Source organism: Coloeus monedula (genome assembly GCF_965178545.1).
Source record: "Coloeus monedula genome assembly, chromosome: 1".
NCBI lineage: Eukaryota > Metazoa > Chordata > Aves > Passeriformes > Corvidae > Coloeus > Coloeus monedula.
Window position 1 is genome coordinate 39482911 of NC_138781.1, and position 288358 is coordinate 39771268.

A 288358-nucleotide genomic window follows, 5' to 3' on the forward strand; every position below is an offset into this window, starting at 1 on the left:
TCAGTAATACAAAAAAAAAAAGAAAAAAAAATTGGTGTGTGGGTTGCTTTTTGTGCATTGCAGTGTTCCATGTTAGAGGTTTTTGCATTTATTAGGAGTTTGGTCCATCAATACTAATAACAATATTATTAGTGAAATGTGAGGCTATTTTTTACTGTGACCATTATCACCGTTACCTGCGGTTGATACTGCTTAAACTGGCTAATTTTTAATTTTATTTTCATTTAACTCACTTGGTATTGAACTGCCAAGATGCTATAGCAGCATCTTCATCTGCCAGCATAGCCAGTCCTGACTTTGAATGCTGTCTTTTTCCTTTGGAAATTCATGGGAAGAGCAGAAACAGGGACAAGTCTTTGTTGTCCTGCAAGCATAACAGAAGAATAGGTTAGTATTAGAAATACCTTGTATAAATTACCAAAGGTAGCAGTCCTAAGCCTTGTTCTCTTAATGTAGCTAGAATCCACACAAAACCACAGAACACTGCCCCCATATCCTTCCATGTGAGCCACCTGTGCTGTGTTTTGGGTGATTACTTCAGTGTAGCTTTAGAAAATTCTTCAAAGGCAGTTTTACCTCCCTTATTCATCACAGAAATGATGATTCGGAAAATGGTCTAATTCAGTTTGGTGTTCATCGTTGCTGATGCTGTGTACCCTTTGACTTTTCACACTACTAGGTGGCAGGAAACTGCCTACACATTTGCGTGGCAGGAGGAAAAATGGAAAAAAAAATTGAATCTGCTGTAGATTGATAATTTGGGGCAGGGGGGTGAGGGAGATACTTTAAAAATTGGGTGCATGTTCGTTTCTTTTGACTCCCATTTTGCACTGCTGAGGTTAACAGGACTGTGGAGTGTGGGTAGGATCAGGACTTGATCCCTCACTGATGAGTCTCTGCCCATTTAGTGCTTTATAGGCCCAAGGGAAAGGGACAAATTGACAGAGTGTTCTGGCATGCTGCAGTCTATATTTGGAACCCTGATTTAAAGCTGACAGATGTATAAAATCATATGTAGCCAGAAAACTCCCTAGTGAGGACACAGCTGCATATATCGATGAATCAAAGTTACTCTTGTTAAGGCTGGCATTAATTTATATGGGGCAAGTTCCCTCCAGATCTGGTCGTGTAGTATCACTGAGAGTAGTTTGGGCTTGTTCCACCCTGCAAACCCTGTGCTTTTTGGATATGAATGGAGAAGACTTGTAAATCTGAAGCGCTGCTCTTCTCAGTTGCTGGGTGAATGCCATCATACCCTCATTTAGATGTGGCAGCTGTTGTCAGTTACTTAATCTCATAAATAAAATAAAGCCAAATTTCCACAAACTGAATTTGCCTCTATCACATGGCCTCCTGCAATGCCTTAAATGAAGTGCGTATTTTTCTTTCTCAGGAATCTCCCTTTATAACCCACTATACTGCTTGATTATTTCCTCTATGTTGTACAGGAAACGGTAAGTGATTAATAACCTGCCTCAGTTTTACTTTCCCCTCTTGCTGCAGCCTTGTGAAATAATGTGACCCACAGATGTCTGAGCAAAACAATCCATTGCTTTAAGTGACAGATGCTGTTGAGGCTTGCTCAGTGAAAGTGAGCTACCACAGGCAGAGAAGCTCAGGTATTCCTACTACTTTGATCATCTCTTTTTCTCTTTTGCATAAATTTTGAGTGTGCTGAAAACTCCCAACAAAGCATGACATAACCCACTCTGGAAAACAGCCTGGGGTGAATATTAGTCCTAGAGGCTCAGGAGGGAGCTAGGAAGCAGGTTTGCTGAAGAAAGGCAGATTTAGCACTAAAAATTGGCATTCACTGGCTGTAGAAATGTTGGGAGGGATGTGATGTACACCATATATGTCAGTGTTTGCTTGCTTCTTTCTGTACTAAAAACAAGATAATGAAAAATAAAGCCTCTGCATGCAAACAAATGAAAACTCTCTGTCATAGTTAATTATATCATATATGTCACTCTTCACAATGTTTAGCATTGTGTGGAGTGAATGAGTGATAGAAATTAAAATCTCAGAACTAACTTTATTAGGATTTAGTTTAAGGCTGGTGTATGGGATTAGCTGTCAAGAGAAACTTCCCAGTAGTAACACTCAAAGAGTGGGGAAAGTTCCGACTGTCGTTTTCATAGAGCACAAGTGCATACTGAGCCAAATTACAAGCTGATTGAATCTTGTAAGTATTGCTAATCGTTTCTACAGTCAGTCTATAATGCACTCTTCAACCATCAGCTAATGCACTGGAGTCAGCGGGGCTCATAGCTGGAGAGTGGCGGCAGCACGGGTATGTCGCATGTGTCAGGCTGGCTAATTGAGGGGTGGCACCCAAGCCCTCCGCCAGATCTTTGTTTTCCTGAGTGGCTTTTACTAAAGGCATGTTTGAGTAGTAGGGAAGAGCGAAGTTATATTATATATGGTAGCAGCAGAAGTGTGAAATTGTGCTACGTGAAGAAATATGACTAAGTGGTGATACTGGCCACTCCTTTTTATGGCAAATCAGAAAAGGAAGCAGAACACACAGATTACTCATAGTAGCTAGTTTGATCCAAGATAGGGAATTCTACCTTTGAATTCACTGTGTGGGAAGAGAAATGGTTATTTAAAATTTAGATACCAACTCGAGAAACCTAGAAAATGGTTTAGAGGCTCAGTAATTCATCTATTTAGCAAAGAGTTAGCCAGGGCCCCAGCTGCTGGAGGATCTGCAGGGATTTCTGCTGTTGGGGGAGTGCAGCGTGTTTGTGTGTGTGGGTACCTTTTCCACCATTACTATTTCAGAAAATTTCAATTGCTGCTCACAATATCAGTGCATATCAGCATGTCATTCGTAAGCATTTTGTTTCCCACCAATTTTTTAAAATAGCAAGAAGAAAAAAAATGTGAAAAAGGAGAAACTGAGATATCTTTTTACAGTGGATAGAAAAAACGGCAGTGCTTTGCAAACCCACAGTTCATACAATCCAGTGCTTAATATAAGTAGTAAAGGTCTTGCTCTCTTGTTTCCAAAAGGCTAAGAGTTTGTTTAAAAGTCCTTAGCTCAAGGGAGTGGAGGATGTCCCACTTCTCTGTGTTCCCTCCTTTCACCCTTACCTTAAGGTGCACCATTATCTTGCAGTAATGAAACCTGAAAACAATGGTAAAGAGTTAACATCAAGGACTTCAGCAAAAACACCGACAAAATACCCCACGGATCCTGCTCTAAAGAGGTTTCTATAGAACATCTGAGTTAAGCATGGCAATTACAAAGAAGCTCAAGTGGTCTTTGCTTGAAATTGCAAATGTACCACATTGCATTATCACAAGAATTCGCATGCAAGAACAGTTTGCAGATGGTTTGCATTGGCATACTTTATGTAAACGCTCCAGGGAACAGATGGCATCATGGGTTCTTGTGGCAAATGTGAATTTATAGTGCACAAAACATGCTAAATTCTTTTGCCTGTAGCTGAAAAGCAACAAAAATGAAGTGGAAACTCAGCCCTGTAAATCAGTTTGCCAGTGTCTTTGCCATTGTAGCTACGGATAACATTTAGTTTAGTCTTTATTGTGAAATTTGGGTTCTTTTATTTGCCATCTACTTGCAATTGGGTGTGAGTGCATGCGGCATGTGTGTATGTTTATTTGAGTATGCATATGCAGCTTTTAAATTAATAGACTGATACTGTATAACGAACAGGAAGTTGAGATCTCAACCATCATTTAATCCAAAGCTTTTGAATTTTTGATCCAAAATTGAATTTGGATAATTCTGATTTTCTGTTAACGCATAGATTGCTCTGGGTAGATAATCTGATTCTAAACAAATATTGGTAAATATTGTTAGAAGGGATAAAATAATAACATAGGTTAGAACTGTGATTTACTGACCTCTCAGTCATTTTGCACATACTACATATGCAGTGGGATGAGCATCAGGGCACATTAGTATAAAAAGTAACAGCTCTTTCTCATTTGGACAGAAGTTGGCATTTGAACGTCTTCTGTAAAGAGGAGGAGTTATTTAAGAAGCTGAAACCTGGGAGGGAGGGGGGAGGAATTGTGTAAACAAGCAAGTGATACGGTGAATTTGTTTGGAACTATTATATCGAACTTAGAATATAATTATTATTGCAGTATATTCCCTAATTATTTAGATGCTTGTAAAAATTGATTTTATGTAAACACAGCTTGTTCTAAAACAGCCAGGTCTTTGCAGTGAACATAAGTTGTTTAAAATTTATTGACCTGTCGTTCACATGTGTTACTTTACTAGCACTTAATGGTCTGTTTAGATAGTCTTGGTGTGTATGAACTCCCAGTGCGCTACTCCAAGCACCACACGTTGACAGGTAGCTGCCATGTAGATAAAATAAGGGGCCCTACTCCAAAGCATACAGGGACACACAATCATTAGTTATTTTCTAATCTAAAGCAGGGATTTCCTTGGCAGCCAGAGGAAAAGAATCGTTCTGATTTTGCATTATCTCTGCGGCTGAGCTCGGCCCTAAGTCCTGAACCAATATCCAGGAAGGCCAAAAGCAAACAAGCCAGACACCCAGCCTTGCACCAAATGGAGTTGATTTAAGGAGCCTGAGCTTTGAGGGTTTCTTTTTGAATGGGTCGTGTAGACAGTGGCTTAGATTAGAAACTTACTTTGGCCTTCAGACTCTCAGGAAAGATTTAAGACTGATAATGGAAATGTAAATTACTTTTGTAGTAGATAGAGATCACCTTAAAAACCCGCTTGTGAAAAAACCTGCAGTGTTTTTTCATCCTGTGTATAAATAAAGCTGTCCAAAAACAAAAACTAAAACAACAAAAAGCACTACTTCTCATGGTACTTATTTTGCTCTGGCGCAAATGTGTTTTATGCCCTTTTTCTTAACTTCTAAGTTCTTTTCTTAACTTCTAACTTAATACTTCTAAGTATTTTGTGAGTTGATACTGCTTTTTTTAATCATTAGGGTTTCGTGAAAAAAAGTTATGCTAATAATAGGATCAGTCTGGCCCCCAAGTTACTGACCAAACTTTGCTACTCTGTTTCCACCTACACGAGCCTAAGTATTTTTAGAGACCTTCAGCTTTCCATGTTGTGATTGTGGATCAGCAGCATAGTTAGCTTAATTTGATGCAAGCAGGGCTGCATCCCTAAAATTCACTGCTGAGTGGATCGGTCCTGCCTGACTCAGTCATTATCAGCATGTCTATGAACCATAAATACTTGGCACATTAAAAGATATTTATCTTAGCCTTAAATGTTTGGTTTGAAAATGCTGGCCCAAATTCATACTAATACTACATCATACTATCTGAAAGCCTATTCTCAGAATGTTTGTAGCCCTGAAAATTCAGCAACGAATTTTTAATAAGAAAACTAGTTTATGTCAGTGTTTAAATATTTCATAGAGTTCTTAAGTAAAGAATATATTATGTTACTATTTTCTTTCATAAATGCAATTGCAGAGTTGTTCTTCTGCCTTCATGTCAGGCCAAATTCTGCTATATTTGACCAGCAGCAATTTGGAGTAACTATTATTTCCAGTGGATTTACATCTATGTAGCTTTTTGTGACATCTACAGTATGGATAAGAAAAATCAGTATCAGGTTTTGTTTGCTGTGGCAGTAAAGATGTTTGTTCATTCACTTTTCCAACTACACTGGCTTCTCTGTAGACTGAGCAATCCCAGAATCCTTAACTCTTAAAAACAACAAAAACCCCCAACTGTTAAATCCTTCACTCCAGTGGCATGCACTTGGCTTTGAAGGTATGAATTTAAAACATAAATAGTTATGGAAAATGCTTTATGTATAATTTTTTTTTCTCATATAATTCTGTCTAGGCTCTTTTCCCCTAACACAGCACTGCAAATTTTACTAGCCATCCATTAAAATTAACAATTAGAACTTTAAACAAGTAGGTCATCCTCTGCCTGATATATTTGAACATAGTTTATCAGCAATGGAAATGTCATGTAGACCCAACAGATTATGTATTTTGAGATCAGAATTGAGTTCACAGAAATGCTTAAAAACCCGTTCTACTCAATAACTCCATCTTATTCCTCTGCAAAATATGTCAATTTTCTGTTTAAGTGTCATATTTCTTTCATAGTTTTTGCCCTAGGAGTAGCATGATTAGCTCAGGAGGGTGTTTAAGCCTAGATTGTCAACCTCCAGAACTGTCTGATTTTAAATGGTTCTATTTAGTGATAAAGTATTTCCCGTCAGCCCTGTTCACTAAGAGGTGGCCTCATTTTAATGTGCTGAACATGAGCAAACCCTGTTGAAGATAAGGAAGCTGCAACAGCACTGTGCCTCTGACAGATTAAGGTCTAGAGATTTTGCTGTTTAAAGTCCCCTTTACGGAAAGCAACACAATCGTGTCTCGTTGTGCCAGCTTCTTCCTCTCTGACTAGCAATGTGCACTGAATTTGGCTTTCCAGTGGTTCCTGCTTTTGGGTGAGATCGCTGAAAGGATTTCTGTCTCTTTGCCATAGTGCTCAGCTCTACACCAGTCCATTGTGTGGCGCTGTCGCCTGCCTTGTCCTTGGGGGTTACAGGGCAAGGACTGGCTGGCCTTGGCTCCTTGGCTGGGAGGTTGGCCTTTGTGACACCTGCTGAGGAGTGTATCTCTTCCCTCCTGGCATCTTGGCTGGGTGACCAACACCCTCATCCTGGAAGCAATCCTGTCTCCATGTTGACAGTGGATATCTGGGATGGGTAAGGAGTGCATAGTGCCTGCTAGACACATGAAACAGTTGCCTTTTTGGCTAAAGTTCTTTTAGCTATGCAGGGGCACGGGTAATGATGGCTGTGATGACTAGGTAATAAACAGACAAATTGGGACCAAACTAATGAGAAGGTAGAGTAGGTTCCTCCCAGAAGGCAATTTGTTGTTGGTGTGAAAAGCTTGGGCATCTGGGTTGTCTCAACACCAAATTGCACACTTAGGGGAAGCATAGCAGTTGTTACTAACCAGGATGGCACTTTTTCTTCTCACTAATAAGAAACCAGTAAAAGCTTCATTGTACTAGTGAAATGTAAGTGACCAGCAAGCTCACCTCCATTTTCATGTGCCAGTGCCGGCATTAAGAAACATGTTGTGGCTTCAGTTAAACTCCAAACAGGTGACCAGAATTCCCGTGTGATAAACTGTCCTCTTGGTGTGTTCAAGGGATATTTTCCTAATTTTTGACCCTTTAAGAATGTCTTCAAAAGAAGCATTACATCACTCCTACCTACGCCAAGCCCATTTGGGAGATACATGCAGGAGAGAAAAACATAAAGATCTCTTTTCCCTCTTTCATCAGATACATCTCCATATCTCATCTCAAGAGGATGAGGTCACTGAAGGCACTGACTTACTGTATATATGCTTAAATGTTAGGCAATACAAAACCCATAAAAATTCTGTGTTTTTTAGTAAGGGGATGTTACATAAGATATGTGAGTACCCAAGATGGACAAGCAAGTGAGCCAACTGGAAGCTTCCAAAGTTTTGGATGGTTCCTGAAGGTAGTTGATCAGATTTCTTGTGTGGGTCCAGTGAGAGTATAAAGATGTTGCTAAGTATTGCTAGCCAAGTGCAGGCAGCTTTTCCCCAAACCAGGCAGCTCCAGAGACAGCACAGAGCACTCATGGAAGGACTCCAGCCCTCTGCTAGAAATGATGCTTGAAAAGACAGTGCCTGTTGCAATTTCTGTTTTCAGGAACTTCTCATGGGCTTGAAGTCTCACAGCTACTCACATGGGCTCTTTCTTCACAAGAATGTGGTGAACTGTTCTGAGAGTCAGCAAAAGCCATAGGAAGCTCTTAGACTTGCTTAGTTCCTGCCCATATTGCTGGATAGAGTGAATTGCAGGGGTTCAAAGGCTATCAGAAAAACAAGCAGGGTCAGGGCATGGGCCAAGGTCATGTCCTGTGAGTTGTCCATACTGACAGGTAGCACACAGGCCTCCTCTCCTCAGCAATGCCAGGCATGGATCGGGGCAGCTGAGTTGTCTCCGTAGATATCTCTAAGCCAATGCTGTAATGTAGTGGGAGATGCTTTGAATGCAAACTGAACCTCAGGGCTGGAACTGAGCTCTGGCCCATTGTATTTATGAGTGTAGGTACAGTCAAAAGGAATTGCCATGCTTGTGCATAGACCCTTAGTGCTAAAATGTTGGTTTAATACTGGTTCCCAAAATGTTCAGAGGGTCAGTTGTGATGCAGGGTGGTGGCTACATCTTGGCTAAGGCCAAGGCTGAACAGACAAGGCAGGTATACTTTGCTTTGCAGACATAGATATCCATGTATTTTCTTCTTGCTGTACAGCATGGAATACTGAGCAGAAAAAGAAAAATTTTTTTGTGTGTGTTTAACTGGCTATTGCTTAGAGGAAGATCATAGATTGGTCACTAATAGCGGAGAGTATTTGAGTCTGGTATCTTCACATAGGCTTTGAACATGCTCATGTTTGTGGCTACAGATCTGGAGGTGGGGGGTGGGGAGGATGGACTTGCCACCTTTAATAATAATGTTTTCCTATGTATTCAGACATACTTATGTCTGTTGTTAGATTAGGTACTGCATCTATTAGCTTTTTATTAAAAATTTTCTGGAAAATTGTATTTTCCCACACTGAAGGCCTTTTTTTATAAAGATATTCTTCTGGTTCCACTGGCAGGACCTTATTAGCAGCATTCAGAAAGCCTCCCAACAGGAAAGTCATGAGCCCTGAAGCTGTAGCTTTACTTATATAGTCATTCCCTGCTCCCTCTCTACCATTTGAAGGCCTGTAAGATCTTCCTCTGTATTGTTTTTAGGATTAGGTTTGTTAAAGCTCGTAAACTAAGGGATAAATCAAAGGGATTTTGTGATCATAAAGATTTACAATCATCACTATATTACATACTTGAGTAGGGTTAAAATAACAACTCAATTTTAATTTAACGGGGGGATGGGAGGAGTATATAAAGAATATTAGTTTTTATGTAGTTTTCTAGTAAACAACGATGTATAAGATTGCACAGCTGGAACAGCAGTTAGTAAGAAATACAAAGCTGGTCTCAAGAGTGTTTTCACAGTACCTTTTCAGTACCTATGTTGCCTCTTTTGCAGGTCCTGAATTCACTTTAGCATATCTGAATTACTCAGTGTTGCCAGCCACAAGTGTAAAATAAATCTTAATACTGACATACAAATTAAAAGGCTTTGTGATAATAACTTAGAGTACTTCTTCCTTATCCCTCAGTTTCCTAGCCTTTCAACATGCCAGTCTGGTCATGCTTATAGGCCTTTTTTCTGAGTCCTTAAAGCTGAAAACTTCTCAGATGAAAACTGAGTGGCTTGCTTGACTGGTGAAACTTAGATGAAGAGAATAAAAAGATTCTTTAAGTCTCACTAGGAATTTTATACATTTGGCAAATTTTTTTAAGATTCTTCCCATAGTTTAATACCTTTTCTTTAAGAGTAAGGGGTAAGATGTGGAATCTTACTAAAACCCCTTTTATTTAAAATCATCAGAGCATCCACTGTGACTTGGCTTTGCAACAGCCATCACAGATCCTCCTCTTTGCCGAATGGTTGCCCAGTGTAGCACACATCCCAAAAAACCTGTCTTCGTACAGCCAACAGCTCTAATATGCAGAAGGTAGTCAGCCACCAGAAATACCTTCTGTAATGAGGAAAGAGCACGGGAGCTTGTACTTGGCATTGGTGTGCACCCTCCCTGTCACCGTGCTGTAAGTGGTCCATGCAGCCAAGAGTAATTATGAGAAATGTGTTGTTTTGTGAAGCACAGTGAAGGCTCTGTACAAGTCTGCAAGCAGCTGAACAGAAATCCAAGCAGTGGGCGTGCGTAAGGTCATGCTGGGATGAGGAAGGTGTGCGTTCAAGGGTAATTTAAAAAAAAAAAATAAATAAGCCTCCTTTGGATTCTAAAGTGTGATTTTAATTAAAAGTATTAATGTTAAACCAGTCACCAGCGAGAGGCTTTGTGAGGGTTCTTTGGTCTTGTATAATGGAAGCGATACATGAAAAAAAGAATATCAAAGAATAGTGCGATTCCATAAAGGACTGGCTATGTATTGTAGAGGTGCTACAAGTATTCCCAGCCCGGGCTCTATGAGTGCAATGAGTGATGCACCCAAGTTCCAAGAGTTCATAAAAGCAGAGCATGGGACATTTGCATCCAGGTTTTGACAGACCAGCAGAAATCCTACGTGTAGGTGCAGGTCCCAGTTCTGCACTTGTATTTCATGTTTGTTGAGTCGGTATCTAGAGCTTTGGAGAAAGTGAGGCACACTCTTGAGTATCTTAAAATAGTCTAAAATCACAGGTTGGCTCTGCATTTCTGTGAAGGACATCACAAAGTATTTTTGTTCTGGACCTCCTATGATCTTCTACTAAAGCTGCTAGCTTCTAGTGTCTAATATCCTAAAAACACCTATTAATCATTTAAAAAGCTCAGCTTTATCAGTTGACTTTCTGTGGTTCTTGTTGTCACTCTACTGTCTGTTTTCCTACTTGTAATCTTTTCTTCCTCCTTTAGTTGGTTATGTGTTTGAAGTTAGTTTTAAAGGAATAAAATTACACCCATTTATTAACATAGCAGCTGTCAAAGCATGATACTCTATTCTCCAGAAGTAACCACACAAAAAAAGGTTCATCCCCTGGTTTGCTATCTTGAAATTGCAGGGACTTGGGTTTTCTAAACCCTCTTCCTTTTTATGAGTAATGATTAAAAGGAAAAAAACTCTGCCAGGAGCATAAAACCTCTAAGTTATTGTCACACTGGTGTCACTTGCTAAAGCCGTGTAATAGGTTTGTCAGAGAGACCTGCAGAAGAAAGAACCATCTCTGTATCTTTCAGTGGGAACTCAAAATAGAAAAGCTGTGACTTAATTCCTTACGGTGTTTTCTTGGCATCAGCTGTATCTCCCCAGCTCTTATTCAGGCTGAAAGAAAGGGCTGTTTTGTTTTGTTGTGTTTTTGCAAGAGAGTAAAATAAAATATTAACTGTGTTTTTCTTTTTAATATTGGGAGCATAATAAGGTCTCTTAAGAAAAAGAAAGCCAACCAGTAAGCCTGGAATGTCTCTCATTTCTTTAACAGCTACATAGTGTGTGCAGTTGAGATCTGCCAGTTGGATCCTAGCAGGGGAGAAACCACTTTAGTTTGTTTGGTTTGTATATGGAATAACATTTTTCTTGCCTTGGAATACTTGTTTGTCATCACTCCTCTTTTGTGTTTATGTTCTGCTTGGAAATAGTCTCCATGCTGTATATGCATTTGCCAGGATGTGCACATAAACAATGTTCCATTATGGCCCGCTCTGCATACTCCTTATTTACACCATATACATTCAACAGTAAACACGGTGGGGAATGACAGAGAGCAAACTCTTCTAGGCCCCTTTTTTTCAGTTAGTCCAGACTTTCTGCCATATGCTTGCTGAGGTCCCACTTCTATTCATGTTTTTATTAGGTAGAAAAAAAGTGTCCAGACTTCACACAAAGCAGCTTTTGTGTTCTCTGTCAAAAAAAATCTTCTCCTATGAAATGTTGATAGAAATACCCAGAGCCCTTGTGGGGGTGCAAAGTTTGAATAGGCCTGTGGTGAAAGCCCGGGAGGGGAGAGGAGGGGAGCTGGGGTACGATTTTTGCTTCTTGTGTACCGTGAATGAGTATCACTTAACTTTCTTTTTCTCTAGTTTTCTATTTGGCAGCCAGGGTCGTACCCCTCATCTTGGCGCTTGTTACAAAGGTGATGTTTTTAAAGTTTTAAACTCTTTCAGAGTTTTAGCTGGAAGGGATGAGAGAGGAAAAATACAGTTTAGTGTAGCATAAAATGGAAGTTTGACTTAGAATATATGCTGTTTAGTAAAACTATAGAACCATGGAAAAAAAGTGTTACAGTGGCATAAATCATTTTTAGTGACTCTGCACTTGAAAACGGTCACATTAGATCTTTTTCTCATTGATTTTGTATTTGGTTAATGATTGCAGTTCTGAGATCATAAAGCTATATAAGATGTAAAAGATACGGGAAAATATCTTTAACCTCTACATTTAAACTATGTGTTTCTTTTGACATTGAAATACTGCAATGACCTAGTAATGTTTTCCAATGTTTTAATTTTTGCTGATGTACAAAAATATCACAGAAGAGCTGATTCGTAATTATTACACATGGTATTGCATAAATTTCTTCCTAATTAAAAAGCTTCTAAATTCTGAATAATCAATTTATGAAGACATGTGGTTTTGACAAATTATACATTTAATTTCTAAAGATTTATTAGAAATTTGACCTGCAGCTAGTTAATTATGGTTATAGTACTGATGCAGTAATACTGGAGATTGATATAATGATATGGCTGCAAATTTATTTTGATATCGCCTACCTTAGTAGGAGGACAGGGGAATACACCTATATTTTGCACCATCTTGTTTATGGTCTAGGGAGGCATTAGTTTAATGAAGAACACAAATATTTGATAGGTGTGTGTTGGCATTTATATGGAAAGGTACTTTCAACAGAACATAAGCATGTTGAACTTGGTCCTTCAGGTTTTACTGTTTTAGAGGCTACATTTCCAGTGGCGTCAGTGATAGTTTTAGGTGATTAATGATAACAAAATATGAACTTTTAAAAAAACTCCATACCAAGAAATTAAATTGATTCTTCCTAATTAATTTTCAGTTCACAAAGTATTTCTGAACTACCTCTGTTTGTACTAATCTCCCACCCACTATATTGATACTTCTAGTTTTATGAAAGTCAGCAGCTCAGTAATTCAAGATGAGTTTTCAAGGTATCATACAAGAAGCCAAATTAAATAATAAATAGAATTTTAAATGATGTCTTTCTATCCCACTGGATTTGCAAGTGATATCTGTGAGAACCATAGAAAGAAAATGCAGATGAACTTTCAGAGTGTGAAATGTTTAGAAAAGCAAGGCATATCTCAAACACGTAGGTAGTCCTTTCAGTAACACACAGAGGTTACCTGTTTTTTTAAAGCAACTAAGAAAATAAGAAGCTTTAACAGGATTGTGGTTTCTTCTGACTGGTCTGAATAGGAACTGAGGAGCTGCTACTGAGCAGTGATTTTACTTCATGAAGAGATGTTGGTGGGAGGTGTGTGTTACAGGACCTGCTGTGTCCATGTATGAGAATGGTGGGTGGGGGAAGAGGAGCAGAAGATGAGCTGGTTCAAGACTTTTCTCCTCTGAACCTTCAGGTAAGAGCATCTCTGGGTCTTCCAGAGGAAAGGAAAGGTATAGTCTTACTCTGCTTGTCTAAACTGGGCAGCGTCACTGGTGCCTGCCTTTCCAAGCATTATTTAATGCCCATTCTACCATGAGTCCAATTTTGCCTGTAAAAAGAAAGAAAAGAGGAAATAGACAGATCTCACTTACTGTGACCAGGAGACAGTCATAAGTAAGTGTAATAACACATCAGCCTGTTCTCTTATTTTCTCCTCTGGAAACTTAGTAGCTCCTTTTTCCTAACACTGTGCAGCTGTGGCTCACAGCAGTGAAGTGTGACCACACCCTGAGTGTGGATGTGTGCCCTTCCTGGTCCCCAGGGACCATCTCACCCTCTTACAAGGGAGAAAACTAATGTAGCTGAATTCTAACATTTTAGAAATAGAGAGCTTTGGGAGTCTTTGTCTTAGATTTTGATTTTTTTAGATTCAAACTTTGTTATTTCTGATAACCAGAAGGACGTGAATAGTACTATGCTATTTGTATATAGTATTTGTGCTTACATTTGATGTGTATACACAGAAGTGTAATGCAGTTCTAAAAACAAAATAAGGACATTGCTGTGACGAAATAAATAGAGATTCCCAAATTCATCAAATTACTTGATGCCAGTAATTAGAAAGGACTGTTAGAAGAAAAACAACTAGTATTATAAGATTTACAGGAGTTATTTCAGAGTTTACAGTAATCAACCTGCACAATTCTGAATGAAAGTAACACATTTTCTGATGGTGAGAACTTCTTTTTTAAGATTAATTAAGTACTATCTATGCCAGCTGAGGACTCTTCAGTTCTTCAGTAATTATTTAGAGAGGAGTCAATGAGTGGGCAGAATTTGGGTGAGAAAGACCATTGGTACTTGATAAATACAGTCTGGATAGCGTCCCCACAGACTGTGCATGAACTATTTTATGAGAAATACATTTTGTGTTTTGCATATGTCAGAACACCTGAGGACATAAAATATCATTTAGACTGACGTGAACTCCCTGCCTTCTCTGTTCATTGTACCATCAGTATCCTGTGGTGAGTCAGATAGCTTTGCTTTTACCCTGGTAGCATTTGACTCATTTTTTTCCAAACCATTTCTGCAAACCTATGAAATTATTCTGTAGCAGGAGAAGGAAAAGGACTCTTAAATCATTCCAGATATGTTAACTAGGAAAGGGTTAATCTGCCCTCAGGAGTTGCTATGTAACTGAGTCCTGCTGGGAGAGTCAGGGTTTCCAGCCAATGGGACTCACCCCTACAATACAATGCATCTATCTTGTGTTTCTTACTTGTTGTCAGTTATTGGAGTTTTTCCTGAACTGGAATTACACTCCTGCTCCTTTCATACTCTCCCACTAAGTCTTAAATAATTGTATTCCACACCAAAGTCAGAAAATAACAGTACAATGGTGTGCTTTTATCCCTGAAAATGTTCTTTGGACAACTTTGAGTGGTGTGTAGAAAGATCTCTCATGCACCAAAACTAGAAAACTTCTAAAAGATAAGATTTCCCAAAGAACTTTAGGGTATAACATGCTTTGGATTGCTTTTAGTCTTCCTGAAAGCCTTCTCCTACCTTTGTGTTCTCACCTGTGCACTCAGTCTTCAGCACATTTTCTTGTGCAGAAAGAGCAGAAAAATGTCTCAAACTGTTCCTTTCTGCCTAAGGCATTTCATGAAGCCAGTATTGATTTTCCTGCATCCTGATTAGACTCTCTTCTTAGCTATTCCTCTTCTCTAAGGCCACTCAAGGCTTGAGGGCTGAAGCATGAAGTCTTTAATTTCTCCTTTAGAAGAGCCAGGTGTGTTTTCTTAGCTCGAGCAAAGCCTCTGTGGTTGCGCCAATATATTTGTATGGAAGAGGTGGCACTTCTGAGGGTTTTTTTGTTAGTTTGGGTTTTTTTTTTCCTTTTTTTTCCTGGAGGAGATCCACCCACAGTCCCTTTGAAGGCTACTGATAAGATGAGGGAGAGACTAAACCTAGCCTGTAAAAACACTGCTTAGGAATCTCTGCTTTGGCTGTTGGGTTCTGATAGGAAGCAAGAGAGTGGAGTGGTATCTGTCAACATGTTGTTCAAGTCTCAGTAAGTTTTACACTTCACTTAGATCTTTGTGCCTCATTTTTTCCAGTGAGGTTCTGTCTGATAATTTGTGTTGGCAAAGCTCTTAGCCTTTCTTGCATGCTTGTGAAGCCCTACCTCTGAGTGACATAATGTTCCTGCATTGTTCAGCTAGCAGAATAGGCTTTAGTATCACTGGTGTGCGCTTCTGCTCTTAGTAAGCCTGTTTTAGAAAAGAAAAAAAAAACCCTAACAATTTTTAGACAAATTTAAGAATCCAGCAGGTGGACCTTTAACTTTTTAAAGGTTTTAATTGACATATGTGCACCAACTTGTCATTTAAGATCTGATTGTAGATAACAACTTGCTGTGCTTTTTAAGGGGAATTACAACACATTTCTCAGGATTGGGAATGTGCACATGCCTCGTTCTTGTTACTAAAGCTTCTATAGATTGAGTCTTACTTCACCCATCCATCAATCTTGATAATTCTTTGAAAGAGCTTGGCCACAACCCTGTCTTCTGGGGCATCCTTTGGCATACTTCATGCCAAGGACAGAATGGATGGATGCAGTAAGGGTGAGATCTCAAAGCCATTTGGCAAAGGATAGAATATCCTTCCACACATTTTTCTTTTCATGTCTCTGTATGAAGTTGAGTAAGTCTGTTTTTCTAACAGTCTGATAACGATACCTAGAAGATCAATGTCCCACGAATGAGAAGCCTGTTCTTGATGATGCTTGCCCAAAACTGTGATTGGATTGAAAGAATTGGGTTTTTTAACAGTGCGATGGCAAGGTCTGTGCTGAATTGCTCAGTCAGAAAAAGGCTTAAGATACCCAAATGAAGAGTTTTTGGTCTAGTTTATGTGAAACCAATTAGATAGTTTTATAGATCTGTCAAGCCTGATATGCTGAGGGACCACCACAGGCTTAGAGACCACCTTGCATGTCCTCCACTACTAAAGGTCCCAAAAGGGCAAAAAATCCATGATACTGCACAAAGCCTGGGGCAGTATGCTGTTCACCACTGCAATATCTAACTCACGCCAGCTCTGTAAATTGTCTTTGATTAAAGTGTGTGTGTCAGTTGTCGTTCCCTGAACATGGACTTAACATATGTGGACATTTAATCCCTTCTGCGGTCCAATATGGAAGTCTTGCCGTCTAAGAGTATGGGAATTTGCAGGTCTATTTAATCATGTGGGACTACCTTAATGAAGCAGCTTGAGACCATGCAAATTTTTCTTTGTTGGCTTAAATTGCAGAAGGCAAGTAGAATTTGAGGAATGCACCAAAGAACAATTTGATAAATATATTCTAGCAGAGTTTGAAAACCAGGAAACATCTTGTGAACATTTCAGACTGGACGTCATTGGTGGTGCCATTGCTTGTTCTGAATGTGAGGTCCAGCCCAGCCTGACTTTTCCTGAGATCTCATCTATGTTTGAATGTTACATTGGCATAACAATGTAGGGTGAGAAAGCAGTTGTTCCTTTTTGAAAGAGTGTTACCTGTCACAGCCCAGTCTTGGACAGTTACTGTAGTATAAAAGGAATATACAGAATCCCTCACCTGCTCAACAGTAGATACACTATGATAACCTTTATGCTTGTAAAACTAACCCCCTTAGTGGAGTATACTTTTCAGGCTATATCAGTAAATTTACAGAGGTAACAATGTTCCTCAGAGGACATGTGCCCTCAGTTAATTCACACATTATTGATGGCACATGTTGTACAAAAGAAACCAGACACCGATTTGCTAAATACATATCTCAGTTTCTGGGTAATTCTACCTCATTTACAGCAAAAATTTACTCAGGCTGTTCCCAAACAGAAAGTACATCTGCATGACAGGAACAAAGGTGTGAAAGTACAGTGCATTAGGGCAACAGGCAGAGCGGAGGTGTTGGCATGATGACCATCATTACCAGCAGATTTCAGGTGATGTCACCACATTGTCATTGCTGTCATTACCCCTGCTAGGCAGGTAGCTATACCAACACATTTTCCAGTCACCTGTTCATTCTAGTTTCTAAGATGCCCACAGATAGGATACTGGACTGTTCTTTCAGTGTTTGATATAGGTTTGGGAACTAGCTAAGTGGGAACTGGATTGTCATGAATACATGTCACGTTGCCAAGCATGGATCTATTGCAGTTTACATTCATGGCATAATCCAGTACAGTCTGCATTGGGCTTTATGTGACCAGAGCTCCGCTCAAATGTGTTTCAGCCATCTCAGGCCTCTGGGTTCTCTCTATGTGGGTTGTCCTTGTCAGCAGTGCAGGAGCACAAGCCTTAAATGCTGCTTAAGTCTGTCTTTAAATAGGGCTTAGGTAAGGTTTAGTCTTTGTTAGGATATGTGTATGTATTGAGCTGGAGTTCCAGTTACTGCTTGGTAACTTTGGTCTTCTTCCGGAAGAAAGCCATCGAGGCTAACTTTTCACAAAGAGTTTAAGCTGTCGTTAGTGAACCTGTAGAAGAAGTACAGTTGTCCCAATTTATATTCTGATTCTGGTTACAATTAGGGTCGTAAATTGCCTGTGTTTGGAACTCCCATTTATTCTGCATGCTCTAGCATTACTTATTTATACATTCTGAGACACCAGGATATCAGAACATCAAGAAATACTATCCTTTTGTTAGGTAACTTTCTTTATTCTACCTCCTTAGAAAAAGACAGAAACAAAGTAGCTACTTGAACAGCCTTTTTGAATCTCAGTTTTAATGGAGCTCTGTGCTCTTTCACCTTCAGCCAACCATAAGCATATTCAGCATACAGAAGACTTTATGGTTAGAAGTAGTATTCTCTGCAGTTTAATAGTCAACATTTCTACTTGCTCTTCTGCTCTTTCATACATCTTGATTCTACTTAGGTTTTATAGATCTCCCAACCTTCATTCTCCCTGGATTATATAATGTAATGTGTCAGTGCCATGCATGGCACTCCAGTTACCTCAGCATTTCCATTATAATTCTATGTTTTGAGGGATTTATAGGCTAGCAGTAAAAATCTCTTTCTTGGCTAAACCTTGAAACAGCAGTTTCTAGTCATTTAAAAAGAAAACAAAATGAAACAAACCTTTTTTTCCTCACTTCTGTTTTTTTCTGGCAGCCATTTAGCAGTGGTGTTTGCACTGCAGGATCCTCGTAAACAGCAAGTGTAGATTCAGTATGTAGCCAGTTTTTAATCTAATAATTTTTTTTTCTTTTTATATCCTTCAAAAATTCATGTCATTCCCTTTTCATGCATATGATGTCATTGCCTCTTTGCCAGCCTTTCAGGAGCCTGCAGCCATCAGCCTTTGGGGCCTTAAAAAGGTGCAGTTTGGTCTCTCTCCTTTATTTGCAACATGGATGAGTTTTACAGTGGGGTTTTATTGTTTGGTTGGTTGGGGGATTTTTTTGGGGTTGGTTTGGGGTTTTTAAAAGTTGTTCTTCTTTATCTCAAAGCCTAATAACTTACTATCTACTTCTGTGTCACAGAGCTACAAATTTATCACCATCCAAAAAGACATTGGCTATATATGAATATCTAGAACATCAGGACTATTACCAAGAACAAATTTGGAAGGGATATTGAATCTCATGCTTTAATGCTTAAGTGATTTGCTGTTAGAGAATAGGCTATTAGAGGACCTGTGGGTGAGATATACTTCACCAATCACTAGGGATTCCTGTATTTTCCTTAGAAAGATCTAGTAGCAGTCACTCTTAGAAATGGATTGCTGAGCCAGATACACTTCCAGTTTTATCATGTAGGGCAGTTCTCTTCCCCTGGCTCCAGGCCAAAGGACTGTATGGATTCTAAGAAACATGGTTGTATGCTCAAGTTTATGGAGATGAATTATTTTTATAGCCTTTAAGTTAAGCAATCAGCTTTAAAGGTATCTTTACAAATACATATCCACTGATTAAAACAGACAAAAAGCCTTTATCAGTAAGTGATTCGCAGACAGGTTGCATGCTTGAGTTCTGGGTCTGGAGATGACTAACTCTGCTTTTCCCATCTAAAATAAAATACTGCTCTGCACTGAATTGTCTTTCACCAGTTACTGTTATATTTCAGGCCTGAAATAATTCTTCCTGTTAGTGCAAATTCCTGTTTCGGTCATTGCAAGCTGTGCATAGTAGTGTGTAGCAGACTGAAGAAACCCCTTTTTACTTAATTTCACTGTATTTCATGTTTTTCTATGTCATTTGTGCCATTTCATGCCAATAATTTTACTGTTTTATTTTCTTCAGGGCAATTCTTGCTCACAATTGATAACCATGTCCTAGGACTACCTTAGAGTTTTAAATATTCAGCCACTCTCTTGTGACCTAGTGATTTTCTTCCCCATAATCTTTTGACATCATTCATGTGCTTGAGACATGAAGAAAACATCCTTCAACACTAAAAACTACATGTAGTGAAGGGGGAATTCAGGTTTTCAGATTTTTCAGATTTGTATCACCAGTTGGGGGGAGGGAAAAAAAACCTTGGGGAAAAAAAAACCTGCCAAGGCAGGCAAGTACTGTTTCATATTAACATCTATCGTCAATGAAGAGGTAAAAATCAAAGCCCCTGTGTGTGAGGCAGGGTTAGTGAACTGCCAGTGATTCTCCCAGCAACTGACACAAAGGAATCTGTGAGTATCAAAGCTGAGGCAGCAAGCTTAGTGTCAGCTCTTGCCTAGGGAGTAGAAGAAAACATCACTTTGTCTCTGCTTTCACTGCTTAAACACACACATCATTCACTAGTAACCATTTACTCTGCTGTCAAAACTGTTTCAAGAGAGTGCTACATTTGATTAATAGTAAAATGCAAGCAAAAGAAAAAAAAAGTCTGCTTCCCCTGAGGTACTTAGTTGGGGAGAATTTCTGCATGCACTTCTTAATTTTTCCATCCTATAAATATGCCTGTAATGTTCCAGAAGTACTCTGTTGCTTCTAGTAAAGTCATTTTTATTAGAGAGCCCGGTGCACTCATCCTAATTCTAGTTAATGCTCTCTCTCTCTCAGTGAAGCACATTATGGCATCCTCGGCCTCTTGTACTAACGAAAAAGTGACCAGCACAACCATGTGCGCAGTACATGATTCATAGTGCTGCTTTCTGAATTGTCCAGTGGGTAATTGCAGTACAAAAACCAGAGAAACAGATGTAGACCCTAAACCTTGGCTGTAAATTTTTGTTTTATGATTATGGGTTTCAAATGTGCTATGTCACACTGACAAATATACAGTAACACCAGAGGAAATAGATTTCTGACTTGAACTTGTGCTTTTTATTTCACTTATAGCTAAGAATATGTTTATTGTAAAGTTTCTGCTATCACAGTCTGAGAGAAAACAGATCAAAGCAGTGATGTGAAACCACAATTTCTTTGCATGGACAAAGTGGAAGATACTGAAGAGTTGTTGCCTCCTTGCACCTTTATGGATGCTGGGTAGGCATTTAAAATATGTGTCAATACTTAAAGTTTCATTACATTTGAATTAGACAACTATTAGTAAGCACAATAATTATGACTAGTCCTGATCTAAATTAGAAAATATCCCCCATTTTATGAATGTAGCTTTTCCTGATCCTCTGTTGAAGAAAAACAAGTATCGTGCTATTTCAAAGTGAAATAAGAGCTGCATAGATTATTGTATTGTAGAAATAGTGTGTAAGCAAACCACTGGGCTATTTGAGGAATTTTTTAATTACATGTGCATTTAGTAATAAATATAAGCATTAGTGCAACTATTACTTATAATAAAGCATGATGAGATACCTGGCTCATTTTGATACAGTGAGAAAAAGCAGTCTTTTTCCAATTTGTACACACTTAAGCGTCACTTCCCGACATTTACTTTCAGAAGTTGCCACTCTACATTTTGAGGTACAACCAACAGGTATTATTTTTAATATGGTATTATAAGACTGCTAATGGGATAAACATAACTGTAATTCTGTTTGTCTGATTCTGTTTACTTTTAACTCATACAGGCAACATGTTTTTCTTGGCATAAGCTTAAACTGTTCCAAGAACCCTGGTCCCCACAAAAAGCTGTTTTCTCCCTAAATTGGAGACTGAAAAAAACCATACTGTGTTTTGTGTCATCCTTTCCAGTTATTTTTGTGGTGATACATTACGTATTCCAAATTTCTCGTGCATCCTGTGTCGTCTGGTTAGAAAATAACTGTCTTTCAATTTAGCTTTGCTATTCCAAACAAAACTGTAGCAATGTAGCCAGCCAAGATTTAAAAAAAAAAAAAAAAAAGTTTAGCCACTTTTCCACTTGGCTATTTTAATGCAACAAACACTGTTTTGCTGTGCTGAAATAATTTAAACAAGCCTTCCCTGAAGGATTGCTTTTCCAGTAAGTGTATGCTGTGCATAAATTTTGGATTAGAGAGTGTCAGGGGCTTCTTCAACTGCAGGAGTTCAGGCTGGGGGAAGACACCCCAAAGGGCTGAGAAAGTCCTTTAAAAGTCCTTTTAAAAGATGCTGTTCAACTCCAGCATTTGTAACTCTTCTGCCTGAAGGGAAGAGGGAAAGAGAGGCTGCCTGCTGCAGGGACAACTACAGCTCTCCCGTTGAGGGGGGAAGGAGGCTAAGAAAAGCTTTTGTTTTAATCTCTTCAAAAGGATTCGCTTCCAGATTGCAGCAGGTCTTTTTGCTGGCCGCTGGTTTTCAATGTGGGTATATCAGTTTCAGGGAACAAGTGCGTGTGCTGTGTGGGGGATTTGTTTTGTGGTTTGGGTTTTTTTTTTTTTAATTCTTGAATCTGTGTGAAAAGTTTTGTTAATACAATCTGCAGGCATTGTCAGAGAGCTTTCGGTTCATCAAAGGACTTTTTGTGGAGAGGGGACACCACATCCATTAAAGTGGCTGCGCAGGTCCCAGGGTGAGTCTCTCTCCAGCATTTCTTTACGGTCGCCAGTGGTGTGCCATGCCTGCTCAGTGTGCCCCTCTCTGCCCGAGTCCCATCTTGGGCTTTGCAAGATATGGGCAATAATCAAGTGTTCCGTTTTCTAGTTGCTGCACCCAAGCTTGCTTTGGAGTGGGGAAGCAAGGCTCCTGTGTGCCTTGCTCCTGGATGATGCTCACTGCTGGGGCTGAGGTGGCTTGGCTTATTCATTTAAAATGAAAGCATGCATGTGATTATTGAGCTCTTGTCCTTTCCATGGGGGCGGAGGGAGTGTTTCCCGGCTGTTGTTTTTAATTTTTAAATTGTCCATAGGAATAAGGACTGGTGGAAGCCTCCATGGAGTCTTTCGTGGTGAGCAAGATTTTGGAGAAGGTAGTTACCTACCTAAAAAAGTGCCGAGCTCTCTGCTAGCTTCATGCCAGCGGTGGGCCCACACAGGGCTGGCTGTGGCATCGTGGCCACAGATTTGGGAGGGCTTTGACACCTACTCCGGCCATGAGGGAGGGCTGTCGGCAGTGTGGTTTAGCACAGACCTTAGTGGGTGGGAGCAGCCCCTTGCCTTCAGAGTGGCTGTGAGGGCTTGGCCGGGGCCGCCCGCCCCAGGGCAGTCTCCCCGCTCAGCACCATGGGCTGGGTCCTGTTCCCCACGGATTAGCTCGTGGCATTTCTCTCCTCCCGGGGAGCTGGGGCTCATTAGCCCTCTGAAAGCTGATACAGCCCCTCCGGGGCCACACGAGCGGCCCCAGCCCCTCTCTGCTAATCAGAGACAGGCAGGACCCGGCGGCGGCGGGGCTGGGAGGGAGAAGAGGGGATGTGTAGCTGCTTCCTGCCCTGAGCTCAGTGGTGGGGACAGGCCCTCCCGGGCAGTGCCAAGTCTGACCCATCGGGGAAGCCAGGGAGCGCTGGGTGACTTAGGAGCCAGGGTGAGGGGTGGATGGTGCGGAGAGATGGGGCCTGACCGCGCCCCCGCCCAGGAGGGACGGGCTCCTGCGGTTTCCCGCTGGGAGCGGGGCTGGCACCGGCCATGGCCCCTGCGAGTGGTATTGAGCGGGGTCCCCGCGGGTGGCATTGAGCGGGGTCCCTGCTGGCGTGTGCCGGGGCAGCGCCAGGATGAGGCTGCTCCCAGCCCAGCCCGCCAGCCCAGCAGCTGGGGCGAAGCCCGTGTCCCTGGCTGTGGAACAGCGGCAGCGCCTGCGCCTCGCTCGTGGCCTCTCCGGGGAGGAAAGGAATGTGTATGTGTGAGAGAGGGAGGGAGGGGGCCACAGAACTTCCAGCAAATTGAGCTGGAATTTTCAAAATCTCCGTTCCCTACAACCGCGGAAAACACTGCTGTTTTACTTCCCACCCCCTTCCCCTCCTCCTCGTTGTTGTGGGGGTTTTTTTTGTTTTCTGGTTTGTTGGTTTTTTTTTTTTTTTTTGGGGGGGGGGGTGTTGTTTTTTTTTAATTACTTTATTATTTTGCATCTTTTTGTAAGTTGCGCTCCCCGTCCGCACCCGCCCGCTCGGCGGCCGCGGGGCGACTCCGGCAGGGCTGGGGCTCGCCTTTGCCTGCCCGCCCGCCTGCCTGGCTTTTTTGCAGGGCTGCTGGGAGTTGTGAAGGCGTGTGAGAATCCTGGGAGCTGGTGATGTCAGACCGCTTGGGTCATTTGAAGGTTAGCAGCCTGGGAAGGGTTCACGGAAAGTTCACTCGCATATATTAGGCAATTCAATCTTTCATTCCCTGTGACACAAGTAGTAGGAAGTGAGCTGTTCAGAGGCAGAAGCATCTATTCACGGCCGAGGGGGATCCCGAGCCTCCACCGGAGCTGTTTTATCCCGGGGAGGTGGGCGATTGGCACGGCGTGGGACGCGGCACACACCCGGCAAGCGCCCCAGGAGCTGGACTGACTCTCAAGAAATTTTTGGGGGAAATTGATGGTAGTTAAAACTTGGAATGTTGCTCGCATCCCCCCATCTTGCTGGATTGGCTGGGCAGCCTGGAAAATGGTAAATGATCATTTGGATCAATTACAGGCTTTTAGCTGTGTTGTCTGTCATAATTCATGATTCTGGTCTGGGAAAAAGACCAACAGCCTACGTGCCAAAAAAGGGGCAGAGTTTGATGGAGTTGGGTGTACTTTTATGTGCCATTTTCCTCCACACCTAGAGGAAAGCACTTTTGCAGGCATTCTGTGCAGGGGGAATCATGTTTGACTGTATGGACGTTCTAGCAGTGAGCCCTGCTCAGATGCTGGATTTCTACACTGCGAGTCCGTCTTCCTGCATGCTCCAGGAGAAGGCTCTCAAAGCATGCTTCAGTGGATTGGCACAAACAGAGTGGCAACACCGGCACAGTGCTCAATGTAGGTCCCAACTGTTATTTTTCCACTTTAAAGCAATTACTATTATTATAATTATTATTGTTGTTGTTGTTACTTAATTTATTTATTTACTTGCATGTTTTTAAAAAAGAAAGCCTGGTAATTAAGCTCAGAGGTAATGAGGGGTGGGGTGAGTTTTTGTGCAAAATGTGGTTTGCAAGCTTTTTTTTTTCCTTTTGGCAAGAAAGGAAAAAGGAAAGAAGCACCGGACTTCTTTCTGTTTATCCCTTCTCATGTGGCATATTGATCCTAACAACAGTTGTGGATCCAAACAGAAACACATAAAATCGTAATGTAGTACAGCATAAACTTGCAAAACTTCAACCAGCGAAGGACGAATTTACATAACATCTCTCTGTCAGCTTTTTCCCCCCCCCCCCCCCCCTTAATCTAATTTTGTAGCACATTTGATAATCAGGAGGCACGTTGTCTTAAAGTGCGTTTTAGCAGAGCAGCCAAGAAATTAAAATGTTGGTCTCTACAGCTCTTGCAAAGATGTGGAATTGCAATGGGTAGGTGCCATTCCAAAAATCAGACAGTAGTTATAAGTTTCCGAAGAAAAGGCAATATTTCTTTGTACTGACCTTGCTGCCACCTTTCTTCTTCACTTTGTTGCTCTAAGAAGTTGCTGTTTTGCTAGAAAACTACTTACTGTGAACACCCTTTGAGTTTAACCATCAATTATTTCTATACCTTGAGATTCAGACAGCAATGCACTGTTAACAGAGGAGTGGAGTGAGAGTTAGTGGTAGGACACTTCTGAAAATGTGTTATTATGTTATAGGGTCTTGATTTGTTGCTGAAATATATAGATGATAACAATAGCAGTATTTTAACACTCCAGTTTCAAGTTTGAGAAATGACAAAAAGTGCCAGAAAACATCACCTTATACTATGCTTAAAAGCTTGCAGGATGCTTCACTGCTCTGACGGTGATTTAGATAAATGACTTGGCTATCTATCAAAATGTTTTTAGCACGCTCTCGGGCACTTCAGTACACCATTAACTGTATAATGCTGTTGCAAATTTCTGTTTTGTGGTATGTTAAAAAGTTAACTAGGAATTAGAAGAGTTCTCCCTTCGACATTTCAAAGGGGTGGAGTGGGTAATTGAAAAATAAATTTAACAGTGTTTGCTGAAATAGTGTGTTTCACTCGGAAAGTTTTCAGACACCATATGACATTTGTGTGGGTTGAGTAATGAAAACAGAATTGTAAAAATCAGTGACTACCAGCCTACAACACTGCAAATGTTTTGATGTCTTTACAGTTAAAAGGAGACTGTGAAGTTCAGCATGGGATATTTATTTTCTTCGCACTGTTTTCAAAATGCTTTAAACAAAATATGAAACAGAGCTTTTACTTCAAAATAGTGTTACTAGCTATGGGAGAGCTTCAGTTAGCAAAAACAAAAATCCAAACCAGATGTTTTACTAAAAATGTGTTTTCCTCCTTTCATGGCTTAAACTTAAGTATAACTTCAGTGGTGATATTGCGGAAACTTGGAATTAAATAAACTTTCCTGAAGTAGGAACCATATATACTGTCGTTAAAAGCTTACACTCACAAAATATTCTTTAAATAACTTCTGGCTTTAAAATGTCCTGCTCTTTCTCTTGTATGTTGTTAATACCTAGAAGCAGGATTCTTAAAAACAAAATATATGGTGTTTGTTCTTGGGCAAGTTAAACACAGGATTACCCTTATCAGAATGGAATGAGTGGTAAATATGTCATTTGCCTAGGGCCTGTGATAAGAGACAAGTGTTGATAACAGGGAAGTTTAGCTAATCAAAGAAACTCATATTAACAAGAGTAAATAAAAATAGAGGATAATGCGTTCAGGAATCCAGTCTTGTAACTTTGTAAGCAGTAGGATTAATCTTCACTGCATGGGAATTTAAAATCGGGCTGAAACCTGAATCATAATACGGTGGCTGTAATTTGAACTGAGAAAGTTAATGGCATAGAAATGTGGAAAAACAATTTAGTTAGAGTCCAAATTAAGATTTCTGTTTGAAATATTAAAGCAGATTTTGTTTTCAGTTTTGAAGAAACTGTAAGCAGTTTATGCATGAGTAAATATATAAACGGATTATGAAACACTAGAATTCTCTTAAAGTGTAAGATTTTTATCTTGCATTTCATGAAAATATGCCAGAACCAGAATTTTTGTATTCCAGAAAGCTTTTAATAGTTTAAGGGTTGCTCCAGTGCTTATAAATACAAGGACAACAATGTTTAATTCTAACTCCAGCATTTCCTGATTCTCCATTTTTAAGAGGACCTCTGTGACTTAATGTAATGTAATAATAATCAAATTTTGTAATTGCTAGAAGCGTGATAGTAGGGTTTTTTTGGTCTAATTTGTTGTTTTATTTTTGGCTCTGCAGAAGAAAGCAGTACACCTGCAGCCATTGCCTTAGGCCTTAGAAATATTGCTTTGATAGAGACGTGATTGTAGAGTAAAAGGTAAATGGTTGTTGAGGGAATAGTACATGGATAGTGCGAACTCAGAGCAGGCCAGTAACAATCCCAGACAGCATCAGGGTTTCAGCTGAAATGCTGGCAAAATTGGCCATTGCAAGGTTTCGGGCAGAATGCTGTAGGTCTCCAACTTCAGCACATCTTCCCTATGTTAATCCTGTTACAATTCACTAAGCTAGTGCACTCCTGCAGCATCATGGATTTTCTAGTCCACGAGGGTCTGCAAAGTAAAAATAGAGGATAAGACGCAACCCAAACATGACCTTAACTTGTGTGGTATTTTTTCCTCTCCCCTGTGGGAGGAAAAACCTGCCCTGGGTTTGCAACGCAACTGTTAGCCACTGCGTATTGCGCGGTGTGTTACAAGAACGCAAAAAACCCCCCTGATTTTGCACTCATATGAGTTTATGTTTTATGTGATTCTAGTTATATAGTTGTCGATTTAAAATGGAATTATTTGTTTGCAAAGAAAATTGTGGAGTCAGAAACGGGACTAGAACCAACGGCCCTTTTAATCGTAATTCGTTCTCGCTTCTTTTGTCATAAGATAAAAATCAGGTCGGTATAATCAAATTAGACAAGAATAGTTCTTAAGAGGACAAAAGAGTTAAGATTGCAAGAATGAGTAATTTATAGTTTCTTAAGTAAGAATATTCTGCTTCCTCGTAGTGCAGTGGTAACAGATACTGAGAGAAAACCAGTAACTTTTGGTGAAACATGAGCTAACTAAATACTGCGGAAGTGGGAACAGGACAGGTCCTGAGAGAGGAGCTGCAAAGAATGGAGATCTGACCTTGGAAAAGCCTACTAAAAAGTCTTCATTAGTCTTCATTAATTAAACAGGCAAAAAACCAAATGAGCAGGCCCAAAACAAGAGTAAGTTTGTTTGGCATTATGTAGTGTTTCAGCTAATTATATCAAGTAGATGACTACTGCCTACTGCATTTCCTTAGGGTCAGAAGCATAAAAAATTTGGCGAAGGCAAAACTTATGGACATGGCAGCAGAACACACTGGGATGTTGAGGCTTGTGTAGTATACAGTTCTAATTTCAGTTTGATAGGAAGTGCTTGCCTAGAGAGGAGCTAGCAGGTATTAACTTTCAGAAAGTTCATGAAGATGAGGCTCCAGAAAGCATGCGTTTTCCTTCAAAATTCTGGATTATTGCAATGTTTGGGTCAGGTTCCCATTCCCTGCAAGCACTGGGAACATCTGTGTTCAACAAAAAAAAAAAGCTCAATACTTAATTTTCTTTCATCTTCCTGAATTAAAAAACAAACATTTTGAAGTGAAGGACTTGTAATCTGCATTCCCAAGTATCAAATTGCTGCAGGTGTGTTTGCTAGTGCCCAGAAGGCAAGATCCGTTTGAACCAGGTTATTTTCTTTAAAGTTCATTTATAAACTTTACAGCTAAATCGCTAGGACTGGCTTGCTTAGGGATGGAGTCTTTGTTTAAATTTTTATACATCTAGCTTAATGCTCTGATATATGTGATGAAAAAATGTTTGTTTCTGATCCACTTCATTAAAAAAAAAATTGCGTGGGGATGTTTTTCTTCCAAAATAAAGGGGAAAAGTATTCTCTACGTATACTGTGATGCAGTTAGTCTGATTCGACTGCTGGCACAAGAAAACTCTAATGGACACGCACCACTGTCAGAAACTCCTGCAGACAAAAATGATGAGAGGCGTTCGCTGGTGAAGTCAGGGTGGGATAAGCTTGGAGGAAAAGCAATGTATCTTTGGGTGACTCCCTGCTTGCCTAATGAGTCTGTGCAGCAAAGGTGCAACTTGTCAGAACAAAGCCAGGCTGCTGAGGCGATGCCTTGAAGAGGGCTACGGTGCAGTTAAGGAGTTGAAAGAGGGAGATAGTGTTTCAGACAGCGAAGTTAGTCATCCTCACATCCAGTTAAATCCCTACTTAGTGCTGAGCGGTTTTTGTTAACCATGCGTGCGTCACGCCGGCCCCGCAGCCCGGCCAAGCCGAGGGGCTTTGCTCGGGGGCGCCCGGAGAGCGAGGCGCCCTGCTCGGCGGATTACGGTCCCACCTCCCCGAAACACGCCAAGTGACTGGTTTTGCTCAGGTCTAATTTATATACCGCCCTTTACGCGGCCGATGAAGTGCGGCTGTGTTACACAGCCAGCATTTAGATTTGGGAGCGGGGCTGTGAAAGGGACATTGTGCTCGGAAGGACTGCTGTCTGCCGCGGTCGGCCACGCTATGCCCCGTCCTATTGAGACCTCAAAAGCAGAGCACAGCTGTGATGAGTTTCCAGATCTGTTTGGCCGTGGGGACCGGCCCTGGTATGCGTGCGAGCCGGGGGGAACATCCCTCTCCCCTCAGAGTTTCTGCCTGGGGGGCTGGCAGCAGCTTCTGAGCAGTGAATTTACAGGGGCGGGCGGCTGGGGCCAAATTAGTTGTGGTTTCAGAGGGCTTTCCAGAGCTTTGCTAGGCTGTAGCACGCAGCCCCGTGAGGAAGGATATCAGTTGATGTATAAAATGGCCAAGGAACTTCGGTAAATAGACTTTACCCTTCAAATCCAGAGGTCCTGGCAGCGGCTGTGCGGGAGGGTGGGGTTGTACTTTTCCCCTTCCTGTACTTGGACACTTTTGATTATCCAGACTTTCTGGGGCTGAGCAGGGCTGCCTAATAACAAAGCCTGCATAATATAATTGCCTAAATAGGCCTATTGTCCTTTTCAAGTCACTGTGCTGTGAAATCTTTCAACTTTTTGCTGAAAATGTTGAATCTAACATTTAGATGGCTTAGTGGCTGCAGTGAGGAGGGGATCCTTTACCCTCATTTCTCATTGCTGAGTGGTTAAGAAGCTGATTATATTCCTGCCCCCTATTGATGTTTACTCCTTTTGGGAGGCAAATATTTTAGCCCCTTCTGGCAGGGTAAACTGCCAAAAGTAATAGGCCTGGAAATACAAAGCTATGATTGATTTTGACCTTTGCTCATGTGCATGAAGTCTGTCCCCATGCACTGTGACCCATGCCACTTCTTGGTGAAACCCAAGCCCTTTCAAACCAAATGGAACCACGAAAATACAAGCTGCAAAATGCTCAAAACTATTCTAAAGTAACAGAATAATAATTTTCTCTGTGCTTCAGGAAAAAGTACAGACAGGAGGGTAACAAAACTGGATTTTCTAGCAGGCAAACCAGGGGTAATGTCTCACTGCTGCCGCCTTTTTATGAGAACCATATTCCAGGTGTAAAAGAAACAAACTGATATAATGTAGAAATGATTCTATGTAGTTTTTTGGTCACAGTAATCTTAGCTGTTCCTCCTAATTGTAAGCTGTAAAGAACTTGCATCCAAAACTATGGATTTCAAATTGTCTTTTTAAAAATAATCTGAGGTCTGGGATTTCATTAATTTGTCATTGCGTGAGCAAATGTGTTTCAAAAGTTTAAATGTTGGAAACAGTAGCCTAAAGTTAGCATCCTAAATCCACATTTCATGGCTTCATTTCCAAATATGTTGAGCATCTAGGAGCTCTCTCAGTACTTTTTAAAACAGGCCATATATTTGAATGATCAAATACTATTTAAAACCTTCATTTAATATTAAAAATGTTTACAGGACTGTTCCACTTCCCCCAAACTACATGAAAAAATAATTCAGTGACAGTGGTCACACCATCCACAGTGAAAATAGAGACACTTAGATGACAAAAAAAATATTACTCCCTTTCCATAAATTTACAAATCAGCTGAGTTTTTTTCATTGTATTTTGTCTGACTCACAGGTTTCTCCCGATTCTCTGTTTGCTTCTCTGCAATAAAGCCTGCTCAGCAGATATTAATTGTGGTATAGATTTTAATAGCTAGATTATCTTCTTCATATACTCACTCATCATTTGCAGCTGCTCAGGATTGCTTTCCCAGTGGCAGCAAATTAATATGACTTTGGTCACTGCATTTTGCTTATTTGGGGGGGGAGGGAGGAGGGGAAATCTAGCTTTCTTCAGCTCATTTTAGTAATCTGAATAGGAGCGTAGAACTTGCATCATGTGACAGGGCAGCTCACCAGCATGGGGTCCCTGTGTGAGAACCTCCCTTGTACATGACAATCTGATAAGGATATCATGTGGTTTAGAAACACATTCCCACAATGTTCACTGCTTTGTCCCTTTATTTGGGAGTGGGCAGGAAAAAAACTTTTAACAAACTAGTGCTAGCCCTTATATAACTGACCCCACTTTCTTTTAGTGTTCTGTTTGAGCCTTGCAGCTTCTTCAAATACTTTTGTTAAGAGAGATGGAAATATAATCCAGCAAGTCTGTGTTAAAGAATCCTAGACACAAAGTATATAATATACCTTCTGTTCCCCTTGGACAAGGTGATTTTTCTTTCCCCTGCTTATACCATATATAAACTGAATATTATAAAACTATGCAAGTTAAATATACACATGCAGGCAACACTTGTATAGGTTTAATAGGTGAAAGCTTGAATGAGTATTTATAAATTCTCAGAGCGCTCTGGATCTTCACCACTAAGGACATGAAGTCCATCCATAGTTTGGAAGGATTTCCGTTTTATACACTTCCAGTGACTTACATTTTACCCTCTAAGTGCGTCCCCTAAGAAAAAAAGCAGAGAAATGTCTCACAACAAAAAGGTTTTTTAGCACCGCTTAGTTTCTTTTAATGGTTTGGAGGCTGACTTTCCATTGAACCATAATATTTTTCTCTAGGCTCACATTGTATTTTTAGCAAGGATCTTTGAACAATAAAATGACAAATTAAGGATGTCTTTGTCTTTTACAGCCTTATCTAGTGAAGCACTTAAATGCACTCAACCCTCCACCCTTGATTTTAATAGGAGTTTCAGACACGGAATGGTTGTATGAGTGAGCCTTTAGTGTATTTATGTACCAGTACTTTTAGGAAATACCAGTAGAAGTTCATGTCACTGTGCTGGATGTTCAGCACAATGAACATCCAACATCTCTTCTTAAAAGAAAGAAGGATCATTCTTTTCGTAAAGACGTGTAGCAGAGGTGTGGAACAATTAAACGGGTTGACCAGTGTTGCACCAACTGGAGACAAAAAACACGGTTTGATTTAACACAGATTTCTTTCAGTGGGTGCTTTGGTTATAGAAAGCCATTTGTGCCTGTAAGATAGTAACAGTGGAAGAAATGGTTCAATTACCCCCTCCCCAAAACCAAACCAAAACAACCCCTCCCCCCCAAAAAACCCCAAAACAAATCAAAAGAAAACCAACCAAAAATAAAAACCCACCTAACCAAAACAGTTAAAGAACTCAAAAAGTCTCTTGAATCCTGCAATTTAATTTTTTTTTAAATCGGAATGCAGCGTGAGGTAATTCCTGAAGTGGCCACTAAACCACTCTGGTGGTCCTCTCTGCCAAACTGGCTGATGACACAGCAGCGCATCATACAGAGGCGTGTGTCTCATCTACGAGACTTCCTTCATCTTCCAGTCTTGTACCAGAATCACTCCTCTGCCAGCTGGTGACTGATCCAGGAGGATTTCGAGGTTCTTGCATGATAAGTGAATGTAACAGCATCTGAGTTAAGTATTTCACTTGTTCATAAATACCAATCTGGGACAGAGGTGTTTAGTAACATGCAGCTGTGCCCTGGCTTTTGGGGATTTCAGAGCCTCCAGAACTATTGCTCAGGGACTGGCTGTGGACAGAACCCAGGGCAGAAAACAGGCTCCTCTGCCACTTTAATTCCTCATCTTCTACTCAAAAACTCACAAGACGACCAGGGTTGCCTGTCTTTCCAAGACTGAACATTCACTCGCACATGAAGAAAAAGGAGTTGGAAAACTGTGTCACAGTGCCATCTGGCGATACCTGACACCCAGACCTCCCCCTGGGCAAGGGCTGTGGATCTGCAGGCAGATACTTCCCCCAGGAACTTGGTTTAGGCACAGGGAATGCCTGTGCCCCCCAAAGCTTGACTCTCTCTGGGCATTTTGCACTCCTCTCTGTGTTACTCTAATTAGAGATCCTAACTTCTCCACAAACTTTCCCTCCTTCACAGAGATCCACCCTCACTGACCCACCAGCCTGTGGTTTTTGGCTTAGGGCACAAGTCAAAGGACTGGCTGAAATGTCACACATGGGTGAACATTTTTATTATTAAGATCAGGTCCTGAGCTTGGGGGCTCTTTCTTTGGTTTTAAGCCATTGTTCATACTACTGCCTTTTCAACTTGTGGTCTGAGGAGGTTTTTCCTTTTCCCCCTCATTTTGCAGAGTAATCCTTTGCATTGCTTTGTTGTTTGAGTTTCCTCTTCTCATTCAGTTGATGAAGAAATTTTATTAGTTACTGGATGGAGGTATATGTCAAATCCTCCTTAGAGGTTAGCAGGAAAGTCTTGGACTTTCTAAAAATCCTTCTGATTTCACTCCACACTTTGAACACAAAGGTGTAAAATGCAGAACAAATGGCAAATCACCTATGTCTTTCAGTGTCTTTGATCAGGGGAGCTAACAGGGGAAGCTACTTTTCCCAAGTCTTCATCCCCCAGTGAACCTCTGCCTTCCTCTCTCAATTTGGAGAATGTTCCATTTGAACATTCCAGCTGTGTTTTTCTAGTTGCACATATAGTCACATGTTATGCAGGTTAGGTATGTGAACTACTCATCTTTCTATGCTTTGCACGTATTGCCACATTCACTTCTCTGAGACCACACCAAGAAGGACCCATTATCTCCCTGAAGTTTTGAAAAGAAGCCTTCAGCTGCCTGCAAAAAGCCAGAGCTGACTCATATCCTTCTGTGTTTTTTTTTTTTTTTCTCTTCCTTATCCAAATCCTTTCCTTTCTCTGTGTTTTGGAGAAGTCCTGAAAGACTTTTGTGGTTAAAGCACGAGCTATGTGTTAGGAAGCACTGCCTGTCTGGAGGGAGTTTGGGAAAATAGCTGTTCCCTTCTCCCTGAAATGGAGTCCTTTATGAACACTGGAGTTGTTCACAGGGGCTGTTTCCACCTTCACCAAAATGTGGAAGCAGAGCTCAGTTACAGCATGGTACACTGGCACTGCCCCGTAGTACTGTGTTTGTTACGGTTTTGCTAACTTGAATTTCTGCGCAGAACAAGAAAATACTCTGACGAAAAGAGGTTAGGAAGGAATGACGCAATTAAATGAGATTAAATCAGAGCGTTGGTTTCCTTGGAACACATATTTGGCTTTTTATCAACAGTCTTTTCCCCATTTTTCAAATAAACACATATTTTCACATGATAACTCTATTTGAAATATTAATCCTTCCAGGGCTGCGTTACCTTTGTTTCTTCTTCAAAGTCCATTACTATGAAAAGGTTGCTGTTCCTTAGGCTGTTTCAGCTTCAAAAGAATTTTAGGGCCTGGTCTATTGGAAAGCTTGGGGGTATAATTAGTGAAAATGGAAATAGATGGAAGAGAAATTTAGTTCCTGATGTTTTAATTTAGTGTGGTACTGCCATGTGTTGTTGAAGAGGATTCTTAAAGGCAAACATAATTATTTCATTATGGTCTTCAGAATGCTTTCTTTGGTCTTAATGACAAGAAGCTGCATAAGGAGTCATACATTTTAATTAGACCTTCTTATATTTACATCAGATAAATAACAAATAACTGATGAAAAACAAGTCTTCTGAATGGATGATTTCACACAGAGCTCTGGTTACAGTTTAATGATAACATATTTCTCTTGTTTTGCATTTTAATTATGTAGCATTACTACTTTATCAGAGATCTCAAATATGGTTATTTCCATCCATTTCATTAGATTCACAACTTCTTTATATGAATCTGAAGATAAAAGGTGTTTTTCAACATATATACATGAAAATTAGTTTCCAGCTTTATTAATTTCATTTTGAGTTAATTTCTTACATTTTGATACCTTTTTTTTTTTTTTTTTTTTTTTTTTTTTTTTTTTTTGGTGATAATCTCCAGTAAAGCTAGTGGGAAGAGGAGTCAGACCTTTTCCTGTATCTTCATTTATCTACATAAGAGCAAGTCCTGCCATGGTTAAAAACCCAAAGGTCAAGAAGTATGAAATTGTAGGGCTTGTAGTGGAATTTTCTAAGGAAAACTTGGGTCCATCTTTCTCACCAGTATAGTTGAAAGTTTCATTCATTTGAAAATGCTACCAATACCTTTTTATAATTGTGTGTATACTTCTGTGTGCATTTAAAATAATTTTATTTTTAATGAAATTTTCTTTACCCCGTGTATCGGACACTGCAATACCAGGAGAAATTAGAGTTTTGCTGCTTGGAAGATTCTTCCATGTTAGCAAGCTCTCCAGCCTTTCATTTTTGTAACAAAACATATTTCATATGATTAATTCCTCAGAGTATAACAAACGCTAATTGTTGTTATTGATTTTAAATTTCGCAACCATTACAAGTAACCCAGATGAGTGGCAGATAAAGAGTAATAATCCATGGAGTTCTGAAGTGTTTCATGTTTGTCTGTAGTACTTTAAGTGATCAATAGTAACTGCCCCATTGAAACTAACTGCTGTATCAAATAACAGTAAATCAAACGAATGTGCTTACAGATTATTTATTGAAAGCTCTAATTGTTCACTGGGGCCCTGCTTATCTCAGGAAACAATAGAAGGCAGTGATCAGGCAAACTGGTTTGCAAATGCCGGGGGTGCCATGAAACAGCAGGGTCTCCCTGTTCCTGGGTGGTATGAGAGCTTTCCAGAATGTGTCCCTGTCCCACTGGGATTGTTTAGTTCCAGGGTAAGGTGGTCAGAGGTGAATTTTCTCAGAGAGCATCCCTTGAGCTCACAGGTTACACTTTTTAAAAATTACTGCTTTTATAGGTTGTCACCTTTGGGTGGCAAACTTGTGTCTGGTGGGTAAAGTGTGGAAAAAGAACTAAGATTTCTCAAAGTTTCTGACAGGTCCATGTAATGAAAAACAAAACTGGATCAGACCTTAGGAGAGGAAGTAATGAAAAGCATACTCAACTTACTCTGTGGAAAGCTTGCCTAGTTTATGCTACAGTTTGGGGCAACTCTATGGAGCTGTGCAGTTGTCAGACTTGTGCAAATACTAAGAAATTAAAAGCAATGATTTCTTACCAACAACCTTCCACTGCTGATTTTACTAATTCCTTAAAATGGCTGCTCTGCCTTGTCACAGTGACTCAGTGAAATATTAGTGCTGCAGGTTGGAGGTTTACTGGACATTGAAGTGAAATGGGTAGTCTTACAGCAGTTTCACAGCTATCTACATTTTTTAATAGCCGTGGTGTGTTGGCAATAATACTTTGCTCTGTCTTCAGAATCCTCTGGGTATCGGCAGAGGCACTAAAACAGTCCTTGAGAAAGTTTGGGAAGATGGCATTGAATGAGCTGTGGCAACTGGAAAAGCATTTGTAAAACTTAGCCTGATTTCTCTAGAAAATAATGGCTCAAATCTCTCAAACATGGCAGGAAAAGGGGCTTTTCCCCCCTAAAAAAGAGCAAGTTTTATGAAACATAATTATATACATAGTGTAAGTGCATACTCATAATATAGACATTTTAAAATTATTAAGCACAGTAACCAGAGATCTTCTGGATTTTAACCTCATAGGGGAAAAATAACTTCACTTTTTTGGAGCATGTTTTGCCTTAAAGTTCTTGGGACATCAGCTACTAGGACTGAATGTTGCTTTTTCAGTTCTTTGCAAACAGAGTACTTTCTTTTTGTTACATTCTGTATAAGGTATGGCTGATATTTTTCCTGTTTCCAAGGCTGGGATATTGTGGTCAGTTGCGAGTAGCTTATCTGGGAAAAAAGAAGTCACTGTTGAAGGTAGGTATTGAATAAGAAAGACCACGTGACTAGGAAATACTGTTAGCACATATGTATTTTCTTGATGTACAGTGTGTGCATATTTTTTTCTCTTTCAAGTGAGAATGGTAATGATAGACAACATACAGATAAAATTATGAGCATTCCTCACTCCAAGGGTTTAATGGGAAAATCTACTTCAGGTAGAGAATAGGAAAACAGAATGTTGGAAAATGTGCCCTCCAGTCACGGTACTCATCTTGTCTCCAGGCTCTTGTGAATGTCTTATTTTATTGATCTTAGATCTTCTAGGCAGAGTGTGGAAGTGTGCTCTGAGCTACCGTCAAGAACACTTCTACTGGTTGGCTCTGGGACACTGTGCTCTTTCCCATATTTCAGCTTTTGCTGGGCCTGCTGTGAGAGGGGCATGTTTGTCATGTTAACCTCACTGATGGAAAGTTAAAAGGGAAAAAAAAGCCAAACCAGAACAAAATATTTTATAAACTCAATGTCAGGGTGCTGTGAATTACAAGGAAAGGAAATTTGGTAGTGTCTTAGTTTTCATGTTACCTTCCCCACTGTGTTACCATTTTTTTGTCTGGCAGGTATTCAATTCAAAAATATTTAAATTCTGCTCATGTGAGCATTACAGCTTGGTAAACTTCAGATTTTATTTGCTCTCTCCGAAGATAGTGACAAAGTTCTTAAATATTCCGTAAACTGGAATTACTTACATTAGCATCAGAAATGTTGGGCTGAGCTGCTCTTAGTACTGCACTTTCCTAGTCTGGCATGCTGAGGGGATGAAGGAGGGCAGAGTATGTCCCTGTTTTGGTCTCAGATGTTGCAAATGCACGTGTGCTGTAGGATGCCAGAAAGGTTAAGTTTTGGTCTGACTGTCCTTCTATTTGCAGATAAGCTCAAGTGATGAAAGCCATGTTTTTCCTGTTATTGTGTCATGTCTAAATGGAAATAATGGATTGTTTTAATTATACCCCCACAGTTGCAACAGAGCAACAACATGGATGCAGTTAGGCTAGTGTAAGGAATAGTCTTAACACTTACTTAGAAAGTGTGCTGCGTGGATGTAAAACATACATATACAAGCAGAGATAGCCCAGAGGTTCACTGCAGTGATGCTGGGGCATGGGAGATGTGTACTGGAATATCTGCCAGGTTTGAGAAGCTACCTTTGCTTCTCCCAGCCTACACACTGCCATGTCCTCTTGCAGGAGGCTGCTGCTGAACAGCAGCAGGAAACTCATGGCTCCATTTCATGGCCTGAGCCTTGCCAGCTTCAGCAAATGGCCCTGGGTTGGAGGGGCATGGCTGGGAGGCTGGAAGTGTGCTCTCTTCCCCTCCCCACTCTGCCAGAGTGTTGGTGACCTCTGGGAAGGGGCCAAAGGGTGGCTGCCTGGGGTGTGCTGGTTCAGCAGGTTTCATCCCAGCTTCGTTGTGAAACGTTACTCGATAAGGAGTCGTAGCTCTGGGTGGCATAACACGAAACAAAGGTCTGCAGCGAGGGCCCAAGAGTGAGATCCCAAGCAAGGAGATATAAAGCTTCACAGTTGTCCATTGCTATGTAAAAAAGGCAAGTGCTGTGTGACAGGGCTCTCAAAGAAAAATAAGGAGTTAGACATCCTTCTCAAACGAAATCAAAACTTAGAATTAGCAAAGCAATAAAAGCCTTCTAAAGTGAAAGCTGGAAACAATACATTTTTAATAAAATGGGCAGTTACTCTAATTGCTGAACCCCTACTGTTCAATTTCTTTTAGTGCCCTTATTCATTAAATTCAGCATGCTTATACTTATTATTTACAGATGTATGCGTTTTAACTTGTTTATAGAAACCGTGCCTTGCAGAAAGCTGTGGATGGTATAATACTAATTTGTGTTTATTGCTGCCTATAATATGCAATTTTAAAAACAATTAAAGATAGCGGTGGAGCTCATCATTGGAGCCAACCTCCAAGTGCCCATGGAAAGTAAAATATTAATACCGTGTGCTGCCTAAAAGGTTATAGGCCATTTGTAGTGAGTTGATAACATACCCATTAATGAAGAATTTACCTGTTCTTAAGGATTTTAAGCTCAGCAGTCTAGTTTCTAGATAATGTTCTAATGTAACCCATTTAAACATATGTGATGGAGTTCATAATTGCCCTTGTAAATGGGTATAAAAAGGAGGGTATATAAATCAATTAGTGATATCCAGCAGTGTGGCTGTAATACAAATTAATTGTAATGATAAGCATTTTAACTGCTACTCTTACTAACTCAAAGTAGTTTTGATTACTGAATTGGCTCTTGTTGAGTCACTCTGTTAATTTTAAGGTTTGAAAGCACTTAAAGATCAAAATGTTCTGAACTAATGGTCCTAAAATTTGAGAAACAAAATATGTAAAATATTACACAGCAAGTCAGTTTTACGGCATTTCCAAAGAGAGCACAATAGTTTTATTTTATCCATGTGGTACTGAACAACTGTGTAATAGTATTACATGATTAAAGATATTAAAACACTCCTTTTCTTGCTGGATTCAAGCCACAGCAAAAAGTCATGATGAATAGTGTCATAAGATATGTCGAGTATATAGAAAATAAAAAATTGTTTTGGCAGGCATAGTAATACCAAAAACTAATACCAACTTGGATAGGAGGTGAGTTTTGAAGAATAAAATAATTCCTAAAAGGACTTGAAAATAAAAATCCTCAAAATACTATATAACATTTAATCACTGTAAATGGAGACTTTATGACTTAGTAAAATATCTGGATGTGTGTAGAGATTATAGCAACTATTTCATTGCCCTTTCAATTTTCGTTTCTTACTGATGATACTGGGTCAGGGTTTTCTCCCATTTATGTTTACAAGTCAAGAGTCTTTTTTTAAATCAGTAGAGTAGCAACACCATAAAACATAGCTGAAAAAAAGAGTCAGACCACTTTTATTTTTAAGTGCTTCTTTCCTTACAGTGGGCCTTTTAAAAAAATTTTTGATCCCGTGGGGAAAGCACTGAATTTGTTACACCACATTTGTATCAATAGGCCACAGAAATAGGCTTCGTTTTCATAAATAGAGAATAAAGAGGGCAGAGTTCTCATCCTCTCTACATTTGTGTCTCTTCTTTGCCTGTGCCACTTTATTCCACATAAGGATCTGACCATAGGAATTCACCACAATTCAAGCCGGGGCCTGAATTGTAAGAAAACTTAATTTTCAAAGGAAAATTTAACTTCCTGCAGATGATGGCCCAATTATGTATTTTTTTTTAAAGAAGATCCTATTTTTCAGTTTTGCAGTAATGCAGAATTTTCACTTGAGACTGATGTGGTTTTGCATGGTAATGGACAGGCAGAAAATCACCGACCTGAAAAAACTACAGAGCTAGCATCTTTCGGATGTTTTTCTTCAGTTTTCCATACGATTTATTTTTTTCATTTAACATGTTTTCTTTTTCATTTCGAAGGTAGGCTCCTAATACAAAGTGATGAGCTGCTGCCCTGTAAACTCTGCCTGCCAAACCCTGCGGCCATCCTGTCTCTACTCTTACTTTCACCCTGGCTCACTCATGGTGTCTGCCTGGCCATTTATTTAGCGAAAGACGCTCCTGTTCTCAGTTACTAGCACATCATTAAGTCTCGCTGTCTTGAGAGTAACACAGGTATAACCAGATGCAGTTCTTGGCCCTGATATAATTAATCCTGACAAGCTTTCTGCTTTCCACGTTTGCTCAGGTGTAAATGCATCTCTCTGGCTATATGGAAGCGTAAACCCAAATGCAGAGCTGCTTTGCTGACATAACTGTTGGGGAAAAAAAAAAATCAGCCTGAAGAGCAGTATAATTTTCTTTGAAAAGGTGCTGTTAGTTATACATACTACCTCAGGGTTTAGTGGAGCTGGTGCTTGAGAACCAGGAATTGCAAAGCTATGGAGCAGCTGCTGCCTCCTCATTGTCCTTTACTGCTAGCTGTAGTAAATATGTGTGTAGAGTATGTAGTTGCCAAAAGTCATGGCTCTTCCGGGAGAAGCACCAAAAGTGGTTGCAGTGACAGCTCGCCCTGTGTACCTGTGGGGCACAACAAAAAGATGCAGCAGTTTCAGAGAAAGGTTTTTTAGGGTGTTTTCTTTCAGAAATACCTAATTGTGTGTTGGTGATTTTCAGGTCATGTGTACTCAATTTATAAGACTAACCTGCTAGATTCAGACTTAACATCTTGGTGGTTTGTGAGGCTTGGACAGTGCAAACAAGAGTAGAGGATTTTGTGGCTGTTCCTGGTGTTGCTTATGCCTGTGTGATACACAGCGTCCACATGCACAAGTGCTGCTGAGGTGCCTTCAGGAGAGGATTCAGGATTTCTCTCAGCTCTCTGCTGGGGCATTCCGGTGTAATTGTATATATGATGGTAGTCTTACAGAAAGCCAATTCTCAGCTGGCTGGGGAGATCAGAAAATGAAGGCAGGGCTTTCTCTGCTGGCAGCAACAGTGGTTCTTGGAGGCGGGAGGCACCCAGCCCTGCCCTGCTTCACAGTGGGCAGGTGAGTGGGGTGCACATGCAGACTTGGGGGTGCTTCAGAGCCCCTGCAATAGAGGGACTGAGCACAGACTTAACAGAGTTCCCTGCTTTGTCATATATCCCACGTGAAACCTAGGGCAAGACATGTAAGGCTATATTTTGAGGACACTGCTTAGTGCTGTAGGCAGCTGGATTCTCAGTTGCTGTTGAAAATCCCAGTTGGGTACTGCTTAGATTTTTCTAGGAATTTATGATGCAAGCAAATAAAGCTCTTTCACTGTCAGTGCTTCTGTTTCTCATCTGTAAAGTAAGAATAGCTCTTCCCTTATCTCACTTAGGTGTTACAAAGGTAAAAATATGAATGCTCATGGGTTATTCACATACTGGAGTGGCAGGGACCATGCTTGTAGATCAGATAGGTAGAAGAGAGCAGGATCTTTCATGCTGCTAAATATGGCAGAACCAGAAGCGGTGCTGGTGTTGCTGTGTGGCCAGGGACAGCAGGGCCTGAGGAGAGTCACTCAGGGAATCTGTGCGGGAATGCCACTCCGGAAGATGTGCTGGCAGGTGGGGCTCTTGAAGTGCCATATTAAATGCCAGCATAAAGTCAGGTGACTGAATTGCCATGTGTAACTAATGGGTTAATAAAGAGGCCAGATTGTGTCATAACAGAAAAATATGGTACTAAATGATCCCTGCTCTTCACTGGGCTACTGATTAAGATTATTTGGGGAATAATAATATCTGTGAAGAAGTTAGCTGCTAAGTAACAGAAATTATATTGTGAAAGTAGAACAGAAAAATAACCAGAATGTAGATGCTGTTGTTATCTGACTTAGAGCAAAAAAATCTGGATAGCTCTGCTATGCTGGTAGTAGGATACTAAACTATTTCTTGGCCCTAATCCCCTGATATGAATACAGGTTTCAAAGGGCTGCACTCCTGTTGTATGGTCAAGATCAGTATCCACTGACTCCCCTGACTTATGTTACATGACTCTGCTGGTTAACATTACAGATTTGCAATTGAAACTTGGCAATTTTGTTGATGAAAGGCATGAAGGAATATGATGCAGCTCACTCTCTCCCAGTTCTAAACCGGGGAAGATGCAACAGATGAGTGTAAACACTTTTTTTCTGTCATTCCAGTTGACAAATACAACTTTGTGTATACACAGCAAAGGCATTTGTTGACTATGAAGAAGTTGGCTTTTCTTTTTTTTGAATCATACTTTAAATTTAGTCTGTGTTTTAACACTGAAATGCTACAATAGTTAAAATGAAAGGACTCTAAGGACCTGCTTTGCAAATAATGTCTCCCCTCAAGGCTGTGGATTTCAGGGTTTATTCTTTCAAATATCTTTCGACTCGGCAGGATCATGAACATTACCATTATTTGAATTGGAGTAACACTGGAAGGTCCTGCAGCACCAGTTACTGTACAGCACATTCTGAGGCCCTGCCCAAAATAGTGCACTGTCTAAATGCATGAGATGCGGAAGGGTGGGGGAAGAAAATACTGTCCTGATGGTATGTCTGGCTGCAGTGGAGCAATGGCCAAATTTGTACTTGGAACTTCATTAGGGTGAGGATATCAGAACAGAGAGTGTGCTTCACTGCTTCTTGTGCTCTGAGGTGGAGGGCAGAGTTCAGCAGGACTCCTCTTCTCCCAGATGCTTCAGGACAGAAGCCAGCTGTCCCTATCGCTCTTTAGCTGACAAGAGTTGTAGCAGCAAAAGTACTTCAGCTTTACAGAACTCCTGCCAACTCAGCTGTGCCTATCGGGACTTGCACCTTGTCTGAGATAGTTTTGGCAGCAGCAGCCTGTGCCCTTTGCATGGCCCTCAAAGTGCCCTGGGTCTGAGACTCCTTTTAGGTGACCTTGCATGCAGTTTTGTCCATTAGTCCGGTCCTTGGAGACTGGGCTTCTGAGCTCTGTAATCTTTACCTCTTTCTAGTTCTGTTGTTATTTTAATCATACTGTATGAATCCTGAGCAGCACATAGTGAAAACCGGTTAGATACTGTATTAGCTTTTAAAATAACAGAAAAGGATCATTTTTGATTTGGCTCCCTCAAAAAGAAGCAAGGTCATGGAGTTTCATCTTCTGATCTCGCTGTAGAAAGTAGAATGCCCCTTTTCAGACTAAATGCAAACCCATAGACTTCAGAGGATTTCTTTGGCTTTCATCCAGAATACCACCCTTTTTTAAAGGACAGTCTTGTAGAGATGCATGACTTGATTAAAATTAATGCTGGAAAAATTGTAACCAAGTATTAGAATAGAATAAATATATTTAACATCATAGCTTTAAGGCAGATGTGTGCAGCTAAAAGAAATAAAAAAGAAACCCTCAAATGTGGAAAACAAACTTTCTTAAGTGCTTCTGAAAATCCTGGTAATAGTATCTCAATCTGAAGTTTTTGTATGTTTTAATCCAGGTATGTTGTGTTCACTTGTAATAAAAAGCATTCCTTCCTGAACTTCGATGCATACCAGCTCTATAAGGAAAAAGTTTTGACTGTGATAATTTGTTCTGTGTTGATTAACATTTGCACATGGCTTCTCCTGAGCCTTTTCCTCGGGCCTCCTGCCCTCAGCCCACTCCACCTCTGTGTGTCCATCCCCCAGGAAAAACAACGATCCAGCACAGCAACTGCCAGTACTGAAGTAGTAGCACAACTTCTTTGCTTTGTACTTTTTTTCTTTGCAAGGGAGAAAATGGGAGTCTTCCCACAAGGGGAGACTTTGTTTTCCTCTTTCTGTTGTCTGTGATCCCCACCTGTTGTATATATGGTAAAAATATCTGGGACTTATAACCCAGCAACAGTACGCAGCTAGAGTCATGTGTGACCGGGTCAAACACACACTCGCTGGAGGGTCATGGCCAGGTTACTAAGTCAAGGCTGGCAAGTCTCCACAATAATGTTTTCTTTCTCTCTCACTCTTTTTTTTTTTTTTTCTTCTCCCCTTGTCTGTCTTCCAAACAAGAGTTTAAAAAAACCCAAACCCTCATAACAATGCAAACTATTTAAGCATGACAAATTCAAAGAAGTTTTTTATTAAAAAAAATTGGAGGGGGGGCAAAGTCAATGATATTTTGGATTTAATTTTATAGTATGGTTTTATGTGGCACATGAAAGAGAGAAATTTGTATTGAAACAATTGAGACCCACTTTCCCAGTTCCTGGCCCTTTCCTGGAAGATGATTAAAAGCAGACTTTTTTTTCCAGACGAGACATAAAAATTAAATGATCTACAGTATATAGTTATTTTTTCAAATGTTTGGAGGCTTATAAATAACTTCTACAATCAAATGCACACATACAAGCAGCAGAGAATCTGGTTCTAATTACTTGTACTTTAGTTGAACTTTGGCGTTTCCTTTGACTTTCTGCCTAATGTATGTGAGCTGAGTGCCTTGCACTCCTGCAGTGAATTCACAAAAAAAAAAAAAAAAAAAAAAAAAGAAGAAAAGGCAAAAAATCCAGACTCTTGTTGGTGCCAACAAAAATGAGGGTTAACAGAATGTTTTGACCAAATGCAACACTTTGCTATTCACCCTAATTAGCTGAAATTGCTGCTTCCCACCAGGGACCCTGAGCTCAGTATTCAAAATTCCCTTGAGGCTATCCAGGAAATGCCATTTGCTTTACAACTTCTTACTCTTTTAAAACTCAACTGTCCAAAGTGTGCATTAACATGCAAGCTTAATAATCTAAGTTTCTAGGAGAACATGCGGCATTTTGCGGTGCCTGCCTGCTTCTAGTTGGTCTCAAAATAAAATACCTTCTCCATCTGTCAACACGGTTTAGCTGGCAGTAAATTAGCTCTCAGAAAGCACGCTGTGCTTTTAAAGATCTTATCTGCTACTTTATCTAACCTTTAGAAAAATTTCAGACATTTTAGGAATTGTGAAGTGACCGATTGTTTGAGAGTCCCTGTGTGCTTAAGCTGCATTCAGGTGTTGGGTGACAGCACTGAGGCTCTGTTGTCTCAGGTGAGTAGGGATCCTGAAGTGTCACATCCCACAGGACAAGAAAGCAGGGCATGGAAAGCTGTTGCATTTTTTTTGATTCTCTTTTTTTTCCCCCCTTGAATTCTTCCTAAAAATTGTAAGACTGATTTAAAAATGCTTCTTCTGGAAAATTCAGCTGTCCACCCCCCATCCTTTCTTTTTTTCCTGGTTGCTTGTGTAGACATGCATAGAAGAAAGCAGCTTCTGCTGTCATGCACCCGTTAGCCGTCAACATGTTGCAAAAATAGCACTTTATACCTGCTGAGCATGAGTTGCTACGGATGCCTGCACAGGACTTCTGCACAGGCACTGCATACATTTTCAAATAAAGAGTTAATAAGGCTAAATCCAAGGAAGATTAGTAAGTCAGAAACTGGAGTAAGAGTCAGGCATGTATAACCTGGGTTCAAGCCTTCTCCAGAAAACTGCACACCTTGCCTGTGATCAAAAGTGAATGTGTCCAAACTGGGTTTTCTTATACAAAAAGCCACCAACAACCCCCCCCCCCCCCCCAAAACCAAAACAAAACCCAAATAAAAACCCCCAAACCTACCAACCAAAAAAAAACAACCAAAAAACCAAACTCTCTAGGCAGTTGTTCAGCTAATGCAAGTATTATATTTAGTAGATTAAGTCCTTTTAGTGGCACATGTATATGAGAGGATCTTCTGATTTCCATTGGCCCTTTCCTTATCATATACCTTTTCAAATTGTCCTGAAAAATATTCTCTAGCAGTACCTTCAACACTTTACTTGCTGTGTTGTGTATTTATGAATTGAGTTGGTTACATGATCTCTTCTGGGTATCACAAGCTCCTGTTGTTTGTACAGTGCTTGACAGACCTCTCTGGTGTACAATACTGTTTGTGGTTGGAGCACTACTATTGGATGCTGGTGCTTGTTCAGGATGAAATCATGAATAAACAAAAGCGTATCAGTATTATTCCTCAAAGGCTGCTTTCCCCAAACTGAAATCACAGAAGGATTGCTGGAGTGCAGTTGTTTTATTGAGTGACACAACCTTGTTTTCCCATGGGGAGCCTAAAAACTGCCTTTTAGATGGACTGGGAGAGTTGAATGAGCTAATACAAAACACATTGTCTGCTGGTATTGGAGTTTTAAAGCTAAAATTTTATCATTCCATAGACTCAATTGGAAGCCACCATAATTCATGTACGAGCATGAAATAAGGCAAGGAATGTTTGGGGCTTCTCAAGGGCATTTGATGAATCTAACTTTAATTTAGAGGTACTAATAGATTATTGATTCAAGCTGGGTGGCTGTGCAGAGATCAATAACAGAGCACTCTCTATCTCTCTTAAATACCAAAAATTACTGTTGAAAAGAAATGATCATTCTCATATGAGTTTTCATTAAGAAAAAGCTTCATTAAAGTTTTCTTGGTGCAGTAGGAACATGTAGATGTTTGCCAAATTCAGTTTATTTAATACTGAAAAAGATGAGTATAGTTCTGGACGTTGTCTTAATGTCACAGTTTATGGAGCCGTGTTATTTTTCTTATTTTACTTTCCTGTTTTTTCACAGCCTCCTTATTGTTAGGTATATAAATAAATTGGTCCCATTGGAGAAGTATTTCTTAGCTTAAATCGGAGCCTTTAATACTTTACTCTGGCATTTATTTTCTTCTCAAATGTCTGTCCTTGAAGTTGATACTAGCTTAACCCAAGGAAAAATGGCAGAAAGGGGCCCTTCTCTCACCAGTAATCAGAGGTTGCCTCATGTGCTGTGATGCCCTCTGAATTCTGCAACATGAGTTGACAATGAATCATGAGTTTAATACAAATGTATCATCGTTGTAATCTGAAAAATACTGTGTACAGTAAATCTTGTCTAAGAATTTTCCATTGAGTAATATTCTCTAGGGCCTGCTGTTAGTACTCTGGAGATTTAGCTCTGCTGATAGTGCCTAATATTTCTGGATAGATCTGAGTTCACAGATCTTGTCATTCCTGTATATCTGTTGAAAAGTTAGAGGGATTTATCTGAGAAGCAGCAGACGGCTAGGTGAAACATGAAAATGTATTGCACATCCACAATAAATGTGAGGAATGATGACAGCATATCACAGAAAACTAATGCAGATGTTTTAGAAAGATGTAGTTCACGTGTCTTATCATGCATCGTAGGGCTTTCACGTCCTTTCCCTGAAAGGGCTAACTGGCTTTTCAACAGGCTCAAAACAAATGACCATCTAGAAATATTAAGGCAATAAGGGGATGTGAGGTCATAATATATAAGTAGCTTTTTCTCTGCCAGGTTTCTTGATGTTTCAGGTCCTAAGGTAGGTAAGGAGGTGTTGCTGGGTTATGCTAGTTTTACAGATTTAAAAACAAAAAAGGACAACTTGTTTAGGTAATTTTCACTTCAGGTCTCATACTCTTTACATATATCTTGATAGGTGCTGCTATCCTGCTAGGTCAGAATTGCATATTGTAGGTGTTACCTTTTGTAGAAAAAGGCAAGAGATTAAAAAACTCTCCCAAGATTAGGTACCAATTACAAGGGTACATGCCACAGTTTCCCTTTAAAGACTGATATCCAACCTGCACACATGGATGCCATACAATTCAATAGGCTAAAACCAGAACATAAGCCCAAAGTTGTCCTTTTTTGGAGCCTGGTAAGATTCGTGTCCTACATCTAAACTATTGGGTACTTTAAAGTATAATTTTGAGGCTGTAGGATGTAGTCCTGCCTTTATTTACCTTGCTTAGCTCCCTTTAAATTTTACTAGGAAAAACAAATTAATGTTTATTGTGGAAAGAAAGATATGGGCCAGTTTGATATTTTTAATATGGTTATATGTAGTAATTTATTCAAAATTATTATGAATCATTCATTTTTTTTTTCTTTTGTAGCAGTTGAAACTCAGAGCACCAGTTCTGAGGAACTTGTTCCGAGCCCTCCTTCACCACTTCCACCCCCTCGTGTTTACAAGCCCTGTTTTGTTTGTCAAGACAAGTCATCTGGATATCACTATGGTGTCAGTGCTTGTGAGGGATGTAAGGTGAGTGCCATCATCTCCCTTTCCTTTTATAAGTCTGCATTTCATCTTAGGAGAGGGATAAAGCAAAGCAGTTTGGTGTGACTTGATAGTCTTCAAATACAGCTGTAACTTTCTTGCATGAATTAATTCTGATTCATGACTAAAGACAAGTAAATTACCACCACTCTTGGAATTAATTCCCCTCATGACTTCTGCCAAATATGCCTTTCAGGGACTTCCTTAAGTACTGACTCTCATGAGAATGTGGTCATAGCTGTAGACATAATCAAAGAATAAACTGAAAACTTTTTGAGACTCTTCATTGTGCATCTGTAGGTCAGATATTCACTGAGATCTCACATGGCCCTTGGCTGCTCTTGTCCTTTTTCTGCGTGCTGCTACCTCTCTCAACCTGGGGGTGGAATTTGGGAACAGGATCTGATCATCTGGAAATTTTTGGTGTAGTCTCTAGCTATGTAACTAGTCTCAAATCAATTTGGGAATTTAAGGATTAGCAGGTTTGTGTTTGCAAAATTTAATCTGTCAGACTTCATTGCTGGCACATCTGCCAACTGCCTTCCAGTGCTGTGATTGTCAGAGCATGAATTGATGACTGTCTGTAGGATGCAGTAATAAAATACACCACTGAAAAGTAGAGAATGTCTGAAGAGGAGATACCCAGCAGAGAAGAAATGTCAGCTACACCATGTTTGTGTGGCAATAACTGCAGGTGTGCACACAGGGAACAGTGTGCACTTCCATGCATGCAAGGAAGAAGGTAGAGTGAAAAATGCTAAAGAAAAGGTATCACAAGGCAGATGCTCTCATAGTTAAATTTGTTAGCATACCCTAGTGCAATGATCTTTCTTAACATTTGAAGAAAAGACTTATGATTTTCATCCTTTAGCTTAAAATAGATGTGTAGTGTTTAGTACAGTACTAATGCATGCCGAAAATGTGACAGGTGCTATATCCATATAAATAAAGTTCTGAGAATAAATTAACAAAAGGCATTTTGCTGGTTTATTTTTGTGAAATGTTATATTTTTCAGATAGTCTGTAGTTGGCCATTTTTACTTTATCCTTTGAACCTTCAGCTTCTTTCATGCTAGTGGCCTTTTGTACTTACATAAAATATCATAGTCCTGGGTTTGTGTCATTAGACAAAAACCTAAAGGATTGAAATCTGATTTCCTCCCTATTTTATAACTGTAGATACTGAATTAATGAAAGTAACTTCAGCACCTCAGTTTTAGAACCTCTTTCTGATATTGAGGTTTCTCTTGGCTGTCTTGTCTGTATTTTTTTTTTTTTTAGATGCCACAAAACTATCAAAATTTAAATGTCTGTTAGGACGAACTATGGAAAGAATATGCTGTAGCTGATTTCCTTAAGTAGGAAATCTCATCATACTCAGATGCTAACATGCAAATGGTGGTGGTGTCACTTGCTCACCCACATTACCTCTAAGCACAGACATAGTTGCAGACTGTGGCAGAAAGGTCACGTGTCCCTACAAGTTCATTGATTTTTGAAAAATATGCAAAAATACACTGTAGGACCTTCACTGGCCTATTGCAAAGCATTTTCATAAATAATTAAAGCAAGATCACACTTGTCAAAATACATAAGGAAATCCATCTTGTAATGTGTTAGCTATTACTCAACAACAACAAAAAAATCATCTTCACTTATTTGCTCATTTGCAAGGCGGGGTAATTCAGCCTTTAACGATAGCTGCTGTTAAAAGAAGAAGAAAAAAAAGATTATTTACATACAAAACCTGTCAGTCTATGAGAAATAACAAGATTCCAAAACAGTAACTTGGCTGCTTGAGACTGGTAATATTTGGGTTTGTTGATGCTAGCTCTTCAACAGGTTGGACTAAGGTTTTGTGGAATCTCTTCCATGGATTGAATCAAATTTCTTAGTGAATGCCAGAAAATGGCAAGAACATGGTATGCTGCTGAATCAACCACTGGTCCCTTTGGTGGACTGTCAGGTATTACATTTGCTGTTGAAATTCGTCTGAAATTTCAGGTCAACAGAAGTGGTGAGCTGGATGTCAGCAGAGAGCAGACAGCAGACTGCAACACCAGAGACTGCCTCAGAAACCTGTGTTGCCAGTTTCCACTCTTTCTCTGAAAAATGTTACCCTTTTTGACTGTTTGGTTTATTTTCTTTTCCTTCATCTTTACACTTGCTTTCACAGCCATCAGCTGTTGGTCCTGTACTTCAAGAAAACTGCCACCTTGAACTTCTGATTTGTATCCATGCAGTCTCCTGCCTGTTTCCAAGTCTAATTTCAGCCTCTGTTCTCAGTATCAGTTCTTCATGCCCCTCTTCTCTCTCCAGCCTTCTTCATACAAAAAAATATCCAATTGCATCGCAAGTTTCAGTAAGCACTGAGAATTGAGCTCTGCTGCTTGAAGAAGCCTTATCTCCTGTGGATCTCTGCCTTTCAGTTGATTATCCTAAGTTTATTAGAGAGCCTTTGTTTCATTGAAGGCTTCTGATTGGTATGGAGCTGCAGTTTTGTGCTGATTCTCTGGTGAATCAAGGGAACAATAATAATGAAGAACTTGTGTTACAGCCTTTTGTGTAGTGAGGAAACTCAAATTTATTACCCCTTTACCTTGAAGACACATTTCCATGCAATTTCAAAGAGCTCTATTTTCTTCAAGATTTGTCACTGAAGCTGACCAGCATGTGCAGAAGCTGTTGGGATGGGGAGAGGCAACCTCATTCCATAAGAAGCTAGACTAAACATCAGCCAATCCCTTTCTTTCTCTTTTCATCTGACCATGTTGCAGTTTTCTCCTTTTTCACTTCTGTTTTCCCTGATTCTTTCTTCACCCAATTTGCAATCTCCATTCTGTGATGTTAATCTTAAATTCACTCATTTTTCCTCCTGCATTTGCCCCTTCCTCTGTTCTGAGGTCCTTTTCTCAAGTCTTTCCCTTTTTCCTTTCTGACTCATTTACCTTTCACTTTGAACTCCTGGCAGTCTTGTTTCCCAAGGGAAACACAAATGGAAAACTCTGCTCACATCATATTTATCTAATTAGGACCCCGATCTTTTGTTTTTCTGTGCTGGCTTTCCTTTGGTTTTCTTCTAGTTTTCTCTCTGTTTTTCCTTCTCTTTTGCCTTTCTCCTTTGAGCTCCAGTGAAGCTGCTGCCACAGTGATCCTTAGTAGTCTCGTCTAATGCAAGGAACATTTTTCTTTCCTCCAGATTTTGGGTCGATGGCCTCCTTTGATTCTTCCGGCTTTCTTTTTCCTGGCTTTCCAAACTCTACATTTTCATCCTATTTTACTTACTGATTTTTCAATATCTCCTTAAATGGCTCTTTATCCACTTCCTATGCTATTCCCCAAGGTTCAGTTGTTTGGTTTTCTATTTAAAAAAGAGTTGTTTACTGACCTCTTTTATGGTAGACCAATGGAAGATGTCATGGCAATATTCTGCTCATAAGAGGTATATTTTTAATTGAGACCCTTCCAGCCAGGAAGGGAGAGAGCTGTGGATAGTGACTATGACCTTGTGATGTTCAATTTGGGAAACACTGCGCTATAAATTTTATCTTCCCTCAGCTGCCACCAACCCATGGATGATTTCCAAAGTACCCCTATCTCTGACTTCTCCCCTCCCATATTTCCCTGGTGTGTCGTCTTGCTCACCTCACTGCTACCCTGGACACAGAGTTCTTCATGAAGACAGAACTTTCCATGCTCTCTTTGTGCCATCACCAACTCTAATCTCAGTTCTTTCAGACATGATGTCATGATGACATCATTTCTGATCTGCAGTATTCTATTTTACCCAATCTGTTGTCATTTTTCCTCCAGAATCTGAGAATCTGGCTTCAGCTGGCTTCATTGTCAGACCATTGCTGTGGTCTTCTCACATGGGATTGGTGCCTTCTCCTGTTCTCCCTTCCTCTTTTCCCACTCACTGTCATCCTTGGTTATTATTTTTTCAGGTACCTGGGAACAACCTCCTAACCTCCTTTGCCTAATACTTCAGTGACCCTGCTGTCTTATTCATTACCAGAGTCTTCAGTACTGTGCTGTAGTAGAAAGACTGTTCTGTGGCTTGTGTTGATATACTAATCATTTAAGGTTTTTAGAGGATGGAGTATTTCATACAAGGCACTTGTGAACCACAGTGAGAGTTTCAAAGTGGTTAAAAAAACCCCAAAAATGTGCCTTTGTGTTTATTTCTGGGTGTTACACAAAACACAAAAACCTCGTAGCTGGTCACTGGCTTTGTGTATGTGTTAGAGTTCCAAAATCACACTGATCTTCACAGTGTACTTGTATTTTGTAAGAAAAATTCCAGAGACAGTCCATCTTTTTTTGTGTAAAACAGTACATTGACAATATTCAGCTTATTTACAACTTTTCCATTTTGTAAACTGTGTGGCATCTCAGAGGTGGGTTTTGGAATCTACTTGTGTTGTTTCATGACCTCAGTTATAGAGTTCTGAGATCTTTCTTTTTTTTTTTTTTTTCTTCCCCCAATCTCTGGGTGTTGCCAGATAGCACGCAAACAAATTCCATAGAAAATGAGCAATTTGGATTTATCCAGCTGGTGCAAGTGGTTATAGGGCTGGTTGTCGCCAAAAGCTCAGCTCTTTGGTCCTGACTTGAGTCGTTGTTGTAGCCGGGTTTGCAGAAAGGGGGCTGAGAGTAGTGGGCTGGATTCCCCACACAATGCCATCATTGTGTGGGTGAGGAGGAGAAGCTGGTGTTCTGGCAGCTTCAGCTGTCTCTGAAAGCCTTGTCTCTTGTTCTGGGCATTTAAAAGATGGCATTCCTCTGCTGACAGTCCTGCCCAGATTACTGGCTTGAATTTGGTGGGCAGCAAAGATGCCTAGAGCAGTTTCATGGGAGAAGGCAGCACAGCATATAAGAGGGTAGGTTTGCGGTCCAGCAGTTTTGTCTGAATGATGAAGATGCCTCTCTGCCTGTTATTGATGCTAACAGACAAAAATGTAGATAAATCTGCTTCAATACTGAGTGATCCCAAGTTGGCTTTTATCATAAAATAAGGATAGCTTTCCTTCCATCAGTTTTCTTATAGACTCATATCTAATCTGGGATCATTAAATTAAAAGGGTAGCCACATTTAATATATATTCAAGGGTCTTCAGCTATGATAATATGTCTATTTGTTTGACATATTCCTGACTCAAATATATATTTTTATTATGCCAAAGACTTGAAGCAGTATGGAAAAATAGGCATTGATATAAACCTTGATATTTAGGTCTGTAATTTTGTAGGACTGACTCCCCAAAAAAGATAAAATACACATGGGGGAAAAAAGAAAAGAGAGAAAATGAAAGTTTTTGCTTTATCCAAATTTGCTGTTAAGGTTACAATGCTAAGCTTAAGAGAAAAGCTGTCATTTTGTTATAGTTTTTACTTAATCACTTACATATGTGGTGTGAGGCAGTCGCACCGCTTAACTTGAGGCCCGAAATTACTTGCCTAGCTTTGAAGGCTGGGCTTTCTGCAGTCTGTTAAGAGAGAGAGAAGCTCCTCTGATTGCTGATTCAAAGCATCTAGACCAGACCTGCTCTGGGTCACCCTCCAGAACAGCCTGTCCCCATGATCCTTTGGGTTAGGTGCTCAAGCACAACTGTGTTAGTGTTCTCTGAGATAATGTTCCCCGTGGTTATGTCCCTCTGAAAGCTGCGGAGCTTGGGGTTTTCCTGTTGCAGGCCATGAATCCCTGATCAGCATTGGTAGAACAACTGGCTTAAAAAATGCTACAGAGAGAGAGAGAGAGAGAGGAACTGGCTTTCATTTTATTTATTTGTTTGAAGTTTGATGGCAAGAATATTATTTCCACCCTAAATGATATCATGATTCTATGATATTATGCTTTGGTCTGCGAGAAATGTTGCTGAGAGACCTAAAATATTTTATGGATTGTTATAAAAAAGTTTCCTTTATGGAACAGTGTCCTTTGGGACAGATGCCTTTTCCTTTTAATAATATCTCTTACATCATGTGAGAACAGATTTGCATTTTCTTAGGCGGTTCTGGGATTGTGGAGGGATCTTAAGGAGCAGTTCTTTTTGATAACACGACTCTTGCACATGTTAGCTTCTAGCTATAATATAATTATATTTAAGCCTATATTTATGCCTCTTTATAGGGAATTAAGGATCCAGACATAGAATTTTCTCAGCTACTTAGCAGTGAAAAATAAAAGCACACTTCATAAAACTAGCTAACTAACATTCCATGTATTTGGTTTTGTTTTCTCGGCATGTTTTAATCACCTACAATTGAAACAGAAAGTAAGAAATATAATGTTGAAAATATGTGCACAGTATGATTTGTATCAGGGAAAGAAGTAACATTATTTGCAGCAATGCAGTTGGAAAAGCTTCTGTTGGTTCAAAGAAAAATATAGATCAGCTTGAATGATCAAGCTGTATTCGTCTCCATTTAGGCTGTATTAGTGACAGTGCCAGCAGTAGAGATGCATGCTGTCATCCATGCACAGCTATGAAAAATGCCTCAAATCATGGAAAATTGCTTCTAGTTTCAGTTAAATCAACAATACTTTTTAGAAGGTGAAAAATGTATTTTGAAATACATTTCTGCATGCTGTTAATATAATCTAATCTTAAACTGTAAGCACTTCACAGCATAGCAACATTCCAAGCCATTCATTTGCAGAAAGCTGTGCCATATGCAGAAAGACACTAAATGGGTTGCAATTGCTTTAAATGTAGTACTGAAAACCTGGAAATTTTATTCATTCCGTGCTCTCAGAGGAGACCTGATTATTTTAATGCCATTGTTGAAATTTTAGCTTTTCAAATAACAAACCCAAGAAGTCCAGATGCCCTGTGAAAAAGGTGGTATCTGTTTCAGTAAGTTCTTGGTTCTTTTTTTGTTGTTGTTTGGGAGATAAAACTTTTGATAAATCCTGAATTTGTTTCAAAAATTTTAAGATGGGGAAGTATATATTAATTGGAAGCACTCTGAGAGCAAGCAAACGTAATGAAATAGATGGGATCAGGAATAAAAAATTTTTCTTACCAGGTTTATTAAAATCACTCTCTGGGTTGTGTGAATGCCATGAATGAAGAAATAAAACTGCTTGCTAACTATGACAGATAGCAAAAATGTAAATTGTGTTATGTGCTATGTATGCTTTCCAGTGCTTTGGACCCAGGTCATGGGTTACAGCTCAGCTGCTCCCTTGCACTGGGCTTCTGGAGCAGAGATGGACCAAGAGCAGCAGTGTCTCTATGAGAGTACAGCACATACATCCACATCTACTCTTCCTCTTACCCTGCTTGTTGCCTTGTCATAGACCAAGCGTTCATCTTAAGCTGTGAGAATAGTTGTTTTTTACTAAATATTGTAATTTTTTCTGGCAACCATGCTGGTGCAATAAAAGCGCAGAGATTATCCCAAATTAACTTTCTAACTGTGCTAACCCTGCTGCTCCACTTATTTGTGAGCACAAGGGCTAATGTCCTGTGGAAACAGGAACTGGAAAGTACTCTCTTGTTTTCCATGAACTGTCAAATAATGATGTATAATTGTTTGGCTTAAATCTTGCACTCCCTTCTCTCATAAAATTCCTGATACCATCAGTGAAGGCTTTCTCAAAAAAGAACAGCAGTGTCTGACTCGTGAACTCTGGTGTGTTGTGACCAGCCACATTTTGGGGCACAGCTTTGCCGTGCTGTGTACCTGGAAGGTTTCTGGTACCAAGTAGTGTTCCTCCTGCAGGCAGTCATCCCCTGTGTACAGTTTGGGTGCAACTGTCCTGTTTCAGAGGCCAAAGGAGTTGACTAAGGTAGATGTGGACTGTCCCATCATATGCTAGCAAGCCATAGTGCCCATGACTGTTCCAAGAGCATTTCCTGATATAAATATAGCCTTTAGTCCTGTTGACCTTGCATATCTTTTCAGGGTGTTTGGACACTAACCAGTCCATAATAATTACAGGTTTTTCACTGTTATTATTAAGAAACTAAAATTGTTGAGTCTTACTCTTTTGGTAGTGTCTGTGCCTTTCTCTACCTCAGAATATACACTGTAAAAAGAAGAAACTTCAAATTTATATGTGCATTGACATGTTGTTATTGGAGTTGAATCATGGTTTCTCACCAAGGTGGATGATGAAGGGTCCTTGTAGATTTGTCACATTTCTATCCAGATTTCACCTGCCCATAGCTGTTGTGGCTTATTAGCAAATGGCTGAGAGAGCTCGGGCTCACACCGCGTCAGTAAAGTGTGTGTGGTTTACAACACCTTCAGCAGAATTAAGTAAATTAGATGCTCACGTAGAAGTGCCATCGATGCAAATCGTGCCGTGAGGTACCGACTAGAGATGCCAGAAGCAGGTGGGCTGCAATTCCGGCTGGCACACTTGCCTGCTGAGAGGTTTGCATGCAGGGAATGTGGAGTATGTTTTTATTTTCCTGTCACTAGGTTCTAATGGGTTTTACTTTTTCAATTTTCTTCACTAGAAAGAGGGAAAAACCTTTTATTTTGTTCTCATCTTGTCAATCTATTTCATACCTCTCCATTAGTTTAAGGACCACATGTGGCCTTTAATTATAGTTGTAGAGTACAGGCTGTCCTGTACATGCCCTGCAAATTGTACAGATGTAGGAAAAAATGTGGCTTTCCACCATATTTAACACAAGATTTTATAATATGATCTTTAAAAGTACTGTTTGCAGAGGTAATCCAGTAAAGGAAATAGGAATATCAGACCAAACATCTCAGAAATTAAATACTCTGAGATTTTCTTATAATAGTACTAGCCTCCTTTTTTTTTATACTGTGCCACATTTATGCAATTGCAAATGTATAAAATTACAATGAACTAGCTTTCTAACTCTGGAACTTTATTAAAATAAAGTCTGGTTAATGAAAAATTGGTAGAGAAGGGTATACAATTGATTTGTTGAATTTAGATTTAGGATAGCTTGCTGCACCCCATAAGAAAGTGCACTGTTTTTCCCGGAGAAAAAAAGTAGTAGAATAGTTTGCCAAGAGTAGTTCTCTCTGAGTGTGATTTTGGTGCTGGAGAGATGGTTGAGGTCACTGCTGTGCTTACTTTAGGCATCTTTCCAAATTGTAGGTTTTTTAGCAAGTACTTAAAGCCTCTCTGATTGGCATGTCTTAGAGAAGTAAATCCAAAATTAAGGGCTTTCATAATGGTAGAAAATGGAATTAATCATTATTTAATTCTGTTCACACTTATGTTTTAAGTAGCTATTCAGATGCTCTTTGTTTGCTGCAATTTTGGAATTTATTTTGAAAGATACACCTATCTATATTTTCTGGTTATTGTAAACCATCATCCAGTTTGTAAATGGTCAGCTTCCCAATTTGAAGGAATACTTTGGCCTTGGAAAGTGGCCTTCCATTGCCATCTGCACTTACTGATTGACCTGATAATGGAAACAGAGGTTCTTTCTAATCCTGAATGAAGTGTTCCTTTGAGAAAATTTCCTAGAGGGGTATTTGCTTTAGATTCTTCTGGAAATGGAGTGCAATTGAATTTGTACCATGGATCCCAGAGCTGTTCAGATTTGTGGAGCTGGTCTTTGTCTGTTGCTGTAGCAGAAAAGACAACTGGATGTCATTTTCTGAGATTCAGTATTTCCAGTGAAGTCAGCTTTAGAGATTCTTTATCCAATTTGTTTATTATATACATTGTTCTTTTTCTTTGTCCTGTAAAACAAAACAAATGCCTTACTAAAAAAAACTTTCACTTTTGAGTACCTATTAAAAAGAGCAGAAACTGACAAAGTTGAGTTTACAGCTGTGTGCCTATCTTTCCCTCTTTGTATCAAGATTTTGCTGTAGTCTTGAAATATGGATACCTTGTCTCCTGAGAATAATGTAAATTATATACATGTTGTGTCCTTCTTCCTGTTTCATATTATTCTTATTTTTTCAGAGGAACTTCCCACATACAGGGGACACCTCTAGGTGTGACACCTGTGCATCTCAGTACTCCAGTTATGAAAACTTGTAGTTTTAAAGAAGTCATGCACCCAATTCTGTAATTGGTACTTTTGGTATATTGGCATAGAAACTGTTTAACTGGTGTGCTGCTGCAGCTGGTTTGCCAAATATTCAGAGTCCCTACTCATAAATTGTTCTTCCTTTTGATAATAAGCAGGAGCCCCCATGGTTTCCACAGCTCAATTCAGGAGACAGCTGAGAAGGAGAAGAACATTTTTGTATATAAAGTCCCTTATGATTTCACGTGGCCATGCTTAAAATTTCTCATTTAATGTATTTTAGTGGGAAAAGTTACTATGAAATAAAAACTGGATCATAATACTTATACTTTAGAGGGGAAAAAATATATTGTTTCTGGATTCCCTGTCTAGAATAATGGATACATAAATTATAAGGTGAGACACAGTTGTAAGTAGTGCCAAAAATGTAGATTTGGTTGGCTGTAAATGCAGTCAGTGATTTCACTCCAGCTATTCAGAACCCAGTGCCGGAGGGGAGAGCCAGCAGCCCCCAGCCAGTGCACGTGAGCAGGGTCTGCCATTGCCTGGTGTCAGGGAAACTGATCAAATGCTTATGAAGCAAGTTTGTTCTTGTTTTAGAGTCTCTTTAAAAGCGACAATTTAATGGGACCCATTACTGTCAGCTGTGGCCGGTTCCCTCTCCCTCCTCCCAGGCGCTTAACAGGGAAAGCAGAGATTTATAGCTGTGGCGTAACCATTCCAATGGGCTACTGTTCACTCCTCCTGCGAGTGTCCTGGCTGGCTGCTCTCCAGATGAATCTTCCAAACAGGGGAGGGGTCTTCCTTGTCTCTGGAGTGCTTGCCTTGCTTGGAGCCCTGTGCACCTGTGATAAATATATATGCAAATTATTAGTTCCTCGCTTCAGTGTGCACCGTGATCCTTACATGCTTTCTGCTGGTCCTAAAGAATGGCAGTGCTCCAGATTTAGCAATATTTAAGCAGAGCATATAAGAGAGAGAGCTCTGCAAGCCATCATTTTTTAAATGAATAAGAACTACCATTTTTTACGGTTTTTTTTTGGATCAGGGGATCAAGGCATTTCTCAGATGCTGCTGCAAATGGTCTTGCCCAGTCCACATTTGTTGATAGTAATGCCCAGAGACTGTTACATGTACAGAAACAAAAATGAAAACTACATACTTTTTTTAAAGGAAAGAAAAGGGAGTGTTAGGTGAACAGGAGAGATGCAAGCACAGCATCCAGGAACCAAATGGATGAACTAACTAAAAAGACCTTTCATCTTACTCTAAGTCCATGTGATTTTCGTAAACTGAAAGAATGATCGTCTTGTGATTATATGAGCTCTGTGCTTGAATCTGGCCATTGATTGAAGTCTGGCAGGGGAGGGAGAAAACAGGAAAACATCTTGCTAAGATTTTCCTGTGTTTGATTAATCAGCTCCAGTTCATTCACTCATCTCTGAAAGGTCATGTTTTCTCGTTGTTAAAGTTGCCCAGTCCAAGACTCTCCCGTGCTTCCCTACAGCTTGGCTGAATGATCCACCAGTCAAGGTGGAAGCAGCACTGCATTTGTCCTGAAAGCTGTGATGCTTTTTCAGCATCTCGGTATGATTTGTGTTGGGGTTTACAACAAGATGCATCTCTCCGATTAGCGTTACCCTAAAAGTCTTTATTGCTTGGAGGAACTAGTCAGTTGATTCCTCTGGCTCTGTTTCTGCAGTTGCTAATCCCTTGTACTGGCACAAGACTGCATTTCATCCACCTTTCTCAGCCTGCTTTTCCATATTGTCCAGACTGTTTTGACCGTGGATGCTTTGACTGTGTACAGAAACTGGGCAGGGGGATATGGCCACCATCTCACTCTTAAAAATGGTGGGTTTTCCAAGTTGGTCCAGCTCCAACTCATCCCTCTGCTGTCGCCTTTGGTAATGAGTTTCAGCTGCAGCGTGGAAAGGTAATTTTCCTTGACTACTGCCAGTACTAGAGAGCCAGACTTGCATATTTCTGGGTGTTTACTTGAACTCTGTTTTCTAGTCTCCAGGCATCCAAGTTTCACTAAACTCTAGGCTTTAGAGGATTTTAGTGGATAGCTCTGTATTAGCAGAGTTTCTTTGTTGCTGAACACAGGGGAATGAGAGTGCAGCATAAAGTAGTAAGTACAAGATATTACTTGCCAGATTTCAAGAGATCTGGTACAACATATTTGTTTAGACGTCAACTGTCAAAACGAAGAGCAAAAAAAAAATTACGGGGAGATAATGAATGTGTGTTGATGAGTCACTCAGATAGATGCCTGAAAACTGTACCAGGAAGCATAATGCTCAAGACATCTGGTTTATTTTGGCATGTTTATGTCCATGTTATTTCTTCTGAGTATTTTTAGGTTTCTTTCTGCATTGTTTTCACATGTCACTTCATACCTCATCAGAAACTTCTTTGCTGCGGATCGGGCACGTTTTAAAACTCCTCCCAGGTCAAAGAGAATAGAAGCATGCTGGGTGTTGAAGGCAAGTAGGGGCCATGCTGTGGCATGGCCAAAGCCAGCTCTTTGCCAGCACCCACAGGCACCCACCCAGCCAGCCAGGCTCAGGCTGGGCTGCTGCATTGGCTCCAGGTCAGCTGGGGCGAGAGCAGGGAACAGCTGGCTGTGCATGCAAACTGTGCAGATCTCTCTGCTAGCGCGAGGGGAATTGCACCTCAGCCAGCTTGCAGGCATATATAAATATTTGTGGCATAGTTTGCATTATTGTTTCAGCTGAGCTGTAAACATTCGGTTGCTGATAGCGGGAAAGAAACTAGCGCCGCTATAAATTTCAGATGGTGCAGAAATGCAGGGATTTTTGTATTGGCTGACAATTAAATAAAGTCCCTGTGCCTCTTCTGATAAATAACTCTGCTGCCAAATATGTGCGGGAACTCTGCAAGCCTTTGTGGGGAAGGCTGGGAGGGGAAAAGAAAGAGGACACAAAGCCTTCCTGTGCGGGGAATTTCCTTGGAGCACGCACACCCCTTCTTTCTCCCATGTAGGTTTGTGTTTGAGCTTGCCCTTTCCTCTTCACATGTTTCCATCTCTGCCAAGCAGCTAAATGGAGAGGTTAATTTGAGAGACTTGTACAAGTAATTGCAGCATGGTAATTCCGTAGCTAACATGAGTCTTTTCCTTGTCCTGCCTGTTGCAGGAACCTGCATGTCACTGCATGAGCATAGCTTGGTGGAGATTTTTTGTTTGTTTTTACTAGGAGGTCCACTACTTTGTTAGAGTAGCTGTTGTTCAGCGTCTTTCCATTGCAGCTGTGTGCAAAAAAAAACCCCCATGTGCATCCTAGTAAAATTGTGACATTGTCCAAAGAAGATGGTCCCCCTGCTCCAGCCATCTGAAAACCCAGTGGATAAAAACAAAGACACGAATTATGAGCGTAAACCAGAATCAGTCAGACGATTGAGGGATAACAATTTGAAAAGTCTTCTGTGATACAGTGCTTCCATGCAGGAGGGCAGCTACATAAATGGTTTGGAAAAGTGTCATTCTTTACGAAGAAATACTGCGCTTAATTAATTCTTGCTCCTGGGAGGTCAACCTGGGGCACTCATTATTGTCTTAATTGGTGGTATAAATCCTGAGGCACTGGAGGGGAAGAGAGGAAAAAAACGATGAGCAGTTAGCAACATACAGCCTTTTGGATAAGTGCTAGCCAGTTGTACAACCATCCTAGTGACATTTTACGGTTTTATTGGGTTATAGGTCTGATCCTTCACAAATTAGGTTAAAGGGAATTGATTTGCATAAACAAAAATATAAAACAACAGCAAAATGCGATAATTCATTCCTGAGTTCTCCATTAAACTGTGGGAAATAACTCAGAAAAGCACTTCTTTGATCTCCTGTTATTTGTATTAAATTATATTCATTACTCTTCCCATCTGGAGTTTCATAGCAGGCCAAAAATCATCCTACAGACATGACTGAAAGGAAGTTAACTGTAACTTTTTAATTATATACATTCCATCTCCTTTTTTTTCTCAATTTGAAAAAAGCAGATGGAAGCGCATACCAGCGCCTTCCTCTCCGTTTAAATCACTGAAGTGGAGAAGCAGAAAATCTCAGCCATTCTTTCCCCTCACATATTGTTTCAAGGTGATGACTGTTCTGTCTGGAGACTTTGACATGTTTGCTAAAAAGGTCAGGAGTTCAGTAAAAATCGAAATTGTGGAAAAATACGTGCGTAGTCTTAGGGATGCCGTGGTACCCTCGCTGGAAGAATCCGGTTGTTGCAGATTTGCAGCTGATGGAACACATCTCCCCTGTTTTGTTGGTAGCTGCCTCTCTGCCAGCTGGCCAGCAGAAGTGTTTCAAACTCCCCAGAAAAAAAAAAAGTAGTCAATGTTTTGATGGTTTGTGGCATGTTTTTAACATTAAACCAAGGTTTGTGGAATCAGAAAATGCTTTGTCATGGGGCACAATAAAAAATGGTGTTTCTTTCCAGCCTCACCAGTGGCCGATGGCTAATTGGCATTACTAGCCCCATGAACAATTTTCTTCAAGCTCTGTCATCAGAATTTTCTTTTTTTTTTTTTTTTTTTTTTTTTTTTTCCCTGTGAAGCCCATAAGACCTTTTTCACCTTAGAAACTATTAGGATTTATCAAACATGGCCTGCTCTGTCTTTGCTGGCAACTTTTTTGTAGTTGCAGATGAGTATCCCCACTGTGGTAGCTTAGAGAGGAGTGACATGTTCCTCATCTGCTCGTCCATGTCCTTTGGGCCCTTTTCTCTTTTTAAGAAATGAGAAAATCCTGAGATATTTCAAACTTTTCCATTTGTGCTACAACAATGAAAAGATAATAGACCTTTTTTTCCCCAGAGTGGGTTGCTCTTAGATGCACAGGTCTGTATTTCCATATGCAAGATGTGGGATGACAGCTGCTTATTTTTATTGTGTTTTGAGTTCTGTCAATTAAAAAGAATGAAAATCACTGCCACACTGGTTTCCAGAGAAAATTTAGGTTTATTTGGGTGTGGAATCTTAGGGCTGCTCTTCATCTTCAGAGTAAATGGCTAGACAAGCAGAACTGTGGAGGGCAAGCTGGAAATACCAGCAATGACAAACAAAGCCAGAGCCCTTCCCAGGGCGGGCTGATGCTGAGCTCCTCCACCACTGGCTGGCTGGCATCTCTAGGTGCTCTCTACCAGCTACTGGCATTTAACAGGATTTTTTCATTTGTTTTTGCCAAGTTCTGCCTGTCCTGCCCTGATGTACATCAGCAGCACAATTTCCCTGCTTTCTGGCAGCAAGCCTTCCTTTACTTATTGTTGTAGCTGCTTCCATTTTGTGCCAGCGGTGGTTTCCAGCCACAATGTCAGATAATTAATTTGTTTATTCTGCAAGCCGTGACTTCCAAAGTGTGATAGACAGTGCAGACATCCTGGAAAAGTGCTGTGCAACTGGGAATAAGCTCATTTGAGCTTCCTTTTAGATAGCTGTTTTGGTAGCTTTCATTACTTGTGGGGTCTCCTGTTCTGGCTGCAGCCATTTTGCAGTGTGTTTTGTCTATATGGTATCACTGAACAGCATATGCTGGGTTATAAGTCTTTTGTAAGCTTTTCTATGCAACTCCAGTTGTGGGTTTGCATGTTACCAAGGCCTCCCAGAGCAAATATTCCTGGTTAACAACTAAAAATTGTGTGTCTTTGCCCTAGCTTGATTGCTGATCCTATACCAGGATTTGGTGAGGAAGGGATTTTTTGTTCCATGTCTGCTGCCACTAGTTAATAAAAATACTGTGAACTACATTTAGTTCATGTAGGTACCTGGGCAATTCCCTGGTCAAAGAACAAAGCAGTTTTGTGCAGATGCTGTCACTGAGATGTACCTTAAATGTCTATTGATGCTCCAGAGAGAGCAGGAATGGGGCTTTACCTTCTCTAAATACATTTTACAGGGTTAACAAGGATAGAGGGTAACTTAAATGATTAAAATAGAGTGATTGAAAAGAGGCCATGCATCACAAACATTTCTTTCGTAAAAAGTGCACATATTTGCCCAGCCCTATTTCGGAATAAAGCTAAGGGCAGAGGTTTCAGGTGTGTGGTGGGTTGGATTTTCTTTTCAGTTATTACAGGTATTTATCTTTCCTCTGAGAGCTCAGTCTGAGTTTATAAATGACTGATAAACTGTGCCATAGAAAAGTCCTTCCTACTCCTTTGTTTCTTTTACGATAAAGTAGCAATATGCTTCACTCAGAAGCTTATTTTGCAAATTTACCAAAGAATGGCCTCTAAATCTGCAGGAGTCATAGCTGGCTGCCTGTATTTGGGGGTAATCAAAGCTGAACCAGATGAACCGAGCAGGCTGTTCAAACAGATTGAGCTTGCAATAGCCCTTCTCTGCTGATTACCCTGTCCCTGGCTTGCAGTGCAAGTTTTCAGCTTGTAAGCCCACTATGCCTGCAAATAAGACTTGGCATGCCCTGTGCTGGCAAAATATTTTTAAGACATTGTTGAGATCAAATGATCCATCTATTCATGCATGTGCATAACTTGAGCTCTAAATCATTTGTCTTGCCAAAATCAACTGGACAGTGAAGGAGAGGGAGTTGTACAGATTCCCTATCAAATGTGTAAGAGTAGCAGTTCATGCTAACAAATCCGTAAGACTTCGTAAGTTTAAACACTTAACCTTTTCTTGAGGGCTCATCCTTAATGCAGTCCTTTGTATTCAGATAGCCAGTGGCATAATGGGATTCAAAATATTACTGAAATAGTTAATGTTCTCTGTGGGCACTCTGTTCTGTACTGAGCTCTCAAAGTTTGACTCATTCACAGTCAACTGCTACAACAGTAAGTGGTGAATGGGATGAGGTGTTTTCTTCGGCATTGTGTTGAGGTTGGATTGACTAAATAGATTATTTACTTCTATGCAATAGACCTAGGAAGCCAGGTTTGTTTGCTGCTTGATACGTATGGTTTCACATATCACTCTCTGCTTTCAGTGCGGCAGATAAGATATCAACACAATTAAAAGTGAAAAATAATCTGTCTGCTCTGCCACTGGTGGATGCTCAGGGAACACACGCTGATACAATAGATTTCTGAATAATTTATACTCAGCATTTTTTCCTTGCACTCGGTAAATGAGGATGCCTAATGTGGCATGGTCAGAGTGATACTCTATCTGTCATCCATTAAGATAACAAGATTGGTGGGCCTGGGAGGAGCATGGTGTGATACACAGAAAAGATGAGATTAAAAATTGAAATGTTTGTCCAAAATGTTCTGTGTAAAGGATGCTGATAAAAGCAGCTCAGAAAAACAGAATTAATTCAAAAGTGTGATTTCCACAAAGCTTTGTCTTCTCTAAAATAAAAACATGAGATCCATGTTCCTTTCAAAAGTTGAGGATAAAAGGAATATCGGAGTAAATCACTGTTCCTGATACACCTTCAGTAGCTTCCTCCACTTTAAATTCAGGTACTTTGTAGGTGCTATCAAAAACAATTATGTATGACAGTAATGCTTTATGTCTCACAGAATGGGATTTTTTTTATATTCATAAGGCATTTTAAATTACAAAGAAAGAATAATTTGTGATTGATTTTGGCACTGGAGTGTCTCATCTCCCATCACAGGGTGTTAATTTGGATGGGATGCTAAAATATTTGCATAAAAAATAGCTCATGTAAATATTCAGCCAAGCAGATTCATTTTGATGTGACTGCATTATAGTAGGTAGTATATTGTTTTCCAACAGCCAATACGCACTAGAAGTTGATTAATTTATAAGCAGTGGTGGTTTTCAGTCTCTGAAGTTGCTGACAACTTTTTAAGGTCAGGTCACATTTGGATTTTCTTGGTTTATGAATAAACTGTTGGGGTTGTGAGATCAGATGGGAGTCATTTGACAAAAAGCACTTGGAGGAAAACTTAGGGTTGGTTCTAACTTCAGTATTTTTAGTGAAAAGGTCAATGTTATTATACCTGTGCTATTTGGAACCGGGCCTTGAAAGGGTTTAAATGCGTTCTGTTTAACTGGGCAGCAAGCACCTGCCCCGCCATCCCTGTGTCCTGCATGGTTTTCTTTCGCTGCAGAGCTGCAGTTGGGGTCCAAACCCCTGCAGAGGGAAAGACAGGACACTCTGTTTTTTCAGCCCAGATTCAGGAAATGTTTCTAAGCATGACCCTGCTTGCAGTGCCAGCCGTAACTTGTGGCTGCCCAGCACCAGGCATCTGGAGGCAGGTGGGGAAACTGAGCCCCAGCACTCAGCAAATAATGCTCCTCACCCAGCAGTGCCTGGACTCCTGTCCCTCCCCCTAGGATGGCTTTGGCTTGGGGTTTGTGTGCAAAGATAGTTATAACCTTAGTGCCTGTCCAGAGAAAAATTTAAAAATCGAATCTTTTTGATGACGTATCACTGAGCTTTTAAAATGAGTTTGCCACAAATCTTACAAGGAATGGTATCCCAATGCTGTCTTGGGGAAGGATACTTGTGAGTGGACACTAATACACTGTTGAGAACCATGTCCTTAGTTTTGACCAAGACCACATTACATTTTTTTTTCACCTGAATATTTTATGTAAACAAATTCATTTTTATTTATGTTCCATGAGTAACTCCAGGAAGAAAATAAAATACAGGTGTTAAAAAGTAATTTGTAAAACAGCAGTCAAAGCTTCCACAATTAGTATCCTCCTCTTTATCTTTCACTCTGTGGAGGAGATTGCCTGGGGAGATTAGGCTGATGAGGAAACTGTCTTCATTTCAACCGGGAGATCTGCTTTTTCCAAAGTTGTTCTTCTTAAGCCTTTTTTATTAGTAATGAGTTCATGAATGCTTTATACTTGCTGTCGGCAGATGGATCACGTTTTTCAGTTGGGTTGTGTGGTCAACTTTGTCTAGTAAGGACTGAGGCAGCCTCCTCTGCTTTTCTTCCTGATGGGCTGTAATTAAACCCTGGCTTATAAGGATGCACACCCTGCAGCTATATGTCAGAACAACCCATTAATCAGTAGGTGCCATTAGCTACTGGTTATATTTTGGTAAAGTACAGGTATATTTGGAGAAGGCTGTTTCTTCTTTTCCAGTATCGGGTGACTTGTTCATTTGGGCCATTTTGTTTCTTGCCCTGTCAGGCTGGTGGTAGGAGAGTAATGGCATCGGTGGCTGTGGGTGTTAAATCACCTGCAGCAGCACTGGATTAGGCTGCCACAGAAATTACCAGTCTTGGCTTTTCCTGCATCTTTCCAGCTAGAAAGTGATGACCACATAAGCTGTAGAGAGACTCTTGAACCAGCACAGCTCACACTTTCTGCCTGTTGAATTAAACCAAAATAGATGCCGTAGATGCCTCACTGTTGTTGTTAGCCACATCAGCAATTACCCCAGAGCCAGGCATCACAGTTAGGGGAATATCAAAGCAAGAAAGGAGTGAATATTACCATAAATTTTCTTTTTGGCAAGTAAACAAATGTACATATGCTTGCCATACTTGCCATTTCAAACAGTGTTAATGATCAGAAGTGTAGAATATAAAATAGCAGTGTTTATTGATAACTTGAAAGGTTTTAATTATCCAAACAAATAACTTTAAATTCTTCTTCTGTGTCCAGTAGCTTAAGGAAAAGATGTGGAGAGTTCTTATTTTCCTCTTTGATGGCAGTATTAAATATCTCCTAAATTGGAGCTAACCTCAGGATGAGGCTTGTCTGTGCAAGAGCTGCAGAAAACTTTTGCCAGGGGTTACGTGATTAAGGAGGCATTTTTTAGTTCTGAGTGAATCTGAGGTATTTTCATAACATTAGCATCTATAGCACGTTGGTTGTGCAAGGAATTTATGACCAGCCCTTACTTCCTGCCCTACCACTCCCTGATCATATAGCCAGAAAGTCTCCCAGTTAGCTCTGAACGACGGGGGTTTTGTCTTTTGAACTGCTCACGTATCTCGGTGAGCACTTTGAGAAGAGCCAATTTTACAGCTTTCCATGATTGCATCTTTAGACAAATACATTGTGGGCACAGAGCAATCATCTGCAGCATCAAGTTTACAGCTTCCCTGTAGGGTGTAAACATGTGGCTGGTTGAAGAGTTTTAACCTCTGAAGCCCTCCAACAAGTATGAAATTGCTAACTATTCTTCCATAATGCTGTGATGTTGACTGAAATTTGACCCTAGTGCTTGCTGAAACAATTTTCAAAATCTGAGTGAGAAGGTTAAATAGTGCTGTCAAATTTCCAAATGTCTGTTGCAGAAATACTTTTGCTGAATATCTGTGGGTTGAGCTCTAAAATGCTTAAAGTAATCCTCTTTTTTTTCTTCATTATTACATGATATTATCTAAAGCTCGGGGTTTAGTGCAGATAAAGAAATTAAATTGGGTTTTGCCTTTTTCTGTGCCACCTAACCTTACCATTTATGGCTATTTTTCTCTTTTTTACTTGTTAAAGGAGGAGTTCAGTGAAATGGTGTTCCTTAAGTACAAACCAGACCTCTAGGTTTCTTTAATTTCTGTTCAAGATCATTGTAATTAGTTGATTATTTTCACAGCTGTATCTGAGTAAGAAAAAAAGTGCTGTGATTGGCAACTTTTACAAGTTCACAACTCAATAACCTGATACTGGAACTCTTCCACCTGCAGAAGCCTCATTAATTGCTGTAGGAATTTCAGCAGTTACGAGACCTGGGTTTCAAATTATTTTTCTTTTGAGGTGCAGCCTTCGAGCTAGAGAATCTCTACAGTAACAAAAATAGATGGGACCTTCAGGCTGAGAGAGTCTGTTATTGGATGAGTGTCTGACTTCCAAGTGGATCTGTTAGGAAGGTTGTTGTTTACCCAACTCATTACTTACATTCATAAGCTCAAACCATTTTTATTTGAGCATTTTGTAAAATCTAGGACTTAATTTCCTGAATGCTCTTACTAGTTCTAACTTTGTTTATTTTGGCCTTAGGTTGCATTAGATAATTATTTTTTATTTAAGAGATGAGTCTTATGTTGCAAGAAACAGCACTAAATTATAGTAAGATTGAGTCTTTAAGGATGCCATACTCCAGCCATGACTTTGAATTTATTTTGTTATTTCAAAGCAACACTTGTGCCTGTCTCTAAGGTTTATGGAAAGCTCAGAAGCTTACCTGATTTCTTTTTTTCTTGATTACAGGGCTTTTTCCGCAGGAGTATCCAGAAGAACATGGTTTACACATGTCACAGAGATAAAAACTGTGTTATCAATAAAGTTACCAGAAATCGCTGCCAGTACTGCAGACTACAGAAGTGCTTTGAAGTGGGAATGTCCAAAGAATGTAAGTTGTCTCAGAAACAATTTATTGTTTGTCATATCCTCCATATATGTGGCAATCCTCAGGGAAAAAATTTTTATGCAATTATGTGATTGAAGCCAGCGTCTGCATTCATATGGACGGAAAGGAGTATGAATTTGGTACACAACTTTAGACCTGTAATTTACAGACTTCTGAGTCCTTAACTCTGCAACCTAAAAGCTGTGTGTTCTTACTGCCTGGACCCTCTCTGAAAGGTGAAATGAGCTGCCAGATGCTATTCTCTAAACCTGCAAAGCCAGTAAACCTGACTGCAAAAGTGCTGCCAAGCACACCAAAACCCCAAAGGATTTTCATCTCCCTTCTTTTCTAGAAATTTCTGGTTTGCCCTTTAAGTTAACATTTAAAAATATTTATGTAGAAATATGTGATATTCTCTTTTTTCCAGTTTATTGATATCCCCATCAAGCCTGAAAATATAGCTTAAAAAGCCTTTCTCAAATCCCATGGGGTAATGCTTCTAAAACTTTCTCTTTTTTGATTGGATTGGTTGCAGTAGCAGAAAAGTCCTTGGCATAGTGATCTGTTCGATTGTTGAGGGGTTTTACTTCTATCAGCAATGTTCCTGGTGTCAGTAGGTCAATTCAAGTAATAAACACTACAGAAATTTGCAGTGTGTGCATAAGAGAAGAGGGAATATTGCCCAACACCAGTTCTTAACTTTAATTCACCCACAGGAGTTTCTTGGAGAGATTTTAAGATCACAGGAAAAGAAAAATTTACAGTGCTGAAGCATTTATGTCTGAACTGTGATTTAAACTGGTTTTCATCTTCAGCATTTTACATCCCTGAACTATGTGGGACATCCCAGTAGTTCCCTTCTCTGTACTTGGTCAGGAGCTAAAGAGGTCCTAAAGTCATATTTGTCCCTCCTCATTGCATCCTAATTTTGTCTCCCACCCTCTCTTTCCTCTCAGAGAAAGAGTGTTGAGAGGTGAAGAAAGAACCAGATCCATCCTTAGGACCATTGTGCTGTGTTTCCAGCTCCTTTTCATGGAAATGTGAAGTTGTGGTTATTTGAAAATTTCAGGCTACTGGGGGAGGAGGTCTTAGGATTTCAGTTATCTCACTGTCCTTGTTGGGTTTTCTAGTTTTCTTGTGTGCCTGAAGTGCACTTATCTATACTTAGATATAGATCTGCTGGAGTGGAGACCATGATGGAAATAAAGGAGAAGGTGGGCTAAATGCGAAGATGTAAGATTGAATGAGGAGGATTTTATTGATAGCTGTTTCACTGCATATCTACCTGTGCACATGAAGCTTTTTTTTTCTTTGATAAAAATAGTATGATGCAATTTGGAAGAGAAAAAAGAGCACTTTTCTCACCTGAGGACTTGTTGGTCTTGAGTTCCTAAGAACTTTATTGCTGACGTGAAATAGTAATCTTATTAAATGCTGTAACGTCACATCGGAGTAGGTTTTGGAAGTACCAGCAGTATTTCTAACATGTTAACCGAAGTTATTTTGGATAAACTATAAAAGCTTACTGCCTTTTAGATGATGGATTGTTTTCTCACATAGGGTAACTGGAGCTTTGCCAGCAGGAATTGAGGTTTTGCTCTGCCTGTTCCCTGAGGTGAACTGAGTGAAATTGCCCTTTGGCAGTTGCCTTTATCTCAAAATTCTACAGGCACCAAAAAGGGGATAACAGGTTGGAGGGGGAACAGAGGATCCTGGAGAGAAGTGAGGGATGTCCTCTGGCTGCATTTCTGTAGAAGGCATTTGCAAAGGAACAGAGAAATTATTTTAAATGTCATCAGTTTGAATGCAGTGTGTCTTGTCTTCTGGGTTTAAGAACTAAGTCTGAAGTGATTCTGTGTTATCCCTTCTTAAACAAGAGCTTTTCATCTCTTAAGAGATTTGAGAAACTATTTTCTTATCGGACCTTCTTTCATACGTATCTCTAGGTTTCAACTCAATTTCTTTAGAAGTTTATGTAAACAAAGGCACATCTGTCATTCGGCTTTTTCTTACCAGATAGAGGTTTTTCTTTTTACCCCAGTGCATTATTCACATTTTATTTTTTTGTCTTCTTACAGTTCTATTACCTTGTAACATGAAAGCCATGAATAAAGGACAGAAAAAAGTATCAGAGAAATCTCACAGGGAAACAAGCCTACAATGCTCAAACCAGTCCCAAGTGGGGAAAGTAATCATGGTGGCACCTGCAGATAGGAACCTTAAGGTCTGTTCCCAGGAGCTAAGGAGGAGTAGATGCTGATTTTCAGTATACAGAGTAATCTGTGCTTAAAAGCTACAGTCCTGTGTTTATTTGTTCTGCCTTTAAAGGGCATGCAGAAGTACCTGCATATGTGGCTCCCTCTGAGCTTAATGAGCATTCCTCACAAACATCAGAGGAGAGATGGGAACTGGGTGCATAGCCAGTGTGATAAGTAGGAGTTTGAGAATGGGGGTGCAGTGTTTGAAAGAGAAGAGATACTGAACATTTCTTGTATGCTTTTATCTTGTTTCAGAGAATGAAGTGAGATGATGAAGGAATGCACTGAATTTGCATTTCTTTATAGGTTGTTTTGTTCATGTAGGGGGAAAAAGGCTATCTTCGACCCCATTTTACTCCCCTGATCTGATCAAGAGAGGTCAATAACTACACTACCTCCAGGGCAGGAGTGGAGCTATTTGCCTTGTGATAGTATCTGCAAGACCCGCTGAAACTGGATCCCACTAGTGTAGGGACCGTCTTTCATTGTGTAGTCCCCATTGCAAAAAGTTTGTGCTCCAGATAGGCAAGACAAAGAGTGTGAGGGGACTTAGTGATGACTGCCTTATCATCCTACAGCAGGACAAAACACAGCTTGAAATAAAGCCCTGCTGTCTTTAATCAGATACCCTTCCTTCAGAAACTCCAGAGCTCTGTCCCTGAAACCTGAGCTGCAGCTCCCGGTTCAGGGCCTGGAGCCAGTCCCTCCACCAGCACTGCATCAGGTTTGGGGATTGTCATATGACCATCCCACCTCAGCTCATGTAGGGCTCTTAGGGGACTGTAGGTGCAACTGAGGCTCTGGACCCCACTCCAAACGATTTCTGTCCTTTGTAGCCTCCCGGCCTGTTTGGTTTTTTTAATTACCATGTAGAGACAAACGGTGATCACACATGATTCTTTTTGCTGCTGCTGCTGAAGTGAGAAGGCTACTAAGGCTAACAGTGGCTTATTATGTGATGGAGAGCCTTAGGAAACTAACCTTTGCCCTTCTATTACGTGATCTCTACGCTGCTGTTGAAGCCCCATCCTCAGCGTGACCCCAGGTGTCACCAAGCAGCTCTCTGTTGCCTGGCTGTGGGGCCTCGGTGCTCTGGAGCTGGTGAGGGGTCATACGTACTGCACTGCCTCCTGCAATTAAGGGAGCACGCAGGAAGCTGGGCAAAACTCTTGGACAAGAATGGACTCTTTCAAGCAGGATGCTGCAACGGTCACTTTGAAAGGTGAAGCCTGCTCATAAAGAGAACCTAGACTGGATTTTTTGTAAGGTATAAGGGGGAAGAAAATGGAGCTCCCTTCTGCCACAACTGCCCAGCTTAGCCCAGCAGCTCTTCAATTTCCATCCTTTTTCATAAACTGTGCAGGCTGCAGGGACTGTCACTGTACTTAATGGTCTTTGGGGTCCCCTCAGACACAACCCAGCCCACATACCAGGGTGTGGTGCCGACGAGCTCTCTTTATACTGGCATAAACCTCGTCTGCAGTGAGCTCTAATAGAGCAAAACTATGTTTATAAATGCACAGATTTGTTCCAGATTACTTCAGTGCACTGAAGCAATGTTCAGATTTGTGAATCTGCTTACAATTAACCAACCTCTCAGGAGGGAGGGAAGAAGGAAGGGAGGGAATGCAGGGAAATTATCATGAAGAGGAGAGAATCTGATTTCTGTGCTCTGTTGGGGTTTTTTTTAACTCACCCAGTAATGTCTGTTTCTCTTTGTCACAGAGTTGAGTCTTATAATATTTAAATGTTCATGCTTCTTGGAACATATGATTACGCTCTGCTACTGAACAATAGAATGAATGGATTTACTTATTTTCATTCTGGTTGAAATTGGCAAGCAGGAAATATCAACTTGAGGAACTGTCATGTTTGTATTTATTATTTCTCTTTAATTTTTTTCAGACTCCTTAATGAAGCATGATTCCATCTGCAAGGAGTGGCTAAGTGGAGGGCTAGTCTGCATAGCTGCATTTGAGAAGTTCATGCAGATTCCACTGATGTAATTTTAAAGTGAATTAATTAGAATGCATGGAATCTTTATTTAGATGTTAGTCAGAACTGAGCTGGCATTATTTTATTATTTTTAGCCAGCAGGAAGCACTGGATTTAGGAATTGTTTCTGCGTTGCTACAGGCTAGATTTTTAACTGGATGCCTAAATACCACACAGTGGCTGGGGGCTTTTTCAAAAATTCCAGAGTCGTTGCCTTGCCTGTTAACTTGCTCTCTCAAGAGGCAGGAGCTAAATATCAGAGTGGAAATCACAAACCCCTGAATTCTGTTCTGGGACTAATTCCTCTCTCTAAACCATACAAGCTGATTATTCTGTCTTTCCTATCCTGAGAGATGAAAATTATGTCTTTTCACAGGGGCTGGGAGATCTTGTATTGTAAGTGCTTTGAAAGTAGAAAGATGTAAACTGTGAAAATACCAATTAAATTAAGAATTGGAGAATATAGATAGTGAGGAAGCTATGCCCAAGCCAAAGAGATCACATATTTTTCCTTTGGTTTTTTAAGGATGGATTGTTTTGGAGATCTTTTTCAGTTGCTGATCAGATAGGAAAGCTTGTATTTATTTTTTTCAGGCTGACAAATTGGGAACTTTTAAAAGTTAATGCCAAACTCTCAATGTCACCGATGGGGAGGTTTTTTAATATGAGAGCAAAGCTGATAGGGGAGGGTCTTCCTGTAACAAAACCCACAGTGCTGTAGTGTCAGCCTGTGCTCTGCCAGAGATAATGCACGCTTTGTTATGCTGGGTGGCTGAAAATGATCTACATACAATTAAAATTCTCTTGTAGAGAACTGGGTTCTACTTGTTGTGCATTGTTTCCCATGGTTAAACAAACATCTCTTGCTTTTCACATTGTTTTTTGTCTTCAAAGAAGCAGATCTGCTTTTCCTTTCTCCTTTTGAGGTCTGCCTCTTCTGTGTTTTAGCCTTTACCCTTGATTTTGCATAGCTTTCACTTGCCAGCTTTAATGTTTAAAGGAGCAACTTAGATTGAATGTTATTATCCATAATTTACTCTATGTTCTGTGAAGATGGTTATGTAATAGCAGTAATTGCATCAACTCACCTAATGAGCTTTCCCTCCAGTGCCATGTACGGCAGATTAATAGCCCATGAATTCATTTGCAGCTCGTTGTGTTTCAGAAAAGTATTTCAGGCAGCAATTAATAAACTGCTAAAGAAAATAACATAAAAAATGATTTTTTTTATTATGTTAACTCTCCAGCTGAACAATTTATTGGCACCTTTCATGATTCAGCTAAGTAAATTCTCTCCTAATTCCTCAAGCCAAGCGTGATTAGTGAACCCTGCTCAACTCAAGACTGTCTGGTAATTAAACTGATCTTTGTATCCTAAAATGTTAGGGAAAAGTAAGAATAGCATCCTAAGGTTCTCTTTTCCTTCTATTCCTTGCCTTTCAGGCATTATGCAAATAGCTGTAACTTTAAACTGCAACATGCTAGTGCTGCAAATTTTTTTTTTCCTCTTCCTTGCATAGAAACCCTGTAATTGTGTAAGCTAAGAATTGAAGACCTCAGCCAATAAACAACCCCTGGCACTGTTTCTGTGCTGCTTGTTGCAGGCTGCAGTGTCCCATACCTCCCAAGTGGTGGGACAGCCTGAAGCAGGGACCTGAGAAAGGTCATGGGGTGCCGCTGCCCTGAGGAAGGTAAACCAGGGGTCAAATGCCACTGGAGAGGGAGGAGAGAACAGGGAAAGTCCTATGTTTTGCAGTGTAAAAGGGGATGAGGTGACTGAACCCATCAGGAGGAAAGCAGCAGTGAGATGCCAGGGCATCTCACCTTTGTACGGAAAATGGGGAAAGGGGGAGACACTGTTGCATGTGCAAACTTGCCAGGCTGCTCTAGAATTATTATTTCCATGCTTTTTCTTTTGGTTGGTGTTAGTTTTTGAGGTCTTTCAAATTGATTATCTTTATGAAGCTTTTCATGTTTTACATAATTTCTTTTTCAAAAGAAACAGTTATCTTCCTGCCACTACCACTTCTACTCTCCCAATCCAAAAGAAGTGCTTGGCTTGTATTTAAAAGTAGTAAAATATATATTTTAAAATATTTTCCCTCATTTTGGGCTCTTGAGGACTGAGTAAGCATGAAGGGAATTCCTTCAATAAGCTCATACAGAGATTGATTACATGTCCTCAGCTGGAAGTTACATTAAGACTTATTCGCTAAGGTATAGCTACCGTGGTGAACTTTTCAACACTCTCTGCTGTCTCTATGACAACACAGATCCTGGCAGAAGTTACCAGGGCTCGTGTGCTCTCTGCAGCCTTTGTCTGCATCCATCAATCCCAGTCTTTGACAACTGTAAATGTGTGCCTTTCTTACGTTTTTGCTCAACAAGGTGTTTTATTAAATTTGTGACACTTCTAAAGTTATTATGCTAATCATTTGTACTGCAGTACCCAGCCATGCTCTGAAAGAGATGTGCTTTAGGAAAGGACTTTCTGAATGGTTCTCAGTCTTGTGGAAGATATTGAGCTGAGTGGCACGGAGCCCTTGTAGAAGTAACTTTTCTTTCATTACAGGTAAAACTTCAGATGACTAGAGCTAGGGAAAAGTGTAATGCACACACCATCTAATTTCTGCTTAGACCTGCAGCACACTCCAGAGAAGTGCTTGCTGCTGTTCAGTGCTCTAGCAAAGTCCTCAGACCTTATTGAACCCATCCTTGTTTTAAGGGAGAACATGTTGTCAGAGCCTATGGTGTGTCTGTTGGTGCTTGCAGCTCGGGTTTCTGTGGCAGTCCTGCCGTGTGCCACCTTCTATGGAGATCCTTCTCTGGAGATTAAGCTCTTCCTTGAGAACAGTTGGCATTGCTACAGGTCTAACTTTTCATATTTTTCATTTTATACCTTTGGGGTGTTTTAGGGATCATCAGATGCTTTCTTCTGTCAGTTTCCCAGTAAAAGGTATTTTGGGCATATATCTCTTGTAAAATCATTTCTCAGCATAGATCTCATTCTTTCCCTGGCCTTTTTCTGTTATTTCTCATCCCCCACTTTGGTTTATACCATTATTCTGAATTGTTCATGTAAAGACACTGGCCCTTTGCATTTATGTTGCCATTGCAGGTCGTCTTTACCTCTTCTTGAGTTTAGTATCCCAGCTGCTTTCATGGCAAGGAAAACCCTGGGTTATCCTTTCTGCCTTGTCCTGTGCCGGGCAATGCTGCTGTAGGAGCAGATGGGAAATCTGGAGGTAGCCAATTCCTACCCAGTCCCTGCACTCCTAAGAACGATGCTGAGGCCACATTTGCTTTGTCATGCGGACATAACTGCTAAGACCCCAATCCCATGACCTCAAAAGCTTTGTTTCCGAGCTTCCATTCTTCCTTTATGCACTCAGTTCACTGCTTCATGTTCCTCATTCGGATCATTTTCTTGTTCAGGGACTTGGGGCATCTTTGCATCTCTCTTTCTAATTGCCGTTGTGCCATGTGGCTTGTGCTTTCTATACTGGCACCTTGTGATTTCTTTGTGATCTTTTTTCTCCCTTCAGATGCTCTTTTTTTTTCTTAATTTTTTTTTTTTTATTTTGGGATGTTGAAGCCGAAAGACAGAGAAATGTCAGTGAGATAAATATCAGTCTGGGAACGAGCAAATTGCCAGTGTTCTGGGCCTTGAAGCTAAACATGGCTTATTTGGTTGTCAGGCCAACCTGAAAATGTTATCTACAGTAGCCAAGGTTCATGAGAAATGCAGTAAATTGTTCCCAAGAGTTCTGGGAAGTCTGAACTGCAGCAACCCAAATGTTCCTGAAGGACTCTCTATCAAAGGAGAGGCTTGTTTGGTCCTTCCTCTCAAGAAACATGTGTCTGTCCTCCTGCTGGTTTATATCTGCAAAGCTTTGTTTTCCTGGTGATCTCTTTACTGGAGATGGTCTTGCATGGGGTAGGTGCTTCTGCAAAAGGCAAAGAAGCAAAGCTCACACTGGCCTCTCTGCAGAGAGTGGCTCCTGTGCTGATGGTGTGGAAGATGGAAAGCAGGCGCTTGGAAACCAGTAAGCACTCGAAGACAGTTTAGGGAGATCTCTCCATAAGTAGATGAGGCCATGGGTTTCCCTCTGCTGCTGTCAGGCTCTCATGGCTTGCTTTCATCCACTGGATTGAATTGTTGGAGCAGGGGGAGTTCTCCGTTGCCGTGCCTGTGATAAGCCGGCTGACACGTTGCAGCTCCTCCTGCTGGGATACTGGCCCTAGGACTGTGCTCTAAAAATAGCCTCAATTTGTTTTTAGTTTGACTTTGTATCACATGCTCATTTTAAAATACATCAGAACAGTTAATCTCCAGTTCTTCAGTGCTCATGTGGAAAGTGTAAAGGATTTTTTAAAGTAGATGGTGTACAAGCAGTAGAAATAACACCCTTTCCATCCAAACTTAAATAACACTCAGCTGCCAATTCTATAAAAGGAAAAAGAAAGATCATAAGGCGTTAGAATTTTTAATGTTCTCTAGCCCAAAATGAACAGAAATGGTTTTGCCCCATCTTATTTTACTCCAGTACTTGTTTGCATGCTAGCCTGTTTCTGAAAGCTCTTAAATGTTTAAATCTAGGTCTCATGAAAAGTCTGTCAATCAGACAACGGCTCTGAAACCTGACTTCTACAAGTTGTAGCTTAAAGCCCTACAGGCGGTGCCTGTGGCTGATCGGCATTTAATGAGCTGTGGGATCGTTTCTCAATGCCATGCATCCATAACCAGTTGCTTGTTGTTGATGTAAACAGATTTGGTAAGTAAATGTGAGGAAATTGTCTGACTTCGGAGACGTTTACCTGAATTTCAGAGTTAAAGCTAAGTGGAATTCTGCCTTTCCCCTGGCAAAAAGTGCAACAGAAAGCAAACATGCTTTTAGTTGGATTACAGGCATGGTTAGTCATCTGACAGACAGTTTTAATGGAGTCAGAAAGACATGCTGGGGAAACATGCTGACCTACTTTTCTTTCTTTCTTTCTTTCTTTCTTTTTTCAAACTTCGAAGCAAGTGAAATGTTAATTTTAAAACTCTCTGTAAAGTTAGACTTTGGTGAAGGAGCTAATTTTGTAATTTAATTTATTTACACTTCTGCTTAGGGTATGATAGATTGTTTTGGTAACTGAATTTCGTGAGGTTGTTTTTGTTTCTGTTAGGAAATTGGGTTGCATCCGAGAAATCCATGTTCTTCCCCCTTTGCAGGACAAAGTAATCAGCTTCAAGTTAATGAATGATTTAAGTCCAATCCTCTGAGGGATGACTTTACAAACCATTGAAAATTAGAGACTAACAAAGCATGTTACATTTGTATCATTTTCAACGCATTGTATTTTTAAACATTTGTTTTCTTTAAACTTGGGGGAAGAAGGATTACTGGCAGATAGTGTTGTGCATTTTGCACTTTAGCTTGTTATTTCCCATGTTAAGGAGGTCGGTGCTCCACCGTCAGTATTTTCTTGGAGGCAGAACTTGATGTATTTGAATCTGGGAAACTCTTTACCATAAAACTTGAGAGCTTGGGAAAAAAATGCCTTAAATTAAATAGGAAAACTTAGCAGTCAGGATGGATTAAAACATCACTTAATCCATGTGATGGATTAATCCATCACTTAATCATTCAATTTAGTATACTAAATTGAATGATACTGGGTGATAAAGGAAAGCATTTTAGAAATGCTGTAGACCACCTCACTCCTTCAGCAGTGAGCACACACACAATTTGTCAGATGGTTGAGGGGTGCCAGGTCCCTGGCAGAGAGCTGGGCTCTATTCCCTTGGCAAGTGGTTTTGGTGAAGACATCACTGCACGGTTGAAGGAGCAGGAGAGGACATCATTCCTTGACACACCGGTCGATCCAGGGACTCTGTTTTCACCTGCTCTGTCTCCTCCTGTTTCCATCATTAACAGGTTTTCTGCTGCCAGTCAGCCCTGGTGCAATGGGTGCTGCTGCAAAACCTTTGCTTCTTCCCATCTCTCCTTGTTTTTAACTCCCAACTAGCTGATTACATTTTGCATCATGAAAATAGTAATACAATGTAAGAGAGGCAGAAAAAAATGGAAATTGCCAGGAAGTCCTGGAGTTTATGGGGAGTTTTGCATTTCAAAGAATCCACAAGTTACATATACTCTTATGAAGTGCAGTGATTTAATATACTGTGTACTTCTAGAGAATGTTCCAGTGGCAAAGACTGAGATCTACTTTTTATAGTTTTTAAAGTTAAGTATAAGATGTTAGCTAATACATAAGAGTTTGTTCTATATATCAAGAAGGCTGCTTGTGGCATTGCACAGGTTTTAGCCATTTTGTAAGCTGGAGATGCCAGTAGAGGAGGCATCAGCCCAGGAGGAGAAATCAGCAGTAAGTGAATATCCTAATGTGCTGAACTGCTGCACCTCACATGTGCAGCATCCCTCACTGCAGTGTAGCTGTGTGAGCTGCTGCTTAATGCAAGGACTCCCTTTTCCGTGTTTTTCTTGCCACAGCACTTCTTCTAGGTGACCTGTGACTTGGTATGTTTCGATTTTAGTGGAGACACAAAAATCAAAAAAAAGGGGGAAAGGGCTGGGAAAAGCCACTCAAAAAAGTGTCACATCTGGAATTTCATCAAGGAGCTTTTTTTTCTGATACAGGAAAGTTGTTGATGCTGGAAGATGAAGCATTAGGTTTGGGGGAGCTTGAATTGCTCCCTGACAGTACCAGTCTGCCTCTGTTGGGCAGGGAGCTCTTGTGTTTCCAATTAGGTCTTGTGAAGATTGGTGAAGAAGTCCAGAGCTCAGTGTGTGTTTGGTCTTGTAGTCCACATTGTACTGTGCTGCACCATCTGGTTATCCCATTGAGTAGCTCCAGGATCAAACCTGCGTGATCCAGATCCCTGGAACAAGTGACCCTTAGTTCATAAGAGCCTTTTGACAGCACTTTTTTACAAGCAAGATGTTTGATTTGCCCTTTCAGTAATTTGGAAGAGAAGCTCAGTGCAAATTTTTTTCTGCCCCCCTTCTGTGGATGCCTCTTCAGTTGAACATTGCTATTAAATCAGAACATCCAGAAAATAATTTTAAAAGGAAAAGGAATGAAAATAATCATAATTTAAAAAAAACCCCAGAACCAAATAAAAGCAAGAGGATAGTTGTTACTAAGAAAAAGAAACCCTATTATATTCAAACCTCACTCATAACACAAGGAAAAGTAAACAGGGCCAGAGGAGAATAAGCGTAAATATTTTATTCCTTTAATTCTGAAGAAGGCTTAAATCCTGTTTGTCCTCAAAAGAGAGTCAAAGCCTTTTCTTGGCAACTTTTCCTGTTGTTTTCTAAGTCAGCTACAGCTATTTCACATGTTTATTAGGAACATTTTTCCTACTAGAATTTAGACACTGTAAGGTGTGAACATACATAAACAGACATATCATCTGCCTCTCAGAGGGTATGCAGTATAAACCCCATGAGGTTTGGGGTCTTCTTTCTTGGCTGGGGGAGTGAGGCAGGGAGGTAACCCTCTGATAAAGGGGCCTTGCACTAATAGAGGAGGAATATTTAAAAATATTCCCTAGAAACCAGGGTGTGGGAAAAATGAGGCAATTAAGAGGAATCACTAGATATCCTGTCTTAATGGTTTATTATATATATTTTTAATGAGTATTTAATCCCTAATGCTGTGTGATGGATTAGAAAAGAGGGGGACTCAGGCCTCTTTCTGTGCATACTTTTATGTTTCCCCTTCATTGAACATTTTCTCTGGGCAAATTGTTTAACTTGAGCTGGTTGGAGGTGTTCCAGCACAACAAAGCTTTGCTGAAAATAACACTGGGTTGAATCCCAAAATAAAGAGTTGTCTGTTGTGTTCAGATTTGCAGAATTTCGGGATGAGTTACAAGGGGGTCCGGGAAGGAGCCTTGTCTGTTCCTGTCCTCCATGTTGTGCATCCCAGGCCCTGGAGGACTTGGCTGTGCTGTGCGTGCCATGCAGCCTGATGCTCTGGGGCAGTCCTGCAGCTGCCTAGGCAGGTGGATGTTCATCAGCTCTTTTAGGAACTGAATAAACCTATGCTTTTGGAAATCTTGAGTTTTTAGCCCATGCTTCCCATGGGGGTTGTAGCCCTAGAACAATATCCTGAGCACCTCATAGAAAGCGTTCTGTTAGTACATCTTTCATCTTGCACTTGCCACTGTCTTGGAGAAGACCATCCTAGCTGGAAGCAGTCACCCAACCTGTGTACAATGAGTTCAGGGCCCAATCCCACACTGGTGACAGATGTGAGAGATTTGTCATCAGCATCACTGAGATAAGATGGGGGTAGCAGCCACCTGTAATGCCAGATGATCCTTGCTGGGTAGTTACTTCTACTGCCAACTGGGGCCCACCACCCTCATTAAGTTAAGGACCAGCTGTGTGTTGAATTCAGTCTCCTTGCCCAGCCCTTGGCTTCCCTTTCAGACATCATCTCATGTCCAAGTTGCATCCTTTGTTTTCATGGAGAAGTCTGGGAAAACTAGGTCAGTTTATCCAAGTAGAAATTATTATTTTATTGAGTTAACTCTGTGTTGACCTGCTGCCTGTTTGCCTTCTCAAAATGAGCTCCCTTGTGTGCACTAAGTCTTGCCCTGGAAGTTGCAGTGCCCTCAATAATCACTTTGATTTCAAATCAAAAATAAAAAGGCTGCTTTTCTTAGTATCTTTCTATTTCCTGGAAACAAGTGTCTGTCAGCTTTGCTTCTTGTGTGATCACTACATCAGGCTGGTCTGGTGTGCTGTGAAAGCACTTAATGTAAAAAGGTTATGTGCTGGCTTTACTGGGGATATTTAAAAGATCTTATGGAGAAATCAGGATTTGATTCTGCTTGACCCTGACTGACAGAATTAAGCTCTTTGAGCCAGTTGTGTAGTTACTAGCATGACTTCTTTTTTAAGTAATCTGGTCCACTTACTCCTGCTATTTCAGAACTTCAGTCCCAGACAAGAAAGCTTTTTTTTTTTTAATGAAAGAATATTTGGAATGTATTTTAAAGAACTTCTTTGGCATTGTACATGAAAGATAAAATATATCAAAATAGACAGTCTGATAATTAGGTGCAGGCTTGTGGGAGTGATTCGTGTCATAACGTGAGCGTGGAAACAGCTGAGGTTGCTGCAGGTGTGTTAAGGGAATTCGACCCTGTAATGCCATGATGCTTTTGCCTCTACACGAAGCAGGAATACAGATGTCCAGAGAGCCTGCATTAATAGGTGAGAAGCAGTATTTCTGCATGTGAATTATGGATGGAGAAGTATTTATTAAAGGAAAAAGCAAGAGCCTTTGTCTCCCAAGGCACCTTTTGCTTTGAAGAGTGGCATTAAAGCCTGCTGCTGTCCCAGGCACAGGGATCCCAGAAGTGAGCTGAGGCTTCAGCTGCTGCCCATTAAGCCTGGCTGGAGCTCAGAGCTGAGTTATGCCATGCATGGGCAGAAAGGGATCCGAAGAAAAGCCTGGGAGGCAAAGGCCTTTCAAGTGCCTCAGCTGGCAGGTGTAGCACTTCGGGGTGGGCAGTGAGATGCTAAAGCTGAAAGTGAATAGACTTCTTTACCCGCAACAGCAGCCAGCCTCAGCAGGGCTTTCCCAGAGCCTGCTGGCTGGCTTGCTATGGCTTTCCTGAAATCCTGAGATGGAAAGAAAAAGAAGTCCCCTGACCTCACTCCTTGCTTTCTCTTTAGGTTACAATTGGTGAAAACAGGACTATGTAATCTTCAAAAAAAAATGCCCCACCCCAACAACAAATCTGCAGATTGTTTATTCCAGCTGCTCGGCTTTTGGAAAGGGAGAGGATGTAAACAGCACACTAAAATGCAGTGAGATGCAACAGTATTGTTTGGGCATGTTATTTTCCCCTTTGATGAAGCTTTTTTGGTAGTATTATGGCAAAACAGCTTTAACAACAGGCACTGTTCTTTAAAAAATCAAACCCACCTGCAGTCCAAGCCCCCTGGCCAGTGCAGATGTGTGCCCACCAGCTATATTGGACTGTGCATCAGTGTGAGGCTTAAACAGGCAGTTTTTTCTGTCTGATCTAACAGTGCTTCTAGGTCCACCTGGCTAAGTGATACAGTTCTTCCTTTCTCCTGCTGCTTCAGCCAGCCAGGAGGGTAAGCCCAAGCAGGGAGGCTGAGCATGCGTGTGGGGTGCACACTCTGTCCCCCCTGTCCTCCACTTTGGGAGTCAATCTTGGCACCTTGAGAGAAGGAAATAACCTCCCAATTGCAATTCTATTTTATTTTGTTTTAGTAGGAGGAGTATGAACAAGCGTTTGCATTTAGGAAGGAATGTACGTAAGTTCATAATGGCGTGTTTTCCACATTTGCTTTGGAGGAATAGGTAAATAGATTCTGAGCTATTTCTTTGCTTTTATTGTCCCTGGCCTAGTGGGAGGCCAGGGCTGCAAGCTGCTGAGGCTGTAACGCAGGCAAGCGCTGCGATTCAAGACTGCAGCTCCCTTTCTTAAAACATGCCGGGAACAACTGTTCCTGCACCTTCATGAGCTCAATTTACGGTTGTGGGAGGCGATGTGTTCTCTGCGCCTGATGAAGCGCCCGCGCACGCAAAGCCTCTTCAGACGTGTTGTCAGTTGGCAGCTCTCTCGCTAGATGCACCTTTACACAATTGCACAAGCCACCAGGAGGTACAAATGTGAAATTCAGCCTTGGGGCCAAAACAAAGAAATGAAACTTAGGTATGAATGCGGTGTTATCCATCTGCAGATACAGATATTAGACCTGATCTCCCACTACGCTACTGTAGTTTTGCACTAATAGGATTCTGCTGCGATCAGTGGAGTAACGCCACTGCAAGACAAAAACAGCAGTGGGGATAAGTTGGGGCTGCTATTTTTAATTCTGGTGAATAATGTAGGAGCAAACCCTGTTTGGGGAAAGGCAGACTGTGTTCACTGCATGAAACCACCCATAATAAAAGGGAGAAATGCAGTGACATGCTGTCTGGTATTGCTCCTGAACTTCTGCTCTTCCTTCTGGGGAGCCATTGCCCTTAGTCCTGAGTGTCCATGTGCAAGCAAAGGGAAGGGGTCTTCCAGCTCACCTCCTTTTTTTGGTAGCCTTTCCATTTTCTGTCCCATAAAGTCAGTTTTATCATGCACGATCAGAATTTGTCCTGTAGCTCAGACTCATTCATTACATTGGATGAATATGGTTATTATGGAAAGTTATTTTATGGAAGAAGTCTGTTAATGGCATGGTCAGGAAAGAGGTTGCAATTTGTCATGTTAGGTAGCTTGCCAGTTAAGTAAAAAGCAAGTCATATTCTTTTCCTTGGTGTGTGTTAGGATAAGAAATAAAATAGCTGCAGCAGGTTGAAGTGTGAAGTGCTACAGGCAGGCAGCGGGCAGGAATAGGTTGCAGTATCTGGTCTTAGCTTACAGCCATGCACTTCCTTGGCCATCAGTGGTCCTGGATAATGCCCAGCAAATTGAAATGAGGACTTTGGATAACCCAACATCTCCCAGTTGTGAAGCATCATACTACCATGACTGTCTCCTAAGAGAAATTAATGTAATATCTATTGATAAGTAGACTGATTTACCTTTTGATGACCCTGGAGAGAAAGGTCAGATTCGGGATATTTTTACTCATAATCAGTTATCCATAAAGAGTTAGTGTACCAGGCCTCAAGACTGTAGCTCAAAAGGGCAGTTGCTTTGAGAAGGTAGCTTGAAAGGGCACTTCAACAGCTGAAATCAGAAGAGACAGATTTAATGGCCTCTCAGTAATTTCTGACTGAAAGTTCAGAGTTTGAAATTTAGGGATTTTTTTCTTCACCCAGGCTATGGTAAAAGAAATGCACTATAGCCTAATAGAAATTCATTTTCAGGCTGAGTATTTAGAAGAGTTTTTCAACTGCTGTATATACATTTGGTCACTTTAGCTGTAAGAAAGAGAAGGAATAATCACTTTGTGTTTGTGGTCTTGTGTATTTTTAGCTAATGTGTTAAGACACTGCAATTGCAGAAAATCTGTCCTCCATTTCCCCAGAGTATTTTGGTTTAACCAGCTGCACGCAGAATTTTATCTAGACTGCCACAGAAGTCACTAGTATATCCACTGGGATCTCGGCAGCCAAAACAGTAGATAGTAAGCACAAGACTTCTCTTCCCTGAGGGTTTAAGTTTCATGGGGATTCTGCCACGGGCTGGCACTTCACAGTAGGTTACCTGCAGAAGCCCTGTAAATTTAGGAAACCTCCCCAGATGGAGTGATTGATTCCCAAAGCTCCTTCCCATTCTTGCACGGAGCAGGGAAGGGAAAGACTGGCAATATCCACCATGTGGTGCAATTGCAAACCTGTTGCAAGTGGCATGGTAGATCTTGATAAAAGCTGTAGGTTTTATGTTGGGAGTAAGGAAGTGACTGATTTAATGCAGAATACTGAGAGAGATGGGGCATGACCGGAGTGAGGAGGGAATGACACGTGTAGTTTAATTTAACAGCTGCACAAGATGTGCAGGGACATTGCAAGACATGCCTGTGGAGATACTCCGTCTCACATATGAGAATTTCTGGCTATGTTAAGTAACTTGAGGTGATGTCTATGTGAAATACAGATGGAAACATACCAGTGAGTAAATTTTGTCCAAATCAATGAGTATGGCTAGGCTATTTCCATTGCAGATATGTTGGTGGGTCTTCATGGGAAATATTAGTGATTTATTCTGCCTGCAATTGTTAATGCTAACAGCCTTCAATAGCTCTTTAAGCATCAGCTGCTTAGAGCGTGTGGATTATCCTATTTCACACTATCAATTAGTTGATGATATTAAAGCACTTTGAAAATGGAAATCACAGGGCAAATGCTATTTAAACAGTTCATCATTTAATGTATAATCCCATCTCTCCATGTACTTTGACTGCAGTATGTAGGGAGATGGTAAGGGAGACCAAGTAGTCCTCTTTCAGTTCAGCCCCCGGTATAGATGCTTTGCCCTGTGTGTCCTGCCTCTGGCTCAGCTGCTCCTCATCCTCTCCTCCTCTACCTGCCCACACCCACGTGCACACATTTTCTTCTGGTTGGTTTGTTTGGTTTTTTTCCCCCACTTGTTTACTGTCTTTCTGTTTTTGCAACTTCTTCATTTCTCATTTGTTCTTAGGGCCTGTTTGGGGAGTGTGTATGGGGATTCCATTTGTATTTCTGGAGTCCTGATTTTTATTCTTTGGGTAGTTGTTACTGTCTTTGGCATGTTCTATAGAACTTGAACCAGTCCTGAAATAGTATAGTAAATATAAAGGTAGGCATTAGTGGTGTATTCATACACTTGTGTTATGGAAACAGCTTATGGAATTTTGATGAATTTGGGTTTTTTTTGTTTGTTGTTTTTGTTTGTTTGTTTTTTGTTTTCATTTTTTAGATTGCTTTTTTTTTTTTGGTCACGTTCTTCTGCAACATTCAAGACAAATGTGCCTGTAGAACCATTTGTTTTCTGTCCACAGTGGTTTTGGGTCTTGGGTTGGCAGTTCTAGGTACCCCAAGTATGATAGCTGCTGGTTTTGCTTCTGGATGTCTTAAAATTAAAAAAAAAAATAATATTTTTTTTTTTTAAAAAAGACAGTGAAATAATATAAATAACAATTTAAAATAAATAGGTTAAAAAAATGCCAAAGGCACTCCTTTCAACTATTTTCCAGGGGTATTTTTCTCAGCCTCTTGTTGTGCATTGGCTTTTCAGTTTTGGTCCTACGTCTGATTTCAGATGGTATTTTTTTTTTTCAAAGGACCAGGAACTCCTTTTTTTGCTCATTCCACTTACTAATATTTCAGGGATGTGACAATAGCAGGTGCCAAATTTCATGTCAAAAATAAAATTGTTCAGGCTGATGGGAATCCTTGAAACCACAGATGAAGTTTCACGCCGGTTGAATAAAGCTGTAGAGCATCCATTTGTATCATTCATATAATGAAACCTGCTCTTATAACTCAGCTCTTGATATATTAACCCCGCAGTTATCCTCACACATAAATGGGGGGATGTGTTGCTTTCGTCAGGATATAACCATATAAATCCCCTGTGCATGAATGGAAAAATGGAGGCCCTTAGGCTATAGGTATCAAAGGTCTCCCCTATACTTACAATAGCCTAATAAGGTTATTTTGAAGGCATAGGTAATTACTCACAGACTCCCTATAGCCAGTGATTAATTGTTCACTGCTGAAACATTTCTAAATGAATTATGTTTTAAACAAGCAAATCCTTGGCCTTCTCTTTTATGGGAGGAAAAAGTGAACGGGAGGGACACAAAATTCCACCATTTTCTGTGTTAAATAAAGTACACTGCCTGGTAGTTAAAAGGTCCCTGGTATTTGAAGCAATTTAAATGTACTGCCACACTTCTTGCTGTTTTGATTCCATGAATGCCTATTTCTGAATTTCACATTTTGATGAAAATACTATTGTTGTCATTAATTTGATATTTAGAAAAGACTGTGGATGCGAGAGCTCAGCGCAATGAATAAAACAGTTGGAGTTAACTATCCCTGGGGATAGAATCAATCACTGTTGTAGAAGAGGGTGACATTTAAAAAAGAAACTCAGAAGAAAATGTCATGCTTAAAAAATTAGATTTAAACGCACTAGCTCCTGATTGATTTTTATTGCACTCACATGGATACACTGATTGATTATCAGCCTTACAAATGTTTAGTACCTTTCTCACTTCTCTAATAATCAGAATAATCTAATTTTCAATGTCATTTAAGTTACCATATTCAAGGTTATAATAGATCATATTTCTAATAAAACATAGCAATTATGTAATGAATAATACAAAGCTGCAAGGCAGAGTTCAGATTCACCTTCCTCAAAAAAAAGAAAAAATACCACAAGTGGCTGGAAGGGCCAGTGTACGTGAAGGCAGGCAACAGGACGATGTCCTCTGGATCTGTGGTGTGTTCCCCTGTGGTTGAACTGAGGTTTCTGGCATGTTGGCCGGGGCGGGTTTGCCATAGCTGTATGTTATTTCTCAATAGGAAACCCAGGGCGGGCTTGAATTCTGTAATATATGTGCTTGCTCTGTGCCTGGGGAAAAATGATAGCGTGCCAGGTGCTTATGAAATGTCTACCATGATCGTTTCTCTGTGCTCCCTGTTAATTTTGATATGTGTCTGTAGAGAGATACTATCTCACTTAATTTGAGATGTTTTCTTCTGGCGATTGTTATCCAACAGCTGACATGGTTGATTTCTCAGAATCAACCACAAAACATGCAGGTTTCAATGTGTTTTGGTTGTGTAAGCCCCTTACACAATTGTGTACTTGTTATTGGCTTTGTCCATTAGAAATGAGAGGTTTGTGTTTGAAATGGGCTTTGTCTCTCATCATTCTCTATATGTCAAAGCCAAGTTTCGGCATGGAAATTTGTTTTAAAATAGTTTCCTGGCTTTTTTTAAGACTGAGCTGTTTTGCCTAAAAGAAAACATTATTTCATCTGGAAATCACGACCTAGGAAACCAATCTATTTATAACTACCTGGCGTTCTGCATATTTTAGTATGTTTGGCTTGCAATTGCACTGCTGTTAACATGAACAGGAGTCTCACCATCCTGAGCTGATGGCTCGTCAGTTTGTCAAGTGTGATTGTGCTGCTTTCGAGAGGATTATTTTGTTCCTTTACTTATGTTGGAGACGGGAAACTCAACCTCCTTGAGTTCCCTCATCTCTGTGCTTTCTTCTACCAGTTCCCGGGCTTGGGAGCTGCCTGGGATGCACAGCTGGGTGCTGCTTTTGACCATTGGGTCAGAGAGCCTAGCTCAGCAGCAGCAGCAGCAGCATCAGGGTTGCTAAGTCTCCCTTGGTTTGAGATTTTCCAATGTGGCTGTTGGGAAAGACATCCTTATGGACTGCCATTCCATACCATTAGCACAGTTTGTTGAAGAGTACTGCGTGGTATATGTTGGGCATTTAACCTGATGGAGCAAACCTGGCACTGGCAGTAGGTAAGCATTTTGCATACTTGACTGAAATTGTCCACAGCTGCCAACTTCTACCGGAATTAGAAATGTTTTAGGAGCTGCCTCTGGAGTTGGAGAAGCAAGAGTGTGGAGGAGCTGTTCAAGGTTTGTGGGTTTCCACCCTAACAAACACCTTGGCGCTCCTGGATTTCCCGGCTGCAGTGCTGAGTGTCAGCCCCACGGCCACATGTGGCACCATCAGCCTGCCCAGGCTACCTGGCGTTCACACAGGGACAGGTGGCTTCCCAAGGAGCAGGAGGACAGGCGGGACAGCAAGCCTCTGCCCAGAAGGAAGAACTGGCAGGTCTGCAGTGTTCCTACCTCAGTTCACCTCCCACTTCTCTTCTCGTTGGGTTTTACAAACAAAAGGAGTCTTTTTGCAAACCGACCTTGTGCCCAGCGCTGTGCAATTACTGACTTGCTCTGTGTGCTTTATGGTGCTTCTGAGGTTTGTTAGCTTAACAAGTAACTTCCAAAATATTTGGGGACAAGAGAAGTGTGGTTTTACAGGAATGCGAACTGACTGGAAGCACTAGTAGTTGTTGCTACAGGAACAAAACCAGCTAACTAGTACACAGAGCTCTTCAAAGGTCACGGGGATCTCCGAGAGACAAAACTGCAGTGATAGCATTTCAAATTGTGAATTTAAGCTGATTAAGCATTATAATACATGAAAGGAGCTGTCTGTGTATTTTCTAGATATCTGGAGAAGCGCAGGTTGTGCAAGTAATAGGAAAAATTGCATTGAGAGTGCCAAGTTCTTCTCCTTTGGACATGTTTGTGCCACCTTTGACAAAGGGATGTACAAGTAGTCACTATTCAATGATTTTACCTGATTGTCTCGAAACTAAGTCTCATGGGCTGGATCCCAGACTGTTCGTAGGCCAAGCAGTGGCTAAGTTTGGTGGACCTGAGGGGCTCATGTTTAAGACTGAATGATTCCCTGCTTTAGGACATGCTTGAAATGACCCCACTCAGCCAGGAGAATTGCTGCATGGTTATTAAATGAGAGCACTGGGGTTCTCCAAGAGAAGATGTTTGTGTCTTCCGTATACTTAGTTCCATCTACAGCAGACCCTGCTTTCCTTGAAAAATATATCTGACCCTCATGCAACTTTTGTGCCCTGTCCATCTCTTCAAGTAGAAGAGGGAAAGTGTATCTGAGGCTAAGGAAAAAGCAATGGCAAACCTGGGGTGAGGAGAACAGACTGAACAGGACAAGAGATGATGTTCTGCCCCTCTACCATCAGGGAGGAGGCTGAACATTTGAAGGTAGGGGCTGGTTCTTAAGGCAACAGAAAGTACCTTTGCCAGCTCGCAAACCCTGCTGTGGATGCCTGGAGGTTTCTGGGTGTGGGAGCACAAGTCCTGGCGTGTATGTCAAGGGGACAGGGAAGCTGTCACAGGAAGATGGATTGAAGCAGACGTGCACAGGTGTGGGCGTGTGTCGCTCAGCCTTCTGAGACGCGCCAAGACCTGGCTTCCTCACATATCAAGATACACCTTTTTGCAGTCTCTTTCCACACACCACCTCCTTATTTATTTTTCTTTAAGGTTTTTTTAACTTCCAGGAGTTCTTATAGGGCAAGAAAGCTTCCATACTGTCCCCTCTTGGGCGCTCGTAATTAATGCAGCCATCAAGTCAGAATTTAGTGCACAAGTAATGAAATTCATAACCTGGGTTTTCTACGGCAGCATTAACTGTGACACAGATTAATCACTGGCATATCATCATTAAAAGGCAGTGGAATTGCATTGGGGATTGATGTGATCGTATGCATGTAAAGATCAAGATACCAAAAGGTGTGATTTATGTAATATAAGCATAAGCTGTAATCCAAAACCCTTCCCACATGCGGTGTGACAGTTCCTGTTTCCAGACCAGTGATGGTTTTTAAATTTACTGTGTAAATGTGTGTTTATATGTTTTTATTTAACTCTTTTAAACATAGTGTTGTCTTACGCTCTTTCTCTCTCTCTTTTTTTTTGCATGTTGAGTTATAGCTGTAGTTAAATCTGCCCAATAGTTTAGTGTTATTGAAATGCTTTATATTTTTGGAGCTTGGGTGTTATACGTCAGCGCTTTAATCTATTATCTTACAGGGAATATAGAAACACTGACATGTCTGATGCAGCCTTAATGAATAAAGCAAGAAAATATATATATTATTCTGGTTTATCATTATTATAAAAGCTATCAGAATCATACAAGGAAGTTAATGAGGAACAAAAACTTTTTTTAGTTTTCAGGGTATGTTACTTCTCCCCTTTCTCCCCTTTGATTTGCACCAAAAAACAAAGAGGAAAGAGCTGGGCCAATTTGGTGGTGAGAGTTGATCAGCAGCTGTCCCTGTGGTGGCCTTTGGAAGGAAAGGGACTTCAGATACAGCTGCAGAAGGAGTGGTACTGGGGTAGCAAAGGAGCATGGCAGGGTTCCTGCCAGAGTTATCTCCTGGTCTCTGGGAGCCCTTGGCACCTGCTTTGAAGCCTGGTCTAAATAATGTGTTCATCTTCCACAAGGAGTTCAAAGCTGTGGAGGGAAGTAGTTGCTGAGGCTGCCTGCTTGGCAAATTAGTCAATCAGCTTGTAGAGCTATAAGTAAGTGGGGCTTTGTGACAAAGGTTTATTGCTCTTTGTGGTTGTATAGGAGTTTTGAGAATTTTCCAGGGAACTCTTTTATCTCCCAAGTACAGCAGTGATTAGGATTTATTTCTGAAGTGCAGTGGCAGTTCGCAGCACTCAAGACGTACCTCTGGGTCCTGGATGTTTTTTCAGTGCCAAACGTGGCACTTGTGCTCTGCCCTGGGGTCCAGCAACCAAAATCACAGCATTTGCTTGAAGGGAAAACTCGTAAAAGGAAGTGGGGTGATCCAGTCTATCCCCCTAAATCTGACTACACTGGTAGCATTGTACCTTTTTCAAGGAATAACCTTTCTGGTCCACTCTTGCTGGCCTCCTTTGAGTCTGTGTTCTCCAAACAGCAAAATTGATGGTGTTCAAGGTTAGGCTTTAATCCAGTGGGGTGCTCAGCATCCCAGCCCTGATCCAGCCAAGCATATGACTGACTTCAGTGTGGGTCTGTCACACAGTTAAGTCAAGTTCATGCTTAAAATGTGAATGATTGGTGTCAGAGTTCTCTCAGTTGCAAAGTGAGACCTTTAGTGAGAAAACCAGAGCCATACATTGCATGGACTATGTGCCTAACGGCCTCGTGAAGGAGAAACAATATTCCCCACATCTCTACTCGTTTTCTATTACACACAATATGTTATTTCTGTAGATGCCCCTGACTCTGATGCTTTCCCAGCTCACTATTTTTTCTGCTCTTTGTGATTATTTGTGGTTCACTGGCATGTAGGAAGCAACCACAGAAAATGTGGAGATGGGCCTGGGGAACCCACAGGGAAAAAGAGCTGGCATGGAGGTGGCTCTGTGCTTCCCTCCCTACGGCATGGATAGATGCACTTTGTGGGGCAGGACAGTACAAATAAGAATCAGCAGATCTTTGGCCATCCAAAATCCCTGGCTGTGCTCACATGTGCCAAACCCACCAGCCGCACCCTGCGAGTTTAGGACCTTGTTTTAAATATCGTGAGGTTTTGAATACTAACAATGTTAGGATTGGTTTTATTTATCCAGTAACATTTAGTCTTCAGGGTGTTTAATATTGACATGGAGTCTTTGGGGAGAGGGATTGATTTTGCTTGGCTTTGTTGTAAAGCCTTATGCATCTGGTTACACTTAAGACGTTAGCTTTAGCTAACAGCAAGCCTCTTGATAAAATTCACAATTACTGGCAGTACTGTGGACATGGACTTATCTCCTGGGCACGTTTTGTAAAATTAAGCTATTTTCATTAAAAGAACAAAGAGCAGCATGGTGATGGAGCAGCTGTCATATTTTATTACAGAACACAAATATGTGGGAAATCAATTACAGCATGAGTGCGCACGATGCATATTTCCAGTAATCCCCCACGGCCGGGGGAAGGTAGAAGGCTGATCTGAGTGCAGAAGCAGATGGCAAGCAACTTTAGATAGCTTCACTGCCATTTTTACTCTTTCAAGTGTTTGTGCTTCTCCTTTGATCTTCAGAACTTGGGGTTTATGTGTTTCATCTTCTTTCATTTACTGTTTTCACATTTAACTTTCCTTTCAAATAACTTTTGTTTGGTGGAGTTTGTGTTAGTATGGGGCTTGTTATCTTCCATGCTGAGGTACTTAAGAAGAAAGACAGTTGCTGTCTTTTTTTAGTGTTGTTCACATCCAATAAAATAGCAACTGTGTCACTGTAGAGGACTTCACCATCTACCATGCACAGCTGTAGTGCTACAGTGAAAAAATCACACCGCACAAAGTTACTAAGACACTGTGCACATGAAGTTGTAGTAGACTTTCTTGGAAGGCAGATACTATGGGAGTGTGATGGCACACCCACAACAAACCCCTGTGGAAGTTTGGTTTCATCACTGCTCATTACATTTAGTTCTTAAATTATTTTTAAATAAGTAAGCTGGAAGTAGTGTTCTCTGTGCATATAACATTTTTATATTCACCTAAAATAATGTATGTTTAAAGTAACAGCATTTTTAAAAATAGAGCAGCAGAAGCAACATAGGTTGATCTGAATAACCCCATGTGATCTGTATCTCTGCTTTTCTTACAGCTGTCAGAAATGATAGGAACAAAAAGAAGAAGGAACCTTCAAAGCAGGAGTCCACAGAAAACTATGAAATGACAGCAGAGTTAGATGATCTCACTGAGAAGATCCGAAAAGCTCACCAGGAAACCTTCCCCTCTCTCTGCCAGCTGGGAAAATACACTACGGTTAGTATGGTTTGAGGCATATAGCGTTCTGGATATGCTTGGATGATGTGAATTTTGGAGGCTCTGGACATTTTAAATAGATGGAGCAGTAGAGGCACTCTTTGCACCTCCTTAGGCAGGGATAAGCAGAGGTGTGCGTGCGAATGCTGCCTGCTGGGGAGAGAAATTGCACTTAGACGTGAGCGCTACTTAGCGGCATCGTGAGAGACGTCTGGAGGATTAATCCGGCCAAACGACCAGCTCCGAGACCATGAGTCAGTTACATTCCATCATTCATTAGAAATTTGTTGGCTTCCAAAGACGTGATCTCTGCTCGTGCGTCAGCGGATTACAACTTTGCAGGTGTAGGGAGTTCTTGAATGCTGCTGGATTACTGGTGATAGTCCCAAAGCTACCAAGGTCAAGGAAAATATGAAATGTTTAAGTAAAACAGTTTCCAAAAGGCTCATTTGCCATTTATTTCTAGAATCATAGAATATCCTGAGTTGGAAGGGACCCACAAGGATCATTGAGTTCGACTCCTGGCTGTGCACATGACAACTCCAAAAATTACACATCCTTTCCCAGTCTACCAAAATATCACATACCAGCAAAAACTTCTGCAGCTTCTAGAAATGAAAAATCAGCCCCCCCATCAAGAAGCTCAGTACTATGGGAACTTCTCCAGAGATGAGTCAGGGAAATAATTTTTCTTCTATACATATATATGTTGCTAAATACAGGGAAGCTCAGTGATACTAATTGATTAAAGAAAATTCAATGTCAAGTTTGCAAATCCAATAATAAAAGAGATGACAAAAAAATAACTTAGGTAATGTTTAGAGCATTGTCAATGGAGAAATGACTTTGCTGGGTCTGGGCTTGCTGTTGGTTGCAGCAGCACTGGCTGTTTCAGAGGGAGACACACAAAACATCCTGAGGTAGTCAAGCATGTGCTCTCATTGCTGAGAGCAGGAGTTCAGGAGTGACATGGCTGGGCTGAGGAGACAGCTGCCTCCATAGTGCTTGCCCTCCAGCCCCAGATGAAGATCTGGGATGCAATCCCCAGAGGTCAGATGAAATACTTCTGTCACTGGATTGCTCTCTGTTTTGAGTAAATTTTCTGCTATTGAAACATTAAATTTCTCAGAGTGATGTAGGCAAATTCCTGTGTGCCATCAATATGCACTGTTCTAGCAATCAGGGTGCTGTTTTACGGCATTTTAATCTATTTACAAAGCAAAGGGCCAGGCTCAAAACTGAGGTCTAAGTGTAAGTCTTGGTATTTAAGTGCAAGAAAAGCAAACGCATATGGTGTGATGATAGAAGAAGGTATGTTTTTCATGTCACTGAAAGTATTTTCACAAACACTTTTCACATTTAATTCTGATGTAGATCTACTAACCATGTAGATTGGTTAGTACTGGCGAAGGAGCCTGTCCTCCACATGCTTCTCTGGTCCTTCCCAGAGGAACATGTTGGTAGGTATTTCCACGTTACCTCGGAGTTAGCAGAGTGTGTTGCAGCTGGTGGGATGGTACTGTATCCTGGTAATTGCCAGAGATCCTGGAGGGCTGAAAGATAAACCTTGGCACCTCTACACTTGCATTAGGTATTGGATGCTGAAGTATCATTAATATTTTAGCTCTTGAAATGATACAAGTGGATGAAATTGGAGAGGGTCTTGTTGCATATCACACCCACTGCTGATGTCTTCGTCCTTAGGTTCCATCTGAAGCCCATGGCGAGTTTATGTCCCTGTTGGAATTTCAGAGCCCTTATTGAGACCACTTGGATGTCAGTAATGAACAGATGAATCTTGTCTGCCTAAGGAGCACGAGTAGCCATGACCTGACCACACTCTCTCTGGGGCTGGATATTGGTCGTTTATACCTCAGGCCCAATGGGGCATTCATATCTCAGGGCAGGAGATATTTTGCTTTTAGCAGTGGTCTGTTGGAAGTCCACAGTGGTGGACTGCTGCATGGGGCTGAGCTCCCTCCTGTTTTGTCATGGCTTGGTAACGTACAAGCTGCAATAAATAAATTATACTGGAAGAGTTACTTTTGGCTTACCTTGAATCTTTGAGACTGATGCAGCTTCCTTCAAATGCTGAGTCAAAACTAATAGCAGTGGTGCTAAATACTGTCTTCTTAACTGCATTCTCATAGTCTTTGTGTGAAATGCAGTGTTTAAATCTCTCATCTAGGTAAGGTCTGGCAGCCACTCCAGCATTTTATGTAGGACTTCAGTGTCAAAAGCTTATGTGGGAAGGACAGAGTAGCACTGGGGCTGAAGTAAGGGTCATCTTCCCCTCTAGCCACTCGTCAGCCCAGGGGCAGGGGAGAAGCCTTTCTGCAGCGCTGAGGATACAGGAGGATCTGGGATGTGGGAGCTGTGTGTGCTGGTCACAGGAGCACAGCTCCAGTGCTTGGACACCACCACCAGCTGCTGATCGAACGGCAGGGCTCCGGCAACAGCCTGGGACACTTGAAGTAGAGACCAGAAATCAAAAAACGAAGGAGCAGACAGCCCTTTTTCTAAGTGCTGAGTCCAAGGGGAGCTAGACACCTCTGCTACTCTGCTTTTCTTGATAGTAACAATCTAGTACAGGTAGAAGACTGCCTCCAGTCCTGCTTTTATGTGTGGTTCTGTGTGCTCTCAGTCATGAAGCATGACGTGCTCACACTACAGAGCACACAGACTGCTTTTATAACCTTAGAGTTTCTAATTTAATTCTCTAGTAAGGGGTGAGAAGTGAGTGTTTTTAACCAATATGGATTGCCTTGAATTTTGTGAGCCTTCCCCTTTGTACTGGCAGCGATGGTGGCTGGAAGAAAGCATTCTGCAAGAGCAGCCCCTGAGTGCCTTTGGTTACGTGATCATTCAAACTGTTTTAAAAGAAGATTTCATTTGTTGCTAAAACGAGCAAAGAATTTTAAGTATAAGAGTGTAAAGTAAAAAAGTCATTACAGAGATATAATAATAAAAAAAAAATCTGTTCAGGCATTTGGCTTGTGTATCTGGCTCCTCTCCCTCTTGAGCACTGCAGCCTGCATTTCCCAGAGAGAAAGGTTACATGGTGATTTCACCCCCACTCCCCCATTGTGTTTTTACCTGTTAAAAATGGTTTTGGAGAAGCATTTTTCAATTATGTTTTTTTATAGCCATCTGCTCTTTAAAAAGAAAAAGTGGTCCCATACTTTGCATAGTTAATAGAAGTCTACTTAAAATAATGGGAGAATAGCACTTGTATTAAATTCCCTGGGTCATTTGACTTAACAGTTGCATTTGGTGGGCAGTGACAAGTACAGGTCTTCCAATGATGAGAATCAGCAAGCTGTTTATTTGTAATGGATTCCAAAACTCCATCATAAACAGATCTGTTTTATTACTGTCATCTAGGTAAGAGAGAGTGCCTGAGTAATTTCTCTGGAGATGTCATACTTTATAGTATAATTGAGTGTAACTATACTGCTTGTCCCTTGAGAGTGGTATTATTTGTAAGTCTACAGCTGTGTTACATCAGCCTTGTGATAAAGGAAGGATAAGACAGAAAACAATTTTGGCTCTGCCGACCCTTGCTGCAGATTCTGCTGGGTTTCTCTTGGCTGGCTGGAAGTGAAGAGGTTCCACATCTTGGCAGCATATTGTTCTTTGTAAGTGCTGGGCTTAGAAGTTATACAGCTATTGTTCTGTGCCATTGCAGAGGAATATATATATGTATGTATTTATGTATGTATGTATGTATGTATGTATCTCCTGATGCTGGGACTGAGCAGGGACATATGCCGTGGTCCTCGGTGAACTCGCCAGGGCTGGAGTGCATTGCTCCTTTCACTAAAGAGGCATCACAAGTGTTCCTGATTAGGGCAGACTACCCCTGTGAGCCTTGTTTCCTTTGTAAAGTGGATTTTAAAGACAGTAGGGATTCTGCTGCTGTGTGTGTTTCTATGAGTACCTCATCCTGTATTGTTAATGTGGAGACAGAGCAGTCTGCAATGAAAAAAACAAAAATGATGGAAAAAATGGGATCAATTTATGTGGCAAAAATGGCTGTTTAATTGGATTTCATAGCAAGGTTGGGCTTTTCCACTGATAAAGATGCCACTAGGGTGTATTACAGTATTGTTCCACCATATGTGCACTGGTGCATAGGCCTGAAAAACGTGCGAGACTGCTCCTGGAAAAGACACCCAAAAACCCTCTTCAGTAAAATATTCAGGAAAAGTCATAGTGTCTGCATCTTTTTCACAGCATGGGTAGAGGAGATCTCCAGGCAAATTTAATCAGAGTTTCTGTTTCTATTGTGCATTATTTTAACCCCGTGTTTTATTGTTCAGTGTATACATTGATACTGAGTCAGTTTTGGGTTTTAGAAACTGAAAAATGTTGCTAAAAATCCAGCTCTTTTTCCTGTGATGCTTGTGTCAACATTCGTTAACAGCTAGAATGTTAAAACTCTTTCCATTTGTAGCATCTCAAAGATAATGTGCAAACCACATTAGCTCCAATGCTGAGGGATCTGGCACCTGGCATAATAAAACACCTGGTTATTTTGTATTTTATTAACTGCCCCTTCTCTTCAGTTTGCATAATAGAGAGTTAGATTTACATTTGTTACGATGGCTGTGCATTACTCCTAATAGAAGACACGTCAAACTTCCCGTTGCTGGCACTGCAGCATGATAAAGTAACCTCATATGATACTGATGAAGATTTCGTTCACACTTGCTGGTTTCATGCAACGTCTTTTTTTCCAGATGGATACCCTATTGTAAAATGATTTCCTGCTTTAGGCTCTGCTTTGTGTAGCTCTCTGCTATGCCATCTTTCTATGAACTGGATAAACTGCCTATTAAATTTAATTACAGCCTGAATGACTGCACATCTTGATCTTATTTTTCCTCCAATGTACTGTATTTCACCAAGGTCCTTGAGGATGAAATAAAATAAATCTGAAGGATGCATACTCCAGTAGCCGAAAGAAATGTTTCAAAGGGCATTACAATGACTGTTAACCCATTAGTTTTGGACCATTTTGAAGGCAATTCTTTAGGTTTAGCATTATAAAGACATTTTCTTCTATCTTTCCTCTGTCATTAAAAAAAAAACCAAACCAAAATAGGAGAAGTTTCCAGAATAAAAATTCAAATAGAAATGATAAAATTAATTAATTATTTCCTAAAGAGTGGGGTAGCAGGAAGGAGCATGTATACTCCTTTAGACTGCTCAGCATGGTTAGCATTTATTTTTTGCACTTAGGGCCTAATGTAAATATTCCTGGCTCACATCTCCACCCTGTTCCAAGTGAGGGTGAATGTCAGGTTGGCAGTGCCCTGGGGACCTGTCAGGACTTTCCCCTTCATGACTGATGGTGGTGGTGGTGTTCTGTGAAGGCAGCACTGGGATGGGGTCCAGAGCATCACAGCCAAGCTGAGCTCACTCCACGTTCCCTCACCAACCTCTTCCAGTCCTGTGTCCTTCCTGTGAACCGAAGAAAGCTGACAAGATAATGGCTTCACTGGTTTTCAAGGAGGTGGACGTCCCCACCATCAGCAGTGGTGGTGGCAGGCTCACTGGAAATGTTTCCTCCAAGGAAGTGTGATCTGTGTAATTTGAATGCTTTTTGATGGCTGTTTAATCTGCCATGTCTGTTAGACTTTTAGGTTGAGACTCTGCTCATTTAACTTTAATTTTAAAGTTAATTTAACATTTTAACTTCAACCAGCTAAGACTGAGGCAGTTGATCACGTTGGCTTCCTTTGCAGCTGGGGAGAAAGCCTGGGCATATTTTTATAGGTAAAATTCCTCCTGCAATGAAGAGGAGATCACCCAGATGCTGAAGGCAGCTGCAGTGCGCACTAAACTTGGTGGCTTATGAAATAGGGGACACCATCACACTGGCTGCATCCTAAATAGCATTGGATCAAATGCTGGCAATGCACTGCATACGAGGGCAGAAGGAGAGGAATTGGGTATTTCAGAGCTCCATCATTACCTGTTTCTTGTCACTCTACGGGAATCTTGAGTGGATTGGAATGGACTCACCAGGTCTCCTTGTGACACCCACTGTTGGTGGGCTGGCATCAAATGGGTCACAGCAGATTTTGAGTCAGACAATTCTTGGCTGACATGTTCAGCTTTTTCAAGGGTTAAGTGGTTGTTCCAAATGTATGAAAATGTGAGTTTGATCACAAACTTAACAGAAGTTTCCTATTCACTCTAGAAAATTATGGACATTTTTACTGAGGTAGGTGAATATATTTGAAACAGTCTCTGAAATATGCCACCAGTATGTCCCTGTTACACTTCCAGCAGTGGGGTGTATGTTGGATGCACCATTAAATGTGCACATAGCATTCATGGGGTTTTCCTTAACATCATGTAAATAAATGCTCTGTAAGTCATGGGAGACTGTAGCTTCAGAAAGCTGTGGCAGAGCCACAGAGCAGAGAAATTAAGCAGAACTAATTTTCTAAGACCTTAAGAATGTGAAACTATGTTCCAAATACTGTGCTGCTTTTTCCAGATGAGGACCCAATATTCTTGTTCCACTGTTCATTTATATTTTCTTGGGTACAACTGTAAATTGTCTTTCTCAATGCACTTATTATATAATGGCAAGGAAGAATAATGAGGGTGGCATTTGGAAATGTTTAAGTTCATTTGTATTCCTTGTACAGATGGCCTCTGCAATCATAAGTAACAGAGAAATATCCAAGGAATTTTCAGGCGATTAATCCAAGTTTAAAACCAGCATCATCCCAACAGCAAGCTGCAGAAAATGCCTGGAATGTTAATAGAAAGTACTTCTGGAAGGAAAACGTGGTTGTTGTTTCCTTCCCTTGAAAACCATTTACTGAAAGGGACGTTGTTGATTTATGGGGCCTTCTGTCTGTCTTTCCAGAACTCCAGCGCAGATCATCGGGTTCGACTGGACCTTGGGCTTTGGGACAAATTCAGTGAACTTGCAACGAAGTGCATTATTAAAATAGTGGAATTTGCAAAGCGATTGCCAGGCTTTACAAGTTTGACCATTGCAGACCAAATAACTCTACTCAAAGCAGCCTGCCTGGATATACTGGTATGTATTTTTAACATCATTGTTCTCCTACTAATGCGTTTTCTATTCTTCTTTTTATTGTAATTGACCGGAAGAGGGGGGTGAAATACAGCCCTGACCTTATTGTTGTAAAATTGAACTTACTGGGTAGTCTAATGCAGTCAGAAGATGACTCCAGCACACCTACAGAGGTGTGTTGAGAGGGATGAGCATACTTATCAAAATAAGTCCTTACACTTTGTGGGTTTCAGTAAAAGGGACACATTTTGGTATTGTGGCATGTGTAACTTCGGAAAATTTTCTGTACTGTTAACACTGAAGAGAAACCTGTTTGTCCTTCCTTCCTCCTTCCTCCTTCCTCCTTCATCCTTCCTCCTTCATCCATCCTCCTCCCTCCAAAACATAATCTTCTGCATAAAGGATACCTAGAGAGACAGTCCCCTATATAATGGTTTAGGATTGTGCTGTAGCTGTGGTCGTGAGGGAATTTAAGGAACAAGACACAAGTCTTCAGAGTGTTTTTCAGGTTTTAGAGGGGAAACTGGTGTGCCTGGAGCCTGTTTGATGCAAGCCTCTGGCACTCAGATCCCCCTGCTTTCTCCAGTACTGCAGGTATCTGTGGAAGTGGCCGATATAATGGACTTGGTACAGATTTTAGCTAAAGGTAATTTTATTTTAGACAGGCAAATGTACAACCTGCAGGAGGGAACTATGCAGGTGGGCAGGGAGTTTTTCTCCAGACCTTGCCTTGACACTGTGTCAAGGCAAGCTGTCTTCCCTCCCTTTGTCTCTGGTTGTTTCTGTCATGCTGACCTTCAGAGGAGCCCTCTGGGATCTCAGCATTTCTTTATCAAGACCTTAGAGGTCTTCAGGCTTGTAGTGGCAAATATGCTTTGTATTATTGGTTGTAGCAATAACTCACAGTAAAACAGTATGTTCAATGTAAACATGTTTTAAATGTTTTATTCTGAGCTCAGACCTTCAAGTCCTCATTGAGCCAAGCATGGCCAGTCAAGAAGCACATTGTAGGATGGCTACTGTAGATATATTTTTTTGTCATGACACAGGAGTTTAAACTAGGGAAGTTGAGGTTGAAGTAATTAATCTTGGACTTTCTAAAAGTGCATTGCTTCAAACAGGATCATGTTGAGGAGGACGTTAACTGCTGTGACCTTTTCCTCTTGTTTTGTCAAAAGCTGTTTGGAAGAATCGCATCAAGAGGACATTGATGAAGGAGGAAGAGGGGTAGGAGAGGGGAAGGGGTATCATTCTTTGGCCTATAGAAAAAGGGAAGGTTGAGGTTGCCCTGGCATGCTTGAGTCACCTCTTGTTGTTCCCTTAATCCAGGCACTCATTCAGACTCAGCCATCCCATTGTTACTGAGAGTGTCCCTCCGTGGGGCAGGGCCATTCGTTACCAATTGCACGCCTGTCATCACCAGCTCTGTCCTGATAAGACTCCGTTACGTTTCCCTTACACAAGAGGCAGATGGTGATCAAAAACCTGCAGCGTTGCCTCGAGTGTGTTCTGCCAGCAGTAGGGGATGGGAACTGCTTTGTGCTGTGCTGCTGTAACCTGTAACAAATAGTTAATACAGAAACTACCCAAAAAAGGCAGGGAAGAGCTGGGATATAGCAAGAATCTGCATATCCAAATTCTTTACCCCTAAAACTTTAGCCCTTAATCTGCCACCCTCTTTGTCTGTGCCATGCCCTGTCTCCCTAGCTGCTGGATAACAAATACCCTAATTCTCTAATCTTGCAAGCTCCTGGTGCTCTTTGTTGGGATGGGCAGTGGGAGCTTGCCCTGGGAACATGCACAGCCCCTGTTGCACAGGGTCCCCACAGCAGCTCCACTCAGTGCTACCATTGCCAACACCAGCTCAAAAATTGAGAGGAGCATTTTTGGTAGGGGTTTTATCTGAAGTGCCTCAATAGACACACTTTGATCAAAGTGATTAAATAAAAGCCGAGTTGCCAGATGAGAAAAAGAGTATGAAGCAGGTGGTAAATGGTGACTTTATTTCAACTAGTTAATGGATAGAAAAGGTTGATTCTTTAATATGATTCACTACTTTGTGGCCATTGGCAACCTTCAAGCTCTAGTTATAAACTTTATTGAGGCCTGTTATTCCTGATCACCTGCTCATTCTCTTTTTTATTTTTCACAAAGCCAGAGAAGGTGACACATCTAAGCGAGCAGGGCATAGCAAGCGCCATAGGAGCCCACAGCTGGGAGGAGCTGAGGAACAGATACAACATGGTTGCTGCAAATGGTCCTAACTTTCCTGTGTGACATTTACACAAACTTTATGTGACTATTTTATGGGCTGCTTAAAAAGAAAATGGGATAATTACCATGACACAGTAATGCGTAGTGTGCGCGCCGCCTGTGAAATGCTGTATCCATTAAACCCGCATCACCTGCATATAATCGGAATTGCAGTGCCACTCTCTATCTTTATTTAAGCTGAACATCAGTACTGGAGCAGTTTCAATAGCACATATTTCCACCCCCACAACAAGCCAGTTGTCCTCGTTATGAGTGTTTCAAACGTTTCATTTTGCTGTGCCTTGAGATACAGAGTGAGCCCTGTTCCCCCTCCTGCTGCACCGAGCACCCAGTGCAGGCTGTGTGAGCTCTGCTGAGCAGGGCTGTGAGCCTCAGCAGTGTGCCCTCATGATCCTGCTGCTCTGCCATGCCCTGGCCATGTTCCCAGAGCCCGGTATGCGGGAGGAGCAGCATGGGGCTCCCAGGCAGGGTGGACAGGCTTCCCTGCCAGCAGGACCCCGGCTTCACTGCCCGCCGGCCCTTCAGCACCAGCCATGGGGAGTCTTAAGCATTTATAGACCCTGCTGAGGTCTCTGCTCAGCTGGTTCCTGTGGCTGTGGATGCTTGTCGTGGTTTGACACTGGCCCAGCGCTCGTTCACCCTCCCCTGAGGGTGCTCGTTCACCCTCCCCTGCCACAGCTTGGCAGAGCAGGGAAAAGGGAAAAAAAAAAAATTTACAAACGCTTCATGAGTTGAGGTAAGGACCAGGAGAAACACTTCAAGGGCGAAACAGGCTCAACTTAAATTGCGAAGTGAATTTATTACTAACAGAATCAGAGAAGGATAATGAGAAATAAAATAAGCCTTTAGAACACCTTCCACCCCTCCACTCCTCCCTCCTTCCCACCAACAGTGAAGGGAGACAGGGCATGGGGGCTTGGTCAGTTCATCACTGAGATTTTCTTCCGCTGCTCCAGGAGAGGAGTCCTTCCCGTGTGAGGCCGTGGGTCCCTCCCACAGGAGACAGTTCTCCTGAACTTCCCTGGCTTGGGTTCACTCTCAGGAGCAGCAGCCCCACCGCCCCTGCTGCAGCCTGAGCCCCTCCCACGGGCCCACAGCCCTCCCAAACTGCTGTGCCGGGGCTCTCTCTTTCCACAGGGTGCAGCCCTCCAAGGACAGGCTGCTCCAGCCTGGAAGCGGGGCCCTCTCTCTCCACTGGGTCTCCCACTGGATCACAGCCTCCTCCAGGCATCCACCCGCTCCGGCACGGGCACCTCCCCCATGGGCTGCAGGTGGATCTCTGCATCCCATGTGGACCCATGGGCTGCAGGGGGACAACTGCTTCACCATGGTCCTCACCATGGCCTGCAGAGGAACCTTGGCTCTGGCACCTGGAGCACCTCCTTCCCCTCCTTTTCCACTGACTTGGGTGTCGCCATGTTGTTTCCTCACATGTTCTCACCTTCTCTTCTCTGGCTGGAATTAACAGTCCCTCGCTATCTTTGATTTTCTTCTTAAATATGTCATCACAGAGGTGTTACCAACCTCCCTCATTGGCTCAGTTTTGGCCAGCAGCGTGTCCATCTTCAGAGCCACCAGCCATTGGCTCTGCCGGACATGGTGGGAGGCTTCCAGCAGCTTCCTCACAGGAGCCATCTCTGTGGCCCCCCTGCTACCTAAAACCAGGCTGTGCCAAACCAATACAATGCTTAAGCCCCTCTTAAACAGGCTTACAAAGGAAATGGTGCCAGGAGCTCAGTAAACTCTGATGGGTATGAGCCAAATAATTGTTTTATATACAAACAAACAGTAACTCTGGAAGGGAAATAACATCAAGCTTCCTGAGGCAGCTTGAGGCGCCAACTGAGGATCGTGGAATTTATATCTTGTCTGGTGCCAAAAGTTTTAGGGATAAATATTACTAAAATTCAGTCAATAGCCCCTGTAAAAGTGAGTGCTTCTGTCTGCTGGTATACTGGCCCAGCAGCAGCCAAGCATCCCCAGCCTTGCTGAGCTCTGGCAAGACAAATGTGGAAAGAATCCAGAACCCAGTCTGTCTTAAATCCAATGGATAAAAACCTGAGATGTCATTGAATGCTAATCCTTAATGACGTAATTTTTGCTTTCTGTTGTAAACCCCTGTGCGCTAATGCCAGGAAGGAATTTGTGTGTGCGGAACAGCCTGTGCTGATGGGGTTTGGCAGCACCATGGGGCATCATTGCTTCAGAGTCACCTGCCTGGGTTTCTCCTCTCAGGGAACTGTCCCAGCCAGCTGAGGCAGCTAGTGTCTAACAACAGGATTTCTTAAAAAATAGGCCTGGCTTGCCCTACCTAATCTGTTTAAAATGAATAACAATTCTATGGTAGCAACAATGTTATAAATGCAACTTTCTTGCTGACTTTGGTTTTGTGCCTCTGGTAGGGTTGTTGCTTTGCATTTTGTGACGGGCTCATAAGAATCCCTAATGCTTTAATATATAAATATTCCTTAAAACAAAGGGCCCTTTAATAATGAGGAAGAACCGTATTTATGGCTGCAAGTGGCACTTAGGAGCAGAGTGACAACTAAAATACTTGGCTTGGTTGCAAAATCTAAACAACTTTGAGGACATTAAGAGTTCAGTTTAAAATGGAGAAAGATACCATGATTTCTTATTTTGAAGTGCTGATGTTTCCCATATGTTCTTCAGTGAATATGAGCTTGAAATCAGCTTCACTTTGACACTGGAAGTTTGCCCAAGAACGGTTTAGCAGCGATCAGCAATATCCATGGCGTTTCACAGATCTTGATGAAGGACAGAAATTAAAAAAAAGAAAAAAAGAAAAACACCATTTCAAATGATCTGTCTTGGAGTTTAATAACAGCGTGTTGTGGGATAATGTCAAAGGAATGCAGAGGAAACCTGAGACCTGATTGCTGCAGTCAAGCTAAGTGCATTGCTGAAAACACATAGTTGATCTTCAGCTGTGCCAGTGCCCAGTGGAGCTGCTGCAGGCTCCTCCAGTTGACAGCTGGTGCAACCCTTGGGGTACAGAGGCCTGAAGGCTGCCTTCAACAAAAACCTGTCCTACTTGCTGCCTAAGCCTGGAAGTAGCTTAATCCTACACGACTTTATGTTTTAATTATAAATTTCACAGGACCCCTGCAGGTCCCTTTCTATGTATGCACACAGGGGCTGGCTTGAGGCTGAGTCACTCCAGATTTGTTCCTGATGAGGATCCAGCCTGGAAGTTCTTCCTCTGCATTAGCCCTGGGGGTCTCTTTGCTGAGCACTCCTAGCATGCACCCCCAAACGCAGTGCGGCTTGTGGCACTGGGGAGCAAACACAGGGAGCTTTGCTGCAAGGGAGCCAGCAGCCTGGTGTATGGTGGCAGGTGTGTGTTCAGCCTCTGGGTTGTTGGAGATAATCACTCCAGGGCACCCCAGTCCCTCTGGGCAGGGATCTCTGGGGAGTGCAGCAGCTGGTGTCCAGACCTGCCCTCCGAGGGAGGATCTGGGGGATCCATATCTGCCAGCCCTGCTTGGGCAGCTGCCAGAGAAGCTGTAGGCAGCCTGGGGAAAACACCACGGCATTGCCCAATTAAGCTCCCAATCCTGCTCTGCTGATTTGTTCGGAATGGAGTCCTGAGGCTGTGAAGGGAGGAACTCTCCTTGCTAAGGCTTACCAATTGAAATAGCACTGGAATCAAAGAGGCTGCCTTTCTCCCCGGCTGAGCTAAGGGAAAAGCAGTACCAGGTAAGAAGTACAGAGCCTTGTTGCTCCCAAAGTTGGATACCTCATGGTTGCTGGCCATGCACCCTTACTGGGAGGCAGTGACTGCCTGTGCAGGCCTCGGGTGGGAAGAGCTGCACTCCAGTTCCTCTTGCGTGCCACGAGAGAAGCAAACCAAGCAGCTCTTGGGTGTCACAATAAATATGCAGCTTTTGAACCTTTGTTTTCTTGAACACCAGATATTCTCCATGCTTCTCCTCCTTTCTATACAATCTTTTAATGATTTAAAAGAGGAACCCACAGTGAACTTCAGGGGAGCACAGCCAGTGGTTACTGGCAGTTCCAAATGTGGTAAAGATGCTGCCTCTTACTGACAGGGGGCTGTGCTTTATAATGTTAATTTTTTCTAATGATCCTGAACAATACATTGGCTACTACATAAAACCTAGCAACCAGCAGCCTTTTAAGATGACATATGTTATGGGAAATTTGTGGTCACTGAGGAATTCATGTGCTGTGTGTTTGTATTTGTGCCTCTCTTGATCATTGATTTAAATAATTTCAAGAATTTACTCTAATTCGGGGATAAGACAACGTGAAACATGTCCGTGCAACCACACAAAGTTTCAGTGTTTCAGTGTATACCCAGAATGTGAGATAAGATTATTGCTGAGATAGAAAATACTTGAAGATCCATCTGCAGAAATACACCCTAATAAGTCTCTTACCAAGGAGCTGAAGAAGAGAATAAAAGCTTCCCTATAGGTGTCTTACAGACCGTGTTCTCCTCATTCTCCTCCCTGCTTATTTGGAACAGTGTTGGCAGGCAAAGATGAAAGTGGAAGAACCAAGCCCAGACTGGTCAGCTGCTGTGTGCTGGGGCCTCTGACTCAGAGCCTCAGCAGCCTTAGGAGTAATTAAATTCTCCCAGTGCTCTCTTACATTCATGTAAATCTTTTTTGTTGTATCTTTAAAACAAGTACGATGGGAAATAAATACAGTCAAGCCCTGAAAAAACACAGCTGTAGTCTTAGCTCAGCTAATCAGCCTGACTTCAGCAGAGTTTTAGTTCAGTTTAGTTTAGGGATAAGCCCTCTCCCACCTCTTGATTATTTTAAACATTAAGCATTGATATATATAACAGAAATATGTCAACATGATGGACGTCTCTTTCATTTGGTCCTTAAGGCTGTGTTCATTAATTGCAGCTGTACAAATGATCCTGTGCCACAAAGAGTCTATCCTGGCACACATCCTGCGTTTGCTCTGAGAGGTGGAAGCGTTCACGCACACACTCGCTCTCTCTGGCTGCGCTGCCACCTCCTCTGTGACAGGGCTCTTGACGCTGCCCGTGCCCCAGAGGCATTTACTTACAAATTGTAGAGCATCCTCAGTGTTTTATTCATGTGTTTTGCATCGCTCCCTGTCCAGTTAGAGGTGTGAATCCCCATCCTCCCCTCGAAGGCTCTTTCATCTGGGGTCAGCACTGGGTGGCTATCGGCATACAGGCAAACTTTCCAAAGCCAACGCTGTCTGGGTGCGCGCAGGAACGAACGACACTGTCAGCAGCTTTGCAGCAGGCAGGCAGGGTCTGCCACTGCTGGGGCTCTGCAGGGGGAAGCGCCAGAGCCTGGAGGAAGGCTGGGAGCCAACATGCTGGTGAGGAGGTTTGGTGTTACAGCACACAGAAGTAACAAACACTATAAGAAAAGCTGGGCCAACTCCTGGGCCGCTAGCTGGGCTGCCAGTAGTCCTGTGTGCTGCCATTTGGAGGTGCAAAGTGATATTCTGCAGGGTGAAATCTCCCAGGTGAGCAGTTCTCCAAGGAGACCCTACCTGCAGCTGCTGGGGAGATGGAGGGCTTTGTCCCCATAGCAGTGTTTGCCTGTCTGCTCTCACAGAAGAGGGGAAGGCACCCCAAAATTCTGCCTCTTCAGCAGCTCACAGCTGTCCGCACTCACTGTCACAATGTACCGCAGACCAACATTGTCCTTGCCAGACACAACCCAGGGAAGTGCTGCTGTGCAAAACTGATCCCCAAAATCTATGAGATAGGCATTTGTTCGAGGAGGTGAGATGCTTTCAGGATGTTGTTGGATCAGATCAGCAGTTCATCAGATCAATCTCATTTTATACTTAGGTGTGGGTGGCAGACTAATTAAAGACCTGGTTTTGTGGATATCACTGTAATGTTGGTGACCTGAAGTGGTGAGTTGCTCCAAAGTTTTCATTATTTCATACCTAGGGGGAAGTTTCTGTTCTTAGGTTTGTGTTACAAGAAATACACATAGTCAATAGAGTATAGTTATGTTGTACCTGAGAGTTTTTATGCTGCTAGAACTGCACAGACTGGAGTTTTGTTTTCAGATTGTTCTGACGTGGCCAAGTACTGAAGTTCCACGGAGTCATTCGCCACACCAAGAAAATGCAACAAACCTCTCACGGATTAAATTCTTCAGATTCCATTTTTCTTTTTTTTCCCCCAGATCCTTAGAATTTGCACAAGATACACACCGGAACAGGACACCATGACCTTTTCAGATGGCCTTACCCTAAACCGAACTCAGATGCACAATGCCGGATTTGGCCCACTGACTGATCTCGTGTTCACATTTGCCAACCAGCTCCTGCCTTTGGAAATGGATGATACAGAAACAGGTCTCCTTAGTGCCATCTGCCTAATCTGTGGAGGTATCGTACAAGCATGAACTCTGATGCATTTCAAAAGGACAGACCCAATGATGTCTTCATTTATGTTCTGCTTGTTTTGCTTTCCTTTACTTACACATATAAAATATATATATATGTAACATTATGATATTTATTATATAAACTACTTACTGCTAAAGGTTTGTTTTCCACTGGTGATAGTTACTGGTTTTATTACTGATAATCTGAAAAAAATTAATGGAATCATTCTGTCAGGAAACCAGTCCTATTGCTTACCTGACAAAGGGCATTGAGATACCTCACAGAATGGTTGGAGTTGGAAGGGACTTCTGGAGATCACCTGGTCCTGCTGTGTTTTTGCTAAGCAGTGTATGGCTATCTGCATGAATGAGCTTTCTTACAGCAAGATGCCCAATTACTCAGCTTTTACTCATAAATATAATTTTGTGCATCTGCATTGGTTACAGTCACATGGAAGCCATTGGTGATAACTTTCTTTAGCAAAAAAATGTATTATACTTCCAAGCTGGGACTGATGGCAACTCAAAAGTAAAATCACGAGTTTAAAATACAAAAAGTGAAGTCTCAGATAATTTCCAAAACAATCTCTAAATTTCTGTTGGTTTAATCACTTGGTCTCTCTCCTCCTTGGCAAAAATCTGGATTAGCAATAGAAACACACCTTGTTTAGCCTGGGCCATTTTGTTGAAACATAAACTGGGTGCTACTAGTGAATGTTTGAAAAACAAGAGTCAGCCTTTGCTGGCAGTGGCCCTTTAGTACAAAATCATTCTGATTTTATGTTCCTCTAACCATAACACATCAAAAGCATTGATGTGCTCCTAAGATGTCATTGATATGTGACTGGTGCGTCCTGGTGTAGAGGGGTGGCATTTGTTGTCACTCAAGCCAGCACTGCCATCTGCTGATTCCTGATGGTAACTCACCTTACTGTAGCAGTAACAAAACCAAGCTGGTAACAAAACCCCGCTGTAATCTCTATGTGTACCTGGGTAGCCTATCAGTGACACATATAAAATTAATTCAAAAATATCGTTTGCAGGGAGAGGGAGGTACAAGAGCAAACTGGTAATTCTTGACCACTCAACCCTTTCCAGTCACCAAGGAAAAAAATTAACCCAAGTTTCAGAAAGCCTTGGTTTATCCTTTTCCTATGGAACGCTCACTGTAGAGTGTGGGTTGTTTTGCGCAGAATGAAATTCATGGAGTTCTAATCAAGAACACAGAGGAGCTTCTGTGGTTTGGAGTTTATTTTAAAAAATAAATATTTAGAATCATATAAGCAATATGATACTTTCCTACAGATCGCCAGGACCTTGAAGAACCAATGAAAGTGGATAAGCTTCAGGAACCCTTGCTTGAAGCACTGAAAATTTATATCCGAAAGAGAAGACCCAACAAGCCTCATATGTTCCCAAAGATCTTAATGAAAATCACGGATCTTCGTAGCATCAGTGCAAAAGGTACAGTGTCTCCCAGTAACTCAGCAGGAGTGGCAGTGCTGCATTTCAGAGGAACTGGCCTCAACACCTAACACATCTAAGAAAGGTCCTTGTGACCTTTCTCTTCCCAGCTTCTTTACCTAATTCCTGCCTTGAAATTGGTTTTCCTCTAAACATACACAGTGCTCCATTCTCCATGCAACTGACAGTGAAAAAGATGTTGTAGGTGCAAGTGGCTTAGCAAATCATTAGCATGAAGTCTTTGTTAGACATTTTAGGACAAGATAAAACCTTTGTTAATGTTTACAAGGGAGTAAACATGTGCTTCGTATCACCAATGGCTTTTAAAAAACAGTCTGGTTACAGACTGCAGAAAACACTTGTGCAACCAAAATTCCCCTGAACTGTGGTCTGAGGTATTGGAGATTTAGAACTGATTTGGTCCAGCATTTTGGAAATTCAGCCCCTCTATTCCAAACTCATCGTGCCTAAACATGGATCAGTTTCAACATTTTGTGTAGTCCTGTATGTGCTGGATTGATCCTGTGCAATACACACAGTCTTTAAAGCACAGGTGTAGCTGAATGCCTTCATTTGATCAGAACAGGTTCCCCAATGTACCAGTCTGAAAAGAGTCTAAAGTGCAACAATTCTTGTTCTTCTGGTGTTGATGCAGTTCCACCTTCTTACTCTGCTTACTCAGCAACAGATTTGCTGTCCCTAGATAAGCAAGCACACAAGCGTGTATGTGCAGGTACCTGTGTAGGTTGGATTTATGCTTTTGGGAAGATGACTGATTTCATTTGACATGATTTAGGGGAAGACTCAGGGGAGAAAAAACCCAGTAGTTAATTCATTCAACTAAATACACTTGTTTAAATTTAAACCTTAACTGCTCCACTTTAAACAATATAAATCCAAGTTAAAAGATTAAGTTATAGCTATCTTTATAAAAAGAAGTGAGCAATTCAATTGGATTGATTAGAACCAAAAGAAGTAACTTGGAAGGGAAACACCAGAGGTGGAAGCAGAAGTATCCTAAAAAGGAACCACTTACCAGGTTATCTAAAGCTCTCACTTCACCCTCAAGTAAAGCAAGCTCCATCCAGCTGAATCTACAAAATAAACTTAGAGCAGTATTGAGCTATAAAAGCATTTAGAGGAGCCCTTTCCTTCCGCTGTTTGTGTTTGTGGGAAATTCATTTCCACTTCCCTGATTCTTTACCAGAGTCCTCCCGCTCCTCAAACACAACTCCTGTCTCTTTAAATTCAATTCACAAGAAAAGACTTCATTCTAAGTATTTAATTATATTGTTACTGTTTCATAGTAGAACTAAATCATACCAAGGGATGGTGATGTCCTGGAGGGGTGGGGATATCTTAAGTTTCATTTGAAAAGATGTATATTAGATGATAATGACTTTGGATGGTACCTGATCCCTGAAAGCAATCGCCAAAGAAAGCGCGAATCCAAAACACTGAGAGTGCCTCCTTTGGCATTAGAGGTATTGTAATGAAAACTTGAAGTGCTTGTGGGAATGAAGCAAGGCAGTTCTGAGTTCTTCTCACCTGAGTTCTCTTATCCTCTGATTAAATTGGAAGTTTGCAAAACTTGAAAAATTTCTCTGGCTCTGCACTGAATGACCATGCAAACACTTCACTGCACCAGACATAGCAGAGGAAAGCAGATGTTTAACATGGCCAAGTTCAGTTCATCAGCACAGCTCTGACTACAGCTGGTTTTCAAAGAAGCTCTCAGCATCATTCTGCATTAATGGCTTTCCCACTACAGTTATTTAAGAGACTTTTAAATCAGCATTCACTTGGAAAGTCAGTCACTGCCTTTGTAGATTATTTTTTTGATGCTCCTCATGTAAGGCATAAACACTTAAATGCTCCTTTCCAGTCTGGAGTGACCAGTGCTCTCTCCAGCATCTCCACTGCAGCAGCATGGATAAGCAGAGTATTTCCAAAGGATCACTCCTCTGGAATGGTTCATTGATAACCAAACTATTTTCTCTGTATTTTTTTTTGTTTCTTCTTTTTGTTTAAAAAAGACAGGTTCCTCTTCCATTGGACTCCAATTTTAAGATGATCAGGAATCCTGAGCAACACAAATGCTGAGGTTTATGGCTATAAATTACTTGATGCACAGGTCCCTCAGCACTGCCTGTCCTGTGTCCGGCAGGGTCTTGGCTGCTGTGTCTGTGCCATGCTTGTGCTGTGTCCCTGCCTGCTGACCACACACTGAGACTTTGTGTTGGGCTTTTTTCCTCCCTAAACCAATTGTTGTTGGCTCCCAGTCTGAGTGGTCATGATTGATGCAGTAATTTTGTTTAATCCTGCATGCACTCACCTGCAGAGCCCCCTCTGCATACAAATGCCTGTTACACATGACAAGCCAAGGCAGAGCTGAGCAGTGCTCGGGGCTCCTGCACACTTTGGTGGTTCATTAGCACAAGACAAGATGCCTGAAGAACAGAGAAAGCAGCTTCCCCCTTTTGCCTGAATGTGTTCTTTTATAAAGTAATTGTTTGCTAAATTCTGCATCTTATTTCACAGTTTTCTCTACGGGAAAGAAACGTTTATGGCTTAGATCACTGCAGTTCTCCTGCAGGATTCACCTCACCTATTTACCATAGTCAGAACTTTTGTCATTCTTTGCAGATCCAGTACAGAATAAAGACTAAATGTTATTCCAGTTTATAAAGACATCTACATGATCACAGTCTGATTTAATTTTTCGGTATAATGTAATGCCATTTTGGTTCCTTCTTTGAAAAAAGGCAGCTCATCCAATTTACCTGTATTGAAATATCAGTTGCTATGTCATAGGTTTGGATTAATTTGTTAAGGAGCACTCACCTAACTCCTTTCTCTTGAACTGCATGAAGCAGTTCACTCACACACATTTGTATGCAAGAAGTATAGAAGGAGATACCAAATCCATGAACAAAATACAGCCTGAAATTACTACTGTAATGCTAACAGAAAGGAAATATTATGAATCATGCTCATGGAAAGGATTTTGTTTTTTCTTTTTAAAGGTGCAGAACGTGTCATTACACTGAAAATGGAAATTCCTGGATCCATGCCACCTCTTATTCAGGAAATGTTGGAGAACTCTGAAGGACATGAACCACTGACACCAACCTCAAATGGAAATACTGCAGAACACAGTCCCAGTATCTCACCTAGTTCAGTGGATAACAGCAGTGTCAGTCAATCCCCTATGGTGGAATAAGACATTTTCCAGCTACTTCAGACATTCCTAATACCTTATGTACAGGGATGAAAAGCAAGAAAAACATTTTTACTGCTGCTTAGTTTCTGGACTTAATATATATCTATATATGTATATATATATAGATAAACTCAACAAGGACCAAGAAATTTTCATATGTATCGATATATACTCCTTGCTGTTTAAACTCTTAAAACTAGAAAATGCAAACTTTTGAAACTTTAAATCAGCCATTTCATGCAAAAAAAAAAAAATAGTTAAGCTTCTGTTTTCTTCTCTGAACACTCAATATTGCATGGTGACAAGACAGATCTCAGTCTTCAAATTCTGGTTGCATTTCTGATGACTTTGTACATACAAATGTATGGCTGTACTCTCCATACTGGATGTTTGGTGCTTTCCTTTTGTCTCTCATACCTAAAACAATCAAGACACCAACCACAGGACATGGACTACTGTACACATCCAGAGAAGGAAGTTGAAAGGACCGTCTGATTTAGTTGAAATATGAAAACTTGTCCTTGCTGCCCTCAGTTTGCATCTCCTTCCTTGTAAAAAGTATACAAAACGTCACTGCCCCAGCAGAAGAGGTATCGGTATCAGCATTAACTGCCAGCTCAGTTATTCAGATGTCATTTGTTCCACTGTTAATGTCACTTTAAATTTTAAAGAAGTGGTTTCTTAGCTGGCTGGTGACCTAGCTCCACAATTATCTGCTCCATTTCGACAGCAGTGCTATAGCCTCCAAGGCAGAAACACTTTTCAGTGTTACCATGTTTTTGTTTACTTGTTCACAAGCCATTAGGGAAACTTCATGGGATGATAACCAGCAAGACTCACAGCTTTTGAATCACTGAGTCCAGGGTATTTCCTTAAGAATCAACTGCCAGGAATCAGCTGGGTTTTCCAGCCCTCCAGGTGCTAGGGAATTACAGCTAGGACTTCCAGAAACACAAGGAGAGAATCTGCCTTCTTGGCCTTGTTAAATCACCATGAAGCAGAGTGAAAACTGTGGTAGAATGGTTAACAGATTTAAAGTGTCAGTTTCTTAGGTTTCATTTAAAGCACTAGTGGATTTTTTTTTTTTTATATATTCTAGCAAGTCTGTGATGTACTTTCACTGGCTCTGTTTGTACATTGAGATTGTTTAACAATGCTTTCTATGTTCATATACTGTTTACCTTTTTCCATGGAGTCTCCTGGCAAAGAATAAAATATATTTATTTTAAAAATTGTGTAGAAGTAGTCCGTCTAGCCCAAATTTTCCACACACAAACACAGAGTAGTTTTCCATTTTTTAATGTTTAAACTTCATTTCAAAAAGCAGGTTTGCTGTTTGCAACCATGACAATTAAAATGTGCTTTAGCACAGCTGTCTAGAACATCTCTACAAGCCAGTCAGACAATACATGACATTTCAATGAGTAAAAAAGAGCATAAAACTGTAGGTGTAAGAACAAAATGTTAAAATGCCTACACACAATAATAAAAACCATCAATTACATTATCACATAAAATAAGTCAAATGTACAAAAGTTTGCGACAGAGGGGACAAAAGGACAACACAAGATACTTGTTGGAAAACATTTTTGTGCTCTTTGGGCACTTAATTAAACATATCAAAATCATCATCTTCATCAGACTCTGCAAAATATTTAACTTCTTTTCTAGCCCGGCCTGTCCGTGGCTTTGGGGCAGTTTCGGAGGCAAAGCCTGACTGGAAGATTTCCACATCAGAATCCTGGTCAAAAGCAGCCTTCTTGGATTTCTTTAGAAAAGAAAAGACAAATCAATTGTGATGCTTTGTACATTTTCCATTTTAATATTCAGAATGGGAAGAAACCTCTCTAGCATCTGATTTCTAATGACACCTCAGCCTCCATTACCATATTAGCAATTTGTAATAAGAACTTGTAAAGTAATCCATGATGTTCTTCTTACAAGGAGAAGAGAGCATAGATGGCACTGACCTTGCTTGGTGTGGACTTGGGTGTTTTCTTCCCAGGGTTGTATTCGCCTTCATTTTCTGAACCAGATGCTTTCCTTTTCTTTGCCCCTCTGCCTTTTCCTAGGTGAGAAATTACGAGTTAATTTTGTTTTGGTTTTTTTTTTTTAATAAACTCCAGACTTCATCGAACTGAAAAACCCCCTAGTGAAATTACTTTAGTATGTCTACATGTTAAGTTCAAACCCAGTTCACTACTCAAGCTTCTTCACAAAAGCAATATAATACAGTATTTTTTATATTCTCAGTTTTAAATATTTTCTACTTCTTCCACAGTCACCGTTCACCCTGATAGTTCAAGCTGTCAGTTCAAGACAGGGACAAACTTCATGAGATCAGGTAACTTCTACACTGCTAAAGAACTACAAGTCCTTGGTCACCTTCTGTACTGATTACACAGCTTTAATTCACCTTTACTATTTAGTAAATTTACTGTTAACCTCAAACATCGATACTGGCGCATCCTTTACAGACTCCTCCAATTACAATGCTTGCTGTGCTGTGTTGTGAGGACTCAGAGAACTGGGATACCGAAAACTGGGTTTAAACACCCAGAAATTGCTACTTACTACAATTACTACCGGAATTTTACTGGCTTGGAAAGAGTTGAGATCGAAGAAAATAAGTAGTACCCAGTAGAATGGAAGAGGGTGTGTGAGGGGTGCAGCAGCTGCAGAAGTGCATTCCCAACAGTGCAGGTCAGATAAAAAGTTCACACATTGTTTGCCAAGAAGTCACTCTAAAAGGCTCATGGCTGAGTAATCTACCAGTGCTCAATGTACTAAAAGCTCACTGTGACTCTTGCAATCATTGTGAGCCCTGTGCTCCAGAGAGCCCAGGTGTGACTCCTACCTTTGGGTGCTGCCGTCTTCTTTGGAATGCCGAATTCTGAATCTGAGTCAGAGTTTACAGTTTCCACCTTCTTGGCCTTGGGGGCTCTTTTAGGCTTAGGGGGTGCATCTAGTTTTGCTGTTGGAAGTTAAGAGATACTAAACATGTTAAATTCACATACTGGTTGGACATACTAAATTGTACTAGATACTCCAATTACAGCATAAATGTCAGACATTAAAAAACAAGATGAGTGATTTCTGCACTTGGGGAAAATATACTTCAGCTTTTATGCTAGAACTGCGTGGAATAAAAAGGACGTTTCCTGTGTCCTGCTCTGAGATGGATCGGTGCACCCAGTAAATTCCAGTGTCCTTGACTGAATACTGTTTCATCTTTTTGAGTACAAAACAGGTTACTAGTAGCTAAAGCAGCAACAGAAGTCCTCCAGGTTGGATACTTTGAACGGGTCTGGATACATTACAGTGTTTACAAATCCAGCTGCTTGTGACATTTTTGCCTTCACGGTGGTAGGACTGCGGGACAGCTTTCCCCAGGATTACTGCAGGAGTTTGGGAGGCAGTGCCTCTGTCTATGTGACATTGCTTTCTGTCAGTCTCAGTGAAAAGGAACTTCAGAAAAAGCAGAGAGGAGAGGAAAGGAAGAGAATCATGGAGCCATTTAAGTCAGAAAAGACCCTTAAGATCATCAGATCATGTGTTCTATAGGCTTATAAATGAGTGAGTCTTGCAGAAACATCAGACACACCCCTGACCTACCCTCTATCAGCCACAAATGCCTCACACAGACACATGTACAAACACTCCACACACCAGGAATGTGGATGTTTGTGAGAATTAAAATTTCATTTACGGGATCACTAGGACAATGTGTTTGGAGAACAAGAGAGTGTCTCCAGAAGCGTTTTGGCTACGATGCCTTGAACTGCTACCACTGGAGAGTCACTGCAGAAAGAGAGGTATGACACACTGCCACAGACAATGGATTTATTCTCCACTTGAAACAGAGCCTGCCTGCAGAACACCAAGTCCAAGGGACAGCAAACCTCTTAGTTGTTATCTGGTGGCTAAAGGAATAGTGTCCAGAACACTCACTGCCCTCTGCACTAAATACAGGGGGATTCTCATCCACTACCATAAATTACACCCCTAATGGCTGCACAAGTGTGAAGGGTCTCTTGACAGCAAATCAGCTCAGCCAAGCTCTCCACTAGATACCATGACAGGAAACAGAGTCTGCAGCACAATCAATGCACACAGGCTCTCAAGAAGCCCAAGTTTTCGATAGGAAGTCCAAGTATGGTATCAGCCCTGCAGGTGATGCAAAGAGTACATCTCACTGCTGGAATCTCAGTAGCTGGGCTGTTCAAGGTGAGCAGCTGCTTCTCATCAAAAATAAGGCTGCTTTTCAGATTTCCCTTAGGCTTTACTCTAAAGCCCTAGAACCACAGACGGCTCAAATAGTCATGGAAAAGTTCAGCTGTCTCTTGATCCTCTGTAGTGAACACCAGAGGTCAAGAGATTTCATCCCACATTGATTGGAGTCTGAAGTCACAGAAAATCAAACAGCTCTGGAGCAATCATTTCATCCACACACAATCAACACTCCCAGTGCAAGGGTGAGTGGATGGAATATTACATTACCAGAAAATGGGGTCTGAGGAGGCTGCTGCCAAGTCCACAACAATGGACTTAGAAGCCAAGAGACTACAAAAAGGGTACCAGATGACCAATGAACTAAACCTACTGGACTGTCCAACTATGATCATGAAACTGTGGTCATGTCTGATCTGGGCAGAAGAGATGAAAACTGGTGAAAGCAACCTGTCATGTTGCCATACACTGAGAGGCAGACTGTCCCTAAGGCTACTCTGAAGGCAAAAATTTAACTCTTGCTTGAAAGAGAGCCTGTTTATACATATTTTGTGTGTGTACAGGTTAATCAGAAACTCAGAAACAGATCACAGCTGTATTTTAAGGTTTCAGTTTAGGCTAATGACCCTCAAAAAACAGAGAGGGAGAAAGATTGAATGTTCAGTTGCATCCATGCCTGGCTACTGCATACAGAGTTCTCTCTTGCATTTGCTGCAGTACAGAAGTTTAATATAAAAGACTACTCTATTAGAGATCAGCTATTCCTGTAAACAATCTTTATTTACTATACTACAGAATTCTACCAACAACTGGAAGTGTTTGAGATGTATTCAGGCGTTCACTGATTTGACCTGTTAACAAACTAGATTAGACACAGTGCATCAAGAAATAGACTAGAAATGGGGAGGCAGTGGGGGAAAGGGTGAAAAGATGCTGCAGTTCACTGGTGCCTAACATAGAACATGAGATGTTTTTTTTCTCATCTTTAAGAGTAAGTTAACTATTGCAACTGCCTGCTTTCTTGTCAATTTCCTTGAGGTACCTTTTCTTACAGAAGAATTAATATAGTTGGTCAGAAGAAGTTTTAAAAAACAAAGGCCACAGTATCACAGGAAAAAAAAAATGCTGCAAGATGCCAGTTCTAAAAGCTGACTAATAATTGAGAGAATTTACACCTCTGAAGTCTGAGGAGAGTCTCTCATCCTCTGTTTCAAGAGGAAGAAGTGATAGCCTTCTGTGCTGGTTTTGGCTGGGACACAGCTCGTTTTCTTCATAGCAGGTAGTGTGGGACTGTGCTTTGTATTTGGGCTGGAGACAGTGTTGACAATACAGGAATGCTTTGTTACTGCTGACATAGAGTTTCTGCTTCTCACACCAGCAAGGGAGTGCAAAAGGAGTTGTGAGGGGACACAATTGGGACAGCTGCCTCCCACTGACCCAAGGGATATTCCACACCTCCTGGTGTCATGCTCCACTTTACTCCACTCTCTGAAGCTAAAAGCCTCCCACTAGTTACACTAAATGACGGCTGAACAGCACGTCTGTATGTGGAAAGTATTAAGTTTTGACACTACAAAGTAGCCAGTAGAAAGAAACAAATTAATATTATTAAGGAGCTGGAGAAAGTTCACACCCGATTGCTGAATTTCACAGAGTGCAAAATAAATGAAAGCAGTTCCCACTTTGAGGCTTGAAAAGACAATGCAAAGGTGAAGAAGATGACTTTCAAACAGAAGGATTGGCTTACAGGCCAATTCTATACATACCCTTTTTAGCAGCTACTGTTTTACTTGGAATTTTCTCTGTTTGTTTTGGGGCAAAAGATGATGAGAAAACAGGAGCAGAATCCTCATCATCACTGTCCAATTTTGTCGTATCTACAATCACAGAGCAAGGTTAGAATAAGATTCATTCACGGCATATAGTAATTACATCAATATGAATTACAGGAAAAATTAATCTCAAGTAAGTGTTTGTGATGCTACAGCTATGGATGTACTGCGACTTCCTTACCTACGATCCAAGCTTTGTTCCTCTAAAGATCAGAATTTCCTGTGCTTTTCCCCTTTATAAATGTGGACATCCTTCTCCTGTAACTACTGTGTGAAGTTTGTGTGTACCACTCCCCAAAATATCCCATTAATAGTTGCTGTAAAAATTAAATGGAACTGTGAAAACGAGCTCACCGTCATCCGTCTTCTGCGAGTAAGATGGAAAAGAGAAGATGTTCCCAAAATCTTGATTTTTCTTGGCTTGAGATGTTTTTCTACTTACAAGCAAAAAAAAAGGGAATTATATCAGTTACATTAAGCACATGCTGAAGTACGTGGACATCACAATATCCATGTAAGATTCAAATCCTCTTATAACATTTCCAGCATTTTTGTACCTGCTGGCAGCAGTCAAACCTCTAAAACTGACATCCAGTCAAGAACTTCAGGCATTTAAAATTAACAGAATTACGTTTTTTTTTAATGGCTCTCTATACCAGATGGGCACAAGACAGAAAACAGAGCATCTTTAAAAAAGTATTTTAACAGATTATATTACAGATAGTGTATCATAACTACTTTTATATATCATTATATTATTTTTTAATCATGAGTCACCCCTGCAATAGTCAGTTGCAAGGCTGAGATAACATACACTTGAATTCCTCCACATTTTATTTTTCATGGTACATGTAGAGTAATAACAGGCTGATGTTTCTCAGTTTTGTTCAGACACTTCTGCATTGAAAAAATTATTAATAAAGAAATCCTGCTGAGTTACAGTACTTACTCTGGAGATGGCTTTGATTTGACTGGGGAGAAGTCATACTCATCTTTTTCTAAACTGTCTGAGGGAACAAACTCATCCTCTCTGTCATTTGTAACTGGAGAGGCTTTTACTTTGAGCTCATCCAAATCATTGTTATTGTTGGCATCATCATCATCATCGGCATCATCTTCTTCTTCTGAGAAGTCAAAAGTGTACTTGGGCCTCTCAGCTGAGAAAATCAAATGTACACATTTCAGGATAGCTGTTTATGTTATATAAAACAGATACAAATACAAATCAAAGTGCAAGTCACTGAACAATCCCTGCCTCAGAGTACACAAGACCAAAGAGTGGTGGATAATACATTTGTTTCAGCCTGGAAGAATAAAGGGCTGAGAAGAATAAAGAATAATTTAGATGCTAGCAAATATCCAACACCTCTTGTGGCTTGCTCAGACACCTTCAGCTAAGGGCATTATGGAGACATTGTGCACCAGTACTTTTAAGGAATGAGAATCCGTCACTTCAAATTGAAGTTTCCTTGAATCCACCATTTGAACATTCTTCCTAATTTTCCAGAAACTCTGTGGGGTTTTTTTAACCATCAAATACTTACACATTTTCCAAACTTTCAGTCTTGGTTTCCATGGAGTGTTCAGAATTCTTCTGATAATTTTTCACTTGCCTTTTAGGCCTTATTTGGCAGTATAATTGTACTGGAGTAAATTTTTTGTTTGTAATAATATTATCTTGTCTGTTTCTTGTATAATTCCCTAGTTTTATGAGTAATTTCTATTCTAGTGTTTAGAATAGGGGAAAAGATTTCTGATCTAAGTTACAAAATCTTTCATATCAACCCTTAAATTCCTGATCTTGACATTAAGAGTATTCTTTACACAGTGAAGAAAATGTAATGCAAGCTATCTGTAGGAAATAAAGTCCTAAAGGAAGGCTATGGTCAAAGGAAAATGTAAGTTTGTAGTTGAAACTTTCAGTCACAATACACAATTCTCAAACTCTTGGGTACCTGCAGCTCTCCTAAGCAGAGAGTCTCTTGGAATAATCACAGGCTCATTTTCTTCTAAATCACTTTCAGACTTGGATTCATCATCTGACCATGGGTTTCGTTTCTTCACCTTTTTTGCACTGGATTTTGTAGATGATGGTGTCCTTCTTACCCTGGCACCTGCCAAAAGTAAAAGCATTTACTACAGTCAGGTTAAAAAATATTTTCATCTTTTCTGATTGTTTACAAATTTAGCACAAATTTTAATCTTAAAAAGTTCTCCTTTAAACATTGTAAATTTTCTTCTCCTCCCCCCTGAAGAAAGATTTAACATGAAATTATTTTGCACAGAACCTGACCGGCTGCTGCCAAAGAAATCAGTTTTATGACTGGAAAACATGAAGTGTCTAATTTGAAGTTTTATCTCCTTTGCCATCAAACTTGCACTTCTTTAAAGGTTGCTAGATTTTTCCAGAAAAAGAACGTGCAGTTTTCCATTATTCAGGGAACATGATCAGAAACACTTATTGGAAAAACACAACAAACGAGGGAAGCAGAGGATTTCCTATTGCGGGGGGGGTAAAAATGTGGTCAGTCAATTGCAGGGCAAGCTCAGGTCAAGCTGGGCTAACTTGCTCTGGCTCAACACTGGCTGTGGGAGATTTGAGCTGCACGTAGACAAGTCAGTCCTAACTGTACTCAGTGAATCTATTCAGGTTGGATAATCCCCTGAATAATTAAAACCAGATCTTATCTTGGAATAATTATTTGAGCAACCACATTTTTCCCCTTTTTTTGAAAAAATAAACCCCTCATACTTAAACCTTCTCTTCTGCTCCAGCTTTCTTATTTTGTTGCTGCCTCCCTGTTACTATGTATTTCTCAAACAGCAATAACAAATTCCCACTAGCAGAGGAAACGGGAAAGTGAATGTTGGTCTCTGCCAAGCCACAGCACCCGTAACTTTCTGAAAGTCAGAATGACTGAATATGTCAATAGAAAAATACATTTATTTAATCAACTTCTACAATCTATACCATTACTCAGACTGAGGGGCTGAAGGTGAGTGCCCTGTCCTTCAATGTCAAAGAGCACACAAACCAGACATTTCAGTTTGCACAGAATTAGCCTCATTATGTAAAAAGAATGTATTTTTCTATACACTAATTCGAAGATTTAGACCCTCCAAAAAATTTGAATGTAGAAAATGTAAGATCCACCACCCCCAGGAAAGTAGCTTAGACAAAGAAACTTCAGCAGAGTACTTTCAAATATTTCATTTTAGAAAAGAAAATCAGATGAAATAGTGATTACTGTGCTCTATTTCCCTTCTCACTCTGTGTTAAAAATGCATTTCATGCCCAGTAAGTGTACACAACTAAGGTTAACTATGGCTGTGCAAGGGTCTTACCAGGCTCCTTCTTCTCTCTCTTAGGTTTAGGGGTTTTAGCTGCTGCAGCTGATGCATTCAGTGAGTCATCCCCACCACCCTCAGCTGGCACCCCACCAAACTCTTCATCAAATTCCATTTTTATTGCTAGAGAATCAGTTTCACCCTAAAATTACAAAATAAAATAAATTACACCTTTACATTTCAAGACTGAACTGGAATAGTTTTGTGGATGATAATGAATGTAGACTGGTTTACTGACATTTGTTGAATAGACTTGGAAAGAAGTTATCTCAATAAAAACACCTGAACTATAAGCAGTCACAAGAGGCTTGCAAATGTGAAAGAAATCCAGTACAAATTTCTTATGCATCAGGTCAGCAAAACAGTACAAATACAGCACCAGCGACAATCTGGCAATTTGGATTTACACTACCAGAGAGAAAAATACACCAGTTAAACAATAAATAATTTAACTGTAGCAGTCATTTTGGTTTACCTTTTTCTTTTTCAGCAACTTCCTGCTGGCATCAGCTTTCATGGCAGATGTAATCTGTGGAACTATTCTTCTGCCAAATGGTGATGGCATGGTCTCTTCCAGCTGGAGTTTCTTCATTTTGGGTTTACCAACCTTGCCTTTTATAGGTTTGCCAACCATGCCAGCCAGAACATCTTCTCTCTCCTGTGCTTCTACTTTCTAACAAACAAGGGGAGGCAGGAGGGGGGAAACTCATTATTTTTAAATGAGGACAAAGTGGAACATGATGATTATTTAAGATTCATCTCCTTTTTACATGGAACGTAAGTCTCCCCTAAATTCTCACTTGAATTGGAACACACTTTTCACTTAATCTTGGTAAATGCATTACCCTGTAGGGTTAAAAACTACACTTTCATTTAAGGATAAATAGACACAAACTTTTGGATGCCATTAGAATGAAACAATCTTTCTTCTATCAAGTTGGTATTTCTCTGGCACTGTTGTAAATTTCCATTATTTCAGCATTTAACTTAAACATTTAGTTTTGAAGTATGTCACTTCAAAATGTTGCACCAGCCCTTTACAGACAACATGGAAAACTGAGGTCCAGCAGTTATTCACCAATGGGACTTAATTCCAGAATTACTGATGATGCAAACTAAGGGTCCCTCATATAGTATTTATTGTCCACACACTTCATTCCTGGATGTACAGTTTTGAATTTGATAATACTTTGTGCCTCACAAAAAATTAGATCATGTAGAACTACTGTAATTATTACCATTACCAGTTACTACTCCCAGGTTTTTGTCATCTGAAAACTAACTTTCTCCTGGTTGTTCTTCTTTTAACATCACTGACTTGGAAAAAACATTAAACTAGATAGATGCAAGAGACAATTCCTGAGAAACACTACTAGGAACACCGATACCCAATACTGATTTTCCAGTTACCATTATATTGTGAAATGCATCTGCTTTTGATTCAAAGTGTAATATTTTTAAATTACTTTTCTTAAATTTTAGTAATTTGTATTAGTTAGTGCATTTAATTAAATTAATGTGAGTTTCATGTTTTAGAAATACATGTCAAGTAAAACATACTTCAAGCCCTTCAACAAACGCCGCTAGATCTTCCTTCCAGAGATCCGAAGGAGACTTCCTTTTAAGGTCATTTAGTTCTCTCTCCTAAAACATGAAAGTAGTATAGAGAATATAAGTTACAACTAAAGCAAATGCCACTGAAGACTGAACATTCCCAACAGGCACATGAGCAATGATGGTGTAATTTCAGAACAAGCCTTCCATGGTGTACCAACCTTGGAATCTCTCTGCTTTATCAGCTCTTCCACTTTCTCTTTTGTGAGTGACCACAGGGACATGTTCAAGATGTAGTTGAAATCAGGGCCAGAGGTTGCACCAGAAGCAGAGGAAGCATCATCATTTGCATTCTGAGAGTCCTCCTCTTCTGCTGCCTGAGGTGGAACATTCACCATTCCAAGTATTAGTGATCTCAGCTCTGTGCATGAACTGTAACACTGCTCCAAAGCACCATCACAGAGTAGTAAGATGTGCCCTCACAGATTCAATAATCTGAACATTTTCTGGGCCTTTCCAAAAGGCCATGTTCCTGTGACCTTCTAGAGCTGGATTATTAATCATTTGATTTAAGAAAACAAACTGAACCTGTGCTAGAGTCTTGTATGCTGCTGGCTGCAGATACTGGTGCTGTCCCACCTGTCTCACAGGGCTGAGACCTTTGCCCTTGGTATTAGTCATGGATATCTGTTCCTTTAGAAATGAGCACAGTCCTTTGGGTAAGAGTTGATACCAAAGCCCCAAATGCACAAACTGAGGTTTGAAAGTAGATCAAAATTTCTCTAAACAGTCTTGTTATAAAATAGAAATCGTTCCATAGAGTTAAAATGCAGTATTAAAAATACAGAACAAATGTGAAATGAAAAAAAATAGCTAAAGCAGTGGCAAAGACACAGAAAAGGGATGGCTGACAGAAATTCAAAGCTGCTTTTCAAAGCAGTCCCATCTTCCCATAGTAATGGGGATGTAATTTTGAATTTAAACCTGTTGCATCTCTCTTCTGGAACAATAAAAACTGTTTGGTTTTAAAAAAAGCAGAAATAAATAGAAGTCAAGCTCATGGTCAAATTTACTAAAATAAATTTAAAAGTCATAGCTTTATAATATCTATGTTTCTTTACAGAAAACAATCACTAAGTCACATAGAAACAACTACATTTAGTAATTAGTTGTATGAGAGGGTAACTGATGCAGCACTTTCTGTATCAGACAGAAATCAAGTTGCCAGTTTTGATTTGGGTACATTAAGAAATTCAATCCTCTGCAATCTCATTTTTCAGACTTGTATTATCTAGTTTTCTTCTAAGAATTATCCATATACAATACTGATATTACATTAACTATTTTTTTGTCTAAGTTTAATGTGTTTTTTTTAAATGGAAGCCAGTAAGGAGTAATGAATAATGTTTTTAAAGCGCTATGTGTGTTATCAATTAAGTTAGACTACTAGAAAACAAGCAATATAATTTACAACAGTAACAACATCAACTATATCTAGATTATTACCTTTTCCTGTGCTTCTTTCCAGGCTTTTACTGGATCAGATTCATAACCTCTCTGAACCAACATCTGAATCAAATCTCTTTTTGATCTGTTCTCTACAAGACACACACAAACACAGAGGAGGGGAGAAAAAAACCCCCGAAAATCAGTGTCATGAAAATAAATGCATTGTATGCAGGTGTTTTCTGCTATACTTAAATAATTTCCAGATCTTCCCCCACTGTTAACAATTCTAACTTCTATTTACTCACCAATGGTAATTTTTCCTTGTATCTTCTCCAGGATGAAACGAGCTTGGTTGTTCAGCTTGGTGGACTCTGCACCGAACATTCCCACGAGCCACTCCTTGCGCAAGCTGTAATAATGTAATCGCAGATCAAAGAACTCCTTCAAGATGTCCTGCACGGTTTCGTACTTCTTCAGACACCCCATGTGATCAAACAGCACCTAGAAGATACATTACAGGCTTGAGAGAGGCTGCATAACTCAAACTTTGTTAGCCTTTGTGTAAGTGTTCAGTTCTATTGCACATATAAAAGTACCCTACAAAAAGTGGTGTTTCGAGGAGTGTGAACTCAAACCTCACTGTGGAGCTACACAGCACAGAGCTGGATGGACTTTATTCACGAGTAGATTCAGGATGAGATTTATGGTAGCACAATCAAACAAAAAGACAGCTATATAGAGAAATATGGCTGAATTCACTTGAATGACTAATTTTATCTACATATTAAACCAAAAGTTCAGTAGCAACTAATGATTCACAACTATTTAATATAACAGTTTAAAAGCTTAATAATCCTTAATAATCTTTCAATTCTGCTGTGAAATCTGTCACTTTTCAGCTGTGAAAAGTACCATCCTTCAAGTTAAAGCACAAAGCAAGAAATCATTTTTACTTGAGAGGTGGAATCAATCCTGCCTGGCTTCTTACATCTCCAGTTTAGACATTTATAGGTGAACTAGTCACCCTCGGTGCCCTCCATAGTCAACTGAAAGAAATTAACCCCTCTAGGGGGTAATTCATCTATCCAAAATAGCTGTTTGGGAGGTGGGAGACAATGGCCAGCTTGCATAACTTTTTAAGGTGCTTACACTAGGGCAGATGAATTCCTACACAGGTACAGAAAGCAGCCCTTATGATTTATTTTGGCAGGCAGAAAATGCAGGATTCAGTTGCAAAACATTTCATAATTTGTGAAATGCAAAACTGACAACACATTCTCACAGTAGTTGCTACAAATTGGTTAAACATGTGAGAAATAACATCACCCTGATCTGGTAGATTTGCTCTTCAAGTACAATCTACAAAATTAGTTGAGCAAGGCCTGTTTTCTCTTCTAATTCTACGATCTTTAATTTATTTTTCACCTATTTTCACATAGGTTTTGATGTACACAACAATAGCAACACTAATGATATTTGTGTTTTATGATAATATCTGAAAGTAGCATCTGCCATAAAAAAAACAGAACTGTTTTTTCACTATCTGTAAAGACAGGATGTTTGGAAATCTTCTGGCAGAAATTAACTTACATTCAAATCCTGCTCAGAATAGACAGACATCTATATTTATTCATATTCTTAGTAATTTACAGCACTATTATGTCTTCAGCAGCTTAAGAACAGTGTTTGCTATACCTTACCACCAAAAATTGGATTTATGCTGGTGGAAACATTGGATCATTTAACTCCTATTAGATAAGTAACAGTCCTGCAGAGAGTTCAATTTTGAAAATGTAACTTGTCTCAAGTTTAAAACTCAAATCTAATTATAATATGGCAGAAAGGTACTTGTATGATCTACTTTACATGAACCACTTTTGGTTAGCTGCACAGGAAAATTTCAATTACAGGAAGGCAACCACCCCAGACCTGTCTTATTTGAAAGACTCATCAGGACTAAAATGGATTTAATCTTTCATAATGACTTAATATTGGTCATCATGACAGCTTTCTACTATTCAAACAATTTCAAACACACAAAGCACTGTTCAATACCAAGAACCACAGTATATTACAAAAACATTTGAGTTTACAACAAGCAACAGAAGGGATTCTGATAGCCAAACATGAAAAAGTTACCATAGAATTACAAGTAAGACTTGTTTGAAGCTTAAAGACTTTGTGCAATCCAGCAGCTTCTGCCTGTGCAAGTTTTTCTTCTGTCATCTTCACAACAAATTTCACAGTTGTATCAGTGTGGTATTCCTTATAGTCAGAAATTAATGCTGGAGTTTTTTCAGTCCCATTCAGCATAGGTTCTAGAACCTGTTCTTTGTACACCTGTTAAAAATAGGGCAGTAAAAACCAGAAACACTTGAAATGCCTTAAAACTGCAAACCAACTGAACAACATAAACTTCAAAAGCTCTGTGCATTACATCTGATACCAGTTATAGTTTACAGAACCAGTATAACCTGCAAAATGCAGGCCAGGAGCAGCACGAACAGACAAGGCATCTAACCAGGACAGAAAAGGCTACTGTGAAGTGGATTAACTATGAATTCAGCAGGAGAAGCAGGTATTCTTTGTAGCATGGACAGTTGATGGCACAAATAGAAAACCATCCTCTACAAAAACACACAGGAGAATGAAACCATGCTCCTTTCCTTATATGTATAATGAGAAATTGTGTTAGAAGTTCATGCAGATGTAGGATTAAATAATTTAATGAGGAATTCTTCATTGGTTTTTGTTTATATTAAAATGTATTTCACTTTTACTTACCTGGGTCCATGTCCTTACAGGAAGCTCTGTAATTTCTACTGTGTTCCTGTCCACCACAAAAATTTCACCACTCACTACATACTGATTTTGACCAAGTTCCTGAATGGTTCCTTTGAAGTTTTTGTAGTTTGGGAGCTGAAATTGGAAAAACCAGCAAAGTGGTAATAACCTTTATAATAAAGTGTCAGTAAAATATTTGTTTCCCATACTCCATACAGTTATCACTGTATATTGCACTAAACGATCAACAAACCTCTCATGCCTGTGAAAATCTGAAGTCATAGGAAAAATACTACAGAAAAAAAACCAGAATACACACATGCAAGTGACAGGACCAATTATCCTACTGTCTACAGAGTAGAAAAAATGTTAAGAAGATGTGGCTGAACCCAGGGAGGTAGTGGGGTATGGTTTTGATTCTTTTGTTTGGTTTTTTCCTCCTCTTTTTTAAAGAAAACTCTAAGCACAAATAAGGCATGACAGAAAGCAGATTAACACCCCAGTCTCACAGTAACTTTACAGAAGTGGTGCTACCTCCCCTAACCATTTTTTCTTTTTTGTGCTGTTTGGCAAAGATAGTGGAACCCATCCAGGTTAAATCATAACTAACAGGCTGAGGAATTTTTTTAACAGGATTGGTTTCCTTATCCAGCTTACCATGAGGACACAAACACATACCAGCATACAGAAAGGAGCTAGATGGAGGCAGAACTGCCTCTTTCAACCACAGTGAGCTTCAATTGACTGTGAGACTACACAGAAGGCCTAGGAGTCCTAAAGGAAGGGCAATGGATTGCATTAATTTAAAAAAAAAACTTCATTGTTCCCAAGAATTTGAAAAAGGAAAGCCACTATGTCATGAAAATTGATACTGCACACTCAGTGAACTGTGATCTAAATAGAGAAGAAAAGATGTTTCTGCTTCTATGACTTGGTAAACACAGCCAAGCAGCAATATTCATCAGTTGTGAAATTAGGGTTACATCAACTGTATTTCATCTCTTGGTCACAGATATTATGGGTTCACACAGGTATTCTTCCTGCCCAATTTTTTTCACACCACTTCTGGGACTTCTTCTGAAATTTTGAATAAACAGAAGCTAAATGCAGCTCAGAAGCTGCTGATTTTCTTGAACAGCAGCAGTATCTTCTCTGCCTACAGATATATAAAAGAGAGAACAATTCAGACAAGAGAAAGAAAATGCTAACTTTGGCTGAAGATACTTAAGTAGTACCTTCAAAAAGAAAGAGTGATACAACTTTTTACTGCCATGTCACGACTACTCTGTAAGACTTGTAACAGTCAGCAGACTGAACAAAAAGTCTGCTAAAATAATTGCAAAAAAATACAGATAGCAATGTTTTTGCTTCAAGGTGAACTTCCCAGCCTCATCCCAACAGTCAAGTAAAGCTTCTACATAAAATTACTGGGACAAACCAACTCAGATGTTCCAATAATCAAGAAGTTCAAGAGAGATAGGAATTAATTTTGTAAGTACACACAAATTAAATACCAACATGTACTATCATTTTTACCATTGGGTGGGGATCTAGGCCATCCAGCATTCGTCTGACATTGTTTACAATCTCTCTGGTATCATAGTTTGGAAGTTTGCATGCCCATCCGGTGCCAATTCCTTCAGCTCCATTTACTAGGACCATGGGAATGATGGGAATATACCATTCAGGCTCTACACGTTGGTTGTCATCATACAGGAATTTAAGCAAGTTGTCATCCACTGATGGAAAAAGCAGCCTTGCTAAAGGGCTTTAAAAAGAAAAAAAAGAAAACCATTTAACCTCAACTCCATTAAGTAAAGAACACCTTGCTTTAACAGTTCTTGGGCCAAGATATGATCTGTTTGCAGATTTTTCTCACGTCTTCCTTTCTCTTTGCCATTCTGAAGCTGAAAACCCAATGTACACATCTCCTGAGATAAAGAAGTTCTTCCCAATGGAAGAGCATGTTCGTAATAGATGATGTTAATTTCCTTCACAGTAACACACGTACCTGGTGCACGAGCAACTGCTGACATTTAACATCTACAAAATACCATTCTTTGAAGCTTTCAGAACACACAGCTCAGTGTGACACTGGAGCACCCACTAATAAAGCAACACAGCATCCAAAAAGTTGCAAAATTTCCTTGCTTAACTGTAGGAGTAGGCAAATGCTACGGGTGTTCAAATCCACACTTAAGAGATCCAAAGCAAAATACGAACTTCTATCAAAATATTTCAATCTTTCTCCACTTCTCTCCCCTACCCACCCCAAAAAAAAGAAATGTTGTGAAAGGATGAATTTCATAACAAAGTGTCATGAGTTAGCAAAGCATAGTCCTGGAAGTGATGTCCTTGCCAAGGGGTGCTTACAGCTTCCTCTGTGACCTGACAAAACCTATCAGCTGGCCAGTTTGAATATGGACATGTTTTTTAGCCACTTAAATTGTGACCGCCTCTGTGGTCCACATTTAAGAATAAACAAACCCCGGGCAGAGCTCTCTCTCGTTTCCAGTGCTGGGACAGTGGCTGCAGGCCCCGTGTGGGGGCCAGTGGGCCCGGCCCAGGCGCTGCTTGGGCCGGGCCGGGCTGGGCCACGGCCATCCTGGAGCCATGGACCTGTTCCAGCCATGGAATCACCCCCACAGTCCTGCTGTGGGCAGCCAGAGTGGCTCGGCTCTCCCCCCTGTCCAGTGCGGCCAAGATTCAGCTGAAGCTGCACCGCTGTCCAGCAAAGATCCTGTGACCAACAGCGATAAGCCACATTCCAGCTGCAAGGCCCAGGTGAGATTAACCCTTTTAGTGCTGTGAAGAGCTGAAAACCCGAGGGAGGAGAAAGAGGAGATGCTTAAAGCTGAAATTCTGTTGTAAAGCTATGATGTATCAGAGTACCCGTTGTAATTTCATGAAGGCATGGGGGGTGGAGTGTTCAACTTGCACTTGTGAGCAGAAGCACCTGTGCTGAGATAGGCAGATGCTGAAGCAGCTGTAATTTGATGAGAAGTTTGAACAGGGAGAGATGGAAGTGATGAGGACTTTTGCTCCAAATGCAAAAGGAGAAGACCTCAGTTCCTAAAGATGCTCCCAGAGGCAGTCCTAGAGATGAAGATGAGGAGAACCCTTTGCTCCCAGGGAAGGAGGACGGCCTCTGTTCTTAGAGATGAAATGCTCCCAGAGATGGGTGAAGAGAACTTTTGTTTCTGAACGGCTCAACCTTAAAATTGTACCCCAGTAATTCAAGAGTGGACCCTCAAAAGCAGTTGTGGGAGAAGCCGCAAGTCATGGGAAGGGACTCACATGTGAGCAGAGAACCAACCCAGGCGGCTGTCTCGTTGTGATAATGTGTTCATAGCACAGGCAAGAGAGACTCCACTTCCTAAATGAACTGAACAAGGTTATTATGGAAGTGATAAACAGACTGAACATCTCAAGGGTTGTCTTTTTACACTGTCAGTGGGAGAAGGGAGAAAGGTGGGGGGGAGGAGAAGTGTTCTGAAGGTGTGGTATGATTTTTTTTTTCCTTTTTCTTTTAGGTCTGTTAATAAACTCCTTTATATTCTTTCAAGTTTGGTGCCTGCTTTGCGTTTCTCCCAATTCTTATCTCACGAAAGATAAATAGTAATGAGTATTTTAGGCCAAACCACTACACAAAGCTATTTAAAAGAATACATTTAGCTTGACATTAGCAGCTTACCTTAACATGGTGAAAATATAGCGAGGGCTGGCAGCATCCTTTCCACCATGAAGCCTGGTGCCAAACTGACCAATAGGTTGTAGCAGATTCACATTGTTACTTCCAACAAAGTTCTGAGCCAAGTTGACAATAGTCATCATTAGTGCTTGCTGCAAGAAAATACATATTCATTGTACTAAGTATGAGACAGTCTACCCTAATCAGCCAGTAAAATCTATTTTTAATGGCCCAAAATTATGTGACTAACCTGAATCAAATTTTTAAAAAAGCAGTCTCCCTGAGAAAGGCCTATTGTAACCTTTTACAAGGGCTGCTGGGAATACATATTCTATGCTTATGAAAACCCCTGGGCTTCTCATTTTTTTCTAAAGGACTTCTCTGGGGGAAGTAAAGGGACACAAACTGACCACACTTGCACGCACAAACCACTACTCATTGCTTCTAAAGGGAGAAGAGAGGGGATGGATGGACTGTTAATATGGCGACTCTTGCTAATATTTCAAATAAATATAAACAAAACAGGAGCTAGAAATAATCTTTTTTCTGACATCATAAAAAGTTTTTGAAGAACAGAGTCTCTGCTTCTTCCCTTAAAATACTGTACTTCTTGTTTCAGACAAAAATTGTCCTAGTACATAGTTCCTATATTCCTATGATTTGAGAATCTAGAAGTTGCCTAGGTAATTAGTTATCTACTATTTTGCCACAACCCATACTGTATTTGGGATAACACTGTGGACAAACACTTGGAAAGAAAGGAAATGTGCTGTCTTATTAAGACACATACTGCTTGGTTCACTTCCTTCTAAAAGACATCTGTGATTAGTAGAATTACAGTCAATAGTTTGCAATTTTAATACCAGAAACATTTACCTAATATTTTACGTAGGCTAAAAGTCCTCACAACTTCACCATCCTCCATACTCACCTCCCCATGGTGATAAGCTGACATTTCAGCCACAGAACCAGCCAGCTGAGCAACCTTTACTTCACGTTTATCATTTCTCTTAAAGCAAGTGAACAGAACCTTGCGTTGCCCTGGTTTCAAACCTAGTAAGAAGAACGTCCCATTCTCAACACAGACACAAGCAAACGTTTTCAAATCATAAACTTGTTTAGCCTTTATTATAATTTCTAATCTCTCTCAAAAGAAGTCTAGAAATTAAATAGAAGTAAATTCACATGGTAATAGTAACAAAATAATAAATATGTAATTTTTAAAAAAGTAATAAAAGTATTTTACCAAACTCAAAACAATTACCAAAAAAGTGGTAACATAATCTTTTCAGCCTATTGTACGGCATCCAATACATCATTCTAATAAACTGCAGCTTGATCCTAGATGTACAACTTCCACAAGTCAAGAATTCTTTCCATTCTACTCAGCAAAATCTTTTTCCTAAGAATACTGGCACAAATTCAGCAATAACAGCTGTAACTGTAGCTTACGTGTATTTCACAGCACTCGGAAATTCTACTTTTTGTGTGAAATTCTCAAATACGCATTAAAATTCAACAAAAAAAATGTTATCCTCTTTAGATCTTTTATTAAAGTTTTAAGAAAGAAGCCAGTTCCTATCTTCTGGTTTATTTTCATTGCTTAGACACACTTTAGGAACAACATCTGTGCGGAAGGGATTGCATCATATTTGCTGCATGTTATCTAGAACTTGATAACCAGTTCTAGATCATGCTTATTGAGCTAGGCAGTGTTTTAATTCACATACACTTCTGAAATGCACTAAAATATTGTTAAATGTTACCATTACTACAGTGGGTCAAACATAAGAGCAAAAGCTGGAAGGAAGACAAAAAAATAAAAAAGAAACTCACTTCAATTTCCATTTTATTTAAATATGTAATATCCAAACTTTTTTACAATGGGTCTGCATCATGTTTTACTACCAGAAATCTATTGAAAACAACAGACTTAAAGGATTTCCTTCACACAGGAGAATCACCAAGTAGTAAGAATTGTAACTAGCAGCTGTGAAGAGACAGCCAAAATCCTCTTCATTATTTTTTCTGAGATTTGCCACCAGACTAGCCTGTCATTTATCTCCTGACGATGCTAAAGGACAAAAGCCATTGCTAGAGCACTACACCTGCTGAACAATTCACATATCCATGCCCAGAATGTGCAGAAACACTCACAGGCATTATATATAATATTTGTAATATTATATATATACACCTACTTTATGTTACATATATACATAGACACACACAAATACATGAATAGCTATGTTCCCCTCTTATTTTCTTACATTTCTGTAGAAACAGTCTACTGCGAGTTCATTCTTTAAGTTTCAGCAAAATCATTCTGCTGTTTCTGAGAAAGCAGTCTGGGTACAGCATGTTGTAAAGAGCAAGGATCTCTTGAAACACACAGCTCTGTAAGTACCCAGGTATGGAAAGAACTAAGTCTGGAGAAGCTGAAACAGAGACTGACGTCCTTTGGTTCCCTAGGCGTGTATCTGCATACCTAACTCAGCTTCATTCTGCATCAAAGCTGGGGATCCATCCTACCAGGAAGCTACTGCCCCTACCCCCTGAACTATCCCTCTCTCTCATCCAAAACACAAAAAGCTCTTCCTGTATGAATATTTTAGTGTAAGTCTGTAGTGTCAAGAAGGCTGACCAGCTCCACTATAAAATGTACTGGAAAGTGGAGATAAATGCACTTCCCCTCTCCCTGAAGCGTTTTTTCTGACCGTAGTAAGCTTGTGCACACGGACAATGACACAGACGGGAATTCCTGCTCATGCTGTCTGCGGACAGTTTTACAAACAAAGCTGTAGTGTAGTAAGCTGCTCCTTTTAATGTTTATGCTATTGCAAGGGGGAGGGTTAGTAAGCCTGACTGACAGAAGCCTAGCAAGATTACAGGTCAGTAAACATTAGAGCACTGCCTGTGGTGCAAGACTGAAGAGAGAAAACATTTGCATCTTCATCTGCACTCAGCTGCTGACTTGAATGTTAATTATTCTAAGCACTTAAGAGACTTGCTTTCTCTGATGGTATGAGCAGAAACAAAGTGCTTGTACAGCCTAGGGAATAGGTCTGGTTAAGTAACAAGCCTGCACAGCAGCAGCTTAAACTTCCACAGAAGAAACATGGCAATTCCTGAACAGAATTCTTCAGGTTGGAAGAGACCAGAGTGGCACATCTGGTCCAACCTCCCCGAGCAGGATCACCCTAGAGTACACTGCACAGGATATAGTCTCTCTTGAATATATTCAGTGACGGAGACTCCACACCCTCCAGTGTGCAGTCACCGCACATAGAAGTTCTTCCTCGTGTTCAGGTGGAACTTCCTGTGCATCAGTGCCTGTCCACTGCCTCTTGTCTTACTGTCTGGCACCACTGAGAAGATCCTGGCTCCATCCTCTTGACACCTCCCCTTTAGTACTTACACACATTGATAAGGTCCCATCACAACCATCTCTTGAGACTGAACAGGCCCAGCTCCATCAGCCTTTCCTCGTAAGAGAGATGGTCCAGTCCCTTTGTCATCTTCATAACCCTCCACTGAACCTGCCCCAGGAGCTCCATGTCCCTCTTGTCCCAAGAAGCCCAGAACTGCACAGACACAGCAGATGTGGCCTCACATCTGAGGGCTGAGTAGAGGGGCAGGATCACCTCCCTTGACCCCCTGGCAATGCTCTTCCTAATGCACCCAGGACACCATTGTTATGATGATATGTTAACAAACACATACATGGAAGTTCTTACACTCTCTACTTAAATGCATTGATTCCAACACAAATCACAGCTTTAAAAACCATCAATAAACGGGAATATTCCAACAAACCATAATGAATTATCAGCTTACCATCAACAAGGGAAGGGATAGATCTCTCGTTGTCTGAATTTGAGAAAAGGATCAACTCCTTGTTAATGAAATCATTGTAAGTCAAATGTTTTGTTGCTGTACCATATAAAAATTGCTGAAAAAAACCACATACATTATTCATTCAATACAAAAACTACATTACATTTAAATCTCACCTGGCAGATTTATGACTATTATTTAGAACTCACCTCGGGAAGGCCGTGTAGTCGACGCTGTCGCCTGTCTTCCATGAAATTTGTTAACCATTCTTTTCGGTCATCAATCTTCTTCTTACTGAAGGCCTGGAAAGATTCCAAGTACACTGAAGTATCAGCATATAAATGTTTGTGCAAATGTATGTTACTTTAGTCAGAATTTTAAGTATATTGAACTTTCTGATGAAGTATTCACAAAGGCTTATTTGGACAAGCTAATCCATATAACTAACGATTACATTTAAGGAGCAGTCCCAGTACATGACTTTTCAGACATTTTTGCACAAGGTGTTTTTGAAATGACAGATCTCTCACTGATTGCAATTTAAATTGATATTGCTTTCCTGAAATCTGCACACATTTAGACAAATCTTATCATTCTTCTTCCCCCTCTTCACGTCAGAGTTGTGCTTTGACACATGGGTTTGAAGGTCTTTCCCCACATAGCTTTAAGGTTGGGTTCATCATTCAGACTGAGCTATAATCAGCTCTCATCAAGAAAATCAACTGAAGGTATTAGAAAAAACATCCCACTCTTGTCCTCTCCATGCCCTCTTTGCTCTGTCAATAACTTGTAGCTGTTCCTGACTGGCCATCCCTAGTCCTCTTATGAAAATTGACAACCTGACAAAATTGACACTGCACAAAAAGCCTAAGCCAGAGTTTGTGCCAGCTGACTGATGGCCTCAGCCTTCATGATGACAAGGCATCACTTTCCAGCAACCACTTATCACTACAAAAGGACACAGGAATGTTCTGACTTTGTGGTCTCACAGAAACAGTTTCCCTCCAGTGAGTTTCTTCTCCGAAAAAAAGACATAAAAACTGAGTATGTGGTTTAAGCAAGATTTTGAATACTTTGGGGGAAATTCTATGAGTTGCTGAGGTATTGCCTTTTTTTCTCAGGAAGTAAGATGTAGAAACTCTATCACGTCCTGATTTTAACCACTCTCCTGCATGAGAACACGGTCATCAGCACCATCTTTTTCAAAGGACTCTGACTGGAGCACTCCAAAGGAGCTCAATGAATAGTTTCAATTCCTTGGAGACACAATGTTGTGTAATAAATATTAAATCTAACTTAGTTTCTGAGAAACGGACTGAGCGATATCACTATGTTTTGCATCAGACTGACTTCATTTGTGAACAAACCTTGATAACTCACAACACCAGACATCTGAAAATTTAAGATTACGCTTTTGTAAAAAACATGACTAAATTGTTAGCATTTTCTTCTGGCTCCTTTCAGTTTATCTATACCTTTTCTAGACCACTGAAGTGACAAATGACCAAGAGCTGGATCAGCATAAAAATTATTTCAATAGAATAAAAATAGAATTAATAGAATTAAGAGCTGTTCTCAAATATTTATTCCTAAATAGAATAAGAAGGGGATTTTTTCTGTTTCTCCACTTAAAACTGCTATTCTAATACTTCATTTACTAGCAAAGGAGTTCTTCAGAATGCTGAGGAATTTGCTTTGTGAAATAGTTTTTGCTTTCCTAGATTACAGCTATCATGAGGCCTAGCAGGGCCTGTAATCACACACCACCCAGAGGTAAACTTGGGGCTGGGATTACAACGACCAGCACAGGAAATGCAGGTGGAAGTAGAAGTGAAGTTTCTGTATACAGCTCCAGCACTAGCTGGTAGTTGCTGAGGTGTAACAGAGGTGAACAGCTTCCTCCCAGACTGACAGAATACTATTTACCTAACAGTGAGGATCGGCCATAACTGCCAACATGGCCTCCCTACACCAGCCTGTGTATGGAGGTCTCTTTGCAGAAATAGAGATCGGAATTGTTAGTAAAACCACACATTTTACTGTACCCACAGTATAAGAAAAAAGTTGTTTTGTCTAAGATGAGTATTTTTCCATTTTCCTTTTTTTTCTCTCCTACCCGTTTTTGTCTCTGTAATGTCACCTACAACTAAAATAGCAAATTAAAGTAGATATAAGTTGAAATATTTCTTGAGAAAACAGCTTCGTTCCAGACACTTCATACTTTGTCCTTCCACAAGCCTTCTTTGAAACACAAGTATTTTCCTGCACAAAACTATCTACAAAACTTCAAATATGTAGAGCACATGCATGAATACATACATGACACACTGATAGATCTTCAATGAATAAACAATATTTATCTGATCTTATTTGCTCAGAAACAAAATACAGACCCCTAAACAGATGTGAAACATAATTTTTTCGGGCTCTATTGCCTTACTCTGAGTACTTTTTGTATGTTCTGTCTTTAAAAGAAATTCTGACTGTAACATTTCTTGATATTCACATCACACAAAATTATCAAAGCTAAAAGCAGAAGGTAGAGCTCACTTTGTGGTGTGGATTAAGCTTATTCCAAAATTTAAAACATTTTCCAAAAGACTCTTTCTCTGCCCAAAGCACTTTTTCAGGTACACAAAAAAAACCAAAACAACCCAATGAAAACTAAAACATATCATGTGGAAGCACTTCTGTGAGTTCTTACCAGTGTAATGGCAGCATCATCCTCAGGCCCAGCATATCGAAACAAGATCCGATGTCTTTCCATGTCAGCAAAATATTCTTTTGCTTCTTTAGCAGTGCTGGTACCCAATCCTGTACAATAAACAGAAATAGTTACTCAATATTCAAAATTTAAGTTTTATTATTTTACCCCTTTTATTTTACTGGGAATATTATAAAATCACTATGTAAGATACTATCATGAAAACAGCCATAAATAAAACTTCACACCACCCTTTTATTATCATTTATTCATAGGGTTCACATATTTGTTTTTAAACAAACCTTTGTAGTATTTAATCTTCCATGCTTTGTGATTTTCCATATGCTTTTTCCACTCATCAAATTCAGGAATACTATAGAACGAAAGTTCTTGCTTATTTTTGCTTGCCTTTGAAAAAACAAACAAACAAAATCAACATTTCTGTTGTGCTGTAAGTAATCCATAAAATCTCAATAACAGAACCCATACCTTCACGATAGGGGTGATGAATTCCTCGAGAAAACCGTGTTTCAACAGCGATGGCCAATTGTGATGAATAAAATTGATCAACAAGCCCTTTATGTGAGATCCATCCTGATCCTGAATCAGAACATGATAACATGAGGCAATCTTACAAAATACCAGATTCCCAAAACCACCAAAAAACCCACTCAGAGGCCTGAATACATCAACACAATGTCTGATGATAGAAAGCACAGAAAGGAACAGTTGGCTTTAATTTGGATTCCAAACTGGACCTGGGTATGAAATAACCACCTGTGAATGTCACTGTCCCTGAGCTATTAATGATCTCTTCCAAGCCAAGTGCATGGTTGCTGTTCAAAGTTTCTCTGCCTGTGGCATGTATTTGCTGAGAGCTAGACAGCTCTCCCAGACACCAGAGAGTTGAATTTTTGCAGAAAAAAGCCGAACCTGGCCACAGTTCTCACTGGTGGCATGAAGCTTGATAGCTCAATCATGAGATTTTCCAAAAATAATTGCCTACATTCTTGTCTCTACCTGACTTGCTAGCAATACCACCTCATTTATTGTCTATTTTTGTCCTTACTTTCAGCATATTTTTGAATTATCAGTAGTATGTTTTTATTAATACTTCGGCTTCTTGCTATTTTGTGCAGCAAAGTTCAGTTGTGCTTTTAGAGCAACCAAAGCAATATATATAAATAAATTAATCCCTTAAAGAAATCTCATAACCTATGAAATTGCAGCAAAACACACTGTAAGAAGCTCTGTAGATAAAAACCTGTGAATTTCAGACTTACCTGATCTGTCATGATCATAATTTTTCCATATCTCAAACTTTTCAGAGATTCTGGATCTTCATAGCTTTTCTTGTATTGTAGTCCAACTATTTTGATGATGTTGTTGATTTCTGCATTTTCCATAATCTGTACAAAAGTTATTTTTGCAGCCAGTGTAAAAAGCAGAGGTTCAGAAACATCTCAGTCTTGCTTTATAGATACTTTTTCAATGCACCTTGACCTCAACTTTATAAGCTTTTTATTCCCACCCCTTCAAGCCTTTGCACTTGTAATGATTTCTCCTGTACTTGCAAATTCTCAAGACTGCACCACTCTCTTTCTCCGCTACAGACAGAGCACTTTGGATTAGGAAAGCTGGGAGAAAACTGCAGGTGTAACAAAAAGTCATCTCACAAATGTGCCTTCTTTCTCCACTGTTTTTATGGGCATGTGCAGCACACCTCTTATTACAGACAAATTATGGGTGGCAGCAGGAGTAATGTGATGAGGTAATGCTGCTGGCTGCTGACTCATGTTGTGAGTCCATGAAATCACATGGCAATGGAGAAAAAACAAAGTTTTAGGGGTCTTAAATACTCATGTGAAACGTGAATATGAGTCATAGCAAGATTTCCTTTCACTTGTGAAGAAATGAACTTTATCATCCCAGTACTGCACTACTACAGTTAATATTGAAAGCCTTATCTCAGGCTTCAAAACAGCTGGTACTTTAAGAAATCCCAGCCACAAAACTCATGAAAAAATTAAAAATTAAAATATGAAGGTGTCAATCTAGAAATCAAGAATAAACAGGAGGACACCCATTTATCAGCAGAAGGAGAAGGACAGAACTACATACCTGTTTGTGAGAAGCTTCTCGGACATTGAGAATTTTGCCCCTGAGTGGGAAGACTCCGTATCTGTCTCTACCAATTACACCGAGGCCAGAGACAGCTAAAGATTTGGCCGAGTCTCCTTCTGTTAATATCAACGTGCAGTCCAAGGAATGTTTGCCACCTGCAGGCCAAGAAGAAGTAGAGGGAAGGCAAAAAGCCAGGAAGCGTAACTCAAATGAAAGAAATACAGTTTAATTCTTCCTACTCTACAGTTAATCTCCTCTCATCAGTTTATTTAGGTAGGCTGAATTTCTCTTCCTAGGGATGGCCTTCATACCACTAAAATGGCACAGCAATGAGTATCCTTGCTAAGGATACATAGCATACTATGGATTGCTATGGACAAGGAGCAAAACAGGCAAAATGGGATGCAATGGTGGCACATCTTATATAATGGTTGCCACATGTCTGCACAAAAAAGGACAGATTGCTTCTCTACCTTTACCATTGCATTTTGCTAGCTGCAAATTTCTTATACACATACATTATGCATGCCTGAGTTACATACAGGAGTTATTTCCCATTCTGCATTTTCCCTTTGCTCACAGCATATTTTAAAAAGTAATTTGTTAAATCACACTTTTGTGGGTTCCCTTTTTTATTGTCTATCATCTAAAGGCAGACAACTGTATAAAGAACATGTCAGAAAAGCTCAAACGATGAGAACATTTGCACTTATTATACCTCACAAATTTCTCAAACAGAAAAATAAATCTTAGTATACTAACAGTGTAATTTTGATTCTACAAGACACAGCATCTTGTTACCTGTGTGCTCAAAACTGGAATGACATTTATGTTCTGCCTATTGCAACTAAAGCAGTGGAATAGATATTCTAAATAACAAGCAGGTTGAAAAAAGGAACCCACCCTTTTAAAACAGTGCAAATGTTCATTAAGTATTTTTGCTATTTTATCAAGGCCTATGTTAAGAAAGAATCCAAAAAATCTTCAAGCTGGTTGAGTCTCACCTACTGCTAATAAGGAAGTTTTGAATATACTGGCATTTAAAATGTGTGCTGTAATTTGCCTTTACCTGGTAGGTAAAAACCAGCCCATACTTCCTATTACACAGAACTTACATTCAGCATCTTTGGGTTTCTGAATCAAGATGTGTGGCTTAATACAATCTAAGGCAGTTATTCACACTGTCAGGGACTACCTACCAGCAAGGTGGACTCCAAATATTAGAAAAACACCAGTGTGCTGTTTTAGAATATTTAAGAGCCAATATTTTTCATAAATGAACTAAAGAAAACACATCTGAACATCACCCAGGTTGACTTTCTTCTGGAATGGATGCAATCTGTAGCAATTAATTTCACAGAAATACAACATTCCAGGTATTTTGCTGAGCATAGCTCTAAAGAACTCGAAGACAAAACTACATGAACTGACAGGTTCAAAAAATGCTTTTATGCTTCACCTGATTTAGTAATCTAGCTGCTCCCTTACAATCCTATATTCTTAATTTTTGCTTTGATTTCTACTTCTCTTCCAACAAGCCACAGAACTATGTACAGCTGCTCAAGATCACAAGAAAGCAAGAATGACCAGGTATAGGACCCTTTCTTTACAGAGAAGGGGGAAGAAATCTGCAGCAAGTGCATCACTCTAGAGATACACCTCTCTCCTGTTCTTAAGCAAACTGGCAATGACTAAAATGCTCAGGGATACCAGGGACACAAAAAACCTGTGGATGCTGGACCTCAGCTACAAATTCATTCTTGAAGTAAAGATAAAATCTAAAAACCAGAGGAATAACTAAAGTCAGATGTGTCTGTGGCCAGAGCCTGTTCTCTCCCTGCTGCACTTCCTGTGTCCACCCTGAATGTGCAATGCCTTCAATGTCAGAAATCCAGTATCTTCCAGAATTTCAATAAACCAATACCTGGCTAAGCCTCCTCAGCAGATGAAGAGTTCCCTCAACATGAAACAGTAATTAGGCATCTGAGAAATACCTGGGTAACAGGCATTTAAGCCATGCAAAGCTTTAGCCCAAATGAATCCCTACATGCCTTCTTAGCTGAGGAAGTTTCAGGATGAAAAGCAATAGAAAATTTTATTAGCTCCCCTGTTAGAGATTCTCCCTTCCCCTCACCCCCAGTCAAAAAAATGAGTAAGAAATTATTTTGAAGCCTGGTCTCCAAAGCAGAGCTAAAAAAACTACGAAGAAAGGGTGTCCAAAATCATTCATTATATCTGCTAGGAGCACTAGGCTTGATATCCATGAAAACATATCATTTCTCCAAGCACACAATCTTTTCAGCAAAAAAAAGTATCAGGGACATATATCTGAGTAAGGAGTGAAAATTCCACAGGCAAAATACTAGAGTAGATGCAACTATCAACTTTTGAGGCAAAACATGACATCTGAATAAATAAAAAAGTAATTAAATACTGAAGAAACTCCATTAAAAAAATTAATAACCAAGGAACCAAAAAGAAAGGGAGGAAAATTAGAAGCACCTTATCATCATCTCATCAAGTCATCTTTGGCTTGGATGCTGAAGCACAAAAAAAACCCCCAAAACAAACCAACAAAAAACCCAACCAAAACCAAGCCTCCTTATCAGTCTTACATGCTTTTAGCTACTCAGCCCACCCACCTACTTCATTTCAATTTCCCTGCCTTTGCTTAATGTGAGGATGTATTAAAACCCAACTAAAATTAACACAGACCGACAACATTTTGAGCTCTTTAGCCACGCGTGCCCCTCAAATCCTTCCAGAACAACTCCCATCTCATTGCTATTGGCACAAAGACTGCCAGCTGATCCTGATCCCTGTCTGTGCTAAGGAAGCAAGCCAGCAGAGATTGCCAGTTTGCCCTATATTCCCAGACAGGAGCCTAATGGCATTTAAAGTCTAATGAAAAAAGTCTCTTGAACCGTTCCCTCAGGTCTGCACACTACATGATTTACTTCCTACAGCTTCTGACCCTATAAAGATTCTGATCTTTCTACATTAGAAAGGTAAAGAAGACCACTCACCTCCAAAATGGAATACTGGAAACACTATTTAGCAGGAAACCACAGTTAGGAGATTTACACCCTCCCAATACCAACCTAGACTGCCATTTTTGTTCAGTGTTACTAATTCTCTCCCCTAAAGAGGACAGTGTTCCTGATACCAAACTCACCATCACATTTGAATTCTAGCTCCAGGAGGTTTAGAAAACAAGAAAGATTTTTATTAAAAACTACATATGGATAAGAAATAAAAGGTTTCAAATTATCATGTCTGTGAAAAATTTATGAAACATTAAAGAAATTAAAAATAAGTGCTCTTACCAGCATCGTTAGCATCATCCAGTTTTGGAATGCCTTTGATTTTACTGTGTTTCACTGATGAACATTTTTTGTTCAGTTGAGTTTGTGCCTTAAATTTGACCCAATTCAAAATACTCTCTATGATACCACAGTTAGAGGCCTACAAGCAACAAATTAGAATTGTGGATGAGAAAAACAAAGCTTCAGATAGCAGATTCCTACATCTCAGTTTTGAATCATTAACACTGTTTCTAAAGTCCTCTACATTTTAAAAACTGCAACATATGAAAGGTCAAGGAATTAACACACATCTTCCTATTTAGCATTTCATGCATTTACAACCAAAACAGAACACAAAAGGAGCTTCCTTTTCCACCAGTTACATAACTGATGGAAAGAGCAAAGGAGGTCTGAGACCTAACAGGTTGTGTAGTTGATGCGCTGAGACATTTTAGGTACTAAGCACTTGTTTCCTGGGTTGTGAGAGCAAAAAGAATCTTTACAGGATATTTACAACCATTTAATTTTTCTTTGGAAATGACTGAAAATGGCTGAAAGACAACCAAAACTATTTGAGAATGAGCTTTCTACCAACCACTTGATAATCTGATACTGATTCTAGAAACACATCTGCAACAAAAATAGCATATAGTATATTTTCTAAACTAAAACTGCTTTAGCTTTTGTTTCACATCAAAAGAAAACACAGATGGAGCGAAATACTGTGAGCTTTGGCTTTTAATTATCCCCCATAATACAGCATTCATTGTTGAGATCGTGTGGCACATTTAATGCATCTGGAAATCAGTGTTTACTCCTGGGAATATTAGAAACACTATAAATCAAACCTGCTGATGGTAATACAGCATGCATTCATTCTTCAGATTTCGTTATACAAGACTGCTGGGTTATTTTTTTCCCCTCTAAATTCTATAGGAATGTCACCCATAACATAGAATTAGAATAATAAAACACTATACAACCAGTAAAGTTTTGATGCCAGGAGTATTAGCAGTGGCACTGTTCTCCTCACTACTGGAGTTTCATTTTAGGATACTGGTGCTAAATAGGGCTTAGTATAAAGAGTTCTGGCTAACAGAATTCTGCTTTCTCTTCATTGTATGAAAATGTAGTAGAGGTAAACCCTCTCTGATGTATTTCTACAAGTACATTCATTTAGAACAGAAATTCTTAGCCTATCTACAGAAAACTTTAAACTTGCTGCCTGACAATAATGATCACCTTGAGTACTACAGGCACCATTTTGCATTTCCTTGATTACTGAAAGAACAAGTAAATGTGACATATCTTCTCCCTCTCTTTTCACTCCAGTGAAACAGGACTGATACCAAAGAGTAAGGTATACAATATTCTCAAGTTCAGAAAAATATTTTAACACAAAAAACATTGGTCAATGACTATGTTTAGATTTTAAGAGTCCAACTAATATCACCCATGTAAATACCAGAATCTCCAACAAACAAGTTGATCAGGTGAAGCTCACTTTGAAATCCAGGGCAACAGTCAAAACACAGTCATTGCATCCATTATTAAGACCAGAGAATGAACAGAAGTTCCTTCACCCATTTCCAGAGTATGCAAATGTCACTGAACTACATAATGAACTATACCTAATCTTCTGCTACAAAGCACACATATACTTGGTCCAGTGTGTCAATTCCTGCTTCACAGAGGAGAAAAAAAAAAAAAGGCTTTACTTACTGCTTTAAAAAATTTCTCAGAGAGCTGGCACTTGGACCCAAAACTTTTAGGCTGCAATGTCATGTTTTCCTTTGTCTGGGAATCAAATGATGGGTTTTCAATCAAGCAATTAACAAAAACCCATATATGGTTCTTCACCTGTTGAAAACATAGAAACCAATTTACTCAACAAAATTCCCACATTCAACTTTTTCAATATTTTTGTATAAAGTTACTTGCCTGAAATGGTTTGACTGAAACTCCAGCTTTATTCTTCTTTTTCACCACTTCTATCAGTTTGCCCACAACCTGATCCACCACGTAATCAACATGCCTACCACCCTGAATGAGAGAAGAGAAAAAAAAACAAACAATAAACAAAATAGCCATTGAATTTCCTAACAGCTTTTAGCTGCACTAACAAAATTCCTGTAGTCATACTCAAATATAGAAATCCATGCACACTGAGTTGCAGCATAAGATAGAAAAATCTGCTTTAAAGTTTCTCTTTCACATCATTTAGTCTTCATTCAAGTGAGGATGACAGAAGTTAAAACATCAATTACTCAAATGCCTTCCTTTTAAATTTGTAGAGAAAAAGGCCAAAATATTAATAAAATGTTAAATTCTAGTGGCTGTCATAGGAAGTTCATAATACTTGACTGAAATCCTGTAACGAAAAGTGGAGTGATGCAGGGATATCCCATAAAGTGAAAACATACCAAACTCAACACTCCATATTTTACACCTTTGCTTTAGATAAGCTAGCACCTTACAAAAAATACAGACTAAATACTGATTCCTCTTCAGACCAGTCTGCATTAGGACAGACAAAATAAAGAACACATGGCTATGGAGACCTTCATCATGAAGTCACAAACAGAAAAACGCTCCTTCTTTAAAGCTGTTTTTAAAACAGAACTGAGAAGGAAAAAAAGCTTTAGATGGGTACGAGGAAGTATAGGATAGATAAGAAATAAGTAAGAGAGAACAAAACCAAGAATAAACAGCAGCCAAAAAGAGGAAAACAACTAGCAATCAAACCCCAAAAGTTAGGATTCTACATTTTAAGGCAGTATATGCATCTGAAAAGACTGAAGATGTAAAGAAGTTGAATTGATGGGATAGCAGCTGTGTTCACAGCTTCATGCAGAACACAGAGATTAAAAAAAACCAAAAAAACAGAGTAGATAAAACCAAAATGGTTAAGCTAGTAAATATTATTAGTCATAACCAAACCAGTACTTGCACTTCAAAGAAACCATCTATGGTTTCTGTCAGTTCCTAGAGTCATCTACTGGAACAGCAACACAAACCATTAGAAGCACCATATAAAGTCTTTTCTCATGGCATTTCTTCTAAAAAATCCAACCAACTAAAAAACCCACATCCAAACACCAAAAGCTGTCAAAATTAGAACACAACTGTTTTTATCCACATATGGATGACAGAGTTTCAACAGAGAGAGAGTTCAATTGAAAGCTCATCTATCAATATCCTGCCACTTTAAAGAAAAATAAATCCATTTCTGAACTGTAAAGAAAAGCTCTTACAGCAAAATATCAAATTACACATTTCAAAATCATTCCACACTTGAGTGGCAGTCTTGAAATGCATTTCTTTTACTCATCACATTACTGAAAACTTGTGCTTATGGGAACATCTCAGTATATTTTTGCATTTAAAACTTTAGCAATTTTTAAATTTTGCTAGAAGTAGCATCTGACATATCAAGAAAACCAGCAATTTACCAGTAATTCTTGTTCTTAGGAGACACTAGTTATTACAGCAGTTCCCCATTCCCGAGTCCACTCTTAAGTGTGCAGCTGTGAGTGAGGGATGCTCAGAGCTCAGAGCTGGGGCCCTCCCAACCATTTCACCAGCAGGTGGCAAATGTACCCACTATGGGACCAGAACAGCCTGGAACTGCCCCAGCTGTCAGAACAATTCCATACAAGACACAAAGGCAAAAATACTCTCCAAGTCCAGAGGGCTGCCAAAGATTACTACAACTTCTGAATTATGGGAAAAGAGCGCTAGAACTGCATAACCTTCTTTTTCCAGAAGGTAATGACAGAATCCCAGTCTTGCAAACTTCAGGATGCAAAGGTCTCTAATTAAGTGCTAACAAAAATCTTAAAAATGAAGCTTTGACTGCCTCCTATACACATTCTATTCTTATCATAGCCAACAGTTTCCATCTATTTGGAGGTGAGCCATATTTAAATTCTGTGGACAGATAAATGGTTGATATGGTAGAAAAATTCAGAAGCTAACTATAAATTTGAAGTTTTCATTTAATTAGTTATGCAATTTCAATCGGGTTTTTTTTCTATTTTTTGTATTATATTTTTTTTATGAAAATAAATCCAAAATCCACAATAATTCTGAATTTCTTGCTGAACTCCAGCAAATTTTAACAGGTTGGGATTCTCCCTCCATGCAAGTCTATCTTCTAACACTGCAACTGTGTAGGCTCAGCATTTCTGCTAAAATGATTAGTAGTATTACAGTTAACAGTGCCACCATATTAAAGTTATCATTACACTGCTATGTTAATAGCTGAACTTTCTACTACAATTTCTACCACAGACACTATTTGAAATTTAGAACTTGAGAAGACCACATTTAATCAGTTTACAAGTCTCACTAAAGGTTATCTGTACAACTCTCATAGCTGTAAACATTCCTTCAAATGCTGTATCAGAGCTTGAAGTTGAATTCTGTGGTGGTCTACTACGGGAAAATTTTGAATAAATGGGGAGCTGACCAAGGTAACAAATTCACAAGAACTAAACAAGGGAGTTGCACCTCAACATACTGCCTGACCTCCCAAACACCCCTCAAAAAAAATCACACCAGCAACCCAAAAAAAAATTGTTTGGAATTTACAGCAAGTTTAAAAAAGGTGGGGGGAAAAGTTATGGCTGGCTGAAATTTATCCAGATGCAGAAACAAAAAGTTGTCAGCAAACAGTGATAATTAACAGCTGGAATGAGCTCCTCACCTGTTAGCAGTTAAGGGGGCAGGCAGCTGAGGCAGCTAATTACTACACATTATGTCCCATCAGTGGGTAGCTGCACATCAATTGCTAGTGAAAGGGGTTCACCACCCCAAAAATCCCACACCCAGTCACACATGTAAGGCATGGATCATGAGACTGGGGAAAACTAGAAATTACAACACTTACCTTTGAAGAAAAAACAGAACTTTTTTCTGAGCATATTCCAAAAGAATATATAATAACAATGTATGTGTAACTGCATTATGTGAAAATTGATCCAGAAGAGTAAAATTCAAAATCTTTGGAGTCAGGAAGTATTCAGTATTTCCAAACACTTTTTTTAGCCTAGTATCAAGCGTAATGGAGTTTCTCTACATTGCCAGTTTCCTCATAAAAGTATTGTCCGCATCTTTAAGGTCATGCTATTTTTCTTCTTTATGTTGCACAAAGGAGCCTGAACTAAAACAAAGTTGGAACCCTTAAACTACCAGATTTGTCATCCCTAGTTTTGACAAAGTTTTTAATTGCAATGTAGAATATTTACTTAGAAAGTAAATATTCTACAATGAAATGAACTTGCCCTGTTACCACAGAACATTTGTTCAGCTACACTGTGAGAGACTAAAAAGAAGTTACATAATAAAAATTACAGCCCAGCAAACACTGGCTGCACATCACCTAACACCAAGATTAACACTGACATTCCTGTGCACCTGCTAGATTTAAGTGTAACCACTGGTGCTTACGAACCATTTGCGCTAGCATTAAAATTTTCTTCTGACACTTTCAACAGAGATCTGAGCAAGGACAGGTTTCAAAGCGTCTGATTACCAATTCTTATCTTTCCCATCTTTTGGAAAGCTCACAGTTAAGATTCTCTAGAAACAGTCTCACCAACTACTAGGACTGCTTGTTCTAGTCTTGTTAAATCTAGCTTGTTAGATCTGCTACCTCTAATAACTAGAATGTTCAGTTAGATCTAACAACTAAACTGCCTAGTTGTTGGGTCACTCATCCAGTGCAGTTTGTGAAGAGCAGTGACAAAGACTTTTTTTCACCATGGTGGATCACAGATCCCTAAACCCGGTTCATGCCAAAAGGGCATAAATGAGAGTTATGCTGGTTGATTTCAGGTGATTCCCTTGGTGCCTGACCACCCCCACAATTTGAGAAGCACCGAGCTGTACTTTATTTAGTATGCTGAGCACATTGCTGCTTTAGCATAACTTAAGATTTTTCTTTGCTATTATATCACTACTACTACAGTTGCAAAGAAAACCCAGATATCCTTAGGAAGATACACAAATAAAATTAATCTCAACACTTCAGGCCAATTTTATACATCAGACAGCCACTTCTCAAGGACACCGAAAGTCATTTTTGCCCTCCAAAACTTGTTACTGGTAGCCTTAAAGGGGTTTGTACATTTTTTTACCTTACTTTCAGAATTATGTCATTACAATGTGTTAAAAAGGAAGAAATAAATCAGTTCCAGTAATTTTCTTCAACACCATGTATGCTCACATAAGACATTGGTATCACTGATAATGATTACTAGCATTGTCAAAACTAGTGCTTATGTAGAAATACTGCTATGAATGTATTTTGATTGCATCCAATTGCTCTGCCAGTTCCTCTCATGCAGAGGATTAGCTCACCTATTTATTTATAGCAACCCAGATTCACTTTTTTATCAAACACCTGACTGGGCACAGCCTCAGCATGCATTTTACCATTTCCACTTTTACCATTTGATCTAACCACTCACCTTTGTGGTAGCTATACTATTTACAAAGCTGATCTGCTGGAACCCTTTTTCACTCAGAGTGAGGCACACGTCCCATCGTTCATTCACGACCTCGTGGATGACTTTGAGCGCGACTCCGGTTTCATCCAGCTTGTCCTTAACGTAAAGATCTACGTAGCTGCGGAATCCATTTACCTACAAGCAACAGGTAACAGTCACTACTCTCTGCACCAAATACTCAGCACACTCAAGATACATCAAGTGATGTTCTTACAGGTAGTTTCTTCCCATTCAACATGACTTTGACTCCTTTGCATGACCCAGCCAAATCATACGCTCGTCTTGTCATGAGGGCCACAATGTCCTTATCAAGCTTTTCCATCTTAAATTTAGACAGATCTGGCTGGAATGTAATGCATGTGTAGTCATCACCTTCAAAATGCTTAATCTTGGGCTCAGAGGTCTTCATCATGTTGTTCATCCAAGTCTTTGGAAACAAAACGTTTTAGATGTTAGTTTACAACACATTATCCTCCTCCTTTATTCCCTTTTCCAGCTATGCTAGGATTGCAACAGTTACACAACAAAAAGCTCACGAACTTCTTTTAGAAGAAGTTCCTCTGGTAAAACACTACACAAAGTTAACTGATTTACAAAGGCACAAGCATAGGTGATAGCACATTTGTGGTTTCTGTAAACATGGAGGTATTATTACATTGATGGACATGATTCTAATGCAAATGGAGCCTCCCACAGAACTTACTAAACTAGATACAAGTGAGCTGGGATTACAGCCCTTGTACCCATCTGTTTAACTCTTTCAAGCTACTCCCACCTCTACAGAGAGGCTTATTAGTTCCTGTGCAGAGACTCAGTAGTCTCCAAGACACCATTTTGGCGGCCGTGCAGTGTGCCAGAAAACAAACCCCCCCGGCGGGTACAGGCTAAACTCAGGAGTCTTGTATTCCCTCTCTAAGAACATGGGCACATCTGCATGATCAAGCAGAACGTCTGCTCACAGCATACACTGAAGTTCAGTTCTAATAAATTTTCACAAATTTTGAAAATAATGGAAAACGTAGCACTTTAAGTTGTAAAGCATTTAGTCATTCTCAAAAAGTACACTCGAACCAATATTAATTTGCCCTTTGGCAGTCAGCAGAAAATATTACATATTTTAAGAGACAGGCATAACAGATTAAATGTATCATTTATGTAGTGATATGACAGCATGACCAGAAATTAATTACTTGTCCAGAAAGTAAGAGAAGAAAGCCACCACCAGCTGGGAAGGACTGTAAAGCCAAGGAACTTCGGTATCTAATACTGCCAAAGTATTTCAAACTTTTAGAAAGGTGGCCATCTCAAAGCTATATACAGTAGACCGCATTACATTCAGCCCTTGGTCTGTACGCTAACAATGAGCAATGGGTTCAAGTGGGGGGGGTTTACACTTAAGTCCATGTGGGGCTAATTAAATTCATGACATAAACACTGAAAAATCTGTTTCTTAACACATACAAAATTACACAGATAATTGTTTCCATGTTTGCATAGCTAAGTAGAAAGATTTTTTGACAAATTATACAACAGCAACTTCAAATTGTTTCAACTGAATATATTCCTTTTCACATGTGCACGAATATACTTTAGTTTTAATAGAAATAGAATTTTGGGTTTTTTAGTCACCTAACACTCCAAAGAAAGTGTTATTTTACCTAAAAAGCCTAACACATAGGGATACCAATTTTTACTGACTGAAGTAACCTAGCCTGAAAACTCTGCACATCCATTTGAACGAGAAACTATCCAATTCATTAAATAATCCTAAAATGTATGTGTTAGATTTTAAATCTGTAACTACAGCAAAGACATTTTGAACACTTCTATACCTGCTTAAAGCTGTGTTTGTATTCCTTGCAAGCAGTTTCAACTGTAAACTTTGTACTAAATATGTTACAAAGTTTTGCACCATAGCCATTGCGTCCACCTGAAAAAAACAACATAGAGTAAAATAGGATCGGTTTAAATTCAGGATAATAAATCATGTCCTAAATTATTAAATTTATTTTTCCCTACATTTCAGGAGCAGAAGTGTTTAAATACTTATATACATTACAATTAAGATACAGAAGTATGTTGTTTGTTACTTGATAATGAGTACTGACATTGGAGATGTAAAGTTCTCTGTAAATACTGGTATTAAAAAAGGAAAAGTAAGATATTTCCTTTAAGTCTTTTTACTCTAATAAAGAGCTATAATAACAGTAACTAAGTCATCACCTGTCATGAAACAGAAAGAAAGAGAAAAATTAAGGAGGGGAAGCATACTGAAGAGGCACACAATGACTTAACTGAATAAAACAAAGCACGTTAAATAGTCTTGCCTGTAACTTTTTTCTCATCATCATCATAGTTGCTGGAAGTTAGTAGCTGCCCAAAGATTAAAGCAGGTACGTATACTTTTTCCACTTTGTGTTCCACAACTGGTATCCCCTTTCCATTATTCCATATGCTGATAATGTTCGATTCCCTATAAAATAGTGAAGACATTAAGCAAATGAATGCAATCTTGAAAACAGACTTCTGCATACCTGTTTAAATAACTACATAAAAATATAGCAAAAGACCATATTCTTACCACATTTACTTAGAGCTCTAACAATTTTAATTACAAAACACCCCACTCATTTTTGCTTATTAGATGTCTTGGAAGAAGGAGCTTAATTGACAAATGGAATGACAGTATTCCATACCACAAAAAACCCCCCAAAAATCTGTTTGAAGACCTTTCGTTATCAGCATGATCTGCAACAGGATCCTGAAGCTTAGTGACAGAATTACACTCAAGTTAGAGATGTTGCTTTTAAGGTTTCATTGAAGTCCATCCAGACAAGTTATCATCTGTTTAAAACCGTTATTTCCAAGTTATGATAAACATTGTGACTTATTTTATGTATCAGTGCCAAAATCCATCAATATCTGGCATCATTAATATTTCTAGCTCCAACACAGCATTTTCATTTTCGAGTATTAGAGAGTTCAAAATCAGGACAGGTCAGGCAGATTTACACATTTATCATTTCCCTCCCACACCATGATGAAAGTAGAAAAATCACTTCTCGGAATATTTAGCCTAAAGGTTAGGTCTGAAAACTAGGTTTCTAAATAATTTATTATTCAGTTAAATGTCACTGAAAAGCTACTACTAAAGGAACCCAATCAGCACCTATATAAATTCAGTACTTATCAGTAAAAATTATCTCTCCAAGTATTCATTTTCAAAAAACAGTGGTAATGATGTATTTGTAATATGAAGTTTCAGTGTGATACAGGTGACTAATTCAAACACAGTCTTATCCTAATGCTAAAGGAGTTAACATAGACGTTCAAGAGATGCAAAATTGTGTTACAAAACCTGAAAGCTGGTATTTAAGATTTGTGAAGAAACCTGTCTGGCTATAGTTATGCACTGCCAAGCTTTCAATTTATCATAAATTTTATGATCTTCTGGTTTGAAGTTCCATTCAATCAAGCATCAATGAATGGTTCAGGAAAGCAATTATTATAATTTCAGAATGGTAGCACTTACTGTTAACCACTTTTAATTCACCTCTTCATCTTAAAATATGAAGCTAATGGAAATAATTCCATAAATATTCTGTTTTCAATAAATCTAATTTCATTAGTAAAATCATTTGTAAAAATCTAAACTGCAATAGCACTGGCAGGGAAAGCAAATGAAAACATGCTTTTACTTACGGATCAATGGATATTTTAATACAAGTCATATTCTTGTCCCTCTGCTTATTGTCAGCAGCATTTACTATGAAACAAAGTAGCACAAATTAACACTTCATAGGCAATTATTAATCTCTTGGTCTGTAAAACTGATTTTATACATATTCCACCACCAGTTACAATAGTCCAGGTATATTCTTAATCTGGTAGCTCTTTGGATATATTCTGTATCTTAGCACTGCAGTCTATAAATATAATGAAGTATCTACAGGAAGATATTTTTCAACCTTCTTATAATTACTGACTCTATTTTAAGCAGTTAGACTAGGTCAGAAATAAATGGAGAAGTGTATTTTGTGAGCTCATAACTGTTCTTAACATACTGAGCACTTCATTCTTCTCCTGTTGTTCTTGTTTGGATATTTATTGCAGCATGTATGTGAAAAACCCTAGAAACTTACATGCATCACCAGACCAGTTTACAAATTGAAACCCACCAAAAAAGTCACATCCATTAGGGAGTGTTTTGACTGCAGCAAAAGTTCTCTCTAAAGAGCCTGTGAGACTTATAACTAACAGTCTACACAGTTTAGGATGAAAATAAGGATAACTGGAAATTAACATTTGATCAGAATTTAATTAAACTGCACTGCCATGTATATGAACTACAGAAAGCAGAAATGCAACTGTGGCCACTAAACATGAAAACACATTACAGTCATTTTCAGCATCCAATGGTGATCCATCTCATCATCCATGAAACAGACGAAAGTAAAACCCCAAATCATCAAAGTACACCAAATCCATCTAAACAGCTGACAAGGACCTCAATTTAAGATCAGATACTTCAAGGTGCTTTTGCTAAAATCATGAAGTGCAGTTTAATTCAAAACCATGCATAGTAAAAATGTCCCATTTTCATAAGGTTATTACACTGACCCCTAGCTCTCAAACCACACTCTCTGGAGCACTTATTAGTGCTACATAAAGCAGCAATAAGCCATGAAGTACTACAATAACGACAGGATAGTCATCTTCCTTTTGAAGAGGACAATATGGAAGGACTCTCCCTAACATGAAAAGCCAAAAAAAATCAGATCTATGAGGCACCACTTAAAACAGAAGTGATTAAAGGTTTTCATTTCCGTGTTTATCAAATTAAGTAATAAGTTAAAAATAATATAAAAAAATTAAACAAGCATTCTTTTCCACCTGGTAAAGATATAGTCTTTATTGCCTCAAAGAGAGTAATGCTGTAAAACATAGTTCTAGAGATGTGGAGAAGTTGTGAACCTAATGAAGGTCACAACAAAATTGACCTCAGTAGACCATAATTTAATTCATGAGGTAATCCTACCAATCCTTACAACAGAACTTCATAAAAGCTGAAGCCCAGGATTTCATGTCAATTAAGCCAAAATACCAGTTCAGCAGACAGTACAGTATTCAGATACTCCACATCTCTACTGCTGATTAGTGTGTGCCTTTCACCAATAGAACATCATCAACCAGTAAGTCACAGTAACTCAGAATTTTGACAAAATTTCCTAAAAATAATTTTTTTGTGCCTCAGTCATAGTCCTTTTTAATGGCAGTATGATACTCATTTATTTTAAAGCTGTCAGAAGTCTAGAAATTATCCATGAAAACTACCACCATTATCCCTCTGTACAGAAGGAGGAAGTTTTAATGATTGATGAAAGGATGATGTAAGTGAACACTCAGACCATTTAGAAGTTGCATTCTTTCAGAGGAATATTCTTCTTTCAAATGCCACTTAAAACTGTAGCCCTAATAGACTTCACAGATTAAAAATCAAGTAACAATATTGATCATAAAAATAATCTAGTTTGGACATTCAGGAACAAATATTTAGATTTTTTTACAAGTTCAGCTGAAAACTCTTCCCTTTTAAACTGTTCTGGAAGACACTAGATTTTTATGCCCTATAGTTTAGCGGGACTCAAGTGTGTGATTTAAACTCAGATACAAATTGATGTACTTTGAGAGCGCTCAGAAAAGCTTGTACTCCATAATGCTAAGGCAGTATTATTGCTAAAAATACTTACCAAGGATTTCATCAAAGATCTTGTACAAGCCTGGAACAAAGGTAACTTCTCTGCAATTCATTCCTACATCTTCATCATAAACCCACATTAACTACATGTAAACAAAATAAAATAAAAGTATTTACTGTCTTGATAAACCAGCCTATGATTCTGTAAGATCTATTTCCTTCAGGAACTTTCCTCTTACAGTCTGATTACTGCAGCCATTCAAGACAAGAGCAGAAGTCCGCAAAAATTACAACTGTACCCACAAAGAATTCCATAATGAAAATCCATTATTTCTGCTTGGTGGGGAATTCCCAACAGTACAGACAGTGAAGTTCAAACCGATTTTCAACTTCACAAAAACAGCTGAAGAAAGTGCCAGCAGGAGGCTTAAAGTCTCTGTTCTCTACCTAAACAAACCAAAGCATTTTTGGACCTACAACAAATGCTACTTGCAAATATGCATACATATGTGTGTGCATATTGGCATGTTTGTGTGCACAGGTTTACACACACATAACTGTCTGTTTACACACATAGGTGTGTGCTTGTGTTTTGACTGGATTTCAATATTTTTTGATCGTATCTTTTCAGATGAACCAAGTACTCAATGCCTTAAAGCAAGTCTTATCTCATCCCCTTCCTACACATGCGTACATAAACAAGATCACAGTTTTTAACTTTATAATTCAGAATGCTGAGAAAAACAGAGATGCATCTATTTAATAGCCAGAATAGATACTTCCTCATTAAAACAACAAAAACCATTAAGACTGTAAATTTAGTGACACTTACCTGAGTTAAGGGTTCAACTGACCCAATGTAAGTATCTGGACGGAGGAGGATGTGCTCAAGCTGAGTCTTTTTCTGATAAACTCTCTCAACAGACATCTTCTTTGAAGTGTCATTTTTATTAATGCTTTCTGAGTCTTCCTTTTTTGAAGCATTCATCTGATTATCAAATAATGTCTAAAAAACCAAACCAAACCAACAATCAACCTCATTCAACCTGTCATTCTTGAGATACAAACAAAATCTGACAGAGATTTAAATTACAATCAAAATTTGTCATGTAATTTAAATGTTAAGTTTTCAGATGTATTAAGATAAAGCTATCCCTGCAACAGAGAAAAATCAACCGATTACATGACAGATCCTTAACAAATTGTAGCATATTCAAACTTTAGCAATTTACTAAGCACAATAAACCAAAATAAGGAAACAACAGTACAAAAGGCAGCCATCTCTTCAGGTTAAGTATTTATAACATCCATTTTGTGCATAAGCATTTGAATCCAAACCACTGAATACTGCTCTAAAATGATAACAGCAGTACTACACTTTTACATTATAGTCTGGACAATTCATTCAGCAGGACTTCAGGAACACAGTAATGCCTCTCCTATTGGCTTCTCAATTACTATAATTTACATTCTCTATTGAAGTGATTAAACCTGATACAATCCCAGAACGCTTTATGGTGAAAGGAGAGACACTACTTACAAGAGCATGTAGGGGAATGACAAGGGGAAATGGCTTCAAACTGAAAGAGTAGGTTTAGATGACATATTAGGAGACATTCTTTACTGTGAGGGTGATGAGGCACTGGAACAGGGTGTCCAGAGAAGCTGTGGACACCCCATCCCTGGCTGTGTTCAAGGCCAGGTTGGATGGGGCTTTGAACAACCTGATCTAGTGGAAGGTGTCCCTGCCCATGGCAGAGGGGTTGGAACTAGATGATCTTTAAGGTCTCCTCCAACCCAGATCATTCTATGATTTTATGAAATAGTCTACGGACTATAAAAAGAGAAAATCACATAGGCTAATGTTGGAATTTAAACAGAATTGAAAACTAATATATCTGGATTTTATGAAAAATACCTTTTAGAACAGTTTTATGGTAAACTAACCCACTTTGGGGTGGGGAGGGAGGTAGGATACAGAGATTTGTTGCATTTTTATCAGTTTTTTTCCTGATAAATACCTCCTTGGTTAAATGAAAACCACTTAAAAGAAAAGGTTAAAATTTCAGAACAACCAAATATAGAATAGCCCTATTCTGAGACAGTAAAAGCATAAATACAAAGAGACTAGTAATTTTACAGTATGCATTCCTATCTGTAAACTGAAATGATTTTAATCATCTTTAAAATGCCAATAAATGTAACTTTAACTCACATGATTTATTTGCCTGGCTAGAAGACGTAAGAAATTCTGTCCCCACCCACCCAGTACCTGAAAGAGCCTCCTTCTCTCAGAGGGGGTTTATCAACTCTGAAGCAGGTGTTACATGACCAGTAAAAACCATCACCAGATAAATAATGAGGACAAAACCCACTTGTCACTCAGGTAAATTTTTTCCCTCTCATTCAGCTGTTTCCAGTATGTGTCCATATAAAGTAAATACAGGCTAAACTCTAACCCTCAATTAACCAGTCATCCTGCAAATTTTGTGGCCAAAAGGAAGTGTAATCACTTCTCCTTCAATCTAGCTTTCGTTGCAGCCTCGGATAACACTGAAAGCAAAGGGTAAGAAAGCATATAAATCCATAGGAAAAAGGAGTAAAGGATACTGAACTCACACAAACAACTTCAGCAGAATCAAAAAGGCCAAACACCAACCTATAGCACACAATTCTCCACATATTAATCCCATTTATCTTCTCCAGCTTCTAGTACTCAGGCTTTGATGCCTCTACACCTCCCCCCACCCAGCCCAGCCAGCACAAGAATAAAGCATTTAATTCTATTCATAACAAGGGAAATTACCTTTCTATTCCAGATTTAGAGATCACATTCTTCTAGTTTATTTATGGAAATTCTAGGAAACACACTTCCAGAGACACACTTTGAGACAAGCAGATTGTGTGCACCAGTGATGACAATAACCAACTATTTGGCTATGAGTAAAACTGAACATGCCAAATGAGACTAAAATTCTCTATTGCCTACTCCTGTATCTGACAGCATCTAGAGGAAAAGGGGAAAGAACCCAGGAAACCTCACAAGCTGGCACCAGGATTACACACAGCAGAGTTGGAACCACAATGACTATTCTGGAGTCTGTCTCATTTTCTGCCAAACAGGGAAGTTGCAAATTCACATATGTGATTAGAGGGCTTTGGTAATCCAAGTTAATTTAGCCTTCACAGTTATTTGGTCTTAAACTGTGATAACCCTGTCACCATCACCCTAAAAATATTAGCTATGGATCAACTAAGCAAGCAGAAAAGGAACAGAACATTACAAATAGACATATTAAACTGATACATACATGGAAGAGGAGGAGTGAGAACTGTTACTAAAGAAGCATTACCAATAGTTGCAACTTAATTTTTTTTCATTGAAGTAGTTCCGTGAATGATGTCCAGGCTTCCAAAGAGTTTCACTGTACATGTATATAAGTACTTTTTATTTTATTACCATCTTTGACATCATATTCATAGGAATTATCCTTAGCTCACTTACTGCTCCCACAGCTCTGTTAACACTGTTTTACTATGTGCACTTGTTCTAAAGGGACCAGTGACTAGCAGGAAAATAATGTAATACTTCTCAGATGAAATAAGTGTTGGAAAAAAATGGAAGAGGGAAGATGCAATTCATATGGAAAGCAAAAGAATTCCAGGTGCAAAGACCACCAGAATCTTGCTCAAACAGAACTGTTTCATTTGCTCCCAATTCTTAGGCTTTAAGAAGTTTTTACAGTCAGGGAAGTATGTGAAGGGCACTTACCACATGCCAGCTCTTCAGCTGACGTGTACATCAGTATTGCATTCTTAGGACTCCAAAATCCTTCTACTCATTCAGCATGGGAGGACTGGGGTCTAACCACACATCACAACTCAGCAAACACATGAACACAAAGTAAGAACTCAAATCTTAGCCTAAAAAATTTAGGCTACAATTCTCCTATCTCCAACAGCAAAAATGTTATGGAACAAGTAGAGTAAGAGTCAGAAGATTAGAAGAAGTCCATTTCATTGTGACTGAGTAACTCTAGATCGTGAAAAATTACTACAGAACAGAATTATTGGGAAGACATTCCTACAACACAATGCTAGGAAATACATTTCTGCTTTACAGTGAAAGTCTTACTGACAGCTTGGAGGAGTTTATACTTTCTAATTTATCAGTAATAAATGTAGATTATCAAAACTATCTTCTGTTGAGATGCTACTTTCAAATTGCTGTCACATTGACACACAAAGGATGTCACAACTAAACAGACACAGCTGCCTAAAAAGAGTTAGCCCTGCAGAAGTGTCCCTTCCTGGGGACACATAAGGTTTGCTGTAGCCCAGCATTAGTAAGGGTCTTCTGTTACTGTACTCTCTGGGACACCTATTTATAACACACTCATTGGAACATGATAATGTATGATTTAAGAAGGGAGAAAAAATACACAAAGGATCAGCATAACATTTTCCTTCTGGTCAATGATTTTTTTTTAAAAAAAGAAGAGGAAAAAAGTAGTCTTACAGAACTTTTAATGGTATAGTTTTTATTAAGACATCACAAAGTATGCCCAACTTAAATGTTCACTTCATTGTCATAGAGAAGGACAGACTTTATTAATGATGTATGATTTTATTCATACAATACTCCAAGTATCATACACATTCTGTATGTAAAAAAGCCTCATGTAATAAACATTCAGAATTTATTTAACATGTTACTGAAACACAAGCATAAAAGCAAAATCCCAAAAGTATTCAACTACACAAACAAGTGTTATTATGCAGGTATACAAGGATCAAAAGTCCACAGAACTGCACTTTCCCAGACCAAGCATTTTGGGCCATGCTGTACTCAAAAAAATCAATTCTGAATCTCTGTATCTCCATCTCAAATGGACATTTTTAGAGTCCAAGTGATGCTTAGAACTCATTCCAAAAAAAAAAAAAAAAAAGAAAATCTTCATCACCAAACACAGGATAGAGATCTATGGACACAAACATCCTCCACAGTCTTCCCATTATGTGTTCCTTGATAACTTAAAAAAAACCCCAACAAAATAAAATTTAAGTGTTTTCAACTTCTGAATTCCTACTACTTAAAATACAAATAAATGCAGTAGGAAAGTCCTCCCCCACCTTTTTTTTTTTTTTAAACTGGGCAAGCACTTAACCACAGTGCTGTTTAACTGACAATCCCTGCTGCATATTTTGGAATTGTCTCAAGAATGCCTTTTGTATTCTGTCCTGTATGAAAGATCTTCATATTGTTAAAGCTCCAATAACACTTCTCAAAACAGCACCAGCTGTTGTTTCATGAGAAAACCCCCAAAGAGAATTAACCAAGTGTCACAAAGGGCTTAAGTCTTCTGCTTCACAGTAAGACTGCTTTTTGCTTGTTTGTTTACAGGTTACCCAATGTTCAAGGTCTGCTTTGCGATTTTAATGTTGCCAATGTTTTTTTCTTTTTTTTTTTTTAGACACAGTGTATGACTTTCTCAATGTTCTTGTGACTTTCAAGACTTTACAGACTCTTATTAATCTTGTGGACTTTCTAACCCTCCAGACTGTTGACAAATACCCACATATGGGTAAGCCAGCAAGATGACCATGCTTAAGTAGTTTGAAAGGTACAACCTATTGCACTGTTCATCCTTCTTCAAAGACATGCAGTCATACTTCATACAGTGACCCCTGATGGTGCCAGCTTCCTACATGCTCTTAAACACAGCACAGTGACAACTGGATAGAAAAGCCCCAATTTTCAGGTGACAGCAATTGCTGCACAGGTTACTACATCACAACTACTGTGCATGCCATCATAACCAGGTCTTATCATGGCAACTGCTTTCCCCAGGTTGATTGCAATGTCTGCAGAGCTTCCCTTCCGAAGTTGTTTTTGCCATGAATTTATCTAGTACTGTGTGAAAGCTGCAGTCACTCTTTCCTTTGGTGATCTCCGGAGTCAGAACCCAAGTGGCCACTGATAGACAACAGTTTGGCAAAAAGGCTTTTACTGTCCACCTTCAACCCACAAACTCACATATTTTGCTTCCGCATCTTCTTTCTTCACATTTCACCTTTTTTTTTTCACGTTGTGTTCTCACCCATTGACATTTCTGTGTGTAACAAGGCATGTGTGACATCCATATTAAGTCAGAGATTTTTATTGCCTTTCTGTAATGAAAACGGGGTCATGTCATCTTCCTCTGCATTTTGAACCACCATGCTGAGTTTGGTTACTTAGGCTGCAAACAGCTGTACTTAATACAGCTAAATCTTAATACACACTTGATCTGGAGAGTTTGGCAGCACCAGAGAAAATCTATTCCTATCTAAATGCACAAAAACATGTAAAGCTACAACAAAGAAGGCAGGTTTCATCATCAGTTTCAATCTTGCCATAGCTGGAATATATATCCTTGGTCTGACTCCTTCAGTGAAAGTTTTACTTAAGTAGATGAATTCCACACCACAGCAAGTCAAAAAACCTGAAGAGTGTTAATATTAATGTTAATGTTTCTCCCCACTTACACAAACCTAATTTCGTATTGGCCACTGTCATCTTCTCCTCCACTGCAAAATATCTCCATACAACAACACTAACAAACCATTTTTCTTTAGTCTGCCCATTCTTTCTTAACCCTATTAGGTGGCAAGAAATGAGCTCATTTTCTTCATTGGCAGACAAGCATAAATGAGCCTAGGAGAGAATATGTAGGTGAACAAGAAGTTTCCTTCCCTTTGGCTTTGTCTTTTCTGCCTTAACCTCATAAAACTACTCCATATAATGAATACTCCTGATACACACTCCTGAACAGGCAAATGCAGCCCTGGGACATAACAATTTAGAAAAGTACATGCCATGTGCCCTACATTTCCTTAAATAAAGTGTAGGATAAGCACATTTAGTGGGACAAGACAGTAAATTTTGAGTTTAATTAAGCTGTAAAACCTTGGGAGAGAGGTTAATTAAGTAATGAAATCCAGGGATTACAGTTCAAAACAAAACTATCTCTTCTGAAGGAGATATGCTATACCTTAAAAAAAAAGACCTGTATAGGTGCAATATGATAATTACTAGGGAATTCTACAGATAACATGCACTTGACTGTAGGGTATCATATATTGGATCATAATGGCCTCTTCTTGCCCTAGAAAAATACACAATGAATAAAATTTTACCTAAACATTTTGCAATCTTCCCAAAGAAAACTCTGGCTGAGAATACCTCCCACCATGAAAACAAAACTAGAGGGAGTTTGAAAATAAACCACTCTCCTGCTGTGTTTAACAAATGGTTGGGCTCTCCTGCCAAGATGAAAACACACAAAAGTAACAGTTCCCTCTTACCACAGCAAATTTCCATAGACTGCTGCATACCACTAGTGACATGAACTAAATCTCTCTATCACATCCTTCCCAAAGCTGATCATGGAAAGGAGTTCCTGGCAAATTCACCCAGAACCAGTGAGACTAACACATTTGTTCATTTTAAATTCCTACTTTTTTTTTTTTTTTTTTAATCTGCTGATTCTGACACTTCACTCTGGACTCTGAAAGCATCATGTTACATAGAGCTTAGCAATGATGTGGTTATGGAATAGCTTCAGAATGGTCAGATTTCCCTACTATAGAAAACCAACAGTTACTTGCTGCCAAAAAGGAAAAATTCCTTCTTTCTTCCCTCCTCCATTCCTTATAGTGGAATCAAGTCCACCTCACAACAATCTGGTACAGAGACCAAACACAGCTTTTCCCTATTTTTCATTAACCAGAAGCAATCAGCTGTCCACTGGCTCACTTTTCTGAAAAAGCCTGCTAGAGAATCAGACAAGTTAGTGGTGCAAGGAAAGGAGCAGAAACATACAGCTAGGAGGATATGGTTAAAAAAAATCCCACACTTTTCAACAGGTATTGCTAGATTGCTTAGCTGCACTAATGAAATGACACTCTTGGAACTGCAGAGCTTTATCTTCCTAGTAAATACCTAAACAACATAAAAGTAGCATCATTTTTATTTTAGGATTATTAATACACAACATAGAGGCACACCAGATTTAAATGAAAATTTACAGATTTGCTTTCTCCATTCTTTTTGAAGAGTAACAGCTTTGTGCAAATATGTCTGCTCACTGTAATTACTTCTGACCAGAAAATTATGTATATTGTTCTAAATATGAATTCACTTGCACTTATATTAAGTTCATACAGCAATAGTTATGCTTTAATTGGCATAGGCTTGTACACAATCAGCAATACATTCAGATCCTGATCTTTACTATGTTCTTTAAAAGCAGGCGTCTAACATCTGCCCTTTCATGGTGACAACTAAATTGAATTTTATTGATAAATTTTTCTGTTGCTCTGAAGTTTTTTAGTTGTCTATCCACTGACAAGTTCTATTCCAATACTATCTTTTTTACTGCTCACACAGTATCAAAAAGTACATCCATGGATGATCTGGTAACAGATTCATCTTCTAAGAATCTCTTATTTCCAGATAATATTCAGAGACAAACAAGGGGAAGAAGTACTCTAACAGAATAAGGAATTTATTAATGTTAAACTTTAAGACATCTTAGGACTGTTTTCTTACAGATTCTGACAGCAGTGGTCTTTGGAACCATTGGCTGAAACCGTTTGATGACAGAATGACCAAATCTGTTTGGTCCACTGTTTCACCAGCCAACTCACACACAAGCCCTCCACTAGCCAAGAAATCAAAACGTTAGAGGTTCTGACAGCTGAACTTCAGGTTATCAGTGTCTGGCTGCACCTCTTTATAACTCAGTGTTTCCCACATCCTTGACCTTTTTTAAATACTTTACTGCATCACCAGTTTGAGCACTGTGGAAGTATTCCAGACTCTGAGCACATTTCCATTTCCCAGTTGCAAGGATTACTTGCCACAACCTGACAGATTCCTGTTTCTGAAAAACAAAATCTTTGAAGCCCATACAGGCTGTATGTCAAGTATCACATCCCTAGAACAGCACTGGGATATATCCTCCCAGATGCTCTGGGTTCTATGACCAGCTTGAATCCATATCCTACTGGAAGGTATTTTTTCTCTGCTGACTTATCTTCATTATTAACAAAAAAACTTTAGAAAAAACTTCAGGCAGGACTAAAGCAACTTTCAAGGTGTTCAAGCTGCAAGACAGCGCATAGAGAGAACAAATCCAGCAGGGTAGTTTTTGAGCTCACGTTAGCTGGCACACATGAAGATTTTATCCCACACAGCACCCCAAACCCAGACTTTTCTGGTTCAGGACTACCAGTCACACTACATCAGTAACAGAGGAGAGCCCAAATATCATTCAGAGATTACTTATCCAATTGCACTCTTCAGTGGGAAGCAATCCTCTGCTGAACAAGAGAAGCAAATTCTTAAGCTCTCATGAATGTATCAGCTATAAGTATATTAGGATTTATTTATAATAACACAGCTCTAAGTTATTTGCCTGTCTACCTTGCACTGAAATACTATATCACCTTCACTGTGATACATGGGGCTTTCATACCTTAGTACACGTGGTGCCCTAAGAAGGAATGCAATATGATCAGTAGAAACGATTAGAAGTCTTCTCCCTGGAACCTTTAACAGAACAGCAGTAGCAACATATTCACTTAACACAAAACACTACGCAAATTAAAATTAATGAGCTTTTTTCCTTTAAAGAAACTGTCCCGAATATTGAACAAGCTCTGTACATTCACACCACAGTTTGCTCCACTCTAAAATCTATTTTTTTATAATTAGAAGTACCTAGGGTAACACAGCCACATTTTCTGGTATTCTCTAGTTTCCAAAACTATTTTTTTCTGCCATATTAAAATAAATATGAATCCAGTGTTCCTTACAAAAAAGTAGTTTGAGTTTAACTGCTCAGCTCCTACTATGCAACATCTACTCCTCCTCTGGAGACTTTACAAGTCTTGAAATGTTTTAGAAGCCTCATAAATATACTACACTTTCTAGTCTCAATTCTGTAGTAAACTCCATGAGAGGAACAGAGGGTTGGTGTTCCAGACATTTACAGCAATTCAGAAGGAGGAAAACAGAGGCATCAATGAGTCAATAAAGCCTTAATACTGTTCCAAATCTCCCCTCTCTTCCTCAGGCACTCATCCTCCCACAACAACATTCCTACAGAAGTCATTAGGAAAAGTCTTTCAGGATTGTTCACTAAAAGTGCTGACAATCTTGAAGATCATCAAAACTCTACCCTTTAATTTGCAATTTAAGAATTGTGTCTTGGCAGGCAGAAGAATCCACCTCTCCATAAAAGGTACCATATAAAAGACTCATAAAACAGCTTCAAATATATTTTGAGATTAATTTTTAAATTGTTTTGCATTTTCATCACCTTTCTGTTACCTGACATGTATGTTTGTCACTCAGCTGGCAAAGAAGAAAGTCTACATGGCATATTCTGAAAGATTTAACTAGTATCAGGAAGCGCAGGTCAACATGATACAACTTGAGGTTTGTTTTCTCTCAAGCATCTGGACCACCTCCCTTCCCTTCTCCACTAGCAAACAAGTATGGAACTTCTTCCTCCACCCCCAGCCAATTTCTCGCATGCTTTTATAGTCTCCTATTTGTGGTTTTAAGAAAAATCCTCTTCTCGGTCTACCTAATAACAAAATAGAATAACTGCCTCACTTCCTGCTACGGCTCTCCTCCAAGCAACTTGCCTCCATTTTAATCCAAGATTGTGAAATGACACCTCAAAGCTTTCATGACGATGCTGTAATACAAGAGTGGTGGAAAACACTAAGTTAGGATCACTAAACAGAGTATGACAAAAAACACTACCTCAGCCAACAAAAAGCTCTGTGCTGACGCATGGAGTAACAGCCTGAATGACTTCAGGTAGCAGAACTCACATCAGCTGGACTGAGACAATGTTATTTTTCCCCAGACAACTTGCCACTCCTGTACCTTTATATCATGACACACAACTACCAAGGGAATAAATACAGGACTGAAATGCTCACACACTACTTCACTATCTTCCCTAAAAACTCCAGATGGCCCAGAGCTACCAGGCATTATACAGCTGGAAATATCTCCAGTGAAGCTCACACTACCCATTTCTTATCAGTAAAGATGCTCTGCTTAGGGGATGACCCCAGAATTCTAACTGCTCTTACGGAAACATTACATATCAAGTTGTCTGGTTGTAAGAGCATTTTTTTTTTTTTACTATTTTTTTCCTCTGCTTTATCTCAGCTTCTTTTGATTTATAGGAAAATAACTTCTCAACATTATCTCATGGGTACTGTATTTTGTCATGACAAGAAAATATTTTGCTCTCTCCTTAAAGATTCCTTCACAGACTGAGAAAGCTAGTGTGAGTTTTTGGCACCTCACTAAGGTAGACATTTGCCCAGTTTTTCATACACTTTTTCTTTGCACAACTTTCCGATGTCTTAAAGAAGGAACAGGAAGCTCAAGACTAACCAGGCTCACTAAATCACTAAAAAAGAGCAAAAATAAATCAGCACCTCTTCAAGATACGTGGTGTCCACAAAAGGCAGACTGTTTAATATCTCAACTCCAATTCTACTTCACAAATCAGGAAAAAAAACCATAGTAGATTAAGCATTTTAATCCTCTTTTACATGTCTCTTTTTTTTTTTTTTTTCCCTTTAAGGTAGCTTTTAAAATTATGTCCAAAGGAAAATATAGATCTGATGTTTAGGTCTGAACCTTTCAGACATGTTCTAGCTCAGGCAGATTTTACACTAACTTTGCTAACACCCTTTTTTCTTACTTGCTGAAAAGACCCACTAAAATTGCTAGACGTGGATAGTGTAACAAATACACAGATTTATCACCTTCACAAAATAAAAAAAAAATAGAAGTAATACTTTACTTTCAGTGGCAAACTGTATTTCTATGTAAATTGGAATTGCGTTAAGACACAGACAGGATATTAAAATAGCTTTATTACATGGAACTAGATGAGCTGATATCATATCAAGTTAACAACGCACTTCAAAACACAACTTAAAAGGACTTAGTTCATAAGAGTAAAAGCATTTACAATCACACTGAAATTTTAAAAATAGCAGATCTGATGCTCACTTGTCAAGGGGGGAAGGAATATTTCCCTGCTTTTCACACCAAACTTTTGAGTACTCATTACTGAAACACCTGAAGAAAATGGCTAGGAAACTCTTTTGAATAAAAATTACTAAGAGCTGGTTTATCACTTCAAGTATCAGGAACAGTTTTCTTCTATATTTGCAACACAAATACTTGGTGTTTGATCTTGACACCTTGTTTTTATTGCTAGAACTTAAAATATGCTTCAAATCTTAGTATTTATTCTCAAAGTTATGTAATAATATTTTATATGCCTTAACTTAGTATTTACTTTAAATCTGAAATACTAGCCTGAAAATACATTTTTCCAAAAATATATAGGTTCCAATACAAGTACTTGAGAAGACACCACTATGTTTCCAAGCACACAATTTTCAAAACAGGCTTCTTCACACACTTATACACATTTAGAGCTGTGTCTTTTTTGCTCAATTTGCTTTTTAAAACTTTCAAAGCACCTATTTAATGCCGAATAATATTTTCACTGTGGGTGGCTTGCAAGAGATTTACTGTTTCAAATGAGGAAAATGAAGTTTTCTTAGACAGTTTTCATTCTTAAGTTTTCTCTATATAATCTGTTATATATATATATATATATATAAAAAACTCACTCCCAGGGATGAAATTGCTCACATCCATCAGGTATGAATCACCTGTGCTGCTTTTCATTACTTGAAATATAAACATGCGTTTGCAGACTGCCTTTGCACATAGACACACAAGACAGTTTAGATGCAAGGTAAAAGCCTACTTCTGGAAAAACAAAGTCAATGAAAATGAAATACTAAATTTAATCAGTAATTTTTTTCAGACCTAAGCTGTCTATTTTAGACCACTTACATGTTCTTTTATTTGGAAAGGTTATTTTATCTGTTCAAATAAAGTAATTCGTTACTTACTCTTTAATACAGCACAGGCATCTTAGAAATTAAATGTACACACACACACAGAAATCTACATGGGTCGAACATTAACAGAGAACACGCGCTTGAACATACACCTTTCCCCACCAAACACCTAAAGTAATTGCCCACAAACCTTTCAAAATCAATTCCCCTCCCAAACCCCGAGATATATATTCCTGCCTAGACTTGGTTATAATTTAGCTGCCCACTCCTATGCATTCATCTCTCTTTCACCTATGCTAGAACGAGGTTTCCCCCCAGCTCAGAATACAGAGGGTGCAGATGCACGTACTGAGCTGTGGGACTGGCTCAGCTGCCGTCAAAGACGTAGCCCCGATCCTGTTCCAGCACCAAGCCTCCACTTGATATCACCTCTATCTCTTCTTTGATCCTGCATTATTCAGCATTCTGAAAAGGAGAAGACTGGACAACAAAAGTATTTAATGAATGGTGGTGTGGAGGGTAGAGGATAAGAAGCAACCACTCTTTTTTTGGCAGGCAAACCAAAACATCTGAGGAATCCCTCTTCAGAACTATTGTGTCTGACTCACCCATCTGAGCCACAAGCATTTCTCTCTGGTGCTAGAATATCCAGGAGACTCATGACATCTCTTTTCAGCACTGCTCCCTTAAGGGCAGCAGAATCAGAAATACAACAAGACCAGAAGGGAATGCTGCTTCCCTCAACTGTTGGGTATAACTATATAGCTCAAAGCCTACAAAACACATTCTGTTTAGTAAAAGTAAATATTAATATATATGGGCAAGTATTTCAGGTCTGACCTTCCTTTCATTGTATAACTGTGAAAAAAGGAGGGGGAGGGAGGGGAAGAACACACCGAACAAAAAACCTCCCAGTCCTCTGGTCACCATAATAGCGACAGACAGACACTCATCTAAAGCAAGAGAAGAGCACTGGAACAAGGCTTGGCAACAGCACAAGACCTTTCCCCCACCCCCCTCCTGCTCCGTAGACACCACAGCGTAGCAGAGGAAAGATAAACTAACAGTGCATGTAACAACTGTTACATATGTGACAACTGTGTCCCAGCCCGGCTTCAGGCAGCGGAGAAACAGAAGGCCTGATCCAGATAAAGAAATGGAAAGAACAGAAAGCTAACTCTGAGCTTTAACATGGGCCCGGAGAGGCAACTAAAGAGGTCTAAAGGATTCGGGAGTAGGAACTTCATCCACTTACTCTTTCTTTGTAATGAAAAGCATAGTAATAAACAGCAATAAAAAGGATAAAGGACTATCTACCCTTGCTTCACCTCCAGGACAGTATGCTTATTTCTAAAACCAGAAGATTTGATTAGAATTTGGTCATATTAATGAACCATATCTGCCAACTGTTTGTCGTTCAGGCAGGACAATACCCTGATACCCTATAGATATGGACCTGTGATAGAGCAGTGACACAGTGCAACTCTTGGGCACGCTGTCATATCCCAACACTCTCCCTCCAAGCACTATACTGGCAGAAGAAGGGAATTCCTGTGTTGCCCCCATCCAAAAGCCCCTGCTCCCAAATCAGACGAATGGTCAAAAAGCTCAGTGTAACAGTGATGGGCAGATCCCTGGGGCAGGAGAGATCCAATTCAGATTTCAGATGCATAAAGCCTACCCATAAAGTTAGAAACCACCCAGTGCAGGAACCATAACCAGTGAATTATGGCACATCAGTAGAAGTTATTGGACATTTTTCAAGAGGGAGACTTGTTTTAATCCTCTTTAATTAAAAGCCAAATGAAACTGAAAGTCATCCCTTTATTACTGTTAAAACTATTTGATTTCAAATGAAACAATAAAAGAAAGACAAGGCTGGTTCTTTTCACTTACCAATATACACATCTACTGTATTTATTCAAACAAGTATAACCCAAATATATGCAATATTTCCATCTGTTAATAACATACCTTATTTCCTTTCTGCTCCATCCAAGGAGCAGATATTAACGATATTTTTTTAAAAGAGAAGTCACAGGAACACTCAGCACATATTCACTTTAAGCTAGCATTTCCTAGAGCTGAAACATGTCCCTTTTACCAAGGACAGGAAAATGGAAGTGGTGTTCAAAGCTCTGAATTATTATCAGTAGTCTCAGCTTCCATTTATCAGGTTCATGTAGCTCTTAGGGTCAAGAAGAAACTCTTGAAAACACTGACAGAAGTAAGTGATTAAACGTTGCTTGTTTGAAATACTCAGTTTTGTGAGCATTACCATTGTATCAGAACCAATGCACTTCAGAGCATTACTTGCAATGGCTTTACCTTCACTATAAAAGGCATATTTATAAAAAAAGATTAAGTGCTATTACTGTACCATTACAATTCATGTTCTGTAGTTCCTAAACACAGAGGCTGAAGAATTATTTCTTTTGTTCAAAGTAAGTTTTTCTAGCATTAGAAAATGCCATTACATTTCACCAATGAAAACTCTTCTAGTTACAAATCCATGCTTTTATAACTAACTCTTAATACAACTTAGCACTTTTGTGAGTGACACTTGGAGATCACCCACCGAAAGTAATTTATATCACTCTGTTGGTCAAAACTCCACCTTCTACCAACTACTAGAGTGCAGAGCTGCAAGTTGGTTTCAGAAAATCATCAACGAGACCAAGAAAAAAAAAAGCTATTAAAAAACCAAATAAGTACATTTTATAAATCAGAGGTTATCTTGGTTTATCTTCAGTTAAATAATGCTAAATCATTTTCCCAGTAAATATTTTCAGTTTTTATACTCTCATGCGTCCCCAACACTGGTAATTGTGCCTGCTTACCAGCTAACTAGTTATATTTCTTCAAGTTCTGTTACAGCTGAAAATGCAGAGGACTTGCTGTTTGTGTCCATAAACATTTAATTCCTTTTGCCTTTAAAAGTAAAAGTAGGTTATCACCTGATGCTTGTATGATGTCTCGTTATGGAATTCACTCTAGGGTAAATTCTCTATCGTAGGAAGTACCTTTCCTTTTTCACAACTGCATGTAATTCTTTCCTACTACAAGCGTGCTCTTTGAATCACACCCAAAGCTGAAGTTACACACACAGCTATTCACTAAAATGGGAGCAACTAGGTTATGTACACAGGATCTGCTAGTTTGGAACATAAATTAACATCCCACCAAGTTTTAAATGTTTCCTCATCTTTAGGGCCAGACTTTCTTCTGTTACCCTTCAATTGTTTAACTCGTGGTCTTATTAAGAAACCACAAACTACAGAGACTACATTACTCAGACAGAGAAGCATTCTAGTGGTTTCAACACACTAGCAAGAACTCTAAAGAAATCAAGGTGGTTTCAAAACGACCTACAACCAAACTGCAAGTGGTTGCATATCCAGCAGATATATGGCAAGCAGATTAAAGCCAGACAGCTGAAACTATTCTCTCCCTACTTCTGTACCTCTCACCCTCAAGGACAGCATACGATCATCCACAAATAAACCATCACCTAAACCAACATATTTTTCAGCCTGGCACACTGGCCATGGCCCCATCCACTTCAGTATTACAACAATACTGTTCTTTTGTATGCCAGTGTTCTACAGCTGGCATGGAACAGGTCTGGCTTTAGGAGCTGGCTCAGAAATCTTTTTAAATCTTTTAAAATGCACATGAGAGAAAGAAAGAATATCCCACTGTTTTCTGAAAAAATAAATGAACACAATTTTAACTAAAATCTGATTACTTCCCTACAACTACTCTGAACTGACAAAAACACTTTTAACTTTTACTGCTTTTAGAGAATGAAAAGTTTGATCATTTCCAGTTGTAGGAATCTGTTGACTCACCGTAATTTCAACCCCATTACATTTAAGAACATGTTTCATTAAAAATGCCTATTCAGTAATTTTCACACTTCATTCTGCAGTTTTCTGTATGAGCTGTAAAACTTTCAATTACTTGGTCGAACCTAGATGGTAAAAATCTTAATTCTGAAGAGCCATCCAAAGACCACAGTTGATAAAGATCACAAAGTATTGCAGAAAGAAATGAGAGTAATTTTAGCTTTTCAACTTAGGGCTGTTCCCATGTCTAAACTGTCTAATTTCAAGTGGCACACCCAGAAACTTGCACATTTTTTTATATACCTTTCCATGCTGCCACCTTCATAAAATTAAAGAGAATTACCGGCATAAAATGCAGTAATTAGAGCCATGGAAATAGTCCACCATCAGAGCACACAGGATTTGTTCACTCCAATAGTACTTCTTTACAGCTCCAAGATGTAGAAGGACACAAGAATGAGTTTACTGTTAGCCTCTTTAGCAAGACTTGTTAGAAGTTCCTACCTCTGTGATGCACATGTATTTGATTAAAGATACTTCACCGCCTATCAATATAATGTCTTCTGCTTAAACATTAAAGAAGTTACCCCTCTATGCTGAACAAGAGAAAGGCAGGGGAGTTACTGATTGGTTGAACCAGACCCCTTCAGGTCACCTTTGCTCCTCCTTCCTCTCAGGTCTCACCAAAACCTGAGAGCATCCACTGTTACTACAGATGGGGAGAGCACCTCTGCACTGGGAGACAGGGCTTGAACTCATAAAGGACTATAAGGAGGCTCAAAAGAATTCACCAGTTCTGGAGTCAGTTATAACCAGCACCTTCTCTAATCTTAGTACTTCCAACCAATCCACGAAAGGCAGTAAAACACCCCCTCTTAGGTCTGCTAGAGCTACAACTTCTGGAAGATGATGAAGTTGAATGCCAAGATGGAAGAGCAAGCACACAGCTCCTGCTCCCTGTCTCTGAAATTTGGGAACTTCAGGTGTTGTCCTCTCACACAGCTAGAAAAGAAAATGGGATCAACACAGAGCCCCTCTGCTAGCCCGCAAAGGCTTTGCTCTAGGAACAAGACGCAACACCTGCAACTCTGGCGGGACAGACAGACCACATCTCGCTGTGGAGGACAGCGACTTCAAGACAGCCCTGATGATCCACCCGCTCCTCCCAGGGCGGGAGGCTCCTTCCCACCTGTTTGCTCACAGACTGACCTCTTCCCTACGGCTCCCAGCACCCCGAGGAGACCCCCCCATGGGTAAAAGCTCCCCTCCTGTAACACCAATTCCAAACCCAGGCTTTCTCCTCCTACCCCGGAGCCCTCCACCGAGCGGCGGCTCCACAGCGCTTCCCTCTCCACGCCAGCCCTCAGCTTCTTCCCTCCTTTCAAAGCCAACCCGCGCTCTTTCCACACACGGAAGGGACGCAAAGAGAAATAATAATAAAACACGAGCAGCAAACCCCACGAACAACAAAACGCAGCCCCACAACTTACCACCCAAGTCAGTCCGCCGCTGCCGCCGCCGCCTCCTCCTCCTCCTCCAGACTTTGCCATTTTCTGCCCGTCTCTCCTCAGCCGAGGCGAGGGCGCTCGGAGGCGGCCGGGAGAGCCGGCACCGACACCGCGCCTGGGGCCGCTCCGCGCCCGCCCTTCGCGCCTCTCCCGCCCTCACCGGCGCCCCGGCACCGAGGAAGGGCGGCCGAGGGGCCCGCACAAAGCGCCCCTTCCGCCGGGGGGGAGGCAGCGAGAGGGCGGGCGGGCCCGGCCGGGCCTGCGGTTCTCGCTAGTTTAAAGGGACGACGGGCCGGTCCCTCCGCCTTGCGGCGGCAGCGGCGGCAACAACAGCCACCGCTATCGCCGCCGTAGCGCTGCTGCCTCCCGCCCTCCTCCTCACCCCTGGGCCGTCCCCCCCCGCAGCCACAAAGGCCCGGAAAACAGATTAATAATAAAAAAATCTCCCCCTCCCTCCCTCCCTCCTCCCTCGTCCCCTCCCTCCCTCGTTCACTCCCTCCCTCCCTTCCCGCCCCGCGCGCGCGCGCGCGTTCCCGCGCAGACCCCCCCTCCCCGTGCCCCCCGCACACACGCACACCCGGAGCTGGCCCGGCCCCCTCCTTCTTCCCCTCCTCTTTCCACCCTGCGTCCCGGTGCCCGGTGTCGCTCCCCCGTCGTCGCCTCCTCCCCGCACAGCCCCCAAACCGCTGCAGCCGCCGGGGCGCCGCGCACAGACAATAAATAACCGCGCCGGCCCCGTTCCGCGTCCGCGCTGCGGCCGCTTCTCCCCACGCAGCCGGCCCGGGCCTCTTCTCCCCCCGCGCCTTGTGCCCGCCAATCACGGGCAGGCGCGCCAATCGCGCGCTGGAGGCGGGAAGGCAGCGCGCGGCGCCGGCCAATCAGAGAAGCCAGAAGGAGAGGGCGCGTGTGACGTCACTGTGGGTGGCAACAAGCCGCAAACGGCCCGCACGGGGGCGCTGCGGCGCGCGCGAGGGGCGGCGCGAGGGGAGGTGGAGCGGTTGGATCGGGATCGGGATGGGGATCGGGGCGAAGCAGCGCCCACCTGCCGGGCCAGCTACGGGCTGCCTCAGCCCACCTCAGATGGTGGGAAAGCAGAGGCCTCGCTTCCACGTGACCACACAGGGAAATTGGTGGGGAGACTGGAAGGGCACGGCTGTCCCGTTTTCCTGGTGTTCCAGGTGGATGATGCTGCGATGCGCGGGCGGAGAAGAGGTGATGCGAGAGGTGGGACAGGTGTTCGGGGGTGCGGCGGGCAGCTGCCCCCTCTCCGCCAGTCCCGTAACTGATCCCTGCCATCGCCACCTCTGCGACCTGCGGCGGTACCAGCAGGGTGGCAGTCCCGGTGCTCCAGGCAGGAGTGTTTACAGCCCACTGCCCTCTTCTGAGCCCTGGGGATTGCCCCAGGAGTTAACTCGGACAGCTCACAGATCTTTTAACCTACACTTGAGCATCACCATGCAAGGCCACAGAGCACAGCACCCTGTTTTGTACACAGTGCACAACCCTGTTCTAAAATATCTGCCCTTTTGAAAAAAATGCTGTGGTGTAACTTAGCATCTGTGTCCTAGACCTAAATGATATGTACAAAACCCAAAATTCATGTCATTTTAGGTACGAGCATGAAAAATATGTACAGTTTTAGATACTTTCCAAAAGTGTGTATATATATATATATGACCATAAATATTATAATCAGATTTTTTAATAAGCTTAGAAAAATGCTTCACCACATGCAGCTTCTCAATTAGTAATTTTCATTCTGCTGTGTGAAATGCAAAGGACCTACCTAGTCCAGCCTGTTCCACTACTTGAATTATTATGAATGTAAAGTCTCAAAAGGAGGGATTAGTAGGAGCACTGCATCTAAGCTAGTAAACAAATTGGTATCCAAAGAGAATCATTTGAAAGGAGCAATAATTTAAAGATTTTTCCTTTTGCAAAATGCTTTTGCTAAGGAGTAAAGGGATTGGAAATGGAACAGCCACTTTTGAGGAGTCAGTTGTAATGTTCAATTATGCCTCAAGGGAAGGATCAGAAGAATTTCTAGTAAATATTGCTTATTTAGCATAATTTTACTCTGCCAGTTTCTAAGGAACCTATTAAACTAAGTGCTGCACAGGGATTATGGAAAATAATGGCATCTGCCTAGAAGGGACAGTAAGTTATCTGTTCCAGCCTAGTTTTATTGCAGCTGCATGTACCTCTGAGCTGCAGGCTGTGTTTTCTTCTACTTTGGGCAAGATAAAGAGCAGTTCATGCAGAACCAGAAGGTAACACTTGCAGGGGTATGCCAAGTGCTTCAGAATTTTGGGCTTGCTGATTAGAACCATGTTGATTTTTCTTTTTCTTTTTCAAACTCTCAAATTTATATGTAAGATCCGTTAAAATGAATCATGTACAGTGAACTGCCACAATGAATATTGTGAGAATCAGAGAAAACAGAAGGAGTGCATCTGTTCAAAGCTTTTTGCACTGGTAGAGGACCATTACTGTATTCAGACAGTAAGTCTGAAACAGAGCAAGTCCCAAACATTAGTGTACCACATTCTCATTAGCTCCAGCTGTTTAGTAAATAGGCTGTTCTTAGTGTGGGAAGTGTGCCTTTTGTAACATGAGCCAAGTAGAAGATAGCCATCTCACTTGAAGGCAGCCAATTCCATATATATTAGAGAGAGACAGAGGGAGTTTCTTCTTGGCAGTTACTGATCTTTGAACGTGCATGGTCAGACATGTTCAGTCTGTGTCATGCTGGAGCAGATTTATGAGGAAATGCTGACATTCCCCCAAGCATTTTCTTTAGTCTTTGAAATTACTTTTTCCAAGTTGGTTTTTATCTAATTCTCATCCTATACTACACTAGCTGCACAGCATGTTACTGGCTTATTGTTGATGCTGGTTTTATCCTTAATACTTATATGTGTATGCTGAGTGGTTCCATTCCTAGTCATGTAGGATTGTGGGACAAAGTTCTCATGAGATTACAAGCAGCTGCTTCTGTGGACTGCAGAGGTGATGCAGTGAAATGGGATTGCTCATCACATTTTAAGTGATCCCTGTTAAAACAGAAGTAGATTTGAGCGTGAATCAAATTCAAGTGCCATAACATTTTGATAGGAGTGGAAATACTTTACTGGATGCAACCTGCCCAAATTACGCAATACCAGTTTATGTCAAATACTTCACACTTACTGTGTGACATTTTAAATTAATAATCCCCTTGAGATAGTACACGCAAAGTCCTGTTTCAATTCATTGGAGATTTACTTGTCCTCATAGTTGGAGACCATAACATAAATAGAAGTACCCTACAGACCTTCAAAATAATAATCTACTCAAACCAGTTTCACTACTGCTTTTAGTAAGCAAGATATTTATTGTAATACTACTTTGTGTTCAATCATTTTAGCAGTAAGACAGCTGTATGTATGATCTCTTAGTATTTCTGTACTTGGTATGCACAAACTTCCCATCTTTTCTAAGTTATTTGCTGCTTCTAGTTTACTTGCTATCTAATAAAACCTTTTCTTTCCCTGTAGCTTTTCTGGACTCAGCCTAAAACATGACTATTTGTGAAACTATGTGCATTTATCTACTCTGTGAACATACTTGCATATAACCACTTATTTAAATGACCGATCACAGCTCTCACTTTTCCGTAAACTACAAAGGAAAAAGTGTAATCTTGTGCTAAAATATTTATGAAGCTAAGTTGATGCCCATTACATTATACATTCCACATTGTATGTAGTTCTAATAAGGTATAAACAAACATTGCATATTTTAATATTAAATATTTACACTCGCAATAAAGTAATTTCCATATTCTACTGCATTTTTAAATTTCATTATAATTAATTAACATAATTTTGAAATAATTGATCAAATTATTGAGTAGGGTTGTGGCAGTACAATATGAGAGTGACCAACATACTTGTACTCCATTGCTTGTGAATGAGTTTCAGGCCATGGTTCCAAAGTATTGAAGAAAAGTCTATCCATGGCTGGATCACCTAACGATATAAATTTAGCCAGGTCATGTGTATTTACACAGTTGTATCTCAAACACCTTTGTTGAATTAGCAAGAGGCCACACTAGTGGTTTTCTGTGGGTGTGCACTCTCAATGCACTGCCTGACACTCTTAGCTGAACCGTGCCCTGGACTTATATGCCTGATGTATCCATGGCACATTTGCCAGTAGCTATTCCTGGGGCCAGACTGTTCCACAACCAGTCTCTTGAAAAACACTAGGTCATTTCCATCTTAATCCTCCAGGAACAACATACCACTTTGTGACAGTTTGATAGAGGGTTTGGACAGCTTAAACCCTGTTTACCCTCCAATTCCTCCACAGTGACTAACCTGTTAAGTGCTGTGCTGTTGCCAGAGGTGTGGAAAACCTAAGTGGGGCAAGCTGTGAATGCTACTTCCAGGTTGTTGCTGGGGAAGAGGTCCAGCAGAGTCCTCACAGTTAGCTACAGGGACCCCTGGGCTCTGTCATGGACTGCCCATCTCATGGCTGGGACTGCTGCACTGGCCCATCTGACTTCTTCCTGGATCACACCACTCCCTGCTGCAGAAGAGGCAGGTTGTGTTAGAGACCATCACACTGACTTGCTTGGCCCCTAGCCTGAACTGCTCGGTCTCATACAGAATAGGGAAGTTGTGTCACTCGTAAAGTTTAAATATTTATCTGTGACGAGAAGTGCATTAGTATCCAAGCCCACCCAGGCTCCTTACTGTCAGCTCAGTCTTAAACTGCAACACATTTTCACTGAACAGCATAAACAAAGTTATTGCTAAGGCAGATCCTGGTCATAGAAATTAAAAATATTTGTACTGAAATTCCTTGTATAGGAGAAAGCTCCTTTGTGCAGTGACCACATACAGCAAGAGAAGTTGCATGCAGAGATGAAGCAGAGGAGGCTGAGCTGGCCATACTGGGAGGAATTCTCAACATTAATAGAATTAGTATCCATGCTATTAACATCTGAGTCTTTTCTTAGAAGAGTTCGTGGCAGTTGGAAAAGCTGCAAACACCTGAAGGGACAAAGACAATGGAAAGAAACACAGAATGGAGAAAGTGACGTATTTTGAGGTCTGTGCTGAACATACATGAGATAGCAGTGGCCATCTCAGCAGTTATACTGAGCTGAGAGGCAGATTGCTGTGATTTGGCGACTGGGAATCACCAACTGCATTATGGCATTGTTCATCAGCGTGGAGAATGCAAACAGCCAGCAAGGTTTGGGCATGCCATGCCATTCAGAAAGGCACTCCCCTGAGCTCAGGGGGATGAATATTGCAAAGCATGCTAGGTTTTCCTAGAGTAGCTTTTCTGATGTTAGCCACGTATCTCTTTCTTACTGTCCTTCTACCCCAGCCCCTCTGAAAAGGAGCTCTCTCTTTCCAAAGAATTTGGAATTTCTTTTTGACTAAAACATGAAGTTTTGTTCCTAGTAGTTCACCCAAGACTGTTTGGGCAAGAAAATGTGAGCAGCAATTCATTTTTACCCAGGAAGACTCTCCTTGTTCATTGAAGGTCCCTACTACCAGTGTGTTTCTGCAGTCTTCCAGATAGAAATCCATGATAGATTCAGAGTATCAAGACTGCTTCCTAATACCAAAAGGTCATGTCTACTCATTCCTGGAATGACAGGAAGGTGAAGGAGCTGTTTCTATACAAGGCATGTGTGGGTATGTTGAATCTGTGGGGAAAAGCGATGACTGATGTAGACAGCAGAGAAACCACTATCCTGCAAAATGTCTGAAGAGATGGTACTTTGCTCTCTTGAGCTAAAATTCAACCACCTCAGACACATTATGTTTTGATTTATGATTAGTAGTTATGAGGAGGAAATAGAAAGGGCAAGCTTTTCTGCACAGCTTCACTGTACCACCAGTTTTGACTGGAATCAATGATGACTAGGTCAGGATGTGCATTTGCATTCCCTTTCTCAGAAGGGAATTGTGTGGTTCTTGTGGTAACCCAAGAAGAGAAAAGTCTCAGGGAAGACCCAAGAGAGGCAGATGGCTCAACCTCCACCGAGGCAGAGCATGTCATTAAAGTGTGCCCAGTACACCCACATAGTTTATGCTGAGGTCAAAGGCAAAAAGAGAAGGAGGCCACAAGTTTTGGAATACTTGAACAAACTAATATCTGAGGCAAAGAGCAACAAAAGAGTTGGGTGAATGATCTGTGAACATCCATCTGAAAGAGGGATAGGGTAGGCACACATGAGGACATGAGCTAAAAATACACCTGAGCACAGAAAGTGGGGAAGACAAGAAGAAGTAACTAACAAAAAGAAAAGTCTGGGATAACTATGAAGGGTCTAGTCAGGCACAGAATAGCACCACAGACAGTCAGAGTTTGCAGTTACCTATCCAATAAATTAATGAAGAAACCCTTAGAGCAAATTTATACTGGCAGCTTGAGTTTATACTGCCTTAGTGCTTTGAATTACTAGACCATGATGTTTTTGATTTGGTACTAGATGGCCTAAAATTTTTAATTACTCTTTTATAGCCCACAGCACAGGGAATATGCTTAGCGTGTTCTTCTGACAATTACAAGGCAGTTTAGAAAAGGAAGTTTACACAGAAATACTGTTTTGTGAGTATTCTTTTCTAGCTGACAGAAGTTGTTATTCTTTCCAGTAACCTGTTTACTAATAATTCGCTTTGCTTAAATACATTGTTTCAGCTTACTTATGTCAGCAGACTACTCTAAGGCTTTTGAGAATTAATTTTTCAGAAGTCTTTGAGAAAGTAATTACAAAAATAAGATGTATACTTGAACTAAAAAAATAAAGGGTATAGCTAAACAGGTAAAATGTACACAAGACTCAGCCACGCACTTAACCATAAGCATTATCTGAATTTACAACTCCCTAAAAATTACTTGTTATAGGTCAGCTATTCGACAGTTTCTCAGGTGGCCTCATTTGTAACAAAGCTTGGCAGCAGCAGGTCCTATTTATTTCAACAGGAGTTATGTAATTCAACAGCTTGGGTGATTGGGCAAGCAGCATTTTAAAATGGTCACTGCTAGCTGCTTCATGCACTTTTCTATTTTCCTTAGGTATTATTATTAAGCAAAGATGATGAGAAATTCATAAAAAATCTTTTGTTATCCCTTTGTTTTAGTTGATATTTCTGGGTCTGAATGTTTCTCTCCCAGATACCATGCAGCTGTCCTCCATTATTTGTTTCAATAGTGGTGTTTCTGCTTAGCATTTTAGTCTTGCTGTATTTATTAGGAGAATGGGTAAATAAAGTACCAAATGCAACACATTAAACATCATTTTATGTTTAGGTTATGGTCTCCTGTTCTATTTTTACCCCACTAACACTGCTTATATTCTCTTTCCACTACATACCTTACATTGCTCCAATCAGCTCTGCAGATTCTTCATGATCCTTAGTGCACTCCTGTTTTTCTTAGAGAAATATAAGAATACATTACCTCAGTTTTCACCTGAAGCAAAATCACCCAGATCAGTGGCTCCTATATGCCTCTTGCTCACTGTGTAGCCACTGCTGGTAGAGGCAGCAGAAGCTGCAGTAGCAACAGCTTTCAGTACTGGCCAGGACAATATGTTTGACTGCTTAGGCATCATTGAGCCAGTACTTTGCTATGCCAGACTTTTATTAGAGTCTGGGAATCTCAGCCTAGGTCTTCAGTCCAGCATGGTTTCCAAAAGCATCTTTCCATTTCTAAGCACCTCAGAAAGCTGCATCCTGACCATAGCGTATCTTTCTTGAAGATTCTTGGCTGTCACCTGTGAGGAAGAAAAAGTGTCTTTTGAATGACTTTGAATATACGTGCTTTAATAATTTGTGAATTCACTTTAATGTTGTAGAAAAAAGTTTTTCATCTACAGGATGTGCTAAAAGTAACTTGCTTTGATACACATATACCTGTGGGGTTTTTTAACCTAAACAATATGGACGCTGTAGTCCTCATTATTTTATACATTTATTTTTGAAACCTACAGTGGATTTAACTTGCAGAACAGTAAAGGAAAATGTTTTTCATCAATGCAGTTCTTTTACACTATTCCTTCATTTCTTGCAAACTATGAAGCAAAGAAAAGGTACTGTATGTTTTATCTTACTGACAGATCTAAGTGTGAAAAAAGGCAGCATATCTATTTTTGCAACAAATCTGTTAACTGTTATACTATAATCACACTCATTTTTTTAAAACTAATTTTGCAAGGAACAACTTAGTGATACCCTGTGCTCCTAGATAACAGCTAGAGAGAATATATTTCCTGTACTGTGCCTCATAGCAAGCTCATGCCAAAGTTTCTACCATCATGCTATAGAACTGTAATAACAACTCACCTTCCTTTTCATTTAGTTGGTTTTTACTGAGCTTTGTTATTCCACATATGCTCTTCTGCTGGAAGCTTTTATAGCAGAAAGCCTTTGAAGAGTGGGAAGCTCTGAAGCTCTTGAAATTTATCTGAAAGTAGTGTGGTTCCTTTTACCTTGGCTTTTACTGCTACTCACATTCTTCTATTTCCAGGTAATAAGTGAGATGAATTTGTCAAGTTTTCATGAAAAGACAATACACATTATCCAGAAATTGCAACATAGTAGCAGTTTCTGTCCCATTCAGTGCTTTCCTTCCTCTGATGTGTCTTAAATTAGAAAATGCAGTTTATGTATCAATATATTTTCTAGCAGTTTTTGAAACTATTTGACACTAACCATGTCAGAATTCCATTTACTTTGGAACCAGTACTAACATTAGTTCTTTGGGACAACACAGACATATTATTACAGATTCTTTTATGTTCCTGCACCCTTTGAGACATGTTGGACATGCTACTGAAACATGACATTTTTCTGCCGAGTTCATTTCTCTTGTGACTCATGATAGGAAGCATGGAAACTCCTTTTTTACTTTACATCTTACAGTTAGTTTATTGAAAAGTCACTTCTTAGTTCTCATGCATGAGAATTCCGCTGGTTTGCTAACCTAGTTTTTTTTAATTGCTCATTATTTTCTATCATTTCTCCCAAAATATGTTGGACTCAGTTCTCTGGGACATGAGTAATGATGATGAAAGAGCACACTGGCATAAAGGCTGAAAACACAATGAAATACTTGAAGTCACAGAACAGCTAAAGTTTAAGAGATCAATTGCATACATATGGTTCTTTGCGACATTTAATTCTCAAATCATAAAGCTTTCCTCAGCTTTCTAATCAAACAATCCATTCACCCAAATAATTAAAGGTACTAATTTTGAGTTGCTGTGCAGAATTTAAGAGAATTCAGAGAAAACAATGCTTTCCTTCCTGACAGCTGCTGTTGAAGTACAGCAAAGCCAGAACCACACCAGCTAACTACAGAGTAAAGACAGAGCAGAGTTACAGGCCATATAGGCAGGCACATTTACCAACCCATGGGAATGTAGCACAGGCTGCAGCACTGAAACATAACCCACTGCACATGCTTCAGCTCTGAGTTGCTTCACCAAACCAGCATGACTGCTTTTAGCCACAAAGCCAAACATCTCCTTAGCCAGGCATAGCACACAGCACTCCAAAGCTTCCCAGTACAAGACATACTCCCAGCGGAGCGTACACGCAGAACACAGCGCTCCCACGCCTCCCTCCAGCTCCCATTTAATGCTTAAATCTGCCCTGCTAATTTATGATCACTTATCTGTGTTTTACAAACAGGAAGATTGCAGTGCCTGTCATCCCACTCTTGACCTAGCTGTCCATGGTGGGACATCCCATGATCCGTAAGGCTGGTGCTCCCTCCAGGGTTGTTAACAGTGCCACAGGCATGGTGGCTTAACAGGTTCTGTAACAGACTAGCAGGAACATGCAAATAAAATAAGTGAAACTACTTTTTCAATTCCTTCTAAATGAATTAGCATGTTAATGGAGTGAATGTCGTGCTTTGCATTTCTAATCCTACAGGTCTTTGCATATTTATAAAAAGCAATAGTTAATCTTTCAAAAAGGCATGAAATATTGTTCTCAATTCAGCATTTCTTTGGGTTATTCTCTGGAGTTAAATTGAAAATATCACAGCATTCTAGTCTTACAACAGATACCTGCAGCACAGCATGCAAACTTAATGTATAGTCATTCATTCAGTTCTTTGAATTTCCATGGCAATTTCTGAAGTTGTCCTTCTGTAGTGTTTCTATGAGATATGGAGAAAAATTTTCCCAAGAAGTAAAATCTGCTCATTTGGTCAGGAGCCTCATTGCCCTTTTGAACTATAAGCATAACCATACAAAACCACTAGGTTCTAATGTTAGTCGTAAAATCCCTCCCTTAAAATGGCTGCTGCTTCACTTTCCCCTGCCTTGCAGGCCCTACACCACCCTCAGGCTCCTGGAAGACAGTGGGTATCAAAATGATGTGAGAAAAGGCCTATGTTACCAGGCCTGCAGCAGGCTATACTTGGTGGCCAGTGAACTTGCTGGGAACAGGAATGATACAGGGGACATAGGAGGATACCAGTGAGGGACACATTACTGGAATGATAGGGGCTGAGGATTCAGTTGTCCTGTGAATATGTCATGGGGAGTCGGGGGACACACGACAAAATGACACAACACAAAAAGCAGGTAGGAACTAAAATGATAAAAGAGGCGAACAAAGTCTCCCAGCAATGATGACTGTGGTAAATTCAGAGGACCACATTCAAGGAATTCTCTCAGCAGACCGTGCTACTGTCATCCATACTGTCAGCTTGCTTCTCTCACTGCCCACCAGAGAAGGAACAGCAGCTGTCATAAACTAGGGAATGCATGGAGGCTGTATGGGGTTGGGGTACCACCCTGTGATACAGCAGGGAAGTGAGAAAAGGACAGAATCCAGGGATGGTGCAGAAGCGCCCAGATCCTACCTCTGAGTCACTGGAAAGTTGCCTTGATTGCCACCGCAGACATTGCTTCAAAGGATGAAAACCACTAGTTTAGAAAAAGGGAATGTGGAAGGGCTTTTAAGAGTGAAGACAACAGTGAGGGTTACCCCAGGAGACAACTGATATCACACATTAAACAAAGGAATCTTCCAAAAGATGGACAAAGCATCTGCTTATGCTTCACTGTAGAATCCCTCCATCTCACTACTAATTATATAATGCTAGTCCCGGTTTTCTCATTCTAATGTGTTAAACACAAAATCCACTGACCAGTTCTGCTCGTGGTTACTCCTGCTCCAACCACAAGTAATACTACATGACTGGAGTGCCCCTTCCATACAACTTTTTCAATAAAATATTCCCCAGTTACGGATTTAATATTCAATCATTGGAGTAGAATAGGTTCTAGTTGATTTCCACTGAACTGGTTATCACATGCCAGTAAATCTCACTTTCTTTAGAAATTAATTGTATTATTTCTTTTCATTTTTTTCTACATCCAGAATCTTTCAGCCACTCTATTTACAGATAGACCTTGTATTTTTCACTGAATATTTACAAAAGGTTGAATTTCCTCACATGACTGGTAATCAGTCCCATATGTGAAGTAAGTGAAATCAAAAGTAGACAAGGTAGATGTATTCTGACAAGTGTTTCTTAGTCTGTTTCGTATCCCAGATTTTGTTTCTGTGGGCCAGAAATGCATGTAAGTCTCCCTGTATCTTCAGAAAGTTATTCATATGCTGTTTAGTTGAATGCCCATTTCTTCATATCTCTATGTCACTCATTAATTTTTTTTCATCAATAAGCTGGTGTACAAATATGAATTACTGGCAAGCCTTAAAATGTGAAACAAAACTATAAAATGAAGTTGCAGAATATATAGTTACAGTGCATAGTCAAGAAAAATTGCAAATTCTGTTGCACTGAATATGAACTCTGGGGTTTCACCCTTACTCAAAAAAAATCAAATGGATTTATATTTAAAAAATATCATTATTGAAGACAGACTTTGAAGTGCAGAGAAGAATTGATACAATCAATAATGTTGTCAGGGGCTGAGACAACTTATAAAGGCAGATCGTGTATAGTACTGACACTTGAGCAAGAACTTTCTAAGGTGGTGTTTCCTTTTGAAGGGCTCCATGATGATACAAATTCCTTTCAAAAAATATTTGGTTAAAAAAAAATGAAACAATTAGCTTTTCTAAACAACCCCAAATTATGCAAATTTGACATTCATTAATCAGCACTGATCTTAACTTTTTTCCATCCTCAAGTGTTAAAATTAAACTCCAGCCTCTAACACTTCCTGTTTGTGCTCCTACATCCTCAGTGGTGGTGTTTTTATTTTTTATTTTGAATCTTTTGTTTTAGTTTTTGAAGGGGAAGGGACTATTCTCTTTTAAACCATTATTGCCAACATCATGGAAATCAGTTAGCCCACTCAGGCAGAAACTCCAAGCTACACTACCTAACAAAAGGAAACACAAATCAAAACCAGTTTTGGGCATGCTTCATACTAAACCAAACCAGAACAGCTCCACAATTCTTAATGCAGCCCAAAACCAGGCACTTCCCTTTTGGCCAATAAAGTGTTACATCTTTTTTGCCAGTAGTGAACTTTGCTTTTTAATACACCATACATTGCCCTGGCACTTTGGCTAGAAATAAAAGCTGGTGCAGTTTAACTATGTTATTTTGACTTCTAATATAATGCAGTCATGGACACACACATATTCCATTACCTTCCATCCTTCCCATCACAGCGGTAATAATGCAGAGGCAAGAAGCAAGGCTCTCTTCTTCCATTCTGTACTTCGCTGCTGTTTCCATTGCCTCTAAGAGGCTGTGACCAACTGTTCCACCTACTTTAGCACAAGTTTGCTTAAACAGTGCTCTTGGATGTCTTCATTCACTTACGTCAGCCGGTTTCCTTATGACTGTTTCACAAGGGAGTCTGTGTATCGTTATCTGAACTGCTTATCTAAAGTAAGTCCAGCATTTCCTCTTGACTGCGACAGAGATAAGCTGCTAGTTGATGATTTTCAGTGGGGAAAATATGTTCCCCTCGGACTTCAAGGATAATACATTATGTTACTGAAGTTCCAAGGATATGAAATAACACATAGCATTATGGAATAAAAGGATCAAGTTAACAGAACATACACCGAAACATCATAATCAAAATGCATAGAGAAATCATCTTTTCCCCCAGTTTATAAGACCTCTAACAGGAGACTCAGTCCTTCAAGTCTAAGCAGGTGCTCAATCCCACAGTGAAATCTCACATCCCTAACAGATAATGTGGACCTAAAGCTCTTGGATGCAATATGTCACTAAACACACTTTTTCAACAATCAATGTTCCAGTGAATAATCTGGATCTAAGGAAGAAATTATCTATAACAAGCAGTAGGACCCTGTTCTTAATTTTAAAATTGTATCTATAGCTTAAACAAGTAAAAATAAAAAATACTTAAACCCAGATATTACTTAAATATTAGACAGATTTTTGAAAAAACCTGCTCACTAGTCTCAGCAATTTTCTTCTACTGAAAACTTTCAGGGACCTAAATATAAATGAACATACTGTAAAATGTCTCAAAAACAGGGTCAGTCACTGGAAGCTACTTTTGCCAGTTTATGTAGTCCATTTCATTTTCTTTCACCATAAAATTTTATTAAGTCCTGGTAATTTTGATGGTTTCTGGGTATCATCAATTTTAATTACTATTGCTTTCTTTTCTGCTGAGTTTGAGTATTTTTAATCTATCCCTTTTATCTCCTTTTACCAAATAAAGAAACCAACTTATTTTTTGTCATTGTGTATTTACCATACAGCTGCAATCATGTACATAAATAAAAGCAAATAATATATTTTAAGTTAGATGAGAAAAAAAATAAAGCTGCAGAAACTGAAGCAGGCTAATCATAAACAAAGCTAAAGCCTAATTACAAAGCTTACCATAAAAAAAGCCCCCAAGCCCAAGAATAAAAACAAAAATCTTAACAACAGAGAAAATCACTGTTCTCTTGTTCATAGTCACATTTAAGCCCTTACACATTTCATAATACCTGTAAACCTAAAATACATATATTTGAGCTTGGCTTGTTCCTTGGTCAATCCTAAGTGCCATAATATAGGATGCAAGGTCTCAAAATTCTACTCCTGAAATAAATAACTTTTACTAAAGAAGGAATTTTTTCTATCTACTAGACTTTTTTTCTTTAACTCTACTATCCTTCTGCTTGGATTAAATATCCAAGACTAGCAGAAAAAATTGTCCCAGGTATTAGAGCTATTACTCTTCCCTTCTGCTCATGTTTACAGCTATATGACCAGCGATCATATAGGTACACATAATACACATGACATCACTGATTACTGTTTAGAGAGGCCATAAGGTACAAGGCATAGAGCATTGCTTGCAACAATAGTACCTCATAAAAGAGCCTTCAGAACCAGCACCAGGTAAGATGAACTACTGCCAATAATGTTGAATAAATTCCCCCAAAATATTCAAAGTATAGAAAAGACCTAGGTCTATTCCAGCAACTGTGCTTAAGGAAGGGACCTGTCTGCAATTTCCTTCTCCATCCATATGATATGAAGCCAATACAGAAGTCCCTTCAACACTGACACATCTTTTATGTTGTTGAATTACTTGGACAACACTGGCAAAACTTTAAATTTTGTCCAAACCCAGAGGTTTGAACCTACAATGGGAATTAGGGATTTATTTTAAATAATGCCTAAACTTAAGAAATGCGAATTTTGACAAATACTAAGGAGGTCCATTAAATTCTTAACTAGTAGTATACTTCCATTTCTAGCTTGAGCAACCAAAGGTAAAGAAATGAGGAGTGTGGGCATGGAGGACAGACAACCTCATTATCTGCTTGGAACAATCTCTGCCCCTCTTGGAGTTCCTTTGTTTTGGCTTGTTTTGTTCTGAACTGCAAGAACTCTGCAAATGGGTGTTCCCAGCTTCTGGCAGACATATGTGCTGCCTACCATCTGTTTTCATTCCACCGCACTATGGAGACAAACACACTTTATTTTTAGTGTTCTACATTTCCTGATGTTGCACATAATAGGGTTTACATCTTACATCCAAGCCACTATATGTGAAAAATCTTCCAAGGGTAACAGATGAGTCAAGGAGGCAGATTTTCATACAGGACCAGACAAGATAATTTTCACTGCTTACTTTTCAATGCAAGCATATAATTTACACCGAAGTTTGCTTGATTCCTGCATACCTGTGCTTTGTACCTGTGCTTTCTTTCTACACTGCCCAGAAGGGGCTTCCTTCATATATTTTAAGGATACATCTTTCCAGCAACTTCCTGGGGTGTAGGAAATTGCTAAGCATTAAGCATCAAAACAGGATACGATGAAATCAACAGCTGGATGATCAATGCTAGACAGACAACAGTACAACAAGTACTTGTATGAAAGGAAGAATTCTGTGCACAGGCTCCCACATAGTTCTGCTGGAAGCTATGCACTCCAAAATTAGTTTGCAAGCATTAACTGGGTAGTACAGTATTTATGTAAACTTTAATGGAAAAGATTTCAGTTACACCTCAGTGCAACCATTGAAGGCACCCACACATGGCACAGTGGACAACCAGTCGTTCTTTAAAATGTACTGACTAAGCTGGATTCTAGAAAACATTGCTCATTTTACCTGTATTAAGCCATACATTTCTAGGCAACAGTATTTTTAACTTCCCCATCTAATCTCCACCTCCTCAAACTTCTAAAAAATTGAGTAAGCACTGACTTCTATCTACATGTGCCCTGATCAACATCTATCACTCATCTAGTATTGTACCACTGCCAGCATAACTTAAAAACCATACTTTTAGAGCAGATTGCAGCACGGGTCTTTCCACCATATAATATTGCAAATTCAGGATACTGTAAGCTAACATTAAACAACTGTGGATGAGGAATTACCTCTGGTTTAAAAAAAAAAAAATTTAGAAGTATTAAGAGTTGGGCTGAAATGGAGACCTACAGAGAAAATTAGTGCCTTTAAAACAGCTTATGTATGACAAGATTCAAAGTGTTCACTGTTTATAGGGTACTCCAAAAGACAACCGAAGGAGTTCCGTTTAAATTTTTCATGTTAGCTCTATTCAGCCTGAGTGTTTTACTTATTAATTCTTTCCTAAAATAAGCACTTCTATTCATTACATGTGATCTTATAAATACAGAAGTACTTCTTGATTAATTAGACTGGCAAGGCATTTTTTCATCTTTTTAATTCAAACATTTTAAAACTGGACTTCAATTACTTTACAGTTTTAAGTTATCTGCAGCTATTACTCTACCCCCAGAGATTCTGACCAAAATTATGAGAAGATTATCTTACCACTTTTGAATTTATTTTGCCTTCTGATTTCAAATTATCCGATGCATTTAGGAATTCTGCAATTCTTCAAGGTCCTCTAAGTAATAGACTGCAAAAACAATTTCTGTCTTAATGCAGTAACTTTTTCAGCTATCAAAATATTAGGTGGAAAAAATTTTGTTCATTAGTGGCACCTGAGTTGTCTTCCTTTCCTTTTTTCTTCCAGTGTAGTATACTTACTAGCCTAAAATACTTTTCTTTTGGGTTCCCACTCAAAATCTCAGAAAAAGCATTTAGCTGAAACCACATACATAAGTAGTTTTAAATGGAGATGGGCAAATTCACTTTGCATTAGTCAAGCATTGATAAACACCCTTCCATACAGTACCCTATCATTGTGCTGTTCTGTATTACGGGTGGGAGACTCTTGTAATCCTTGTCATAAACTGCCCATTTACATTTTGAAGTAAAGTATAAAATCCATAACATATTGTTCTGAAACTCATGAGCTGCCATAATCTACTATTTTTTAAGTTGCCTGTGTTCACTGTGCATATGCAGTTTTCTAATAAAATCTGAATAGTTTTATATTTGCTTAGATTTGTTGAAAGGTCAGCAAACATTTATTTCAACATAAATTATTTTTGACAAACACTTCAAATCAATACAGAGGTTGGAAAGGTCAGAAAAAGGAAGAAGAACTTTAAAAACACTGATCTTAAGAACATCATCCTTAATTCTCACTTATTTTAAAATAAAACCATAGTTTGAACTCTGCATTTTAGTTCTTTAATAGAAAATCTCTTGTAAAATCCAGGCATAGCCTTCCTCACATTCTGACAAAGACTATCTAATCTGAACGCTCACTCCATGCTTTATTCAGAGCACTGCAACATCTGACATCTCCTGGATAGTATTTTTATTATTATATTGTCTGAAAATAAATTTAAACACTGCATTAATGAAAAAAATGTATATACTTTTACATCAAATTTGGGAATAGTATTTAGAGCAAGTCAAGACAATAGCTTAAAAGGATTTCAACCTACATGCCTACCTTTTAAAAGATTTATTAAGCAAATCTGAATTAATAGCATTAAAAAGTATTTATAATGAATAACCTATTTTTTCACAGAAAAAAATGATGTTCTTACTCAGTTTTAAGCCTCAATTTCGTATCACAGGCCATGACAATTTTAGGTACATAATGAACGTTTCTTTCAAAATGAGGTTTTTTTCCCAGCAACTGTCATGCTTCCAAATAGTTCTAGGTATTAAACACAGGTTTAATACTTAGACATCTAACAAGGAAATTTTGAAGCAATCTTAAAATTAACTTAATTTCAGCACTTCTGGATACTACACAAAATTAAACATTTTTAAAATGTCTAAATCTGTTTAACTTATTTTAAAATCATCACAAGCATCTGTTGTAATTGGAAAACAGAATTCAAACTATTTTTCCTAGTAGATTATAAAAACCCCAAAAAAACAGCAAGCCAATCCCAAAATTCCAAATTAAAATCAATTACAATTGCTTTGTGCTTCTACGATCATGTTTTGCTTCCTAAAAATTGTTTCCTTTTCATCGTAAAGTTTAGGAAAAGGGTACTTTATGGTTCAATCCCTTAATTTTGGTGTTTGTTTTCATAGTAAAGAGGTTTTCATTGTGATGTTTACCTATTCAATACACGTACAGTTTCAAGTTGGTTTAATGGAAGCAGTGAAACAGGAAATAAGCTGCCAGCAAGATGAAGAGGAATTGCCAACCAAATCTTCATGTTGTATCCATGGTGTAATGTCTTCAAGGAATCTAAAATACATTTCTGCAGTTCACATTCTCAGAGGTCACTGAGTTTTATAATTATCTCCAAGCAATTTTCTCCATATCCTGTTAAGCTCTCTCTAAACAGCTGTGTGTGTTGCCATGCAGCTTCACCATCCCCTCCATTTAGAACTGCTTCCAACACAACTTCCGTTGCTCCAGAAAAATCTGAATAGGAGCAAAGATTTTTATCTATTGGAGGAAAAGATAAATAATTCAGTAAGCCACAGCTCCAGACAGTATATAATATATAATGCACGTTAAAAAGGCTAAGCCGTAATGGATATTTAAGGATCTCAGATGCAGCTACTCAGGTTAATTTACCACCAGACACAGAAGCATCTATCCTTCCTAGTAAGACACAAGTATCTTGTATTCCTTCTTGCCCTGCTCTGTTGTAGGTAGGGCTGTGTATATTAATAAAACTGAGTTTTGTAGCAGCTTTAATTAAATGCACACTATTCTCTTAACCTTGCTAAGAAACGCCGTTGGAAAAGTAAAGAATATTCATACTTTGTTTTTAGTGTTTGCACAGTACTCTCTCCATATAAACTATTTATTTCCAGTTACACCTCTGCTGCATGATATAATTCATTATTTAAATTCCACACTTACCTCCTATCAGAGAAATTTCTGCTGTTGGAGAGTGAAGTCTCCACTGTATTCTTCCACTCTGAAACGTTTGACTGCTTGTCCTAACTGAAATGTTATCTATTTTTAAACCGACTGACTTGCACTCAAACTTCCAGCTGATGGAAGCAGAGGATGACCCTTCTTTTCGGGCTAAATAAACCTACATGGAAAGAAGACACAACCGGCATGTCAAAAACTGAGACGACCAACACACACATCAAATTAATCCTTGTAACAAGGACATAAAAATCTTAAGATCACACACTTTCATTCTCTGTCAAGTCCCTCAACCTTTAAAACTGTAAGAAGTATAATTTCATATAAAAAACCTCTTACTTCATCCCTGAGTATATTACACAGTTAGGTAATTGTACATGTTCACAGCCCCTTGGTAGGGAACACTAAACTGTTTCAACATCCATAATAAATAAAATTCAAGCCACAAAAACACCTAAGAGTACTATTTTTTTAAAGAAGAATAATTTGGGGTCTTTTTGAATGCACAGAACACTTCAGTTGTTCAGTATTGCTGATGAAAAGCATGGTACAATCAGTAGATTCTTCAGCTGTGGCTGCGCATGGCTTCTCCTAGGACTTGGTGTGTCTTGTCTTAAAGCAAATCATATGTGCCAGCTGTTTATAAATCCCATTTTAACATTATTTGAACTCTTACAACTTTGCAGAATTTAATTTAGTCCCAATGCTGTTCTCAACTTCGCTGAACAGTCATGCTCACATATTAACTTCCATTGAAGTTACTATGAACCCCCATAAGAATTTGGTAACAAGTGCCTGACAGTTCTTTCAAGTCCAACATCTATTATCAGCAAACCTAAATAACAGACACTACAGGTTAAAGAGTCCAAACTACCACGATCCTTTTGGAATCCTAAATAAATGAAAATTCTGTCATGTCCAGGCTTCTGATTAATGTCATACTGAGAGGACTTACTCAGCTCTTTACTTCTTGATCTTGAAAGAACAACCCAGAATAAAAAGATAATAAAACACAGTAGTTTGTTTTACTTCAGATCCCACCCTAATATAGAAATGTCATTGACAGACTATAAACCAGAGTTTTAGCATTACTATTTTCATGTTGAGGAAAGCTCAAAATCCCCAAAGGTGTGAGGTGCTACACTGAGGATCATCTATGAAAATGATGTTTAAGCTGTTTTCACATGAGTGCAATCTTAATGTTCATGAAGGTGCTGACCTCTGCACATTCTTTTAAGTATCTCAGCTTGTTCTAGCTTTCCCTTGATCAGATCCTACTGAACTGCTGCATTTGAGCAAGGAAAGCAAAACATCCCATTACACACTACTTGGTTGAAATGCAATAAACACAGTTTTGAATGCTAGAAAAGCCTCAAACATTAGTCTGCTCCATCTTTCATTACAATATCCAAGCATTTAATCAGAAAAAAGAATTTAAAGTTTCCTTTTGTGTATTTTTGGCTTTCCTCTAACTTTCAAACTTGGTTGTTTAGTTTCCAGTACTACTTGAAAAATGTCTGAAGAGGAAAAAACCTAACCAACCAACCAACCCATTCAAATTCTCTTCCACTGCAGCAATTCTTCTGGAAAACAAGCTTTTCACAAATCCATGGAGGATTTCAGATCTACAGGATCTTACACTGCTATTATCACCTACTGTGGTCTGCCTGTTTGAGTCCTGGATATCAGGTTATCTCTGGGTAATCTGAATTTGTGGTTTGTACCTGTTTGCATTGTGGACCATAAACCCAAGTGGTTATTTTCTGTTACTTCTGGTCTAATACTTACAGATACTTTTTCTGTGGCTTTTAGATTTAAATGTCTTTCCATTCATGACATAATAAATGTTAACCAAGTATTTCTGTAAAGGTTCCTTTGGCTTTTCAGTTCTTGGACAGCTGCTGATTCAAACTCTGAAGCTGCATCTTGCAGAGGTACTAGAGGAGTTACAAAAAGAACAGGCAAACCCCAACCAACCTTTCCCTCTGCTGCTGTCTCCCATAATAGACAACCCCCAATGAAAAGTAATTTTAAATTCTTAGATTCTTACACACTTTCTGCAGGATGCAATTCCTGCAGAACTAACATGCCTTACCCACTACCCTGAGAGAGACCTGGAGCTGTAGCTCCTCAATGCCATCATCTCATCCTTTTGAGGTGCTACTGAACACAAAGGTAAAATCTTTTTGCCTGGTCTTATAGATCAGCCCCACCCTATCTTATCTGATTAGTAGAGCTGAGCAGAACTGTAATTTAGTTTCAGTGCAGGGACAGCACCGTTTCTCGCAAAAGTGAGGATAACAGATCATTGCAGAATTGAAAACATAACGTACTGTCAGATTTTTAGCAGATCCTAAGGAAGCAGAGAACATCTGTCCCTTACTCTGAGTTTTTGTTACTTCTCTTTTACTATTAGTGTACCTTGTTGTGACATCTTTTATACTATTCTCCCATTTCTTTCCTTAATTCTCTCTTTTGTGCAGCATAACCTCTTCAAGTTACTCCCCCATTGCATTTTGCAAGTCAGTTATGTATAGACCCAGCAGAGAAAATCTCAAAAGGTAGTTACACTTAGCTCCATTTTCATCATTGCGAAGCTAGAAGAATGCTTGGTCAGAGACCCTTCAGACTAGTAGAATGGCAAGAGGAAAAAAGCAGTAACATGCTCTAGTCCCTGACAAGAATGTTCCACAGTTGGTTGCTCTTGTGGGAAAAGCTGCTTTGCTATTACATGACCCCTTCCCACTTCACAGGTACCAGTTCTCTTCTGAGATTTAGAGAATATGACTCTTGGGTGGCTCAGTCCTGACACTTGGAAAGGATTCTGGGCAGGCTACACAATATTCTGTATAACTGACCGTTTTTTGTCTTCTTGCAGATGGAATTGTATTATTTACCATTACAATTTTTTCCTTTGGCTGCGTATCAAAGAGATATTATACACTATAAAGCTATTCTCAAAACCAACAAATACATTTTTTTATTTCAAGAGAAATACTGCTTTTCAATAAAACAGCATTTTCCCAAAAGCCTAAGAAGGAAGCCATTTTTTAAAATTTGGTGCTCTGGCAAGGATTTTACCTACCTGCAGAGGATTCATTCGATCATCCTTTCTGAAAGACAAGTTAAATTTATTTCCAATTTCTTATATCATCCGGCAATCTTACTGAACCTTAACAACAGCATTTACTAACATCAACTAAATTGTATGGGCACCAAGAGAGATTTTGATTCCAAACACTGGTGATGGCTTTTTGTTCCACTGGAGTTATCATACTTTTACTGTACATTATAGGCTTTTAATAATTGCTATTCTTACCATTTTCCAATCTGTTTCAACCTTTCTCCAAATAGATTCTGCCTTCGAAACACCTGCTTCCCAGCCATGTATTTTTTCATTGTTATTGGAAACCCGTGTATAACAATCGTCTATTACATTGTAGATGAGATGGAACAGTTTAGATGTCCTCTCCTTTTCAGAGGGAATAAAAACTACTTCTTTTCTTTTCTGAAAAAGCCAAAAAATACAAGCACCTTCATTCCCCAATGCTGAAATTCCCCCAAGACTATGTAACTTTTAAACAGTATGTCATGGTTTTGCAATTCAGTTTTGCTGCCAAGTGAAAAAAAAATGTCCTTCTTAAGAGAGGTCACGGACAAAACCATTTCTGCAGAAGAGGAGTTTTAAACCAGTTTCCTACAGTACACCTGCACCTTTTCCAGAGGGGGACAGTACCTTTCCTTTTTAAATTTTCATATAATTACTTTCAGAGATAATTTTTTTAAATTTTAAAATCATTTAAGTAAGAAATTAGAGCTTCAGAAGAGAAAATTTATATGTTGAGTACATTGCTTGCACAATGAATAAGTAAATAGTTATTTTGAATAGCAAATATTCTGTGATGACCATAACAGGTGCTTGTGTATGCCAGTTTACAAATCAACTTCAAAAAACTTAAAAGTACAAACTTTGTAACTTCTGGGAATTACTTTTTTTAAAAAAAAGTCATCATTCCTATGAGTTTCAGCAAAGCAGAAATTAAGTCCAAACTACAGAGAACTGCAATAAAATATTAGTTTCTCAAACCTAGACAATCCTAAGAAACTCATTAATTTCACTTAAGTGTCTCTATTTAGGATAGACAAGTCAGACATTCCACATGATGGGACTGCAACAAAGTTGAGGTCACATCTTTGCATCCTGACTCAAGCTAAATACGATTATGGTTCTGGGAAACTATATCTTAGCATAAAATAAATAAAAATCAAACCTTGCTTTGGAAATAGTAAAAAAAATATTGATCTGAAAAATCAATCAAGCTTATTATTTAAGAGATTGTTTAATTTACACAATTCTAATTGCTCCCACCTTGATTTATTAACAAAAATAGTTGGTCAAAACCTACTATTGGTTAAAACCTGGAAGTTAACTAATGATTCAAACATTTTTTACAGTTTTCCCAATTGTTTTCAACTGACTTAAACTTTCTAGTTCCATCAAACTAACTAATTAAAATGAAAAAAAGTATTTTTAACTTTTAAGAACAAAACACACTTTATATCAAGGAGTCCAAAACATTATTAGAATCAATGGACCACCATTAATTCTCAAAAATTACTTGTGGACCTCTACTGAATTCACATCAAACTTTCACCTAATGTTTTCGCAAGATTCACTTGTTTGAGCTGAATCTGGCTACCCACCATGAAGTGTCATTCCTTTACAGCCCATAATCACAAAGCCTTAGTTAGCTCTCTAAGGTGGTCATCAGTGCTAAAGTTAAATACCTCTGGACCAATTTCACCTCTGGCTATTCGCCAAGCCATTGAGCCTGATGTCCTTCCACCATATTCTCCAGGTTTAGGTGTTTTAGGAGAAATAAACTCAACAAGCTCCACAATAGTCCTTTCCAGGAGCTCTCTTTTCCTGTTTTCTGACAAAGACTTTTGTCTCTGAAAAAAGACATTCAGGAAAAAAGAAAACATTCAGAAAAAATGGTATTGGTAATTCTGCTCTACAGTGACACCAACAGGGAAAAATAAAATTGAAGAAGCAGATTAACATTCAAAGTCTAGCCTGATTGTTAGAAACATTAATCTTATACCACAGACACAAATATAAACCAATCATAAGTGCACAGTTATGTGACAGCAGTGCTTTCTCTAGGAACTTGCAGGCACTATGTGGAATTCTCTTAAAATAATTTTTGTGCTTTGCTTTTAATACATTTACTTAGATAATAAAACACTTCCATAACAGTTTTATAACTACGCATATATATGCTGTACCATAGCTGTTCTCAATATTATTTGGAGGAAAGAAAAGGCAAGCATCATTTGTGGTCAAATTTTTCTTCTCTAACATGGAATGATTTGGTTGGCAACTGTCTTGGTTTCGTAAGTAAGCCCAAACAAAAGATTTTGTGACTAAGCCCAAACAAAATTCTTTGGAAGAGTTTTTTCACTGATTTGTCACAAACAAACTATGACATCTCTAATTTTGCAGATGTCAGAAAACTAAGAAAAACTTAGTTCCAGGAAAATTAGTGGAAAATAAAAGGAATTACACATTTTCTTTGCTTACATGAATAAAACTATGAGCATTTTTTTGGTGAACAACTTTAAAAAATTTTATTGAGATGTTGGTATTTTGTCTACATGATCTTCATGTCAAATATGCAAATGTGGAATGTGAAGGCTTTTGGTTTTTTAACTGTGGATAAACCCACATAAGGCTGAAAAAATTAAGTTCAACATTGAGTATATAAGTTATTAGAAACATCATCTTTTTTTCTGCTTTGGTGATCATCCAAGGCATGCACACTCAGCCCACTGGGACCCGAAACTTGAGGTTAATAAGCCTCAGTTATCTCAAAAGCAGTTCTGACCCCAGCAAGTTTTGCTAATAGAGATCACAAAAGAAACATCTGAGGACTTCTTTTGTTCCAGTCAACAATGTGGAACTGGATAAAGGAAAATAGATACAGAGAAATGATGAGAAACAGCTCCAGCTGAACAAATTCCAGATGCCAAATACCAGTTCTAACACAGCAAGGGGAAACACACCTCTACTTGTGTTGATGGATGATAACCAGTGGTTCCAGCAGTTTCCCATGAAACATCAGGCCTTCCTAACAGTTGCCCAGACACTTTAGATATAACCCTATGCAGCACTACTCATCTTGCTCCAGCTCTGAGGAAGTTTGATATGGTTTATCCTAAATTTACAATACCAGTCCACAATTTTCTTCAAGCACTTTCATCTAGGGAAAACCCAGTGTCAGTGATCATCACCACTGAAATCACTGATGCTATGCTGAGAACTGGATGCCTGTGCTGTGTAGTTTTTGTAACAATAGCTGAAAAAAACTGTTACAGAGCAGTGTTTCAACATGAAGACTTCAAAAAACAGAACTCTTTATGCACAATACAAGATATCAGTAAGTTCCTCAATATAAAGAGCCCAAGTATGCTAATTATGGTCATCTCCCACCACCCAGCAGACTCTTGCACAGTAATGCAGCAGGTCCAGCATGCCAAACACTCAGACTCTGCAGACATCAACACAGCCTGTGCTGGGAAAGCCTGTAACTACATTTCCTACCAATGACATACATGGTAATCAGAAATGGATTGCAGAAACTCCAAGTGCCATGGCTCCAAACTTCCTGCTTTTGGTTTGGGTTTTTTTTTTTTTTTTTTTGGGTTGGGTCGTTTGAGGGGTTTTTTTTTGTTTTTTTTTAAGATATTACCCTCTATGTACCTTCTCAGGCCACACCTTTCTTTTGCAGATAAAGGTAGCACAAAGGAAGAGGGATGGTGAACTGCACCTTTAAAATCAGTTCTGCGTCACATGCGAGTTGTGCTGTTGATGCTTCCTGAAGGACTCTTTGCTTTCAGGAGACTGATAATCCATAGTTTAGGTAGACCCACTGCTGGGTGAGCAACAGATAAACTGAGGGCAAGAACTGAATTTCAAACCTTTGACAAGGAACACTGGTTCATCTCACATCAATCAGCACGAAATGCTTGCAATTCAACCTAAATTACTAGTTTTCCTTTTAAGAGTTGACTTGGCTATAACCATTCACAAACACTACCAAAAAATTGGTGCCTGGAGCAAATAAAATAATTTGCTTCCCTGTTCCACCATCCCATCTCCAATGAAAGCAAAGAAGTTCAGGGTCCTCCCCCACTTTCTACAGGGATAACATACAATGGACTGGAATAGGGCACTGCCCATACAAAGTAGGTGAAGAAAATCCGTAGTCAGAGTGTGCTATGGTACTACAGAATATTATCAGATGTTGGATAATCCAGAGGCTACACACCCATTTAGGAATGCCTGGCCCAGATAAAACACACAAAGTATTTTTGAGAGGTAAAATAAGTACTGAAGAGATTAAATTATTCTTGTCTGCTACCCATTTAACAGCAAGCCGCTCAACATCCTTTGAACTGTTGTGTGGTCTCTGCTTGGCAAGGGAACAGAAAGACATCCAGAGAAGTAATGGTCACAGCCTTTGCTCTTTATGGAGGAAAGACAAATAATGATCCCTCAGACTACATTTTCATTAACACTGCAGTACAGGTGATAACGTATCCTGCATACCGTGCTTCTCTTCAGTTGTAACTTAGAAAAATTGAGCTTAAAAGACACTGTTGGAGCTCTGCATCAAACAGTACAAAGACTGCAATTCCTCCTATGGTGGAGCCAGTCTCTAGGAGATGATGGGGAAAGTGCGAGTTAGAGGAGGCCTCTGTAACAGTTACTGTCTGAACAGGTTGCAATGAAGGAAAGCATAGTAGCTGGAGGCTTGTGACTGAATGAAGTAATGAAAACTTGCTCTAAGACATCTTCAAAGTTTCTGATCCTTTGCCTCCTTTTGCTTTGCTGCTCTGGTTACCCTTCTCAGTGCTCCACTCTTCTATGTGGCTCAAATTTTTCATTACTGCTAAAATGATTTCAAGCCCTGGTCTCGAACGCAAGTCCAGCTCAATTCTTCACAGTCTTAGTGTATGGCTATAATTCTCAAGACAGCATGCCTCAAAAAGGCATAACATGTTTATTAAGCCATCAGCTGTATACTACCACTGGAACTAAAGGTTCCATGCAGGGGAATTAGCCCTGTTAAAGAAGGGAGGACAAAATGGAAACCTCAAGGTGGTTCAAGGTTTTATGGTATTATAGTATATTGAATCAAATTCACGGTATCCCAAGCACAGAGTGGAAAAAGCTTAGCAGAGAGGTTCAGCAACTACGACATGCAGGTGCAAATGGCTCCATGTGTTTTGGGGGTGTTAAGCATGAATAGTGTAAACAAATGTGGCTCTGAGTCAAAGCTCTGCTGACGGTATCAACGCCTTTTGAAAGTCTTGGAAACAGCCCATGAATCATTCCTCTCACTTCCTAGAGCTTGTAAGAAGTCACTGAAAGCAAATTAAACCTAAGTTTCTTACAACTGTAAATGCTACTGTTTTCAAGTTACAGCAGCACTGATGTGGAAAATGTTCAGCCACCCTGAAGGAGTCCACATAGTTACTAAGTGTTGAGCTTTTGACGGGGTACCCTTCCTTCTCAGACCAGGGTGAAAGAGCAGAGGAGGCTGCTGTTCTGCTAAGTTCTTTATTTCATAGTCTCATAGCTTTCTTGAAGGCAGAGTTCGAAGGGGGTTACATGATTAAAGCCAAGCAGCAACAGTAACAGCAGGTAAAATCAGCTTCTTCTATATGCTCCATATACTCTATACTCTATATACTATACACTCTACACTCTGTATTTTTTCCTACAGAAGTGTGGATTATAATTGTTAACTGACCAGTAAGATTAACACACTATTCTAGTTTTTCTTTTCTTAACCTATCCTGGTCTAATTCTAACAGTCGTTAGGTCTTACACAAGTGTTACATAGGTATTACACAGATTTGGTATACAGTTTCTATCAGTTCTTATTGTTTATGTGAACACTCCATCTAAAAAATGTGAACAGTATAATTCTATCTATATTTTGTCTATAAAGTAAAGAATTCTGTGAAAAGGTAACACTGCTGCAGCAACAACTGTGTTTGAGGTCTCTGCTACAGCTTTTTAATGTTTAAGGCACTTAGCATATATTTCTACTAAAAGTTAAAAATCTGTATTTCTATTTCACTTTGGTGCGGCTTCATGTATCTCAGCTTGTCCAAAGGTTTTAATTCAACCCCTGTGCTTTGGCTTCCCTCTGGGCCTGAGTCCAAAGGAGCCTTCACTCCAACAACTAAGGAGCTGCAGTTTACCCCAGCAAGTACAAGTCTGCTCCAAAGCCCATAAGAAAACTAATATATACACACACACCTGTGTATGTAAGAGATAATATCCCTCTTACATACCATTATTTCCCTTAAGTTCAGCACTGTAACTGACTCCTACGTATTCAGAGTAAAATACGTAATTAACAGCATTTTTTATATCCATAGTGCATGGACATTCCTATGAGGTTACCAAAGGCATTCCTTTGAGGACTTCACATTCTGCAGATGCTTGTGCTTCACTCTCAGAAACCCACTGAAGAAAAGCTACATACCGTTCTATTTAGTGCATTAATTGTCTCTCGCAGCGTAGCTTCGCTGAGTGCTGTCCTTCTGGAGAGTACTTCTTCATGTTTACAGCTGTATCTCCAGGTGACATCAACAACCTCAAGCACAAGTCAAGAAAATAAAGCAATCAAAAATTGCCATGTATCTTGCTTCATTTAAAGAGGCTAGCTAATCAAAGTATGCTTTTCTACAATAATTCTGGAAATCACACCAAGGTGGAATACATTGCACACTCGCCTCAGGGCAAGTTTGTTTATTATGAGCATCATTACACCTACCTCATCTTTGGAGAATGCAATTATGTAGGAGAGCTTCTTTCCCCAGCCAGTTTCATAGAGAAGAGGCTTATCACAGACATTTTCACAAGGATCACAGTGAAGCCATCTTTTCTGAGATGAAGAATATACTTCAGTCCACACATGATCTATGTAACAAAGGCCAAGAATAAACAATGAATTATAAAGACAGAGCCTCTATTCTAATCTTGCAGAACATTGTAACTTCTTCCAATTTGTTAAATGAAGGAACAGGTGAAAGAACATGTTTTCTGTTCATCTACATTTAGAAAGGTTACCAAAGCTTCCTCCTTCTTAGGACCACAGTCCCTTCCATTCAGCTAAAGATACTGAAGTCAGTCATCTGACCTTACTTGCAGAACTGTATTTCATCTCATCAGGCAAGACAGGAAGTTGAATGTATATTGTCTTTGTTAGCCGACCTGTGTAATTGCATGCACTGCCTGATGGCTAATATGATCTGAGAAACATAAAACACATAACCTCCTTTTGCATAGGTTTGTATTAAGGTTACAATACTCCAGAATACTGATACCTGTATAGTCCCAGACATATCTTGCTTCAAACCCTACAGCTCTGCAGCACAGTGTAAAACAGTTGGCCCACTCGCCACAGCGTCCACGTCTGGTTTCCAGAAGCTTTTCAGGGTTGTTATACCTACAGGAGAAAGAAAAAAAACATAACAAGAACAACTGAAAACATGTCACCTTTCAGAAATCTTTACATCATGTTCTGATGATCTTAACAGACTTCAGTACTGACCAGTCCAGAGAAGATAATGGAAATAATTGCTGTACTGCACAAAATATGTCTGAACAGAATGCTACCCCAACTCACATGACTCCATCATATGTTTACAGCAGCACTGAAATGAATCTGCTTTTTTAAGTTTTCAAAATTGATTCAGACATCTTAAAATGTGACTTTAGTACGCTGGTGCTTTTAACAGTTGCCAAAAGTATAAATAAATTGTATATTTGCTCTCCTGCTACAGATTCAGCAAAAGTTGTGCATTACACTGTGATTTGCTACAGAAGTGAAGTTTCCCCTGCAGTAACAAAACCCTACGTAAATATGGTTGCCAATATGAACATATTTTATTTAGAAGCTGTACTTCATCAAATTAACACTAAAAAACCCCAACCAAGCCAGACAAGTATTCAGAACAAGTCCACATAAGAGAAAGCACATACTGTTCTTAAAAATCTCTGATCTTGTAGAGAAACTGCAGGTTCATCCATCATTCTATCGTGTTACTTAGAACAGCTTCTTTGCTTTCTGAACTAACAACTTCTCACCTGTTCACAAAATGCACAAATGCAAAGCTGTTTCTTGAAAAAAAAAAAAAAAAAGACAGCAAATCTCCATATGCTCACCTTGGGAATCTATTACAGAGATGACACTGGTTGCAGTAATGGTTTTCCACTCGACTGGCATCCCACCTTAGATCATCATCAGTAGGCAACAGGTAGTCACTTTTAGGCTCTGTCTGTCCACCACACCTACTGCAAGGAAGACTATTTACCCAATGAAAAAAGGAAGTCTTAAACCAGTCCAAAAGCTCCAACAATAAGAAGTCCTCTTCATTCACATGTGCACCTGTAAAATTTATACAACGCACAGTTAGTTCAAATGGAAAAGTAATTTAGGTGAACTTGACAGTGCCTATGCAAATCAGCATCTCGGGGCCTTTATATATTTTTATGTACTTCTAAAATAAAAAAATTGTATTGAAAAGCTTCATATATTACTTAAACATACAAAAAAGAAAATCTAAATTGTCAGGGCTGAGTAAGTTCAAACATAAGAACAAAAAACTGCAGTCCTAAATACTACAGCTAGAATGCGAATAACAAATTGCTCAGAAAAACAAGTCAGATTTACATTTAAGCCTGGTGAAGTTCCTCATGCCTTTCATGCTCTTCCAGGACTTTGGAAGAGAGTTAATTTGTTCTCTGCCCTGAAACATTATTTTCCTATCTTAGCTATTAAACTAGGAATAACAATTGCTTTCATTTCAAAATCCCAAAGAACCAGACACTGGCAGGAGTCTAAACAACCAGGTGTACAGACTTTCTAAAAACACAGCTTAATTATTGTAGAACACATGTATACACCATGCAAGCAAATTGAGTTTGTTCTAATTTCAGCAAATAAACACCTTTCTCAGCTCATCCAAGGTAGACATGGGAGGTCTTTAATTTTCTGCTCTAGCTGATTTCACCAGACTCTTTTTCCTATTCACAACAGATGTTAGAATCTACTCACACACTGTCACTGTTCTGACACCTGGAAACAGCCCCATTTTACCTAAATAACAAACCTAAAAGTCCAGTTTTCAAGAGAGGCCCACCCCTTTAAACTCATTAGAATCCTTAAATGTACATCCTGTTCCAATGCCCAGAGAGATACTCTTCCTTCTCAGATACATAAACGTTCAAGTATTTCCTCCTATTAACTTCATCATCTAGGCCACACTGCAATCATAGGTATTACTGCCTGGTTGTTTTTATGCACTACAGCTTTATTCTAGTCACAGTGCAGACAGGTTTGACTAATGAATATTAACATACAAAATAAATTTGTAAAAATGCTGCTTAAAGGAAGTTGAAAGCAGCTGCACTAAACTTATGCACTAGCTCCTTTTTCAGGATGATGAAAAAAGACTAACATGAGTGTTTAAGCTCAATTCACATCTTGCTCTGAAGCTGTACCCATCTTTGGTACAAAAGACTCTGTAGGAACACTAACACTATTAAACACACATTGCCAAGATCATGAAGTGCATGGGAAGAGATCATGTGGTAATCAAAGCAAGAACACCTGACTTCTAATTATAGTAAAATTTTTGTTTTTACTCATGTGTGTGAAAAACCTTTGTGCTCACTCAGAGAAGGGCTTACTGCTTACAAAACGGATATGCTTGTATATTCAAACTTTTTGCTAAAAGCTGAATGAGAAGATTTCAAGCACAAGCCATACTCTCTTTTCCTGGATAACAACATTCAAACTAGAACCCATCTGTGAAAATATGACTGCTATGATACAAACATTTTTCTCTTGATTTGCAAAATATATCCTTTATTAAACCATTACATGGAAAAATGATAAATGTGATTTATTTGAGCAGAAAACAGTTGGCTGTAATACACAGCTATTTTTGACTGTTCAGTCCATCTTTCTAATGAAACGTGGTAAAGTGAAATAGTAAAATCAAAGCTCTACTTCTGATCAAATGACTATTATCTTTCTAGTATACTCTTTATGAGCCAAAAATGCTTATTATGTGTTGCAAGGCCTATCCTAAAAACAAGTGTCCCCTAGCACTAAGTATTTATTCCCACAGGTGGCATTCTTAATGCAGCAGGACAGAAACCAAAGAAGCTGAAAGCCAATTACCCAAACATCTCATACACAATCCATTCCAAAACAAATGTTTCTATAAAGTTCTTGAAAAATGCTTTCAAGCTGTCACAATCTGAAACATCGGAATTCCATCCCTTCCCCTTGATTTGTATCTAAATTAAGATCTGGAAGCCATTTTGACTAGATCAGCCTGATGGTTTGGGAAGAAGCACCCGGAATCCTACCCTCCCCCTTCCTTCCCCTTTTTAAACAATGTGCACAGTCGTATTAGAACAGAGTCTAAGAGCTAGGCTTGTTCTTTAGTTTTTTCCCTTATAAAGAAATTTAATAGTTGTAATTTATTACTGCTAAGTCTCTTTTCCCCATTGTACTGTCCCATGCTGCTGAATGAGAATGCTCTGTATTTGTTCACGTGGTTTCTTACTTCCCAGTACAGTTTTACAAAAGAAGGAAAATTACTAAGAAGATCTATTGCCAAAAAGTTCCTTCATGCCAAAGGCACAATTACATATTACCGTGTGGCCGTATGAGACACCACAAAGTAATTTATAAAAAAAAAAACAAAACATGTGAAGAGATCATTTTTGGTTTGCAAACCAACAGCACTTCTATAGTTAGCAGAATTGCTTGAAACAGTCTTCTATCAAAGATTCACAGTGAAAAGGATTTTTCTGTTTAAATATGGCCTTGGAATGGTATTTTTTTAATATTTATCCTATAGAAGTAACATTTCACTATATTACTGAAACAAATCTAAAATAATCACCTGAAAATAGAAATATGTCATTTTAACTGTCAAAAACTTCATACATTCAAAATAAATTTGCATTTATGAAGAAAACAAATTTTAGACACTGATGCCACAAGTATTTACACCTACATTTCATATCTAGCTCCATGAGGATGGCATGCGAATAACCCTACTCACTTAAGCATTAGCAAGGAAAGTGATCATTTGTTTGTATAAGGTTGCATCTTGGAAAGATCTCATTCAAAATCTCACCAGTATCACTTTAAAAAAGAGAAGCAGTACTTAATTTTATTCTGAATTTAGAACTGTAGTACGTGCAGGAAAACTGCACTCTGAGAATTTCAAAACAATGACTACTTGAACCAGAATCTCCCCTCCTCTTGTTGGAGCTATTTCACTCGAGATTCAAGGAATGCAACATTTGTCTCCCCAGCACTGCTTTCTACTAATTCAGAAATTAGGAGTCCAAAATTTCTACATAAAAGCAGTAGAGGATGGATGACAGAAACAAAAATAAGAGGAGAGAGCAGTAAATCAGGAAGAAGGCAATTCCAATTTAGAAACAGCTTTTGGAACCTGCAGACATATGACCAAATACACACAGCCAATGTATAGTACGTTTGAAAGAACATTTCTACTTTCATATACACTTTAATTTGGGAGTATTACCTTTGTCCAGTCTTGTAGCTTGTGCTAGCTTTTTCTGAGCCTTGCTTTTCAATTCCTGGAGGGGGATTGCAGCTAATGCTTTCTGCTGAATAGAAGGATCCTCATACATCAATACAAGATCCTCAAATTTTGTTTGAAGTGTTTTCAAGATATTTGCAGCCTGCAAAAGGATTTTCAGTCACAAGATGATTCATGAACTTTCAGGCAGAATAACCAAGGTCTCCTATTTTAGTTTAAGTCAGTCATAATTCTATGCTCATATTTACATTATATATTTATTTACAGGTAAAATGTTTACTTGCAAAGATATTAACAAAAATTGAAGACACTACCACTCAAACTGTAAAGCCAGTCTTGTCATCTCTGAGCATTCTGAATGGTGTCCTAAGTGTACTAACTCAGGGAGAAAACTGGTTTTAAAGACACCGCTGATGGGAAAGGTTTTGGACTTATTTCTCTCCCCCACCTCATCCCCCCTCATCTTTTTTTTGGACACCTTTTACTCAAAATCCAAAAAATACATGTAATCACTTTCATTTTCTGGACACTACTACACTGGTTTGTAGAATTATATTATTGATGAATTCTGCTTATTACTTTTTATTCATGAATGCTGTCTGTTTCTACTTCCTTCTTTATAGATCAACTCTGACACAGATTTGAATAGACAGCCCAGTGACCACACACTGAACAGTCTGTTTCATGAGCAACTGGATGTAAGAACTAGGTTTCTTCAGTCAGTTATCCTGTCACCTAGTGGCACGTTGCACCCAATAAGGTACTCGCATAGATACTAAAACTAACAGCTGAAGTTAAAAATAATTAAGGTGGTAACAGAGCAAACTATTTATTCCCATTTAAGAGAGAACAATACAGAAAGTAAAATGGGATTTTGAAAGTAAGAGCCTGGCATATTTTTGGAGGAAGCCTGTGGCACTGCTAAATTACCTTTTCTCTATTGCTGCATCATGTTTCAGCCTTCAGCCTTGTTAACTATCATCTTAATTTAATGAAAAAGGCAACACTTCCCTGAGAGGCTGGCAGCAAATGCAATGTAATACACACAGGTGTGAGAACCCTTCAGAAGATAACTTCTTTTAAAGAAGCACTTAAATTACAAGTGATTGTTTTGATGCTGTGCAGTATTGCAGGATCAGTCCTTAATTTCCATAACTGATAACCCAGAACAGAGCTGGTTTTGCTCTTCCTGGAGCTCATCAGCTGTAGGTAACAGGTTTAACATCATAAAGTCCATTGTGTCCAGGTTCACTTTAATGCAAGTTGAAAGAAATAAATAAGGGACATTAGAGACGGCCAAAGGCTTAAAGACCTTCATGTTCTGTCAGTTTCCTGAAAAGGTACGCAGGGATATTGCTCAGCACAGCAGGAAGTCACCCGGATTCTCTGACAACTCTGGTTTCTGAGGCAAACACCATCAGTGTTACAGTAGTGCTTAACCAGCTTCATGAAAGCCACTTTATGGAGCATTACGCAAACATTTAGTCTTAGAGGTGTGGTGAACCTCACTGCAGTTCTAAGTTTGGATACACCTTTCCTCCTGTAATCGCTGTGCCATTCAGGAAGGGATCACAATCCATCCACCAGAATTAACAACTAGCCAGAACTCTCCCCAAAGTCTCAAGAATATTCTATGACAAGAAATGCAGAAGAAATCAATGAGGCAAATTAATGATGGGCTAAAACTGTGCATTTAGGAATATTCCTGTTCTTTCAAGTAATTTTTCCCTGCACTTACCAGGCCTCCCATGAATGACAGGTGAAACACACAGGCAAGAAAAATGCTTGCAATTCAGAAACAACTCTGTATCTCTCTGACATCTGTCAGCAGCGCATACAACAATAATACAACTATAACTCTGCAGCGTACTCACTGAAAAACAAACTCCCCACTGCTGCGCAAGCAATATGGCCAAGTCACTGCCAGGCTTCCTTCCAATCAATTCAGACTATACAGACCAAATTCAATGGCTCAGAGACCTATCAGTAGAGTTCCCTGCAGAGATCAGCTAAATACAGAATTCTAACCGAGCGCAAACACTGCATTACCAATGTCTCTAAATAGTAATAAGCTTGGTTCCACCACCCAGGCATGGAAGCACTGAAAAATTAATAGTTTCAGAGAAATGGATCCACAACTCTGATGGCTACTGTAGGTCCGGGCAGAATAACTAGAAATTAAAAGGATTAACCGCAGAATACATTCTGTCAACTTGAAATCCGCAACATTTTTGTCATCACAAGATCAACTTTTAAAGCTTCCTGTACTAAGCTGCACAGCAGCAGCAAGTCACTCTAGAGGTTTCATTATCACTTCCACCATGGTTGCCGAAGTGGCTGAAACAGTAAAAATCTAGAAGCAGGCCAAAAAAACCAACCCAGAAACCTCCAAACAAAGTAAAATAAATCCAGTCAGTATATTTTAGAGGCAACTACTGCCACGCTAACTTAATTAGCTTAAACATCTCAACACAACATGACAGTACCTTTCCCAAAGGACATTTTGGGTGATGATGGGTCATTTAGTGCTCTCTAGCCCAAAAGCCATCACTTCAAACAATGCTTTGCCATTTCTCATTCGCTGACTTGGGCAGGCATTGGGAAGAAACAGCACGTCATAATTCATATCCAACAATATACTGATAATATAATTTAAAACAGGCAAACGGTGTTTAAGGATGCACAGGAAGTGAACTTTTGGAAGGACTCATCTTACACCAACTTTGAGACCAAAGCAACATTGGTTCTAGGAAGAAAAACTCTCCAGAAAGTTAAACCAAAACATCCTTAAAAGCTTCTATCAAAAGGCATAATTTAATTTTTCAAAGCTGTATGAGGTGCTGAGTCTTCTCCCATCAGGCCAGTTAACATCAGATGAAAGGACTCTGCTCTGTCTTGATCAGGAACTTCACCTCAACCTCTTAGACAAAGGAAACTCAGCCTAAATAACTATAAATTTGACCGTATCTGGCTAAATTCCTGTTTTTAATGACAGGCACATGTGAAAAAAGAAAGCTCTCCTCACAGGCTACACACAGAGGTCATAATGCATGAACCAAGACACCAACAATTACAAACATTACAGTTATGCTCCCATTCTTCTGCCGGCTCTCAAAAGCCAAATATAACCCTAGTCTTAGCTTCCCACTCTTCCCCTTTTTCCCCATCTTGCTGCTCCCCTTCAATACATATCAGCTTTTTTTCATGACACCCTGATCAATAGAAATTTATGGACATCTTCAACAAAACCTCTTGCTAATATTCCGTTTATGGCATGTTTCATGCTTAAGTTGCATGTAAACTGAAGAAAACACTCAAAAACCTTCAGAAACCACTGGGGTGGGAAAAAAGTCTAGTCCAACCTTCTTAAACCAAGATTAGCTATGAGGTCAGACCAAGCTGCTCTAGGCTCAACCATGTGCTTATTTAGTGACTACTCAGTTTCTCTGAGCAACCTGTCCTAAAAGTTAACTCTTCTCCAGTCTTATATGCAAGACTAATAATGAGTCTATGAAGTTTTCAGGTTATAATTACCATTTCAAGAGATTGCACGAGTGATGTTTCTGGTTGCTGATGGGCAGGGGCAAGAACAGAGTCAACAGGTCTTGAAGGCCGTGGTGCAGCTGCTGTCTGAGTGCTGCTGACAGTTTCAGAGGATCGTGATCTGTGGATCTGGTTTGACTCATTCAGTCTGCTACTCCTCTCTCCAGCAATTAAGTCTCTGATTTTGCGTAGCTGCTCAATCGAAGCTTCCTTAGGGAAAACCAGGTGAGTTTCTCCCTAAAATTTAGACAAATGAATTCAGCAGTTAATGCAGGTCTAAGCTAGTCAATGATCTGTAGCTATAGCTAGCAGTTTACTGGGAGTTAGCATGCTAAGGCTTGGCAGGATTCAGCTTTTTAGATTCGATCCATTATGGTAGAAGCTTGAAGCCTCTCACAGCTTCAGAAGCCTACCAGATCAAGAACCTATAGACAATCTAGAGAAAGAGGGCTCATAACAACATGCTTTTGTTAGTAACTTATTTTGCAGACCCATTCATGGACTGTGTAGTTATGGTTTGGCACAGAAAGCAGCAACAACCAAAATGAACAATTAATGCTCAGTTCTCACAGCACAGCAGCAAAATCCTGGGCAACACAGAAAGACATCCAATGTTGAAGGAAGAAGCCCCTAGAATGGCCTCTGCTGGAAATTCTCTTACATACTGGTATCTTTTAGGTCCAAATTTTAAGTTTTCCGATATGAAATATTACTCTTATTGAAACCAGTACCTGGGTTGATTTCTGGGTTTTATTTTTGACTGTAATATGATCACTGGTAACATAACAAGAGACCAGTAATTATGACAGAATCAAATATCTGTGCACTTAACATAAAGAAATAGGTTACTAAAAACATTAATATCCTGAAGCATTCATCCTTTAACAGTTTCAGTTTCTACCACTGCAGCACTTCTATTTATTAAGCTGATTTGTTTACCTACAGTTACTTCAGGTCACATATCACTGCAGATGCAGACTTCGTGTTAACACTTAAAATCACCACAAAACTAAATGGAATGTATCAATCCATTAGCAAGCAGAAACAAGAGAAGGAACAGTATTAGCCATGCACTTGAGGAGAAGTTTGTGATCTCTGGCTTTGACTGACACAATAACCATAAATAAGACTGAGCCAACACACTCTCAGAGACCTGCCCAATTACTTCTCCAGCTACACTGCCCACCTTCTGGCTTAAATACACCATTAAAAGTCTCCTGAGCACCAGCATGAGAGTAAATCCACAGACCGTTCTCCCTCTGCAGTCACCACCTCTTTCAGCATACTTTTAATTTAAAAATTACAGTAATTAACTTTAGCCAAAGGGAAGGCAGAGGTCTCATGACAGCTGGACCTAAGTAACATAATGTACATACACATACAGAAGTGTGGCATCAAACAGAAAAATGAAAGCAAATCAAGAGCAAGAGCTTTGCATGGTTAAACGACAACCCAGCTTTCCAGTAATTACAAAATCTGCTTCTAGTTTAACAAGCTTTGGCAGTTTAAGTTCCACCAAGACAGAGACCACTTGAGAATACAAAGCAATCTTTAAAATACATCTCTCTGACTGCAAGAGAGTCAAGACTCACTCAGCACTATTTTAGGATACCATTTCATAACTTTTAAAAATGGGTTTTGAAGGACTCACCCTCCTACTACTACTTGAACAGTCAGTCTATTGCCCTTCACTGCTGTCATGACAACACCAGTACTTGTGCAGCTGCACTGTGAATTGGCTGAAAAACATTTCTGGTTTTGTTCTAGAAGATTAAATTTTAATCAGATCAGTTTTCTGTATCTAAATCACTATGGGGCCCTACTGATAGCAGGAACAAGAAGAAGAGTAGGGCTTTAATTTTTTTTTTCTCTCTTTCAAATGGCAGTTTCAACACTCATTTATAATGTCTGATGTTCACCTAACAGTGAATTGCTAGAAAGAGAAGGGGTTTTCACCCTGCTTCCCACCACTGCCTTTGTGCCAGCATGGATATGTATCCATGCCACTCAGGAAACCAGCAGCGTGCCTGAGCACTAGAAAAAAATCTTGTTATGAATTAGGGTAGCTCTAGCTCCACCATTTTTCTGAAGCAGCCACATCTAAATTTTCTGCTGGTTAGCTACAGATATTTGTAGACAAGGACTGAAAGAAAATACCAACTGCCCTAAAATCTACTGCCTTATAAAACCTAAAATTTTACATTTTCCTGTGTAAATTGATGTAACCAGAAGTTACTAAATTATACTCACCTCTTGAAACCCCATCTCAAATAGACATTCAACTGCTCCTCTGACAGGCAACAGCCTTGTGGAAAATGCTGGATTTCCAATCCGAATCAATCTGTATTTTTCTTCATATGGATTCCTGAAGAAATTGAAAGTTGTAATTATGTTTGCAAATTAAGTAAACACTTAAAAGCTGGGTAACTACACTATGAATGATTTTTTTTTTTTTTAAGTTTAGTTTCATTTACATCTCTTAGGTGAAACCTACATAAAACTTCAACTTAATAAATGTCCTTTTGTATTTAACTGTAAGAGTTACCAACTGGTGCTAAATTTTAGCTTGCAACCTATGATCATGAATTCATGTTCTGTAGACCTACCCAGCACAGCTAAGTCTGTAGAGACACTCAGAGACAACTTTGCATCCTGGTGCATTCTAAGCGAACTCCTCAGCTTGATGCTCGATGGCTTTAGTCCCGCCACAGAAGCTGTGCTGAACTGCCTGGTACATGAGTGAAACGACTGGAGTCTCTGTGCTACTTCTCAGTTCCCCTTTCCTCTTTCAACACTTTTAAAAGCCTTCTTCTCTTGACTCTTTCTTTGAAAGGAGTCAGCCCAGGACTCGCCATTCTCTGTCACGCAGCAGCTTCTACAAGAGGTTGACAAGCCAGATATAGAGAGGGAGGGGCAGCCCATATACCTCGAGCTACTGGAAGACATCAAGGTCAATCACACGTACTGGTGTGTATGTGCACCCTACAGAGCCACCTCGCAGAAATTCAGCTATAATTATCTCTTGGTACCGACCTTGCGAAGTCAGAAGCAAAGCGCAAGGGAAAAACAGAGTAAGAAAAAATGAAGTTAAAATGAAGTAAAAATGAAGTTAAAGTGAAGTTTAAACGAAGTCAAATTACTTGCGATGCATCCACTTGTTTTTAGGTAGCTGAATATCCACCTAAGGTGGAGAATCACGAACAACGCATGATTCTGTGGTTAATATACAAACTCCTAAACTTACAACGCCAACCAGCAATAAATGAAGAAACAGAAATCCAGAACACTACACCTCTAGGTAAGCAACACTGATTTCAAAATAACGACAAGAACACGCGAGACGCTTCCGAACTCCAGCATTATACAACAGAAGCGAAGGCGCCGCGCGGAGCGAGGGAGCGGCCGGCGGGACCCTGCGGCACCGCCCGCGGACCGAAGACGGCGACCCCGCTCACCGGAGGATGTTGTCCGCGTAGGTGAGAAGCAGCCGCGAGGCCTCCAGGAAGATCTCTCGCCTGTTCTGGCACAGCTCGCTCACGGCGGGGGAGCCCAGCGACGACGAGAGCCCCAGGGCGGCCGCCATCGCCGCTCGCTCCCCTCAGCCACGCCGCACCACCCGTCCCGGCGCTGCGCCACGCGCACGCGCGGTGGAGCCCCGAGGTCCCCGCCCTCAGCTGGGCAGGGCCGCCCGCCCCCGAACGCATGCGCAGTAGGAGGGGTGAGGTCACCGCCGGCAGCCCCCGCGCCCACAGACGGCGGAGCGGGTTTAATTCCTTACCCCGCACCCCCTGGGCAGCGGGACCTGCCGGTCACACGGGGCTCTCGGTGTCCCAAAGTAGATTCTTTCTCCCGGTGTGCAAGGGGCCAATCCACGCGCAGAGTAGAGGTATTTGATTTATTTACAAATCTGTGCAGAAAGGGGTGCACAAGGCCAGCACGATGACTACCAAAATTTTCACTACTTACACATTTTAGCAAACAAAGGCATCAATGTTCCTTCGCTACAAGTTATACAGTTCTCTTATTAATTAGCATTCTATCTTCTACTGGTTAAATGATTCCCTTACTTCTTATGCTGATTAGTCCACGTGGTCATTTTTTTCTCTTGAGTCGATGGTTGCAAACTCCCCCTGCCAGGATTACCTTTTACCCAGTCAGAGCTGATTCCAACACAGATGCTGAGCTGCCTTTGCTAGTTTCTTCCCGTCGGAGTTCTGCAAAACGTCCTTGTGTCCAATAAATTCTGCACTCTTTGTGCCCACTGTCAGTGGTACATCCTTCCCAAGCTTTGTAAACCTCCCTTGAGGTGTGAGATCATTGAAACATGTGGAGCCCCAACAAAGCAATTCTGTCAACAAGCAATTTGTCTTTCTAACACCTGGACATTACTTAGAGCTTGATTAACCTTTCTGGTTGATTTGGCTTGAAAGTATACAAAGATCAAACATCAAAGAACGTAATTTCTTAAGAAAATGTTTACCTAGTCCATATTTTGCAACATCGGGAGCACCGTGGCAGGCAGTAACATCATCGAGGATACAAATCCCCTTTTGTAGTGCCCTGGTTTGACAGTACTGAGGGTGCCATACCTTCAGGCTCAGCTGGGTTGCCTGAGCAGGAATGTCACTGTAGTGACTTGCCCCTGCCCCAACACCTGCCTGGCAATACCCGAAGTCTGTCCCAGGGAAGCAAAAAAACCCTGGTCTTCTTCTAGACATCTGGTTTGTGCTACTAGTGAAAGAACTGTGGTGAAGAACCTTGGACACAAAGACCTGTGGAGATTTGCTTTATTAGGAATGAAGATTTAAGGCGTTCCAGGCAAGAGAGGTCTTTAAAATGCAAGCTGACTTCTGATTTCATAGCTGATATTACCCTATGGCTCTGCTGCCTGCTTCTGACAGGTCACAGCTCAGCTTCTGTGACTTTTTAAAACGGTGGTACATATCCCTCACAAAAGCTGAGATTTAACACAGGACAATTCACTTTTGCTGAGATTACATTTATTATTCCTACTAGCCTAGTTAAAAAGTTACTATTTCAGCCCTCAGGGTGATGGAACTGGTACCAAAGTAATAAAATTTTAATTTAAAATTATGCCATGTTCCTTGCCTGCTGCTTCAGCTTTTAACTTCCTTTCCATGTGTTTCATCTAGGCATGTGACTCTCAGTGCTGGTTGCCCTAGGAAATGTAAAGATTAACTGTATTGCTATACATGTAACATAAATACGTAACGCATCTCAGTATGGCATTTGTAAACGATGCTTTGGAAATGCTCATAGAAAAGCAGTGTGAAAAATTTAGAAAACCAAGTGCTGACTTCCAACAAATTGCTAACACATTAAATGCCCAAGGAATTATATTTCTAAATTAAAAACAGACTCTTCATTTAAAAAAATATTGTGCACAAATGTTTATTTTTTCATTATTAAATACTGCATTTCTCTTCTTTCTGGCTTTTTTCCCCTTTTTTCTGCAGTATGTGCTTCATTGCTGTGCTACAGTTTGCATTTATAAGTAGCTGTGATTGCAGGTAATAAACATTACTGTGTTGTGTGGGGGTAAATTGATTTCAGTTTTCTTACTGCTATATACTAAAATTATGTAAAGGTATCATCCAACAGGTAAACCCACAATGTAATTAATTCATGTCCCTGTTGATGAGACTTTGACAAACATTTTATACTCTGCCATAGTCTTCGTGTATTTTAAGTAAGGAACCACCGTCTTAAGTTAACTTAGTTGTTCCTACAGATCATCCTCAGGCATAGATAGCGGCTTCATCTTAGTTCAGGTCATCCACTAAAGTTTCTGCATCTGGAAGCAGCAAAAACAAATAGTTATCTCTCTGTGCTGGTGCTGTTGGCATATTTGTACATGTATTTGTAAGACACTCCTGTAAAGCCAGTGATCATTTAGTCTTTGTTTACCTCCATCTCCTCCAGCAGCACTTCAGCATCCATGAAGAAGAAAATGCTTCCAGGGAATCATTTAGGTTGGAAAAGACCTTTAATATCATCGAATCCAGCCCTGCCAAGCCCACCACCAAACCATGTCCCTAAGTACCGTATCTACACCATCATTTAAATACCTCCAGCAATGGTGACTCAAACACCTCCCTGGGCAGCCTCTTTCAATGCTTGACAATGCTTTCAGTGCACAAATTATCTAATCTAACCTTCTCTGGCGCAACTTGAGGCTCTGTCCTCTTGTCCTGTCACTCCTTACCTGGCAGAAGAGCACGACCCCCACCGCACTACAACGCGCTGTCCGGGGGTTATAGTGGGCGATAAAATCTTGCCTACTACTACACCGGAGTGTTGGTTTGAAGGTTTTTACGGGTATTTTTTTACTCTTCCTTTGCGTGATTTAAACACGTGGCTTGGGCAGGAAATTATTTCACCGCCTTTTCCGCCGCGCTGAGCTATTTACACGATCACGCTGCCCACCCGCCTACCCCGGCGGCCGCGGGGCGGGGCCAGGCGGGAGCAAGCGCCGCTGGGCCGGGCGTACCCGCACACCTCTTTCTTTCCCCCCGCGCCTGCAGAGTGGTGCGGCCTCGCGCCGTGGGAACGGGAGAGGGAGGCAGAGCGAACCATCGCGGAGAGGGGGGGAAGTGCGGAGGTACCGCTGAGGGCCGGGGCGCAGGGAAGCCGAGGTTTTTAGCGCGGGCCGGCGGGAGACGCTGCCCCTAGGGGGGCGGGCCGGGCCGGCAATGGCGGCGTTGGGGCAGTGCCGTGGCGCTGGGGTTTGACTCCTGGTTTAAACTTTAAAAGTAGCCGCTGCCCTTGAAACTCCTGGGGGCGTCCGGTAGCTCTTGTTGACGGGGGGAAATTACCCTGCGCCTGGTTTTCCCGCACAGCAGGTATCGGGCGTTGTTGGGTCGGACAGGACGGCTCGGCACCGGGTGACGGCATTTCAGTAGAGGCTGCGTGGGGCTGCTGGACGATGTGCCTTACAGAGCTCTGCAGTCATATTGTATGTGTATATTGATATATGGATGTATGCACACACATAAAATATGTTAATCTTATACGTTATTATATGTATGTATAATAATATATATAAAATACGTTATCTTACACATACATGTTATACAATGTATATCATATATATCGTCTTTAAAACGTATATGTTATACATTATACTCTATGCATATGACTGCAGAGCTCTGTTTCATATTCTATATTATATATAGACTAATATTAATTATATATTTATATATGTAGCATACATTATATAATACCTAATATTACATATTACGTATAATATATCTTTTTATATACATATACACACACACACACACTGCAACTTTTCTAGAGTCCAGGCTAAGTGGCTTAAAAATCTGAAATGGCAAATTTGGCTCAGAATTTAAAGTAGGCTTCTTTAAAAATACTTTTGTTATAATTAATTTTAATAATTACATAAAATATGTATAAAATATAATCTGTGATTACTTATTATTTTTATTCCCCATCCCAGGAAGTGTTCTTGGCCAGGCTGGATGTGGGTCTCTGCAGTCTGGTCTAGTGAAAGGTGTCCCTGCCCATGGCAGGGGTCATTGGAATGAGATGATCTTTAGGGTTCCTTTCAACCCAGGCCTTTCCATGGTTCCATGACATTTTTTAATAATGCTGCTGTGCACTTGTACTGCCACAGGTCTGAGTATTTTAGCAGGAGTGCATTAGCCCAGCAGCCCCTTATGGTCCTCATACAGCTCTGTATATTTTACCAAAGAGCTGGGGATGCCAAGTTGTCCTTTGTACAAGGCAAAAAGCAGGCAACCTGTTGAAGCTTGCGTCGCACATGTTGGCAGTGCTGTGCTGCAGCGTCTGCCCTGCTCCAGCATGTTAGATAGGTGCAATCAGACTGGCTCTGGACCTGGCGGTGGCCAAGGCAAGGAACTACAGCACAGTACAGCAGCATCACTGCTTGGCATGGTCCTCTCGTCCAGCCTCAAGTACTTGTGCTCAGGAGAGGCCTTCTGCCATTACTTGCTGTGTCTTTTGTTATGCGGGGTCTGGTGGTGTTGCCTTCAACGGAGGTAGTGCTGTGGTAAATCATGCTCAAGCTACTTGAGATACTGTCCCCTAACAGTGTGATAACCCAAGGCTGATAAAGGGTAGGTGGAGGTGGAAAGATAAGCAGTCTTGTCCAAGTTGTGTAATTACATCGGTAGCAGAAACAGGACGAGTTTATTGACTCCTGTTTGAGGTTTCTAGACTGTTCTGTCTGATATGAAGGTTGAGATGACAGTATCCTCAACTTGGTAATGGTAGGACATACGCTTTCAGGTGATCACACTTTTTCCCTTAAAAGAATGAAGCTGTTAATGCTCATTGTTTCTACCTCCAGCCAGCTGGTGGTTAAAGCTCCAGGGGAAATTTTGCAGCAAAACCAGAGAGTGCTTCACAGTCCACAGTGGTGCAAAGTCATATTCATCAGCAGCTTAATCTAGAAGAGCCCACTAAAGACATTGCTAAAGTGAATGTGTTTCTGTGCCATTATCTGCTATAACTCATACTATTCCTCATTACAGGCATGGAAACTATATCCCTTTCTTCAGGGTTGAAAATAGGCTGTCGTGTATAAAGCAGGTTATTAATTTAATGTTTTTGGAATGTTTTCCACATTGGCTGCTTTATTGTTGTATTTGTCTTTCCCCACCCCCTCCACCCCACTCCAGTTACAGGAATGTGCTTGATTATTGCCACCATGTTCTCCCAGTGCTCACAGGATCTGTTAAAGATTGCAAATCTTCATCTCCGGAGTCTGAATTTAAATCTACATTTACAAAACCACAGAAGGGCTTTCAGCAAGTCACTGCCTGCATGTCGAAGGAAAGTAGTTGTTACAGGTATTGGCTTAGTGTCCCCTCTTGGTGTGGGGACTCAGTTTGTGTGGAAGCACCTTCTGGAAGGAGGCAGTGGGATTACATCACTAGATGGGGAAGAATATGCAGGCATCCCATGTAGAGTGGCTGCCTGTGTGCCAAGGGGAAGCAAGGAGGGTGAGTTCAGTGAAGAAAGCTTTGTGTCGAAGTCAGAGTTCAAATCCATGAGTTCTGCCACTGTGATGGCCATCGGTGCAGCAGAGCTCGCAATGAAGGACTCCGGCTGGTCTCCCCAGTCTGAACAGGATCGCTTAACTGCTGGTGTGGCAATTGGGATGGGAATGGTTCCACTGGAAGAAATTTCTGACACAGCTGCCTTATTTAAAACAAAGGGTTACAATAAGGTCAGCCCATTTTTTGTCCCCAAGATTTTAGTCAATATGGCAGCAGGCCATGTCAGCATTAAATACCAACTGAAAGGGCCAAATCATGCTGTGTCAACTGCTTGTACCACAGGCGCACATGCAGTTGGAGACTCCTTTAGATTCATTGCTGCTGGTGATGCTGATGTCATGCTGGCTGGAGGGACTGAGGCTTGCATTAGTCCTTTGTCTTTGGCTGGATTTGCAAGAGCCCGGGCCCTCAGCACGAGTTTTAACTCGAGCCCTAAAGCAGCCTGTCGGCCGTTTGATTTGCAGAGGGAGGGGTTTGTAATGGGAGAGGGTGCTGCTGTGCTGGTCTTGGAAGAGTATGGACATGCCGTACAAAGAGGTGCTAGGATCTATGCAGAAGTTTTAGGTTATGGACTGTCCGGTGATGCTTGCCACATAACAGCACCTAACCCAGAGGGAGATGGTGCATTCAGGTAAGAACTCTATGTTGATTATAATGGCTACTTCATATGTTAGTTATAGTGGTTGTGTTTGTATCTGTCATTGTATACTTTTATAGAGAAAGGTGGTTCAATCTTGAATTAATATTCCAAAAGCTTGAAAATTTGAAAACTGAAAGAGCTTCTGGTAACATTGTGCCTCAATTATCTTTTTTTAGTAGTAAGGTGAAGGCCATTTCTTGATAGAGTGAGCCTTTTTCCATAGAGCTATGAAAACTTTCTCTATGTGAAAACACTTTGCCTTTGGTGCATACAGCTGTTCACATGAGTCTCGATGGAAACATCTTTTTAAGATGTTTGTGGTGAGATAGAATCTTTCCAGGTTCTCCTTCACCCTTTGTCCATCAAGAAGATAGACCCCCTTACAAAAGCAAGGAATTTTTGTTGCAAGGGATCTCAGGTGATGAAAGCTGTAGAGCACTCAGAAGATGTAGTTTGTTAGAATACTGAATACTTAATTTGGATGCAGCTAAGAGTGTTGGTGAAGAGGCATAGCAGAAATACACTTTAGTACTGTTTAGGGAGGGGGTAAAGCTTCATCACTGTTTATCTCATCAAAACCAGTTCACAGGTAGATGATACTCATCTAATCATTATTGACCTAATTAAATTGTGAGCTAAATTACATGTGTAAGTTGGTGAGCATTGTGTAGGCTGAGTACTATTGCCGGCACTGGAATCTTTACTAAAGATTTAGTTTGCCTTATTCTGAATGTATGTGAATATTTAGTACCAAAATTCAGTATAGCACTGCACAAGTAGATCAAACTTTTGCATGGTATTGTAAAGCTGTGTTTGCATCTTTATAAGGTTAACAGATTTTTCTAGAAGTGTAAATATACCATGTTTCCATCGATGCTCTTTGAGTCATATTTAATTGTTTTGCAGACTTAGGTGTGAGATGAGTAATCAGGAGTGTCTTATCTCATATTTTCAGACTTGTTTACCCTTGAGATGATATGGCAATACATTGTAATAGAATTTTTGTGTATTTTATGATTGCAGTAGCATATAAATTAAATTCACAGTAGGAAGAGTTGAAAGTTAATCTGGGTATCTCAGAAATGTTGAGCTTTTCCACCCTTGAGATGAGATAATACATTTTAATACTGTCTTCAAGCCAGTATTTTGTTCCTGCAGTGGTATATGGATTAAATCTGGAATATATGTGCTTATCTTACTTTTCTGTAGGAATTTTATTTGCCACATCAAAAAAAAATCAGAGGAATATATTTTTTGTCATCTTCTAATAACTACTTCTGTTGGAGGCTAAATATGTATGTTGGAATAAACCAGCAGGAAAGGAGAGGCAAAGCCAGACTCAGAAGTGTGGATATAAAGAGTGTCCTACACAAGTAATCTGGTATCTTCTTAAGTGAATATATTCATTGCAGATAATGTATTTAACTAAATTAATGTATCTCATAGTTATCAGTAACCTCTTTACCTGAATATTGGCTCATTATCTAGTGACAGTGAGCGTCAGTGGTCTCCACCCTAAGCTAAGCTGGATGCTTCTAAGGGTAGAAGGCCGTAGTAGAGACATTTAAATTTGTCCAGAAACCTGTACTATCCTTTTTTGAGGTTCCTTTTACTTCCTTATTTTTCATAAATTTCAAAAGAGTCAGTGGTCTTTTACTCACAGGTGCTATGTTAAGTTGTTATGTGCAAGGAGAGATGTCTGATTCATCTTCTTCTTTGAGGGAAATCTGTGAGAAAATCGCAATATGGAACTGTGTTGATCCTTCCATGGTTTTAATAAAAAAGCATGTTTTATAGATGCAGTCACAGTGCACAAGTCATCAGGAGTCAAATGAAACATACCATGTCAGGGTAAAAGAGTGTGACTTTCAGTAAATTTCATTATAAAATGAAATATAGGAATTTGTGCTATCTCCTTGACATTTTCTAGTCTCTGGAAAGCATGCAAAAGAAGCTCATGTGGAGAATGACTGCAGATGTTTTCTTTCATTTCTCAGTATTTTTGTTGGGGAGAGCATATCTAAATTTTTCTAATAATATCGGTAGTTATTTCTCTCTCAAACATTTTCAAATTTTACACTGAAAAGGGTGTTCGATACATTAATGTAGTCTGTAGAGATTGACTGTCATATCTTCTTTTCTTCTTTGTATTTCTCCTAGTTGTGGAATTTTTAAGAGCAAGTCTGATTTTATAGTGGGCCTCACTTTTCTCTTCCTCTGGTACCTAATGTAGATGCTAATGTGCTTAGTTAGATGAGTTAGCCTCTTGTCATTTACATCTCTGCTAGAGCAGATTTTCACACTTGATAAACATTTTAAAAACAACCTATACTTTTGGTTTGTACATTTGACAAAAATCTATTGGGCAAATCAGCATTCTCTTGTCTTTCTTTCCTTAGGTGCATGTCTGCAGCAATAAAAGATTCTGGGATCAAACCTGAAGATGTAACATATGTCAATGCACATGCAACTTCTACACCTCTAGGAGATGCTGCTGAGAATCAAGCAATCAAGAGACTTTTTAAAGATCACTCACGTAATATTGCAGTTTCCTCAACAAAAGGAGCAACAGGACATCTCTTGGGGGCTGCAGGAGCTATTGAAGCAGCTTTTACTGCACTGTCCTGCTACCATGGAATTTTGCCACCTACTCTAAACTTACAGAAAACAGAGGCAGAGTTTGATCTCAATTATGTTCCATTGACAGCTCAGGAGTGGAAAACTGACAAACGGCGTATAGCACTCACAAATTCATTTGGCTTTGGTGGCACTAATGCAACTCTGTGCTTTGCAAGTGTTTAACTTACGCTAAGAATGTTGTGGAAAAATGGCACCAACGATGATTTTCTGTACTTCTATCCCTGGTGTGTACTGTAATCTTTTCTCAGCTTTGAGAGTTGCTCATTTGATACACAAGAACTTTATTCAGCCTAACACACCAGTAATTCTTTCAGAAAGAGGGAACTTCTTTTACTCATTTTAATAAAAATAAATAAAAGATCTGTTCTTTGTGTGATGAAGAAGCTTTTGTTCTTGACTAGAGCAGGAGACATGGTCAAACTACGTTAGAATAAATTTTTCTATGCATATGACAAATTGTTTAGAAGCATTTATACAAAAGAGAGGCTGGCTAACAAGCTAGGACTCCACACTTGATGAATTAACTGCATGGTGATACATGGTTTATGACTGAGCTCCCCTTTGTTACCCACTCCATATAGAATTCTGCTTTTTTTCTCATGGTAAATTGTCTCAAATATCATAGGTTTATGTACATTCTTCCACACAGGTGATATTCGGGGGACAATAATACAGACATTCAGGTCGGGCACTGGTTCATTTTCTTTTTGTCTTTATTCATTTCCATTTGTTGTGTTTCCTCATTAGCCATGGGGTTACAGTGAAGGATGCATACAGCATGACCTGTACATGTTCCATGTGGCACAGGGATAGAATTAGTAGGTCATGACCTGTTTTGCTCTGAAATTTTGTTCAAGCATAGTAAGGTAGATATTCAAGTATGGCACTGAAGATTTGAAAAATAGTTATACAGAAAGGAATAAGTGTCTTGGGAAGTATGTGGTTTTTCTGCCAAAATGGAAAAGTAGAACTGGCAAAATTTGTCAAATAAGGTCTCTTAGGAAAAAAATTGTCTTCAAGAAATAAATCTGAGAGAACAGGAACACTATACCTAAAGCTAACATATTGAGGAGGATGTAGTTTTGCAAAGGAAAAATAAAGGACTTAGTCTATTCCTTCTGGCACCAGAAGCATCTTAGCCAAATAGTGGCTTGATTGATAGTGCAAATGTGGGTGAAGTTTGATAGTCCCATCGGTGGGTTAGTTCATTAAAAGACTTTTCACCAGTGTTCTTTTTGAAATTGTCAGTCTTCGCCTTTGACCTGTGTAAGTGGAGGGAAGGTAACTTGCTAGATTTAAAATAATGACATAAAAAGTAGCTGCACTTGTAAGTAAATTTCATTCTGGAATGAGCTTACTAATGGGCTATCATGAGGCTGAGCTGTACCCTAAAACCTCATTATTTACACAAATGGTCGGAATGCTGATATTGAACAGCATAATTTTTGCATTTGCTGTCTTTACTGAATAGAAAGTTAAAGAGGCTGATGTGAAAAATGCAGTTGGAGAATGATTAAGACTATTTCAGAAGCTGAGTTCATACAGAACAGTGCAACACAGAACAGATTAATGAATAATAAGCCTGAAAGTAAAATGATATATTACCAAAGGCAAAATGTGAAAGCATACAAGCAAGAGAGACTATGGGAGTTTGCTGTCAGGGAAAATACCGACAAATCTCTTACCTTATTTTAATTAACAGTGGCAGTACAATGAATGAGGATCTGGATTGCATACAATATAAAAGGCAGAATATAAAATCCAACAACACCCTCTGCAAATTATATGCAAAAAGAAATTGATTTAAAGAATTCAGACTCCAGGAGAGAGCTAGCAGGCAGGCGGTGATTGTGGAGGCAATCATCCAGCAAGCTTCTTCAGGAGATGGTACTTTTTCAGGTAGTTGTGATTCCGGGCAGAATAAGGGAAGACTAGATAGTGCTGCATTATTGTGGACTGGAAGTACAGTCTAACTAAACTCACCCAGTCTTGTTACATAGCTGCAGACCTGTAATTAATACTGCGACAGAGGTGCCTCCTTTTCCCTCTTGACAGCAGAGATCGTGGCCCAGGAGTATTGGGTGCAAGCTGTAGTGTGCCAACCATGAAAAGATAGATGATACTGTCACAGAGAAAAATAAATCTGAAATTGAAATGATTAAAAGATATTTCTCCTCTCTTCAGCCCACTGCAATTTAATCATCTGGTGCAGGTATCCTTTAAACCGTGAAAGCCTTGTGACAAGAATTATTTTATGTGTTTTGATTATGGATGATTTTAAGACACCTAGATGCAGTAGTAGTGTACCCTGTAGGGAATCCAGCTTTTTAAAAAAATTAATAGAGCCCAAGTTTGACCCCTGTCATGTTTATAAAGTTTTCACTTTTATGCACTTTCTTGGAATCATCTCTTTTTATCACATACCCCACTCAGCTGATCAGGGACTACTTACTGCTAATTACTGCTTTATTATGGTAGCTGCAAACATAAAAGGAAAGTAGATCTGTGTTGCTAAACTACTAAGTGGGCAAATTGACCAATGTATTAAAACAATGCTTTCCCTTAAAATGCTATTTTCATCTTCAATAATCGAGAGAGGTAAGCATCCACAGTCTGGATTTTAAAAGCTTCATATTTAGACTTACAAGTCTGGAGTTACTTACCATCTGATAAGCAAAACTTGGAGATGCTGGTAGAGTGTTTATTTCGAAGCCTACTTCTCAAGTGGTGCAACACACTTGTGAGAGCCAAATGCTCCAGGCAGGATCAGAGTGGCTGAGGCTGGAAGGCACTTCTGGAGATTGCCTAGTCCAGCCCCACTGCTCCAAGCAGGGCCAGCTAGAGCAGGTTGCTCAAGGCCATGTCTTGCTGGGTTTTGAGTATCTCTTGGGGTGGAGACTCCAAAGCCTCTCTAGGCAACCTATGCCACTGCTTGGTCACTCTCACTGTAAGAAGTTTCTCACATTTAAATAGAATTTCCCGTATTTAAATTTGTACCCATTGCCTCATACTTTCAGTGGACACTACTGAGAAGAGTCTGGGTCCCTCTTCTTCATTCCCTCCTCAGGTATTCATACATGTTGATAAGACCTCACAGGAACCTGTCTCATCTAGGCTGAAAAGTCCTGGCTCCCTCATCCTCTCCTTCCATGTCAGATGCCCCAGGTCCTTTATCATCTTTGTGACTCTTCACTGGACTTACTCCAGTATGAACATTTCTCATGTACTGGGGAGCCCAGGACTGAACCCAGCTCTGCAGATATGTCTCTGATGTGTGAGGGAAGGATCATCTCCTATGAGCTTCTGCTGTTGCTGCGCTTCCTGATGGAGCCCACGATGCTTTTGGTCTTCCTTGCTGCAAAGGCATCTGGTCCATCAGGACCACTGGGTCTTCTTCTGCCAACCTACTTTCCAGCTGGTTAAAATATTGTTTAGATTTGAAGAAAAGATTTTACCTAAATCTAATGTTTTTAGAAATAAATGCATTTGAAACAAAAATTAGAATTATGGTAACTTACCTGAACTCATTTACTTAAAGGAACCTAATAAAAACGTGTTATAAAAAAATGTAAACAGCATATGCTTGCTGAAATCTTACAGAGGTCAAGCCACTGGTTGGCGTTAATTACTGTCTGTCCCAGAAGCAGTTCTTTTAAATTATGAACCTCTTGTTCTGCAAGTGTAGAGAGAAATATTCCTCATGTTAGTTTACTGCAGATTGCTTTAGTTCAGCGTGAAGAAGTTTTTTACTTTGGTATACAGCGTATTTTTGGCTAATGAAAGAATTCATAGAATAATGTCTTGCTAGTTCCTAAATTATTTCAAATTAAATCCAGTTAAATCTTGAAAGAAACCCTGAGGAAAATCTTTTATTTTCAGTAAAAATGGGATTCACAGTTTTCAAATATGATAATAGAAATCAACAATAGGTATACACTAAGCTATAGTTATTCCAAGGCATCTATGGCATCCTTTTGAACAAAAAGTTAACTAACACAAAAATTATCTTTAGATGCAAGTCAGCATGATTTCCTGCTTACCAGCTGATGATAGTTTGCCTTTCTCTAGCATGGACACTCTGAATATACTCTGTATCATATTTCATGATTTCTCAAGCCATGAGTGGGAAATGTGTACAACAAAACCTTGGGTTTGAGGACCAGCCTTGTCCCATCACCCTTCCCACCATGCCTGACAGCCAGAGCCATCCATGCTAGGGATCTGTGCCAAGTCCCTTGGTGCTGTCAGAGGGTTTGGGGTGGCATCTTTGTGAGGCCAGCCTTTTGAGTTTTGTGACCAGATGGGGCATGAGAAAACAGTTGGTACAAAAGCATCCAGGGGGTTCACTCCCAATTCTGTGACCTAATTTGTCTTTCCTTTTGTGTTTTAATGAATTCAAAAGCAGACTTTAAGGACAGGGGAATGGTGGAGTATGTTTGTTGAAATAAAGAGAAAAGTCTCTGTGATAAGAAACATGAGAAGCTCTATTGATTTTAAAATATGGTTGGAACGTTCTAGAAGGTGGATTTTTGCAAAGCAAAGCAGGGCAGCATCTCAGAGGTGAAGGGCTTTTCAGGTAGTGTGGAAAACAACTGGTATAAGTTTGCAAAAGGATTAATTTTGCTATCTGTTGTTTAACATATGCTTTTTTATTTAGTAAAGCTTTACAGTGATTGTTGATGTCAGAAAAAAAATTAAATGTATGTATATTTTCAGCTATATGCGGTCTTCTATTAGAGTATAATTGGGAGAGGAGGCATTTGAGTTTTTGAGGACTATGTGGAGCATTGCTACCTTGGACAATTTCTGAGAAAAGGTTTCTAAATACTCTTTTTTCCCCCCCACACTGTAGGATTTAGACTGGCAAATGTTCCTCCTATTCTGAAGCAGAAAATAGATGTTGCTGTATCAGAGAATGAAAAGAATGTATAATGAATTGATGACTTTTTCTCTCCCCCCTTTCTTCTTCCATCTTCACTCTCTTACATCCTTTCCTAATTTATGTAAATAATACATAACCACTAGCTTTTGCTTTCTGAAAAAGGAAAAAAACCAACTTTGGCTATATTTTTTCAGTTTGAATCACGGAGGTAAGTATCATCTTAAAGCAGTAAACATCCCAAATGTTGAATTAATTCCATTCTTTGGAATGTATAAACCTTGGTTTATAGAAGTGCATGTTTTGAAGAGAAGCACAGTGTTTCAAATTCAGCTGATACAGTGGACTATACTGCAGAATGGAAATTATTAGTGCTTTTAAGGGCATGTAAAAATCCTAATCTCTCTGAATTTCCCTGATTGTCTTTGGGCAATGTCTTGTGAAAATACACCAGCTTCTTCTGTAGCAGTAAAAATGGACAAACGTGGTTGCATGGTACTTGAAATACCTAGAGTACATCCTTTTTCTGTCAGAGGCTCTCTGTGCAGCTTAATTGATAAATATTCTTAACTTCCTTCATTTTCAATATGCAGATCACATTTCACCTGGAACAAAATGCCATTTGATCTTTAAGTAGCACTGTGAGTTTGGGAAAGTCTCACAGGGCTTCTGCTGATCATCTGGACACAGTAAAACTTCGCTATCTCTCATGATGTGGGGAGAGTAACTACCCTCCAGATTTGGATTCTGTAGCAATGTTGGCCCATACTCACTAGCTAGCTTTCACAACACAGGAAATTGAAGCTAGAATTAACATTTATCACAGCTAAGACCATAGTGAAAATATTTCTTCCTTATGGATATTTCCAGCAATATCATATAGGTTTTTAAGTTTAACCATCTTAGATTTGTAATAATAATTCTGTATCTATCATAGTTTTAGGAATATACTTTTAGTTCCTTTTATTTTTTTACTTTTTAATATGGGCTCCTGATTGTTTTCTAAAGCTAGCAACAGTAATGAAAAAAACTAGGATGAAGGCAGTTTTGTAACCTAAGCAAAATGTGAAATAGTTTCTACTTGGGCAGTAGACACCACTCCAAATTTTGTAACAATGATGATTAATTTTAACTTGGTAGAAGGCCAATTTCCTACCTGCAGTTATTGAACTGTAGAGAAATATGCCAATATCAATTGCTTATAGCCAGTACCTCTGTGTAGGAGGCACAATAATTTTAGTATGACAGCTAATATACAGGTATATCAAACTGGTAGCTATTGCAGCCCAAGGTCTCTGACAAAATATAACAGGAATGAAGTGAAATAAAATAGCAATAAAAAGGATTGAAAAAAGACCTATGCTCATGAGGAGCAGAAGAAATGCAAACAAGGAACTATAATTGAAAAAGAGAGAAATATTTTTTAATGTGGGTCTTGTAGTTCTCCTAGAGTGCTATTAAGCAAATGAGATGCTGAATAGCTGGACATCCATGTGATAGTTAATATAATTTTGTAGTTTCCTCTTTTTGTCACTGTCAAGATTTTGGTGTTAAATGTTATTGGTCTGAGCAGCGGTCAGTTGTTCCATGCCTAATGGACTGTTTCCTGGAGTTCAGAATGCCATCAAGCAGTCTCTGGGCTGAAACAAGAAATAAAATGTATTCTAGGAATTCATTTAAGAGTCAATTTTCATGGTGTTTTGAGTTTGATGGAAGAGGGAAGGAAGGAAGGAAGGAAGGAAGGAAGGAAGGAAGGAAGGAAGGAAGGAAGGAAGGAAGGAAGGAAGGAAGGAAGGAAGGATAGAAAGAAGAAGATAGATTGCTGACATTTGGCTTGATGTAGAATATTTGTATACAATAAGTTCTGAAAGAGGGTCAGAAAACAATAATTCTATCTGCAATTTAATTATTTTTATAGGAGTATTATAATTTCTTATTTTTTCCTGAGGACTTCTTTTTCCAAGAATGGTGTCTGGCCTAGGGAGGCTTACATGTAGCTTGTTATCATTTATCCTTATTTAATGTGAATTTTTTTTAATCACTTAGGAATGTTCAGGGAATTTCTTAAATCAGATGTGGCAATACTCTTGGCTCTTGAGAAAATTGGATATCATTTAGTTAGCAGAACCAGCAGGTTCAACCACCTCCATAATTGTTCCTATTGGGACCAGCCAAATTCTCCACACTTGGTGAACATCCTGAAGCCCTTGGATGTGTGCAGGAGGCCAGCGCAGTAAAACCAAGATTGTACTTTGCTCATCCTGATCTAGCAAAACCCGATCTGCAACCAGCTCAGAGTGGATAAACAGAAATGCTGCTGGCAGCAACACACCAAATGGTGTTTCTGCAGCCAGGCTGGTCCTTGCCCCTTAGCCATCCATTTCTTACACATTAAAAATTACTTAGATACTTACATCAGTTAACTCACCCCACTGCTAGGCTTGTCTCAGCTTTGTCTGTTGAAACATCAATGGACAGAATGACTCCTCTCTTGGATGGAAAGTGAAGGCCAGAGCTGTGCATAAGTGGGTAAAACAGTGTGATCTACATCCTGTAAGTCATCCTTTGGTTTAGAAAAGAGTAGTCTTAAGCATACCTTTAATTTAAGGGCTAGATGGGGGATGTTACTGATTTTCACTCTTTGTATCAGAACATAAGGGAGTTGCCTCTGTTTTCCTTTTTTGGAAAAAAAGGGAATAATAACCTTTGTCATGGATGCAAATCAGTTTTTGTCAGTGCATTTTTTCACATTAATGTAGGCAAATTACTCATTGCACACGCCCTTCTTAGCAGACTATGTGGGGGTGGAATTTATAGAACTAGCTCTCACTGAATTTCTTCAATAACAGGGAGAGAAGGATTCAGATAAATTTAGAATTAAAAAAAAAAGATAGCCAGAAGTTCCAAGAAAAGCAGATTCCTGAGACTGCTAAGAAATTTTACGGGGAGTCTAACAGAGCAACGAAGTCCAGGAGTAGTAATTTCTCTATTCACATCTGCTTCAGAGACATTCTCTTTGTAATTCAGCAACATAAAGTGGAAAGAAGGTAGAGGACACCTTTGTTCTGTTTTAGGTTGCTGAAATGTGTGTGGAAGAGAGTGTTCAGAATAACAATTGCTGAAGCCCTTGAAAATAATAGAACATGCTCCCCTAGAGGCAATTGCAATATCCAACAGACTAGGTGAAGTTACTGCTGGATGCATTGGGGATTCTTGCCAATGTCATGCTTATAATGGGAGCGAATAATTTGGTCTTTATTCAATTAATTAGTCTTTGTTTCTTCTCTGACTGGCAAGGATTGGTTGTGTTTGGAATGTGAGTGCCTTTCTGCCGGGAAACGGACTGACACAAAAGATCTCACTCCCAAGGGTCACCTTGCCTGAAGTAATCACGCTTACTGAAAACCTTAGCTGTATTTAATATTTAGATCCACTAATTTTACAGGGCTCCTAGAAAGAACTTGTACCTGGTAACCAGGTCACTGGGACATTCTCGTTTCTGTACTGAAAGATTTGTTCCTGGTCTGGAACAACACTGTCTTCTTTAGAAACAGATTAAAGAGGAAGTATTGCAGTTCACACACTGAGCCAGGGTTTGCTGGCTGATAGCCAGGTTCATTTGCCAGCACACTGGTCTGTCCTGGAATGTTACAGATTCCTGCACTGGGCCAAATTGGTCTGTACCTCATGATGGATGCTATAGGATCGCTTTAGAAAGAGGTGTGCTTTAGGATTTTTGGGAAGAACTTTAAAAGCTCTCCCACTCAGCTCCAGTAGGCCTCCAGAGGAAACCTTAAAAATGCCCTGGTTAAAGAGCGTGTGCTTGATCCTCTGGCCATACTCAGTGTAACAAGCTCCAGAGGCATTTCTACCATTAGTAAATGCTCATGAGGAAATGGACTTAGTGGGCTGTTTGTATCTGCGACCCTTAGAGGCCAAGAGATTGTGTCAGAACAGTTTGACTATTAAACATTTTAAACCATCATCAACTGTCAATATTATGGGAGGAAGTTCAATAGGCCTTTGGTGCTTTGCAAACTATTTCTGCCCTGAGCACTACTGTTTGTCCATCTGTAATGGGTGACACTGGAGGACCGGTGAGGGCCATCAGAAACCACAGAAGAGCATCTTCTGAAACTGGGTAAAACTGGTGAACCTCCACCTACTGAGAGCAGCCACTCCTGCTCTCCAAATGTGCATCAAACTCACTTGGCCTTGGCTGGTCAGCCTTAGGGTGAAGCTTGGCCGAAGGCACGTCCATGTGAGGACCAGTTTTGCAGGAAGACCTGTTTTCTCCGCCTCAGAAGCGGCAGCCTTTTCCCCGGCATCCCGCGGCGGGGCCGCCCGAGCGGAGAAGCTGGCGGGCGGACCGGGGTGACCACACGGTGGCAGCAGAATCCCGGTTATCCGGGAGCCCGGGCGGCCGCGGCAGCGCGGGGACACCCCGGGAGCCATGGAATGGCCTGGGTTGGGAGGGACCTTTAAAGGTCATCTTGTCCAGTGCCCTGCAATGAGCAGGGACACCTCCCACCAGAGCAGATGGCTCAGAGTCATTGCTTTCCTTTTCAAACCGCCACCGAGCCGCTGCTTACAAAGGAACAGAGCAGGGCAAGGAAGAAAGACTAAACGCGTCTTTGTTTTTCCTTCATAAAGTTAATCTGAGTTCCTCTGTGTGAATCAAACTCGAGTTTGCACTGACTTACTGAAGGGCACAGACTTTGACGGGGTCAGCAGCTCTTTAAAGCTGTGATGTCACACCATTAGAAGCACAGGCAGAGCAGTGAAATTATTCTGTGTTTCCTAAGCAGCATACCCATACGCTTGCTAAAAGGAAGGAAACATGAGATTAAAGAAAAAGAAATTGTTTAAATATGTTTTATTGCATGGATGTCTCTGCTGATGCAGAGAGGGCAGGAGAGGTCCCTGTTGCTGTTGACTCTAGCCCTGAAGGAACCATACCGTTTGGAAATAGAAGTATGTTGGGGATAACTCAATATTTGCTGTGACTCACTCTTCTTGTTTTGGACCTTCTTCATAAGTGTTTTAGGACAACTTATTTCCCATTAAAAATTGCAAATTAATTGAGACAGCTTAAGAATCCCTCTGCTTCACCGGATATTGAATGTGACTCAGACATTGTTCTGGCTCTTGTTCTTTCCTCCTCTGCTCCTATCTCTTGACACCTCCATTCTGGGTGGAGTGGCCTACAAGACTAAAAGAAAGGAAGACTCTCCTGGGAACTGTTTCAAAAGAAATTCCTAAATGGCATTCATAGGCAAATGATAACATTTATTGCATAGTACTTGTTACGAGAAAATAAGAAAGAGAAGGAAAGATTTTTAAAAATCCAAACATAAAGGCAGTCATTGCTTCTTCCTCATGCTTCTTTGTAGTGGACCAGGTAAAATATACCTAAAAAGTTTCAGGGATTTGGTTCCGAAGATACTTTAGGTGTTTGAGATTGAATTCCAGAATTTCTCTGGCAGAGGGAGGTACTTCTGCAGTTTCTTTAGTGCAGGTGCCAGGCCCCAGGAGCAGGTGCCTCCTGGCTCTGGGGCTTGGGGCTCAGGGCTGTCTCAGAGCTGGTGTAGTGGGGGCTGCCTGGTCCTGCTGAGAGGAGAGGCTCTGAGAGGACTGACCCCTGCCTGTAGGAGCTCCTTTTGGCTGAGGCCATAGTACAAGGCCAAATGCCAGGTCCTGCACTTGAGTCACAACAACCCCGGGCAGTGCTACAGGCTTGGGGAAGGGTGGTTGGAAATCTGCCTGATGAGAACGGACCTGGGGGTGCTGGTCAACAGCAGCTGAACGTGAGCCAGTGTGTGCCCAGGCGCCCAAGAAGGCCAATGGCATCCTGGCCTATATCAGCAATGGTGTGGCCAGCAGGACCAGGGCAGTGACTGTCCCCCTGTACTCGGCACTGGTGAGGGCACACCTCAAATCCTGTGTCCAGTTTTGGGCCCCTCACTACAGGAAAGACATTGAGGTGCTGGAGTGGGTCCAGAGAAAGGCAATAGAGCTGGTGAAGGCTCTGGAGCACAAGTCCTATGAGGAACATCTGAGAGAACTGGGGTTGTTTAGCCTGGGAAAAGGAGGCTTGGAGGAGACCTTATCGCTCTCCACAACTGTGTGACAGGGGGTTGTAGCAAGGTGGAGGTCAGTCTCTTCTCCCAGGTAACAAGTAAGAAATGGCCTCAAGTTGCTCAAGGGGAGGTTTAGATTGGATAGTAGAAAATTTTTTTTCATGGAAAGGGTTGTCAAGCATTGGAACAGGCTGCTCAGGGAAGTGGTAGAGTCCCATTCCTGGAGGTATTTAAAAGATATGTGGATGCGGCACTTGGGGACACAGTTTAGTTGTGGATTTGGCAGTGCCGGGTTAACAGTTGGACTGTATGATCTTCGAGGTCTTTTCCAACCTAAATCATTCCATGATTCTATGAATATCCCCAGGCTGACTCACACTTATCTAAGATGGTGCTTTTTGAACAACCAGTGAACTCTATGAATGTCAGAGAGGTCAGCTTCAGAAGGCTTTCAGATCCTTTCCTGACTTTCTTGCTGAAACCCTGCCTACCCTAAATTGCCAACCTGCTATTGCCTCCAGCAGGAATAAGACTGTCAGTCTGTTCAAGACTTCCAGTGCTCTAAGAAACCTGCCTGTTGCTGTAGGTGTGCTTGCACAGTGACTTGCATTTCTCAGAGAAAAAAACAATTCAATCAGCTGAGAGAGCAAAGTGGGGTTATTCCCTGTGATTTATGGAGCACATCACCCAAACCAATCTCCTCTAATCTAATGCAAGAAGCAATACATCCAGGACACAATGATGTCCTTTTATTGACTCTAAACACTAACCAACCCCTTACATATCTATGCATATGCTTACGTGCATGCCAGGACCCTGTGGGCACCTGTGATTGCCCTAAGGGCCTTCAGCTGGGACCTCCACCCACTTCTCTGCCCACTGCACAGAAGCCTATTTAAGCTCAGATCCAGCACCTGGGCTCACCCTGGGTGGTATGAGTTATCTGTGTGTCTCTGTGCCCCTCCCCTGCTCTCCCTGATATGCTGTATGTATATCCTGCATTGGTGGCAGACCCCAGCTTATTTCCTAGCCTTTGGCTGGAGATCACCAGATGGTTGATGGGTTCTGTTGCTGTTTATAAAAATGGCAGATCTAATCAGTGAGATGAGCAAGCTCTTGCTAAGAGAGGACTGACTTCACTGTACAGGTAAATCAGCTCAATTGCAATAATGCAATAGTTTTATGTTGTTTGCAATTTCCATATATCCTGATAAAATATGAGAAGAGCTGGTCTTAGCCCTTCCTGTTAGTCTCTTCAGGTAGATCCCATGTATTAGTACTTAGTGTCAGTTTCTGCACTTTGTTAAAAGTGTAACCTAGTTCAGGGTAATGCCAAAGGACCCAGAAGGTCAGGACCACTGTGCTAGGTGCTGAACATGTATTCCTTTTCCTAAAATCTAAACAAATGGACTGATAATGGAGCCATTCAGAAAATGCAGTAATGTTGACCCTAACTGTGCTATTGACTCTTTTCAAAGTGATTGATTCTCCAACTCAAATAAAATGCTATTGGGACCCTCAACTTTTCTGTATTCTACCCTGATGGGTTAGAATGAAATCTAAAATACTGGCTGCTCCTCGCCAAGAGCACCTTAGGATATTTGGTCCTTTGGTTTTTTTGCTGGTGCTTTGGCTCTAAAGTTATAGACAGCTTGTAAATATATGTTCTGTTGAGTCTCTGGGGTTAGTCACTCATCTGTAGGCTTTTCCATCATCATGAAATATGCAGGGTTTGGGTTAGCAAGTAAACAGAAAAATAAATTGTTCATTCCCAGCATTTGTTTGAACAGAAACACACTATCTATAACAGATGGAGGGTTCCAAGATTATTTTAGTGATAGATTCTCTTCTCTTTGCTTATTAGTAAGCAGTTAAATAAATTATTTGCCAGCTATACAAGTCAGGAATACTTATTTGATGAAGTAAACAGCATTAACTTGTCTGTTCTGATTCAAGAGGCCAGGGAAATAAAGAAAGTGAAGGAGATTTAGACCAAAATGTGGAGAACTGAATAAAGTAATGATTAAATAAGCATCCTAACAGTAGTATATGAAAAAAAAAATTAAATTCCTTTGAACTGCTTTTTGTTTATGATGGATTTTTGTCTTTGATACATTTTTCTCTTAAAATGCTTCTGTGCTTTGTGATAGCTGGGCTGCTACTTAGAGAGAATGCAACAGCAGGTACTGAAGAAAAACTTGTGTTTGTCATGCTTCCACTATTTTGCTGCATGTCTGTTTTCATAAACACTTGTTTTATGTGATTCAGAAGAGTTTTCATCATCTTCCAGAGGGTGTGCTTTAACAAGGGACTTGTTGAAAGAGAAGTTTTCTTGACTGACCCTTTTAAAAGGTGAGTCAGACACCCAGAAGACCACCAAAAGTCAAACATCTTGGGCAAAGCAAAAGGAGTTAGTGAAGTACAATATTAGCGGAGAATAAGTGGAATGCTGAATTGTTCCAGGTCTTGAGAATAAGAACTGGAATACATTCCAAAAGGCAAAGAGTGGATTATGTTTCTGTTCAGGAGGCTTCTGCGATCCTTATTCTTATGAAAAACATAGGAAGTATATTAATTACCTCTGCAGCCTTTCTGGAGATGTCATGTAAAGCTTAAGCCACTCCCTGTTGGTACTTTAGTGGGTATTCTACACCTGGACTTCAGCTGTGTGGTCTCTTTCAGGGCTTATCTACACGGGACAAAGTCACCATTTCACCAGGTTTCCTAGTGGAGCTATTTTTGAGCTTGGCCATAGTTGCAGTTGGCAGCTCATCAGTTAAGCAAGGGGCTGATACAACTTGGTTTGTCTTCTCCCCCTGCAAAGCTGTGTCCCAAACAGCTGACAGATGTTCATTCCTTGGGATCCAGCTCTGTCCATGCCTAGACCATGTTGGTGTGTGCTTGCAGAAATTGCTCTTGGTCTGAACTTCTTGTTCAGTAATATATACTAATCATGGCAAGGATATAATGAGTGGTATGCTAGATGTAAAGCCTGGAAACCTTCATAAAATGCTTAACAAACACCATAATTACAGGTGAATTCTCCCTCAGCACTTAGTTCTTGTTTGGAACTGTTCACAATATTTCAAATTATCTCTTATTCTTCATCATCTCTGGTTATTTTTTATCTTGATCCAATCACCACCTATGATGCCATGGACTTAGTTCTTTCAGATTTTCCTGTCAACCTTACTCTGGTTTGAAGCAATTAACAATAGCAACAATGAATAACAATCACCACTTTTTTCCATGTGCTTTTTCGTGTTTTTCAAAATACTCATATTTAATCTTGGGGGGGTGGGGGGTGGTGTTCTGGTGTTAAAATACTGAACTTTTGTTTGAAAGTTTTCATAGTCTGGTTTTCCTTTAAAAAAAGCATTCTTGAGTGTTTTACTTGGTGATTGTGTTATGTTTAATCCAAGCAGACTCAGGTTGTACCAAAAAGTCAAGTAATAGAGTACTAATCCCAAACTGATATTCTCTCAAGATCAGAGGGCTTAATAGCCTCGCATCAACATCACACTGCACTGAAACATGGGGAATGGTTCAGAACACGGAAAGAATTTTATCATATCTCCTACCTTTTCCAACCATGGCACAATTTTGATACCAATAAATTATTTGACATTGTCACTGGGGGCTCTTTTGCATTAGTGCAGACTAGGGTTATCTTCCAGTGTGCTGTTTCCAGTAGGGTTGGGATATCTGATAAAAAGTGAGAGTAAATATCATGTGCAGAAGGCTTGTGGATATCCTGGCCTGACAGAGCAAAAGGAAACCTGTATTTGTGTGAAGCTGAAAATCAGGAGGCTAAATTTTTAAGTATGTGTTCAGTGGGAAGTGGTTTGTGTGAAGCATAATGTTTGGATGGGGGGCCTGGAATATTTTTGTGTGAATTAAGAACATGTCTGGGCTGCTAATATTAAAGGCATTTTGATGGCTCAAGTACAAAATGAAGTAGGAACGTGAAAATTCACTTGAGAATTGGGCTATAGGTTAGGAATTATGTTATTCTTGGGGAATTACTCCAGAAAATGTTTGGTGATAACAGTTAGGTGACAAAAATCCCCAACCCTCAAAACAATAAAAAGCCCAGATACTGGCAATGGTTCTTTAGCCATTCTCCTTTCTAATCTGCCAAGGTTTCTAGAAGTTTTCATTTTGGAATGTGCATTAGAAATGAAGACCAAAGAGATGGAACTTCATCCAACCTTCTTATTTTGTCTGTGTTCTTTGTAATGATTGATAATAAAATTTTTCTACAATATTCATATTGGATTAAGCTGCTATTTAACTTTCTGAAAAGATGTAGATATATGCAATATCTACCTGTGCTGCATTTTTTTGCATTCAGGCCCAGACCAGAAGTAAAAATGTGAATTACAAGAAAGGTTTTTCAGTCTTAGAGATCAAACAGAAAAAGAAGTCTGTTTCTTATGCATAATATGCAGGAAAAAAGATGGAATACAAGGGGTATTGTAGAAATAAGTCTTCTAGTTTGTAATTTTGGAGGAAAAAATCAGGTTTCAGAGTTTCTCAGAACTGCTTTAGGAGCAGGCTGCCCCCAAGACTAGGACTGAAGTGACGGCTTAATGGAATCAAAAAGCAAGTCTGTCTTTTCTTGTTTTCCTATTTTTAATGCAGGTGGTGCTTTGTACCATTCACATGGGTCAAGTGAATGAAATGTATGTTCACTGAAGTGATTGCGAGAAGGTATAGCTTTGCTAAAGGGAGTCGTCAGTGCTTTTTATTCCATGTGGTAAAGCCCCAAATGCATTTAAACCCTCCTTTTTAGTCTGCATGTGTATTAGCTTCCCTTGAACTTCAGATATTCTTAGCTGCATTACATGCATGACAATTAATCTGCATATTATGCAACAGGTTTAAATTTAGCACGGCATGTTAGGAGGCATAAATTTCCCACAGAACCATGCAGCTTTGTATCTGCCAAACTGAAACTAATGGCTGTCAATTATTGCACAAAGAGATGCTGCTTGTTCAAAAAGGAAAAAAAAGGTAAAATTCTGAGTGAGATCCTAGACCCACTGATATCAGTGGGAGTTTTGCTGCTGGGGATTTCAAAAGCTGATGCTACCCTTCTATCAATTTTTAACAGATAATTAAATAGAGGCGATATTTATCTACCAAGATTTAATGTCAAATGCTTAATGTTACGCTTTTTCTGTGCGCAGTAGATGAAGTATTTTCTACTTTTAACAGGCTTACCTGAAAAAATAAAGCAAAATCTGTTTTATATTAAATGCGTTCACTTTCCATAACTTAAAAAGAAAAAAGGAGAGAAAGAACAGAGAAAATCAATATAAGGCCCCAGAAGCTCAAAAGCTAGGATTATAAAAGTGACACAGAATCAGATGAATCGTTACCCCTATCTCCAATAAAGCCTATTCCCTTCTTATTTTTTAAAGGGATTTTATTTGATTTTTCAAACTGTGCATAAAATCCTGGTAAAGTTCTCACTGCATTCAAATATGTCAGCATTTCCATATTGTGATTTGTGATACTGCACTTGGTGTGTTATGCACTAACTGGAAACACTAGGTTAATTAAAAGCAGAAAGTATACACTAATATTGGGGAAAGATTGTAACTTTGAGTGCCTGGCATCTGGTTCCTACAAAACTGAAATAATCAATAGGAAAATGTTGGTAGGCTGAAATACTGATTTTTTCACTGAGAAAATAATTTGAAAACATTTGTGAGTCTGTCTGCCTGAAATGCTGTAGTACACTGTGAAAAGGCACATCCATCCTCTTTGAAGTGTTCTGGCCTCTATGCAAAATAAGGCTGTGCTTTGTCCTGTGTTTAGGTGTTCTGTGTATCATGGGGTATTGTGACTGCAGCAGTCACAGAAGCAGTCTGGTGGAAATGTTCAGGCTGTGAGAGATCACTCATTAGCTCCATCTCCCTAGAGGCTTTACATAAAATGGAAGCATTTTAGGCTTGAACTCCTACATGTTTTGATACCTTGAGGTTTGAAGGGAGGGAGGGGACAACTTCACCTTCTGTAAAAGTTGCAAGTACTGCAACATCTGCCCTGAGATGGAAACAAAGGATCATGGGTCAGAGTTTCCTAATGCAGGAGAAATTCCAGTTTCTGATCAAGTCAGTATTTTATAATATTCTCAAGAAAAAGAATTTTTCTTTGGCTTTAAAGTAAGACAGTGTCTGCCCTAGAGCATATCCCATGTGAATAAAAGAGTATCTGTTTATTTCTGGTTAGGTTTTATGTAAGCCAAATGAATGTATTGTTGGGTTACTACTTTGGTACCTTTTGGGGCTAAGCATTGGTCAAAGAGCTGCATAAAATCTGTCTGCTTGTCCTTCCTGATTCCTAACATATAAACAGGTATAATCTGCAGCTGGCTTTAGCTCTCTCTGGCTCGATAGATGCTGCTTCGACCTTGTTGCATTACTTCCATCCCACTCTGTCTTCTCTTGCCTAGCAATGCCTTACCGTGCTTTGCTCAAAACTTCGGAGATATTCCCTCTGGTTCACAAATAAACATGAAAAATATACCCGATGAAAGATTCCTCGTGATCCCAAGATGACTGGATGCTTGTGGATCCTGCTACATGTCCAGCCTTGCTGGAATTTTCAAAATTTTGAGCTATGAGTCTTTTGGTCACTTTGCTGGTTGTTTTCCCTCATTCTTCTGGCTTCTATTAAGTTGAAATGAGCAGCTTTCCGGCATATCTCTGAGGAAAATGAAAATTTCTGTTCATCTTCTCCACTGGCACACTCTTACTTTCCTTGATCATCTTGATTAACTCACTTGATTTTGTGCTGATACATTTTATAGGATTTTTTTATAGAGCTAGTTGAAGGTTTTGGAGGATCTGGGTGAAAACCAGATTTTTTTATAAAAGCTGGATATTTTCATAAATTCTAATAACTTTGGATATATTTTTTGGGTAGAGGTAAATGGTGGAGGAAAAAAATTATTTATTTTTCATTTTTCTAGAAGCTGTGGTACTTGTGACACTGCACTAAGATTTGGAGATGTAGTTTATCTCCCAGCTCTGAACTGCAATTAATCTGTTGCTTCTCCAAAACTCTGCTTTGAATCAGACAGTGCAGAAACTTGACTGGATCTTCAAAACCTCAGACTATGACCCTCACCTTCAGTGTGCTTACAAAAGCTCCTCATCCAAGTCTAGACAAGTCTGCTATGCATGTTGAGGTTTAATCTGAAAGCAGACTTGTGCAGGTCCTTTAAAAAATTCTTTCAGTTTTGATTTTGACTTGAACAGAAGTAAGTCTCTAAATTTTGAAAGGTGTCGCAAGAGGAACTGGCTGTTCCTTGTGTTTCTGCTTTCATGCAGGATGTAAAGATGAACAATTAGCCTTGAACAGCACTATTACACACATCAGAAAGTTCAGCAGACAGGTCTGAAGTATATTTGACAGTGGTCCTATTAACATGGATTTAAATCCATTGGTTGCTATTTGATGGATAAATTTTGCTGTGCATGTGCATTAGCTTTGCTTTCAGGGAAAGGTTAGTTAATCTCTAGAGAATATCCTAGAAATACAGTGCATGTCTGTGTGAAACTTAAATAACCAGTGATTGAAAATTTTTGGTTCATGAGCAGTGATTGGAAAATGCACTGCCTCTCTCAATGTGTTCCTATTTTTGGAAAGCTGTGAAATATCAGACTTGTAGATCACTTAAGCTTTATCAACTTCATGCTGTGCTATTTGGTTTTACTTCCAATAGGAATTGGAAAGTCTTGTGAATCACTGGAGTAAGAGATTAAGGATCTGGTTTTCAGACAGTGGGGGTCTGACTGCATTTTAATGCTCATTTCAGTTGAGGTAGATGTTGTCTTCACAAGTTTGGCAGTTTCCAGTTAGAGGAGCTCCAAGCAAAAAATTTTGATTATGCAGGAACTGAAGCATCTCAGTGTTGTAATCTCAGCCTTTTAAGCATCTACTTGTTCCTTGGATAGCTAGTGACTAACTTTGCAGTCACATTCCAAGTTCCAGGAGAAGGGTGATGGCAGGGGGTTAAGCACTCCCTCCTTTTTTGAGCAACATGTCAGATCTGTGCTTCAGACAAGCTCCTTTCCTCCTGAGTATCCCTGTTTGCCTCTGAGTGGGTAGGCAGCCTTATAAAGCAGTGGTAGTGTGTGAAATGCCAGCAGCTGTGTATGAGTCTGCTCCCTGGAGCAGTATGACTTATGCCACGTCAGGGTGATTCAGATGCTCCTGAAAATGATTGATTTAACTGTATTACAAAGCAATCATTTCTGAGAAGGGTGATAGAGATGTCTACTTTTCCAGAGGTTTGCCTCAATTATTTCTTTGTAGTTAGGGGCAGACATTGCATAGCACAATCCTACCTGGAGTACCATTTTTCCTGGCCAAACTGCTGACTCAAAATATACTTTGATTTTGTTTCAATATGGAATGAATTTTTAAAAATTTTCCTTGGCAAACTGAAATATCTGAGGGTGGATGAGTCATCTTATTTGCCTGAGAAACATGTTTTATTGTAGGAAACTAACATCTCCTTTCTTAAGGAAAACATGAACATTTGGAAAGTTAAAGAGTAATTCTGCTTTTCTTAGAGCAGAGCTTTTAATGAACTTGAGTGTCTATTATGAGGAAATAATCTCATCCCATCTTATGGCATCTGTCCTAGTTTGGAATAATCAAATGAACATTCTTGGAGCAAAAGTAAGAATAAATACCACTTCCATGTAGCAGAGCCTATGGTGGGGATCTATCAGGTACTGGGTTTTCCTCTTGCAATTCTTAGCATGATGGAATTTGGTGACTAGAAGATGAAAACCTCTTAGTGTAGCATGGAAGATGGCGGAAAGAAACTGAGATACGTATGTAGTGAGACTCTTCTGTCAGACAGAACATATGACGAAATCAGAACTGGGGAAACACAAACAGTAGGAAAGAGAAGATTCATGTAGTTTTTATAGTTCTAATTAATTAGCATGGAAATGTACTTACACACTGTATAAGAAGACCCACACTAGGGTCTGCAAAATTGGTCTTTAAAAATTGGAAGACTTTCAGAATTAAACTATGTATTAGAAGTGTCCTTTGCATACACATCATAAAATAACCTGCAATAACAAGGTTATATACTAGGCTGGTTTGTTTTGTTATTTTAATCCTTTACTAACTGAGATATGTGGTATTTATTTAGGACAGATTAATTTCATCTCAGTTTAGCTGCTTACCAATTAGGCATGTAGCTTAAACCTGATGTCTAATTCTTGTCTTGAGTCAAAGGGGAAATAGAAGGAGCTCTGGATGGTTATTCTTCCTCCTCATCTCAGAAGATTATCTTGGGATCATATGAGTTGCTGCTGGAGAAGTCTGCATCTCTTCAGCCAGAGCAGAGTCTACGTGACTACATTAGAGTGGACTTTTTGTACTGCTAAATTTAGGTGGGATATATCCTGCCTTTAATGGGCAGCTACTCAATGTTGTTTTACTGCCTCAGTGTTCAGTATGCAGTGCTGGTCTTTATTGCCATGTTGGGTAACATCCTATTCAAACCCAGCTCTGAAGAAAGAAGTATTAATTTCCTCTGACCTTTTCTGAAGCATTTGTCACTTTTTTATCTGTGTGTTTCATAAACATTATTCTTACAGCCACCTTGAGACATACTGAGGTACTATAACCCTCATTTTATAAGGCAAACTTCACTTTTGGCATTTCCTTGGGTTTTGGATATCTGACTTTTCCACTTTAATAATGTACCTTAGTAACATTATTTTTTAAAAATCAAACAAAGGTAAAGCTAGCCATGACAATCTGGTGATAATACAGAGTCATATTTTACTTTTCAACTCCCTTTCAGAGGGTTTCTGCTTGGCAGGGAAGATATCTTCAAAACTGCCCCTTATTGACAGTAGCCCTGAAAGAAATGCTTGCAGTCTGGTGGGAGAGGTCTCCTAACTCATGCAGCCCAGGTCCCTGGTGCCCCTGAAAATCTGAGTAATAGTACCTCTTGTTTCTCACTTTCATCTGGGTTTTCTGTAGTAATCAAGAAATTCAGGGTAAAAGGCATTATTGTAATAAGCAAAAAATTTAGTACTGATAACAAAGTTATGAGCATACATTTGATGCTGAACTTTCCTAGCTTCTCATGGAGAAGTCCTGAAGCACAGGGAAGTGAAGGGAATGACGGCTCCCAACCTACCGTTTCCTTGCTAATTTAGGGTAATTTACTGTATTGTGACACTGGTCAGCCTATGAGGGTCAAATTAAGTTAGATGTGAGGTATTTTCAGTGCTCCAAAAGAATGAAATTGCAGCCAAAATTGGAACTTCTCCCCCATCTGTAAGAATTTGCAAATTCTGTCTTCTCAAAAGCTGCCTACTTTACAGACACTTAGTATTCTGTTTTTTCCAGAGCTCTCACAGGCATTTCTGAAGCAGATGCTGGAAGGGGAGCGTGACACTTAGGAGTTCCTTCAGCATGAAGATTGTATCAGCTTTAGGGATCATTCTAGCTAACTAAAGGAAGTTAGATGCACTTAAATGATCGCTTATATTAATGAGCAGAAAAGACCATGGTCAGTCTTTTCTAATATTGCTGAGCTTCCTATGGAGATCTGACTCACTTTGTGCTTCAAACAAGTGGAAAAGTGCTTTATTATTATTATTTTAATTATTTTAAAAAATGAAAAACAGTAGTATCTTCCTCCAAGAAGTTTTAAGTCTGGTCCAAAATTTCTGGGAAACACGCATGTTGAGGAAGATAGTGAAGGACTTTATCCTGAGTGGTGGAAGTCATAAGCAATGGAAGAGAGAGGTTTTTAACAGGAAATACTGAGCAAATGTTTTGTCAATGCCTGCAAGTAGCACTGCTTGTTTGCTAACAAACTTTCATAATGTAAAAAGGGAGTTTTCCAGTGAACACATAGCAAGAAAAAATTTGTCCATGATACCATTTCTGCAGCATTCTTACTCAAAATAAAAATAAAAGCTGAACTCATGAGCATATGAAGTAGGAATTTTAGCACTGACTGCATGTTGGTTCCCAAAATGAAATTATTGTTGCATTGGATTACAGTGAAAAGTTCCTGTGAAAACTCTTGTTGAGGTCAGGGGTTACCTTTGGGAATGATTGTAGAGCATATACTGAAAAATTATATTTAATATGCTACTCTACTTCTCATTCTTAGCAAAGAGAAAATTTTGTTAGAGACTTTCCAAGTCTCCATGGCAAGAATATTCAGTTTATTTGATACATACTGTTGTTAGTGTGACTTGACTTGTATGTTTTGCAATTCAGAAATGAAGAAAGTATTGCCTTGCTTCCAAGATGTGTGGAATATCTCAGACTGTTTGAAAAAACAAGAGGTTACTGAAATAACCCAGACAATTTTTCTCGTATTCATTATTTTCTGATTTCAATTTTCCATGTATGATTTTAAATTCTCCCTCAAAGATTTGTAACTATGACTTACAGATTTCACTAATCTTGATATAAATATCTTGTGTGATGTTTCCACACTTTCTGATGCTCAGAATTTTTCCTTGAAGTTAGGTGTTCTTTAACATTATGAGCTATCATTATTCAAGGTCCCATGAATTGCAAAGAAGTCTGAAGAACTGTATGATAAAAAGATTCCTGCATTTCAGTTCAAGTATCATAGCTATCTTTAATATTACTTGATGAGATGGCAAAGGTTCTTCCTAAAATCAAACTGATTGATTTATTAACCCCTACGACCTTTAACTGTCAGGAAATGGATGAAGTCTTATTAATGATACATAAGAACTCACTTTAAGTCTCCTAAGTCAGTTATTTTCTTTAGAAATGCCCACTGGAAATTAATCTGCTGTGAGCATCATAATTCTTTCAAAATGTTGTTTTATGTGCCTGCACATGTGAAAAACATTTATCTTTATGTCACCTCCAGAAAGCCTGTATTGGTGGTGGCCGAGCAGTTTTGAAATTGATTGATCTTTTATGCTGTTATCTCTTTTATAATGAAAGGAATCCCTAGAAAAGGCTGCAAAACTTTGGTGAGGCTGTATAAACACACTGTGGGTTCCATCACTAAGGCAACAAAGGAAATCAGTTTTGCACCTATCTTTTATCTGAATTTAAAATTTTGATATGGATTGGTGAAGTTGCTTGCTTAATTCTGCATTCCTCTTTTTCTGCAATCATGCACATAACTCTTCCTTGGAGACAGAAGAGGCTCTTAGTGAGGCCAGATCCACACAGTGCTCCTCCCTCCACCGGGATGCAGTGCAACATGTCCCTGCCTCTGGAAGGTGTAGCGAGGTTTACGTTTTGTAACTATGTTCTCCCACCCTATTGTACAATGGACCAGCAAGTGAAGGTGAAAACCAGTAATCTTTTGAAAAGTGCTGTATATTTAAAGATGAGGGACCAAGACCTTCATTTTACACTCTCTCAAGGGTCTGGGGAGAGTTTGTACACAAGTGCATATGGCTTTTGGAAAAAGCCTGATCATTTTCACTACCCAAATTCACTCCATACAGTCATACTTCTAACTAGAATAATCACAGCTGATTTGTTGCCACAGCTGATTTATGTTGTTAGTTGTTTGCATGCCTGGAAGACCTGGGTAATTATCCCAGAATATAAACTGGGAAAGTAAGCATTGCTCTCTTCTTCTATAAAAAGACAAATATCTTTTCCATATGCAACAGTTTTACTTTTTCATGATCTACTCCATATTAGTGTTATGTGAACTGATAAGCATGCATTAGATATGTAGTAATTCAACTGCTTTAGTTTCATATAATTTTATCTACATTTGAATGGGTAGTATTTGAAAACATCTTCTGCCAAACTAAAACACAGTTTTTTATTTTTTATTTTTGAGTAAAAAACATAGGCAATGTATTGAACTGCGGCTGTTCAATGAAAGACAGAGAAAGAATGTAATGAACTGCTGTTCAAGATATTTGTAGTCTTTGAGATAAGCAAGATACTGCCTAATTCTCCACCCTTGGTATCTTAACTAAGGTTCAGCTATTTTGAAGCACAGTGTCTTCTGCTTTAAGAACAGAGGAAATATTTCTGCTGCTGCTCCTTCACTACCAGTTTAATTATTTTAACAAAGGACTCTAAATAGGTATGTAGTAGATTTGGTGATCAGATGGCAGAAATTGAATGTGTCAAATTCAGTTCCTGAGGATTATTGGATTTTGGCTTATTTCAACCTCTCCAAGGACATGTCTCAGTGTGTACCTGTGGAGAAAGTGATGTGAGGAAGTGGTGCCTTTCCCCTTACCCTTGTAGATTCTGTTCCTCTTAGACATGAAACAGTTTAAACCTTTGAGATGGGTGAAACAAAACTTTTTAATTTGCTTCCATGTTTTGTGTGTAACGACTTAGTGTTGGGATTACCAAAAATGTTATTACAACCGCCAGATTTTGGACAAACAGAATTCCACCAATGGTCTTTTTATCTAAGACAGTGCTTACAACATGAACAAAGTCTAGAGCTTGTACATCATGATTGCAGATTTCCTGTGCTTATAATATTATTGAATACAGAGATAAATCCAATGCAAATCTATTGTTGAACAGATTTCCTAAGAATTTGGCAGGACAGGTTACTCTGATGAAGTAAAAATATTTTTGACAGTTGGAAGCACTCACCTGTGCAATGTAGAAATATGTGTTTGTGATGCAGTCATTGAGGGATCTATTAGAATCAATTTCAATGGGAGTATATGCCTCTGGATAAAACCCGTCAAATTATTTCTAAATATATTTTTAATATTTTATTTCTTCTTCATATTGGTTCATTTACAGCACTATACAGTTAGTGTCCTGGAAGGTTTGACAGCATGGAAGTTTTTGGGATGAGCACATTTAACATCCCGACACAATGGCTACAACTGGCAAGTCCATGCAAAGAATACTATGGTCATTTAAAACACATGAGGAATTTAAACATTCTCCACACTGGCAAGGATCTCCTGATCAGAAAAGAGACTAATGTTTTTTTTAAAGAAATTTTACTTGAGGAAAGCTGACTGTTGATAGAGATAAGTAAATGTGGAATTATACACACTGGCGGTCCCCGGGTGCAAAGATGGACTAGTTATTGAAGAAATGGTGGTGGACTATGGTATTAGAAGATAAATGGTTATGCTAGAGGCATTATTGAAGGACAAAAGAACTTTGTGAGAAATATAAAACTCCAAGGAATTTTGGAAGCATCAGGGCTATTTGGAGTTATTTTAAAAACAACTTTGAGAAAACAGAAGGAAGGGCAGTATGTAATTTTAATTGAAGACAACCTGTAGTTTCCTATAGCAGATCGATGGCAGGTCTGGTGTTTAAAGCTGACAATAAGGAAAGAAGACTGGAGAATCTTGATATGTTGTCAAATATACTTAGACATGAATAAGTAGTGGTTTTTTTCTTACGTTTGTTCCTGGTTTTAAAATAGTTATGTTGTTCTGTAGAAAGAAACTAAAACAAATTATCACTATTTCAAGCCCTAACAAATAAAGCTTTAGCTTTGACTCAAGGTTCCCATACTACATACCCCTCCAAGACATGCCTTAGTACATTAAAACAAGTGATGTAATCTGTCAGCTTCTACTTTATACTCTATTCATATGTTGCCATTTGCCTTTCACACTTCAGTATCTCCAACACTCAGGATGGGCATTATTATTCACCTATGCTTATCACTGAGATATTTGCCTTTTTAACAAATATGTAGTGTTTAACTACAGTCTGAAACGAGAACAGATGCAATGTGGTGTGTATTGATACTCGTGGGCCATAGCTGGCCATTCTCAGAGGGGGTGGAGATGTATGTCCTGAAGGGACGTTATTGTATAAACTGGTGGGTGGAATACTGAAGAACAACTTATCTGCAGTGCTCCTTTCTGGTGAGCTCTCTCTAGAAAATGCAAGCAAATAATTATGTATATGGATTGTCTTTCTTTTTAAGAATTTTGCATAAAAATGAGCACTTACTTGTTACTAGGCAGCAATACTAGCATGTTGCCTTGAAGAGTTCCCTTACTCCCAAAGCTTTCTCATGGTGTGGTATCCTTTTTTCTTGAAGCTCCCTAATAGGCATGCTCTGCCCTGACACCACTATAGTCAAAAGCAGCTGCTCCTCTGATTTTTCTCACAGTTCTTTTCTGTAAGATGTGCTTCCCTCTCTCCACCTTGCTCCTTTGTAAGTTTCTTTGCCCAGTGTTACATCTGTCTCTCCTTTTTAATAATGATTTTGGAACAGCGGTCATCAATCAACACAGTACTTTAAATGCTTAAATGTTTTAGACTTCAGAGCACAATGCAGTGTGCTCTTGTGATTGAGCTTGCATGGCTTAAGAAGTTACTACCTCTTGATTTCTATCTGACACTCTCCCCTTCCAAGCTCTGGCACTGTAACAGACAGGTCAAGTTTTTCAGTCAGGGACTGTGCTCAACCTGTCTGTAGTAGACAGGCTCAACCAGCCTGTAGTACATTCTCTGTACAAGTATTGTAATATATAGCCTAGTGATGATGAATCTTTCACACTTATCAGTTGGTTTTAACATCATTATCTCTGTAGTATTACTGAATATCACAATTTGGGTTTTAACCTAAAAACCACTAAATATTGTGGTTTAATCTTGTGTGGATTCTAAAGTGAATTTCTGAATTAAGGAAAAATCCTGAAAATGTTTGGGAAAAACTGAACTGTATCAGTCTCTTATTTTTGATTTCCAGTTTTACTTGTAATGCTATTTGGAATTATTGGCTATATTTCTATCTTTATGCAAATGATCTCCATAATTACAGTTCAGTAAAGGGCATATTTCCTGTTTATCAAAATTCCTTCAAAGCCATGGAGTACACAATGCTAACATTATTTTGCATTTTAATGATTTCAAGGTTGCATTTGCTATATAACTTTTGTAAAAAACTTCCAGCAAATCAACATTAGCCTACTCAAATGCAGTCACCTTTTCTTCATACAGATTAATTCAGACAATATTTTGCCTTTAGTACACAGATTGCTTTAATATTACTGTTTGTCCATTTAGATGATTAGCATTTTTGCAATGTTGCAGAACTATGGCATTCTGTCTACTGAAGCTACAGAATTTTATTACAATAGCACATCTTTGAATAACAAACCTCTCAATTGTGTCTATCAATGCTCTCTCACTCATGGCTCGTACACATAATCAGCAACAGTACCATTATTTTATTGCAGGTTTTATGTATGTTCTTTTTAGCTCTCAAATCATCTTGGTAGTTCCAAAATTAACTAGTCAAACATGTGCTGTTTAGTATGGGGACACCACATTAACAAGTAATGATTAATATCCTGCTTCAGGACTGGGGCCAAAATCTTTAATATCTAATAATTTTTGGTCCTTCTGCCTTTTTATGCCCATAATCAGGGGCTTATTCAGCCTGATTTTTTGGTGCTCAGATAATGTGCCAAGAGGTAACACAGTTCCTCACTGAACCTATGGTCCCTGATCATTGGTAGAGAGTGGATGCCTGCTGCCTACACATGTACCCTTAGAAGTGACTGAGGCAAGAACTGCTGCATCCATCAAAAGTGTCCAATGGATTTTTAGGGGGTTATTCAGAAGCAGTTCTGTCTGGTACAGCTTCCCCTTCCTCTTTTCCTGTCCTCTTTTCCCTCTCTCCCTCCCTCCTCGTCTTTACTCAGGGACATATAATTCAAGTGCTTGAGCATGGCACCAATGGAGACTGTGCTGGATTCCCAAAGCTAAAAGGATTGCTGCCATTATATAAAAGCGTTGCATAGCAACTTTCTTAAATCAGGTGGGGTATCGATTGCTTTTCTGAAGGGGCTAATTGAATCTGATAACTCAACAGAGCAAGCAATTTTTTTGAAACACTGCCTTAAGAACTGTATTATCTAAAAGACACATTAGATGGATGCAGTAACCAACGTTTTTGTCAATAGCTTCAAGAATGAAGACTGTTCTTAAAAGCTGTTGAAATACAAACATTTTAAATTTCTGTTCCAAAAAAGGTGGTATATTAGATAGAAATAATTTTAAAAAGATTTCTTCTTTGTCCTTAACTGTAACTTCCTTAATATGCTATCGCAGGGGATCTGATGCTGGTCAGCACCGGTGTGCCGCGACCTTCCTAGAGAGAGCGTCCTGCAAAGACCAACTCTTCCAGGGGCGGTGGCCGCAGGCCTCCCTGGGCAGCAGGGGGGTTCAGCCAGTGTGGCAACTTCTCTGCTACAAGTGACTGCAGCTCTTGTGATTCAGCTCCTTGTGAAATCACCCAAGGCGAACTCGGGAATAGAGACAGGAGCCTCGTTTGGCAATTCCACAGAGGCAGCTTTTATTGTCCAGCAGGCCCTGCGAAGGGAAGGTCAGGGAGCAAAGACTCCCTTCCCGCGGGGCAGGAACAGGGGCCTTTTATGGGAAAGGCAGGGGGTGGGGTAGAAACCAACTAGCCAACGGGGTACAGGCTATTACCATATAGAAACAAGGCAGGCTGGGGGTGGTTCACTTTCTCGCCTTGACCCGAGGTTGCTTGCCTCTGGGGAGAGCCTTTTTGGCCTCAGGGCTCTGTCCTCCAAGGGAGTGCAGAGGGCTCTTGTGCAGCCCTCCACAGTATGCCTTTCAAAAATAGCCTGTGCTTACTAACATTTGCAGAAGGCTCATGTGGAAATTCATGTAAAGTCAGGGCTCCTGATTTAGCAATTGCACTTTACACCTGTGCTTAAAGCTAAGGATATTTCTGAATGCTCTATTGGCTACGACCAGAAAAAAATTGATGTAGGGTAGATGTAATATCTGATTTGAAAATATGCCAAATGTCCAAACTCCTGAAGGAAGTTTGAGTATCAGTGTATTAATAAAGTAAAAAGTACTGTTTTATAAACACAAAGCTGATCACTGAATCTTCTGGGTAGGTTCTTGTGCTCTCCAGTAATCCAAGGCCAAGGGGATTTATGAGATCATCACAACCTGTGGAAAACTTGAAACTATCACAACTTTTAGTTAGAAACATGAAGGAATATTGGCCCGTGGGAGTAGTTTTTGTTGACTTAGCAAAACAATTTGAAACTGAAAGCCATTTTTGCATCATTACAGCTCTTGAACAGAAGGGTGTGACAATCATAACACTGTATGAAGCTATATGATAACATCAGTTTTACATTGACCTGAAGAATGAACAGCTGGATGCTGTTGGGATTTGGATTGGTACAAAGCAAGGTGATCAGATATCTCCAATTTTGTTTAACTTATCTATGGACCCTGTAACTGTATAATTTGGATGAGGAAGGATGTGGGTTTCGATATTGCTTGCAAAATAAACAACTGTGATCTTTGCATACAACTTGGTTCTATTGAGTGGATCCTGTGTGGGAATGAAGAAAAAAACCTGAGATTGTGAAGGTCTTCTGTGAGCTAACAGGCCTCAAGACATAAAAGGAGATAGAATTTACATCAAGACCACTAAAGGCTCATATTACTGTCCTTCATGGGCAGTTAACAGCACCCCCTCAATATGATTGAACCTGGAAGCCCTGAAAAGTACCCAGACTACATATTGACCCATAGACTGGAGTATCAAACCCAGAACTACTGGAAAAGATAAAATTGGAACAGATTGGAAAGGCTCCATTTGAGTGGTTTTATAAAGCTGACATCCTTAAAGGACATAGAATTCTGTGATTACATCAGTGTGGTCTGCCAGGTAAATCATAAACCATGTTCCTGGAAACCCTGGACTTGCAATTTGAGCTGTTGTCAAGGAAAGGTTACATCTATTGGAAAGTACCTGCCAAGTCATAGCACAGCCTGAGACATGGGAGTTTAGGCATTACTGGACTGATCTCAGGACTGATTGCTAGTGTGGCCAACTTGAAGATCGCACAGATTTGTGCTGTCTTTGGATTAGACATTAAGAGCAGTTGTTGAGCAGGATGTCATTGAGAAAGTGTTTGAAAGATTGTGAATTGCAGCAGGAGGTGATAAAGATCTCATCTTTCAAATATTTTCAAATTCCATCCATTTGAAATCCAAAAGAAGTCATGGTTATGTCAGAGGAGTTATGTGGTGAGGAGCCAGACTTGAAATGGGAGATACCCACTGCAAAGGTGATTTTTCTGAAACACTGTAACTGGCAAAGCCAAGAATTTGTAATTTGGACCTAGCTTGTATCCCAAGGCTGTGAAATTTTCAGCTTCGAGAAGGATAATATCAGTAACAGCTGGATTGAACATTAGAGGAATTCCCCATAGGAACCTCATGACAGAGGAACAGCTGAGAGTTAATGCCTAACCAGACAGAGAATTTCTGATTAAGGATAGGCAAGAGACTCAAACTAAATCATGCAGACACTGCCAGGTGGAGAATGAGAGCTGTGCACATATTATTGCATACTGCCCTGTGGTGCAAGCTGCAAAGATTAAGAGACATAACCAACTGTGTGACATCTAGGTGAATGAAGCAAAAAAAAAAAAAAGGTAGTATTCTAGGAAGCAATGTTAAAAAATGAATACAATGAACTACATAACTCAGATATATTTGTTAAGGAAAATCAGGCCTTCGTAGTAGATATCATGGTTAGATATGAGAGTAAATCAATGTATTTGGAAGACAGAGCAACAGAAAAAACGAAAGAAATATCAACATCTTAAAGTTCAAGAACTGACCAAGGCCACTAATATTAAATTCATAGTATTTCCTTTAGAAGCACGTGGGAAGTGGTATGAAGGAAACGATTAATTATTAGATGGACTAGGACTCTGTACAGTTCCTGGCAGGAAAATGCTGCTCCTGTCATCATGCACTTTTACTTCATTGGACATTGTACACATGTTTGCTAGTTGAACTTGGATTGGTTTAAGACTATGAACTAATGAATTGTATATAAACTTACCCCTTTTTATCTATTGATTGGAGAGCGATGTCAGTGTGTATGCTGCAAGCCAATTATCTATTTTTATAAGGTTAAAATTAGGAAGGTGTTGATAGTATTTACAGGCAACAGTGGACTTGGAATCATGACGTGTCATCCATCCTGCCAGAAAACAACAATTACTGAGCTTTACTTAGGTGAATGAATTGTCTGTCTTTATTTAACCCAGAAAAGCAACATGTATAACTTTATATATAATTTGATAACTAGCCTGCATGGAGGGCTTGTATCTGGCTTGGAAAATGATACTTTCACTCCCTCGCACTCTTCATTCTGGCCATGTTCACAAAACACCATTTGACAGTGAGCCTGTTGGGGCCACCATTGTTCAGTCTTCCCCTGCCACCGGATCAGTGTGGTCCCCTCAGCTCAAGGGATGCTTCCAGGTTCAACCTCTCCATGTGGGTTATGTGTGAACTAGGGGCAGAGTTTTTCTTCCTGTCCTGAGGAGGGATGATTTGGTGTACCTGTTATTGCTGACTTTGTCAGCCCATTATGTTAAGCAACAGTTTCTGTTCTGGTTTCAGTTAGTTTGAAGCCTTGGTGCCTAAGTCTTGTTCTTGCAGGCTGCTGTAAAACAACATAATAGGCATATTTACAAAGGGATCCGCAGGATGTTAGCTACACTGTGCCCATTAATTTTGGCAGAACAGTCAAGGTCTTATTCTCTTACTGTACTATTGTCTTGTTTAAGGTACATTTAGCAACACTGACTTCTATTAGACTTGTGTGTTACGTGTTTCCTTTCTACAACATCTTGTAACCTTTTCTATGAAGGCATCACAAAGATAAAGTTGTGACGTGAGTTTGCTTAATGAGGTACTTGAGTAAACATTCGTAACTGTCTTGAAGTACTTAAGATTACTTTCCTTTCAGATTGGTGAAATTTCTGTTTCAAAGGAAGTCTTTCAGTGTCTGAGGTTTAGTGATAGAATCATAGACCTATAGATTCTATAGAGCTATAGAATCTCCTGAGTTGGAAGGGACTCACAAGGATCATCTAAGTCCAACTCCCAGCTCTGGTTTCTACTGCTTCCTTGAAGTTTGAGTCTAAAATTACCAGCATAGGTTACTACTGTATGGCTATGGAACCTAAACCAAGACTTTTGTGAGTCTTTTTATCCTTTACCAACAGTGCATGGGGAAGATTTTCAAGTAGTTGACTGTTGTCTCATTTGCATGTTTAAGCTACTTTTTCAGAGCAAGAAAAATGATGAAGAAATTAGCCAGCACTACAGATCATAGCCTCTGTCTGATTTAGTGGTTCTATTACCATTGTGATTCATGGCTAATTCATACAAATGAAATTAGGTTATATATTACTATTAGGAGATTAACATTTCATGAATTTGATAAATGCTCTCATGGCTACTTTGAAATCTAATTCCCTGGCCTAAAATGTCACCGATGTCTGCTTGTTTTAGGCAAACCAATTTAATTCAGTTTAGTAGTGCTGGGAATATGTTAGCTGAGATTCGTTTTGAGTGGAGTCACTGCCCTTTTCTTCTACCCTCTGTTCCTCCCTTTCTGTAAATCTAAAATACTATAATGTTAGAATGATGCAGGAAAAGCACTCTGTTAGCTGACCACATGCAGGAGAGAATGACATACTAGTTTACATCAGCTGGATTGGAAATGTCAGGCTGTTAAGAATAAGCCTATTGGATACATAAACATAAAAGTTAATTTATGGTATTATGCATAGGCAGTGGTTGTATTCTATTAACTTGAGAATATGATCATTGTGCTGTTCTCCATGGCATAATATGATTTTCTCAAAGGCCCTCAGCAGTGTCCATTGCAGCCTTGGAATGGGTAATATTAAAGGTTTTATTCAATTGTGGTAAATATAAACATGTAATATTATTTCATCTCTAACTCAGATTCAGATTTACTCATTTTATGGATGAAACAAGGATGTCTTGCTGCATTTGAGTATAAACCTCATTCTTTTTTCTTCCTGTACCAGTTTCTGAAGGATTCTGCAACATTTGTTCAATCTGTACAAAGACCTATCCTGCATCCACACCTGACAGCTTCCCCTAAATAATTTGCAGTGTAATTTTATGGACTTCTTCATGCTAAAGTTCTGCCCCTGCCCAACATTAGTTTGGTCATGGACCCTGGAGCAACTGAAGCCATAGCCAAAGGCCAGAAATGCAGGGTTTATTTTTGTCCTCTTTTTTTGGCACAGTTAATCTTAGTTGTGGGGGGTTTTGTTGTTTTTTTTTCTTTCTTTCCCCTCCTGCAATAGGGAGCAGTGAGAACTAGGAGGAAGGAGAGGACCTCTTCCCAAGGCCCATGCTTTGGTGCCTGCAGTACTTGTGGAGGGTCTGTGAGAGTGGGATGAATCCTGATCAGGCAGAAGAGAAAGATGGGGTGAAGCTGGGCTGGAGCTGAAACTGGATCAAAAATCTTCTTATTGGTAAACTGTTACTTAAAAGAAGGCTTAGATCAATTACAGGATTTTAACTTAAAAAATAGGTAAATTGTTATTTGTCACATGAAATAAATGTCTTGAATACCAAATGTCAGGAAATAACTAACTGAGCTCTGGAGGGAATCCAAAGCCCTGAAGAAAATTGGCTGTATTTAAACTGCTCATCGTGGTCAAGCTTAAAGGCCTGGCCAAGCCCCAATGTGCCTTACAACTATTAGTTATGGGTGATGGTGCTAAGTCACAGGCAGCTCTTTTGCTTTGCTGTGCCTGAGGGCTGCTGGGTCAGTGCCTCCAGCTTGTCCCACATTGCTGTGTCTCAGAGCTTCTTGCTTCTCGTCAGCCCCAAGACCAGAGGTTGTCCCTCTGTGACTCGCTCCCCCATCTGACTTCCCTGGCAACAGTGGGGGCTTGGGAGGACAAGCAGGATCAGGCCCTAAAACAGCCTGACCTTGCCTGGGAGGTCATAAGCCTGCATACATTTCCTTCTGCTCTGCATTTACAAATATGATCTCCTTGAGCCTTTAACAAGAGACAGCACTTTCTTCATTTGAAAGGAAGAGGTTCTGTGACAATTCCTTCCACAAAGATTTCTCAGCCTTCTAGGTAGTGTACATTTCCCTTACCTGCAGTTTTCCATGTTTTCGGTGTAGTCGTATTATTTAAAAAATCCCTTCCCAAGTGGATATCAATCTGTAAATGATATCTGAGCTACTCCTCCCTTGCTCTCAAAATCCGTTCCCTGAATCATCTTTATTACAGTGCCTAAAAGACATATATGATGCATTGTTAATTGCCAGCTGGGGATCACTTATCATTATTGATTTACTTTTAAATTACTCTGACAAGATGAAGAACAATAAACCTGAGCATGTAACTCACTTTCATGATGGTATATTGTTGCTGTTATCCTCATGTCCATAAATTCATTACTGCAGTTTGCCTAAAATCACTGACTTGTTTTTGTTCTGAGACAACCATCTGCCAACAGGCAGTGCTTTCCTGTGTCATTCAACAGCAAATGCAATATTCCCCTGATACTCCTTAGAGAAATGGAAAGAATCTAAAGAAAAGAGTTCATATGCTTACTGAGGTTTAGTTTGCAATATTTTGAACAGAACTGCCAAAATGAAACATCAGAGTGTGGCTTTTTTTTTGACCTACAGTTCTATTTGAAATGAAAACGTGTATTCTAAATTGGCAATGTTCCTGCTAAGCTGTCACAGGTTTTCATGTTTACTTTTACTGTTTTTTCATGGGCTAGACACTTTTTCATTGGTTATTGATAAAGATGTCTTTTAAAAAAGTGCTATCCATATTTTAGTGGGAGAATGTAACTTTAAAATACTTATTAATGTAATTATGCCAATCCTGAATTACATCCAAAGGTAATTTAGAAAATTTTAAAAGCTCTAAGCTTTCAGGCTTTGTAATTTTGACATTACATGCATTTTAAAAATTCTCAGATAAATTCCTTTCCCTAATTGAGCTGATGAACAGAACTTAATCATGGTGCATGCCTGTGTGCTGACTTGTTTGCCTAAAGACCTTAGTGGGAAGCATTGGGAGGCTCAACAAACAAAATTCAAGAAGAAAGGGAAGTTTGTGGCAAAAATCCCAAACAACTCTTCCTAAAATCCTCATGTGGGCAATCTTGAAAAGAAGAAATACTGACAGGAAACCACAGCTTGTGGCCAGTCTTGGGGCCTTCCAGCTCTGTGCCACCACCGTGGGTGCCTTGGTCCCTGATGCTGCCCCAGTGCTTACATGAGAGGCCAGGAAGCTCTGAACTGATGCATTTATGAATCCCTGATAATCTTAAGCATAATTTTTAGCTTAAGATAATTAACATAATTTTTAGTGCTTGTATTTTATTAGGATGAGAGATATCCCAGCTTTAACGTTAAGCCATCAGTACGCTGGAGAGCTTTTGAGCTCCTGTAAAGAACATACTGGTAAAAGAACAAAAAAGAAAAGTTTTGCAAATGGAAAGAATTCTGAAAACACGGCCTCAGATACCTCAACTTTTGGGCTCTATATTGGAACTTCTAGGAGCCTTAGAAACACAGTGTAAACCTGCATTTACCAAAAAGCAGCTTTCCCAGAAGGAAGCTCAAGTAGCCCGAGATTGCAGATTGGCTAACTGCCTTACTGCTGTGTGAATGCACTTTAAATTACTCTGGCTTCAGCTGGAGATTCAGTAAATTGTTACTCTCTAGAATTTGCAAACATAATTTCTTGAAGAAATGTTGTTGATTTAATACTTTCTATAATTGACTCTTGATTCTTTGCTGAGGTTAAGACCCTTGATTTGATTTTAAATTTGGAAGTAACTTTGTTTGATTCTTAATTTAAATTAAAGTTAGAAATAATTGAACTATGGCAATGTTTCCTTATTTTTATTGATTTTTTTTTGGTTGTAATCTCTTGTCAATGATTTTAATAACATTCATGCAAAGAAGTAAAATCAGCTTTCTTTCCAGACAGAATGTTTATCTTAAATCCTCTAAGATTACATTTGCTTTTTTAGTTCTTGATTCATAAGCCTCAGGATAATATAATTGCTAGGTTTATATTGATTTTGAGTTTGATATTTTAGCCATATAGATGCATAAAGATTCAGGTGTACTGATTCAGCTAAGGTGGAGTGTATGGAAGGGGATATAACCACTACCTGATGATGTGGTTGTACAATAGGTTCATACAGGTGCTATTTGACAGCAGGTGAAAGCATTCCTTCTGCTTCAATTCCTTCTGCTTCTATTTTAAGATAGTTTTGATCTTATTGACTAATTTCCATCCATCCTTTTTACGTACTGTTAAATAAGGGTATTAAGAGTAGCAACTGCATCCCAGTGGTTGGAGCGCTTTTGTATTTATGTATATTCACATTTTAAAAAAATAGTCTCGTTATTTTGCTTTTGATGAGACAAGTGGGTTATAATAACTGGCTTCTGTTTCAGAAGCTCTATGGAGGGGTAGAAAGGTGCCACTGAGTAGGCTCATGGAGAGAAGCTCCTTGTTTTTGTAATATGCAGTAGAAGAACTAAATAAGTATTCCACAATTTTGTTCCAGTTTTTTAATAAGGAGAACAAAAGCTGAGGGAACCTTTGTGAGGAAGGACCAGACTTCTGCTGTGCTTGGAGCAGAGTCTTTGTGTTCGTTCGTGGGAGGGCTGAACAGTGCAGGGAGAGATCTCAGCTCTCTGCAAGTAGTACTACTGGGTTTGCACACAGCCTAAGTTTTGTACCTGGTCATTAATTTTCTTAGCTGTTGTATCCCTGCTGGTCTCTGACAGACTTGTTTTGCACAAATCAAATTGCAGATATGGACAGACCGACAGTTTGGAAGGGGCTTGCTTCATTTCGTGCTTGCATTTTGGAGAGGCTTTTCCTCGTGAGATGGTAGACATGACACAGTGACCTAGCTTTCCTTACACATCTCCTGGTTTTAAATGAGAATTTTAGATGGATAAAAATGGCATGGAAAAACTCCCACCTCCTTTTTTCTTTGTCTTGTCTGTTGCAGGGGAATATCAGTATCATTAAAAACTGACACCATGAAGGGGTTCAACTGCTTAGTGGTGAAGATTTAACATAGAAGACGTGGACTATGGCCATGATCTTGCAGTATTTATTCTCTTTCTGTGTAAATACTGCTCACATGGTTTCAGCTGTAGCATTGAAGAAATAATTTTTGAGTATTAAATATCTCTTGCATGTCAAGATTTTGATATTGCTTTAATTCTCCCACCATCACTAGTAGTCATTTGTTTTCATGACTCTTCGGTCTGTTGCTCCACTCCATTGCCAGGATGTTAAAACTTACTCAAAAGTGAGAAACAAATTGCATATTCCACTGATTTTAATAAAAACAGATTTAATCTATTCCAGGAGAGAACATGCCTGGCTTCTTATAGAAGGTATTCAGTTTCTTTTTATAATCTATTTGGAGTTCTTGTATGAATGAAATTAGAGATTGCTGCCTGCTTTTTGGAAATAATATCTGCTTTTCCAATGTAAGCTTAATATTATTAAATATTTTAAGACTAAATATCTCTTCCAGCTGGCAAAGGATTTTATCCTTTTTGACCAGAAATCTAGAAATCTTCAGAAAATCTACTGCAAAAGCTGGGAAAGTGAAAACGAAGTAATCTTTAAAAACCTGTTAATTATTTTTCTGGAGCGTGTTTAAGCCTACAGCTTACTCTGTCTCAGAGATTTAACAGTTTAGGAAGCCATATCATTAAGCAACTGCAGGAGACGAATTTTTTTCTGAAACTGCGGAACCGTGGAAGAAAGATATGTCTGTATCCATGATTGATCTGCAGTGCTGTTCAGTTGTTATATGCCTCTGCTAAATGTGTGCAGTTCAAGGCAGGGTTATCCCCTGATAAGAAAGAAATTCAGGCACCGTGGCTGTGTGAATATTTATGTCTGCAGTTTCTTTACACATGCTGCTTAACACTGTGGTTCAAAAAAAATGACATCTGCAATACCTGGTTTTTGCAATAGGTCATGTTTATAGATGGGCTAATTTCTTACTCCTCAAAACATTCTAACCTTTGCCACCCTCCCTTGGAAGCCTCTTACTCTCCTTTCTTCAGAAATTAGATGTGTGAATGTTTTATTGTCTACTTCTTTATTATTTTCTGTATTGAAAGTAATATTCACAGCATTACTTATTGTCTTCTTTCAGTTGGCTTTCAATCTGTTGTTTCCAAGTGAATGCAAGTCAGTCACCTCTTCTGATTTCTTTCTAGGTCAGGAAATTTCTTTCTACAGCCAGGTCAGCATCTCAGTTTTCATCTGGTTTGAGCTGGATCAGATGATGGTTGTTGGGGCTGAGAAACCATGGATTTCTGGAAGAGAGTTTATGGCTGCTGTTCTGCTGCCTTATATCTAGTTTTTGTACATTTTTTTCCCCTTGTACAATATTTTGGCTGCTGCTGGCATCTTTCTCCAACAGCTAAAATTATGGAAGGTGTACTGGAGGTAGGAGTTCTTGGAGGATTTTCTGCATGGTTGTTACACTCACAGGTTGTTTACTATGCCTGGCAGTGTCTGTGCACTGTGTTTCATGGGATACGTCTTGCTACTTCATGGAATCTGCACGTTTCCATGGGCCTCACCTGGCTGAGGCATCTCCTTCCTGCAATGACAATCACTCACCACTGCTGCCTATTTCCAGTCTGTTTTCCTTGTTTCTGGGATCAGCCCACTGCCTTGCTCAGGCTCAGGGCCCAGCAGGGCATTTCTAACCCAGGTAATGTGTTAGGTCAGAGATGCCAAGCTGTGTGCCCAGGACCAAGCAGCCCACTGGGGGCCTCACTAGGCAGAGCCCAGGCATCCCAAATCTAGCACTGAAGCTTTTCTTTATAACCAATGTGACAGGTCCTCAGACATTTTCTCCTCAGCCTCCTCTCAATGATTATCTTCCCTAATGCATCCATCATGATATATTAAATTGGTTAATTAACTTATCCACTGAGCATGAACTCAAGCTCCTGCAGCTGGCAGCATTAGGCATCCTTTAGGAACAACACAACTTTAAATGCCATCTCTGATTGTTTTCCTCTTACAGCAGCAGACTTACATCGTGTAGCCCTTGTTAGACCTTTGATGAACTATGCATATCTATTAGCCTACTATCTAGCCACTTATCAGTCATATTTGCAAGTTCCCCACTGATTCCGTGGCACTGCAAGTAAAATTAGATGTAAGATTTTTATAGGTCTGCACCATTAAATCCACATGACTAAGCAAAAATGGTTTAGTCTCAGAGTTTTTTTCAGAATATTTCTTATGACATATTCTACGTAGTCATTGATTCATTCAGTTAATTAACTAAATTAAATAGTTAATTAATTTTCAACAACTCTAAGATATTACTAGTTATTTTTTTAGGAACTGAGAACATTTTACATCTGTGAAACAGCTCCAAAAAAATCTGCACACTTGCTTTTTCTGCTGTTGTGAGATGAAGACCCTGTGATAAAAGTAGTTTTGTTACTCTAATACCTAAAATTGTACCAAAACCCCCCAAACAGACCACCTGAAAGAAAAAGATAAACACGAAAATTCTTTTTCAACACATATAGCTATACATACGTGCTGGGGTCTGTGCATGATATATATATCTGTATCTGTGTATCTATATCTCCTATTGACCTTGAGAAAGGTTTTATCCACATGGAGTATTCTATTTATAAAGTGAATACAGGCAGCAATGTGTATCTGAGGTATTTTCCCGGAGAGGCGCGTGTGGTCCTGTGGCACAAAGTGCTCTGACCTCAGCGCTGGTTAGTCCCTCATGCTGGGTGGGATTCCCTTGGCTGCACACTGCTTGCAGAGAGTAACTGGTGAGAAGGTCAGGCAGCTTCTGGCCCGGGGTGCCTGAGGCGTCAGCATCTTTCTTTGCTGCTGACCCAAGAAGATTGCATGCTTTAAGCTTTGTCTCATAGTATACAGATGAGTCACACCCCCTTTCCTCACCTTCAATTTTTTATTCATTCACATTACTTTGATATACTTTGTTGGATTTTCCATACATTATTCTTTTTATAAAATGAACTTTTCTTTCTTCATAGTCCTACAATTTTCAAAGATGAATCGTGTGCAGTGGTGCAACACACTTCTTATTCCTGTGGTTTCTTGGTTCTCTGGTTTAGAGGATTCTAGCTTAACTTTTTTTTTTTTTTTGTCTGGCTTTCAAAATCTAGTAAGAAATGGACTTTTATTTTTTTTCTGAAGAAAAAGCTGAGCTGTAAATTAAAATAATAAACATGCTCTTTGACATCCAGGAATTACAATAATACAGCAAACTCAAGGGACTTTAGAAATGTATGGATTTCTGAGTACTTAGACATTTCACAGTTTCACTCCAGTCGAAAATAAATGTGCAAGTTATAACCAAAGACTTGCAGAAAGACTATCTATGCTAACATAAATTAGAAAAGCAGTGAACTCTAGGTAATTAAAAATGGCTGGATACTGCAATTCTGAAAGTCATGTGAATATATAACTACTTCAGCTTATTAGTGAACAGTTGAATCTGAGCTATTTTGAAATCATTTTATATCTTGCAGTAATGAAACTGTTGGACCTTGGACCTCCTTTGCAAATGCTCCCATCCACTGCATTTCATTCACTGTGCAAAATTCTGTTGCTAGGACACAATGCTACCAGAACTTCATCTTATTTCCTTCAGAACTGATATTTTAGCATCTAGGACCATGATTCCTTCTCAAAGATGTGCTCAGGTGGCTCATGTTCCTGTGTTTACTACTGGATCTCTAAGTTAATGCTTGCTTGCATATACAAGAGAGGAGAAGAGACCTCTATTTCTTCCTCCCTTACAATGAAATATCATAGAATCATAGAAAGGCTTGGTTGGAAGGGACCTTAAAGATCATCTAGTTCCAACCCCTTGCCCTGGGCAGGGACACCTTTAACTGGATCAGGTTGCTCAGAGCTCCGTCCAACCTGGCCTCGAACGCTTGCAGGGATGGGACATCCACAGCTTCTCTGGGCAACCTGTTCCTGTGACTCACCACCCTCACAGTAAAGAATTTCTTCCTAATATGTAATCTAAACCTTCCTTCTTTCCATTTAAAGGCATCACCCCCCTCACTACGTGCCCTTTTAAGAAGTCCCTCTCCAGTGTTTTTGTAGGGTTTCTTTATAAAGTCTCTGTGGACCCTTTTCTTCTCCAGGCTGAATGACCCCCACTCACTCATCCTGTCTTCACAGCAGCAGTGCTCCAGCCTGTGGATTATCTTTGTGATCCTCCTCGGGGCTCACTCCAGCACATTCACATCCTTCCTATGTTGGAGGACCCAGGTAAGAAGCTGCTACTTGTTTCAGTTGTGGTTTTCTTTGTAGCTGTGTACAAGGCTGTGAAGGAAGAATACAATTAGTCGGACAACTTCTTATTGAAAAACTGTGAACAAAATATTGGTAAATATTTGTCTAAAATACAATTGGGTTTTCCTAAGTGATGATAGTGATGGGCATGCTCAGGAGGTGAAATCACAAGAATATAAGGAAAATTTAGGACACAGCTGTTTGGATATATTTTCTGTGGGTAGGAATGTAATCCTAGAGCATGGCTGAGGATTTACTGAGAGGAAAATTAAATAGATTTTAAAAGATATTGAGATAAAAAAGTCTCTCTTACAAGAAAACTTGGTTGTAAAGGCCGTTTTTTAGGGCCTCAGCCAGACAGAAGTTTTTACTTGCCCTGATATGGCTGTTCAGTGTACTTACAACTAAAACACCTCTGTGTCTAGTTCCTTGGATCATAAGTTCCCACAATGCAATCTCTTTAAACATAATGAAAATAATATTTATTTTTTCCTTTTGCATGCCAGAATAGAAAGTCTTTTTAAGAGTGGTAGTGGGAGGCATGAACATATGGTTACAAACACTTAGGAGCACGCTTCACTTCAGACACAGCTAACTGACCCCTTGTGGCTTCCTGATGTTCAAAAAGGTAGAGGAAGAGAAATGTTTAAAATTTGGAGTATAATACATGTATTTCAGGCTGCTGGAGAGAAAAGGGTCAGTGTTTGATTTTACATGTTTACATGGGGTATGGGTAGCTCAGGAGCCCCTCTAAGAAGATAAACCTGAAAGGAAACTTTATTCCTATTGAGTTGAGGAACGATTTTAGCTGCCTCAGAGATGATCCCACTGCTTGAGCTGCCTTCTAGGGGCAATCCTGGATGCCAGCTCTGTGCATCACTGAGTACAATGTGCATTTAAATGGAAGTGGTTTAGGCAGACTCCACTGCATGTGCTGACTTTCCCAGCATGGGTTTTGTTCTTCAGTGGAATGACGCCACCCTTGCGTGAGACAAATAGTATCCATTAGAGTTAAGTGCTGCTGCTGGGCTGGACTTCTGACCTTCAGCTGCTTGGCAAAATGGGTGCAACATTCATCTGTGGCTAATATTGTTTAGTTGTTTTGGGGTTTTTTTAATGCAGTAGGAATTTCCTCTTTTGCTGGTGGAAGCTCCATTTATCCAGGATATGGCTTCATGCTGCAGTGTCTGGGTTTTGTCTATAAAATTTTTTGTTTGTTTTTTCAATTCCCAAGACAGGAATTGCTTTTCCTTAAAAAAAAAAAAAAAAAAAAAAAAAAAAGTGTTATAAGGCAGCTTTGTAAAACTCTCTGTTTTAATATTTACATGGGAGGAACAAAAAATGATATAATGCCATCCTAATAAATAATGTAATGTGTATTAGACTTTTCATTTCTCAGAGCCCATGGAAAGAATCTGGCTTTGTGTTTGTTACCGGCTAGTGTATATTACAGGAATATTTTTACTGAATTTAAATCCAGGGGTATAAGATACCATTCTGAATTTTCCATACACAAAGTAGTCATACATAAAGTGTCTGCCTCCTGGGCAGAGAAACCAAGCAGTAATCATACATCTGCGAGTCACAGAAATAAAATGGACTTGAAGGGCCTTTAATGCACATTTCATCTCTCGTCTTCATTCTGTTTCATCTCCCAGACTTCTGGTTTTGCAATAACAGAGGCTGAAATTATTTTTGGGTGGGCACAAGATGAATGCTAACAATCATCTTCATCCTGAGATACTTTTTCACAAAAAACATGAGTTGCAATAAGTACTCTCACTAGTTTAAAGCAATTGTATTGACTCTATGGACTATTACACCAGTAAAATCTGTGGGACCACTCCATACTTGGCATGTGTCTTGGCATTTGGAGCATGCTCACCTCTGCTTTTTAAATGTTTTTGAAAGCTTATTTATCATGTATCCACTAATTCATTTCTGTCTTTGCTAACCTGAGACAAGTATTAACTAGCTGTTAATTTGAACCTGTATGTTAAACTCTGGGGAATTGTTGGGGTATGTTGTTTGAAGCAGATTTTGTATCACCTTAAAATGGGATAATTAAACTGTGAAATCACAGGCTATTCTGACATTCTGACTTGGGATTTATTTTGTTCCTTTCTAGGGGGCTTGGGGGTTTTGTTTGTTTTTGTTTGTTTGCTTTTTAATATGTGCATCCTAAGATCTGGGTTTATGAGCAAGAATTTTAAAAGAATTAGGACTGCAGCTGAGATACCATAGTGGTAAGGGTGGTGTGACTGTGCAGGGGCAACACACCCAAATGCACTGCAACTTGTTCATTTTCCATTATATCTCAGTCAGTTTGCAGAGGAGGCTTGGGAAAAACTTGGCAAGACTGCAAAGCCACTGGACAAGGTTTCCCCTGGAACATAAAGGCTGCAGAGAGAAGGGGGACGTGCTGAAAGCTGCCCCAGCTCAAGCACTCTGCTGGGTCATCAGCTGTGCACTACTGCCCATGGCAAGGAGGAGCCTACCCAGTGCCTGGAGCTGGACTAACCCAGTGGTGAGTGCCACTGTAGGCTTGGCCACTCCTGAGGCTGCTCAGAGCTCTACTCTCAGCAGCTTTGTGATGCCAGGTTCTTACCTTCTGTGTGAACTGCAGGAGCCTCTGCAGGTGGTGGACTTTGAGAACAATAATGTCTCTCCTACTCCTATCCTCCTTTTGCTTTCCTCGTTGAAAATCACTTACAGGAGAAACTTAGTTCAGGAGTTAGGCCACATGTCATAGGCAATGGGAAGACTTTGGCTGGGGGCAGTTGAGTGAAATTGTCTCCTGAGCCAGTAGCTGGACTTCTGAGGGTTTGATTTGGCAGCATAGGAAAATCTTCTTGACTTTCCAGTTTAAGATTCTGTTTCATCCTCTATTATGTCATTGCAGACTGTCTTATTGAAAAAGATGTGAGATCAAAACCTGTTAAGCCAAAATTAATACTGGTGTTGAAATTTAGGCCAGGCTGTAACAGAAACCCAGGATTTTGCCAGACTATGTAACATAATTTGGCATGCATGTGTTCCACATTAACCCCTCCTGCATAAAAGCCTGGCCATTTGTCTGAAAACCCATGTGTTTTGCAGCATTTGGGCTCTGTGGAGAAGGGAGAAGGAATGATCTTTCAACCCAAAGGCCTTTCCTGCTTAATTTGAACCCTCATTTGAAAAACAGGAAAAAGCTAAACAGATTTCCTATCAGTGATTAAGGGTTAATGAAATGGTTATTCATGTGATCTGGCTGAGACGTTCAAACAGAGAAACGTGTCTTATATTTTGGAAGCCTTGGCAAAAAAAAATTCTGGAAGCCTCCTTTCAAAGTCTCCACCTTCACACTGATCTTTACAGAGCTATTCAAGTAGTGGATCAGCTTTTGGAACTCTGAAAAACCAACTGAAGGATTTGCATTGATATGGCAGTAGCACAAAAATAGGCTTGCTTTCTTTCCACTTTGTACTGTTCTTAAGAAGAAATAAGAAGATGGATAAAGAGATGTGCTTTGAAGCTGTAAGTCAGATGTCTATTCACAGAGTCCCAGCCTCCTGAGGAAATGCATTTGGACTAGGAATCACAGGAAGGAAGGCTGTCAAGAGCTTTCCCAGTGATTTTCCCAGGGTGCCTCACTGCATTTTGATGGCTATAGCATAAGATTCCCCAAAGGGCCAGAAGCATTCTGTCAAATATTTTTGAATCTCCAAGGCCTGGTTTGGGTTGTCAAGGAACCTTACTGAAACAGCAGTGGTGCATTCCCACCTTGAAAAAAGCACCCTACTTCTGCCAAATTTCAACAGGGGTACAGGAGTGTTCATCCTTCAGGTGAAGTTTATATTAATGTTACCAGGCTTTTACCCCAAGCAAGAGTAGCACAGTGAGGTCAAAACAAAATTCAGGTACTTGCAGTTGCTTCCCAGGTTTGCTGGACTCCCAGTAGGACATGCTGTCATCCATTCAAGCAGAACATAAACAGGCTTAATTAGCACAGGATTGGCAAGAGACCATATTTCTTTTCAGTGCGAGTTCTGCTTTTGAGCAGCCTGTTGAGGACTTTTGAAAAGTCCTTTATCCATAAGAAATCTTGGAGAGACTACAAGGGAGAGTTTCTGAAGCCTTCCTTTTGCTGTTAGGTTATAAATAACAGTTGCTTCCCGGGTCACTATTTCTCTTCCATGGTGAGTAGGTGCCTTCAGCCACCCTGCTCACTGCAGCTTCAAGAAATACTGTGTCAAGATCATTCTGCTTCCTGAGCTTTAGCTTTCCTGCCTCTCTCTGGAAAGATGGCAGAATTCAGCTCTTTCCTTCCCTCCCACCATAGGCTTTGCTGCTCCAGCTGTGAGGTGAAGGAATAAACCCTGGGTGGCAAAACTCCACCTTATTAGAAACTTATTAAACCATTTAATGGGCTGTAAGTCATATCTGTAACCCCAGGAGGAATCTAGACATCTATACAGAGAACTCAGAGTGCCAGGACAATGTATAAAATGCTAGGAATCCCATTGTATAAGGCAGTCAGCAGTAAAGATGCATTTCCATGCTCTTAAAGGAATCAGTGATGGGATCAGATCCAGATGAGGTCTAGGTTGTTCTGGAATTGGACTGGCCGTTCTACCTCCACAGGATGTTTAAGAAGTGGAGTGTGTTCAGGAAAAGATACAGAATTTGGAATAAACAGGTTGAGTTTAAAAGTTCTCCTGATTTTTGTTCAGCTTGATTATCCTTTAGAGTTCGGGAATCTCTGCGTCTTGTTGTGAATGAAAAATTGTTTCCTTTCAAAAGAAAAGAAAGGGTGACCATGATAGCAGACAGAAAAGAAGACAACTGTTCTCCCATTCTGTTATCAGCAGACCAAAGAGGCAACCATTTAGAGAGAGGAGTTTAAAAAAGAAATTAAAAGCAATTTTCTGGTATTCTATTCAAATTACAATAACGCGTCAAGGGGGAGGAGGGAGTGGGTACCCGACCAAACACAAGCAGTAAAATACAAGGAAAAGGAATAGGGATAATTTTTTCCCTTTAATAATTAAGAAACCATCCATCCCTATCAATACAGTATAACAGGTTGCTCTATTCCAAAAGATCCATACTGCACAGCCAGTTGCTTTCATTGCAGTCATAGATAATCTGAAGACAGCTTTGCCTAGGCTACCAACCTTGAGCAACTGCAATAAATTGTAACACAAGTCTCCCTGTTTTCAAGTTATGTCCTAGAACTTGTTCCACCCTGCTCTCAAAAATGGATTTACTCAGTGACCAGTGGCTGGTGATCAACACTTGGGGTGTGCTGTAGTTCTGGCATCTGTTCTCTTATGCTCCCAGGGGTCTCTGCTGCCTTTCTCTGGACTTTCTCAGCAGCCTTTAACACGTCACTTCTCAGGAACACAACTATTGCTTTGTTAGTGCAGCCTAGTCCCTCTACTAAAATAATGGTCCATTAGGAGGTACAGATATATGGCAATATCATTGCTGTGCTAAAACATCTGGTTTACAACAGGCACATTAGTCTGTCACAGGATACTGTTATTGCCAAGAGTAAGCAAAGTTAAGACATCAGACCTCTGTATAAAGATGGAGACTATCTGGAGTTTTCAGTAATAACATCTATAACTTTGAAAAGACTGTCAAGCTGTAAGGAAGGATAATTAACTTCAGTGGTTAAGCCACAATCCCCTAGAGGCTGGGAGATGACCTAATGTTAGAATGGGTAGATTATCCCATGCTTTTTGAAGCACGTAACTAACCCTGAAAGATGCCCAGTACCTCTTTCTGACTGTAACTCGGGTCTGGATCCTTGGCACAGCTGCTGCTCTGCTCTAATGATGTCTATTGGAGCAGCTCAGCTGCGGCTTCCTGCCCAGCCTCCTGTGGCTTTGACGTAGGGGAGGAGCCTGTGGAGGACACTCAAACAGGGAGAGCTGCTGAGAGGCTTAAACTGTCTGTAAGCAGCTGTATGGGAAATAGAGGCTCTGTAATACTCCCCAGTCTAGCAAGCCGAGGTATAGAAAACATCCCTCAGTAGGGAGGTGTTGCTAGACAGATCAAAATGGGCAAAACACTCTGAAAGTGGCTGTAGCCAGTCACCGGAGCAGTTCCTGGTGGATTCCGTCCTTGCAGAGATACTGGAAGTTTTCTCCTCGAAAAGATATTTTGATTCACTCAGCCATTAACTAAGGACTTTGTGTTACATAGTTTAGACCAGCCAATCCTAGTGGTCCCTTCCAGGTCTGGGACACCACCAGCTGCTTCAACTCTCTGACTTCTCCATAAAACTAAGAATATAAAATCTGTCTTTGCTGACTTTGATTTCAGTTCTCCTCTCCAGGAAGCCTTTTTTACTGTGGCACTGGACAGAAGACTTACAGGAAGAGAGGTCTTTGAGCTGTATGCCCTTGCAGGTCTGCACTTGCTATTTGCACTTGCTTTGCTCTTGCCCAGCTGTACAGTCAGAACAGATACGTAAAGCTTTAAGACTGTGGCTAATTCTTCCCTCCTCCATCAAAAAGAAACAAGTGTAGCTCCACATGTTTGTTGTAGAAACGGCTTCATACACAAAGTCCAATGGAAATCATGCTACCATGGCAAGGAATAAGGCTTTGGAAGGATTTTCGCTGCCTCTGCCGTCCATCCCCTCAAAAGGGAATTTGCACTTGCTGTGTGATGTTGCAGTGAAAGTTTTATTATGGATGTGTATTTGCTGCTGACTTCTGCTGCTTCATGTGTCTGTCTTCATGCTGGGCTGCAGGAGGGATAAGTCAGGCTGTGGCACCTGGGTAAAAAAAGGTATAAAGAGGGAAGTGGGGTCATCAGGGAACCATTTCTTTTGCTGGCAGGGGTCTGTGAAAAAAACCAAAACTGGATGTAGAATAGAAACAGCGTGTAGGGACTGGAATGTGCAGTGCCCAGCCTAGAAGTGTTTCATCTCCCTGCTTGCAGGGCTGGCAGACAGTGCTGTCAGACCACGGGGTGGCAATATTTAGACTCGGTGTGCAGAAGTTAGCCATTTGAGGGAGTCATGTTGTGCTCAGTATGCGGCAGAGATAGAAAACAAAATGACTTCGGTTACTCTTCCAGTTAATACTTTGTGTTCTTTATTGTATCTCACACAGGGCTATCACCGCCTCTGATGTAAACAGCAGTTTGTCTAAGGATGCAAGTTGTATCCTTTCTGGTCGTCTTTGTCCAAAGTTAAAGTCTATACCTGTGTTTATATATCATACACTGTGTCTTTCCTAGGAGGAAAACCAGCCACCTCTGAGTGAAAATAGCTGTAGGTGCTGGTTGCTATGAAATAATGGTGTTCAATAGCAGAGCCAAAACTTCATGACAGAGTTAAAATCTTTGTGGAATAAAATGTACTTTTTTTTCCCTACTTGATGCCAGAACTATAAGGAGAAGCCTGTAGACCAGTAGCAAAAAACATGTATGGTTTTTTGCTAGTGATGCCAAATGAATAACCTTTTGCTAATAAGTAGGAGTGGGGCAAGAAATACAGCGCTGTCTTTCCTATAATTACCGGTAAGAGCACCGATCAAAATTTAAACTCCCACTTTTGCATTTACTTTTGATTTTGGAAAGCTAATGTCCATTTCTTAATTTGTTGATGTAGAAAAAACAAGGGTGGAAGTAGGTTTAAGCCCTGTTTAATTTTGCTATCTGTCCAACATACTCATTGCTACAACCTGGGTGAAGACAGGGTGCTATAAGTACCTTAGCAGCTTTATTTCCATCCTGAAACACAGGAAGGTTTTTTGCCTGTGCTTACATACCTGAGGCAAGAACTTAGTGTTGCTTAATAAAGGCTCAAATTTTTATTAGCTATTCAGGCTTCAAACAGTCTTTCATGCAGTGGAGAATAAAATAAATATTCCACTGAGCTAAACAGAGGAGAAGTTACTGTGGATGGTGACAGAGTTGAACCATGCTGTAAAAAAAGCAGTATATAAACAGAGGCTCATATATTTTTTTATGTGCCCAGTCCCTATTCCCTTAGTTCAAACCCCACCACAGATCAAGGGCTTCACCTAAGGATGAAAGGTCATGTCAGCTGGCTGGCTACCTCAGGCATCCCTGAATATTCAGCATCCCATGAGAACTTAGCACAGGGAAAACATTTCTTAAAGCTGTAGATTTTTATCTGAGAGCTGGTGAGCTAGCTGAGGTTTCACTGGAAATCTGATGCTTAAATTGTGACTGGTGTTGTGGGGTACTTAATTGTTTTTTCATCTCTTGTGAGTTTATGTAAAATACCTGCTGCTTTACAGAAATGTTGTATATAATGGAATAATTCAACATTCTGATATTTGCATAGAATAGGTTACTACACCGAAGAATGCTGTTTAAAAATTGAGTAGCTGGAACAGTGGGACATAAATGCAGCTTGACATAATACAGAAGAAGTGCAGGCTGGTGAGGAATTTGGATTCCTCTTCAATTTAAAATGACCAGCACAGAATTTCTTCGGCAGCCATTATCCTGACAAGGACTAATATGCTGTGTTTCCACTAGAATTTATTATGTGGATTTACAGAAGAACAGTTCTTGCCCTCTTTATGCAATTTGACCTAAAACTTTACACTACCTTGGTTTTGCTGGCTTGCTATTGAACTAGCAGAGCAAGAATTTAATAGAGGCTTTCAGGCTGAACTCTAAAAAGTAGAGTGAAAACTGAATTAAGCCTTGCAATGAGAATACTCATTAGCTGGGGTGTAAGGGCATTTACCAGGCAATATTAGCTTAATTTGATATAATATGAAACTCTCTCAAAGTCCCTGTTATCTAGACAGCCATGGAAGACCTTGGACCAGTATCTCCAGCATGATGCTCTGGAGATGTGTTTTGGTTGCCCATCTGGAGGCACCAGTGCTGGAAGGGTGACTCCTGCTAAGGGGGGACCCTCCAGTGGCTGAGGGAAAATAGAAATGCTACTGTCAGAGCTCTTGCTCTTGGCACAGGGAAAATCTTCATTTTATCACTCAACAGAGTGAGTTGTGGTTCAAACACAAAATGGGTGCCTTTGACCAATATCAACAGTGGTTAGGGAGCTGCTGCTCAAGTCATCCAGAACTGGGGAGATCAAGTGGCTCCATCCAGAGGGAGATGCAAAACTGATCACATTAACATGACAGCCCCAGCTGTGCTTGCCACCTGCAAGCTCTTTGGTCTGGGAGCCGCTGGCAGCAGCTGATTAAAGAAGCTCAAAAATTACTTATTCAGAAGTAAGCAATCATTATTCACTGAGAGGTATCTGGTGTGCAGAGATGTAGATTCTAAAGAGGGGCCAAAGTATCTGAGCCCGTTTTGTAGATTGGGCCTACAAAGGAGCATCTCCACACATTCTTTGGCTTTAGTGGCACATTTTCACTGTATGCCTTGGTAATGTCCTCTAAGCAAAGTTATTGTCATCTCTGGCTTGCAGAGGTGGCTGTTTGCTGGTCTTTCACCCTTGCTGCATCTTGGCCAGCCTCTTCCAGCTGACCACCACTCACTTTCCTTCTTCCTGTATTATTTTTATCCTATTGTGCTGTTTCTGGCTGCCATGGCTGTGACAATCTGATCCCTTGCAGTGCACTGTTGCATGGCTCCCAGCGCAGAGAAATTACCCATCTCCCAGCCCAGCCTTTTTGATGAGTTTCCAGAAGCTGTTTACCTCAGGTATCTTATTTCTCTTATTGTTTTGTCTCCTGTTTACAAGGAAGTAAAACTTCAGTGGCCAGTCTTCATAGAAGTAATCTGAACAGCTGGTTACTTTTGCTCCCTGTGCTGCTACAATCTTCCTGAACATCAATTTCCAGCTGCTGTTCTGGTCCTGTGAGGCACTACCTGAACAGGACAGCCTGCTGTAACTTATGTAGACAGGCTTGCCCGTGCTCTCTCCAGCATATGAAGAATACAAAAGTGAGTTTCCAGAAAGTACTGTGCTTTCTTTGTAACTGATCTCAAGTCCTGCTGGGTCTGGCTGTCACTGGATTAAAAAGTTCCCTTTGAGTGTAGAAATAAGAAGTAATTCTGCGTTTCTTTTTTGCTGGTTTCCCCTTTGGATCCTACTTAGCAGGGTTATTCAGTTTCTATTTCCAACTTTCATATTGGTTTGGCACATCTGCTTTAAGGAATCCAAAGTAATTTGTGCTTAAATAGCACCCTGGTTTTATTTACATATTAAACTGCTAAAGTGAAAAATGCATTAGACAGATCTGAACAAACTTGCCCCCCTGGGGAATTAATCTTCATCTGCAATTTTAGTCTCCTTTTCCATCATCTGCAGAGAACAGTGTATAGTCACAGCAGAAATCCCAGCAGCAGTGTTCAGATTCAGACAAGTGGCCCACAAGGACATATGGCAGAACTGCCAATTCCTTGGTTTCTCCAGATGTGCTGAGCTTCCTCAAAAACTTTTTTTTTGCTGCTGAAGGAGGTGGACTCTGGACAAGTCAATTCATCTGTATTTTAAGTTTATGAAGAGAGAAATGAGTGAAATAGAAATTCAACAGATGGCTCCTAGAAAATTTTTGTTTCACCTTATATCTTATTTAGAATCTCCTCCATGGGGATATAAATATCTTTTTACAGGATAGTTCCAAGGAGTTTCCATACATCAGAGTAAAGATGCCAAAATCTGCTGGGACTGTGAGCCCTTTGAGAAAGGGATTGTATCATGGGTGATACAATCCAGGATCCTAAGTGATCAGACAACCACAAATAACAAAAATCTCTGAGCAAGGAACCACCTTGTTGCTTATGTAGAAGCCAACACCAAAACAGTGACTGCCAGTCTAAGCAGTTCTGTATTTATCTGGATCTCTACTGCCAAGGAAAAGGACTTCTGAGCAAGTTTCCATGCTCTGCTGAGTACTACTGAGTAACCACTGTGCTGAGCAGAGCTCCCAGTGCTTTTCAAATCTGTGTGCACTTTATGTAGCCTGAGTATTCCTTGGTGCAGAGATTGGTCTCCTGAACAGGAAATGCTTCATTTCATCTGATATCCCATCAGTTAGGCAGCTCGGGTCTCTCAGTACCAAATCCTTCCCCATCAGTGATGGTTTAAATTCTTATTTATCCCTTTCACAGAAGGCAGCAGCCAAGACTGATTTCTCTGGTATTCTTTTCCCACTGACATGGATGTTGCACTTTGCCTACCGCAATTAAGTACATTTACTTACTGAAACCATATTTTGTGTTTTTTGGTCACAAGAAGGTTAGAAGCAGAGTTTGAAATGAATAATTTATCTTTGTATCAATATTCTCTGTGTCTGTCTTTGCCACAACTTTTGAACAATCCTTAATGCTTATTGCTAGGAAGCTTCCTCCCTGTTGAGACGGAATATTGCTCTTATGATGGAGTTCTGCTGTCTCTTTTTGTAACTTCTTTTTTCTCCCAGCTGGAGAAGAAAGTAGTAGTGATAAAATATCTAATGTAAGTTTAGGTGAACCTTTTGTCCTTACCATGCGTATTTAAAACCTGTTTATGTTTCCTATGAAAGCAAGAGAGATCAGTGTTGGAATTTGACTTGAGTGTTCTGGGCACCAAAGAGTGGGAAGGAAGAGTGTCTTTGATAGTGAAAAATGTGTTGAAATTAACATGCATTCTGGAATAGTGCAGTGTTTGCACAGTTTACAGCAAATGCCAAAGTATCTGTTTGATGCCTGTGAATTTTCCCTCCTGTTACACAGAAATTTATACTTGAATTCTATCATGACTCATCAAGGTATCTTGAAATAACAGTTTTTGGAGAACTAACCTAACTTTGTATATGAAACAGCAGGTTGTCTCCCAGTTCTGAAGTGGTTTGGCTTCTATCAGCCAGGGACTTCAAAGAGCTTGGATCTTCTTTCATGGAGTTCCCCAGGGAATCCTTAGAGATTATGGAAAGTGAAATGGGTTTACAGAAATGTATGCTGAAAAAAAGCATCATGTAAGGTGAAATCAAGCAACCATCCTTGAAGTGCTGTATAAATTAGGTATGAAATAGACTCTTCAGGTACTCAGAGATTCTTATGTTCTCAGATGTAAAATAAGAGGTGTAACTTTTATTCGTGGTTGCTTATTTCTTGTCGTCTTCTGTAGCTCTGAGTATTGTTAGATATGATGTACAATGTGCTGTATTTTGATATTATGCTCAAAGTTGCAAATCTGCTTAGAAAATCACATAAACCTGGTAATAATATTCCCACCTACTGAAGTAAATAGTAGAAGAGAATAAGGCATGTTCACAAATCAATTTAGAATATTGTTTCTCTACCTTCTGAAAGATGCTGCTCTCTTCCCTAATGGAAAGATGTTATAATCAGCCTCATATATCACTTGCATTCCATAAAGCATTGCTTTCATAACTTGTAATTTCATTTTAGCTCAAAGGAAGAGCTGACCTGCATAATTGTGGGGGTTTTGTTTGTTTGTGTCTGGGTTTTTTGGCGTGCGTTTGTTTGTTTAGTTTTGTTGGTTTGTTGTTTATTGGTATTGGTTTTTTTTTTCCATCTGAAGACTAGTTGGGTTTTTTTTTTGTTTGTTTGTTTTGTTTTTCTGGTTTGTTTTGTTTTGGTTTGGTTTGGTTTGGTTTTTTTTAGGGAAGAAGTGCAGCAATGGACAAATCAACTGTTGTAGTAAAACTTCAATAATATACTTCAATTGCTCTGTCTGTTGGCTGAAGTCAGGAACCTTGCTGTCTATAAAAGAGAATAAATTACTCTTCTGTATAATAGCCAAACCAGACAGGAATTCTCAGTCTTCCTTTCATTGCAATACTGATGCCAGAAATACTGTGTTACAAAACAACACTTAAACAATTTTCTGATTATGCAATGCCTCTGGTATATACTCTTTGAATAACTTACCATAAAAAATTTTCCTAAAATTACCACAGAATAAATTAATTCTAGAAACACTAACACATAAGCTGTTCCTATTAACTACTTTTTAAGTTAAGTTAGGAAATCAATTAATTACATTTCCTTAAACTATGGAGAAAATTCTCTTACTGGAAAGAAGTATCATGCTTGTAATTGCAGGATCTGTGTGTAGTTCCAGGTTTTTTCAAAGAAGAAGCAAATTTTGGGACCTGGTGCTTTGTTTGTGCCACGTTTGGTTCATACCATACCCTACAAAGTGCTGTTCTTCTGGAACGAAGGCTCCATGACCATTAGTACCAGCTCTGGCATCTGGGATGCAGCAGGATACATTTGACTTGATTGTGGGCACACGTCTGCATTTCTTTTGACTTAGGCAGGATACATGATAGTGGAGGTTGACTTTGAGGATTTTACAGCTGCCTCCTTCTGGCTGCTGGAGACACTCTCTGCCATAAAGCATCCTATAAAAAACCGTAACCTATGACAGTCTTTGAATGCTTTTGTGCTTGGAGGATGTGTCCTTAGATGGATTTGTGCTTTGCCTCGTGTAGTGGGTGCACTTCTCGTCTTGATCAGGCAACACTGAAACCCAATTTACTGCTTGCTGAACCACGACACATCCTTGCAAGCAGAATTGTTAGTTAGTTGGGCAGTGTCTCTTCTCAGATAGTCTTAGGCCTCTCTGTCACTGGCATTGATCTTTGATGTTTATCTGGCCCACAGATTGCTCAAATAAAAGCTACCCTGTCACAATGTTTATATTAGCAGTTTTTATTTTATTAGAAAAGTCCTAGGAATTCTTTTATTCCTTGCATCAAGAGACCATCCTTGCTACCTATTACAAAATTTCTGTATTTTTTAAATGAAGGATGGGCTGCGAGGGATTGAGGTAAATCCCAGAAGCTTCATGATCTGCCTTTGATTGACCTGGTTGCTCACTACAGAGCAACATCTTTGTAGCTTGAAGCAACCCTAGAGGCTGTGTAATATTACAATTTATAGGGGTGACTGGATATTTTATAGTTTTATAAGAAATAAAAGTTTTACTGTTAACTTTCCACTTGTTTTAAAGCTGCCTCTTTATGTGTGTACAGTTCTGCAAGTCAGATGCACATTTTGTTTATCTGTCAAAATACACTGGTAGTATTTTAAGTCTTCTGCCAAAACTATTCTCAGACATTAACCAGAAGAGACAGTCATAGACTGGAACCTCATTGTACTTTACAGAAAAGAACAAGATGTTGCCCTCCCCACACCAGGTGCTCACATGGGATCTGTTGGAAACCATCAGTGCCTTATAGGGAAGATGAATGAAGATGTGAGAAATTTTGGAAAAACTAGGAACCTGTTTTTTTTTTTTTTTTGTGAAATATTGGAAAAATATGCAGCACTGTTAATCATATTTCACACGTGCCTGGGATGGATAGAGTCTAAATGTCAAAAGGCAGATCAAAATATAATATATAGTCATGAACTTATAAATACAGAATCTGGGATGGGGTGGAGTTGGTTAGCCATAACTTAAAACCTCTCTCAAAATATATAAAATCCAAATACAGGATAAGAGACAAGAAATATCCACAAGAAATATCTGTAGAGCTCTAAGAGATATCTTCTGACTGTTTAATACACAGTGATCATAGCCATATGAAACCATTCTGTAAAATCCAGACAGGAGGGCAGTCTTTAACATGGCTGCACAGATGTACGTGCAAGAGGACCATGCAAAATTCTTCATTCTGACTTTAAGTGCAGGTTTAGGGCAAAAAATAGATGTTTGAATTCTTTTTGTTGAAGTTGTTTTTATCAAATACTAATAACCATCCACCGTAAGTATTTAATATTCAATATTTGAAATTAAAACTGTGTAAAGTATAGGGTACAAACTTTTGCAGTATTGTATCTGAACAATGACTGAACATTTACATAAATAGTATTTTTATCTCCCACTTAAGTGAGAATACATCTTTTTTTTATTTTAAGAAAGCAAAGACAGAAACTTCACCATTTTTCTGTGTGTTACCAGGGTAGCAGATTCAAATAAATCAGATTACTAATTCAACTGAAGAAAAAATTTGAATAATACGTGAAAATAAGCTTTAACAGATCTCTATATATAGATCTATATATATAGGCTTACAGTCTATTTATCTTAATATGTGAGAGTTAATAAAACAGATAGCAGGATCAAAAAGAGTCAGTGATCTATTCCCATGAGAAGTTGACTTTATTTGGCTTAGTTACCAGGGTACTTGTTATTTAACAAGTTTGGTAACATGAATGCATTAACCTGCTCTTAATTTTGTTCAAATACATTGACTGTCATAGCTAATTCCAGAAACAATGGTCAACACCTTCTGTTTTAACTATTCCTCTACAGAAGAAAACTCGTTTATAACTGTGCTTTAATAGATCTGCAACATACTTGTTCTCGAGATGGTTTGATTTGATGTCTCTCAGGGGTATGCTCTTGATTTTCTGTGATTTGATGTCTCCCATGGGTGTGCTGTGTGCAGTTATTCAGCTCTGCTGCAGTTGCTCTCTGAATGCAGAAAGTATGGAATCAGAGACCATCCAGTATTATAGCCCACCAAACAAACAATTTTTTTCTCATGCAGTGTCCTAAAATAAGGGAAAAGATTTGTAATATTTTCTGCAAAGCCCATGTTACTGCTTTCTTGTGCCAAAATGCTCATGGCTTATTAATATAACAACCTCTGAGCAAAGTTCTAATTTACTTGGACATTTATTTGTAAGATATTTGACACATTTCTGCTGCAGCTTTTCCTCTTCATCAGCTAATATTATATTTATGGCAATTTTTATTATGTTTGAGTTATTAGTAGATTGTAAAAAAATTACTGGGCACTGTAAAAATAACCATGATATCAACCAGTAAGATTGTTTCAACTGCTCCTACTCTCTTGTGGACTTTCTGGTAGGGTTCCTACAGTAAAATATGTTTGTGTTCATGGATATTATATGGTAAATTGCTTCTTTGTCAACTAACATACATTCAAGTCATACTTTTGTGATATTTTGTATGTAATTCCACAGTTTATTTCTAGTCAGATGTACTCCTTATTGTTCACAGAAAAAAAAAAAGGGCCTCTCTGGTACCACATCTTTCACAATGAATTTAGATTTATAAGATTAAGCATGTGTTCTAACATTTTATTCAAAGAAAAGCACCAGAAAACTGAATGGAAAACAGTATGTTTGGAAATATATAGAAGACCAGGAAAACAGGTAGCTTTTAGCTGTCTGCTTAACTTAAAAAGTAACTGCTAAAACTCTTCATGATCATCAGTAAATAAATATAAATCTCTGGATTCCTAAAACAATCTGCATTTTATTACCAAAAATAGCTGGAAAATTATTTCTGCCATTTTAACAAAGTTACTCCATTACTTGGATGCCACAGGTTTTAAAATGCCCAAAAGCATCTCTATGTATCATAATGCAAGTAAAATATTTGATTTTTTCCTGTACCTTGAAAAAGCATAATCTAGTTTCTCGTACTCTCATTGAAAAAACCCTCCACAACACAAACACATGAAATAAAAGTAAAAAAAGTTGTCCTTAACATCAACCTGTCCTTCTGCGTCAATGTATCATGTAGCACAATTGCATTTTGGCTTAATTTCCACTAGAACTGAGCTGTGACAGGTAACTGCTCAATGACTGAGTGTATTATCAAGCGTGCGAGTGAGCTGTACCGAGATTCAGAATCCAAAACAGGCTCTAACTGGAAATCAAAACCAGAAAAGGCTGGACAGAGAGAACAATTAAATTCTTGCTCTGGGATCCCCTCCTGCTTCACTTGCTGACTGTTCTCAGCAGTCAGAGAAATACAGGGGATGAGGAGTAAAGGCAGTGGCTCTCCCTTCTCCCTGTTTGGACCCAGGGTGGCTGTGTGGGCATCACTCTCAGGATGGCACCCAGGCGTTTCCAGCCCTGGCAACTAACTTCTTCTCACTGGAAATGGGAATACCTTTTCTGTTTTACATTGTTTCTTCTGCCTGCTGTTTCAGGAACCTTTCTAATTTTTACTTCTCGTGTTCAGTTCATTTCAAGCAATGGCTGTCTCCCCTCAGATCCAGAGGAAGATCACTCCATCCCTGAATGCAGCCTACTGCCAGGTACTATTTCCTGCTGCTTGAGCTAACTCTTCCTGCAACCCCACTGGATCCCTGCTCTGCAGATGCCCAGCAAGCTGCACTTTCCACAGCTGATGATTCTGTGTGAATTTCTCACATTGGGGTAGTCCAAAATGAATTTAAACAGGTGATATCTTCATATAATTTGCAGATAGTTTGGCCTTTTATGTACATATGGAAATACTTATATAAATATTTACACAGCTTGCATACTTACAGAATTCGGAGGCAGCTAAAGAAAGCATTTTAAAGCCAGAAATATGGCTTTAAGAGACGCAAAGACATCTCTGCAGGACATGGCATAATCTACTTCAGTTACTACTAAATTGCACTGCTGTCTCCTGTAGAGTTGTTGGGCCGGAGAAAAGACAGAGTGCCCAGTTGGTCCTAGGTATTTGGAGCACCTTTCCCTATTAGCAGTATCTAAGAGCAGAGATCTGGCAGCAGCAGCAAACTCATTTTCTGTCTCTGGGTGTCTCCTCTCAGCATGGGCATGTCTTACAGCAGTGCAGTGCTCTGGTAATGCTCATGGGAAGCTGCATTGTCTGATGTTGTTCCTGAAGGGCTGCTGAAGTGAAAATGATTGACAGGAGACCCCAGAAGACATAAAAGTGATTTTAAATCACTTTTAAATGTGACAGGTGTGGTCAGTGCCTGGCATGAGTGTGTGAAACCTGGAAGGGCTGGACAGAGAGAGATGGAAATCCCCTGAAACCCACAGTGCTGCCTCTGCCTGGTGAATCTCACCCGCTTCCCTCCAGTTCAGCTGCTGCCCCACACCAGGATGGAAATGGGCTTTTTTAACTCCTAGGAGAGTTGCACACCATCAAAGCAAACAGGGGCTCTGCTAGTGACCCATATGGCCTCAGGCAAGTGGAGTTTTTTCTCAGAGGTTCCCACTCCCTGTGTCTCTTCTCTCCATCTCATCTATTTATTGCAAGGCCTTTGAGGTGGGGTGTGACCTCTGGTGTTTGGAAGTGCTTGGCACAGCAGACCTTAGATTGTGATCAGCTTTTCTGGGGCAGTGTTTTTTAACCTATGGTCCACCGACCCTTGAAGGTTCAAAAATTGCTTCTAAGGAAGTGATGGAATGTACAGACGGGAAACGAACCAATTTCAGAAGGGCTTAACCCAATTTTCTGGGGGCAGCATCTCCACTGCAAATTTTGCTGGGGTCCACATAAGCAAGGTTGATGCTCCATTTTATTGAGTTGGGTGAATACAAATTTTTGACAGAAATAAAGAATTTTATGCACTTTACAATAGGTTCTTATCTAGTATTTACAGGCTATGCATGTACATATGGTGTGTTTTATTTATAAACATAAGCAGAAACACACACTTGTTTCTTTTCTATTGGTCTGCTATCTTTCTAAAATGGAAGAGTGCCTGCCAGTGTCGTGAGCCCAGTTCGTACCACATGTGTTTTCTAGGGCCACACTGTGTCTTTTCTTTTCTTTCTATTTCTTCAAACATTGAAGAGCAGCACCAGAGAATGTACCTTTACCAGGCAGCTGCTCCAGAGCTGCCATCCTTAGGCATTTACCACAGCTGCAGCACTGAGGACAGACTTTGCTGCTTTATTGCACTCACTGCTGCTTCCCTTCCATGCTCCCTGCTGGGAATCCTTTCAGGAGAGCTGCCTTTGATTGCTTGCTGTAGACACAGTTTTGAAAGCTAGGGTTTTTTTGGGTTTTTGGGATTTTTTTTCCCTCTTTCTCTAAACTCCCTCTCCTGGCTGACGGTGGAAGATATGTGTATGCTGAGTCGGTGTTTTCTGTGCCCTCAGGGATTAGGCTGCTCATGTGGAGCAGCTTTACAGCTGGCTCGCAGTAACTCTTGCACAGAGTTGTGATGCTTGCAGTGGGAGTACAGCTGGCTTCAAACAAGGTTCCCAGCCTTTTTTTCCTGGCCAATGCACCAGTGAAATTAGAAATGATTCTTTACCTTTTTGGGCTGAACTCCCTCCCATCCTTGCTTAACATCTGTCTCCCTCATTCCAGAGGTGAAGTCAAACACATAATAGTAATTTCTGGACTGACCTTCCAACCCAGATCTGACAGGTTTTCTTCTGGGCTTCTGGACCTTACTTGTAAAACATTTGAGCCTGTCTCCTTGACACTGTTTAAGTTACTAATTTTTATTTGCTAGTTTTTAAATAGTCTGAAAGATTACATCCAAAATAAAGACAGTACCAATATAACCCAGCTGATGGGTACGGACAGACAATTACAAACTGTTTGACTTTGTCAGCTGAGCTTCACATACCGCAGTGTTAAGTAGTACCTCTTGTGGCCCTAAGAATGGTTTTAATTCTCAAGGTTTTGTGGCTCTGCTCAAAGGCAGAAGTGAGCATTTGGATGGTTTATACACCTCTGTGAACAAATGGAAACCCATGGAGCAGTGCAGCTATGCTGTAGCTGTCTATGAATGAAATCTGTAAGAGACAGCTGAGATATCAAGAGAGTTGAGGTGATCTGAGATTTGGGAAAGAAATCTTTGACCTATGAGACTTAAGTGGTCTCCAGGGCAGCAACGTGGTGCAAAAGCTCTAGGGCTAGGGGTTCTTCATTGGGTGCACTTTGCTCTGAGCATTTCTCAAAGCCCCCTGACTAGAGATAAAGGGTACCAACAAATGCTTTCTGTGGAACTATTTCAGCCTGCAAGCCACCAAAAGGCATAACAAGTTCAGTTCATCTGTGCTCTGTGGATCCTGTGGGTCCTTCTCTGCATACTCAGGCATGTCCTCAAGCTGTCAAAAGGTAGGCAAGCATTCAAGTTAGCCTGAAGCCTGTCCTGGAACACCCTCTGCAAACTCCAAGCACTGCTGATGCCTTCTCCTGTGCCCTGTTGTGCTCTCCTGTCCTGTGGACCTCCTGATCTTACCTCTGTCTTCCAATAAGACATCAAGGAAAGGTTCCTCACCTGGCAGGTGAGGTTTCCCAGACAGAAGGGTCATGTGTGCCTCCTAATGCTGCACAGGACTCATGATGGGGCAGAACTGACAAGTGGATTACAGGTAATCACCTCACCTCCACAGGTGAGGAACTGGTTCACAGGTCGGGATTGTAGTGAATGTGGTGACATCAGACTGGTGACCTCTCACTAGTGGGGTTCCAGGGCTCCACCCTCAGCCCTGTGTTCTTCAACATCTTCATAAATTACTTGGATGCAGGACTGGAGGGGATACTTAGCAAGTTTGACAATATTGAATTGACAGGAGCTGTTGACTCCCTCAAAGCCAGAGACACCTTGACAAATTAGAGGGCTGGGCAATCACCAACTGTATGATGTTCAGCAAGGACTAGTGGTGAACTCTGTGCCTGGGATGGGGCAAACCTGGATGTACGGACAGACTGGGGAATGAGAGGCTGGAGAACAGCACTGCAGAGAGGGACCTGGGGGTCCTGCTTGATGGCAAGCTGAACATGAGTCAGCAGTGCCCTGGCAGCCAGGAGGGCCAACCCTGTCCTGGGGTGCATCAGGCACAGCATCACCAGCCGGGCAAGGGAGGGGATTGTCCTGCTCTGCTCTGCACTGGGGCGGCCTCACCTCGAGTGCTGGGGGCAGTGTTGGGCGCTATAATATAAAAAAGATATAAAGCTATTAGAGGACATCCAAGAGGTCTGTGAAGGTGGGGAAGGGTCTAAAGGGGAAGCCATATGAGGAACAGCTGACGTCACTTGGTCTGCTCAGCCTGGAGGAGCGAGAGACCAAAGGGAGACCTCATCACAGTCTACAACTTCCTCATGAGGGGAAGAGGAGGGGCAGACACTGATCTCTTCTGTCTCATGACCACTAACAGTACCCGAGGGAGTGGCATGGAGCTGCGCTGGGGAGGTTTATGTTGGATATTAGAAAAAGATTCTTCACCCAGAGGGTGGCTGGGCACTAGAACAGGCTCCCCAGGGAAGTGGTCACATCACCAGCCTGACAGAGTTCAAGAAGTGTTTGGACAACACTCTCAGGCACATGGTGTGACTCCTGGTGCTGTCTTGTGCAGGGCCAGCAGTTGAACTTCAATGGTCCTTGCGGGTCCCTTCCAACTCAGGATATTCTATGCCTGATTCCATGATGTAGCAGAAAAAACATCATATGCAGGTCAACCTAATGTTTTTGTGCCTCTTTCAGTGTACATGATAATAATCAACCCCCTCTTAACAGCGGATAATAAGGACTCAGGGGCAGCTTGGAGAAATTTGGGGTTTTGAGTTGTCCCATTTGCAATCAGTGGCACAGTGCAGCAAAATACTGCTGATGGCTACCTTGCCCATCTAATCAGGTAGCAGATTACTGCATCACCCAGTGGCAATTTGCTCTGCTGCAATCTCCTTCCTCTAGCGAT

At 39.9% G+C, this 288358-nt stretch overlaps 4 protein-coding genes across 8 annotated transcripts; 2 read left to right on the forward strand and 2 right to left on the reverse strand.

Annotated features, from left to right (window-relative positions):
- The first annotated feature begins 22131 nt into the window (after nucleotides 1-22131).
- On the forward strand, nucleotides 22132-116263 carry RARB (retinoic acid receptor beta). Of its 2 annotated transcripts, none has more exons than XM_082281385.1 (8): nucleotides 22132-22178; nucleotides 48236-48384; nucleotides 69519-69660; nucleotides 94575-94735; nucleotides 101625-101801; nucleotides 110252-110456; nucleotides 111761-111919; nucleotides 114946-116263. In XM_082281385.1, the coding sequence occupies exons 3-8, from the start codon at nucleotides 69549-69551 to the stop codon at nucleotides 115140-115142; spliced, it is 1011 nt and encodes a 336-aa protein (XP_082137511.1). In that variant the 5' UTR covers nucleotides 22132-22178; nucleotides 48236-48384; nucleotides 69519-69548; the 3' UTR covers nucleotides 115143-116263. The 2 variants fall into 2 exon arrangements, with proteins under 2 accessions (XP_082137511.1, XP_082137510.1); XM_082281384.1 differs by lacking the exon at nucleotides 22132-22178 and adding an exon at nucleotides 24160-24544.
- Nucleotides 116264-116425: 162 nt separating this feature from the next.
- Nucleotides 116426-176948, reverse strand: TOP2B (DNA topoisomerase II beta). 2 transcript variants are annotated; one of them, XM_082285000.1, is made up of 36 exons: nucleotides 176512-176948; nucleotides 159043-159216; nucleotides 158263-158353; nucleotides 156215-156278; nucleotides 154840-154985; nucleotides 154345-154442; nucleotides 152727-152939; nucleotides 152474-152647; nucleotides 147942-148043; nucleotides 147723-147860; nucleotides 146022-146160; nucleotides 142693-142850; nucleotides 141855-141980; nucleotides 141061-141171; nucleotides 140874-140979; nucleotides 140572-140681; nucleotides 138077-138169; nucleotides 137868-137982; nucleotides 134962-135083; nucleotides 134034-134182; nucleotides 131876-132107; nucleotides 130340-130474; nucleotides 129695-129895; nucleotides 127861-128056; nucleotides 127613-127704; nucleotides 126328-126483; nucleotides 126113-126196; nucleotides 125028-125225; nucleotides 124550-124694; nucleotides 123160-123318; nucleotides 122154-122361; nucleotides 121559-121638; nucleotides 121139-121249; nucleotides 118000-118116; nucleotides 117113-117210; nucleotides 116426-116910 (listed from the first exon to the last, which is right to left on the reverse strand). In XM_082285000.1, exons 1-36 carry the CDS (start codon nucleotides 176569-176571, stop codon nucleotides 116749-116751), a joined length of 4863 nt encoding a protein of 1620 aa, XP_082141126.1. In that variant the 5' UTR covers nucleotides 176572-176948; the 3' UTR covers nucleotides 116426-116748. The 2 variants fall into 2 exon arrangements, with proteins under 2 accessions (XP_082141126.1, XP_082141125.1); XM_082284999.1 differs by having other exon boundaries at nucleotides 121559-121641.
- Nucleotides 176949-191079: 14131 nt separating this feature from the next.
- NGLY1 (N-glycanase 1) lies at nucleotides 191080-217088 on the reverse strand. Its single transcript, XM_082303137.1, has 12 exons — nucleotides 216929-217088; nucleotides 215724-215838; nucleotides 213465-213710; nucleotides 209913-210072; nucleotides 206503-206725; nucleotides 205662-205783; nucleotides 205109-205254; nucleotides 204818-204928; nucleotides 200043-200207; nucleotides 198574-198762; nucleotides 195240-195417; nucleotides 191080-194816 (listed from the first exon to the last, which is right to left on the reverse strand). The coding sequence occupies exons 1-12, from the start codon at nucleotides 217054-217056 to the stop codon at nucleotides 194641-194643; spliced, it is 1959 nt and encodes a 652-aa protein (XP_082159263.1). The 5' UTR covers nucleotides 217057-217088; the 3' UTR covers nucleotides 191080-194640.
- A 2875-nt stretch (nucleotides 217089-219963) lies between these two features.
- Nucleotides 219964-226180, forward strand: OXSM (3-oxoacyl-ACP synthase, mitochondrial). 3 transcript variants are annotated; one of them, XM_082294569.1, is made up of 3 exons: nucleotides 219964-220095; nucleotides 222158-223169; nucleotides 225578-226180. In XM_082294569.1, the coding sequence occupies exons 2-3, from the start codon at nucleotides 222166-222168 to the stop codon at nucleotides 225978-225980; spliced, it is 1407 nt and encodes a 468-aa protein (XP_082150695.1). In that variant the 5' UTR covers nucleotides 219964-220095; nucleotides 222158-222165; the 3' UTR covers nucleotides 225981-226180. The 3 variants fall into 3 exon arrangements, with proteins under 3 accessions (XP_082150695.1, XP_082150696.1, XP_082150694.1); XM_082294570.1 differs by lacking the exon at nucleotides 219964-220095 and adding an exon at nucleotides 220122-220449; XM_082294568.1 differs by lacking the exon at nucleotides 219964-220095 and adding an exon at nucleotides 220122-220336.
- The last annotated feature ends 62178 nt before the right edge of the window (nucleotides 226181-288358 follow it).

Bases quoted from the DNA above. Each gene is read 5' to 3' on its own strand.
- OXSM (XM_082294569.1), top strand. From the start codon at position 222,166: ATGTGCTTGATTATTGCCACCATGTTCTCCCAGTGCTCACAGGATCTG. The intron at 223,170-225,577 runs GTAAGAACTCTA...TTCTTTCCTTAG, and splicing joins GAGGGAGATGGTGCATTCAG to GTGCATGTCTGCAGCAATAA.
- RARB (XM_082281384.1), top strand. From the start codon at position 24,388: ATGTTTGACTGTATGGACGTTCTAGCAGTGAGCCCTGCTCAGATGCTG. The intron at 94,736-101,624 runs GTTAGTATGGTT...CTGTCTTTCCAG, and splicing joins AGCTGGGAAAATACACTACG to AACTCCAGCGCAGATCATCG. The intron at 111,920-114,945 runs GTACAGTGTCTC...TTCTTTTTAAAG, and splicing joins TCGTAGCATCAGTGCAAAAG to GTGCAGAACGTGTCATTACA.
- NGLY1 (XM_082303137.1), bottom strand. From the start codon at position 217,056: ATGGCGGCCGCCCTGGGGCTCTCGTCGTCGCTGGGCTCCCCCGCCGTG. The intron at 215,839-216,928 runs GTGAGCGGGGTC...CAATTTCTTCAG, and splicing joins TACGCGGACAACATCCTCCG to GAATCCATATGAAGAAAAAT. The intron at 206,726-209,912 runs GTAATACTCCCA...TAAATTTTACAG, and splicing joins AGCTACAAGACTGGACAAAG to GTGCACATGTGAATGAAGAG.
- TOP2B (XM_082284999.1), bottom strand. From the start codon at position 176,571: ATGGCAAAGTCTGGAGGAGGAGGAGGAGGCGGCGGCGGCAGCGGCGGA. The intron at 148,044-152,473 runs GTGAGTGGTTAG...TCTCTCATTCAG, and splicing joins ATAGTATAGCTACCACAAAG to GGTGGTAGGCATGTTGATTA. The intron at 116,911-117,112 runs GTCAGTGCCATC...TCTTTTCTAAAG, and splicing joins CCAAGTCCACACCAAGCAAG to AAATCCAAGAAGGCTGCTTT.